At 46.7% G+C, this 288,358-nt stretch overlaps 4 protein-coding genes and 1 pseudogene across 12 annotated transcripts; 1 reads left to right on the top strand and 4 right to left on the bottom strand.

Annotated features, from left to right (window-relative positions):
- Nucleotides 1-8,414: 8,414 nt before the first annotated feature.
- On the bottom strand, nt 8,415-65,713 carry LOC149355618 (uncharacterized). 4 transcript variants are annotated; one of them, XR_016291549.1, is made up of 4 exons: nt 65,498-65,713; nt 54,162-63,217; nt 31,081-31,286; nt 8,415-19,453 (listed from the first exon to the last, which is right to left on the bottom strand). XR_016291549.1 is itself a non-coding variant. In XM_089583956.1 (4 exons), the coding sequence occupies exons 3-4, from the start codon at nt 54,331-54,333 to the stop codon at nt 42,926-42,928; spliced, it is 336 nt and encodes a 111-aa protein (XP_089440082.1). In that variant the 5' UTR covers nt 54,334-54,385; nt 55,814-63,217; nt 65,498-65,713; the 3' UTR covers nt 38,206-42,925. The 4 variants fall into 4 exon arrangements, 3 of the variants coding, with proteins under 3 accessions (XP_089440083.1, XP_089440082.1, XP_089440081.1); XM_089583956.1 differs by lacking the exons at nt 8,415-19,453; nt 31,081-31,286 and adding an exon at nt 38,206-43,089 and having other exon boundaries at nt 54,162-54,385; nt 55,814-63,217; XM_089583957.1 differs by having other exon boundaries at nt 8,415-31,286.
- Nucleotides 65,714-81,436: 15,723 nt separating this feature from the next.
- Nucleotides 81,437-120,796, bottom strand: LOC149355617 (uncharacterized). 2 transcript variants are annotated; one of them, XM_089583953.1, is made up of 7 exons: nt 120,649-120,796; nt 117,426-117,635; nt 106,772-106,937; nt 105,429-105,568; nt 93,719-94,021; nt 91,711-91,886; nt 81,437-83,941 (listed from the first exon to the last, which is right to left on the bottom strand). In XM_089583953.1, exons 2-6 carry the CDS (start codon nt 117,597-117,599, stop codon nt 91,743-91,745), a joined length of 927 nt encoding a protein of 308 aa, XP_089440079.1. In that variant the 5' UTR covers nt 117,600-117,635; nt 120,649-120,796; the 3' UTR covers nt 81,437-83,941; nt 91,711-91,742. The 2 variants fall into 2 exon arrangements, with proteins under 2 accessions (XP_089440079.1, XP_089440080.1); XM_089583954.1 differs by lacking the exon at nt 120,649-120,796 and adding an exon at nt 119,698-120,282.
- A 212-nt stretch (nt 120,797-121,008) lies between these two features.
- Hgsnat (Heparan-alpha-glucosaminide N-acetyltransferase) lies at nt 121,009-207,430 on the top strand. Of its 5 annotated transcripts, none has more exons than XM_089583949.1 (17): nt 121,009-121,227; nt 132,269-132,334; nt 132,552-132,685; nt 137,062-137,165; nt 142,350-142,419; nt 148,096-148,144; nt 151,467-151,564; nt 152,594-152,701; nt 155,608-155,759; nt 159,204-159,313; nt 165,930-166,045; nt 170,514-170,640; nt 177,993-178,079; nt 183,462-183,536; nt 187,023-187,093; nt 189,903-190,015; nt 196,117-207,430. In XM_089583949.1, exons 1-17 carry the CDS (start codon nt 121,129-121,131, stop codon nt 196,290-196,292), a joined length of 1,755 nt encoding a protein of 584 aa, XP_089440075.1. In that variant the 5' UTR covers nt 121,009-121,128; the 3' UTR covers nt 196,293-207,430. The 5 variants fall into 5 exon arrangements, with proteins under 5 accessions (XP_089440075.1, XP_089440074.1, XP_089440078.1 ...); XM_089583948.1 differs by having other exon boundaries at nt 165,918-166,045; XM_089583952.1 differs by lacking the exon at nt 196,117-207,430 and adding an exon at nt 187,517-187,571 and having other exon boundaries at nt 165,918-166,045; nt 189,903-190,014.
- A 3,224-nt stretch (nt 207,431-210,654) lies between these two features.
- LOC149355615 (peptidyl-prolyl cis-trans isomerase NIMA-interacting 1-like) lies at nt 210,655-225,456 on the bottom strand. The gene is made up of 4 exons (XM_089583947.1): nt 225,269-225,456; nt 223,472-223,681; nt 218,446-218,706; nt 210,655-210,827 (listed from the first exon to the last, which is right to left on the bottom strand). Exons 1-3 carry the CDS (start codon nt 225,318-225,320, stop codon nt 218,486-218,488), a joined length of 483 nt encoding a protein of 160 aa, XP_089440073.1. The 5' UTR covers nt 225,321-225,456; the 3' UTR covers nt 210,655-210,827; nt 218,446-218,485.
- A 35,821-nt stretch (nt 225,457-261,277) lies between these two features.
- LOC149355614 (endothelin-converting enzyme-like 1) lies at nt 261,278-287,140 on the bottom strand (annotated as a pseudogene).
- Between the last annotated feature and the right edge of the window lie 1,218 nt (nt 287,141-288,358).

The following is a 288,358-nucleotide window of genomic DNA, read 5'->3' as shown; positions in this document are numbered from 1 at the left end:
TGCCTAGGTTGGAGCCCACCTAGAAGGCAAATGACTGACAAGCTGCAACGGGTTGCTTGGAACGAGTTAAAAGCAAGGACCCGTGTTCCGAGAATGACCTTCCACGCTTTCTGCATGGGACCGTGAGTACCAACGCTTCGTCCAAGCGCTACTTAAGCCACTGCGGAAGAAATACACCTGCTTCATTTGGCATTGCGGCACGAATATAATTTTTTCGGGCGAAGAATTGAAACGGCGACACCAGCATTGATGGGGCGGGTAGCCAACTCGTGTGCACTTCCTTGGCCTAACACCGGATCAATACCGAAAACCGTGGGCCCATTCATCACCAACCTCGCCGTGTCGCGCCAGCCGAACGGAGAGTCATCCAGCAGTACATATGAGACATGCTTGACCAGGGAATCATTGCCCCTTCTTGTAGCCCTTGGTCCTCCCCTGTCGTCCTCGTGCGCAAGAAGGATGGAACACTCCGCTTCTGCGTTGATTATCGCAAGCTAAATGCAATTACTCGTCTTGACGTGTACCTGCTGCCCCACATCGATGATGCACTTGACCGCCTGAAGGGGGCCCGTTATTTTTCCACCCTGGATCTGCTCTCGGGCTACTGGCAGGTGCCTGTTCACCCTGATGATGCGGAAAGGACGGCTTTTGTGACTCCCGACGGCCGTATGCCCTTCGGTCTCTCAGAAACCTGCGTCAAGACAGGATTTTTCGAACGCTGCTGCTGGGTGAGTTGTGCTGTTGAGAGTTGAAAGCTTCGGTCGAAGTTTCTAAACGCTCCAGCCACCTTTCACCTTAAGCCTCATTGCAAGTATCTGCTTTTTGCCAAAAGCATTCTTTCATGCATTTATCTTCATAGTTCTACTTTTTTAATAGCATATATATATACATTGTTATGGCATACGACCTACTCTGACCAAGAGCGCGCTGCACTATACGAATAAAGAACAGGCGCGGTGCGAGCGCGAGGGGAGAGCGCGCGGCACTAGCCTGAGATAGAGAGAACGAAAGAGAATCGCCACGGCCGGTTGTGTCCGGGTCTCCTGCGTTCCTGTGTGCCTTTCTCTGCGCGGGCCCGCTGTCCCGTAACATATACCATATATATATATATAAATATATATATATATATACAACAAAAGAAAAGGCTAGAAAAGCTTTCAAAAAGAAAAAACCCGCTACTATGGCGAGATATGCAGCGCAAGCCATTTGTGGCCTTGAAACGCTAGCCAAGGCACCAATGCAGATGGGCAGCGCTGAAAAGCCATCGAAGCAGCTGACTCTAGAGCAGCTGGATTCTGTATATGGTAAGCTTTTTTCCAAAGCTCTTACTCTAGTAATAACGAACTATTGACCACTTACATTATTTGTGACACAATGCAGTTTCCTTACAGGCTGCCTGGACCACTGGGGCAAAGAAAACGGTGTCGACACTGCTTCTGCATCACAAAGTGTCATGCAGACACTCAGCAAAAAAATTCAAAGCATCAAGCGGAGGTTGGTAAAGCAGAAGAGAAAACAAATGCACACACCCACTCACCAGGAAGACAAGGTAACAAGAAGAAACTGGTAAAGCTGCTGTAATCGAAGATATACATTTTGAACCTTCACAGTGAAAGAGTCACTGTCCCATCTTCATGAAATATGCCAGTGAAAACTAGTCTTGGCCAGCTTCAACAAGACCTAAAAACAACAAAGTTCCAGCTAGATATTATAGCCTTCTAGCTGGTGTAGGTGGTTTTTTCTGGCTTAAAACTACCAACGTCCTGCTAAAAATTGAAATCTTTTCCAGCTGAAAATCATGAAATTCTAGCTAAGAAAGCTGTCTCCTGAGTGACTTTTCCAGCCGGAATATTCGCATTTGCAGCTGGAATATTAAACTAGAAATGCTTCTCTTTGAGATGAAATTTTTTTCAATTTCACCTGGAATATGGAAAAAATTCTTCCAGCTGGAAGAATTTCTGGTTCCATACCGCAGCTAGAAATGGACATCATTTTCATTTTCATGCCTCATCTCAAAGCTTCGTCAGTGTTAAACTGAGAGTGGCGGCGATTCTGTTACTCGATGACCACCAAACACATTTGTTGCTTCACTGCCACCGAGTGCCCAATTCTTTGTGGGTGAAAGCTAGACCAATGAAGAGTTTGCTTCCGCACCACATAAGTCAGTTTATCTGTTGTCTACACCACTGTCACTACCACGTGAAAATTATACGTCAAAACTTCAGCACAGCAGCTCTCCCTATAACAGCTCATCATAATGTTTTGTTTCACCTTTTCACTGTGGAGAATCAGACGAGGTATGCACGCTTCTGCGGTTGACCCTCTGTCTCTCTCAAAGCCAGAAGCAACCACTGGCCAAAGTAACTAGGACTTAAGCTGCATCAAACCTTAAAAACCGGCACACCTGCCCAGGGCTTCTGCCATGGGTAAAAGGCAGGATTTTCCGACTAGCACAGCTGGTATCCACCGCGTCAAGGCTCTGAGCACTTTGGGAGCGCACCCGTGGCTGGGTCAACCGTCCAAAAGCCTCACGCTTGGATGCAAGCAAAAAAGCTCACCGCTAAACACATCTCGCTCGTCCGACATGGAGACTTCTGGCTCGTTCACGCTTGGGCATTCAGCGGCAACAGCAAGTGAAATCCACCACCGTGGAAATCTCCTGTCATTAATACTTGCAGGCCTCCAAGCTCTCATTAAGACCTGATAATACCAAAATTTCACAACGTTAATGCTGGAGCCCAAACAAGCTCACATTCTTGCACGCATTTTCTCCACTGCAGCCATATGCTTGGTGTGGATCCTCGTAGCTGGTTTGCATGTTCAAGATGCCAGCTGTGTGGAATGAGCAATGCAGAAGAGGAAATCCTACCGATTCTTCATACAAACTCACTTATGGCAGCCGCAGCTCAATGGAGGCGAAGCGCAAAAGGCGCAGGTGTCCTGTGCGATGTCCATGCCCATTAAGGATCCCCAGGTGGTCGAAATTATTCCGAAACCCTCTCCTACGGCACCTTTCTTTTTTTTCTTCTCTCAATCCCTCCTTTACCCCTTAGGTTACGGTGCGGTTCAGGTATCCACCGATATGTGAGACAGATACTGTGCCATTTCCTTTCCACAAAAACCAAAAACCAAAAAAAACTCCCTTCTGGCCATGCACCAATGACAGCAACAGGACGCACCAAAGAAAATGGCACCAGTGATGTTGATGGGTGCAACCTGCCCTTCAACAACGTGAGCAGCTCAACCACGGCACCAGGCTTTTGTACCGTCTGCGTTCCCGCGACCACAGAGAGAAAATTTAGACAGCACTTTGTGGTTTTTGTCAAAATCCTGTTTGTTCACTGTGGAGTGTAAAAAGTGGCTAGTGGACAGAATGCTGAACCTGTAAATAATTCTTGTTTTGCACTCCGTAGTTATGCTAAGGATGCCCACTGGCCCAAGATATTGGCCCCAGTTGTTGGCCCCAGATATGCTGCTTGCCCAAGAAACCCATACAGTGTTTATGGATAATCACACCAAATACACATACGCTTCCTCTGTGACAAAGATACGAATTAGTGATGCCGTGGACACATTTCCGTACCTCAGCATGATCACTAAACAATTGCTTCATTCTTTTAATTTCTCAGATAGCGAGTAACTGGGACGGACGATGAAATTTGTCACATTTCTTGTAGCAAGATTGATAGAAGTGTTGCTGTTGAATGCCACACAAATTCAGGAAGAATTGAGCAAAATTACGCCAACAAAGCGCCATAGTATTATCACTGGTCACCTACTTCATTGTTTTCATCCCTCAAATATTATTCAGGTGTTCCATGAAAAACACACTGACACCCAGTTCAATGTTCTTTGTCTCCTTCTTACTTTTAAATTAGCAGAATGTTCCCCATTTGTTGTTTCATACTGTAACGAAGAAGACGAAGCTGGCAGTGGCGCGGGACGAAGCGCCTGCGCTAGACGAGTGGCCATTAAATCATCTCTTGTCCATCGTTCATCACGCCTCATTCTTCGGCTGGCCGCCCCGTAACATTTGGTGTGAGGTGCGGGGTGTCTCTTCATCGCCATCCTGGTCCCAGAGCTTCGGCGTCCTGCGCCTGCCGTGGACGTCGGCCATGAGTACCTGTCCGCCCCGCCCGGCCGTGCCCTAGCCTGCCCGACCTGAACCGCCCTCGCCGCTCACCCCAGCCCCGTCCCCCGCCCAGGCCACAAGACATGATGAACTGCCGACGTTACTGCGACCAGAATGACCCGACCAACCCAAGACCCTGCCCACACTTGAGGACACCACCCCCTTGCCCCTGCCATTCGGTGCGTCCAAGGACCTCGGCCGTCAGCTCCTGGCACCCTACGGCCCAGATGCTTCGTGGACTGGGACTCATTCGCCTATCGTCTCATCCAGCGTGGCGGCCAGCACTTCACTTCCTTGCCATTTCTCTTCTGTCCTTGAAACCCATCACCGCATCGCGCTTCAGTTCATCGATGTCTTCTATTTACGATCAGGACGATCGCTCGGTGGCCCCGGGTAATGCGACGAAAAAGACAGCTGCTGTGGCGTCTGAAGAAGCACTTGCGCTAGGCCAGCGGCCATTAAATCATCTCTTGTCTACCGTTCATCACGCCTCATTATTCGGCTGGCCGCCACGTAACAATACCTCAGATCTGAGTATGTTCAAGACGGCATGAATTGGATGGTGGGGGTTCGGCCAAAGCACACTTCAAGAATCTGTAGAAGACGGTGAGAGGATTCCCCGGGATGCACCTCTTGGAACAGTTGGGAATATTCCCTACTTTTTTTACGAGGATGAGGCCTTCCCTTTAAACACATAAATGAAGTGCCTGTACTCAAAGAAAAGTAGGTTTTATCCCTTTGAGTACACTGTAGCAGTAGCAGAGCACACAACTTGCAGCAATGCTTGAGTTTTTCTTTGACATATAAAAGTTGGCATTTCCCGATTGAATTGTAAAGCCAGATTCAATGCGATACCAGCATGGACGGGGCAGGTAGCCGCTACCTTTGGCGTCGGAGACTCCAACACTTGCTACGCGGGCTTCGCAGTGAACCCTCCTGCGCCGCTTTGTTTATGTTGTTTATGTTATTTCTGTTGACTTCTGCCCCTCCGTTCCGTGGTGCGAAACGTCCACGCGGACGCGGGTGGTTTCGTATTTACTGACAGCCAGCGTTCTTGTCCAGCGTACCGGTGCTGGTACTTTATATATGAACTTCCTGTTATAAGCTCATAAGCAAAGAAAACAAGACTCGTGGTTTTCGGCCTGCAACAACCAGCTGCAGAGCAGCAGCGGAATCGTCGATCACTGCTGCGCACCTTATCACCTGTCCCACCGACCAACCGACTGCTTTGGCATCGCTGAAGAAACTACCAGAAGCAATACCGACACTTCCAAGCTTCACCGCCAGGCCAAGCCAAGCCAAGGAAAGCTCGAAAACCGTGGATCAACACAGACTGCCTAGGTGGGAGCCCACCTAGAAGCCAACTGACTGACAAGCTGCAACGGGTTGCTTGCAACGGGTTGGTCGAAAGCAAGGACCCGTGTTCCGAGAATGACCTTCGACACTTTCTGCATGGGACCGTGAGTACCAACGCTTCGTCCAAGCGCTACTTAGGCCACTGCGGAAGAAATACGTCTGCTTCATTTGGCATTCCGGCACGAATATAATTTTTTCGGGCGAAGAATTCAAACGGCGATACCAGCATGGACGGGGCAGGTAGCCGCTACCTTTGGCGTCGGAGACTCCAACACTTGCTACGCGGGCTTCGCAGCGAACGCTCCTGCGCCGCTTTGTTTATGTTGTTTATGTTATTTCTGTTAACTTCTGCTCCTCCGTTCCGTGGCGCGAACGCGAAACGTCCGCACGGACGCGTGTGGTTTCGTATTTACTGACAGCCAGCGTTCTTGCCCAGCGTAACGGTGCTGGTTCTTTATATATGTATTTCCTGTTATAAGCTCAAAAGCGTAGAAAACATGACTCGTGGTTTTCGGCCTGCAACAACCAGCTGCAGAGCAGCAGCGGAATCGTCGATCACTGCTGTGCACCTTATCACCTGTCCCACCGACCGACCGACTCCTATGGCATCGCTGAAGAAACTGCCATGCGAAATACCGACGCTTCCAAGATTCACCGCCAGGCCAGGCCAAGCCAAGCCACGGAAAGCTGGTAAACCGTGGATAAACAGAGACTGCCTAGGTGGGAGCCCACCTAGAAGCCAAATGACTGACAAGCTGCAACGGGCTGCTTGGAACGAGTTAAAAGCAAGGACCCGTGTTCCGAGAATGACCTTCCACGCTTTCTGCATGGGACCGTGAGTACCAACGCTTCGTCCAAGCGCTACTTAAGCCACTGCGGAAGAAACACACCTGCTTCATTTGGCATTCCGGCACGAATATAATTTTTTCGGGCGAAGAATTGAAACGGCGATACCAGCACTGATGGGGCGGGTAGCCAACTCGTGTGCACTTCCTTGGCCTAACACCGGATCAATACCGAAAACCGTGGGCCCATTCATCACCAACCTCGCCGTGTCGCGCCAGCCGAACAGAGAGTCATCTAGCAGTACATATGAGACATGCTTGACCAGGGAATCATTGCCCCTTCTTGTAGCCCTTGGTCCTCTCCTGTCGTCCTCGTGCGCAAGAAGGATGGAACACTCCGCTTCTGCGTTGATTATCGCAAGCTAAATGCAATTACTCGTCTTGACGTGTACCTGCTGCCCCACATCGATGATGCACTTGACCGCCTGAAGGGGGCCCGTTATTTTTCCACCCTGGATCTGCTCTCGGGCTACTGGCAGGTGCCTGTTCACCCTGATGATGCGGAAAGGACGGCTTTTGTGACTCCCGACGGCCGTATGCCCTTCGGTCTCTCAGAAACCTGCGTCAAGACAGGATTTTTCGAACGCTGCTGCTGGGTGAGTTGTGCTGTTGAGAGTTGAAAGCTTCGGTCGAAGTTTCTAAACGCTCCAGTCACCTTTCACCTTAAGCCTCATTGCAAGTATCTGCTTTTTGCCAAAAGCATTCTTTCATGCATTTATCTTCATAGTTCTACTTTTTTAATAGCATATATATATACATTGTTATGGCATACGACCTACTCTGACCAAGAGCGCGCTGCACTATACGAATAAAGAACAGGCGCGGTTCGAGCGCGAGGGGAGAGCGCGCGGCACTGGCCTGAGATAGAGAGAACGAAAGAGAATCGCCACGGCCGGTTGTGTCCGGGTATCCTGCGTTCCTGTGTGCCTTTCTCTGCGCGGGCCCGCTGTCCCGTAACATATACCATATATATATATATATATATATATATATATATATATATATATATATATATATATATATATACATATATATATATATATATATACAACAAAAGAAAAGGCTAGAAAAGCTTTCAAAAAGAAAAAACCCGCTACTATGGCGAGATATGCAGCGCAAGCCATTTGTGGCCTTGAAACGCTAGCCAAGGCACCAATGCAGATGGGCAGCGCTGAAAAGCCATCGAAGCAGCTGACTCTAGAGCAGCTGGATTCTGTATATGGTAAGCTTTTTTCCAAAGCTCTTACTCTAGTAATAACGAATTATTGACCACTTACATTATTTGTGACACAATGCAGTTTCCTTACAGGCTGCCTGGACCACTGGGGCAAAGAAAACGGTGTCGACACTGCTTCTGCATCACAAAATGTCATGCAGACACTCAGCAAAAAAATTCAAAGCATCAAGCGGAGGTTGGCAAAGCAGAAGAGAAAACAAATGCACACACCCACTCACCAGGAAGACAAGGTAACAAGAAGAAACTGGCAAAGCTGCTGTAATCGAAGATATACATTTTGAACCTTCACAGTGAAAGAGTCACTGTCCCATCTTCATGAAATATGCCAGTGAAAACTAGTCTTGGCCAGCTTCAACAAGACCTAAAAACAACAAAGTTCCAGCTAGAAATTATAGCCTTCTAGCTGGTGTAGGTGTTTTTTTCTGGCTTAAAACTACCAACGTCCTGCTAAAAATTGAAATCTTTTCCAGCTGAAAATCATGAAATTCTAGCGAAGAAAGCTGTCTTCTGAGTGACTTTTCCAGCCGGAATATTCGCATTTGCAGCTGGAATATTAAACTAGAAATGCTTCTCTTTGAGATGAAATTTTTTTCAATTTCATCTGGATTATGGAAAAAATTCTTCTAGCTGGAAGAATTTCTGGTTCCATAATGCAGCTAGAAATGGACATCATTTTCATTTTCATGCCTCATCTCAAAGCTTCGTCAGTGTTAACTGAGAGTAGCGGCGATTCTGTTACTCAATGACCACCAAACACATTTGTTGCTATCACTGCCACCGAGTGCCCAATTCTTTGTGGGTGAAAGCTAGACTAATGAAGAGTTTGCTTCCGCACCACATAAGTCAGTTTATCTGTTGTCTACACCACTGTCACTACCACGTGAAAATTATACGTCAAAACTTCAGCACAGCATCTCTCCCTATAACAGCTCATCATAATGTTTGGTTTCACCTTTTCACTGTGGAGAATCAGACGAGGTATGCACGCATTTGCAGCTGGAATATTAAACTAGAAATGCTTCTCTTTGAGATGAAATTTTTTTCAATTTCACCTGGATTATGGAAAAAATTCTTCTAGCTGGAAGAATTTCTGGTTCCATAACGCAGCTAGAAATGGACATCATTTTCATGCCTCATCTCAAAGCTTCGTCAGTGTTAAACTGAGAGTGGCGGCGATTCTGTTACTCGATGACCACCGAACACATTTGTTGCTTCACTGCCACCGAGTGCCCAATTCTTTGTGGGTGAAAGCTAGACCAATGAAGAGTTTGCTTCCGCACCACATAAGTCAGTTTATCTGTTGTCTACACCACTGTCACTACCACGTGAAAATTATACGTCAAAACTTCAGCACAGCAGCTCTCCCTATAACAGCTCATCATAATGTTTTGTTTCACCTTTTCACTGTGGAGAATCAGACGAGGTATGCACGCTTCTGCGGTTGACCCTCTGTCTCTCTCAAAGCCAGAAGCAACGACTGGCCAAAGTAACTAGGACTTAAGCTGCATCAAACCTTAAAAACCGGCACACCTGCCCAGGGCTTCTGCCATGGGTAAAAGGCAGGATTTTCCGACTAGCACAGCTGGTATCCACCGCGTCAAGGCTCTGAGCACTTTGGGAGCGCACCCGTGGTTGGGTCAACCGTCCAAAAGCCTTGATGCAAGCAAAAAAGCTCACCGCTAAACACATCTCGCTCGTCCGACATGGAGACTTCTGGCTCGTTCACGCTTGGGCATTCAGCGGCAACAGCAAGTGAAATCCACCACCGTGGAAATCTCCTGTCATTAATACTTGCAGGCCTCCAAGCTCTCATTAAGCCCTGATAATACCAAAATTTCACAACGTTAATGCTGGAGCCCAAACAAGCTCACATTCTTGCACGCATTTTCTCCACTGCAGCCATATGCTTGGTGTGGATCCTCGTAGCTTGGTTGCATGTTCAAGATGCCAGCTGTGTGGAATGAGCAATGCAGAAGAGGAAATCCTACCGATTCTTCATACAAACTCACTTATGGCAGCCGCAGCTCAATGGAGGCGAAGCGCAAAAGGCGCAGGTGTCCTGTGCGATGTCCATGCCCATTAAGGATCCCCAGGTGGTCGAAATTATTCCGAAACCCTCTCCTACGGCACCTTTCTTTTTTTTCTTCTCTCAATCCCTCCTTTACCACTTAGGTTACGGTGCGGTTCAGGTATCCACCGATATGTGAGACAGATACTGTGCCATTTCCTTTCCACAAAAACCAAAAACCAAAAAAAACTCCCTTCTGGCCATGCACCAATGACAGCAACAGGACGCACCAAAGAAAATGGCACCAGTGATGTTGATGGGTGCAAACTGCCCTTCAACAACGTGAGGAGCTCAACCACGGCACCAGGCTTTTGTACCGTCTGCGTTCCCGCGACGTATATACCACAGAGAGAAAATTTAGACAGCACTTTGTGGTTTTTGTCAAAATCCTGTTTGTTCACTGTGGAGTGTAAAAGTGGCTGGTGGACAGAATGCTGAACCTGTAAATAATTCTTGTTTCACACTCCGTAGTTAGCTAAGGATGCCCACTGGCCCAAGATATTGGCCCCAGTTGTTGGCCCCAGATATGCTGCTTGCCCAAGAAACCCATAGAGTGGTTATAGATAATCACACCAAATACACATACGCTTCCTCTGTGACAAAGATACGAATTAGCCTGCACTTGCCTGATGAATGGAGGCTTGCTAATGTTGTACCTATACATAAATCGGGACCTAGGAATGTTGTTTCAAATTATCGACCAGTGTCCTTGACCAGTGTATTATGCAAAGTTTTAGAGCATGTGTTTTATACTAGTATTATGAATCATCTTAGTATACATTCATTATTAAATACTAATCAACATGGCTTTCGCAGTGGTTACTCGTGTGTCACCCAGCTTACCGAATTTGTACATGACCTGTCAAGTGCTTTAGATAAGGGATATTCTGTTGACTGTATTTTTCTAGATTTTAAGAAGGCCTTTGACGTTGTATCACATTCCTTATTAATACAAAAATTATACTGGTACAACATAAATGAGAACGTTATTAGGTGGATAAAAGAATATTTGAGCGTTAGGCGTCAATGTGTTGTTGTCAACGGGAAACAATCGCATGAGGTGGCTGTAACATCAGGGGTGCCTCAGGGATCCGTCTTGGGCCCATTACTGTTCATAATTTACATGAATGACATCTTTTCAGGTATTTCTTCATACATGCGTCTTTTTGCGGACGATTGTGTATTGTATAGAATTATTAACGATCAAAGTGACTGCGATGCATTACAACAGGATTTGTGTAAAGTGGCCCAGTGGTGTGAGAACTGGAGAATGCATATTAACTTACAAAAATCTGTACATATGTGTTTCACTAAAAAGAAGGTTCCCCATATTTTCACTTATAACATAAATAATAGCAGACTGCTTTCAGTGTTGGAATTTAAATATCTTGGTGTATATTTAACAAGTTCAATGTCTTGGCATCGTCACGTGCATTTCGTTACTGCCAAAGCCTGTCGTGTTTTAGGTTTCCTGCGACGTAACGCTAAACTTTTCCCTTTAAAGACTAAAGAACTGCTGTATAATACAAACGTTAGAAGCATACTTGAGTATGCTTGCACTGTCTGGGATCCGAAAACCTTGCTTGACGTTCAAAAGCTAGAAAGAGTTCAGAATTTGGCCGTTCGTTTTGTTTTCAATAACTATGGGCGATATTTTAGTGTAACGAGCGCGAAAAAATCTTTGGGTTGGGACTCACTTCAAAAACGTAGGAAAGTACTGCGTTTAAAATTATTTCATAATATATTTCATTCTAGAACTGGAATAGACAGAACCAAATATATAGCCAACCCTGATTACGTGTCTTTACGTAGAGATAATTCACTTAAAGTTAAAGAATACAGGTGCCGGACTGACCTTTTTAAAATGTCTTTTTTCCCCAAAACGGTTTCGGAATGGAACAAGCTGCCTGAGGAAGTAGTGTCCATATTATCAAATGATTCATTTTCTTCCATGCTGTGACATTTTTTTTTGTGTATAATAATTCCGTGTTCTTTCTATCTCATTGTTATCTTTTTTTTTTGTAACCACCTGCACGCGGTGGCATTTGTGTACTTTTTCTTCTACCCCCCCACTGTAATGCCAGCCAATGGCGCTGTGGGTATGATGATAAATAAATAAATAAATAAATAAATAGTGATGCCGTGGACATATTTCTCTACCTCAGCATGATCACTAAACAATTGCTTCATTCTTTTAATTTCTCAGATAGCGAGTAACTGGGACGGACAATGAAATTTGCCACATTTCTTGTAGCAAGATTGATAGGAGAAGTGTTGCTGTTGAATGCCACACAAATTCAGGAAGAATTGAGCAAAATTACGCCAACAAAGCGCCATAGTATTATCACTGGTCACTTACTTCATTGTTTTCATTCCTCAAATATTATTCAGGTATTCCATGAAAAACACACTGACACCCAGTTCAATGTTCTTTGTCTCCTTCTTACTTTTAAATTAGCAGAACGTTCCCCATTTGTTGTTTCATACTGTAACGAAGAAGACGAAGCTGGCAGTGGCGCGGGACGAAGCGCTTGCGCTAGACCAGTGGCCATTAAATCATCTCTTGTCCATCGTTCATCACGCCTCATTCTTCGGCTGGCCGCCCCGTAACATTTGGTGTGAGGTGCGGGGTGTCTCTTCATTGCCATCCTGGTCCCAGAGCTTCGGCGTCCTGCGCCTGCCGTGGACGTCGGCCATGGAGTACCTGGTCCGCCCCGCCCGGCCGTGCCCTAGCCTGCCCAACATGAACCGCCCTCGCCGCTCACCCCAGCCCCGTCCCCCGCCCAGGCCACAAGACATGATGAACTGCCGACGTTACTGCGACCAGAATGACCCGACCAACCCAAGACCCTGCCCACACTTGAGGACACTGCCCCCCTGCCCCTGCCGTTCGGTGCGTCCAAGGACCTCGGCCGTCAGTTCCTGGCACCCTACAGCCCAGATGCTTCGTGGACGTTACTGCAACCAGAATGACCCGACCAACCCAAGACCCTGCCCACACTTGAGGACACTGCCCCCCTGCCCCTGCCGTTCGGTGTGTCCAAGGACCTCGGCCGTCAGTTCCTGGCACCATACGGCCCGGATGCTTCGTGGACTGGGACTCATTCGCCTATCGTCTCATCCACCGTGGCGGCCACCACTTCACCTCCTTTCCATTTCTCTTCTGTCCTTGAAACCCATCACCGCATCGCGCTTCAGTTCATCGATGTCTTCTATTTACGATCAGGACGATCGCTCGGTGGCCCCAGGTAATGCGACGAAGAAGACAGAGCTGCAGTGGCATCTGAAGAAGCACTTGCGCTAGGCCAGCAGCCATTAAATCATCTCTTGTCTATCGTTCATCACGCCTCATTCTTCGGCTGGCCGCCACGTAACAATACCTCAGGTCTGAGTATGTTCAAGACGGCATGAATTGGATGGTGGGGGTTTGGCCAAAGCACACTTCAAGAATCTGTAGAAGACGGTGAGAGGATTCCCCGGGATGCACCTCTTGGAACAGTTGGGAATATTCCCTACTTTTTTGACGAGGATGAGGCCTTCCCTTTAAACACATAAATGAAGTGTCTGTACTCAAAGAAAAGTAGGTTTTATCACTTTGAGTACACTGTAGCAGTAGCAGAGCACACAACTTGCAGCAATGCTTGAGTTTTTCTTTGAAATATAAAAGTTGGCATTTCCCGATTGAATTGTAAAGCCAGATTCAATCCTTGCTTTTTTGCCTCTTGATTTGTAATCCCAAGCAAATGCCCTGAATTTTTTGTTAATGAGGAAACTGTTTACAAAGCCATTATGCTGGGATATGCTCAGGGCCACAATCTGATGCTCCTTCCCTATGGTAATATCATATATTGCCTTACACATAATCTAGATATATAATAAGGGAGTAATTACACACTGACATCCACCCGACAGCAGCCACGAAGATCATCAAGAAACTTTGACCACTTTAAAAAAAACTCTTTCTCCTTTTGAGCAAGTCACACCGCTACTCTTACAGCTGTTGGTATTTTCGAGCCTCTTATTTACCACCTATACTCATGCTCATAGGTAATTAAGGAACAAGGGAGGTTTGACATGGTCGCATGAGACCATGACCAGACGTGTCTGAGAATTCATATGTTGTAAATCCAGCAGCTGAGCAGTAGGATGTTTCTTTCCTACTGTGTGCGAAGGAGCCCGCGGTTGCAATGAAGGATGATGAGAAGTCTGTGGTTCTCATGATAGCTGAGATCCATCTACAAGCATTTTTTGATTATAAGGGCGGTGCAATTGTTGGCACTGCCAGCAACGCTTCAAATGCAGCAAGGACAGCTCATGTCTTTATGATTCAAAGCTTCCTTTCTTTTTGAGGAAGCACAAGAATAGATCGGGCCTGGACTCAGGTTGTAGACAAGGCACCTTATGAGTGCCACTTTTAAAATCAACGTAGTAGACTACAGTTCTCGGCTCCTGACGAGGATTCACTGTGAAGAGCTTCAAGTCACAGAGCTGATCGACTTGCAAACCCACCCTAGCTGGTGGTGACACCTTTCAAATCAATATACCTGGCTGCACTCCTTGGCTACTGCCCTGTAGTCACTGTGAAGAGCTTCAAGATAGAGAGGACATCAACTTTGCTATACAAACTGGAAGGGTCCATTATGGGAGATGGACTTGGGAAACTAAAAGGGGTACATGCCGGTAACTCACATTCTTACACTGTGGCAAATGTCACAACGATGCACTCCCATCATCCCAGCTAATACTTCACTTGAGCTTATGTGAACTCTCCACCTCTAGCCACTCCCTCACCAGGTCGACGTAGTTGGCCTTTGGGTGTGGCGTACCGAAGATTTCGTTCACGGCAGTCTCAAGATTTTCTGAAAACTACGACCACCAAGAACCAGTGCTTGCTCAAGAGTATAGGCATGAATACTCTGGGGTAAGTGAACAGGTTGATTATGCACGTTCAGCACTTGAGACCCGAATGGGTTCGCCACACAACTTGGGGAAAAACAACGCACTGGACTTGTAGGCACAAAAGGACGCTCTATGAGAGTAGTCCACGAACATGCTCATATAAAAGTCTTTGAATGCGTCATTCATCCAATGGTTATCACTCAGTGCTATCACGTCTGTTACAAGGCCGAACCCTGTTGCCAGCACCTTTAATTGACAGCTCATCCACTTGCACCACACAGCCAAAACTGCTGAATTCAAAGCCACAACGTGCACTAGCCCGGTTAATTCAAAGACCAGAGGTGCTATGCGAGGATGTCTGATCCAGATTTCACCGCAAATCAATGAAGCGGCGCCTCCTCAAAGTCGCGAGGAGGTGCTGCAGAGCGATGCAGATTCGGAGGTACTGTACAAGTTCCTAGAGTTACGCGAAGGTCCGCCATACTGTCCTCCCAAGCATCCAAGTTACGAGAGAAAGCTGCAACTCTGTATGCATGGGGCAGACTCGATGCAGCGGACGGAGTGAACGCAAGCTCAATCCACTTGTATTTGGCTGCCAAACTAGCTTTATTCTCGCCAACACGCTATTTCATAGAAGGGTAAGGGTTCAGGCTAGTGGGTGTTGTTGTGTTGTGTAGTGTTGTGTCCCTTCAATTTTGTGCGCTATGGATCCTCATGCTATTTCAGTCCAAACTCCTAAATGCAACCCAGCCAACTCTCCTGGCACCAATCCACCTGCTTACTGCTTCAATTTCTAGACTCGGACTTGATCCTGCAGCTTCTGATGCCGAAGCTCTTCTTCCTGCGGCCAGTCTACAACCTGCAGAGCCCTCAAGATCTGCCTCTTATGTCAGACCTACACAAGGAAGATGAACGGATAAAGAATATGAATCTCTGGCATGCCTGGAGATGGTCTCGGGTCCCATGCACTCTGTTGTGGATTGACTTCAAGACATCCATTCCAGTGATCAAGTCAGGTCATTGAGAAAGCATGATGCCAACAATGGTATCAAAGGCCGTGTTCCGAGTCAACAAAGCAAGTGGCCCAGCAGGCTGACAGGCCCAAGGTCTTATCCTAGCTAATGAAGATGTCCATCCAGTCAGCAACCTTGAAGATCGCCTTCCTGTTTAATCCCACTGCCGCTGGAGTGAATCTGACGTGATCCCGCTAGCCCAAGTTGAAGCCAAGCTTGGTTATGTGAAGAACATCTTTGAAGAGCTACACAAGAAATTCACCTCGTGCTCAGCTACTGCTAATTCCCTGGAAACGCACAAGAAACCATATCAGGATGCCCTCACTCTAGCAGTAGCTGCCAGAGTTACAGAGGTTCCCAGCTTCCCACCTTCTTCCACTCTGCCACCTCGTCCCGAAAATCTTGTTATTGACTTCAAAGAAGCTATCATTTGTTTCCAAGCCACTGGTACCAATAACATAGCTCTTTCCTCATCAATGATTTCAAGCCCCATAAGTGTCGTTGATCTGAAGGAAATATAAAAGCTATTCGGCACACGTGTGTAACTTCCTAAGCAGCAAAGCCAGCCCCCGTCTCCTGAAGAAAAAGAAAACCACAGCCAGCACTCACCAAGAGCACGGTGTGAAGAACACCAACGGCTCTATGCCTTAGGTGCAAAAGCCCTTGGTGACCACCTTTTGCTAGGAGGCAAACCTGGTGGCTATGCAATCGCTGATCTCCACGCTACATACAATCCCATCTAAGGTGAAGAATCAGCACCCATCAAAGCTCCTTTGAATTCTAATGTCCAGCTGGGCGTCAATGAATCCCTGTTCTCCGAAACCGAAGTTCTGCATGCCTTCAAGTGTAACTGCAAAGAGTGGCCTCTCAAGTTGCTTCTTCGAGCGCGGGCTGCGCTCAAGAGGAACGAAGCTCCTTTGGTGTTCTAGTTTTGAGTCATGGGAGCTTTTTGTTTCACATTTTAATGTGTCACGTAGTTAAGAAACCACTATGCAGTGCCGAGAATAGCAGTAATTGTCACCCAAAGGGCGCACCTATTCTCTGAACATTTGCCGTCTCCACCAATCTCTCGCACTGGTAGTAAGTTCGAGCCCTTGAGAGTGATATGAAAATGTGTTGTTCGATCAAGAAGTGCCAAGGAATCTTCTGAAATTTTTTTTTTCTTCAGTAATAAGGTGGCCGTAGGGATGTGCCCGGGAGGGGGGATGTTAGTTATGATTCCTCCTCTAGATAACATACGGGATCAGTGCCCTTACCTGATTCTTCAACCACTAAGGCAGCTGCAAAAAAGAGCTTTGCGAATATTTACAAACTTTACCAAGGTGTGCTCAGCAAAAGTGAAGACAAAATCCAAACATCCGCGAATGTTTCTTTTGGGATGGATGGATGGACAAAGCAGAGTGCAGTAACAAGAAGAAAGATTGTGCATGAAGCATACTTCTTAACGCTATATAATCCTTCAACTCTACGCAGAGCATGCTTAAATCCACAGAACTCAGGAAAACACTCTATTAATCTATTAACCTAATGCAAGATTCATCAGCTGTGCTTTGCCAGCACCATAATTGGACTAACTTCTCTGCACTTAACACTTTAAGCTGCTTTGTAGAATCTGTTCTTAACCCATTAAGCGGCTTTGTAAACAATTCTGTACAATGAGAACTCGCAAATATTTACCGAGAGTGTGCTGAATGGAGGAGAATTTCTTTGTCTCAGGTGAATTACCCTTTGTGCATCAGCGGGACACATACTTCCCGCTTTTCCTTCAGCAGAAAAAAATTTCTCCGCAAACACCCGTCGTAATCAGCTCAACGGTCAAGTGCTGCCATCTATCCGAAGTCTTTGTAAGCTCAAGGAAAATTGTTTCGCTGCGCTTTTGCTAGGCGGCAGTACACATCTTGAATATTGGCTGCCTGTTATAAAGTTTATACATAAAGCTATATTGTATGATAATAGCTTCATATAAGTGACAGACATGCGGGTGTATTTATGAACTCTCAGGTTTTCCTGAAGTTCACGGAAAATAATATAGGGGTTTAGTTGGTTCCTTAGTTTTTCCATGGAATACAAAGTTTGTGTGCTGTCGGGAGCAAAAGTGGTACACACCACACAGCTGCCAGCAAAGTGAGGCAAAACTGTATTATTGAGCCATCGCACGTCTGGTGTTGCCACAGCAAGTTTGGGACCCTTTTTATTGACACTCAAGTTAGCTGCGTTCAAGGAAGCATGCACCTTTCAGCTTAAATGCCCCGACACTATAACAGCCCTGCAGGTGGTGCCTTTTCATGTTCCTGTTTTGATTGCATGAGTGAGATACAGTAGGCAATCGGCATTCACCATACTGCAATATCGCTAGCATAATTGTTTTTTGCACACAAGACCGTCAAAAAGAAAATAGATAAAAGCTTCTTGGAGTTATAGTGCTTTGCCAGGAACAGCTGGCTAGCATTTGCTGGCTGTCTTATTTTGACTGCGTAATGCAGGGAAATAAAAATAAAGGTGCACCACCGGTTCGGTTCTCATGCAGCACTGTTCGGCATTTCGCCGCACAGAAGCCCGACTGATCAAAGTGGGTCATCTGACATGCCTGCAGATAAAAGGGTCCCCCATCAGCTGTCTTGGCTCCAGATGTGGCCAGGCAATGTTGTTGCAATGCAGTTTTCCCGAGCGCAGCTGGCTCCTGTGTGTTGTACTGTCTGCAGCAGAAGTAGTACTATACGTCCCATACTTTTGTACTTTGCTGGCCGCCACGAAAACGGCTCTTTCCTGTGCTTCACATGCCAAAGTCTCAGAATGGTTTCCTAAGCCCTGTTCCTAATGTGATGGCCATCTTGCATTTTTCCATGCCACTCCAGTTCAAGTCAGTTCAGCCTGTAGCTGTCTTGGGAGCCTTCTATACGTTTTGCTTGCTTAAATTTCCTAGCTATGTGTAACTAGCAGACAAGAAGAGGGGTTGGGCTCATTAGGATTGTTCATGTTGTACCCAAGGTCCAGGAGGTGTTTTAATTAATTTTTAAGAGCAAGATCTGGAAATAAGTAAAAATGCTCTCAGTGGTTGGCAAGTATGCAGAAAAAGGCGATTCAGGAAAAATGTGAGTCACAAGATAGAAGTGCTATGGTAAAGCTTGAAGTATTCAAGTAAAGAAATTGCTGATATGATATGATTGAAACAGCGCAAGGCCGGAGGCCAAAGAAGAGAGCGGAAGAAAGGAGGAAATGGACAACACAGCGATTCCGCTCTCTTCTTTGGCCTTCGGCCTTGCGCTGTTTCAATCATATCATGTACAACCAACTCGCCCATCAGTTTGTGCTTTGCTAATATTGTTTCGCAGTTTTATAGCTTCAGGTTTTGAAGCGCTTTAAAGCTGCATTCAGCTCCTTATTAAAGCATAGCACATTCCTGTATTAGGTTTGGTTTGGTTTATGGGGTTTAACGTCCCAAAGCGACTAAGGCTATGAGAGACGCCGTGGAGGGCTCCGGAAATTTCGACCACCTGGGGTTCTTTAACGTGCACTGACATCGCACAGTACACGGGCCTCTAGAATTTCTCCTCCAAAGAAATTCTAGCCGCCGCGGCCGGGATCGAACCCGCGTCTTTCGGGTCAGCAGCCGAGCACCATAACCGCTGAGCCACCGCGGCGGCATTCCTGTATTAGGAAATTAAGTTGAAACCAGGGCCACTGACTTGTTTTCCAAATACTATATACAGACAACCCCTTCACCTCAGTTTCTTGTCTGCTCACGGCACAGTTAGAGCCTTCTTATATGTCTTGATGCCATGGATAGGGCAAGACTGTTTTCACAGAGCTGGGGCTCTCCATCTTCATCCATATTTCATATGTGCAATTTGGTACAACAGTACACAGGATAGCATTGCTGGCCAGACTCTTTGGCTTCTCTACCTGTGAAAGTGAACGGAAAGAATTTCATTGTTTGTAGCTTAGCTCATGGAGCATCATACACGACATGCAGAGGTCGCGAGCTTGCACTAATGATTACCCTAAATTTTACTTTAATCAGTACTTGCCCTTCCCCCACTAAAATGAAACAATGTTCCCCTTTTCTTGGTTTTCGCACCTGTTGGTTTCATTTGTGTACTCTGCAGAACTGGGCTACATGCTACATACCTACCTTAATGTTTCCATGTAATGCATTCAGTGCAAGAGATGAATGACATGAAGGAAACCAAATTTCAGACGTATTTTCATTAAAACATTGCACTGTTATTGAAGTTGGATTGCTTTAAATTTGTCATTCATTCAGTGGGTAAGATTGCTAATTCTCTTTGCAGGAAGCAACCCATCAACCCGTAAGTTCCACCTCGGCCTGCTGCCAAACCTCGTCCTTTCTAGTCAAGCAGGAAGCAACCCATGTCAAAGTTAGACATTTTAGATTTGTAATTTTTATATATGTGAATAAACACAATCTTGACTTTGAAAACCCTTTCTCTACTGGCTTCTTCGTGCAGATGCAGCTGTGTGCCATGAAGCATGCGACTGGCAGTTTTACAGTTCTGCAGAACTGGGCTTAGTCACTGCCATTTATTAGCATTATGATTTATTTCATCACTCGATGAAAGTGTATACACACGCTTTCAACACTTCCTGCGAGTGTATGAAATTCTACTGCTTGTGCCTGCATTTTAATCAAAGAGAACACTCCTGCATGAGCAAGCCCTGCCGCACAGAGGGCAGCAAGCCCTCGACGTTCTGGAGCAGTCTCATGCGTGTGTGCATAAGACATTTTAAGATCAAGATAGCTTCCAGTAGCCGTAGAACTGACGGCTTTAGGAAGCTTCAAAGCAGTTTTCAGATGTCTGGTGGTAGTAGCCTTTTAGACATCTGTGAGATACCTTACAAGATATTTCAAGACAATGTACAGATTAAACTAGCATTTTACTAGGCAAGAAATAGATGACTTGAAGAGGTTTGAAGAGCTTTTCTGGGCGTCTAGAAGTTACCATTAAAGTAGCTACGAATCGTCCTCTAAAAACATCTTTTAGCTCAAATAGGTGGAGCGTTAGCTGAGCTAGAGGACATTTACGAAATGTCTGAAAGGTATCTAGAAATATCTTGTAAGAACTGTCTCAAGGTTCATTTAGAATAACTTCAAGATTGGTTGGACATCTTTCCGAGATTACTTGGAGACGACTGAAACATGGCAATGTGTTCAGTGGGATAACCCTGAAATATCGCAAGTGATGACGTTGAGGCGACTTCAGACAATCATGAACAGCCTGCACATGAATGACAGGAGCAATAAAAAAAAAACGAGGGGAAGAGGGCTATGACAGACTTGTCAAGGTACATCCGCTCATTGATGCCTTCAACAAATCTTTTCAAGCTGAATATACCCCCTCATCCCATCAAGCTACTGATGGAAGCGTGATTCCCTGCAAAGGAAGATCCACCATGAAGCAATACTTGCCACTCAAGCCCATAAAAAGGGGCTACAAAATGTGGTGCAGGGCAGATTCTCAGACCGGGTAACTGGTAGAATTTCAAGTCTACGAAGGAAAGAACACAAATCGACCATCGGACCTGGTTCTCGGAGAACATGTAGTCCTCTCGCTTTCCAACAGCGTACAGCCTGGAAGTCAACATTATTTTGATAATTATTTCACTTCTACGAGACTGATGGAGGGCCTTGCAAACAAGAGCACCCTTGCAGTGGGGACTGTGCGGATCAACAGGAAAAATCTCCCCAAGGAAATGAAAAAAGACAATAAGCTGAAGAAGGGTGAGTACATATGGAGGTCGAAAGGCCCAGTTACAGCTTATCAGTGGCGTGATACAAAGAACGTTCATGTGCTGTCAAATTTTCATGATCCTCAAGACACTGAGGTGGTGTCACACAAATTGTCCAATGGATCATCCATCGGTGTCACATGCCCAAAGACAATTGTGGATTACAACTGGTGGATAAATGCTGTCAACAAATTTGATCAGAAGCGTAATTCCTACCACACCCACAGGCGCTCAAAGACATTACGGTACAGAATTTTCTATTTTCTTTTTGATGCAGCAATCGTAAATGCAATTATTCAGCTCACAGCAAGCAGTGATATATTTCCTACATGTATTTTCGCCTCGTTCTCGGCCGTCTCCTGATAAATGGGTAAATATTCAGGAAGAGCAACAGTACTCAACCTTATCAACAGCAGAAGGACAAAAAAAATGGCCAAAAAATGGTTGGTGTATGCGATGAGGTGAGGTTTGTGGGAACAGACCACAACCCTATGGCGGTTCCCAAGAAACGCAGGTGCAGGTGGTGTTCTACTGCTGGCAACGACGTGTGCACAAAGTTCCTCTGCCCAACTTGTGAAGTGCCCCTCTGCACCACATGTTATAGACCGTTTCATGCCAAAAACACGCAGAAGTAATCACAAGATGGTGCCTGCAACAGTCAGTGGGACAATATTTTCCCACTTTTGAAAAGACACTCATGGGTCAGCGGGACATGTGTGTCCCACTTTTTTTCAATAAAGTACCAGTTTGATTTTGATGGAATTTGTTTTATACTATTTTTTTGTGGTTTATATGTATACACCACAGCCGTTTTTTATATTATTTTGTGAAAAAATAGCAGACTTTCAAAGAGTTAACCATCGTTCATCTTGCTAACAGCGTGCTTTTTGTTCCAGGAAGCAAACGCAGCGGATAATAGTCTGCAGTTCTCGGCTGTTCACCTGGCTTTGCCGTAAGGCGCTGCTTCCAGTCACAGAGCTCGTCCACTTGCGCCACCGCCCTTATTTCTGCGTTCTTCTCCAGTGAAATAAGGAAGCCGCTTTCGTTTGCTGTGACACCACGGTCACAAGTCTCGCCGCCTGTGACACCTTTAGAATAAACGTACCAGTCTGCATCTGTCCGTTTCTCTCTGGGATCTGCTGCGAAGAGCTTCAAGTTAGAGAGGTTGTCCATTCGGCTGTGTGAACTACAATGGTGCATTACAGGAGATTGGCTCGGCAAACTGCCAGGGGAACGTGCCAGTCGCTCACATTCTTACGCTGCGGCATATCTCGCCACGATAACCATCCAATCATCCCAGTTATTGCCATACTTGTGCTTATGTGACCTTTCTACATCAAAGTAATCCCTCATCAGGTAAATGCAGTTGGCCTTCACGTATCACGTATCAAAGGTGTCATGTAGGGCAGTCTGAGGCCTCCTGAAAATTACGACCGCTAAGAACCAATGCTTGCTGATGAGTATAGGCACAAATACTCTCTGTTAACTGAACGAGTCGATTTTAAGCATTCGCCACTTCAGACCCGTGTGATGTGCCCGACACAATTTGGAGAAAAACAGCATTTAACGTGTACGCTCCAAGGAACCCTTTAGGCAGACTCATATAAAGGTGCTTGACTGCGTCATTAACTAATGGTTCTCGTTCAGTGCTATCATGTCTGCACGCTAACTATAAGGCTGAATCCTGTTGCCATCACGCCTTACGGGTGCGGCTTCAATGCTGGCTACACTTCAGCTTGTATCACTGCGGAGACCTCGGGAGCTGTGAACTTCTTAGGAATGCCCGTTGGTGACTCCTGCTTTCAGTCACAACTCTCCGCCGGCAGTGGCACCTTTTAAATCAATATATCACTCTTCACCTCCCGGCTGCTCTTCAAGCTTCATTGTAAAGAGCCTCAAGTAACAGCTGAACCACTTCCGCCAGAACCCTTACTTATTTTTTCTATGGCAGTGATATAAGGAGGCTGCTTACATTTGGTGCGACACCACCGGCTCAAGTCTCGCCAGTGGTGGCACTTTTCAAATCAACGTACTAGTCTGCAGTTCTTGGCTCCTCCCCAGAATTTGCTGTGAAGAGCTTTAAGTCACAGAGCTGATCGACTTGCAACCCCATCCTAGCTGGCGGTGACGCCTTTCAAATCAACAATGCCTGGCTGCACTCCTCGGCTGCTGCCCTGTCATTGCTGTGAAGAGCTTCAAGATAGAGAGGTCGTCAACTGTGCTGTATGAACTGGAGGGTCAATTACAGGAGATGGACTCGGGAAACTAGAAGGGGAACATGCCAGTCACCCGCATTCTTACGCTGTGGCAAAGGCTGTAACAATGCACTCCCGTCATCCCAGCTAATACCTAACTTGAGCTTATGTGAACTCTCCACCTCAAGCCACTCCCTCACCAGGTCGACGTAGTTGGCCTTTGGGTGTGGCGTACCGAAGATTTCGTTCACGGCAGTCTCAAGATTTTCTGAAAACTACGACCACTAAGAACCAGTGCTTGCTCAAGAGTATAGGCATGAATACTCTGGGGTAAGTGAACAGGTTGATTATGCACGTTCAGCACTTGAGACCCGAATGGGTTCGCCACACAACTTGGGGAAAAACAACGCACTGGACTTGTAGGCACAAAAGGACGCTCTATGAGAGTAGTCCACGAACATGCTCATATAAAAGTCTTTGAATGCGTCATTCATCCAATGGTTATCGTTCAGCGCTATCACGTCTGTTACAAGGCCGAACCCTGTTGCCAGCACCTTTAGTTGACACAGCTCATCTACTTGCGCTACTCAGCCAAAACTGCTGGATTCGAAACGGCAACGTGCACTAGCCCGGTTAATTCAAAGACCAGAGGTGCTATGCGAGGATGTCCGATCCAGATTTCGCCGCAAATCAAAGAAGCGGCGCCTCCTCAAAGTCGCGAGGAGGTGCTGCAGAGCGATGCAGATTCGGAGATACTGTACAAGTTCCTAGAGTTGCGCGAAGGTCCACCATACTGTCCTCCCAAGCATCCAAGTTACGAGGGAAAGCTGCAACTCTGCATGCATGGGGCAGACTCGATGCAGCGGACGGAGTGAACGCAGGCTCAATCCGCTTGTATTTGGCTGCCAAACTACCTTTATTCTCGCCGACACGCTATTTCATAGAAGGGTAAGGGTTCGGGCTAGTGGGTAGTGTTGTGTTGTGTAGTGTCATGTCCCTTCAATTTTGTGCGCTATGGATCCTCATGCTATTTCAGTCCAAACTCTTAAATGCAACCCAGCCAACTCTCCTAGCACCAATCCACCTGCTTACTGCTTCAATTTCTAGACTCGGACTTGATCCTGCAACTTCTGATGCCGAAGCTCTTCTTCCTGCGGCCAGTCTACAACCTGCAGAGCCCTCAAGATCTGCCTCTTATGTCAGACCTACACAAGGAAGATGAACGGATAAAGAATATGAATCTCTGGCACGCCTGGAGATGGTCTCGGGCCCCATGCACTCTGTTGTGGACCGACTTCAAGACATCCATTCCAGTGATCAAGTCAGGCCATTGAGAAAGCATGATGCCAACAATGGTATCAAAGGCTGTGTTCTAAGTCAACAAAGCAAGTGGCCCAGCAGGCTGACAGGCCCAAGGTCTTATCTTAGCTCATGATCATGTCCATCCAGTCAGCAACCTTGAAGATCGCCTTCCTGTTTAATCCCACTGCCGCTGGAGTGAATCTGACGTGATCACGCTAGCCCAAGTTGAAGCCAAGTTTGGTTATGTGAAGAACATCTTTGAAGAGCTACACAAGAAATTCACCTCGTGCTCAGCTACTGCTATTGCCTTGGAAAGGCACAAGAAACCATATCAGGATGCCCTCACTCTAGTAGTAGCTGCCAGAGTTACAGAGGTTCCCAGCCTCCCACCTTCTTCCACTCTGCCACCTCATCCCGACTATCTTGTTATTGACTCCAAAGAAGCTATCAGTTGTCTCCAACCCGCTGGCATCAAGGACATAGCTCTTGGCTCAACAATGATTTCAAGACCCATAAGTGTCGATCTGAAGAAAATATACACGCTATTTGGTACAGTCTTTGTCAAAACTAACCAGGCTGCATGCTTTGCTTCTAGCCTGTATAGTCCAGCCCTTGTGGCTTTCCTAAATATCGAAAGGTGTTGGAAGGTAAGAAGACCCCCAGTCCTTACCTATAACGACCAGTTCAGCTTCAGGGAAGCTATAAGGGCTCTACTGTACGAGCTAGTAGCAAACGATGCAGCCTGGTTACTTTTGACAAAGACTGTACATGTATGAAACTTCCTAAGTGATACAGTTTGCCGAGGAAAACAGGAACTGTACGAAAGCAGAAGTCTGAGCTGACAAATGCACACCTGAGAAGGCAAGCGTTTCGGGGACCCAAGCAAGGAAGATATGCCACCGTTTAAGTGGGACTCTTACAGTATGTTCGGGAGCATCTGTCTTCCGGTATTGTCGTGTCATGCGAGATGCTTCAATTCAAGGCAAGAATTGCACACTGAATAGAGGTCCCTGCTGCAACATTCAAGGCAAGCAGAGGGTGGGTTATGCGTTTCATGAGACGCCATAGCCTGCCAATGAGGTGAAGGATGGCCCTCTGCCAGTGTTTTCCCGAGAGGGTGGGTTATGCGTTTTATGAGACGCCATAGCCTGTCACTGGGACGAAGGATGACCCTCTGCCAGTGTTTTCCCGTGGACTATGGACAAAAGGTGATGGCATTTCACCATTTCGTGATTGCACTGGGCAGGACAGAAAACTTCATTATGTCACAGATTGGGAATGCAGATGAAATGCCGCTGACATTTGACATACTACCCAAGGGGCCACACCTGTCACAGTAAAAACAACCGGCTTTGAAAGACAAAGATGCACAGTGATGCTGGCATGACCACTGATGGGCGAAAGCTACCTCCCTTCGTCGTTTTCAAGAGCAAGACGTTGCCAAAAGTGAAGGTGCAAGGACGCATTCACAGCCATGTATGGATAGATAAAGTAAGGATGGTAAATGTAATGTAAGGTTGGATAAATGAAGCATTAATGCTGACTGGCTGGACACTGTGTGGCGAAAACAACCAGGGGCTCAGCTGCAATTGCCATCAATGGGCCTCTTCGATTTACTGTGCTCAGGCAGCCCACTGGCTGCCAGAAAGTTCGCTTCTGACAGGAAATCGCATCATGGTCACATGGGTTGGCGGCCACCGGAACCAGCCACCGGCAATCACGGCGGCAAACAAGACGCGGATCACGGAGGGCAGATGCTCTCCGTAGCCCCATAGCTTTGCGTTCGGCTGTCTCTCATTGCTACACACGCGTACGGCAGAAATAGGCTGCTTGGGATCAAAAACAACGACCTGAAGGTATTGAGGGCTGCCACAGACTGCAGAACGAACAGCTGATTGTGCTCGCACCCGTATACATCAGCGACGACAATGCAAGCATGTGCCTTCGGTGCACAGTGTGCTGTGTAAGCTTTGAGAAATCCTCAAAAGCATGCAACGAGCAATCTAATGTGTTTCAGTCGACACCTCATTGGAGGGAAAAACTGCCCGTGCGTTGCTTATCAAACGACACGCCATACTCTCGGATTATCGCGTGTTTGTTTACTACGCAGTAAGTATGACTGGTATGACCACAGACGATCGACCCTGCATGACTCTGCTACGGTCGTGAACTGCTTCCTGTAAGCTGTAATCAGAAAGGAATCGGGATATGTTCCGTTCAGATGCAGTCTATCGGCCGCCGGCTTTTGCTGCAGGCAAGGAATGCACGCATACCGTATTTACTCGCATAATGCTCACACTCGCATAATGCTCGCACCCCCCACATTGCCTATCGAAAATTGGAATTTTTTTTTTCCTCGCATAATCATCGCATCCCCAACATCACTCGACAGAACTAAGGAAAAGTGCATGCACTATCAAAATATAGCATTACCAAACTAATGATAAAAGGACTAACAGATACAAAGGAGCGGATGACCCAGCTACAGCCTAAGACAACTACAGCTCAGATAGGAAAGAAAATGATTACTTCAAAGCAAAGCGGAATCTTTGGGCTACATAAAAACATTCAAGAGAGCGAGAAGGCGAGAAGGTGTTTCGTCAGTTTTGTTCCGCTGGTACCGCCGCACGTTCTCCAGAGTTCCGCGCATAGTCCTGCCATTTTGCGAAGACTTTCGTAGGCCTCGCTCAGTGCGTGCTACTTTTGTCACCGTGCTCTCGGTGCCGCTTTGCCATGGGGCGATATGCAAGCTACACCGCTGCCTTTAAGCTAAAAGCTGTCGAGTACGCTTTGGAGCACGGCAACCGCGCTGCCAGCAGACACTTCGGAGTCAACGAGTTTTGTGTCCGCTACTGGAGACGGCAGCACGACAAGCTCAAGGCAACCAGCAAGACTCGGCGTGCCTTCCGTGGTCCGAAGACGGGAAAGTTTCCTGGGGTTGAAACTGCACTCCTGGACTACATTAAGGCTCTACGGGCGGATGGGTGCGCCGTGTCAATAGAGCTGATGCGGAACCAGGCGCGCGTAATTGCAAGGAAAGAAGGCATCTCGGCGCAAGATTTCCAGGCAAGTAACGGGTGGGGCCACGCGGTTCATGCGGCGCAATGGACTTTCGCTCAGGAGGCGGACGGCGCTTTGCCAGCAGCTACCTGCAGCCTATGAAGACAAGATTGTGGACTTCCATCGCTTCGTGATACGAATTCGGCTGGAAAAAAACTTCTTGCTCTCCCATATCGGAAACGCGGACCAAACGCCCCTCAATTTTGATATGCCGAGCAGCACTACAGTGGAGCAGACAGGTGCGCGGTCTGTGCACATAAGGACGACTGGTGCCGAAAAACAACGATGCACGGTCATGCTAGGCGTGACTGCGGACGGGCGGAAGCTACCACCATATGTGATTTTTAAGCGGAAAACCCTGCCAAAAGGAAAGCTGCCCTCCGGAATACACGTGCGGGTGCAAGAGAAAGGTTGGATGACGGCAGAATTGATGATCGACTGGTTGAAGACGGTGTGGGCACGGCGACCGGGAGCACTTCTTTGTCCGTCGCTTCTCGTTCTTGATAGCTTCCGCGGTCACCTCATGGACTCTGTTCGCGCGAAGTTGACGGAATTGCGTACGGACATCGCAGTAATACCAGGTGGCCTCACATCGATGCTGCAGCCTCTGGACGTGTCTTTGAACAAGCCGTTCAAAGATAACGTTCGGAGGCTGTATGCAGAATGGATGGCCGAAGGCCAACACGCTCTTACGCCGGGTGGCAAGATAAAGAGGCCATCTGTGGAGCTGCTGTGCAGCTGGGTAGCAGATGCATGGAGCATGATTGGCGCTGACGTGGTCGTGAAGAGTTTCAAGAAAACTGGCATTTCCAACGCCCTGGACGCGACAGAAGACCACTTGGTGTGGGACGAAGATGAAGAGGGTGAAGCTAAGGAAGCCGACGAAGCAGCGACCAGCGATAGCGATGGCAATGTCGACGTGGACTCCGCGGACTCTGAGTGATGGTGATGTTGCGGGCGGCCAGCCTTCGCAAATAAAGTGTTTCTGCAGCTAGTGTTTGTCGTCTCTGTGGTTTTATTACAAACGTAAGTCCTGCTTGCAATTGAAGTTTTGGTTAAATTTACAATAGCTGGCTTGAGAACCCCGGTTCACAGCCTATTTACATTTGCTTTCAGCACTCCAAAGCATTGTTCAAAAATTTTCCCCGCGTAATTATCGCACCCCCTAACTTCGCACCGATTTTCTGTGAAAAAAAGTGCGAGGATTATGCGAGTAAATACGGTAATCTCGACAAAAGCGCATATCAGCTTGTTGAACGTTAATCTAAAACAAGCGGGTGTACTGTACAAATTTGGCTGCGTATCGTATCTGTAATAATACAACTTTACTGCAGAGAACTGGCACTGGAATGAAAGGCACTACAATCAAGCCCTGCGTGTCGGTGCCTCACGTACAGCGTGTGCTTGCATCATCAGCGCTGGGAGATTTTTTATCTCTTTAATGAGCCAAACGCGAGGAGATACATGCCTACGGTACCTCTCAGATAATTTAAGCATATGTGGCAGAAGGCCCGAGGATCAAGCTGTACAACAGCTGGCGACGACAGAATCGGCACTCGCCTCGATCGACTGCCGTAAGTAACTATGTGGCCACATATATGCCCACAGAGATGCCTCGAGCAATGTGCTCGTGAGTGCTTTTAATAAAGGATGTGTTTCAGTCAAGCGTTTCTCAAAGTACATCCACCTCTGCGCTGCACTGAACGCAATGAAGACCATACCGCGCTCAACATGTCTGCCAGCACCGCCGTAACGTGGTTCTCAACTACTTAGCCAAGAAAATGCAGAAGGACTGGCATGTTCATGTTGATTCAGTTTTCCACACCACCCCAGGATGTCGATTCCCAACTTGGTCCTCACAAGGAAGGGCTAGTCTGTCATCATCAATGTCCAGGTGGTGAGGTTGAATGTCACCCTCAATGACGCCCATCGCGCCAAAAGAGCAAAGTAACTTGGAGAAGACCTTCAAGCACAGATCTCCACTAGACCAATCATTGTCACTATGGCCACGCTCTCCTTTACAGGCTGCTGGGCAAAACCCAGCGTTGATGCTCTCAGAAGCTTGGGCCTTACCAACAATGACTTCATCATCATGACTCTTTGTTGTCTCCAGAAGGGGCTACGCACCTTTCGTAAGCATCAGAAAATGACCTCACTTAAAATTGGGTGAAGTGCGTCGTGGGGCCCCATGATCTAACTCGCACCCCGCGAAAACAGAAAACTACGGTAATACTGCCCAGTATTCATGCATCCAACTCCTGTTGTCAGGGAAGTTGGAGCCGAAAAAAAAAACTAACTTTAAAAGTTAAAGTTAGATATTTATTTTTAATTTTATTAACTTCATTGCTGAACAGCCTGGAAAGTTCTGGAACTCATCATCATCATCATCAGCCTGACTACGCCGACTGCAGGGCAAAGCCTCTCCCATGTCTCTCCAATTAACCCTGCCTAGGCCTGCACCACCTTCAGCTTATACCTCTTATTAAGCCTAATTACGATAGCTGCCACCCTCTCATTAATACTATAAAACTCCTCTATGTTGCCAGCTATATCCTGATTGATGAGGAACCCTACACCTAGTTCACGTCTTTCTGCTAATCCACAATAGCAGAGTACGTGCCCGCCCTTTAGTACTGTATACACCTCATCAGTCCTCCTAACCTCACTAAGCCCTATGACATCCCAATTAATACCCGCTAATTTCTCAAACAGCACTGCTAAGCTAGCCTCACTGGATAAGGTTCTTGCGTTAAACGTTGCTAGGTTCAGTTTCCAATGGCGGCCTGTCCGGAGCCAATGATTCTTAGCACCCTCCGCTGCGTCACAGGTCTGACCACCACCCCAATCAGCTGCTCCGCAGCCACTGAGGACTGAAGGCCGAGGGTTAATTGTGTTGTTCATGGAAGGTTGCGGCCAAGTACTACACCAGGGTGGCCAAATCCTGCTCTGGTGAGGAAGCGCGTTGTCGGTTCTATTCACCGACATCAGGCCGCACCCCAAGCCTGTTCGTACAGTTCCACTGACACATGGAGTGTCCTCTTTTTTAAAAAAAAAACCAATGGAGAATTGCGAATACCGGGGAGCCTTGCCTTGCTAGGGCTAAGCCTCAGCGCGAGACCCAGAGACCGAGCGTCACGAAAAATGCGGCCACAAAAGGCCAGCGCCCCAGAAAAGGGAGCCGGCGAGGACCACGACCGCGCGCGGGAGGACGATGAAACGGCCCACCTGAGTCTCCTTGCGCCGCAAGCAGGACAAACCGAGTGTTCTCCCGGTGAGGGCAGACGCCGCGGCCAACTACAGCAGGGCAATGGGTGGAAGATCCAAGCTGTAAAAACGGTCCAAAAACCGCCGACCGGCCGCAGGAACCGGCAGCGCTGGTCACAGGAACTGGCAGCGGTGGCTGCAGGAACAGCCGGGACCGCCGGCCGGAGCTGAAAATAGCCAAGACTTTGTCAAATTACGGAGCTGAAAAAACAACAGATCAAGCAGCGTCTTCTTCGTCTTCAGCAGAAAAAAAAACCGTATCACAATTTCGCATTGATATTACTAACTACCGGGATATTGAGAGTCATTTCAATGATTATTTCCATAGAGTATTTTCTAAGCCTAGCATCAGTTCATCCAAGAACAACACGTTACACCCTTCTGAAGCAAATTATATTTCATTCCCTGGCATAGTTTCAATGCTATTAAAATTAAAAACTAAATCTTCATGCGGTCCTGATAACCTTGCAAACATATTTTTTTGAAAAGATATGCTGGACCTATTGCTAAGTTCCTTGCTAGCCAGAGTTGTGCCCATATTCAAGAAGGGCGACCGTTCATTGTTAGAAAATTACCGTCCAATATATCTGACATCCTAAACTAATTGAACACACTATTGCCAATCACATCCACACATTTTTTGATAAACACTCAATACTGTCTAATTTTCAACATGGATTTAGAAAAGGCTTACCACCAGTTACCCAACTGATCACAGTGATACATTCACTCGCCTCATGCCTAGACAAAAATGGTCGAATTGAAGCTGCATTTCTTGATTCTAGCGAAGCTTTCGATAAAGTTCCACATGACAAGCTAATACTAAAACTTAGACTTCTTGAGCTTCAAGAAATCTTGATCGCATGGATGACGCCGTGCCCAACGTTAACGGAACTGAACTCGGTCAGACTACATCGCTCGTGACACGCACGAAAGTACGTCATACCCACGTGACTAATTTAAACAAAAGGGCGCTTAAAATCGACATAAACTTTTTATAATATTCAGTTACAGCTTAAATACTCATCTATAATAGTACAAGTGTTAGGTTTTGTTTTAAAATTTGGTTGAAATGTTTTTAAAGCGCATGAGTTGAGGCGAGGTGGCGGCCATGGCTTGCGGCGGAGTTCGCACCCATGAACAGTAGAAAATGAATTGAATTTCGTCCAGACCGTCGGTTCGACGGCATTTAGTTCGCCCATACGGAGATACTCGATGCCAAGCAAGCGTATGACAGCGTACCCCATGCCGTCCTTTTACCCATGTTTTTACCTCCCTGTCAGACTTGGACCTGGGGCCTCCGGAGCATCTGCTGGCCGACATTCTAAGTCTCTGTGAGGAAAACACGGTCGTCGCGCACTTCGGGTCCTCGATCGGCCCCATCGCAGTGAAGAAAGGTCTGCGCCAAGGGTGTCTGTCGTCGCCACTCGTATATTCTATACGGCGAGCATCTAGCGAGAGCTGCCTAGGTCGCAGAATGGTTCACTGGCATGGATGACGACCGCCGCGGACAATCTAGTACTGCCTGTGGAATACCCCCCAAGGATTTGCGATTTCTGCTAAACAACTGCGAGAATGTGGTAACTCGTCTGAACCCGCGGCTCAGTTCCAAGAAGACTGTGGTTTTCTGTTTGGCTGGAACCAACACAACGGATTAAGAATAGACGATATGCGAAATTGCTTGGCGGTCTGGCAACACCACGCCCACAACTTCCGGTTTCCATCTTGGCGCGGTCGAGCTCGTCGAGCTGGTGCATCGTTTGCTATGCGTACTTTCTTCTTGCGAGTGGAATTTCAACAGGCAAGCTTCAGCTGCTGCGTTGTTTTCACAGCTGATCTTCGACTAAATGTAGGTGCTTTCAATAAGCGCCAGCTTACTCCTACCGCATCCTCAGCTTCGCTTGAAGTCTGGCGCTGATGATCGCAATAATCGGCACTCGAAAGTGGGTTGGAAAGTCGAACCGTGACCGTGTGCTGTTGTCGTTTTAATGCTCGCATTAAAGCACCAGTTCAAGCATCACGCATTATCATGGCTATTTTATTCCCACGTGGACGCGAATTCATCTGGTAGGGTAGCGAGCGGTTATTTTGCGGTGAGTGCGCACGTGTGTTGACAAACTTCTGTGACAGTGCGAACTTTCGTTCGCGCCGACGCCAGGAGCTTCGTGTATTGCAGTATAATCACACAAGACCCTCGACCAGCTGCGTAATTTGATTCCTTTACTGTAATGTGCAATGCGCATCCGCGGTTTTCAACGTCACCGTTTCAGAGCCCGGCGTCGGTTGATTTTCGCCACAATTCGTTGAAACCGCGTCCTGCAGTGCTTAAGACGCAGTCAGTCGACATTAACAACAGGAAAGTAGGCATGCACATATAATTCAAAATATTGTAAGCAAAGACGCAGCTTTTTTTTTTTTCAGATAAGCACTGAGCCACCGCGGCGGCTTGATTAGAGAAAGATGTTACAGCTGTAGGTGCATGCACGGACTCGATACGCTGGTCAAGCTGTGTGTGCAGGGGCGAAATTAGCATGTTCGGTTGCTTCCGAAACTTAATCAGCTTACTCCCAAACTTGGACAAATGGCTTTGTTGCGAAGCAAGCTGTTGGAGCTTGCCACAACGATAATAAAATCTGATGGCCTGAAGCGTTTTCAGAACACTGTTGCACGTACTTTCTAGCTTAGACATGCGTCCCTCCTTCATAATAAAGTAGCTATATCATTCGCTTCTTTTTTTTTTAGATTTTCGTCGCCGCAGATATCGAAGGTATAGGAATCCTCAAGAAATAAACCATTCGCACCTCAGTTTTTATACGTAGGGTGTATTGCTTCACAGACTCCTTAACGCGCATAACATATGCGTATATGGTCCAGAGAGTTTGCTCGCCCTTCTAAAACTAACTGAACACGGGAAAAACTAAGCAGTAATCGGCATATGGTTCTTCGAGTGAACTTATTTCGCCACGGCACAAGCGATTGGCCCGCTCAAAAAAATTACCTTCTCTATTACGTTGTTCAAATATGCGTCTATATATATTCACGTCCGACCGGAGAGTTGATAAATGCACGAAATCGGCTTCTAATTTTGATCAGAGACAACAAAGGCTGTGGTCCTTATCTGAATTTAAACGCAAATCACCTCGAGAGAGTTGTCAAAAATCAGCACAGAAAGCGAAAGCTGTGCACTGATCCGCGTGCTGACACATGATACCTCGCATGGCGTTTTGTGTTACTAAAACGTTGGGACGGAGTAAAAAAATAGAAAAGTGAAAAGCTTGAACGCACCTAGTTCTGGCACGCATCGTAGTGTCTTTTCACAGTGGAGACGGTAGCGCAACACTGCATCGGCATTTTACTTTTCAAACGAAGCGCAGCCGTTTTAACCCAACGCTGGGCAGCGGTTTCGTTTTCTGTACCGTGCCAACATGGAGGACTTAGTTCTCGGAGCGCCGAGAGATGGCGCTGCGCATTTCGCATATCGTCTATTAACCCTGGAAAATAAGACCGCTGAAAATCTGTTACGGCCTTCACAAGGTTACCGACAGGCTGCCCTTACCTTCCATGACGCCGATTTGATCAGACGCTATTCTGAATGTGTGGGCAAGCAGACAAAACTCACTTGGCTCTCTCCTGCCAAGTCCTTTCTAGTCCACCACGGATGACAAATTCTACAGGCGCTTCGGTCTCCATTTCCCACCCAGCTAGAGGAACTGGATCGCGATCACAGCAGCAAACGTAATGTCCGAGCCCCAGTGGAGACCATCGAGAAGCATCTTGCTGGATGGTGGGTGCTGTGTACCAACGATGAAAGGAGCACCTCTATAAACACTGGTTGAGGGTGTCATGTGGCAGCAGTCACTGAAATGGCTACCAAGCTTACGATCTGCTGCTGTCATTCCTGTTCCAGTTTTCTATATGTGTGTGTGTGTTCATGCGTGTGCATGCATTCTGTGTAGGGAGTGACTAGTGGTGTGTGCTATGTGCATGTGTTTGTGTACTCTGGCTGGGCACCACAGCAGCTGTCCCCATCTGATTCAAAGGACAAGGCCACAGTCATCATCAGGCTGTCTCGACTAACTCAGCTCTCCACTGTTCCACAGGCGTGAAAGAATTATCATGCAGGATCTCAGATTTGGCATGCATAGCAATTTCATGGAGTGAAATTTCTAACTACATACAGGGCTTCGATGGTGCACTGCGCTCGATGCCAGTGTGATGCTTCAAGCTATTGAAAGCAAAGAAAGTTCCCTGTGCCCGCCCCTCAAAATTGTTTTTTTTGGGGGGCAGTTATGAAGAGTCCGTGACGCCATCAAATATGAAAGACCTGAAGTGCTGTGTAGCCAGACTGTTTGTCTGGCTTCCATTGGTTACTGTCACATAAAGCAAAGTGCATGTCTGCGCATGTTTCTGTAAATAAGCTCTCCAGCAGTGAGACCTGGAATAAAAGTCTCCATCTCCAACTTTTGTTTTTTAAACGAACAAATCAGCTTTGATGGTTAGTGCTCTAGAGCACTATTCTATCAGCACAGCCGATCACGCCTCGTGTTAAACTACAACACACTCCTGCACTATGCACTGCATATCGTCATCTTCATCAGCTTCCAGGCGCGAATAGATCGGATCACCTTAGCCTTGATCAGAGCTTAACCTAGTCTAATATCTGCCAGACTTGCCGACGACCCAGCAAAACAAAACCATGAGCCAATCAGGCTTAACACATGCTTTCGCACGTCTGTTCAGGTGAACTATGTGAAAACCCTATCCTTCTTCGTCTAGAATTAGATCATTATTTCTTGTCTGACAGAGTGAGAACTGCAGTTGGAAATGGTGCATTGCATATCTTGGTTGCACATATGAGGATATATGCACTGATGTAAAATGTGTAAACTAGGTGCAGATAGCTTTGGGTTCTGTTTTTCGAAATGCTCGAGCAGATTCTTGTAGGATATTAACAAGGAAAAGCTATGTACCACATTTTTCTAGCTTTGTGTTTGCAAGTTTTTTTCTTTCTCGAGTCCTTTTCGCAAAATCGTTTTTCCTGCTGCTGTTCTATCTACTCCTAAAATTTGAACCACTGGGTCAGCGACCTTACCGCGGCATGTGGCTAGGTCAGTAGGACTTCAGTCAAGGAGAAATTCAGAAATCCTCAATTGCTGTGCATTGCACGTGGACCCTAAAGAACCCCAGCTGGTCAAAGTTAATCTGGTGTCCACTGCTACGGTGTTCCTAATAGCTCACACGTTACTGAGGGATGTTAAGTCCTATAGTTTACAATTTAATTTTTTTTGCAATCTCTAGAGAGCTCAAGTTAGTGTTGTGTCTGTTAACGTATATTTCCCTCTATAGGAGAGTATGGAGACATTTACACCCATTCGCGTTTAATTGTTATATACGGTGGGTGAGTGGTGCCATAGGTAGAGCACAAAACTGCATGGGAACACTTAATTTCCTCATCCTCATTATCCTTTGAAAGCATAGAGCAGACCACAGAAAACGCCTGAAACATCTGTGTTCTAAGGCACTTTAGCTGAGTTCCAGAGCCAAAAGTAGTGTGCTGATATGAATATTTTGCAGTTCTCATAGTCACTTCAGTATGCCTGCAGTGCCAAATTTAAGAGAAGAACCTTGCTCGGTTGGCGGGAAGACTCCGGGGAAAGCTGAAAAAAAAGGCTACGCCTTCCCCTCAGGGGCACCGGGAAGAGACACAAAAGAAGGTCGTGTCCATCTGGGTATCTGCACAGTGTCTCACATCATCTAAAAAAGATCGCAGCGTGACACAATGTGCAGGTGGTGTTCTCCGCCAATCATAAAGTTTGGAAAGTGTTTGCTGCAGTGAATAAGAAGCTGGTACCGGCCTCTTACAGAAAGGAGGTCCAAAGGTGCACTGTGTCGCATGCAGACAAGTTCATTAGTTGCAAAGAAGGGGTGGTGTGTAGGGTTCCTTTGTAATGCGGAAAGCTATAGTCAAACGGCTAGGTGCTGAAACGTCAGATTGAAAGAGTGCGAAAATTCCCTTCACAAGGAAAATATCCCCTTCTTCTAACCTCGTGCTACGAATGCAAAGAACATGAAGATCATCCTTGCGTGCCGGACTTGCATAACACATCGATAGCATGCAAGAGTAGTAACCAGATAGGCAGGGAAATTTTCCAAGCATATTGCATCGCTAAGAACTCGGGCACATGTGTAGCAAAACCATCTGTTGCTTTGCAGAGAAACGAGACAGCATTCCTTAAAAAGTGCCTTTCCTGTGCAGTGTAATTCTTGGTGTTTTTCTGTTTTTGTTTGTTTTAAGTTTCAAGCGTGTTCACCTATTTTTCCATTAAGCCTTCAACTGTTACACAGTGCCCGTGTCATCTTCTCTTTTGTCGGTCCTTTGTCTGTTTTGGGCTGGTCTTCAAGATGAACTACATCCAACTTGCCCAATACAGCGTGGTGGCAAATTTAAAGCATGAACAATTTGGCTGCAGAAGCAACGTTTTTGTCGGGCTGAGCCCGAATTTATGGAAACTCGGTGCCTTCAGGAAAACATCAACAACCCATCAGTCTATGAACATGGAGCAAATTTTTATGTTGAAGTGTTGATGTGTATAAAAAAAAAATGTCTGAGTTCGCAATACCATTTTGTAATTGCTGTGTAAAAAATAATCATGTGATGTGACAAAAATAAAATGCTGTTTTTTAAATTTAGTTTCACGCCCCTTCCTAAAACAAAAACCACATCTGGCATGAAGAAAGCTCTGCACCCCATTGGTATTAGTTATGAATATGGGTATAGGCCAAGCAGGGGCTGACTTATGGGTCACTCTTGGAGGAGGTGGTTTGAGGGAGAATCCCATTTGGACCATGTATTTACGGGGGCTTTTTTGTCTAAAAAATAGGGTTCAGTTTTGTTTGCCTATGTAAAATTTCTTGCTTGGGAAAGAGTTTTCTCCCCATCCCGGCATAAACTTCTTCCGAGCCATGATACCGTATAAACGTGTGTAAGGGCCGCACTTTTTTTTCCAGATTCGAGGGCCACTTTTCGGGGTGCGGCCCATACACACGATTTGCGAAAAAAAAAATTTTAAAGTAAAAACACACCAGTCAGGGAATGAGCGGCATTTATTGTTTCCAATCGTCACTCGCCGAGTATTTAGACTCTGAGCTGGTGCTGTGCTCTGGTACACGCTCATCCCAAGAGAAGCCGCGCAGCATGTCCGCAGTCAGCGTGTAGCCGTTGTTCCGCACCTCCATCACATAAGAGAGCAGCTCTTCTTCCATTTCGGGAAACTCGCACAGCTTGCCTCGGAAAGTGGGCTTATGCAGCTTGCGTTTCTCAATGCATCCTTCTGGTTGCACTCCTCAGCTACGTCGAATTTCCTGCCACGCTTGCCGTGTTCGAGAGCTAACTCCCAGCCGTGTAGCTATTAAGGCGCTTGCCCATCGTGCTAAAACTGCAAAGCTCGGCGGCAGCACGCGAAAGCCACAGCCACAACTTCAGCGAGCACGCTACCACGCCACAAAAACAAGAAAAGGCTGGAGCTGGCGATGCTGATGTCGATGTGGATAGCGGGAGGTCGCGGCGGAGAAAAAAGTTTACGATGATGATGATGGCCGCAGCCTCGGGCGCCATTCATGGACGGCACTTGGAAGCTCCTGTGTGCGTGCGTGGCCTTTGCGATCAAGCGCTCTGCAATTAAGCGCACTTTTGCTCACAGCCGGAGCTGATCGCGGAGGCCACGATGCGTGCATTTAGAAGGCTATTCCCACCTGGGTCGTGGAAAGTTCGGGTGTGGCCCTTACACGGATCTATTTTTTTTAAACATTTCCTTCGGGAAAACAGGGTGCGGCCCATACACGTGTGCGGCCCTTACACGCGTTTATACAGTATGCGTTGACACTAAGGCCACCGTCATTAGCTACTTTAGTGGCAAGTCGTTAATGGCTGGGTACTGTGGTCATGAGTTATCCGAAATGTCCGCTGCTATGGCGTTGCTTTGCTGATGGCTAAGAAAGTGGTTTGGGCTTGGTTAAGTACAGTCAACCCTCGTTAATTTGGCCCCAGTTAATTCAGAAATTGGGATAATTCAGCCTCCCTGCTCCCTTCCGTCAAAAATGTACACAAGTCAATGGCACCACACACTCGTCATTTTGGAGTGAAATCGTACACGCACCGATTAATTCTGGAAGACATGCCAGGAATGGCGCTGAAGTCAGTTTTCAAAATACGCATCACTACTGTCATCATCCAGAAAACAGTGCCGGGCTGGAAACTACCCTCCATTCCGAAACCCAAAACATATGAGAGGCAGCACTGCCACAGTCCCCGTTAATTCAGAAATTTGGACTACCGCCGGACTCCCACCAAATGCCCATGCAAGTCTATGGCAATGGAAGCTCCTTTATTTGGACGCCGCGAGCTCACATCGTTCAATTCAGATGGGCCCCCAAAGGGGCATCGTGTCGAGATATGACGAGCTCAACAGGCTTTCGTCCAAATATTCGTCCACAGGCCTCAATTGCATGCTATATTTTCTCCTGCGCCCCACTGATCTGCATACAAAGATAAGCCTGTTGACGGCTAACAGGTTCCCGTCGATAGGCAAGTTTCATTCTCAGAGCTTCGTTGCCAGCCCCCAGCGATGGCGGCTCTGAGCTGTAAGCCAGCCAAGTCGCACACCATTTGGTAAGATGACTGCCTCGTTGCTGATCTTCTTTTGTTTGTTTTTCGAAGGCATGTTGCCGCTCTGGCGCCAATTAGTGCTTCCGTCACTTCCATCGGCATGGTATTTCCGTTCTTCCAGCGTGCCGAAACTTCACGTTCGTCACGTGCTGTTTGCGGTTTCTGTGGTGAAGCCTCTCACATGCAACGCCACACAAGAAAGAGCTCCAGCGTTACCTTTTTGTACACTGAAAGAAACCACACAGACCCTTACCATTGTTAAGCAGTTCTGTTTCTGCCACTCGCATTAAAACATTCGACTGAACTGCGAGAAATCGGTGTTGTCACACAGTTTTTGTCTTAAAAGGAGACAACTGTGCAGGTTAACAAAAAATAAATTTCGCTTTCAAGCGAACGGTTTTTGGCAGTTTGGGGCAGGGGGTCATTCAATAATTCGACATTCGGATAATTTGGACAATTTTTCCACTCCCTTAAAGTTTGAATTAAATGAGCTTTTCCTGTATAATGGAAGCCCTTCGAATACCCTAAGAACAACATCAGGCTTCCACTTGAGCAACTCACTTAAGCTTGAACAGTGACATAACGTCCCCATTCACTACGAATGTCCATGGTATCAAAATGTTTCTCGCATGTTTGGCCAATCAAAATAGAAGCCAACAACTTCTTTTCAGGGGATGGCACATCTCCACTTTTCCCCCCCAGTTCAGCATCAGACAGGAAACGACAGTGCATACAGTGCTCACTTGTTCACAAAAACATACGCTTTCACCTATCTTGACACTGAGCCTGATAAAATTCCAGCACAAGAAAACACACCACAAAACCTTACTTTCTACACAGCCAGGTAGGCAGCCTCCCGCTGCGCTGCGCATCAAAACATGCTCGACTGATGCCAGCGGTGCCATATGGCTGCTCTAGGCAGCGCACCAAGCTCTCCCATAGATTCACAAAAAAGTTTCATGACAATAAAGCACTACTGAAAGACCTTGACATCACTAAATACAAAACATGAAAAGATAGGACACAAGAATGGTTTTCAATGAGATGGCATCCATTTTAACTAAATAATGAGAAAAACACTAGGATGGCAACTTGCGAGTAGAGCTGTAGCTTTTCTTTGGGAAACTCAAAGCATTCAGAAAGAGTTAGTGATGGAAGACGGGCATTTTGCGCAATCTACACAGTAAAGACCTCTGTGCTGAGCACAAAACCTGTCTGGAGGGTCCAAACATGAGCACCGAGATGAAGCCGAGGAAAGAATAAGAGTGAAATCGTACAATAGAGCACAGGAAGAAGATTAAGGTCATCAGTGTAGCTTACATAAATATGTCAGGAGGCAGAGTGAGAGTGAAGTGGCTCAAAATAAAGCAACCTACAGAACAGAACAAGAAACAGATGGTACAGCAATGAAGTCTAACCTGGATATATCGAACTCGAAGGGGATTGCAAAATAGTTTTGATAAATAAAATATAAAAAAATAACAGAAGATAAACTTATCTGCGTCCTGGAAGCAAGACTACATTGCACCCATGCTAGACACACACTTCTTGCAGCAATGTGCAGCCTGCTGGCGGCACACTGTTCACTACAACGTTACTAGATTACCTCTTTCAGTTTGCAAACTCCGCCGGGATGCGGCGGCGAAACGTGGCCCCCTTCGGTTCCCACTCACGAGGTGGCGCTTCCGACGCTATTGGCCCGGTAGCGTCGTCACGGAGCCAGCGCGCGGCGTTAACCAACGGCGTTAACAGCAATGCGATTCCACTTAAGGGGGGCTATTTCCGAGATAGCGAGCAAACACTATTTCTATTGTGCAAATAGAATATCGTTTGAGCCACTAGAGCGATGCCACATGGACGAGATTTCGCTGATATGCCCGCTTGCGTCGTCACGGAGCCAGCGCGCGGCGTTAACGGCATTAACAGCAATCAATTCCGTTTAAGGGGAGCTATTTCCGAGATAGCGAGCAAACACTATTTCGATTGTGCAAATAGAATATCGTTTGAGCCACTAGAGCAATGCCACATGGACGAGATTTCGCTGAGATGCCCACATAGTGCTACGCGGGACAACTAAACATTCACCTGTGAAGATTAATAGCGTTGCGTTTCTTTTGAATTCAGTTCTATATAAAATTACGTCTTTGCGGTTTCGTTTGTTCCAGAGCACTCAACGCTAAGATGCACATTATTTAAAAGCAAGGTACCGAACTACTTCAGTGAAAGCTCGCCGTTTTTAAGGCTATAAAATGAGGAAAACGACGATGACAAAAGTCAAACTAAAAACGATTTATTGAATCGATACACCAAACATGAACTAGGAATCTCTTTTCAAAAGACAAAGTTACAGTCAAACTGAAAACAATTTATTGAATCAATGCACCAAACATGAACTGGGACCAGTTTTCAAGAGCCAGAATTACAAGAGACGCGCTTTTTTGTTTGCTACAGCCACCTTTTCCTTGCATTCTAAGTTATGGTTAAAATCTCGCGAGAAAAAGTGCATTCTTGTCACAATGTCAAAGCCAGCGTTTTCGCGCTGGCTTTGACAAGTACTTGGGGCAATTAGGAAAAATTTGCGGCACAGCATCTTCCTTAAGAGCCCACTTGTCACGCGGTATGAAAACTATGTCACCATGAACTTTATGCACAAAGTCTTTCACGATATCTTCCCCGTGAAAGTGCAGGTCGCAAACTGCGCAAGAGCTGGTCAGCTCCTTATCCAACCTGGGTGTAGTCCGTCGCCACCGTTGAAGCCGCACATCGTCAGTGGGCGGCTTAAGCAAATGTCTTTTTTCAGCCGAGGATTTCGTAGAATCGTAGCCACTTCGGTAACCAGTCACAAAGCAACGAGGCATGTTTTCTCACATTTAGGAACCGTCACAGGCTGATACGACATACACACACTTACGATGATCAACGATGATGAAATGCAGCCGGACAATATTTGGAAAGCCTGTTCCTGCCTTGAATTTGGAGCGGACAAGTCAAGCTGCGTCGCACGATCCGCAAAGCACGCAGGTCGATCGAGCGCATGGACGCTATACGTTGGACGCTACTGTGATAAGATGCAGCGGAAGCACACATCGGGGCACAAGCTGCGTCGACAGATCTCGCTGAGACTCACAGGGAAAGCGATCACTACGCAACACAATTGAAGGCAACAAAGAAACACCCAGCAGCCTGCGTTGACTTCACACTGACCGGCACCGCCGTCCCGCCGTCAGACCGGTCAAATGGCGACGAGCGCGCCCCCGCTCGGCGGTACAGCGAAGGGTGACACCCGCGGCGTCGGAGTTTGCAAACTGAAAGAGGTAATTTAGTAACGTTGGCTCACTAGGTGTTACTAGGCCTAACCTACTTCACAGCAAATGGTGCTTTGGAACTAGCCAGTGCCTATCGTAAAATGTGTAAACCTGTTAACAGTACACTATAAATAGAATAATCTCACTAAAATTAATGAACAGTTGGTTTCCACAATATCTTCGGCAGTGAAGCGAGCAAAGAATGCCAGGCGAAAGCCACTGCAGCTTTCATTAGGTTGGCTTCACTGCATGACAACAATGTGGCAAGAAAAATGACTACAGCTCTCTAATTTTTGGTCAATATCATGACAATGTCAATCAGACAGTTGCTCCATGTCCGATGCAGGACCACAGTTGAGAAATGAACCAGAGTATGTGCATGTGCGCAGAGCACTAGCCAGCAATGTCTGCTCCCGCTGGTCGGCTGCTAACAGCACAGACAAAAGCACGCATTTTCAGGCAAATGTAGCATGCACTTGGAATTTTTTTTATGAATTTGGTGAAGAAAATTTAATAGTGCTGCAGTTTTCGGCCAGCGTGCCGCTTTATTTCACAATTTCTGTTTTTGCCAAGTGTTATGCAAACTGCGTAAATGACTCCTCATTGAACAACAAAAGGCTATGCACAGCTAGAATGTCTCAGAGGAATATAGCCAGAGCAGTGGTAACTACACAAGCCACTGTAAATAGGATCATGCAAGCTTTCAGGGAAATGAAGAGCAGATCGATGACGCACCTTGCAACTACCGCCATAAGACAACCAAAGAAGATAGGCTTTTGGTTGCTGCTGCTTGTGGCAATTCCTTCGTGACAGCAGTCAAGATGAAGGATGTGGTTCCACTCAACAACAGCAACGAACTGGTACGCCACAGGCTATAAGAAGCAAGCTTAAAAAGCAGGAGCAGAAGCGCGTGCCGAAGAGTCCTAACGAAGCAGCGCCGGCACGAGAGATAAGAGAACGCTGTCAGACTATGGACTCAGCCGGACGCTGCCACCGCAGTTCCTCCAGGCTCGTCCACCTGAGCTCACGCACTCCATCCGATGGCTCTTCCCGGCCCCTGACATGAACTTATCGGACCCTCCTTTCCTTCATTTTTCTTTCTTTTAACGGCTGACCGTCTAGAGGGGGGACCCTGAATTGACGCGCATGGTTCGTACCAGACACGTGCCGAAGAGACGGAGGCAGCACCGGCATGAGAGATAGAGAATGCTGTCGGACTCAACTCGGCCGGACGCTGCCACCGCAGTCCCTCCAGCTCGCTTCAATAAATGCGAACCCGGTCGTCTCCACTCGGCGACCTCAACAACTTTCCCTGGAGGCAAAGGCGAAAAGGCTTCCTCTGCTCAAGCACATGCTCAATGGAGTGACAATGACTGGTAAAATGAGCGCACCATCTCCATGAAGTGGTATCAGAAGCAGAGAGTGCACAGGCCAGATTTCATGAGGTTAGTATTGCTATTCATAGTGCATTTTTGTATTAACCTTTATTCCCGATAGAGCTAGGGCGTTCATGTGCTCGCACGTATGCGCGAGTTGACAATGACCTTATGGCCTTTCTCCCACAACTACAGTCAAACCCAATTATACTGAACTCGGTTAAATCAAATTATCCTTTACGTCAAATAATTTATTAGCATCATAAAGCAACAACGTGAATGTATACGAGAATGTACAGCTATATAACATACAAAAATTAGCCGTCACATCCGACAGATCGAACTTCAGGCAACACAGGGCGACTCAAGAAGCTGGCTTTCGCTCACACATCTCCGGCAGCTAGCTACCCAGCAGGTCCTATCGAACTTCGGACAACTCCGGTCGACTCAAGAAACTGGCTTTCCTTTGGCACACCTCCGGAGGTTAGCTTTCCTGCATGAACCTGCGGGTGCTATTGGTGCTATGAAGCATGCACACCAATGATGATGCGAATTTTCCACAACGTAGGTACTGAGCACGTACCCAGCCAATCAGATTATGCGTTTTTAGCACGTTGCACCAGTTGCACTCTTGCTGTCACACAGTTGGCACGTATGGTGCATCGTGGTGCCATTAGAAATTTTACATGGTTTACGCTGCTTGTATGTGCACAATGGCAGCCACGAAACAGCAGAACCTCCCCTTTTCCATAAAACTGGAGATTATCATCAAGCAAGCTGAACAAGGTGAGAAGAAATCCAACGTCGCCGCAGCTTACAGGATTCTGAGCAAGCACGCACCATTTTGAAGAACAAGGCTGCTGAGAAGGGACCTGGCAGAAAAAGCAAGTCTCTGCAATGCTTGCAGGAGGTGCTTTCAGTACCGGTGACCTACAGGTCTAATCGAGAAGCGTAGAAATCTTGGAACGAAGAAGACCTCGTGGGCCAAAATCACAGTCTGCCTCATCGTGGACAACGGCTGTGCCCACTGCTGCAGTGTTAGTTTCAGTATCATTACACTTCCCTTGGAGTGAAGGCTGGTTGTAGGAAATGTCGGACTGAACGGCTCCTGCAGAACCTGACGACTGGAAAGAGACCCAAAAATCGACCTCCTAGGTGCTCCCTCTATGCTGAGTGAGTCGTGGAATGATGTCAAAAACGAAACTATACAGGACTGCTTCAGAGATTTTGGTCTCTGCTTTAACAGAGAAGCTTGGTCGGGTGAGCTCGACGAAGCCATCGTGGGTCTTGATCATTTGTGGAACCAGTTGTCCGAATTGCCTTGCGCTATTTATGATGGAGCAACCATAGGCAAATTTGTCTCCACGGACAACAACGTTGAGACCATGGGAGAGCTTGCTGACGAATACGCATCACTGCCAATGCCGCGAAAAACCAAGACAGCAATGATGCGAATTGTGACAAGCGCTTGAGAGAACCTGAGCTCATGTGCTTCAATGTGCTTCGTCGCTATTGTGCATAGAAGGCTGCAGTCTCAGCTGTACGAAGTCCATCGATAACATTGAAAACTGTGTTCTCTACGTGGCAATGAAGATAAACAAAAACAAGGGGAAGCTTTGGGCCAGTTGGTCAGACATGTTGGAGAGGAGGGATAACCGCAAACTTGACAGGACTGAAGATCGAGAAGAGGACAGGACGAGCGGTAACTAGCAACTGAAGTTTATTGAAAAAAAGACATGTTGCAGCAAAGGTTGCATCTGCGCATAGCGTACGGGAACTGAGATAGTGACACGTGGAACACACAAGATAATTAATGATATACATCGAAACGAACAAGAAACGAACAAAAAACAAAGAAATGCCCGTCACAGGTCTAACAGAAACCGGGTCCCTTTATCTAAAAGCGCCACGGAAGGCTCACTCACACACATATCAAGCCCAAGTTTGCGCATGTGTGCCGCTTCTAAAATCTCCCTTTGGAGCCTCGACTGGCCCCTTCCGATGATGGTGGCTTTGTTGAACTGTGGGTAGCAGCCATCGCATTCCCTGCAGTGTCTCGGCAGATTTGCGCCATTATCAGGTTTCAAGGAGCGGAAGTGCTGTCGCAGCTTATCGTTTAGACCAGGGGTTCTCAAACTGGGTTCCGCGGAACACAGGGGTTCCGCGGGCTGTTTTCTTGTGTTCCGCGAGAACCCTCACCGGCCCTGACCCGGCAGCTGATACGAGACTGGCTCTGAGTGCTACTGAGCCACGCTTTGACTTGCTCTTAAAAGGGAAGCAGTACCATGCATCACATTAGTATTTGTATTAATCTGTGCAATAACATTTAACTTTTGCAACTCTCTCTTTGCAAAAATGCACTCGACAACATTGCTGGTAAGTGAAAGCAGGGGGGGGGGGTCCCTGGAACTTATTGAAGGCTTTTGGGGTTCCTCCAAGCAAAAAAGTTTGAGAACCCCTGGTTTAGACATTGACCCGTCTGGCCAACGTATACTCTGCCGCATCGCAACGGGAACTGGTATACCACATCAGTGGCACAGTTGACATATCTGTGCTCATGCTTCGTCGTGCACGCGACCCTGCGCTTACCTTCCGCCACGCGCCCGCAGAGCTGCGATAGCTTGCAAGGGGCTGAAAAAACAATCTGAATGCCTTGCAATCTGAATGCCTTGCCTACCTGCCACCCTCTTGAGGTTATGGGCCATCTTGTGAACATAGGGCACAACTTCAAGCGGCCTTTTGTCCAGAGGGATCGCCTCCTCTTGGCCCCGCACCTTGTTCTGCAGTTTCCGCAACAGAGATTCCGCCACTGCTTGGAGAACGGGTAGTGTAAAGCCTGACTGCAGCAACTTATCCACTTGGCTCTGAAAACTACCTGCAGCTTTGTGCTGGCATGACTTCAAGAGAGCTGACCTCATACAGGTCATGGCTATGCCTCTCCTAATTAGTTTGGAGTGGCAGGAAGAGAAGGGTAACACGGCCTTTTTTGAACGCGGCCTGTAGGCCCAGCACACGTGGTCATTGGCACTAAAAGAAAGCTGCAAGTCTAAAAACTGGATGCACTGATCTTGCTGTTTTTCAAGGGTGAAGTTTAAGGAATGGGAACTATTCTTGAAAACCGCGAGTACGTCCCCCGCGACTGTGTCATGACAGGCTTCGTGGTCAACATTTAAAAGGACTAAGAAATCATCCACATATCTGAAAACTTTTTTAACACCAAGGTTGGCAGCGTCAAGCTGAAGCTGAAGCTTGCGGTCAAACTTAGCAAGGAAAATTTCACACAGGAACGGCGCAACGCAGGATCCTCTTCTGTCCTCTTCTCGATCTTCAGTCCTGTCAAGTTTGCGGTTATCCCTCCTCCCCAATAAACAAAAAAATTCCCGACTATTTCGCTCTGTAATCTGCATGCAGTAAGTGGCTATCATAGAAACTGGTACATTTTTTTACTATCTCAGTGAGTTCGTTGTTAAATCTACTGCTCCTTTTATATCGAATTACAGGTTATATTCAACATGTAGGCGTTGTTTTGTGAATCTGATATATGCAGGTTCAACTGTATTTGTGTTCAAGGTATGACCCAAACTATGTATAAAATGTCAAGTCAAGCGGGCGAAAATCTGTGACCGTCCGGGGCTTGACAAGCAAAAATGGTCTTGGACCTATTCATCGAATTCATGGCCACTTCTGTGCCGAGTACAAAATAATAATTGACGAGAAACTCCTTCCGCACCTGCTGCATGGCACAGTCTGCTTCAGAAGAGGCAGGAGGCGAGGAATGTGAAGATGATGAAAATGGCGAAGTGCCTGCATATCCGTCAGCTTCTGAGGTAATGCAAGCACTGAATGTGACTTGTGACTGGACTCTTCCTCAGCTTTGAACAGGGCAAAGAGGACTCCCTGCATCACGTTCGCACGCTCAAAACAAAGAGTCACAACTGCAGCATTCAGAGAGAAAAAACAGGTCATTACAGATTCTGGATGCATTGTTTGCTATAGATACCACTGGCTGCATAAGCATTTCTCACTTGGATGCATTTTTTTTTTTGCTATAGTGCTAGTCTATTTTCCCTATAAGTATTGCCTCAGAACGCTACATTTTCTTCAGAACTGCATGCTTTTTAATGCATGAGATGCTTTTAGCACCCACTGTCGGCGTGCTGCAGGTGACCTTGGCACCAGAACAGAGGAGAACACAGAGCCGAACCTAAACGAACATTAGTGAAACTTTCAGTTGAGCCACTACTGGTGTCTACATGCTCCGCAGCCACCAGTGCAGCGCATGCGTAACGCAGTATTAAAGATCACATGACGGTAAAAGCCAGCATGTGGTAAAAGCCAGTAAAAGCCAGTTTGGATCGGTTGGTTTGTTTATCGGGTTTAACGTCCCAAAGCGACTGAGGCTATGAGAGACGCCGTAGTGGAGGGCTCCGGAAATTTCAACCACCTGGGGTTCTTTAATGTGCAATGACATCGCACAGCACATGGGCCTCTAGAATTTCTCCTCCAAAGAAATTCTAGCCGCCGCGGCCGGGATCGAACCCGCGTCTTTCGGGTCAGCAGCCGAGCACCATAACCACTGAGCCACCGCGGTGGCTACCAGTTTGGATCTTCTTCATGGAGTGCCTTATGTCTCGAATGTGATGACTGAAAAAGGCTTTGGAAAAAATTCTTGAGGCGCTTTTAGTAAATGATAAACAGACTGCAGCAAAGAAAGGAGAGCCAGGATTTGACCAACTCCACAGGCTGTAGCCCCTCACAGACGGCCTAAATAAATCTGCAGCAAAGCCTATGACCCATCGAAGCTTATTACCATGGATGAATCAATGATACCTTTTAAAGGTTGCTCATCTCAAAAAACAATGCATATCCAAGAAGCCAGTAAAGAGGGGCTACAAGGTTTGGTGCATGGTCGACTCAGAAACTGGATTATGAGAGACTTCTAGTATAGCGCCTGAGCACTTACACATGTTATATGCAAGCATTTAGCGGGATGTTACAGTGGATATCGCATGAGCGTTTTAGTTTATCGTATGCCAACCTGAATGCAACGATAGCAGGCTCCAGTGGCGCCATCTAGTGTTAAAATGTGAAAATATTTTGTGCCACATTTTTCACATTAATCCAAGTCGTACTACGTAGATAGCCAGTTCTGTTGCCAGTTCTCTAGAGCCAGGGCTTAATTTTTTTTTAGAGCACAGCTCTTTGGCGTCCGTTCCTGGGTTTCGCGTCGTCGTCGGCCTCGTAACCAGCTCCGCCCCCCTTTCATCCCCCCAGCGCTAGCAGCGACCGACTGATAACGCTGTATGCCGCTGACGCCGCTAGAGAGTCAAGATAACGTGACTGCATAGAACACCGTCGCCGCCATGCAGAAAGAGGAGGAAAGGGTCCCCCCCCCCTGTTCTTGTGTGGCGGATAGGGTGCTCTTCAGTTGCCGACGCGCCGGTTATTTCACGTAGGCCCCGGCACGTCGACGAATACGTGACCACCTTCCCACGGCTAGACCTGTGATAGCGCATACATTCTGTGATAGCGCATACATGTGTTGCTCGATTTCTTTGCCTCAATCTATCGAAAAGGTGAAACAGCTTATTTGCTGCGCTCAAATTTCGCATTAGGAAGTAACGTATTTTTAAGTAACTGAACTGAGCAAAGTTTTTAATAATGTCATGGTGGATATTTTCAGCCGCACGAGCACATTCAAGGAAGGAAGAGGCAGACAGGAAAGAGTGCTAAACTAACAAGTTTACTGGAGAAGGCTGCGGCCAGTACACATCTTATAAATACGTATAAGGGCCGCACTTCATTTTCCTGAAGGAAACATTAAAAAAAAAAAAGATCCCTGTAAGGGCCGCACCCACACTTTTCACGACCCACGACATAAACGTGCTATGGCCTCCACGACCAGCGGAGCGTGTTGTCCTTGGCATTGCACATTCCTTTGCGCATAGCAGTTCCGTTGTTGCTTTTTACAACATCTTTCTTTAGAACAGTGCAATGGATGCAGATCCTATTTCAAGAAGGAATTCACTCCACAGGAAATGTCTGCCCATCAAGAAAAAATCTGCCAACAACGCTGAAGCGAAAAGAAAACATGAAAAGTTGAAGCTCCAAGTATGAGACAAATGGATATGTGGCTGCAGTGAAAACGATGGACAGCATGCCAGTCGCCTTGCTTACTACAGAAGATAATCCTGAGCACACTGTTACTGTTCAAGGGAAGACTAGAAATGGAAGCAAATGTGATGTAGCTTGTCCAGCCCATATCGAATGGTACAATGCAATAATGGGAGGAGCTGATCATCTCAACCAGCTCAGGCAGTGGTATGCTGTCGGGCAAATAAGCAGCGCATGCCAGATAGTGTATGCCTCTCCAATACAGTCGCGCACACACCGCAGCAAAGAGGCACATACTGAAGATGCCGGCACTGCAGCCTGAAGGCGGCAAAAAAGCAACTGCGGTACATCTGCCGAGGCTGTGCTGTGCCACTTTGTGTGGACCCCTGCTTCAGCCAGTTTGATGGGAAAATAAGGACTGTTCGTAGGATTTTATTTTATTTTTTTCTGTGTGAAGAAAGGAATATCAAATTTTATCAAGCTCTTCTTATTACTTCAATAAAAATAGATACTTTGGCAAAATTTGTGTCCAAGTTGGATGGTGGGAAGGACACTTCCCACAGTCTTATTTCCAGGAATATTGGCACGAAAAATGAAATTTTCACTGTGAACATTCGTGACCATGTCTTGTGGAAAAATCACATAGTACCATATAAGCGCGTGTAAGGGCCGCACCCGGCAGTGTTTTCCTGAAGGAAATATTTGAAGAAAAAAAGATCCGTGTAAGGGCTGCACCCGAACTTTTGACGACCCATGCAGGAATAGCCGTCTAAATGCATACGCCATGGCCTCCGCGATCAGCTCCGGCTGCGAGCAACAGCGCACTTGATCGCGGAGGCCGTGCACGTGCACAGGAGCTTCCAGGCGCCGCCCACGGATGGCGCCAGAGGCCGCGGCTCATCATCATCATCGTCAACTTTTTCTTCTGTCGCGAGCTTCCGCTATGCATATCGGCATCAGTATCACCAGCTCCAGCTATTTGTGAGTGTCAAAGGCACGGGAGGTGTCGTAGCATGTTAGTTCACCACAGTTGTGGCTGGCATGTGCTGCCACATAGCCACATAGCTGGGAGTTTGCTCTCAGCCACAGCAAGCATGCAGTGGGTACGAAATTCGATGTGGCTGAAAAGTGTGTCCGACGATGGTGCAACCAAAAGGATGCGATGTGGTGACTTGGCAAACCGCCCCTTCTTCACCAGCGGCATTCCAGGATGGCGGATTGGCAGGACCTAGGTTTCGACCCGCCGCTTCCAGCATTCCGGCCCCAGGGTGTTGGCAGGTGGTTTGCTCAGTTCGAGGCTGCGCTGTACATGAACAGCGTCACTATCCAGCCATTCAAACACGCAGTCCTCTGCAATATCCTCCCGCCCGCCCTTCTGCATCGACTCACCTACTTTGCCTTGGGCTGCCGGCCATACGATGAGCTGCGAGTGGCCATCTTGGCGGCCCTCGGTGCCCGCTATGTCCTGCTGCCGCTCCACGATGCAGAAGACCCACTTTCGCTGCAGCCTGCCTCTGGCCCTGCACTAGCCTCGCTTGCGCCCACACAGCCTTCATCAGCACCCTGCCCACCTTGGCAGCTCCTGGCCACCTCCTGCCCAGCGTCTCCGGCCCGGCCGTCCCTCTCCACAACACACCAGGTGGAATCAGCATGAGTGTTGCCTCACTGCCTGCTCCCATTACTGTCCTACCTGCGTATTTGGCCCTGCCTCCTTGCGCATCACGGATCTTGTCGCCGGAGCCTCCTGCAGCCACAGACGACTCTGCGGCAGCTGCCGTGTCGCGGCTTCCAGCATCACTATCGACCTCGTCACTACCGCCAACAGCTCAACAGGTCCCTGTAGCTACGTCGACGCCAAGGCCCACTGATTCCCAAGACCTCTCGGCAAAGACCATGCCTGCTAGCCACCACCCCAGCCCCTCCAAACGTCCGCACCACACTGAACATCACACGACACAGGATAAGAAGGCCACACCGGTGACAGCAATACCAAGCATGGCAATTGTCACCCGCCCTCCACTGGCTGCAGAAAAGGACCCCACACAGGTGTCAGCACCTGTCGGCAAGCCAAACCAGGCCACTGCTGTGGGCCCTTCTTACTCCCCACCAGTGCTAGCATCTTCCAAGAAGCCTGACACCACTGGCTGAGCCGCCACCCAACGCAAGTGCGCCGAGAGACCACCGCCCACACCCTCTCGCCCCCAGCAAATTCAGGTTCCACCCACGCAGCAGCTTCATCAGCCACCATCTTGGAGGATTCCTGGGCTGACCAGGCCAGCTGATGTGCCCCTGGTTGCTGCCACGGTGCTGAGGCCTCCTCCGTTTGCCGCTACTTACCTGCGTTCCCCTCCATGAACGGATCAGCGACAGAGGCAACGGGTGCCCCACGTGCGGCCGCTTGTCCCGTTCACGCCAATCAGTAAACGGCTGGCTGTGAGTACGTCCCAGCAGCCACTTGCAGTCCACCACAGCCATTGCTCCGCCTTGCACCTCACTGCGCCTCCCGTGGCCACCTGCCTTGGTACCAGGCAGCTCCGCCCGGCACCACTTACCCGAACCTCACGACCAGCAGCACACCTAGCTCCCTCTGCTTCGCCGTCCATCATGCGCCAGCCATTAGCACCAGAACCACCGGCGTTGGGTCCACATAACAGGCCTACCCATTTCCCTCCACTACCACTACGCGTCCCTCGACACCCTCCGAAAGTTCAGCCACTACACCTCAGCCAGTCACCTGCCTGAGCCGCGCTTTCGTACTCCGGACGCCCTGCACGACTCTTGACATATACCAACTAACCGTCTACGGAGAGAGCCCTGTAGCAACCCGCACGGCCGGCATCACCAAAATGCTGAAGAGGACGAAGGGTTGCTGGCACGCGAGAGGACGCTCGGGACCTTGGCCTCGGCCGGACGCTGCCGCCGCTGCTCTGCCGCTATCGCCTCACTGGCCAGGCCATTCCTCTAATAAACATGGCCACGGTCACCTCCGGGGTGACTTCCACAGTGTTTTTACTTTAAAAGAAAAATTTTTTTTGCGCGCATCACATGTATGGGCTGCACTCCAAAAACTGGCCTTCGAATCTGGAAAAAAAAGTGGTGCGCCCCTTACACGCGTTCATACGGTAATTCCCCAGACCACCAAGAAAAATTCATTCATGATAGGGTTAAACAACATGCTTTTCACAACACTGCCACTGACAGCATAATGGTACGTTCATACTTGAGCATTCAGCACCAAGAGCAAGCAAAATTTGCAGCTTTCAAAATCACACGATGCTAACACTTCACCCCTGCTCTGCCGGCGTCACTGTAGACCTGCACGAGATGATGACAGGCAAGAGGGCAAGTGCAACCACCTCTTTGCATTCCTACTGGGTAGCAGCAAATGGGTAGCAGTAAATAATGTGTGGAAGCTGCAGACAAGGTTTCCAGCTGCCACTCCAACTGTTCGCCGTTGGACAGACTGTGCACGATACATCAGTGTACATTGACCTCCATGTGAAACATGCATGATGCCACAGTCAACCTCTCAAGAAATAAAAACCAGTGGAGCTTTATAGCTGACTAGATGAACACACTTACCAGTGGTGCAGGAGTGGATCAATACTGAGATGCTCTCTGTCCTCGGAAACACATTTTCAGCGGGTACAGTGGTCATGCCAGGAACACTGTCATGCATGCGGGTACCAGTCAGGGTACTTGCTTGGGGCCAGATTTGCAGTTGCTCCAAAGTGTTGGCCACCTCCTTGGCCATGCCTGCTTTGACTGTCCTGGCCCAGGAACGACTCAATGCCACTGCTCACAATCTGCACAGCAGAGACAAAATTACAGCATGAACAAAAAGTGTGCATGCAGTATGGCAGCAGTACAGTTTCAGTGGAAATGAACATTAGTGAAGCTGGTAAACTTGGCAACATAGGAGCAACTTGCATGCACATTCATTCCCTGTGCTTGTATGTTCATTAAAACCACCCGTGAAGGCCCTCAGTGACAGAATATATTACAAGGGGGAAAAGAAGGGACACAAAACACCAGAGAGCTAAAGTTAAAGAAAAAGAACCTCCAGACACTGCTTATAAGAAAATAATGCATCACAATGAAATGAAAGCAAAACACAATATGTAACGAAGACCAGTTGTGACCAAACTGAAAGAAGAAAACTGTGCAGGTATACCATTTTATTTATTTTCTCTTCAGAGAATGCTTGTAGACTACAGCAGACCACAGTGCAGATCAAGCAGCGTCAGGAGATAGTTTTACATGAAGGTTACAAATGCGAGACTTCCATACATTTAATGCAATGAGGTAGCCAATCTAATTTCTTTAGGAGGTAAAATTGTTTCAGTACAACATAGGAGAACAGGGATACAATTGTTGAAATTTCAGCGAGCGCTCGCTCCCCTTCAGAGCACACTCCCTGGTCTATATCACTACATGGGAATGAGAAAAACACTGCTGAACTAAATGGAACTGAGCATGCAAAAGTCTGTCCCATGTAACATCACAAATGTAAGGTAATGATAAAACGGTGAAGGAGGGGCATTAAAACCACAAACAGGTTCACAGAAATACAAGAAAGCAATGTTAAACGAAATTATATAAATGAGCAAGCATTTCTGCCATGCAAAGTCCCTCAGTGAAGTCACTTTAAACTCATGTAAGTAAAACAATCCTAAACAAAAACAACTTACACCCCCCCCCCCCACCCCCTGGACGTGACAGCTGAAGAAATGCATTCCCACAGACTCCCCATAGCAGTCTCTGCATTCCATTCAGGTAAGCCTCTGGTTTGTTTACTACCACGTCTTTTCCTTCACCTAACTCCTCTTCACAGCTCAGGTGATAAATATGGACAACCTACCCTCCCACCTACATGCCCGAGCGTGCAACATGCTATACCTGGCTATGTGTTCAGCGTGCACTTTTAAACATGCTGGTGGTCTTTGTTGTCATCAATGTATACACGGAATTGTATTGTTATCCAGGATAGTAGTGGAGTGCAGATGCAAAAGTGGGTAAAATCTAAAGTGAATCAGCACATGGATCCTGTGCCATCTTTCGGGCAGTGCCAGATTGGAGGTCCGGCTTTCAACATACGCACAACACCTGTCAGCACTAAGCATCCAACAGAAGCAGATACAAAACTGAGAACTGTAGTGCCACTCACTGTTTCTCCTACAGTATCTATCAAATTAACTCGACGATTCTTCCCAAAATGCAAGAAAAGAGGTTACCTTGCTTTTTAAAACTTTTCTACCAGCCGCGTCGCTTCGTTGACGACTCACTGTGTTACGCCTAGAGTGAAGACTCCATCCGAGATCCGCGTGCTTTTTTCCCCTGACTCAAAAACTGCCAGGTGGAGGCCAAGAACGCTTACCTGTATAAAAACAGACCAGGTTAGCATCAGGCTAAAAGGCTGTTAATAGAGAAGCATTTTCATGCTTATTAAGCCTACTCCTGCAATGAAGCCTTTTATAATAAAATAGCCTGCAAGAAAATGAACATAACAAATCAATAACCCACTATCATTAATTTGCCAAAGTAATGTTCTCTGCTATGAAGCACACTGCAGTAGATGGCTTCAAGGTGCATTCAACCACCAGAAATTTCACATTACTGATACCTTGTCTCGACATAGTAAACTTGACATCACACTATAAAATGATTTTCTTCTAAATGAAAAAATTTAACGGACAGCTATAATCACATGCTCACATTAAAAATGGCATAAAGGTCTCTTTGGTCCTCAAAGCACAAGTTCACATTTTACATAGCGCCCATCTTTCCAACCTCTCTCTCTCTCTCATGTGCATGGGTGTGTGTTCAATACAAGTGACAGCCATTTTAACCTCCCTGAAAGTGCAGTTCCTCTGTTGCTACATGCTAGGCTACACTAAACTGTGTAGACCACTTGTAAGTGCAGCCCCTCTACTAAATGGTACTTGCTGCAAAGGTCATCTTTGGATATATGGATATTTCACAACACAAAAATTTGCAAAAATTTAAAGCTACGAAAAAATTTGGTCCCACGTTCATCTGCATTATATGCCAGAATGGAAGCTTGGGCGAGTTGGTGACAGTTCACTTGCCACAGCGCTAAACAGACACGGACACAGGGAGACAAACAGGACTGCTGATCCGGATCATGAAAGGGAAATAACTGGAAGATTAAGAATGGGGTGAAGCGTATATGGCAGGTTCTCTTAGATCATGAATGGCAGTTTGCCAATATCCCTCAAGAGGGAAGTCTACAACAGTTGTACCTTACCGGTACTCACCTATGGGGCAGAAACGTGGAGGCTAACAAAGAGGGTTCAGCTTAAGGACAACGCAACGAGCCATGGAAAGAAAAATGATAGGTGTAACATTAAGAGATCGGAAGTGGGCGGAGTGGGCCAGGGAACACACGCGGGTTAATGACATCCTAGTCGAAATCAAGAGAAAGAAATGGGCTTGGGCAGGGCATGTAATGCAAAGGCAAGATAACCGGTGGTCCTTAACGGTAACGGAGTGGATTCCAAGAGAAAGCAAACTTAGCAGGGGGCGGCAGAAAGTTAGGTGGCCGGATAAGATTAAGAAGTTTGCGGGGATATGGTGGCCGCAACTGGCAAAAGGCAGGGTTAATTGGAGACATGGGAGAGGCCTTTGCCTTGCAGTGGGTGTAGTCAGGCTGATGATGATGATGAATGTTATGAACTGGAAACTACAGAAAAATATTCACCCAAAATGTCTGCCTGTTCTTCGATATTTTTCTGCATACTGGGAGCTGTTGGAAGAGGAACTGTGAATGGAGAGTAGCTGCCATTTAGCTTTCTAACCTTCTCCCACATTTTTTTCGAAGTGGTTGAGCTGTTTATCGACAACACCTAACTTTGTCAGTTTTTTTCGGCACTACAACATGTATATCGGGCTTTTGCTCTTGCTTCCTAAAATTTACGAAATTCTTGTGCTGGGTACCTATGAAAAATGCCCTAGACTGTTTTTTTTTTACTTATTTACATTCTTGTGTATACCAATATTTGTGATTTTGTTTTACTACTCCAGAGGACTGAGGAATAGTTTGGTGCGTAGCAGTAATAATAGTGTGAAATGTTCATTTAGTTCGACTACACTGAGGGTGTCGGTAACTATTTTATCTAGGCTGGTCTTTTCTCAAAACAGTGCTGCCGACTAAATACAGCTTCCAACGCCGTGGTTTTGTTGAGATGACTTCCGGCGAAGATGTTAAGCTGATTACTACTAGTGATGATCCCTTGAATATGGGTTGTCTCGGACATCCCATTTAAAATTTAAAAATAGAGGGTGTACTAAAAGATAACTATCAGCTCATTTTTCCTGAGCTAGTAGAACAATAGGTTGGTTCTCCAGTGTTTAATAAACACAGGTTGTTGCAGTGTCAGTTCTGACACTACCTCAAAAGCTGGAGTGTGCATTAAACTACCAAGGATGACTCTGGCAGCTCTTCTACAAGTTTTTATAATTCATGAATGGTTACTCTATGATGCAGCTCCAAGTATACGCAGCACACTGCAACAGCCTTATGAGCAAGCAGAGTGGCTGCTACAGCTTCAATTTTTGTTCTTAGAACAAGCTCACAAGCTGCGATTTCATTTTTTTACGATGGCAATGCCACCAAGAGCCAGCTTGCCTGCTCTCAGTCGCGGTGAAAGACTATATTTCTCGAGTATATCTGTGTGCTGGAGACCTAGGTACGTTTCTTGCAAGCAGAAGGCAACAGGAGATTGTGTAGTAAGGATGTCTTTTATGTCACTTAAATTATTTGGGAGTCACCCTGCAACTCCAGTGTATTATCTATGCCATCTTATAAGTATACAGAAAAAAGTAGGATGATTCTGGACCCATTATTCAGGGCTTGTCATTTTTTTGACTATCCAAGGAGTTCCGCCACACCCCCGATGTCAACAGCACAGAAATACGTACCTTGACTTCTTGTGTCCAAAACATCGCCTCTGCAGAGGCACTGGAAGATTGTGCAGAATGCACATGCACTTGTGAGTTAGACTTCGCTGCTTAAGTTTGTGGGTGGTGGAGCAGTGCCAGCTGTTTCCACCAAGGGGCACAGATGGCCCTACCCAAGGCTCACAGAATGTGGCCTGGGTAGGTGCCGAAGACCGCTGTGATGCCAAGTCCTGCTGCACCACAATGGCATAACTAGGATTTTGAACTAAAGAAAGTTGCCTTCGCGCTTCTCTGAATGTAATGTTCTTTTACTTTTGAGTAATTATTTCCTTCTCTTTTTTAGAGCTTGGGCATGACTGTGAGTAGGCCGGATGATTACCCTCAAAGTTGACACAAAGGCGTGGTTCAATTTTACAGTTTTCAACAGGACAGTCATGCGAACTACATTTGGCACGTTTGTTGGCCCCGGCAGCACTGTGAGCCGTGGCCATATCTCTGGAATTTGTAGCATCGACGAGGGTTCGGTACGTATTCCCGGAGTTTGATTTTCGTGTAGCCTACCTACACAAGGTCAGGGAAGTATGCTAGACGCGAAAGTGAGGACAAAGTGATTCATTGCTATCTCCTTGTTGTCTGGTATTATTTTTATTCTATAGACATCAGCAACAATTTGGTCTTTCAGTTCTTCCAGTAGTTCATTCTTACTTAGATATTTTAGGGCGTCATCAAATATCACTCCATGAACAGTGTTGAGTGATCTTTACGGCTGATTGCTAAAGGAGTTCCTCCAAATGTTGGATAACTCAGAAAGCCTATTTTCAAAAATTGTGTAGACTTGCGTGAAACACCCAGTATAACCACTGCAAAAAGCTGCTGCTGTCCACTGCAGGTTTAGAGTGCTGATGTTCTCAATGTCAGCTTCTTTACATTGAGACAGCAGCAATGGCCTAGGGGCCCGAGCATCCTCCTCGTATGTGGCAGGTGCGGGGCTCGATCCCCACCGGTCTCCATTGGATACAAGCTTTCCCTCTGCCCTGGTGCTCGGCTTCACTAGGGCAAAATGCTTGGAAAAATAGGCCTTTATAACCCCCTCTTGAAGTGCTGACGAAAACGCATGCCAAAGCACTCTTTGTCCAAGCTGCCCTTGCGCCACTAAATTCATGCAACATGTTTATGCATGCCAGATATTCAAGGTACACTTAGAGATTGAACCTGCCACTAGTCAGTACACCTACAGAGTATTTCACCAATAATTGATCTCACAAGTCGTTTGCAGCACTGTGAAAGGTAGAGCGAGTCTCTCGTCAATCAGGGTAAAAGAAGACAACAAATAGTTCTTCAAATATTTGAGCAGTGTTGCGACTGTTTTTTAAACAATTATTGTAGCAACTCAAAAGGTAGTTCAGGATGATGTTTTGAAAGCACAACGAGCGCTTCATTCACTGGTTAAATCAACAGAGAAAGTCCGCACGAACACAGCACTGCGGAGGCCTGCTGCGAAGTGGTGCACAGCCATTTATAAACTGGTGTCCACCGAGTCCGCAGGGTTTCCTGCACTCAGAAGCTGAACACTGGTGCTCTTTCCTTCCCAGTGATGGAGCCACCAGTCACTTTGTGAGGGGTGCAGAGGAACGAGCTTCACAGAACATGCCGTTCTGATTGGCTCAGATCACTGCAGCCTTCACAGTGCTGCAAACGACTTGCAGGATAAAATATAAGACTGTTGTAGCTTCTAAAAATGGGCTTTTTGAGGTGAACGAGCGCTTGTTTCAGTACAGTATTTTCAGCAGTGGTGTGCATGAAATTACTGTTAGACAGCTCACTTCCAAGGTTTGTAGCTAAGTGCAAGTAATATCCATCCCAGTTTTTAGATTTCAGAAAATGCGATTCTGATCGCTGCTGCAACGCAAGGAATTTTGGGCCTGTTTATGGGTGAAGCCAAAACCAGATACCTGCAAGAACATGCAGCCACGTCTATGAATGCGCGTCGCACGGCAAAGCGCGTGTCACGTTCTCTCTCCCTTACCACCACTCCCACTCAGGCACTGTGAAAGCAGCATGTAACGCATGCATGTTTGTAGAGTGGCCACATACGCTCGTGGGCCACACACTTTCGGTTTCACCTGTGATTGGGCCCAAAATTCCTTGCGCTGCAGTGGCAACAAGAATACAACTTTCAAAAATCTTAAAACTGATATGGATATTACTTACCCTGAGCTACAAACCTCTCAATAAGTGAGCAGCCTAACAATACAGTTACCTATTAGATATTAGTTAACCAGCCTGTTAACGCATTTTTGCTGCAACCTCATGCACACCTCCACAAAAATATTGTGCACAAACAAAAAGAGGAAGAGCGAAAAGTGTAACAGTATCACCGTATTTCAAAACTCACATCTCTGATCCAGGGGATTAGAAAGCCTGGCTCTGGCACTCCTTTATGAATTGCCAGTGGTGAAACCTCTGCAGTTGGATGCAACTCAAAAATGCAGTGGCGAATTCCCCTCAAAGCGGACCCTCCAGCTGATGCTGCCTGCCGATTGTCATGACATCATAGTTAATCCCTCTGCCCCTGCTAGCGTGGCACTGCAAGAAGCTGGCAGGAGCAAGGGAACTAACTATGGATTAACCGGATCACCTGCGACAACAATCAGTCAACGCCACTGGTTGGAAGGCCTCAAGGGGCATTCATCACTGCATTATTGTGTTGTATCCAACTATAAAATCTGCAGCAAGGTGGTTATAAGCAGCGCAGTTTACAAAATGCTTACAACCCCTCCAAACAGCCTTGTAATGACAATGAGCACAGCAATACGCTCTGTCTCATCAACGTTCCATAGTGTTTTGACATTCACAGCCCCACTCCCTATTTTCTTGGTCAGTTTGCAAGGAAGCACTGCGGCACACTATTTTTGCTGCATTTGCTTCATTTGCAAGCATACAACAGCTGGCCAAAAACTGGTCATGAAAAAAATAGATGATGGCTGACTGAGCATCAATACAGCCGCCTAATGCGCTTCAATAACTTTCCAAGCAAAAAATCTTGAAAAACTTACAGCATACTCTCACTGAAATGTTCTGAACGGCAGAACTTGAGGCATGTTACAGCTTAAACCAGATATTACTTACAGCAACCCTGAGAGTTGCAATCATACAAGTATGGTGACTAACAAAAAGTTCTGTCATCACAACTTAGAGACAAACAACAGGAGACCCAAGCTGCATACTTGTACAGCAAGGCATTGATGACCCTCCCAGAAAAACACGCTCAGGAATCCAGAAGTTTATACCAAGCTCCAATTTCAATGCACCATCTATGCTGAATGCTACATTTCCATCTGTGTTGAAATTTCACTACAGGGTAACAACAGCACTGGCATCTCTCACTATGGAGGCCTGTGCAGCCTTGGTTTATGCCCGCCTAGCAGCTGTTAAACTTCTGCTCTTCTGGCCTGGCACCACTGCAAAACCCACACACACATGAATTTCCCCCTCAGAAAATAACCAAGTGCCCCAATGCAAATGCAGCACAAGACAATGAATGCTGCATACAGCTCAACACTGCAAGACCACAGATGGGTGCAGTATTGCTTTCTCCACACATAACTTAAAGACCAGCTGGTACCTTACCTATACATTTTACCTTTGGGAAGCCTAAGCAGCTGCACCCATTAAAAAACCGGTGCATTCTCCACAGCCACAACATTTAGACCCTGCAACTCCTCTACACACAATGCACATACTCTCCCACTAAGCCCCACGTTGGCAAACTTCTCATTTCTGAGGCCTGCAAGTAGAAACTCTAACACTCCTTCCTCTTCCTGTCATACAAGACGCACTTGCAAAGCCTTGGGAACACAAGGCACTTGGGATGACTAAAATTCAACGAATCTTGATTTTATGATCTAAGCAACCACTGGACAATGTTGCAGTGTCCAGTCTTGTGTGGATTCCAAAGAGAGGTGCCTGTATGCACAGAGTGGAAACAAGTATGTCAGGCTGTGCATAGCCCTACTGAACACAAGGACATAAGGAGCTGCTTGTGTTCCCAAGAAACTGATGTTCTTGTGTTTCTATGGGAGCACAGGGAGCAAAGATAAGAACACAGACACAAGAAAAAGGTGGCTGACACTGAAAATGACTTGACTTGTACTGAATTAAACATTGCCTGTAAAGACCTATGCAAACATTTAACGCATGACTTCCCCCTCAGACACATACACGGGTATCAGCTTTTTTTTTCTTTTACAGCGCTACATGTTAAGGTGAAGGTTTCCGACAAATGCGTAGTAGTGTTTGTCGCTTCTGTCACCATCCCATGCACATAGCCAGTGCCTCGTGTTAACTTCATCATTATCAGATAGGGCACGTGGTCAAAACAAGATGGTGCCAAACACCTTCAAGCGCTGTTAAAGATAACATTCTGAATTAGCTGGAAGGTGCAGAGTCCTGTGGACCTGCACAGAAGAAGCTGCAACAGTTATGATGTCACCATCAGCCGCAATGTACAAAGTCGCCTTGCAGTCCCAAGTGTCTTCCTTGTGTCCTCGCCTTTCTTTGCACTGTACATTTCCATCATGAATCTATCATGGCTGCGCCAAAAACCGCGCAGCTCCAGCGGGTCAGGAAGCTCCGCTCCATGAGGTGGGGCTAGCGGAGGAGTGCCGACCGTCCAGCATGCAAAAGGTGACGAGAGAAGAAGGACAGGCGCGAAGATGCTGAAATTCAAATTTCAAATACAGATCAAAGCACATCAAAAAAATTCTTGCTGGACAATATTCATGAAGAGGCGTGGTTTAACATCCCAGGCATACCTCAACTTTATTACAGTTCCTTTTACAGCCCCTTTAACACGGAGTGCTGAAATTATCCACTCATACCTTGTCCTTCCCAAGTATAGCCACGCAGCTCAACCTCAGCTTACATCTACAAGCGAGGTAATGAACCCCCACAGGCCCTGCCTGGTTCGCCGCAAGGAATGCATCATGTTCTCTCACTCACATGTTTACACACCTGCTTGTCTAGCTTATATGCTCTTTCCCAAAGGTCGGCGGAATCTGGTGCACAATGTCAGAGTCAATAAAGCCATTCACAAGCTCAACTTTTCAAGTCACTTCATTTCCAATTCAAACATGCAGTCTAGAAGTGTGTGATGAGAGGCTAGTTGGTAAGACATACTGAAGACACAAAACTACGCAGGAAACAGGACACAGAAAAGAAGCAGACAGGACGAACGTAGACTACGCTCGTCCTGTCTGCTTCTTTTCTGTGTCCTGTTTCCTGCGTAGTTTTGTGTCTTCAGTATGTCAAACATGCAGGACAGACAGTTTGCAAAGTACGGAGACCAAGCATTTATGCCATTTTTCTGTCATCACCTTAATGTGGTGCAACACTTTATGTAGGCGTGGCAATAATTCAAAGTTTTTCGTTTTCAGGTTGCTAAATTTTGGACTCCATTCTCTGACACACAGATCCTGCAACATCCGGCACGACCAACCAGGGGAACACCCCCCCCACCCAAGCAACCTCTTAACTTGAGGATGCTGCCTGTGCTCTATCATAGTTGTGTCAAACTAATTCAAGCAGGCAAGGTGCTTCAGGCTATGCACCATGCAATGGAAGCAGGTCTTTTTGAGAGCATGCAGACTCTACACCTCTTTTGGCCAGCTTGGATTAATAAGAATCGAGCGGCATCAGCACTTTCTTTGGCCAGGGTAAAAACATCCAGCAAACATAGTTGCTGTCATGAAGAGTCAATTGCAAGTAAAGAAACCTACTGGCATTCTCTTAAACACTTGAACGGTCAGAACACACCTTAAGAACAGATTAAACGTCCTTTCCTGTATTTCTGTGTGACAGAAAGTGCAGCAACTGACACAGCTCCCACAACATTTTGTTTCAATAAAGCACAGTTGAAATCCAGCACTTGTCTGTCAACCACCTAGCGTCTGTGTCCTAATGTTTGCGGGCACCTTCCATAGGAGCCGAGTAGCACCAATAGTAGGAGCTGAGAGTTAGTGGCACAGCAAAACTAACGCCATAATGTACTAAACACTTCACTTTCCAGCTGCGGTTACACGGTTAAAGCGGCCCCGACCAAAAAAGCCGGTAGCGTCGGTTCAAGCACCGAGGATGCCACAACAATAGAAGCCTGCGAACCGGCAAGCCATTTTTTTTTTTACCCTGCCAGGCGTTTCTTCCTCCAAAGAAATGGAATATGCAAACAGCACTTTGAGAAAGCGCATTTCTCACGCCCGGACAGATTTAGTGAAGCGGGCGAAGTGCCACATTATGTAATGCACTGGCAGCACGGACGTTTAGGGCGCAATACGCGGTTACAACGCGATGAACTGGTCGACGAGACAGCGCGTTATTTCGCGAGAACTAAGGAATGTGCTCTTTCGATTCGCCACACACTTCATTACTGTGCAATGATACCTAGAGAACAGTCTGCCGGTCCACGACAGCAAATTCTGTTGTTACTCCTACACTGAACTTCAAAATGTCTCATAGGTGCTACCCGTCTAGACAGGGCCTATTTGGAAAGGAAAAGGTGCGCTTTTCACCCGTTCAGTAAGAAATCACAGTGCGAAAAATTCCATATTGGAGCTACCTTTCATATTCACATTCATTTGCGAGCAACCATACACTACATTTCATATTCGGTTTGGTTTGGTTTATTGGTGTTTAACGTCCCAAAGCGACTGAGGCTATGAGAGACGCCGTAGTGAAGGGCTCCGGAAATTTCGACCACCTGGGGTTCTTTAACGTGCACTGACATCGCACAGCACACGGGCCTCTAGAATTTCGTCTTCATCGAAATTCAGCCGCCGCCGCCGGGATCGAACCAGCGTCTTTCGGTTAAGCAGCCGAGCGCCGTAACCACTGAGCCACCGCGGCGGGTGGTGGCTCAGTGGTTCATATTCGGATAACCTATTCGAGCGCAGTGTTTACACAGCAACCCCACTCATATCCTCCTCTAAGGCCCCACTACTTGCCTCAGTTCGCCGCCAGCACATGCGTTTCAGCTGTCCGGTTACAGGTCATGAGCCGAACCGCTCTGTGGAGTGGTCAGTGACCGCACAGGCGAGAACAACGGTAGCTGCTGGCTTGCTGGGTCGCGACAGACACCGGTAGCAGTTTAAAACTGATTACGCGCAAAGTGTGAAGCCAAGGAGAACTGTGTGAAGCACTCTGAACTTCGCGGTGGTGGGCAGTCCTCATGCACGCTTAGGCCTTCAGTTTTTCATCTTTTCATGTTCACAATACATCATGTTTTAGAGGGCGCCAGTGTACAGATTTTTAATGTCAGGTCACAGTGGCCAGGATTGAACTCTGTTACAGTGCTCTAGAATACTGTGTACAGTGCTCTAGAATCGTTTGTGTCGATTGGAAGACGCCATAGAGCATAGAGTTTCTTACTATTACCTAGAGGGAAAGCTGGCGGCGCTGCACTTCAGCCGCCATGGACGCTCAAAGCATCATGGGGCGGTGAGCATGCATGGCGGTGAGCTACTTGTTGCGGAACAGTCGTAGTTTTTCGGGAACACGGAGTGTTATTACTAAGATGTTTCATTCCAAAAACGCTGTCCGTGTGTGCGCAGACGACTTTCGCGCGAACGCAGTGTGCAAAAGCCATAGTAGTGAAAACGCGACGACACACGACGCCAATAAAAGGTTTTACTCTCCCGAAATGTCATCAAAAAACCTATTAAAGTATCTAAGCAACAACATTTTTTTTTTAAACATATTTACTTTTAAAAGTGCGTTTGTTAATTACGCAATATTACTTTTTTTAGTGTTCATCACTTGGCCAATAGGAAAGCTAGTCATCTCTTATTTTGGACAAACTTTGCACTTAAATGCTTTTCTGCTCGTTTGTTGCAATCATTAGACAAGATATTGAATATTAGGACGTTTGTAGTTATCAAACAGCTTAATTTTTCTATTATTTTTTGGCCAAAGGTTGCAGTTCTACAACAAGTAGCTCACCGCCCCATTCTTTCCTTCCTCCATGCCGCCCCATGATGCTTTGAGCGCCCATGGTGGCTGAAGTGGTCTCGAGCATAGAGTTTCTTACTATTACCTAGAGGGAAAGCTGGCGGCGCTGCACTTCAGCCACCATGGACGCTCAAAGCATCATGGGGCGGTGAGCTACTTGTTGCGGAACAGTCGTAATTTTTCGGGAACCCGGAGCGGCACTACTAAGACGTTTCATTTCGAAAACGCTGTTCGTGTGTGCGCAGACGACTTTCGCGCGAACGCAGTGGGCAAAACCCATAGTAGTGAAAACGCGACGACACACGACGCCAATAAAAGGTTTCACTTTTCCGAAATGCCATTAAAAACCTCTTATAGTAGTTAAGCAACAACAACTTTTTTGAAAACATATTTACTTTTAAAAACGCGCCTGTTAATTACGAAATATTAGTTTTTATAGTGTTCACCACTTGGCCAATAGGAGAGCGAGTCGTCTCTTATTTTGGGCAAACTTTGCACTTAAATGCTTTTCTGCTCGTTTGTTGCAATCATTAGACAAGATATTGAATGTTAGGACGTTTGTAGTTATCAAACAGCCTTATTTTTTTATTATTTTTTGGCCAAAAGTTTCAGTTCCGCAACAAGTAGCTCACCGCCCCATGATGCTTTGAGCGCCCATGGTGGCTGAAGTGGTCTCGAGGGGTCGCCATGCAAACTCCCATAGACGGGCTGCCAGCTTTCCCTCTAGGTAATAGTAAGAAACTCTATGGTCTCGAGGGGTCGCCATGCAAACTCCCATAGACGGGCTGCCAGCTTTCCCTCTAGGTAATAGTAAGAAACTCTATGGCCATAGAGTTTCTTACTATTACCTAGAGCGAAATCTGGCGGCGCTGCACTTCAGCCACCATGGACGCTCAAGTGCCTAGAATATACTCAAAGCATCATGGGGCGGTGAGCTATTTGTTGCGAGACAGTCGTAGTTTTTGGGGGGCACGGAGTGGCACTACTAAGACCTTTCATCCCGAAAACGCTGTTCGTGTGTGCGCAGACGACTTTCGCGCGAACGCAGTGTGCAAAACCCATAGTAGTGAAAACGCGACGACACACGGCGCCAATAAAAGGTTTTACTGTTATGAAATGCCATTAAAAACCTCTTATAGTGTTTAAGCAACAACATTTTTTTTAAAACATATTTTCTTTTAAATGTGCGCCTGTTAATTACAAAATATTAGTTTTTGTAGTGTTGTGTTCATCACTGGGCCAATGGGTGAGGCGCGTTTCCGCAGTCAACGCAAAAAGTCATGGGAAAATCGTCTGCTAGCTACTTCCGGTTCAAAATTGTTCAACAGATTGCATGTTTCGCCCTATTCACCGCGTAAGTTGACATCGTTTATGCGATAAATAACTCTTGGTACTAGTCACTGATTGCACTGAAGCATCGAAAGAGAAATTCACCTTCGCCTCATGCGCAGCCTGCAAGTTGATTCGCCTTGTAGCCTGCCGCAGTTGCGATTTTAGGGTGACGAAAGGAGCCTGGTACATAACGCACTTTTCGCTCTAATATGGTATGTTGCGCAGCGCAGGGCTAATCACACATGCGATTGAAGTAAGTAACGTGGTGACCTTGACTTCATGCAGCGTATTTCCAACGGATCACTGAAAGCAGTAAGTACTCGATAAAATATTTCTGCTCCAGAACACGCGGGCAAGCCATTTCATTTTATTCACGCAGCTCCGTACAACACAGCATGGCGTATGTAATCTATCGCCTCTACTCTCCTTTGCGGCGTGTTCCTGCGTGTTCTCACATGAAATGCCACCTGCACTGCATCTGGAATAACAAAAAGGCGACAAGGCGACTTATCACTGCACCATGCGATGTGCTGAGACGCGCGCAGTGGCATATATGGGTCGTCTGCTAGCACACTGGCGGCTATATGTACACGCTGTCAGGAAAATACCAGCAGCGTCTAATGAGCTGCACAGATTGCAGTTTATCAAAGTGCGGCAAAAAACGGCTGTATAATGACTTGTACGCTAAACATGTCGAAACGCACACGAAATCATCTTCAGCGCATATGCACAACAGACATGGACTATACGGAGGCCGGCATATATCAACCATGAAAAAATACGCTTACCTCTCTAGATTGTCCATTTCATCGCTCAGGTCATGCAGATACGTAGTACGGGCTTCTCTTTCGATGCTTCAATGCAATCAATGACTATTACCAAGAGTTATTTATCGCATAAACGATCTCAACTTACGCGGTGAATAGGGCGAAACATGCAATCAGTTGAGCAATTTGGAACCGGAAGTAGCTAGCAGACGATTTTCCCATGACTCTTTGCGTTGACTGCGGAAACGCACCTCACCCATAGGAGAGCTAGCCATGCCTTATTTTGGCGAACTTTGCACTTAAATGCTTTTCTGCTCGTTTGTTGCAATCTACAGACAGAATATTGAATGTTAGGACATTATTGATTATCGAATAGCGCTTATTCTTGCATTATTTTTTGGCCAAAAGTTGAAGTTCCGCACCAAGTAGCTCACCGCCCCATGATGCTTTGAGCGCCCATGGTGGCTGAAGTGGTCTCGAGGGGTCTCCATGCAAACTCCCATAGAGGGGTCGCAGCTTTCCCTCTAGGTAATAGTAGGGTCATTTCTTTAACCTACACCAGCTACACCAGTGTAGCAAAGCTTCATTGGAGGTATTGGACGCTTGCTACACTGGTGTAGCTGGTGTAGGTTAAAGAAATGGCCCTAGTAAGAAACTCTATGGAAGACGCAATGCCTAAACATCATGGAGAGACTCGTTCAAAAGAAAAAGAAAGTATAAGGTGGTATGCACTGGCGCCCAGCCGCGCCGCGGCGCTGCGGTGAGCCGCCGCCGGCTGCCATGAATGAGGTGCACGCAGCAGACGAACTCCTGCTCCGCGAGCACGTTTTCTTCGCGTGTCGCGTTCAGACTGCCGTTTGGAACCCGCGTGCATCGCAGATTCGGCCGGTAGTCTCTGGGCGCGATAGTCGCACGTAACTACGTCGTAAACGAAAGCTACTTCGACTGAGCAGCTGTGCTTGTTATCGCGCTGCTCGAGCCTGTCGCCGATTAAGTCCTGTGTGGGAATCCTCTGCCGAAGCAAAGGGAGTCCTCTGGAGTCCTAATCCTTGTTACCGCTCAGGAGCAGTCTTTCGTCTGCATAAAAGTAGTCATATTGTCACAACGGCCGCTCATGCACAAAGCCGCAAACTGGACTAGGTAGTTCACTTTTGCACTGTGCTCGCCGTGTTGACGAAATTCCCGAGAGTACCTGCTAGCTTACACTTGAAAGTCTGCGTTTCGTCAGTGTCGTGTCTCTTTCTCGTCAGCATCTGACAGCACAGCGCACGGTGCTAAAATATGTGAGCCGTTCTGGTAGGGATCAAGGTTGCCGCGCCGGCTCGCGAGCTTGCAGTATCACCCCGACGCAAGCGCAGATTTCACATCGTCCACGATAAAAAAGACGCCGCCTGGGTGGCCACGGCTCCACCCAAAAACGAAGCGCATGTCCCAAGAATCTATTTCAAGATAAGAGAACACACGAGGTCACATCATTTCATTCAACATTTGGCAAACTTTTGTGGCCGTCTTGCGCTTTGTTAGGGTGTGCTGCAAGAATATCGCAGGTCAACCTAAAATTAAAATCCGAAGCATTATATCAAGGTCATATATGTAGTGCATTTCGGAAATCAACGGCTCTACGTAGGTATACGCAGTTATGCAAAGAGAACCGCAGACGCGCCGCAGCTGTCCAGTGGTGCTGGGTCCCCGATCTTTCCACCGCGAATGTGCCTGAACTACATATGCGGCTCTCCGGTTTCCCAGAAGCGCTGCCGTCATTGACTGCTATCCGAGCTTATATATCAGAATCGTGGGGAAGCAAACCAGCGACCAACTTTCGTCCCTGCGCCCGTTTCTTCGACAGGCTCGAGCAGCGCGATAACAAGCACAGCTGCTCAGTCGAAGTGGACGTTTACGACGTTACGTGCGACTATCGCGCCCAGCGACTACCGGCCAAATCTGCGATGCACGCGGGTTCCAAACGGCAGTCTGAACGCGACACGCGAAGAAAACGTGCTCGCGGAGCAGGAGTTCGTCTGCTACGTGCACCTCAATCATGGCAGCCGGCGGCGGCGCGGCTGCGTGCAAGTGCATACCACCTAACGCAAACGAGCGCTCGTGCAACAGCACCTAGAACAGAGTAATGAAAACATTTCTGGGGTTTAGCTTTGGTTAAACCTGGTAGGTTGCGTAAGCATCCATAGCGTTACATTCGGGATCATCACCGGTTGTAGACGATTCGGTTTCGATAGAGGCGCGGTGCGCCCATCTAGCAGCGTCTTGAGCGCGCCGCTTAGCAAGGCGCTGTTCGCGTTCTTCATCTGTCTCCAAAGCCCATTGTCGTTTCCTGGCTTCGTCAAGCCGACGTAGCCTCCCTTTCTGTTTATCAGGCGGCATAACGAAGGAGCCGTTGTTGTTGTTGTACAACAACAACAACGGCTCCTTTTCCTTTTCATCCTTCTCCCAGTCACGTGGCTGGGAGAAGGATGAAAAGGAAATTGCACGGGCCTGCCTACTGGCTCGAGCCGAGCAACCACCGCTGCCGCGTGCATATAGAGGAGAGGCCGGTTGTTGTTGTTGTTGTTGCGACTGAGAGAAGAATGAAAAGGAAAGTGCACGGGCCTGCCAACTGGCTTCAGCCGAGCCACCACCGCTGCCACACGCAGATAGAGGAGAGTTAAAAGAATCAGAGGAAAGAAAAGACGCGCGTCGCAGCAACAACTGCGTCCGCCGGAGCGGACGCTGCTGAAAAAGTAGATAAGCGGCCGAAGCCGCGCTCGCCGGAGCGAGGACAGATCCCCGAGTTGTTGTGACTGAGAGAAGGATGAAAAGGAAATTGCACGGGCCTGCCTACTGGCTCGAGCCATGCCACCACCGCTGCCACGTGCAGATTAGAGTTAAAAGATCAGAGGAAAGAGAAAAAGGTTTGGTTCGGTTCATGGGGTTTAACGTCCCAAAGCGACTAAGGCTATGAGAGACGCCGTAGTGAAGGGCTCCGGAAATTCGACCACCTGGGGTTCTTTAACGTGCACTGACATCGCACAGTACACGGGCCTCTAGAATTTCTCCTCCAAAGAAATTCCAGCCGCCGTGGCCGGGATCGAACCCGCGTCTTTCGGGTCAGCAGCAAAGCACCATAACCACAGAGCCACCGCGGCGGCGGAAACAGAAAAAGGAAAGAAAAGACGCGCGTCGCAGCAACAACTGCGTCCGCCAGAGCGGACGCTGCTGAAAAAACAGATAAGCGGCCGAAGCCGCGCGCTCGCCGAAGCGAGGACAGAGCGAGGACAGAAGCGAGGACAGGCTTTGCTTTCGCTTTATTTTGTTTTTTTTTATGTTTCCGTGAATAAATAGTTTCATTCGCAGATAATATAGCCGCTAAAGAAGCCCGAAGATTACTACGTATTCAGCCGCCACGGAACTGGGTGAAAGGCACCCCACGCGTTGGTCGACTACGCCCACCGTACGAGGAGAATTAAAACAAAGGCGGGAGTCGGACGTTAATTCGGTTTAATTAGGGAAATCGGCCACACACGCCAATGAATCGAAGTTTCTAAGAATGCTCGGAACGTGTAGACTGAGTTCCCGCGGCAAAGAGACGAGTTCAGATTCCTCTTGGAAAGTGGAAAATTTGAAATTCATGCATGTACGCGAACGACGTAAATTTCTGGATCAACCAGGGCAGCGACACGAGCATAGAGGAACGCTTGCAGGCAACAGCGGACAGTGTCGTGTCCTATGCGGCCGAGAGCGGCCTCTCATGCTCTCCACAAAGCTGAACTCTTTATATACAATCCAATAGCGCTCAGGTGCAAGTGCGAAAGAAATCTCAGCATCACAGTGGACGGACAAACAGTGCCAAGGGTCAAATAGATTAGAATCCTAGGGCTTTTACAAGCCGACGGATATAATGATACAACAATTAAAGGGACACTGAGGAGAAATTGAAGTTGGCTTGTATCGCCAGAATACCAGCTCCTGATTACAAAAACGCCACTCATACTGACAACAAAGCTCTTGTAACGTAGAAAAGAGCAAGAACCAAAATACAGGTATCACCGCCACAGGCCAAACACACAAGTACAATCGTGATGACGTCATAGGACAAAACAGTGTTGCTAGAACCAATGGCAACACTACGACACGAGAAGCCACGAATCACTGAGGCGCAGCCAATGCATGCGCAAATCTCCTTGACGTCTCCAGATGGCGCCACGTACCCGGCAGCTACGCGCGCGCCTGCAGCATCGGGACCAATAAGCGCCTGCTCACCGGCAGTAGGCGGGCTCCCGGTATTCCGCTAACAGTGAGGTTCACGGTATGCTAAAGGTGTCTATTTGCGATAACTTCGTTGACGACTTCGAGAACGGGATCCATCGTAACGCTGGCAAAACGCCGGTGTAAACGTAAACGAAGCGACAGTAGCGACGGCCGCAATAGGCGATAGATGCCTTCAACGTGCGGCCAGCGGTAGCTTTCTTTTCGGCTGCTGCTAGGCCGCTCTGCTGGCCGCCAGAAATCACGGAGTCTGCGTTACGTCATGTGCACGTCATGTTTCACGTCACTTAGTCCTGTGTCGTCATAAGAGAATCCCAAGTTTGAATCAGAGCGGCGGAAAAAACTTTTCCAACTTCGAATCCAAATTTTTTAGAAATAAATGCATCTTTCGCTGCCAGCCAAGTGGCAACAAAGCCATGAAATGCCGAACTATCGGATTTTGCTTTTAAAAATATATTAATAGAGTTCTCCTCACTGTCCCTTTAAGAAGCTAGACAGTTACACCGCACAGGTAACTGTGACATTCAGAAGAGTCGCGCACGGGTCGGGGCATAAAAGAACATACTGAAACTGATGCAGGCCTACATTATCAGCCGCGTATGCTATGCCGCTCCATATCTGAACATTAGGACAGATGAAAAACACAGAATAGACGAACTTATCAGGCGATGCGTAAAGGGGGCGCTGGGGCTTCCCATTACGACCTCAACGGACCGCCTCCTCGAAATGGGGGTGCATTATAATTGGACTGAATTGGTGGAAGCAGTGCATATGGCGCTGCTAGAAAGACTGAGCCGAATTCTAACACAGGCACAACCATCCTGGGTTGGGTGGGGCTGCAATCAGACAGGGGTGCGAGCGACAAAACAGATATTCCCTTAAAATGTCGCGAAAGCTACCCCCTCTTCCCAAAAACATGCACCCGACGCTTACGAAGCGCATGGAAAATAAGAAACATGAGGAAGTCGCCTATGTAGACTAGGGGGCGGCAGTCTCCACCAATGTTACTAGATTACTAGAGACGTTGGTCTCCACGGTGGTCAACAGCCGTGACGTACCAGTCGCCGCCGCATCCATTAGAAGCCGCAACATAGATACAGCTGAGGAAGTTGCAATAGCGCCCGCTTGCGTTGGAACGAAAACAAAGATCATAATTAGCGATAGCAAAATGGCTTTCTGGAATTTTGGCAAACGAAGGGTCTCGAAATAGGCAAACAAAATTTTAGCAAGTTCTGAGTTGAACCATCAAATTACGATAATCTGGACCCCCGCACACGAATCAGTCCCAAGCAATGAGGCGGCACATGAGTTAGCCCGAGCTCTCTACTTCCAGGTAACCGTAGAGCCACCCGGCTGTCGGGGACTGGATGAGCGCACGCAAACCTACACTGAAATCATCGAGGTTGGAAGGTCTCTGCCACCACCGGACCGAACAGCAACAGAGGCTGTCGCTTGGCGATGCCTGTAAGCTGGGAATTTCCCAAATCCAGTCTGGTTGTTCCTCACGCGAATAGACGATAGACCGGATGATAAGTGTAAAATCTGCGGACCCCGACTCCCCAGGCGTCAGGAAGAATATCAAAAGTAGAGATGCCTGGGAGGCATTGCTGCGAAGAAAGTCCCTCGCCGAACAGCAACTTAAGTCATCCGCCTGGTGACAGAAGCCGCGAAGAAACACTAACTTCGTACGTCTTTAGTCGCGGAGGCCGCGGCACCCGCCCCTTGAGCCTGTGTGCCAGGAGCGGGGAGTAGGGATCCTCCTATATTGGTGGAAAATAAAGCTCTTCTTCTTTTTGAGCTCCGTGGGTTTGAGCAGACAACGTTTGTGTGAACTACATAAATACGCTGTAGGGAAAGGATCCAAATGTTTAAGCAAGAACAGCACAGACAAAGAACACAAAGAGCCTTCTGCGTAAAAAAAGGGCTTCTCACCTGCTCTCGCTAAAGGAATAAACCATAAGAATAACCGACACTCGCACGTCATGTACAATACACTGCTGCAGTTCTACTGTTAGAGTGCCTCAATACAGCGTTCATTGTGGCACCCTAGCAACTGTTACCCAATTTTCTCTGGACAACCAACCTGTTTGTGCCGCCCGAATGGAAGGTGACGACGATACCGAAACCCAGCACGAGTGTATAGCGCGCGAGGTGTTTTGCTGCGGTGATGGCCTCGTTGCCTGTGCCGCTGCTTCTACAGATGTACAGTTTTTGTCAAAAGTTTAGAGCCCAGGGGGTTTGCTTCTAAGCCTTGTAGTGGGACTCCTGAAGCATTCGTGGCAGCCCTACCCATTGGAAAAGGCAGGACCAGAAATCTTTTTACCTTCAGGAAATTTGGAGCGCTGGAGATGCATTACGAACCATACAGTGTGGCTCAGAAGCAAACCTGCTGGGCTCCAAACTTTTGACAAAGGCTGTACCTCCCGTTCTTCATTGGTTTCATCAACTCGATGAGCCCACTTTCGAGACTTTTCTCTAGCCAACGTGGCTTCGTGACACTCTCTCTTGTAGGGATCGCTTGAACCAGGGCGCCCCCAATGCTCAGTAGAACTCGTCCCGGTGACCGCGGTTCTGGATCTATGTCTCTGCGGTGTCTAGGCAGCGAGCGCTGGCCTTTATTTATAGCAAAAGCGAATCACGTGGTTCGGCGAGAGTGAGCGGCGGCAACAGCTGCGACAAGTCACGTGGTATGACGTCACGACCACACCTCCGGAGAGCCCCCAGTTAGTCAAATCCAAGCTCATTTCACCATTAGGTTTGCATGCGAGCTTTTTGTTCCAAAACAGCGCTAGCGACAGGACATACACGAAGGAGACATACAGCGCCCTGATGGCAGTGAAAAACTTTATTATCGGCGGAGACGTTATAGCGGTTATAGTTCACAGGTGGGCTGGCTCCTGGTCGTGGGGTGGTGGCCGGCAGCCCGTGTCTGACGGCGACCTTCTCCGCCCACTGCACCAGCCTCAGTTGCGAGGCCGGGTCGGAGCTAGAGGCCACGGCCTCCTCTTTCGTGTGTCCTGTCACTCTAGCGCCATTTTTTCGAAAATGTAATACCACCTAGCCCGTCACGTCGCTCCTATGGTGAATATACCATTGTCTTGTGCCTTGCACTGTGTATACTCACCATTCAGGATACTGCACCTTTATGCCATCATTGAAGTCTTTTCAGGACAGGGTTTATTGGAGGTTTGATATGGGAGCGGCCTTTGTCCTGCAGTGGCCGTCGTCAGACTGATAATGGACGCGTCGAAGCATGCAGCGGTGACATGCATTTGTTCGGAGGCGGGCCAGCCGCCGATTCACACGACGGTCCGTTCGCCCGCGGCCCATGCATTACGTGCTCATACGCCACTAAAAACTGGCCTGGGCCGATTCACACGACGGTCCGTTTGCCTGCGGCCCGCGCATTACGTGTTCATACACCCCTAAAAAAATGGCTGAGGCTTAACTTGGTTAAGCCTGGAGAATGCGAAGCATCATCGTGTCGCGTAATTTGGAGGCGCACAACCACAGCGACGGCGCGAGGTGGGCCCCCGTTTCTCCACTGCCGTGACGTCATCGTGTCACGTGGTGTGACGTCATGTATCACGTGATTTGGAGGCGCACAACCACAGCGACGGCGCGAGGTGGGCCCCCGTTTCTCCACTGTCGTGACGTCATCGTGTCACGTGGTGTGACGTCATGTATCACGTGATTTGGAGGCGCATAACCACGGTGAAGGGCTGAAGTGGTAGCTAAAGTAGTATGCTTCGCATAAAACTGGTCTGCGATTCCATGACGTCAAGCGGACGCGACGGACCAAAAGAGCAGACGACTTGCGGGCAGCATCACAGTTGCCAGATTATTTTAAAGTGTTTGGAAAGGCTGGTCGAACTGGTATTTCCTCCCGACCCGTGACTGCGATTGAATGGAAAAAACTGCAGACGATTACATTACTTCCTAATGCGAAATTTGAGCGCAGCTCATCAGCTGTTTCAGCTTTTCGATAGATTGAGGCAAATAATTCGAGCAAGACATGTATGTACAATTACAGACAACTTATTTTTCACACATATTCCTTCTTCAAGAAACACTCCACTAACAGTTCTTGATTGTCATGAAGGAAGCTGTGGGAGCCGTTACGAGCGAGAGGAACGGGTTGTTCTCCCGCATAGGTGGTAAGGAATTTCCGCTTTTCTTTATATCTACATTAAAGTCCCCACCCACCCTACCACACCGGCACGTGGCAGCGTTTCTGGCACAAGGTTGTCAATGTTAAAGCATCCAGCGCACATCTGTCATACTGCCACGTAGCTGAAAGCACGATTGAGGTGTCCACTATTCCAAGAGGGCAGTTATGCGCCTTCCCTCTGGTTCAGCTTCCCACCGAGATGTGTGAGACAGATACTGCGCATTTCCTTTCCTCAAAAACCAATTTACAAATTTTACCCTCTGCTTTCCGAGCCCCCGCACTATTGGTTTCGCAGCTGTGGGAGACAGATACTGCGCATTTCCTTTCCTAAAAAAAATAGCGAAGACATTTTGGAAATTCTAAAGTGTGCTTGGCGAAAGCCTTGTGGTCAAACCACTGCCGCTTTCCCTAACCGCTTGACGCGGAATCACTGGGCCGCTTCAGAGCCATGCGTCTGACTCACTCGATTGCAACGAGACGTCTAGTGAAGAAGCGGTGGTGTAGCTGTCACCGCCGACGTGCTCGTTCTACCGCTACTGTGTGACGTCACGGTTGCTATGCGCAGCTGCGCCCCCCACTGGCGCACCAGTTGCTAAGGAGGGGATGAGGTTGCGCTTTTACTTTCTCCTTTCCAAGCTCCCGCTATTTAGAAGAGCAGAAAGCTGGGCGAGTTGGTTGATATGCATACTGAAAAAATTTGCGCAGAAAAAACGAGGACAAAGGTCCTTGTCTCGTCTTGCTTTGTCCTCGTTTTTTCTGCGCAAATTTTTTCAGTATCCCGCTCCATTGCTTTCGCAGCTTAAAGGGTGTCCAGTGCTGGTTACAACGGACGACGGCGACGCCGCGAAACGGGCGCTGCGCTCTAAAACTTTACTGAACTGCAGAAGTTCTGCGAAGCGGATGCGGCCCTTTGTCCAATTCCTCAATGACCTGGGCTGCATGCCCAGTTTGAGCTTCCTTGCTTGACCAGACCGTGGTAGCCCCTCGGGCTTTAGTCCGCAGGCCGACAGCGCGTTTCTGAATATGGTGACGCATGAACATGTGATGCACGGGCCGCAGGCGAACTGACCGTCGTGTGTATCGGCCTTTACGCGCGTACACATGCAGACACGTGCGCATACACACACACACGTACGCGCACTGTCATTTCAGCTGTTTACTGACAGCATGCTGCAGATGCCGCGTCTAGCCCGCCTATGCAGCCGTCTCAACCATGGTCTCAACGCCGCTTACTAAAACAAGCATGGCCACGGAGCCGTCTGCTACAGAGTGCGCAAAGTATCTTGCACGAGATGAAAGGCCCGTTTGATTTGCCTGCACTACGTGAACTGGTTCTCGCGGTGCTGCACTTCGCCACTCGTTTCAGCGGTGCAAGATGGCGCCGTCTGCACGACACTATTCGTTTCAAAAAAGTGCAGATGTTGTGCAGGTCTAATTCAGGAAAACTGTGCACCTCCTCAGTGGTCGAGTGCAGCTGCAGCCGCCATGGAAGCAGACGACGGCTTGCGCTTCGCGATAAACGGCGGGTATACTCAAATTACTCCATTCGTCGATGAGGACAGTGCCCCACACCGGCCCGACTCTGATAGAAAGTGACTGGCCACTCGAGAAGGCGGCGACAGTGGTGGGGACGGCGACTCTCACTGGCACGTACTATCGGGGACAAAAGTGGTATACTCCACATGGCGGGAGCCGTAGCGACGGTAAACTGCGGCATTTTGGCGAGCTAAAAAAGCACGAAACATTGAAACGAGCCAAGCGACATGCCTGCTGATAATAAAGGTCACGCATTGGCTGTCTCGGTCCCAGATGCTGCCTGTAGATGGTGCTGCAACGCAGTTTTCCGTTGCTCCGGCTCCCGCCACGTTGAGTAAACCACTTTTGTCCCACTAGTATACTTGCATCTCTCGACCACCGTGCTCTACCCATAAAGTTATAACAGTACTTCAAGCTGGTTATTTTAACTAAAAAGTAAACACGTGCATGCAGCATGCTTAACATGCATGTCGGCACGCGCACACCTCAGTCGTGTTCAGTAAAAGAACACACGTGCGTTTCGCTTAGCTGCCGCGAGGTTGCACCGAGGTTGATGCATGGCAACACTTCGCTGCTATGTGCTGTTTGAAAATTCTTCACACGGGTCGGGATGTTGGCAGCTGTTGCAATTTGATGGCGACGCCAAGGCTAGCAGATGACCGCGGGCCTGTACTCGACCATTCGTTTCGGAAGCAGCCATGCAGTGCCAAGCTGCACTTGAACTGCAGAAACTAGCGCTGCACGCTCGCGGCACCGCCACGGAACTTTGCAGAACTATAGTAGGATACAACCAAGGATTTTTAGTATAACCTCCTTGGATACAACTTAAAAACAGCAGTTGTTAACACTGGGCCACAATCCGCGGCGCATTGTATTACTCCGCTAGCCAGTCACAAAAGTAAGCGAAATCAGCTTTTTATACCCCTGTCAAGCGAGTGCGCTTTAGCATCCCGAGTGACACTTTGGGCTACGCGGTGCTAAACGGGAAAGCAAAGTGCACTCGTAATAAAAGAAAAATGGCGACAGAAAATGAGCGGAATTTCTCAAGAGGTCGATGGAAACGGGCTCATAATAACTGATTGCTTAACATGATAGCGCCAATAAAACGGGGTTCAGCAATTTTAACGGTGAAAAAAAAAATATAAAAGCCAAGACCAGCCAAGACTATCCAGAATCTCAACAACAAACAAGATGGCGGCGAGCAGTGTGTTGCATCTGATTATAGTGAACTAGAATACTAGTATTCCAGTTCACTATACATCTGATTAATCTGATCTCGTTCCTTTGTTTTGTTGCTATAACTAATAATTTTTTTTCTAGAAAGTGTTATATCATGTAAAATAAAGTTGCAAGTACTTTTTATGCACTCTACATATTATTGTCTTTGAAGTCACTGGTGGCGAGGCTTCGCACTCAGCCCTCAAAGTGTGTTCTGCAAACGCACTCAGTCTGAAGTGCGCACTTTGGAGAGTGCACTTATGTTACGCCATTTAGCTGTGCTGGAGTGCACTTTTAGCAAGTGACACTCTTCGTAAGTGCACTTTTTCTGCGCGCTTGACAGCGGTATTAATGTTTGACTTTATTAAACAAGTCAGGTTTCAAAATTTGAGAGCTCATGACTTTTTCTTGTGATTAGTTTCTTGCTTAGGTGACAAGAGGAGTTTTAGAAAACAGACTTTTTTGTCCTGGAGGAATTCTGTGCGCTGGTCCTGAATGTGGGCGGAACTTCACTGCAGACTTAAGCTGTATCTGACTGTAGTGCTGGCAAATCGAACGAACCTGAGTGCAAAAGTGCAGAACTCGTGCAGCACTACGTCCAATCGAGTGCTGAAGTGCAGGTGGCGCTAGCTGCACTGGCAAATCGAGTGCCAGAGTGCTGCACCTCCGAGCTGGTGCAGGAAGTGCAGACAAATCAAGACTAGTTTCACTCGCCTAGGGCACTCAGTCTTTTTTTAAAACTTGTTACATTTTAGCTGAAACACCCAGTAGAGGGACCTTACTCTAGCCTGACCATGGCACAGGCTAGCAGTGCTGCAGAATGCAAAAAAAACGAAAACAGCATGCATCGAGCATGCAGCCACTTTGTTTTGAAAGCAGGGACATTTTTTTTATAATTCACTTCCAAGGTGTCTTCCAAATATGTTTCATGTATTTCATAATTTTTTCTTGAAGCAGATTCCTTTGGGGCCTGAAGTGGATATATCACTCTCGTGAATACAATGCAGCACCAGAGGATTATTGGCAAAATAAACAAAAGGTAGCTTATTTTTGATTCTTGCAATTAGTTCTTACGCCTTGTACTATTCAGCACTGCTTTACCTTTTGAAATGTCCTAAAGAAATGCAGGAGGCACAACTGATGCTGCCATTATGCCAATATAGTGGCGCTATGATCAGTATCCCCAATGGTAGCAGTGGTAACTATCTTATATTGCAGTATTTCATCCATATCACATTGCCCTTAAAGTTGTATGGTTTTTAGAGGTACATCCATTTTTACACCATATCTTCATTATAAGTTATGTACAGTGTTACTGCCCTGCTTCTCATCGCCGTGACAGTAACTGCATTGTACTACTAGTGCCAGAATTCGCAGGTGCTACCTATATAATATAATGTTCTCATACCAAAACTTCATCATAGAGGAACATGCATTCATACAGATCCTTCAATTACCACAAAAACACATGGCCGATAAAATTCAGCAGACTGACTATAATGTAGGCCATATATTATGTCCTAACATGCTATTTTGGATCTGCAACATTAGTGTCAAACAATCTAACTCACATTCCTTAAAAGAGAAATAGGTAGGCATCTGTCGAAATGCAACTTGTTTGTGTCTCACTACTGCGACAACCAACCACAACATTAAAAAAAAAAATTCTTTTAATGTTTCACTCTGTTAACCAAGCCAGAGGCATCAAAATTTTTGCTTGTAAGTACATACTGTGGTTACCTTTTTCTTTAGGCAACCTTTAAGAACAGGTCACTTCCTTGTCACAGAGGAACAGTGTGCGACAGTCAGTAATGCTGGTGGAGCTTCACCGCAGATAAGATGTATAAGACTACAATCCACATCTCATTAAAAAAGAAACTTCGTTATTTAAACACCCTTACTTTTAACTAAAGACCTTCAGTTTAGGAGCAAACTAGGTCAGTAATACATTTTAGGCCTTGCACCAGTTTCGCTTGACTGAAGTGTGCCTGAATAAAAGGAAACAAAGCATTCCTGCTTGACAAAAAAAGGCAGGCATACACGCACAGTTAACGTCAAACTTGAGTCGAGTGCTCAAGCGGTGCCCTGCCCTGCAAACAAAGTGGAACTTTTCTGCAGTTGCTAGGTTCTAAAGCTAAAAACTACGTAAAAGTAGAGAGAGAGGAACCTACAAGCCAGGTGGGTAAAAGAACATTACCTGAATGCTGTTAGCTCTGTTCACTGCTTGAGCACTCGGAACAAGCATGATGTATGTCCTGACAAAAGGTTTACAATATCTGATGGCGTAACAATACAGCTCGGTGAGCAAAGTCCTGACAAAAGGCTTTCGATGTTTCATGGTGTAACGAAACAGCTCAGTGAGCAAAGTCCTGACAAAAGTTTACATTGTCTCATGGTGTAACGAGACAGCTCGATGAGCAAAGTCCTGACAAAAGGTTTACAATATCTGATGGCGTAACGATACAGCTCGGTGAGCAAAGTCCTGACAAAAGGTTTTCAATGTTTCATGGTGTAACGAAACAGCTCAGTAAGCAAAGTCCTGACAAAAGATTTTCAATGTTTCATGGTGTAACAAACAGCTCAGTGAGCAAAGTCCTGACAAAAGGCTTTCAATGTTTCTAGTGTAATGGTACAGCTCAGTGAGCAAAGTCCTGACAAAAGGTTTACAATGCTTCAAGGTGTAACAATACAGCTCAGTGAGCAAAGTCCTGACAAAAGGTTTACAATGCCTCATGGTGTAACGATACAGCTCAGTGAGCAAAGTCCTGACAAAAGGCTTTCAATGTTTCTAGTGTAATGGTACAGCTCAGTGAGCAAAGTCCTGACAAAAGGTTTACAATGCTTCAAGGTGTAACAATACAGCTCAGTGAGCAAAGTCCTGACAAAAGGTTTACAATGCCTCATGGTGTAACGATACAGCTCAGTGAGCAAAGTCCTGACAAAAGGTTTACAATGCCTCATGGTGTAACGATACAGCTCAGTGAGCAAAGTCCTGACAAAAGGTTTACAATATCTGATGGCGTAACGATACAGCTCGGTGAGCAAAGTCCTGACAAAAGGTTTTGAATGTTTTATGGTGTAACGATACAGCTCAGTGAGCAAAGTCCTGACAAAAGGCTTTCAATGTTTCAAGGTGTAACAATACAGCTCAGTGAGCCAAGTCCTGACAAAAGGTTTACAATGTCTCATGGTGTAACGATACAGCTCAGTGAGCCAAGTCCTGACAAAAGGTTTACAATGCGTCATGGTGTAACGATACAGCTCAGTGAGCCAAGTCCTGACAAAAGGTTTACAATGCCTCATGGTGTAACGATACAGCTCAGTGAGCCAAGTCCTGACAAAAAGTTTTGAATGTTTTATGGTGTAACGATACAGCTCAGTGAGCAAAGTCCTGACAAAAGGCTTTCAATGTTTCTAGTGTAACAGTACAGCTCAGTGAGCAAAGTCCTGACATAAGGTTTACAATGCTTCAAGGTGTAACAATACAGCTCAGTGAGCCAAGTCCTGACAAAAGGTTTACAATGTCTCATGGTGTAACGATACAGCTCAGTGAGCCAAGTCCTGACAAAAGGTTTACAATGCGTCATGGTGTAACGATACAGCTCAGTGAGCCAAGTCCTGACAAAAGGTTTACAATGCCTCATGGTGTAACGATACAGCTCAGTGAGCCAAGTCCTGACAAAAGGTTTTCAATGCCTATGTTGTAACAGTACAGCTCAGTGAGCAACAGTTTGCCCTGCAACATTCTGCTACTGGCAGCACAAAGAGTAACCTTTCTAACAGAGTAAGAGTAATGTTTCCTTACAAGAGCACACTCATGAGGCAAAGCCGAGCAGCTGACACTGTCAAGAACCAAGCGGCCTCTGCCGCCATACAAAGCCCTTGCTAGAAGTTACAACAGCAAAACCGTAGCTACTGCAATTTGGAACAGCAAAACTGCATGGCAACAAAGCTAAATGAATATCTAATGTGTCTAACAAGCTTGGTGCCCCAAAATAAACACTTGACTAATGCATGGGCTTGGCGCCCTTGGTGTGGTCCCTGCTTGGTAGGCGACTGAAGGCGCCAGCGCACACTTTTATGTGATGAGCCTTCATGCTGGGGCATTGGCCGGCTCTCCACGTGTCACCGTAGTAACTCCTCCGCAGGTGCTGGCTCTGCATAAGATGCATACAACCATATGGCATGCACACAATGGCAATAGTTAAAGGTGCACAGAAGAGGAATCTGAACTCGTTTTTTTGCCACGGGAACTCGATCTCCACGTTCTGAGCATTCTTAGAAACTTCGATTTATTGCCCTGTGTGGCTGATTTTCCTAATTAAATCAAATTAACGTCCGGCTCCCGCCTTTTTTTAATTCTCCCTCGTACGGTGGGCGGAGTCGACCAACACGTGGAGTGCCTTGCAGCCAGCTCCGTGGAGGCTTTGCTTTCGCTTTATTTTGTTTTTTAGGTTTCCGTGAATAAATAGTTTCATTCGCAGATAATATAACCGCAAAATAAGCCCGCAGAAATAAAAATATGCGCGGACTATTTGCTTCTACGGACTACTACGTATTACTCCGCCGATGGCAGAGCGGCAAGCCGCCGCGGGACTGGTTGAAAGGCACTCCACGCGTTGGTCGACTCCGCCCACCGTACGAGGGAGCCGTACGTTAATTCGATTTAATTAGGAAAATCAGCCACAAAGGGCAATAAATTGAAGTTTCTAAGAATGCTTGGAACGTGCAGATTGAGTTCCCGCGGCAAAAAGACGAGTTCAGATTCCTCTTCAGTGCACCTTTAAGTCTCAGTGAGACAGAAGCAGCAGGAGGAGACTAAACTCAAGGTAAAACACAAGAGAATGATAAGGGTATGACCTCAAAAAACTATGCCACACTTCCATAACTCAGATGGAGAAATATCTGCAAGAAGTGAAGGGAACGGGGTCAATCTTCTCTTCAGCAACTTGCTGTTTTTCAAATATTATTTGGAATTCAAGTAGCTTATGCTTTCTACAGCACAGCCAGGATTGCAGTTACAAGCTGTCACTCAGACAGTTGGAAAAAAAAAAATAGAGCTCTGTTTCATTCTCAGGAACAAATATTGACAACACTTGGTGGCAAAAAAAAAGGAAAGTTAAAGCCAACAGTCACCAAAATGAGGAAAAGCTTAGAGGAATGTGTAATTTTAAAAAAATTTCTGGTGTAGGGAACTTAGTAGTGTAACCATTTTTTAGCTGTAAGATAACTGATGAGAGAGTAAAAAAAAAAACCAGCTACATACCACCAGTGGGACCCAAACCTACGACCGAAGTATGTTGCGTATTCTGCTCTACAAACTGAGCTGTGGTGGCAGCTGTCCAACCTTCTACTTTCAAGTAAACGTGTGTTACATGTAACCTCACCTTGCGAGTGGAAATTAAGGAAGCTAAAAGACATTGAAACCAATGCTAGCATAAAGGAAGGTTTCTATTTTTTTTTTTTTGACATTGTGGCGTTGATCAATGGGAAATGAATAGCGCAACAGGAAGGGAGCAGAGTGGGTCGGAAGAACAATGCAAGTTAATGATACCAACTGAAATCAAAAAGAAGACCATGGGCAGGACATGTAATGTGAAGAGAAGATAATCGATGGTCCCTCAGGGTAACAGAATGGGTTCCAAGAGAAAGTAAATGTAGGCAGGTCGTGGCACAGCATGGCAGAGACCCAGGTGGGCTGATGAGGTTAGGAAGTTTGCAGGGATAAGACAGTTGCCACTGGTGCAGAACAGGCTTAGCTGAAGGTTAGAGGGAGAGGCCTTTGCTTTGCAATGGTTGCAGTTTAGGCCAACGATGACAGTCTCGAACAGATTTTTCACTTTTTAAGGCCAACTCACAAGAAGCGATTTTCCCGTGAAAAACTGACGAAGGCGGCTGGCAGCTGTTCGCCATCGATCAAGCTGTGCTAGATATGCTCATCAGGCGGTCAGCCACCTGCAGGAAGTGGCCAGTGCAGGCTGCTAGTGCGGACCAATAGATACGACCGTGTCCGACTTCCACCCTTCACATTTGACTTGGCTAGCCAGCTAGGGTAGCTAGGGTGAACATGGCGACAAGAGGTGCGCTCATCACGTAAATAGATTGACGACAGCCATCTCAATGTAACCAATACTTTTCTAGAACACAAAAATGCTGCCACACCTCGCATAGAAATATGTCGCGACTAGACCCGACCACGATTGCAGCTGCACAGTGTGGGCAGCCTGCGCGATTTCTCCATGTCCTCCAGTCTATGTTCTGGAGAAAAGGGACAAAAATTTTCAAATTAACACTTGACCTAAATAATAATGCGACGTCTTTTTCGGCATTTTACTGAGACTAAAATCACACCATTTTTGGCGACACTGAAATCATGCAGCGGCCACCTGTTTTTCACCGCATATGGTGCAGCACACTGACGGCACCAGCGTTGCTCAGAAGAGACATGCACATCTTCACAACCAATATTTCATACTACATTGAGCCTGAAAGCTCAATTTTTTTTTGACTAAATTAAATGCAGGTGAGCCCTGCACCATCAGCTGAAACTTTGAATACAAATTAAATCAATGTGCAGATGGATCAGCTTGGATAGGGCATGATGATAGTTTTTAAGCCTAACTGTTGCTACTCAAGGTAAAAGAAAGGCAAGGGCAAGCCCTACTTTTCTTCAACACAATGGGCTTCTTTTCCCTACAAAGAGAGTATGCTATCGTGCTGATAACATGACAGCAATAGCATCGCCACAACTCTGGACTATGCAGTTATCCGAGGGGGGAAGTGGGAGGGGGGGGGGGGGGTGGGGGTTCTAGGAGGCCTATGCCTGCCAGTCGTTGGTCCCCTGCAAAACGGGTTCCTTACTTTGTCCGGCACGCATCAACCAGTCTTGTGCAAAATACAGAGCAGCACAATGGGTGTGCACTGCAGTTAAAGCACAGGACTGCTTTGTGGCACGACTCAAGGAATGACCTGGAGGTGCGCAAACTTCTGTGGCAGTTGCCTTTTTTTTTTAAATTTCCATAGCCCAATTTTTAAGATACCTGAATTTCATCACAAAAATGTCAAAAAGTAGGCCATGGCAAATACATGGTACCTACTGGAGTTCACTGTGAGATTCGAAGAACTTTCCGACTCAGTTGTAGAGAGAAGGCAGGAAGATGAGACCCAGCACAAAACACCAAGGGCCGAGGAGGAGCCTCAGACCACCAGCAAACAAACGTACTGTCACTTTTAATCAGTTGACATTTTGTGTTGCGCAGGTATAATCTGAGAGTTTCTTATCATACATTTCGAAGCTGTATATCTCAGTAGAGTTTGCGAGCGATGTGGTGTGGACATGTGCTGTGTGGACATAACAAAAGTATGACTGGCTCAAATGGAAGGCAATATATTATCACTTGTGAGCGCAACATAACACAGGGCAAAATTCACGATTTCTTCTCATGCCAACTTTACTGAAAAGAGTTTTTTTTTTTTTGAAGTTCACAAATTTTGAGACTGATTATTCGGACCATTTTCTAGATTGCGTTGAGTCCACAAAATCAGCCCGAGTTGCGCTTTCCCCGCACTTCTATGTCCCAGGGGTGGAAGCAGGCTCCAGCTTTTAGGAGCAGGCACGGGAGCAGCAAGTCTTATTTTGGAGCAGCTTTGGAGCAGCAAAAGTCCAATTTTGGAGCAGGTTTGGAGCAATTTGCAAGCTATTTCAGAGCACTTTTGGAGCAGACTGGCGACATTTAAAAGCGACTGAAAGCAATTTTTTTGCAACTAGTCCAAAAACTGCAGAAGTATTGACCTTGGATCCCACAGGCCAGAATTAATTAAAAGGACTGCAATTGTTCTGAAGATATTTGCTAGGGTTCATGAAAAAAAAAAAAAGACATGCGGCAGCTACTACAAAACGTAGTTGCAGTACATTAGCTGTTATTAATTTCAGTGCAGAAAAAAAAGAAGACAACAACATAATGGTGACAGTTTTATTTATATTAAACAAACCCAGAGCACTTCATTGCAAAAACACCACATATATGACTATAACACTGGTGGTAAAGCATTAGCTGAGACAATTAAGGTAAACTGTTTCAGACTGGTTTACTACTGGATGTATAAGAGAAAACAAGCGAGAAATGGATCACAGGTGGTAAGTGGCTTGCAGTAAGTATAATGACTAGAAGCAAAGTGGACTCGAACTAGCTACTGGCATATAAAATACAAAGACCTTGCCGTTAAACATTAAAAACATTAACAACAACACCAACAACAGGTGTCAGTTCACTCACCACAGAAACAAGTACACAAATAGGTTTGATACTAAAATTTGTCCCATTCAATCCACTTAATTGCATCATTCCAGTGAGAACTATAAAGAAAAAGGACCTGTTCGCCTGATTCTGTCACATAACACTGCGCTGAGAATTCGAGCGACAAGACTTGCTTAGTAAAGTTTAAAGCCTTTCGTTTCTGCATAACTCTTTACAATAGCTACAACCAAATCGTCATTAGAGTGCAGCAGAATCTCGAATATACTATATCAGGACTGAAAAAAAAAAAAAAGAATCAATGCCCGCCAACCGGTGAATTTCAAAAATTTGAAAAACTGCTGCAGCGTAACTAACAAGGAGGGGGCTAACTTACCCTATTTACTCGCATAACTTCCACCCTCGCGTAAATGCGCACCCAGAATTTGTTACCCAAACATATATGAAAAAAAAAAAAACAAATGCACCAGCGTGCATGCGGGTGCACGCAAGGTAGGTCGTGGAAGATCGGTTTTAGGGTGGTGGAGTTGGGGGAGAGGGGCTCTATGCTGTCTAGCTACCTAAGTGCATTACAAGCCAAGCAATCAAAGGTAAACTTCAATTACAGTGCAGTGCTAGCCAGCAATGAGGTTTTCATGTGTAAATCCATCATTTTGGGATCCGTTTTCCATGTCCACAATTTCAACTTTAATCATGACAGCAGCAACTGGGTCTGTGCGATGCCTCCAACATTTGCAATCTCCCTCGCCTCCACCAGCATTATCTCCGTCATCAGGGGCATTGCACTTTCCCTTTGCTTCTTGATAAAGTCAGTGACATCCTTGTCCACCTCGTGGTGTCGCCTGCTCTTGGGTCCAGCGAAGGCCATTCACTTGGCAGCGCAGTCGGAAAGCTCATTCCGCTGCTTCTGCTACCGGCGCACATTGAATTTAAGCCAACCCCTCGACTTTCGTAAATGATTTTTTAAAAAAAGTACCAGCCTAGATTCGAGTAAGTACGGTACAATATGAGGCAGTTATGGGCCTTTCCTTACTCAACAGCAGCAGAAGGTTTGGACTCGGTTGATTTTGAGGAAAGGAAAGGCGCAGCTGGTTTCCTGGGTCAGTGGACACCTCAATCACGCTTTGAGGTACATGGCCATGGTGTCCACCGGCAAAAAACCATGCTTTTGCACAATATTTCATGCTTAACAATGCTAACCCGCCAGCCCTACAGGCTATGGCTGCTTTGTTCAGAACAGCAAAAGTAAGCCCCAATACATCAAGAAAAAAAAAATGTTGTGGAATCTTTCAGGCAGTGCGGCTTGTGAACTTTCCGAAATATGCCTTCTTCCATCCCTAGACACTATGATGCTTCTTCGTTGCTCTCCTCTCATTTTACATTCCACTATTCAGTCACATACACCCAACTATTTCAAGTCTGGTAAAAGTATACAGGCTGCAAATCAAAGCTATTAGTGCAATACTAATTGCAGTGATGTGACTGGCCGAAGTCACTTTGAAACAGCTTTTGCAGTAGCCAAAAGTGCATTCTGGTGCAAAGTGAGCGTTCAGCGCAGATATATACCATACTTTCCAGTGTATAAGTTGGGTTTTTTTTTTTAGATTTTTCTTCGGTGCAACCAGCGAAAAATTGCGCGCTACCATACGGCTGTTCCTAGTAACTATATTTGAAAAAAAAAAAAAAAAAAAATTGGTGAGTAACAGGTAAAAAGAATAGAGTTATGACAATTTTACTGCAGCGCGATCTGCTACAGTGATTTGCTTCCGCAGGGCCCAGACTACTCCTGCGCAGTGGCAGGTGTGCACTCCTCAGGGCTACCTGCCCGATGCACAGATAGCTCAACGCGGGTCGCGCTACGCTAAAACTATTTTTTAAATGTTATTCTAGGGCTAGAATCACATAGCCTTGCAACAACCAGACTGAATGCAGCGGCGGCATGAAATGCGTGCCACCACCGCATCCAGTCCAGTCATAAGTCTCTAAAGTTTCGATTTCAGCGTCATTCGTATGGCTGTGACCACTAAAATCGATGGCCACTGAGAACTTCGTGGCAGAGTGCCGTTTCCCCACTTCGGCTGAGCAAAGACAAAGTAAAGGCTGGCACCGTTTGTAAAAGTCAGTGCCATGCACATTTTCGGAGCTCCCTCCACGCCACGGGATGACCAGAGTAAATCCCGGCGTGCAGCATGCCTATTTCGCTCCTGTTTTTCATTACGCAGGATAACAATGCGCCCGGCCAGCATGATGCCCACCTTCACATACCGTATTTACTCAAATAATAGGCGCACTTTTTTTTTTTTTTCAGAAAACCTGGCTCAAAGTTCGGGGTGAACCTATTACGCGGGGCAAAATTTCCAGAAATTTTTCAACTTGCAGAATTAAACATACCACATAAACGCATCCGCATATGGGCCGCACAGTGTTTTCCAAAGGAATAATTAAAAAAAAAAGATCCGTGCAAGGGCCGCACCCAAACTTTCCGCGACCCACACAGGAATAGCCTTCGAAATGCACGCACGTGACCTCAGTGATCAGCTCCCGCTGTGAGCAACGTGCGCTTGATAGCGGAGGCCACACACGCGCACAGGAGCTTCCAGGTGCCGCCCACGGATGGTGCACGAGGCCAAGCTCATCATCATTATCAACTTTTTCCTCCGCTGCGAGCTTTCACTATCCATATCGGCATCAGCATCACCAGCTCCAGTTTTTTGTGGCTGTGAAAGGCCTGGGATCTGTCGTAGTGCGTTAGTTCATAGTAGCTGTGGCTTTTGTGTGCTGCTACCGAGTGTTGCTAATTTAGCACGACGGGCAAGCACCTTAATAGCTACACGGCTGGGAGTTTTCTCTCGAACACGAGAAGCGTCCAGCAGTTGCGACTGCGGCGTGCCTAAATTTTCGTATGCCTCGGCCTAGCGCCGAGGTTCTCGGGGGTCTAAGTCTGGAAGGTTTCTGGCTGGAGATGAAGCTTTCCAAACAGAAGTGAGCATCCCTGAAAACTGTGTACGGCTGTTCCACGCGATGCTGTTGTACGTGCTTTGGGTCCGCAGCAGCTGCGACGGCAGCAACACTAGTGAGGACTAGTAGTCAGTTCAGCAAAAACTTTGTTAAAATAAAGGTTGGGGGGGGGTCTGATTGCAATCATGTAAATACAGTATTGATCACAGTGCCAAATTCGGGGTGCGCCTATTATGCGCGGAAATAAAGAAATGTGATTTTTCGCGACCAAACTGTGCCTATTATGCGAGTAAATACAGTATAACCAAACACTGAGACTAAAGGATTCTCGGAAAAATTGCATTTTCTGCAACTGCTGCCTAATGCAGAAGTATACATCATAAGGGGCGCCAAATAATTTTGTTGATAAGAAAATTTGTTCATAACAATTTTGTTCATATGGAGTTTTGACACAGGCTTGGCGCAGATTACTCATAATTTGTCGTAATGTCGCAGCATGTAGCAGGTTTTGACTTCTGGCACAGTTTGGTGCAGCAATCACATCACTGTAACTGCCCTACACAACACCCACAGGCTTCCACTTCTGAGCACATTACGAACTGCGCCAGCTTCCCAGTGTGACAACGAGCTGCACTTTCACACCAGCGCCCAGCAGAAGAGCCTCTACAGGGATCAATAAAGCTGCAGTTGAAGCTAAGCCTCGAGAAACTCACCCTGAACAGTGGAATCAGCCATCCAGTGCGATTCAGCAGCACTTCGACCGTTGACAAGGTGTTGTGAGCCGAACGGGTCTCAACCAACGCTGGTGCATCACTTTCTTCCAGCTTTTGCTGCTGCAGTGGCTCACCCTCCGCTGCTGGGAGTGGGACACAGTTGGCTGCTGCTGGTTCTACATTGGATCAAGACAAAAGCGTGCATTCACAAAGACAAGTTGCAAAGGCCATTTTTGTTGCAAAGCAAGTCACAAACAGTTGCCTCGGTTGAAAAGCAATTGTCAAGGGCAGTCGCTGCTTTGCGAATGGAGTTGCAAAGCTGCTGAAAAAAAACCAGCGGAACCTCTAAATCAACACAGTGCGCGTTTATATCCAATTTCAAAGTGCCAGTAAGTGTGCATTTGACGAGTGCTCTTCGATCATGCAGCACTCAACATGGTAAGCAAACCTACAGCCTAGCATGAGAAACAGTTTTACTAGTGTTTTTACATTCATCAATAGCAGAAATTCTGTAGTACCAGGAGAACACTACATTATTTTCAAAGGAATATTGAATAAAAATCTGAACTGAATACTGAATAAAAACTAAATAAAAGCGGACAGTGCGATGCAGCTGCAGTTCATGCCGCGAATGAATACATGCGCTTTGCGAAGCTAGAACTGTGTTCCCATGGGCAACGACAGTCACAAAGACAGAGAGAGAGAGAGAACCTCCGTGGCGGACGCTGTCCCATTTTCGACACGGTCACATGCTCTCAGTACGCCACCTTGATGGCAAAGCTCAGTGTGCCATTAACTGCAATGGCAACAGTGAAGAACAAATAGCCAAGCCTATCCAAGCCAGCCCATCCCATCCACTGTTTGAATCCAAGATGGCGCCTTTCACGGCAGAGAAGAATGAGTTGGTTGTGACAGCGATGCCCGCTTACATCTACATTAGGCTGATAAAACGAACTTTTGGTAAAGAACGATCTCCATAGTATTGCCGGCATCTATTCTAGTCCAAAAAAAATCAAACTTTCACACTCCACAGAGTCATAAATATCGGTCGTGAATATGCACACGTTTCTATGAGGTGCGCGATGGTTCCTCAACGAAGTCCGAAATATCATGCAGGTCTGTATTACTGAAGTTCGAAAAATCTGTCGGCTACTGTAGTGTGCTCACACATCATTATTTTACAAACACCTTCAAAGTACCTGTCAAGAAAAGCGTTGCCTTAAGGAAGACAAAACAATAAATAAAGCCAAGCTGCTTTACAAATTAGAGAAAAAGATAAGGAGATATTACGTGCCAACAATATTTACTGAAACTGAAGAGTTCGGCAATTTCAAAACAAAACAAAAATGACAAAAATCTATATGTAAATAGCAATTACTTTTGCAAATACACCAGTGTTAATCTCTTACATGTTGAATGTTGCTTTGTTTTCATGCAGACGTTCTGTAAGAGGTTTTGATATGGCTCATTTCAAGCCAATATGATGCCTTTTTTTTCCCTCCTTTAGCTCAAGTTGTATGTCTGACTGCTGAATATGTGTACATAATTTGGCTAATACGCATCATAAGTTTATACTAGTGAATTTTACTACATTGTTTAGTGGCTAATTTTTGTATACAATCAATGATTCTCCGTGCTGCCAAGACAACCAACAAGCACTCTGTGCTTAGGCTGAACAGGAAACGATAACTCATGTATCAAATCAAGATTAATAAATTTTGATTTGATTTCACTTGATGAAAAGAGCAGTCATTTACATACAAAGAGGATATCAACCATTCCATCAGTAACAGGATATTGAACCAGTTTAAAAAAAAAAAGGCATTACAGCGCTTTCATGTGAATGTAAGTTAAACGGCTAAATGAATCTTACACACAGCTTCATTCCCCATGGAACTAAAAAACGGTACAAAATTTCCGATGGCAAAGGGGCCAAACCCTGCACAAAACAAAATAGCAGTAAATTCAGTTCTTTCTTTTTTTTTTTTTCCACCGCTCATAATATTACCTGTTGACAAGAGGTAGACTGTGGCACATTTTCCAGGCTGCCTTGAAATCCAGGAGATGCTCTGTCTTCATGCATCTTGCTGGGAGAAGCCAACTTGGGAGTAAAGACGGCAGAGTCTTGAATTTCAGGAGACACGACAGGTTCATCCAGCTCAACTTTGATATAATACACTCTCTCGGGAGCAAAAGAAGTGGAGTTTTGAACTTCAGGGGAGACTTTGACTTCATGTTCCCCGAAGGAGCCCAACTTGGGAGCATAGAGAGGAGGAGGGCCTTGTTCATACGACCTCCTGGTAGAATCCGCCTGGGAATTTGAAAAGAGAGGAGAATAAAAGACCATTTTCATTTTCACTCCGAGCACACTTGTTTTTCCATACAGGCACAGCTTTGGTGGAGGTATTTGCACTGTAAAGACCCTGCAGAATTCTATAAACTCCACAAGTACTGCATTTATGACAATGCAATGAAACTTTTTCTACTGAAAATGGAAGTGAAAAGTCGCCCTTTGTGCTATTAATTCAATATTATGCACAGACAAAGGCACACCATGCCAGGCCTACTCTCATATTGGTTGATGTGCCGGGTGGTCCCCAATCTTCACGAAACAAATAAACAAAAATAAAAGTGGAATGTCGTATAGACCTACCAAAGGAAGCTCCAAACCACAAACATGCAACTAAGACGAACGCAATGCATCACATACTGGGGCAGCGGCAGTCAGTGAGAAACTAGTCGCAAGAGACTGCCTACATGAAACAATCTTTTTTTTTTTTCCGAGAAGCAAGCCATTAGGCATAAATTGAGAAAGGGGGAATGGCATGCAGGAGATCAAGAGTTAAAAGCAGTGAAGACCAGTTTCGGTGAGGTAGTCATATTGTTCATAGTCCACTTCACATAATCACCTTCGCAGTTCCACCGCAGGCCCACCTGAGCCGTTTTCTAACAAGAGCCATCGTAGGGCACATCCACAACAAGTGCCGCGCATCACAAATGTCTGGTGTAGCACCAGGGTGAAGGCACCTGTCAGTTGCTGGCAGATCTTTATCATGCCACCGATGACAGACAGGTGGGGTCAGAGCTGCCCCTGACCAAATCTGGCGCACGGATACCTCCTCCTGCCAAGTAAGACTACGGGGGAGATGGTGCAAACACGGAGGAATTAAAGCGTGTGTTCGACGGTGCAGAACTTGTGAATCGGAAACATGGGACAGGAACAGATCTGGAAGAAGAGGGGAAGGTGGCAGGCCGTCTGATATGTCAAGGTGTGTTATAGCATCTGCATAAATGTTATGTGGATCGTGAGCATGGCTGCAAATCCAGTGCACGCACACAGGACATGGGTACTTTGCGCAGAGCAGATGAATTGATTCAGCAATCTGGAATGTGCGTAGAACAGCCTTAAGTTGTTTAAGGGCGGCAAGGAGTCGCTGCAAAGATGAACTGTATTGAATGTGGGAACGACAGAAGGCTTGGTTTGGTTTATTGGGGTTTAACGTCCCGAAGCAACTCAGGCTATGAGGGACGCCGTAGTGAAGGGCTCTGGAAATTTCTACCACCTGGGGTTCTTTAACGTGCACTGACATCACACAGCACACGGGCCCCTAGAATTCTGCCTCCATCGAAATTCGGCCGCCGCAGCCGGGATCGAACCCGCGCCTTTTGGGACTCACTCAAGTGAGGCAATATGAGCGCACTCATGAGTGAGCGCGTCAACATATGGAGATTCGACGACGCAGCAGGGTCCAGGCAGGCTCAGCAAACCCGGCCTTTAAGCCTGACCTCGAAGGCCATGCCTCATGATAGCTCTCGCTCGTCTCATGCACTGAGATATGGCGCTAGTTTATTAGCTTCCGTTATCAAGAGCAAAAGGTGCTTTTGCTATGTGCACAACATGACAATGATAAAGTTAATACCGTATTTACTCGCATAATAGGCGCACTTTTTTTCCAGAAAATCCGGCTCAAAGTTCGGGGTGCGCCTATTACGCGGGGTAAAATTTCCGGAAATTTTTCGACTCGCAAAATTGAACACACCGCGTAAACGCACTCGTGTATGGGCCGCACCCCGTTTTCGCGAAGAAAATGTTAAAAAAAAAAGGTCCGTGTAAGGGCCGCACCGAAACTTTCGGAATGCACGCGCCGAGGCCTCCGCGATCGGCTCCGGCTGCGCGCAACGGGCGCTTGATCGCGGAGGCCACACACGCGCACAGGAGCTTCCAGACGCCGCCCAAGGCCAAGCTCATCATCATCATCATCGTTTTCCTCCGCCGCGAGCTTTCGCTATCTATATCGCCATCAGCATCTCCAGCTCGTTTTTTTTTGTTGTTGTTGTTGCTGTCAAGTGCCGGGATTTGCGGTAGCGTGATAGTTATCGTGGTTTATGGCTTTGCCGCGGAGCGTTGATTTTTTAGCTCGACGGGCAAGCACCTTAAAGGGTCAGTCTACTGAATTTTATCGACCATATTTTCTTTGCGGCAACCGATAGCTCTTTACTCAAATTACCGTTTAGCCAGCTGTGGTGCCAAGGAGTGCGGTAGAACATTTTAAAACAGAATTTATTAATGTGGGAACACATCTGTATGAGACGGTAGTCTCATCTGGCAACCATCTGAATTTCCGCAACGTGGCGACAAACATGGCGGCGCCCGTCGAAGCCGGACCTCTCGCTTCGGACTGAATTCTCGTTGTTGCTGCCTTTTTCAGTGCGTTCACTGGCCATAAATGGGGCGCCTGTCTTTCGCTTCGTCTCATCTCGCCTATAAGAAAACATATAAGAGATAATTTTGCTTTATTTTAATGATTAGAGTGATGACTCTGCCGCTCCTAGGCTTAAGTGGAGAGTCTGTTTGTTTACAGCAATGGTTGCCGTCCTGACGACCAGATGGCACCACTATAGGCTGAGTTTATTTTTGCGTCTCTGCTAGCATACGCTGAACTAAAAGTGGGAATGTGCCTGCGTTTTGCGTACGTGTAACTATAAATATTCATGTGATTTACAGAAAAAGCGAGCGGTACGCCTTCTACAGTTTACTAGAACAAAACGTGCGTTTCTCTGACATTGAGGCATACAAATGGTACGTAGTATATTCACTTATGCTTCTACAAAAAAAGACTACCACTTTCTTGAACAAAATGAACGTTTGGGGTCGCCACCATGCTTTTTTACGCGACTTTTAACGCCGAAATAAAATATAAATTCCTGCCTAAACCGGGCGCAGACCCCTCGTTATTGATGTTATAGGGTGCCAACTACCAGAATATGCCATTATTTATACATTCATCTCAGTAAGTAGACTGACCCTTTAACAGCTACACGGCTGGGAGTTTGCTCTCGAACGCGGCAAGCGTGCGGCAGGTCGGAAAATACGACGTGGCCGAGAAGTGCGGCAGTTGCGACTGCGGCGTCCCTAAATTTTCGTACGCGACTCCAAGTGCCGAGGTTTTCGCGGGCCTAAGTCGGGAACGTTTCCGGCTGGAGATGAAGCTTTCCAAACAGACATTTAAAGTGAGCATCCCTGAAAACTGTGTGCGGCTGTTCTATGCGATGTCGTTGTACGTGCTGTGGGTCCGCAGCAGCAGCGACGGCAGCAGCACTAGTAGGGACTAGTAGTCAGTTCAGCAAAAACTTTGTTAAAATAAAGATTGGGAAGCGGGGGGTGGCGAGGCGTCGGCTTGCAATCGTGTAAATACAGTATTGATCACAGTGCCAAGTTCGGGGTGCGCCTATTATGCACGGAAATAAAAAAATCTGATTTTTCGCGCCCTAACTAGGGGTGCGCCTATTATGCGAGTGCGCCTATTACGCGAGTAAATACGGTACATTGACTTCGTGTTGCGACCTCCCCCCCCCAAACGGAGATCAGTGTTACACCTTTTAACAGTTATAGCTATATCTGTGAAAGCAGTGCTTCGCTATTTCTCACAAGCAGCGAATATTCATAAAAATATATGGTTCATTTTCGATTCAGCTTGGAGAAAGTACTATTTGCACAACCCTACTCCCTAGGCAATTGGGCGCAGTAAACTACTGCTAGAGAGAGTACAATAGCCAGTATACGCTATCAGAGTACCAGTTCTTAGTGTACTGTCACTTTTAAAACTTCACATAATTTTTTAGGATGTCATGTCTTTAGAGAAAAACTAAGAATGCCATCGTGTATGGGAACTCTGTTCCCATCAATTCATTTTGTAAAGAGGAAGATGAGCAGCGGCGGGAGCCGCACCACCAGCGCGAGAGCGCTGGGTTGATGACCGAAGGTTGGACCGGCATTTTGGCTAGCTATCCTTAAGCTATTTCCCCGGAAATCCTGCTACAATTTGGTGGAGGTGCTGGGTACAGCCTTTGGCCAACGTCCTGGAGCTTCACAGCAGAACCATCGCTTCAGCTATGTCCACCGAGGCAAGCCAGTCAACTTCCCCTTCGCCTATGCCCGTCGTTTGCCCTGGCGCTCTCCGACAACGGGACCCAGCCATTTATAGGGGGTCCGATGATCACGACGTGGAGGATTGGCTTGCCTCCTACGAGCAGGTAAGCGGCCACAACCGGTGGGACGACGCCATGAAACTTAACAACGTGGTGTTTTACCTCTCGGATGTACAATGTAATCCTGCTACAAAGTAATTAAAAAGCAGCAAAATGCAATGTGAAAATTCATTAAACTTTCATAAAAAATTATCCAATTATGCTCTAGACTTTGTAAGGTAACGTGTGATCTAAGACCAGCAACTCAAATATGAGCGCATATTTAAAACCTACAGAGAAACATACATTATTGTGCAAAGTTTCATCAGATTCTAGCCATAAATAAAAATTTAGTTTTAAGACGCTCATCTCCCCATAAAGATGTCTGTACTATATAAAAAAAATGCACAGCCGCCAATGGATGGTGAAATGGGACTGCAAGTTTCACTTCACTATATCCAAGTTTACTTAGCGGGATTCTACTATGAACTTCAAATACAACGAATGAAATCCGCGTGACCGCCAGGTTCGTTGTAAGTGGCCTTGACTGTACTTCAGTTTTGCTGAGATATTAGTCACAGAAATTTGAAATTATAGCTTGAACAGTAACCCTACTTCATGAATAATCCGGCTCACTCCACCATCCCAATATATCTGCACATGCCAGGAAACTCAAGATAAGCACATCAGAGCTGTGCTGGCAACATTACCAGTGGACCCTGGTGTTACATCAAAACCATTTATTTTCTCTCTCCTTCCCTATTATACTTCCTCATGTTACCCACCTTACCCGTGTTAATTATTTCGACAGTTCTACTACTGTTGTCTGGTATGTGAGGTTTGCGACTTTGGTGCTCTGTCATTTCTGTTGAATCATTGAACCAGTGGAACCTCGATTATACGTCCCCCGGTCATGCGACGACCCGCATTTTACGACAAATTTGTGCGGTCCCGGCAAAACCCCCATAGAGGCAATGCATTAAAAACCTCGGTTATACGACGCAAATTTTAGAAGGACCCCGCTTCGTACGACGTCTGGCTCGTACTGTCCGTCAAAAAAGGTCGTCAGCAAACGCAGGCCGGGATGTACCGTATTTTCGCGATTCTAAGAACCCCCCGAATCTAAGCACCCCCCCTATTTTCTGAAAAAAAATTTCTGAAAAAAACTTTGCATGCGAATCTAAGCACCCCCTTTTTTGAACGGAAGAGAGCGTTGCCGAGGCCGCCAAGTGCACTTGCTCTCTTTTTCGTCGAGCCTGTGTAGTCGGAGTCCCGAGGAGGCGCGGCCTGCGCGGTGTTGTTGTGACTGAGAGAAGGATGAAAAGGAAATTGCATGGGCCTGCCTACTGGCTCGAGCCAAGCCACCACCGCTGCCAAGTGCAGATAGAGGAGAGTTAAAAGATCAGAGGAAAGATAAGACGCCCGTCGCACAGATAAGCGGGCGAGGCCGCGCTCGCCGAAGCGAGGACAGCGGCGTCCACGGCGCTTTTTGTGTTGCTGCGTTCCGACACTACAAGACAGATGGCGGCACAGAACTGTCTGCAGCTATTTTCCTTTTGAATGTTTCCTAAATAAAATGTTTTTTCTCGCGCCCGTTTCATCGAGATTTCGTCGCGAAAAGGGGCCCGGGGGTGGGGGGTCAGTTTAGATTTTTCGAATCTAAGCACCCCCTCTCACTTTGGGCATCCCGATCGTGAAAAAAAGGGGGTGCTTAGAATCGAGTAAATACGGTAGGCACACTTTCGCCAGTCGATAACCGGTGCGCCTTAATCTTTCCACCTATCAAGAAAACCACGCGAGCCGCTGCCCCGCTGTTCACGGCAGCCTCAACGGCCATTTTATCTTGTTTGTTGAAGACTAGCCCTCTGCCGGCAAAAATGTGCTGCATTTGTGTTCCAAAAAAAAAAGGAAAAAAAAGATGACGATGAAGTTCAGACATTAAAAAATATCACGCTTGATTTTCGATTATACGACACCCGGATTATACGACGGTTTCGCGCGGTCCCCTGAACGTCGTATAATCGAGGTTCCACTGTAATTGAATCATTGAAAGTGTCATCATCATCTGGCATTGACGGCTTGAACTCTAAAGTGCTAAAAAATACTAAAAACGTGGTTAGTGTCCTTTTGTGCCATCTTTTTCAACAGTCATTATCATCAGGCGTGCTTCTGCAAGACTGGAAAATCGGTAAGATCGTTCCAGTCCCCAAGAAAGGTTCATCGTTTTCATGTAAAAACTAAAGCCCTATTTCTCTTACGAGCATCTGTTCAAAACTCATGGAACATGTTATTTATTCTCACATCGTTAAATTTTTTGTTTCGGTCAAGTTTTTTCATCCTAACCAACACGGCTTCCTAAAAGGACTTTCCTGTGACACCCAACTAGCCGTTTTTATTAATGATCTTAGCTCTCATCTTGACTTAAACATTCCCGTTGACACGCTCTTCCTTGACTTTGAAAAAGCTTTTGATAAGGTACCCCACAAAAGATTACTACTAAAACTTTCACGTCTTAACCTTAGCCACTTGGTGTTAAAATGGCTACAAAATTTTTTGACCAACAGAGAGCAATTTGTCTACGCTAACAAATCATCGTCACCTCTTTCCCCCGTTACTTCAGGTGTACCACAAGGCACAGTGCTTGGACCCTTGCTTTTTCTAATCTACATTAACGATCTTGTCTCTAACGTCAACTCGAACATCCGATTATTTGCCGACGATTGTGTAATCTACCGCCCTATTACCAGCAGAACTGACTCTGACACCCTCCAAACTGATCTAACCCAAATCGAAACTTGGTGCAAGCATTGGCTAATGTCCCTTATTATTACTAAAACATGTATGATTTCTTTTCATCGCAGGCAATCCCATATTCCCTCAAAATATGTTCTTTTCGGTTCTGAAGTATCATCTGTTCTGTCCTGTAAGTATCTTGGCATCACCTTAACTCATACCCTAACATGGTCTTCGCATATCACGAACATCGCTAACGACGCTAACCGCACCCTTGGCTTCCTACGTCAAAATCTTCGTTTTGGTACCCCTTCTATCAAATTATTAGCTTATAAAACATTCGTCCGACCTAAACTAGAATTCGCATCAGCAGTATGGGATCCTCATCAATCTAACCTTTCTATAATCCTTGAAAAAGTCCAAACCGCGCTATCCGTTTTATTTATTGTGACTACTCTTACTATACTACCGTGTCCTCTTTAAAATCCAGAGCATCCTTGCCTAACCTTGAAACTAGAAGAAAAATATCTCGACTATGCCTATTCCACAAGTTCTATCATTCACCTTTAGGATCATCTATCATATCAACAGCTCATCGTACTTCTAGCCGCAACAACCACATCAAGACCGTATACCCACCCGCTGCAAGAACTACATCTCATTTCCGTTCTTTTTTTGTCATATCATCTCGGGACTGGAACGGTCTGCCGCCGGAAGCCGTACTCATCGTCAACTGCATCGACTTCAAGAAAAAGATTGAGGCCATCCTTATGTAATCAGTAATCTTTATGTATCCTGATCTTTATGTACTCTGTAATCTTTATATAATCTGCATGTAATCCGCCCATCCCTCATGTAATGCCCCACAACCGGGGCCTTTGAGGTAATAAATAAATAAATAAATAAATAAATAAATTTCTTACCAAGGTCCTTTGTTTCCTGTGAAGCTTGCCAGCACAGTAGTGCCTAGCTACCCTACCCCTGCTTCTATTGAACAATCCGTAATTATATTAACAAGGCAGTTACCCCGTTTCCATGCTCGACTCTTCTTCCTCAGCTGAAGCAGAATATCCATCCTCGACCTAAACTCTGGCCTCCTGTAGTCTCCCTCTCATAAATCATTTATCTGCTTCGTGTTCGACAATCTTCTGCCATTCACTTTCCAAGTCAAGGCTAACCTGAAGACCTCCTAGTGCTATGGTAGCAGTATAGTACTATGCTTCGGCAGTAGGGACAAGGTCAAAGAACGCACCCACTGCAGATGAAGCGTTTGGGTGCAGGCCATTTACAGCCCTACCAGTGCCACACCTCGCCCTGCCTAGCAACTCCACATTCTGCACGATGCCAGGATGGGCATCCATCATGAAGCCCAATTCATTTGCAGTCTCCCCATTATGGCTCTTTCGCATCTGCTTCCCGTTTGACATTCATAAAAAAAAGTAGCGATTCTTAGACACTTGCTTTGCACAAATTCTACCAGCAGCTTTTCCCTGTTATTCTTGGCACTTGAGCCCCAGTTTCCTGCAGCCTTCCTGCTTCCTCCCTACCTTTCCACCATCGCATCGCACTGACTAGATGTCAGCGCACAAGCCTGCCCTACAGTAAAACCTCGTTAATACGTACTCGCTTAACAAGTAGTTGCGGTTAAGATGTAGTTATGAGAATTCCCTGGCTTAGCCACCACTGAAACCCATGTACTGGCTGATCGCTTAAGACATAGTGGCTCATGAAATGCCTACCGCTCAATGCATACTTTCCTTCGCAGTTTGGCAGGTGCCGTGCTGTGTTGCAAAACATTTTCCGCCTTTCCAAAAAGAATTATCAATGTGCGGACCACTGGCGATACAACATTGCAGCCATTTCAGTGAGGAGCCCAGGAAGCATCGGCTGCTTCTGTGTTCTTGCGCGCGAACGCATTATTGAGTAATATCGTCGCTAGCCATATCGCAGTAACCATCACTGGTTTGGTTTATGGGGTTTAACGTCCCAAAGCGACTGAGGCTATGAGATACGCCATAGTGGAGGGCTCCGGAAATTTCGACCACCTGGGGTTCTTTAACGTGCACTGACATCGCACAGTACACGGGCCTCTAGAATTTCTCCTCCAAAGAAATTCTAGCTGCCGCGGCCGGGATCGAACCCGCGTCTTTTTGTCCAACCAGACCATGTAACCTCGCGCCAACCTCACACTACGCGCATTATGCTGCATGGGATCAACACGAGTTTGTGGTGGCATTCTTCGTTCCGAGCTGGTCCTATGCGAAGCATAAAGCAGCTGCTGCATCAGTGTGTGTGTGAACGGTCGGCACTTTGCCGAAACCTACTCAACCGAAGTATCGCGTACTGACAGTGAAGGAGAAGTTGGACGTTATTCATTTCATTGAAAATGGAACAACGAAGAGTGCACTAGCGCGTGCGTGGGACTTGCTCTTAACAGTCCGTGGCATCTGGAATGCTCGGGAGAAGCTGAAAAGCACAGCTGCATCGAATATGAAGAGGTGCTGCTTGAGGGGATCTGCTTTTCCAGACAGGGAAAAAGCTTTTGGTGCTGTAGCTTAAAAAAGCTAGATAAGAAAGCCTGCCAGACACTGGGCCCCTTCTCTCCGAAAAAGCGGAAGCGTTTGTGGCCCAGCTGAACTGCAAAGACTTCCCTTGCAGTAACGGTTGGTTGTCTAGGTTCAAAGCACACTATAATACAAGTTCGAGAGTGGTGTGCGGAGAGGCAGCACACGCGGACAAAGAGAGTGCCAAAGAATGGCAAAATGGGTTACTGTAACTACAGTTAGCCAACTACGCCGAGGAAGATGTCTTCACTTCGATGAGTCAGTGCTTTTCTACCGACCTCTGCCCAACAGAACGCTGACATTCAAGGGGGAAAACTGCATCGGTGGCAAGCTTGCAAAAGAAAGAATATCGGTTGCTTTTGCGGTCAACATGACAGGAAGCCATAAGTTGCCACTCATGATTGGAAGGTACAGGCACGGCCATAAGGAAACGAAGCACGCTATTGCATTCGAAGTGCAATCACGCCTTCCCCACTGGTAATGAAGAAGCATTGTTTGTCTACAAGAAAGCCCACCAACCTCCACTACCAGCATGCACGTACCACTGCTGGAAATTTGGTTTGGTTTATGGGGTTTAACGTCCCAAAGCGACTCAGGCTATGAGAGACGCCGTAGTGGAGGGCTCCGGAAATTTCGACCACCAGTGGTTCTTTAACGTGCACTGACATCGCACAGTACATGGGCCTCTAGAATTTCTCCTCCACATCAATTAGGTGACGCATAAAAAATATTCGAAGACAGTTGCATGCTCTGTTTACTTTTGACCGTGCCTGTACGCCAAACCAAGGTGTTTCAAAGGCGGTCGATCACCCTCAGGCGTTATTTACAGGAGTAACCAAAAAGCGTAAATGACTTCCTGACGACTCCCAAGCTTTTTGAAGAATTCATCCGGCTGTTGGATAGGTGTTTCACGGCAGAAAGAAGAAAAATCCTGCTAGTGCTTGAGAACATATCCTCCCATTTTGGGTTGGAAAACTTGGGCGCAATCAAGCTCCTCTTCTTGCCACCCAACACAACGGCCTTTGTGCAGCCTCTCAACCAAGGCATTTGTTTGGCCAAGCATCACTACAAGAAGAACCTCCTATGCAGAATGTGATGGAAAGCGGGAAGATGTATTTTATCGATCTGCTAGGTGCGGTGCACCTCCTAGCGCTCTTGTGGCAGCAGATTGACCCCGTTACGGAACAGAATTGCTTCGCGTAGGCCAAATTGGTAGCGCGTGCAAGCGATCCCGAAGTCAGCAATCCCGCCGATGACTGTGACGCCCTACTTGGAGGTGTTGGAGCAACAAGGCGGTGCGAAGACTGTTGACTTCAAAATGTTCTGCGAGGTCGACAGCGAGGTTGCAACGTCTCCGGGCTAGTTGGACAGTGAGATTGTTGCCACTGTTACGCCACCCCAAGGTGATGAGGACACTGAGAACGAGGACAGCGGCGACGACTTGGCAACACAAGATTTCAGCCCTACTGCGGCAGAAGCTGCTCAAGCATTGGTGGTTATGAGGGCATTCGCCAAGTTGGCCCTCATGCAAAAGCTTACCCCCAGTCTCACTGCTTTTGAGACTGCTGTTGTCGCCGCACGGCCGCTGTGGCGGCAACTGAAAATGACAGACTTCTACACGGCAGCAAACAAATAAAGCACACGTACGTACGTGTATTCATGGGAGATTTACTGTGCCTGAATTTTCCTTCCGTCGAGTGTGAATAATGGCAAATTTTTACTAGTCGGTTAACGTGCACTACCAGATAGTGCACACTTTTACCACGCCCCCTCCAACTATGTATTAACGGGGTTTTACTGTAGCTTCAATATGTACCTTTAACTGAGCTTGATTATGATGAATGCCACCATCTTGCTAATGCTAAAGAATTTCTCCAAGTAGCTGCCGAGCTTTCACTGATCAAGAGCGCTACACCATGTTCGCTCCTGCCTGGTAGGCCTTACAAAACTCACTGTGCTTGAGAACAAGCCTTCTTCCGGCTCCATCGTTGAAAGAATCATGTCCTCAGAACCATGTACTTCACCAGACGGTGCGGGCTCAGTTCGGTACCAAGGAACATCTTGATCCAAGTCAGCATGCCTAAGCAAGTATTCTGGAGAAAACATAAAAATGTTTGCATTAAACGAAAAAAAAAAACGCATGCAAGCATAAATATTGCTGATCCTATGTGTAGCCTACTAAGCTGTTACGGCTGTTCGTGTCTAGTGCGTAAAAAACAGTTCACATACTCATCAGCATTGACTTTCTGTCACCTACTTCAAATCATGGCTTGTGTCAAGGTGGAAAGCTGGTCTTAGAAAAACTTATTAATGAAGTCACGATTCTGAAATCCTCAGGGGACAGTATTTTTGTGCACTAATCCTAAATTTTTCATTCAATTGCATGCAAAACAAATCCTTGTGCATTTATGTAATATGCTTTGCAAGCTTTTTGCTGAGAGCTTTTAAGAAATTCTACGCCAGGTAACTTGCTGAAATGCAATGCTATTGATTTGCCTTGACATCAAAGAGTGCAATAAGAGTAAAAATGTCATCCAGCCAATCATAAGAGTGGAGTAGAGTAGAGTTAAGAGGTTCTGAAATTGCCACTTCAGAAAGGAGAAGTAAAATTTGCACTCCCATTTCTGAAATGGAAACTTAAAAACCCTACAACTCAAGTTCTATGACAGGCAGAATGGTAATTTCAACCTTATTGCATTCCTTGATGTTATAAAGAAGCAAAGGCAAGCATTATTAAGTGGTTACTCTAGATTCCCAACAATCAATACCACAGATAAAAAAAAATTTCCCTTTGCTTTCCTTCATTTCAATGACTGTTGGCTTTGTTGGTATGTATAAAACTGCATGCAAGAGACGGTCACTCAATTTTGCAGGCAACTGCAAGATCAGAGTAAAACTGCTCCCAGATTGCTAGTGACGGCTTCATGGTCACTCAAGGCAGCATGCACATTTTGGAAAATAACCAGGTGGGCACGATGACCTAGGTGCTTGTTACAGCTGCTGTTAGATAAAAATCAAGGGCACATCACAGCACCGATAACTTAATGGCATGGTCACACATGCATACGCACAAAGGAAGCAAAAAAAAAATGAAAATCCCCTTTCTTCCCACAGAACTTAACCCAACACTACAATGCACTGAACCAACTGCAGTGAAGACACAATGGCAGACCTACATCATGCAAATTTTTCGTCACTACTTCCTTCTTACAATAATTTTTTTTTTTTTTTTTTTTTGGGGGGGGGGGGGGGGGGGGAATGGCTGACTGGACTTGTACGTAAGCAAAAGCCCCTACCTAGGTCGTCTTTGGGAAACCGCCGGAACTGGAAGTTCTTGTCGGGCGTAATACCCCGCCAGCTCTTCACCAATTCCAGCCGCATTTTGTTCGTTGCTGCCCGAAACCTCTGCTTTGCTTCTGTGCCGTCACAGGGCTTCCGCCGCTTCTTCTCCTGATGCCAGGCCTGCAGGACGGTTACGTGCTTCAACATACATGGCAGCGCAAACTGGATGGAGAGAGGAATTGCATGCACTGCTCCATTGGCCCCCTCAACAGCAGACCGCCCCATTGCAACTACGGTCGCCAGGATGCACGCAGGGAAGCATTTATGCGCAACACCTGCCAGGGCTTGCCTGCTTTCCACACAAGAGAGCGTCCCACATTTATACCTTCAAGCTGTCACCACAAGCCACCAGCAAGCAGTTGCCACAGACATGCCCTTTTGTTCCCAATGGGCTCCCGCCTTGGCTTGTCATACAAACCTGGCAACTATGTGGCATGGGCCTTTGAACATTAGCGGCAGCAGAGCACATTTTTTCTGCACCACCTCAAGGCAACAATGAAGAAAATTTAGGCCACAGTAAACAATATAAACATCACCCTTCTGAGAGGCTGGAAAATGGCGTCCCTCGAAACTTTTCATCAAGGTGCTTAGAGGTACACCGAGGGTAAATTGAAGGTGGCCTGTACAGACAGGCTACCGCATTCTGTTAAAGGGACACTGAGGAGAGCACTATTAATATATTTTTTACAGCAAAATCCGATAGTTCGGCATGTCATGGCTTTGTTGCCACTTGGCCGGCAGCGAAAAATGCATTTATTTCTAAGAAATTTGGATTCGAAGTTGAAAAGGTTTTTCCCGCCGCTGTGATTCAAACTTGGGATTCGGCTATGACGACAGAGGACTAAGTGACGTGAAACATGACGTGACATGACGTGATGCAGACTCCGTGATTTCTGGCGGCCAGCAGTGCAGCCTAGCAGCAGCCGAAAAGAAAGCTACCGCCGGCCGCACGTTGAAGACATCTATCGGCTATTGCGGCCGTCGCTACAGTCGCTTCGCTTACGTTTGCACCGGCGTTTTGCGAGCGTTACGATGGATCTCGTTCTCGAAGTCGTCAACGAAGTTCTCGCAAATAGACACCTTTAGCATACCGTGTACCTTGATACCGCTAGCGGAATACCGGGAGCCCGCCTAACGCCGGCGAGCAGGCGCTGATTGGTCCCGATGCTTCAGGCGAGCGCGTAGCTGCCCGGCACGTGGCGCCATCTGGCGACGTCAAGGAGATTTGCGCATGCATTGGCTGCGCCTCAGTGATTTGTGCTTCTCGTGTCCTAGCGTTGCTAGAACCATTGGTTCTAGCAACACTGTTTTGTTATATGACGTCATGACGCTTGTACTTGCGAGTTTGGCCTGTGGCGGCGATACTGTATTTTGGTTCTTGCTCTTTTCTACGTTACAAGAGCTTTGTTGTCAGTATGAGTGGCGTTTTTGTAATCAGGAGCTGGTATTCTGTCGATACAAGCCAATTTCAATTTCTCCTCAGTGTCCCTTTAACAGGGGTGGAAGCAGGCTCCAGCTTTTTGGAGCAGGCACGGGAGCAGCAAAAGTCTTATTTTGGAGCAGCTGTGGAGCAGCAAAATTCCCATTTTGGAGCAGGTTTGGAGCAATTTGTAGGCTATTTCGGAGCACTTTTGGAGCAGACTGGCGACATTTAAATGCGACTGACAGCAATTTTGTTTGCAACTAGTCCAAAAACTGCATAGATGTTGATCACGGATCCCACAGGCCAGAATTAATTAAAAGGACTGCAATTGTTCTGAAGATATTTGCAAGGGTTAAAAAAAAAGACATGAGGCAGCTATTACATTACGAACAGCAGTTACAGTACATTAGCTATTATTAATTTCAGTTTAGAAAAACAAAAAGAAAACAACATAATGGGGATAGTTTTATTTGTATTAAACAAACCCAGAGCACTTCAATCCAAAAACACCATATACAGTCGATGACCGAAAATTCAGACGCCTGATTTTTCGGACATGTTTGATTACTCGGACTTTTTCACGGCACCGCGACATGGCCCATAGAGCCAATATGTAAGAGTGCTTGAAATTTCGGATGCACCGCAACTGACCACTCGATTTTTCGGACCTCATTCGCACTCGCCGCCAGTACCTAAGCCGCCATATAATGTGTACAGTAGAACCTCATTAACTCTTTCCTTACCACGGCACTAGCGTCGATCGCCGGCGAGCGAAGTTTTTGAGCGCGAATTTTAAAAATACCACTGCGCCCTGGACTTGTGGCGCCATCTCGGTGATTGTATACAAAGTAGAGTTTCCGTTTCTGCACGGTTCACATTTTTACCGCGTGGCGGCGATTTTTAAAGGGCGCGCGGGTGCGAAGGTTGACGCGCACTTGAGCGGAGTGATGGCGTCGACATCCAAAACCGCGCGCGCTCGAAAGATCGCAGTTTTGCTCGATCCCGACGACCCGCAAGTGATCTTTTAGACTCATCGAGCACAGATGACTCGGACATCGATGTCGCGTCGTCGGAGTTACTCATTTAGGAAGTTTGCAGTGAATTTCATTAATTATTTGTGATTGCTAATTTTTATTACCCATTTTGTTATTACTGTATTTCTTTCGTAATGTGCTTTTGTACTGTGCATTTAACACGCGCGTTTTGGTATATAGTATTGTGCTATAAGTTAATCTTTTCCTTGAAAAAAAAATTTAAGTAGGACCAATCAAGAACTTGAATATTTCACTATGCGTCTTGTAATTTTCCCTAACTCAAAGAGTACTGAGTGTATGGGTATCATTTTATAAAGAAATGTTGCCTATTGATATACCCACATTTTGTATATTTTGGAATTTCGGTAAAAAATTTTTTGCCAGAGATATTACTCCTTACTCAGAAACTTTTTTCATTTTTTGTTTTTTTTTGTTCATGAATATTTTTTTATGTAAATCATTTTTTTTGTATTTCTTAAAAATAAATACTGCTTGAAAGCACGTTCATTTACCTTCACTTTTATGTACCGCATGGCACTGTACATTTAGTAGCTGTTGCACAAAGAATTCGTAACTAAACCATACAAAAAACAGCCAATTTCCCCGTGGTAAGGAAAGAGTTAAATAAAACTGCAGGAGAGACCGAAAACTTGATCAAACAAAACGAAATTCAAGCTTAAAGGGAGCCTCTTAACTTGCGACGCTGAAATTCTGCGCGAGTCGGCACATTGCGCTCGCGTGTTTTCGAATTCATACTGTTCTTGAATGTCTTCCGCCGCACGAACTTGAACCGCAGTCTGAGTTCACGGAACTCATCTGTGCCAAGTCTTTCGTACCGAATACGGAACGCGAATAAAATCGCGGAGCGCTTGATCGTGGAGGCTACACATGTGCTGTGGCCTCCGCGATCAAAGCGTGCTTTTGGCGCGCCGCCAGAGATCGCGGCGGCCACGGCGCGCGCCGTGGACGCCGAGATCTGCTCCAGCGCTGCGTCGTTCGTGGAGGCCGCGCGCGCGCACAGGAGCTTCTAAGTGCCGTCCTTGGATGGCGCCCGAGGCCGTCATCATCATCATCAACTTTTTTTCCTGCCGCGATTTTTCGCTATTCACATCGGCATCAGTATCGCTAGCTCCAGCCGTAATAGTTGCGATTGTGGCTTTCGCGTGCTGCCGCCGAGCTTCGCAGGTTTAGCACGATAGGCAAGCACCTTAAGCTACACGGCTGGGAGTTAGCTCTCGAACACGGTAAGCGTGCGGCGGGCGGAAAATTCGACGTGGCCAAGAAAGTGCGTCCAATGATGGTGCAACCAAAAGAGAACACAAGCTGCAAAAAGCGCGCTTTCCGAGGCAAGCCGTGCGAGTTTCCCGAACTGGAAGAAGAGCTGCTATGTGATGGAAGCGCGGAACAACGGCTACGCGTTCGCAGCAGACATGCTGCGCGGCTTCTTTTGGGATGAGCGTGCGCGAGTGACGATTGAGCGTAGTATAAATGTCGCTCATTCCCTGGTTGGTGTGTTTTTACTTACAAAATTTTTTTTTTCGCACGTCGCGTGTATGGGCCGCACCCTGAAAATTGGCCCTCGAATCTGGAAAAAAAATTGCGGCCCTTATACACGTTCATACGGTATGTCGCGCAGTGAAATATACTCATGAGAAGCTTTAGAATATGTGCAATACAACTGCCGCTTCCTCCGGCATATTGGTGATAAGTTAGTGATTTTTTCGGTGAAATTTGATTTTCCGGACTGCCCGATTTTTCGGTCGTTTTCGCGGTCCCTAGAGAGTCCGAAAAATCGGTCGTCGACTGTATATGACTATGACACTAGTGGTAAACCATTAGCCGAGACAATTAAGGTAAACTGTTTCAGACTGGTTTACTACTGAACGTATCAGAGAAAACAAGTGAAAAATGGATCACAGATGGTAATTGGCTTGAAGTAAATATAATGACTAGAAGCAAAGTGGACTAGAACTACCTACTGCCATATAGAATACAAAGACATTGCCGATAAACATTAAAAACAAAACCAGCAACAAGTGTCAGCTCGCTCCCCACAGAAACAAATGTACAAATAGGTTTGATACCAAAATTTCTCCCACTCAATCCACTTAATTGTATCATTCCAGTGAGAGCTATAAGGAAAAAGGACCTGCACTGTTCGCCTAATTCTGTCACATAATAATGCGCCGAGAATTCAAGCGATAGGACTTGCTTGGTAAACTTTAAAGCCTTTCAGTTCTGCATAACTTTTTAATAGCCACAACCAAACCATCAAAACAGTGCAGCAGAATCTCGAATATACTATGTCAGAACCAAAAACAAAATAAATCAATACCCGCCAACCGATGGATTTTAAAAATTCGGAAAATTGCGCAGCCAAACCAACGAGGGGGCTAACTTACTCTATTTACTCGCATAACTTGCGCCCTCGCTTAAATGCACACCCAGAATTTATTATTCAAACATATATGAAAAAAAAAATGCACCAGCGTACACACGGGTGCACGCAAGGCAGGCTGTGGAAGAACGGCGCGAACTTGTTGCCGTGTATGGCTGTGAAAGATGCGAGAAGTGAGGGGATGCCGGCCGCACCACTGTGAAGGCGTAACCACGTAACTGGCCAGGCCAAGTCAAAGCAATTTCATAACTGCTGTGTGCGAGGTGCAAGCACGACGGGCAGAAAGCCTGGTACCCATTTCCTGGCAGCTCCACTCGTAAGGAGTTCGTAATTCGTTTGTTAAATTCTGGTAAAGAAAATTATATTCGCATGCCGTTTACCCAGCCCACTCGCGCCGGTGGTTGCTTTCCAGGACAAGGTGTCCGAAATTCTAAACAACCGAACTGCTGGCGGTTCGGTTTCCCACTAGTCAGCCGGGCCTATCGCAAAGACGCCGTTTTAGCGCCGTTTATCTCCACTGGTTCTGCAATTGTACCGCTGCGCGTTTATTGCTTAGAGCTGCGCATGCGGCGTCATACCATCCCGCGATGATGGAGGTTGCGTCGACCTATACGGAATTTTTTATTTTTTTTTTACCAGCGAGAGGTGCGAGTGGGGGTCGACGTATGCGCAACAATGTAGGACATATATGCGCATTATGATGTTCATAGAGTTTTTTATAGGACGTGTTCGCGAAATCTCCGCGTCTCTTTTTGGAGCCCTTAATTACTGAAAATAGTGCACAAAATATGCAAGTGAACCTGGTATCCCGTTTTCTGCACAATAAATACAGCTTGCTATGTGAGGTAAGTTCACAATACCGGCCGCAATGAAGTTATATTACCAGATAATAGTTAAAGGTACTTATTTTTACTCATGCTTGTACAAGCCATTCGTGGCAGCTGCGCCGACAAGCACAAGAGCACAAGCTAACGAAGCTGTCGATGCGAATACGGTTGCGTCCGTTTCGTAGCGAGCGCCCAGTGTTGCCCAGCCGACAATAACACTCGGCTAAACTTGCTCTGTACACTTGCATTGGGCGTAAATTGCCGTTTAGGCGCAGCTTGGCGCAGAAGATCAATTTGGCGCAATTGGCGCAGCACTTCCACCCCTGTGTTTACAAGGAGGCTAATTTGACTGCTGAAAGAGGAGCTTTGGTAAGCTAGGAAAGGTAAAAATCAAAAGTAGATTCCCTTTAAGATGAACTTGAAGGGACCATGAAAATTTGCCCATCTTAAAAGAAGTGTCCCCAAAAAAGGGCATATGAGCAGGCCAGACGCGCCAAAATATCTGCTGCATGACAAGAACGAAGAGAATTGCCTGTCAGTGATAAGATGAAGGTAAAGAGAGCATTATACGCAGTAAAACCTCGTTGATACGTTCCAAGTTCATACAATTTCCCACTTTGTAAGCTCAAAATCACAGATATTAAAAATGTCAGTTATATTTCCAAGTATATTTCTCCCAGTTATTACGTTCCCAGATAACACGATTTCCCGGCTACTACGTTTCAAATTTCAACAAATTCTGGTCATATAATATGCTTATTGACCAACCACACATGCGCAAACATACAAGTGAGCCAAAGGTGAGGGCATGCAACATGAAAAGCTGAAATGCAGCAGCAATCACCTGCTAAGGTGGCTTCTCTGTCATGCGTAGATGTAAACAGGCGAAGCACCACCACCACCACTAACAACAACAAATATAAAAATGGCATGCTAGCATTCGAGACAGCCATTTTTGCGGGGACGCGACATGAAAAGGAGAAAAGCTGAGGTTTCTCTGCAGTGCATAATGGCAAAGCATCTACGAACTACAGCGATGCACTTACATAAGAGTGGGCCGGGTCCGTTAAGGGGGGACACTGGTCTTAGACCTATTTTCCTTACTTTCAGTCCAATCCTAATGAAACTGAACCACCTTGCTCAGTTTCTTATTCTGATTTCAACAATGAAATTACCTTTCTCACAAATTAGTTGGTTCCCAAGATAATTAATTTTAATTAGTCATTCATTAGTACCTCTGTGCAAAAAAAAAAAAACTGCTCAATAAAAATCATTTTTAATCCATGGCTACATAGTATGGTGAGTACAGAGTGCAATAATCAACCATTTTTCCATTTTACCCTCATTAGTAATTTTACACCATTTGGAACATCAATGTTCAAGGTGTGAATGCAATGCATGGATAAACTTTGTGAAATTATAAATTTTTGAAGTGCGATTGAACAAATCTGCTTCGACTATTGCACACACTGTGCCTTCAGCTTCCCTTAGCAAACAATATGACATCTCTATCTGTCCTAGATGTTGAGATGTCGACATACTAAGACAGCCAGAGGTCCAAAATTTTCACGGCATTAAATTGTCTGCTCCTGCATAAATTCAGCCAACACAATGATCTGAATTGAATATTGCAGTCAAAATGTTGATTTCTTGAAGGAAAAAATTGGTACAGTTGGAAAATAATAGCTGCAGATTCCACAAATGTCATTTTTTTGAAGATCGATTTTTTGGTCTCAAAGACCAGTGTCCCCCCTTAAAAAGCAGAACAGCGCGACAATAAGCCGCCGCGGTGGCTTCATTGCAGTACTTAAGTGCTAATGGGCAAAGCAACCAAAAACAACAAGGAAGAGGTTTTGGTCACTTTCACCATTGCTGCCGATGAAGCGGGTGTGTTACAAAGTCCCTTCTGCACTTAAAACAGTGTGAACGCAAACTGAATTCTGCGAGCACTAGAAAAGGATCTGTTCGGATCTTGTGCCAAGAAATGCTAACAGATATTTTTATGAAGTGAAGTCAATAAATGTCTTCGTACCCATTCAACCATTATGTTTCTCAAAATTAGGTGGCTTGGATCATATATTTTCCCAGATAATACACTTTTTCCTCAATTTTTAAAAACAGTATCAACGAGTTTTTACTGTATATCAAGTGAGCTGAGACAGCGGATGAAAAATCTCACATCAACCTCTTGAAAACGGCACTGGTTTAGTTTCTCTTCTTCAGTTCTCCTTTTCTCTACCTTCTCCAGTGACCACTACTTGTGTTTTGTTTTTCCATGTTTTTTTTTTGTGCTTCCCCAGCGGCTTAAAGCCCACTGAAAGTGCCCAGCTCATTAGTCGTATGATAAGGGCCCTGAAAGCACGCCACCGTTTTTCTCTCTATCTTATCCCACTCTTTCTGCAGCATGGCTTTTGTCAAGTACAGAGCAGATGAGCCACACATCTGCCCGCCCGCCGCAGGAGACACAAACTCAGAGCCGATACGTGGCCGTTTCAGATTGCTGTGCAGTGAAAATCCATGCTGCAAATACCACATCAGTTTAAAACTCAGCTTCCATGCCCAGTAGGTATGCTAAGCGCCTTTTCATCTACCGGAGACAACACACTGCACACGATGTGTGCGTGACGCCAAGGCATGTCAGATCACTGTGTCACGCACAGACTGGTGCCATGTCTTCCCTACCCACACCCGCAAGAACAATCTCCCGCAACTTCGCATAAAAGCATGGGGAAGCTACCCTGCAAAAGTGAGTGAAAGACGCATAGAAGCTCTCCTGCGGGGGCATGTTTTTCTGCAACAGAAGCATTGTAATAAGGGAGTAATTACTCATTGACGTCCACCCGAGCGCAGCCATACGACTACAAAGGAAAGCTATACAGCTTTCTCAGAAACTTCGTAGTTAAAGAAAAATTCGTCCTGGTCCGGGGTTAGAACCCGGGACCACCGCTTCACCGGAGCAGTCACTCTACCAACTGAGCTAACCGGGACGGCAAGCTTATGGTAAGGCGAGGACGAATTTTTCTTTAACTACAAGTTTCTGAGAAAGCTGTATAGCTTTCCTTTGTAGCCGTATGGCTGCGCTCGGGTGGATGCCAATGAGTAATTACTCCCTTATTACAAATCTACTCCACCTTGGGGGATTCCCCTAAACATTTGGTCACAACAGAAGCATTCTGTCAATTTTTTTCCTCTAGCCTACCTTGAGATTGCCTTGCGGATGCTCAACGAGTACTGTTGCGTGGAGTTGCCGTGGGTGAAATAGTTCGTCGTCCTAAGCGGATTTTATTTTTTATTTTTTTTTTGCACTGAGTAGTCAATAGGAAACCAACCATATGCTCTCGTCTTGTTCACCTTATCGAAGAATTCACCTTAAATGGGTTTGTGTTAACTGCTACCATCGACCATTCCCACAAGCAAACTACGGTGTGTGTGCACAGATTCCTGAAGCTAGGCTGCACCGCCACTCACTTCCAAGCGGTGAAATCCTATTTCGGTCCTGGTGTCACGAGTTTCGCTTGAGTAGTGACAAAAGTTTTGAATCCAATTCTCTCAGCAATAAGTACATTCTTAGCTGCCAAACAAACATCAACATAGCCAGAAAGAGCCACAGAATAGATTTTTACTGAGAATAAAGCTTGGATGGTGTTACCCTCAGTGTGGCTTCAACTGTAACACCCTCTACCTGCTTACAGGTGCAGGCTTGGCCTGAGTTGCACTACCTTGAATCAGTTGTGTTGCACTCTAACTTCAATCCCTTGAGGGACCGACCAACAGACCTCGAGCGCTCACTGACTGGCTGAGAGAGAGAGAGAGAGAAATGGACGGAAAGGTGGGGAGGTTAACCAGGCGATGCCCAGTTGGCTACCCTACACATGGGGAGGGGAACAAAGCGGAAAAAAGGAAAAAGAGCAGCAATGAAAAGCGGATGTGGTTGTGGCGCTCAGCTGCAATGAAAAGTGTGGTAGCGCAGCCAGACCATTTGCACGGTGGGCACAAAAAGGACCTCAACCTTGTCGCAGTTCTGCAAAACAACACTTCAAACTGAAACTGCGCTAGACTCAAAAACAAAATTATGCCTGGAAATACATTTTTGCTTACTGGAATGAGAGCCAAACTTTTCGTCTCTGCTTTTGAGCACAGCTGCTAGGTAACTGCAAAGTCAAAGCAGCTGTGACTCCATGAGCAAACGTCCAGAAATGTCATGCCTCTGAGAAAGCAAATTCCATAGCTCAGTCTACACTGCTGGAGACCATGCAGGAAGAAATGATGGCATTGAATTCCGTGCATTTTGGTAGCACCACACACCTCCCTAGCTTCACATTGTTGCTAAAGCACCACTTCAACTGCTTGAGCCACTGGTGGCAACTTTGAGGGCTTAATCCCTCAAGGGGTTCCCTATTATGCACCGGGGGTTCTTTAATGTGTGCTGACACGGGTGCTTTTACATTTCGCTTCCATCGAACCGCACCAGCCCGTATTCTGAGCTTTGCAGCTCGCAGTTCAGCCAAAGCTGCAGTGCATCTGACAGCCTTCAAGATGTCCATGTGGGAGGTCAAGCCACATGGACAACAGGAGAAGCCGTTCAGAACCGAGGTTCCCAGCATCGAGTGCAGGGAAAATTGTGCCTGTGGCGCGCGTCAATTAACACAATGACAGTGCAGAAGTGAATGAAATAAAAACTTGGCATCGCCAGGAAAATGTGGCACTGAGCAAAGAACGACCACAAATGCAAGCAGCCATACAGTCCCCTAAGGCACCATTCAAACCAAACTCCACACTGTCGACTGTAAAGTAACACACTAGTGAATCGCTGCTACTCATCAAAGAGGCACAAAGCAAAATCTTGCAGAATGCACTGAAACCACGACTCCTCAAAAGAGGAGCAGTAGTTTCAATGTGCTTCTACTACACTGACTGGAAAAGTACCATAAAAAGGGCAACATCCTCTTCGGGTGTTCGGGAGGTGCCGTTTCCGTGCTTCCACAGTAGCTGGAAAATTCCCTGCTCTCGATCAAGCCAACGGAGCCGCTCCCCAAACGTCCCCAGCTCCAGGTGCGTGAAGAGGAAATGAAAAAGCTTGCCCGTGAAACGCCTCGGCATCTGCAGGCCGACAGGAGCCAGTGCTTCTGCCAAAATCTGAAAGGAAACCACATCACCATCAGCTACTGCTCGAATGGACTCAGCTACCCAATCAATGAAGCTGCAATGTAGCTCCAATAATTCCAACCACTTCCTCAAACCACTAAGGGAAGAGCATGCGCACCATCGCAAATTCATCTGACCATTAATAAAATGTGTGCAGTACACAAGAAAATATGATGAGAAGACTGCCGTAGGTGCTGAATGAACCTGGGAACATTATGGTCACTTCTTTGTAACAAGCACATAGACATCAACTGCTTATTGTGACAAAAAAAAAAACACTTATGAAAGTTAATGGCTTCGCAGCAACCTCCCAGCATTAACTACATCACACTGCCATACTGCTTCTCAAAAATTTGATTGTTCAAAGACTAACTTTATGCCCTTTCATTCCAGAAACGTTAATATATATATATATATATATATATATATATATATATATATATATATATAAGCAGTCACTATGAGTCACTCCGTTTATACTAGTGAAGGGAGGCACAACTGGACCTAATACACCAAGCACATTAACAATTTAAAACAAAAATGGCCTGCAACACAAGCACATTCTTGATAATGCAGCCATACCGCCCACACTGAGAACCACGATGGGCTCAGCCAGTCAGTGAACACCATCAAGATATAAACACAGCACCCCAAACTGGATGACAAAAGAGGTTAGAAATAAACATGCACTAAACAATGAGCAGAGCTTGTAGCTGGGTTAGATGATCCACACCTTCAATGAAAAACAAATTGGAAAAGCATGAAAGACGAGCGCAGGTGAAGAGGCAGACAGGATATGGGTCCCATCTGCTGCTTCTTCTCAGTTCGTCTTTTGTTTTCAACCAAAGATTCCACACATGACCATGCTTACTCTTTACATTCATTTACAGGCAGATGCGCTGGTTGGTCCCGAGTGCCTACCGCATCGTCTGCGTATCCTCTTTCCTCTCTTCCCAGCGCCGTATGTGATGTTTGTTTTTCGAGAGTGTGCGGTGCGTCGAATCATCAGCGTGGATGGCGGGAAGCGCAGAGCAGAGTGTGTGGTGCGCTAGCGTGACGAGCAAGCAGACATGCGTGGAACAGTGCGAGCCCTATTGAAGTGCGTGAGCGAGAATTGAGTTGTAACAGCAATATATCCATTGCTTATTCTCACTAATTTTGTGTGTGCGTCGAGCGTCCTTACTCGTTCCCCCTCCTTTCTTTTTGTCATCTCTAACACATGGTTTCTATTTCAAAGCACTGCTCTCATTATTTACACTCAACTCAATTTGCCTCAAATATAAATTTTTATCACCTAAAATATGGGCTAATTACAAAGGAAAATTCATTCCTTACTATACAGCATCAACATTTTAGAATAATACCTCAATATATATTAGGCAATCTTTATTGTTAAGTACTTTCAAAAGTGACCTCTTTCTTCTTCTTTGATCCTTATGAATAAAATGGCAACAGAAAAGTAGTTTTGATGTTGCATTTGTTTCTTTTTGCATTGATTGCAATGAGGACAGCCTTCCACTCTAGGAACCCCTTCCACATGCCGACCTTGGTGTAGAATGCTAGATGATGCATAAAATATACAGTACTATAAGAGAGGGATAGTGGCATGGGCCAGGACATTTTATTTCTACTTTTTGGGTTCCCCCACAGATTTTGTAACAGAGGGGCACTGAAAAGACACTTCTGTGACAACACATTTGTACAAGGAAGTCAAGTTGCCTTCCACAAGCTTATCTGAGCAACCAGACCAGTGACTGTGGCTCAGGTAAATTTGTGGCTACAGGACGTCTACACACATACTGTACACCATATTTGAGTTGGCTCTCCACGTTTACAATACAAATGCTGCTCACTTGACAAACTACTCATTCTGTCTTAAAAATCACTCTTCTGCCTGGTCACACCAGTAGTAATTCTTCGACCCATAATCATGACTTGCAAAGCTGTTTCGAAAGCCTGGCGGTCTTGAAGCCAAGGGGCCCTGCACCTTCCACTCACAGTTGTTTGTGTTGACTCAAATATTAACACCAATGGAACTCCAATATATACTTGCCTTCTTGCAGGAGCCACACGTGCCAAATGGTTTGAATAAACTAACTTCTCCTAGCGCTGACACAAAATTCCACTGTTATATTACATGTAGCAAGAGCGCGCGCCCACCTTCCACAAATAGGATACATTTCAATGACATGTGAGCCAAGCCACCCCACCTGTTTTTTTTTTTTTTATATATATACTACTAGGAGATAAGCGCTCGAAACTTTTTTGTTCCATGCCAAAATATTCCGCAAATGTCAGCTCAGAACTGAGAGCGGTCACGCGGTAAATGAATGGCGCCAATTTGTCGAAAGCGCGCCCTCACAGCAAGGCGCAAGAGGGCACTGGTTCAACGGGCAACCGATTTGAAACGCGCTGTTTTCGCCAGAAAACGTGTACCAAATGGCCCGGCTACTACCCACTGAACATCAAACGACGAGTCCACGGGCATTTCTCACGACGGCCGTGCACCCCTCGCAGAATCCGTGCTCACTGGGCATGCAAGAGCGTAATCGCGCCGAACGCGGCCACAGCGCGACACAACCCCCCGCGTTTTTGCTGCCGTAAAAGCGACGCATGCCCACACAGCTCAGCGTTCGGCGAACGCGCAACAAAGCCTACGCTGGCACACGTTTCTCAGATGAAGAGAGCAGTCAGGGTTCTTACGAACGCTATCAGCTCGCTGATGCTCTTATCGCTTTTACGCAGAGCGACAGCGCGCTCATGTTGGACAGTTGCCGATATGACATGACATGTGGACCACCACCAGGTTTGGCTAATATTGTTGTTTTGAATGCGAAACAAAACGTATACATGGTAGACGTAATTCGAACGCAGAAACCCAAGCTACGTTACAGAGCGAATCCTCCGCGACTCCTCGAGAATGGAGCCACGGACGGAAATTTAAACGCTTCTCGGCAGACATAATACGAATTAACCCCCACAAACTTGAACAGCAGCAACTTACGGACTTGCCAGGAAAGTGATACCGTTCCCTGCTGGATTCTATTCTCCTAGACTGTAAACTGACGCCAGAAAGGTGCACGTGAACGCTTTTCGCGGCAAGCTCGTTCGACTGATACGTCAGAACAATGCCAATGTCATGAAGCCGTACTGGCTTCATGACGTCATAACAAAAAAGAAAAAAAGATATCCCGAAAACGCACGAGAACATTTTTTTTCACGCTTACTTTAGTCATCAGATCAACATTTTATCTAATTCAAGCGCGAAATTTAAGCGTTGAAAGTGTTCCTGCTAGGCGCGGCCGTCGCGCGCGAAGTTGTCGCACGGTCTCGTTTTCGAGCGCGCCCGACGGTAACGGTCGTCACGTGCGTTTGGTCACGTGCTCCAGCTGTTCTGTTCGGTGACCTGCCGTGCGCGAGAGCCGCGGGCCCGACTCCCTGCTCTGCATTCTCCGACGACTGTCAGCCGCGCGCAGCTTGAAACATGTGCGACCAGCTCCAAGTCAATCAAGCGTGCCTCACCGTTCACTCCGCTTATACCCCACGCCTTGATGTCTACGCGCAGACGTCGGAATGCTACGGGGTGAGTTTCACTCGCACTTTCTGCGGCCGCGAAAACGATGTGGGGCCGCTGTAAAAACACGAAACCATTGGGAGCTCCGAAAACGCTGTTGAAAACTGATGGTAACTGCTGTGTCGTGTTGTGTCTTGAAAGCTTCTGTTTCTTCGTTTCCTTCCGCTGGGCAAGCCCCGATGCAGTGTTTCGCAACCTTTTGTCAACTTATGTAAGATAGTTTTGAAGACTGCCAAGAACCACCGTGACTCATGACAGCGGACAGGCAGGGTCGAATACTCCCGAAAACGTCCGAGTGCCCTTTTCTGCTCGCGTTGCAAACGTTGATGGGGTAGCGCAAGGATCGCATTCCTTCTGCACCTGCGAGAGCAGTGGTGTGTCCGGGGTTCTAGGCAGCAAACCCACGGCTCCCTTCCAGGGCCCAAACGTCAGAACGCGGCTGGCTCGATCTGGGACCTGACGACCCAGAAACGCTGGTCGTACTACACGGCGAAAGTTGTTCGTGGTACTACCTCCCATGGGGTCCCAAGCCGTGTCGCGCAAAACTGCGGAGGTTACGTGTGTGGTTACTGTCCGACTTTTGCTAGTAAATGTTTTTTTGTGGTCATGTTGTGTGAAAAAAGGAAAATTCCCGACGTTTCCGAAAACTGCAGCGTGTGTGACAGCGCAGAATTGTCACAGAAATGAAGCATGACAGCAGTTTTTTAAACGATGCACAACAGCCGTCGTCGTCAATTTCAGCGCGCCTCACGGTTTTTTCTCGGTTATGATATGGTGAGAGCGTTGAGCATGCCGTATATAGCAGTATATGGCGGGATAGGCATAAAGAATGCATATCCCCGCACCTTTTCAGCGTTTTGTTTTTTGCCGCATTGTTTGCAAAATTGGGTGGCTATTGTTAAGGGTCCGTGCTACCTGACTGTCGCAGCATGCGCGGGAGTAGTCAGAAACCTCGAACATCAGTAGCGAAAAGCCACATGTGACGCACTTTGTGACCGCTTTTGACAGTTACCGACTATGAGCCGTTTGTTACTCTGCTCCAGAGTTGTATGCAGTACCTTTGTCATCATGTATGTACGTACTCATTTGCTAGGTCTTCAGTAGACTGCAATATGTGCCCAAATAAATAGACTAAACTTTTACCAATGACACGTAAGCACATATCCTAAAAATAAAATCGGTTTTATAGTTTAGGCTTTAACTGCTACACGGTGCATTCTGCATAAACATAGTCTTGAGTATGTTGCAAATAAAATTGATGTGACATATGCGGTTTATTCTATTTATTTTTTTATTTCATACTGCAGATCATGTTACAGATCCAAGCAAAACAAATACAGAAGTACATATTACAGATCCAAGGGCAACAAGTAAAATGAACAACTAAAAAGAAAGCATGCAGAATCACTATGCACTGTCAGTCATTGTGTCTGTTAATTCCACTCGCTTATGGTACGCGGGAAAAAGGAAAATTTAAATGTGTCAGTTCGAGCAAAGTACGGGGTGAGTGAACTGGGATGATGGTGACGTGTGATGAGTGTAGCTGAAATTGATAAGTAAGATGCGGGATCAAGTGCCAATTTGTTATTTATGAGCAAGGAAAGAAATTCTTGTCATATTTTTTTCTTCTTGCCTCAAGGGGTTGGGTTCTGTAGATTTCATTAGCTCAGACGGAGAATCAACGGTGAAAATTTAGAATAAGTAAATAAATTTTATGGCTTTACTTTGTATTCTTTCAAGGAGCACTGATTTAGGCATTCATTTATGTGATTAGCAATAACGTGTTCAATTAATTTACAGCAAGATGAAATGAAGGAGATGGGGCGATAGTCTGATAGCAGGAAATGCTCTCTTTTCTTAGGTAGAGGGACAATTCGGGCGGTCTTCTAGTCATCTGGCAATTTCCCAGTTCACAAGGATGCTTGACGCATCACATACAGAAACTTTTCCAACTGATTCAGCATATCTTCGTAGAAAGATGTTTGGAATGTTATTGGGGCCACACGTTTTTTTGCTTTTAAAAATCAGTTACATAGACAATACCCCTTTGTAAGAAACAGAATTCACCTCTATGTCATGAAACTGTGACTGTAGGGGTACATGAACTGGAATTTGAAAAGACTCTTTGAAAATGGGTATTAAAATGCTATGCTATGTTTCTCTGGTCTCTGATTATGGAACTGTTGACTTATATCCGAGGCAGAGTGGTCTTTTTTCTGTTTATGTAATTCCAGAGCTTTTCTGGTGCGTTTTTTATAAAGTTTGGTAAAGACGTACTGAAATAGTGATTTTTGGAATCACGGACTGAATATTCAGGATTCTTCTCTAATTTATTGATTATGCCTGGTTGTACTCGCTGCTTTTATAATCGTTTAATTTTGCATTTCTGGTGTGTGATATCACATCTCATCCATGGCATCTGTTTGTTGACTTTCTTTTGCTCGTTTGGCACAAAGTTATCAATGCAGTAATAGCACATGAGCTTAAAGTGGTCGCACAGGACACAGGCGTCGGTGTCAATGAATCCAGTCAGACAGCTTTCCATACATTCTACTGTGCAGGTGTCATTGGCACATGAGTAATCTTTATAAAATTTAATCGAAGAATTCTGACATTTCTTAGACGATAAAAGAGGAAAGGAAACACCTGCTAGGTAATGATCAGAGAGCCCCTGTTCAACTTGCTCAGAATATTCAGTGATATCACATTTTATGATTACCAAATATAGAACAGAACTTATTGACGATGAAAAAGGAACGCCGACCAAAGAAAAAAACAAAAACAGACGTTTCGGCTGTTTTTGTTTTTTGTTTTTTCTTTGGTTGGCGTTCCTTCTTCATCGTCAATATGTTTGACCCCGACCAGACGAGTTTTCGTCGAACTCTCGACTTCATAGAACAGAACTGCTCGAACCATGTACATGAGCTGGCTTATCTACCAATTGAATCAAATCATGCGCTAGCATTATATCAAACATGACATTGATGTTTTGGTTATGACCCGAGCGTGAATAGAGGCTGGCCCTTGAGTTTATTGAAATCTTTGTGCTGTATGTAATTATTACTTTTACAGTCCATTGGTCTGTTTTGCATTTAAAGTGCTTTGTTTTTGAGTTTTACATTTTCCAAAATTTGGGTGTTAAGAAGTGGATGCTAATATTTTAGTTCAGCATCAGGTAGGGATCAGGTTTTTTTGATATTGTTCCACAATTCTAACCATGTTCTAACCATGACCTGTTGTCTTGAGGGGGGACAGAAAATGTTTGCTACTTAAACAAGGTATAATGCTAGGTTGCTTCTGAAATGTGCACGTTTCCCATTTTCATTCACGATAAATTTTCTCAGCTTTCGTTGTGTATGATCTGCATGCGTAGCATTTATTTGCCCATTCTATATGTGGGGCCATAACATGCACATACTCTGTGGAGACGTCCTTCTAACATCACTGTAGCCATTCAGAATGACGATGGCATAAGAGCAGTGTTGGCAAAGTAGGCAAAGACCTGTGCTCTCAAAGGTGGATTTAGGTGAGAAATGTTATGTAGGAAAACATGCTGAACCATGTTTTTTTTTTTTTTCGACAAAAATAGGAAGAAATACATGGTTTAGACGGGACCGCCACATGTTCTGGGATTTTCTTTTAATGGGCAGTGTGCCACCTTGCACTCAAGTAAAGCCATGCTTTGCATAACAAAGTCTAAAAGTTGGATGGGTGATGATGGTGAAGTCTTCAAAATTCACTGCAGAGTCCTTTCTCATAAGTGTTCAGGATTGTTGTTGACTACTAAACAGCTCATTTTGGTGGTTCGTGGAAGAAAAATGCATTCTGAGAGAGCATTTTTCAGGTAGAGACCAGATTTAAAGCAGTTCTTGTGAAGCTTTATTCGAGGTGCCACAAATCGGAAAAAAGTGGTGTTTTACCCAAATCACAAGGGGCCTTATTTATTTATTCAAAATACCCCCAAAGGCCCTCGTTTGAGGGTATTACATGGGGGGGGCAGTAAGTACTAAGCATTGGTTCAAAGTTAAAATAATGCTCTAAAATAAGATAAAAATCACAAATATTAATGAAAAATAGGCATACACAAAAAGTTGCAGCGATGCACATAGCAGCAGAATTTGAGGAATAAATAACAGCACCGCAAGAAAAAGACGACACCTAAAAAAGTGCGCTTTAGTACAAATAAAAAGTATAAAATAAAAAGAAGACAAATCGGAAGAAAGAACGCTGAAAAAAAAAAAAAACTTTTCAGTTGTTGAAACATGAGTGAATAAAGTGTTGGAACTTATTTAGGTCAGATTCTGTGGCAATGTCTGATGGTAAAGCGTTCCATTTGGTTATTGTGAGGGGTAAAAAAGAATAAGCATAATGGGACGACTGGCAGTTAATGCGTTTTACTTTGTAAGAATGATCGCGACGGGGAAAGATAACCGGTGGTGGCTGAAAGAATTCACCATGAAGGGAAGGATGGTGATAAAGCTTATGGAAAAGTGATGGACGGGAAATTTTACTGCGCAGTGCTAAGTTTTCTAACTCGGCTTTAGTATTCAATGAGGGGACGGACGCTGGTGTAACATGAATATGTATGTTGTAGCCCCTAAAAGACAACAGCCGCCACAGCTGCAACTTTATTTTTGCATGAAACACTGGCCCATTCAGGTCTCTTCTCTGTTTTTAAAACTTTGCAGCTGGTTGAGAATAAAACAACTAAACTGGGGGGGGCTTCAGAATAACTGTACTTTTGTCTTGTTTTTAACATACCTGTATAGTTGAGGTGAGCAAGCTGCTCATTTTGTTCTTGGCACACTAACTGTGCAAGGTGAGCTCTGGCTGAACACTAAATCATGTGAACAGAACTTGTTTTTAGGTGAGTTGGTTCATAATTGCATAACAGTACAGGGGTGCATAGGCAGTCACGAATGGAAAACACTAGTCCATGTCTTTCCATCTATGATTGTCTGTGTACCCCTCTTGTGTTTGTCTTCCGGCCGCTAGACTGGTGTACTCTAGTTCCACTTATGGGCTTGTTTACTGCTGGGCTGGACTGTTTCCTTTAAATGCCTACCTTTGGCTGTGACTTTCTGTTTTGTATTGTTTGGTAATGTGTGCAATGTGGGCTTCTTGCTGAAATAAATATTGCTGACTTGTCTAGAGTGTACGGCAGCATTTATTTCATGCTTTTGTTCAAGTCAGCTTTGAATTGTTGGGTGTGCAGCGTTTGCAGCATCATTTTTCGGGCAATTACAGGGTGGTGTGTGTAAAAATTTATTCACCCATAAATGTAAAAATTATACTTTATTGCAGCAGGTCATAGTGTAACTAATAGACCTCGCTGTTTAATGACACAGAGAAAGAAACAGGACATATATTGGTTATGAAGAAAAAAAATTGGCAGAATTGGAGAGGCTCGCACAAAAGTTCACTAATATATTAAATACATTTAGTCGGAAAATGGGAGAATCAAAAACCCAGGATATGCATTTCATGCACTGTTGTGTCAGAAAACTAGCATTCAGAAGTACAGAACTCTTCATGCTAAACTTTCCAGTCAGTTAAAAAAAAAAATAGCACGTGTGAAGCGCTTTTGGCTTCTCCACAGTGCAGTGTCATGGCCGACCCTGGACCATCTTGGTGAAAACTCTATCCCCTACACTGCTGCCGGCATGGGATCGTTCAGAATACGGCCGGGGCCTTTGGGGAGACTCGGAAAGCAGTGAATCTCCTTAGCAATGGTGAAAGTGAAAGTTAGACATCACCTGTCTATCGATAGTGCAGGCTGGGCGGAGCAGTTGCGAGAACACCGCCATTGCTGAGCACGGTTAGTGTGAGATGAAAAGGCTACCTTGGATGCCATGATTGCTCTGTGTTGACAAGCTTCCCGAGACGAGAAGTTTAAAAATATTTCCCCGTACTGCTGATGAAGAAAACGAATCCGATACCAAAGTACAGTTTTTTTGCTACATACTATAGGGCTTTACTTGTCTACATGGGGCCCGGATCACGCAGAATGGGCCATTCATGTGATCATTCATATTGAACAGTTTGCATAAGCATGGTAAGGAAATAGTTAAGGAAAGAGTTAATGAGTGAGAGAGGGTTGCCAGCATGAAATATTTTGTGTCCATGATCCATCCATGATCCAACTCTTGGCCAACCTTACTGTATTTCGTCCCCGTCGCAGAGGCTCGATGGTTATGGTGCTCAGCTGCTGACCCGAAAGACGCAGGCTCGATCCAGGCCATGGCAGTCGTATTTCGATGGAGGTGAAACGCTTAAGGCTTTAACGAACTGGGCACTTTAAAGAACCTCAGCTGGTCAAAATTATCCGGACCTCCACTACGGCGTCCCTCATAACTTGAGTCACTTTGGGTTGTTAAATCCCATTAAACGAAACCAATTCTTACTGCATTTCTCTTCCATTACCTGCCCTGCCCAAGTTCGTGGCTAGGCTGATTGGGTAGGAGAAACAGATTTCAGCACAGTTCATTTGTACATGAGCAAATATTTGGATACAGGTCAGGCAGTTTAAGTTCTGTGGAACTGGTTGCTTATGCTGGCAGAGTTGCCACTTCATTTAATTGCACTTTTGCAGACTTGAGTGCAATAACATTTCCGCCTCTGGCATCGCAAGTTCGGCACCATATCTCAGCTGAAGGGAGCAGTGTGCTTTTGAGGCATTCATTCCATTGTTTCATTATCTGTGTGATAAGGCCAATCACTTTCTCCATTCATCTGCTCGCACCAGTGACTTGTGAAACCCAGGTGCCTTTTTCAGATATTGCTGCACAAGCTATGCACTCACAACCGCATGACATGGATAAGGCGTCGAGAATTCACCAGCAAGAAATGAGTCAGAACTGAAGGGCCACAATTCATGAGATGTGGAAATTGAGTGGTTTGTGGTGTTTTGTGGTATTGTAGAAGAAATTGTTTTTGGGCAGTCAAGGGTTTTGGTCATTACGAAAGACCATTTTGTGACTCGGACAGTTATCAGCAGTGGTAGCGGCCTTTGTTCTCCTTTAGATAAATCTGAGCTACCGTTGTCGCAGGAAGGATAGCAATGCTGAGCTGCAGGAAAGAGGGTCAGCAATTCATCATGTAAGTGTAACGGTATTGTTTGATATGTCGAAGGTTAATGGCCATGTTTATCTCACTAGGCTGATCTGAAGACATGTCAAGGTTGATTTTGTACAGTGGAGGGCTTTTCTGAGATCACCTTTTGTTTTTTAAAAAAAAAGGAATATAATTCATTTTTAAAGTTGGTCACCTTGTTGATGAAATTCCCAGGTGTTACTTTCGCAAGTTGTTTAATGGGGAATCTTCTGTTGAGGAGCTGTAGTACATCTAAAGAAGTATCTACAGACATGCTTTCTTGAAGTGGTTTATCACTTTTATGTATGCTAGGAAAAAGCCTGGGAAAGTTGGGTCTGTGAAAATGCTGACATTCGAGCATCCTGTCAGCGGCTTTAGCTTTGCACGCTTTTTTTGCACTGACGGTGGGCGATTTCAGTAGCCTGAACAGCGCAGGGTTGGTAAGGTACCAGGTTGCGCATTATTTGTGGCATGCAACTAAAAGAATTTTGTCCACAATACAACAATAGGCCTTGTTGAAGATCATGCCATTGTTCTTTGGTGCTTTGACTTCCCCAGTGAAAATTTTTGTCATAACTGAGCACTAGCAATTACAACAACAAGCCTTGTTCATTGGTTGTAGCACTTTTGGATATGTCACGATGGAAGTAGCGACAGGCCTAACCTTTCTTTTGTGCGGCTTTTTTGTATGTTTGTTTTCTGCAATGCCGTCTACAGGGGAAAACAAAGACACAGTGCTTTTGTCGCATTGACGTCAGTAGGCATGTTACAAGAGCAAAAGTTGGAATTAAACACAACAAAAAGTGTAAAATATTCCTGCAACACTTAACACTTGCTGTAGGTTACGCAGTGGTGCACTTTCAGGTTAACTTGGGTGGCCCAAAAGAGGATATGTGATGCACCTTTTTACATTTGACCTGAATTCTGGACTCTGCTGGTGCATAAGAGGAAGTGCTCTTCCGTAGCGTGAAGGCCACTGGTTGTGAGGCATCTGCAGTCGGATTGAATATGGTGATGTGGCAGGGGTAGTGGGCTGTGCATTGACTGGGCCTTAGTAATTGGGTGACTCCCAAAGGCAAGGGGCATGGACCTGAGGCATGTGTGTCATGTTTTGTCATCCTGCATTATGCATTTAGGGTGAGAGCCAGAAATGCAGTACCATTATATTAAGGCTACTCGCAGAACACGTTTGTGGACAGACTCTAGTGTATTTAGGTATTGCATCTGCATTTGTCCACGGTCAGTGCTCATCATCGTGGTGAAGTATTATTGGGCAGTTTTAAGGTTTAAAAAAAACTTTGGTGATTTGAAGATGGCGAATTTCGTCCCACTTCTGAGTGTTGGATGGCCCGGAGACCTCTTCATACTTAAATTCTAAGCCGGTATAATCATTTGTGGTCTGCCTTCTTCACTGATGCACTTTATGGCAGTTTTTGGCTGGGTACATTGACAAAAAGCTTGACTTCTGAGGCCATACATTGTGGTAGTCAGTGTGGAGTCAACAAACAAGAATGTCATTTATCTGATATTGCACTAAGTAGACCATTAGTAACAGCCACCTCCTGCACCATGTTTCAGAATGCATGGAGCACTCAGTGCAGATGGTGCCTAATTTTGCAGAAGGTGAAAATTTGTATTGAGAAAAGGAAAGACACATTAACTGTCTTGCTGCCTGGTGGACACCGCAACAGCGCTGTCGAGAAGGGAGCAAAAGAATTGGCTGTGGCTTAGCTCGGCTATGCCAGGATATACGTAACGAAAGCGAGCACAGCGACGAGGCAAGCGGCGTGACGTCATACCAAATGGCGGCGGTGGCGAGGCGCGCGGTGTGATGTCATGCCAGATGGTGCGGCGAGCGCGCGGCGCCCGGCGTGCGGCGCGGCGGTTGCTAGGCAACGGCTCAAGGTCGGTCTCTGTGCCTCCTCGGAGCACCGCCACAGCGAAATCGCAAGTTCGTGGCCACTGTAGCTTTCGCTGCAAAAATGGTAGAGAGAAAGAGGCACTGTAGTGGAGGGGGGCTCCGGATTAATTTTGAATGCCTCAGGGTCTTTAGCGTGCACTGACACCACTCAGCACACGTGCACCTTTTGCCTTTTCTCTCCACTGAAATGCGGCCACTGTGGCCGGTATTGTACCTGGGTCCTCCAGTTCAGTAGCTCTGCACCCTGACCACTAAACCACAGCGGTTGGTTATTCTTGCGGAGGGTATAAGCGATTCAGCACTGCCTAGTGAAGTGATTTTGTGTTTGTGTTGTGTTGAGCGTACCCTATTTAAAGGTACACTGACAACAACTTCGTCCTGTTCTTGTTGTTCTCGGTAAAAATTGATTCTCTGACTATGTTGGTGTTTGTCTGGAAGCAAAAGAGGTCTTTATCAGCGAGAAAATTGAATTTAAAAATCTTCCCGCCGGTTCATTCAAACCCGTGATGTTCCTACTGAAAAGGACGGGTTGCTGCTGTTTGGCAGTGTAGCGTCGCCTCTGGGATCTGCACCCTTAAGTATGTGTCAACAAGCATGTTACTCACAACACCCGCATTTAGTTTTTCAGTCCTTGCTAGCTTTTTCTCCTTTGATTGGTGCATATGAAGACAAGTTTTTAACAGAGGCGCTCATTCAGAAATCATGCTTCAGAAGGCCAGCCTAGATTGCTAAAACAATGCTGTCAAGGAGAAAGCTGTCAGTCAGCATTTGCCACCAGCATCATGGTGGTGACCTGTGGGTGTATGAGCACATTGAGATGGATTTTCAAGATGGCATGACATTTATTCGGTGTTTTGGGGGACAGGGAAGCAAACTGTGTCACCGTGTCTGAGGGAGTGTTCAAGTGAAGTGCATCAGAAATGTGGTTTATACTTTTTTATTGTGGTACACACAGGTGTACTACTAGTGGTTCTGGCAGTAATTTATATTTTAAATCGACGTAGAAAGAGGGGCCAAACCCGGCAGTAGCAACATTCGATATTCAAACTTTTTCACTCTCCTGGTGGCATATCCGCTCGCCGTGAGTGGCTACACTGTGGTTTGTGATTAAAGATGTTTTTTGTTCGCTGAGTGGAATATGGAGAGTTACTTTTGTTGGAAAAAACTTAAGGCGCCTAATTTGTTTTTCTATTGCTACTAGTGACTAAGCCCTGCTTTTTCATCGTCTTTTAAAATGTTTTCAGAAGGCTGACCGCTATTATGCTAACAGCAGTGCTGCCACCAGCAGAACGCATTGCTGGATGTCTGTGATATTACCAGTCTTGTTTTATTGATATTGAACTGCCACATTAGCCCAATGGGTGCAATGTTCAGCTACTGAGCCTGATGACGTGGGATCGAATCCTGGCTGCATTTCTGTGGAGGTGAAATGCAAAAACGCCCATGTGGTGTGCAATCTCGGTGCACATTAAAGAGCCCCAGGTGGTCTAAACTAATCTGGACCGCTCCACTCCAGTGTCTCTCATTAGCCCATGTGCAGCTTCGGGATGTTAAACCCCACATATTATACCATACCTTATTTTATTAATAGTTTTTTTTTAAACCACCTTTGGGCTTCAAATTCTAGCTTTAAGTAAACCTTTGCACCTCGGTTAATGTCACGCTCCTCATTGCTCGGGAGGTAAGCTGTCATTGTCACATTTGTAATGTCAGGGTTTGCAGATGCTGCCTACCCAACAGAAAGCAACATTCCCATGTTGAAAAATTGTGTTATAAATTATAGCACCAAGTTTCCCAGCCCCGCAGATGGATTTATGTTGACTATTTGGGCATGCAGCTTTCAGTTGCTACAAAGAAATTATGGTGGATAAAATTCTGTAAACTGTCCCTCTAATGTGGTTGAAATGCGTGTTATGAGCCGCAGCAAATTTTTCTTTGAGTGTATGAATTGGGGGCAGCATTAATGGCGAGTTGTTATTTGCTTAATGAAAAATGCACTTTGCCCTCCTCCTCCTCCTCTGTATGTGGCTGTTACAGGACCACACAACCGCAGACGGCACATTCTTGATAGTGGCTGCGGATGATATTCTCATGGGCTGGCCAGTGAGTGTCAAGTTTTTGGTGGCAGCATACTCTGCCGCTTACCCCAAATATCACCTCTCAAACAGCTGCCACTGTAAAAGAACAGTGTTAGCAAATAAACTAGAATGAAGTACAGTGGTCCTGCGAGTGTTTCAGGACAGTGCATGCAATTGAGATGGAAATTTGAGTGAAGAATGCAGCTTGTTTGAGCGAAGATTTGCGTGCTTGTTGTGTGCAGTGCTCACTCCAGCCAGTTCCCCCCCGTGGTCACCATCGGAGCCGCCATAACTTCAGTGTTGTTCTGGGCAGCATCTACCCGACAGAGCTGCAGCTGCGGTTGCGTGATAACGGGGCGCCCCTGGCCAACTGCACGTGCGTATCGTGATATCAGTGAAACAGTTCTCCATTTTTTTCTTCAAAATTTCATTGAGTGCAGTATTTTACTGTGCTAGCTGTTCTTAGTTCATTTCCAAAAAACGTGGCATTAGTGGCGTCTGCATAGCCTTCTGGGCACCCTCCAAGACTGAAGGATTCCCAGAGGCTCTGCGGGGCACCCACTGGTGATCTCCTACCTATGACCCCAGCACCTCGCCCATCTCCTGGCACCTACCAAATACAAGATCCCTCTCCATTGTATCAGTTATGTCTCCATTGCTTCATCATCACAAGTAACATTGGGCCATCTTCTTTACAAACTCATAACCATGCTGTGATTTTTTTCGAAGCCTGATGAAGGTCATCGAGAGCAAAATTGAAAATGCTTCAGTAAGGCCCTTCTTATTTATATTGGCTGCACTTTTCACACTTATGCTTTTTGTTGGTATTGAAAAGACAACGAAGCTGGCACAGTGTTGTGCCAGTTGTGCAAACCTGCACCACTGCATTAAACCTGCTTCATGCTACTACAAATAGACCTCTCCCTGGTGTGAACAGTGTGACGTAAAAAAGGTGTGGCCTGATGGGCAAAATTGTCCACTTTCGGTTCTCAACCGGTTTTCCTGGTGTCAAGCGCTCCCCTGCAGCCTGTGTTCCCCGATTTGAGACATTTTACAACCTTTCTTCTCCCGGTTAGAGCCTCCTCGGTACGGGTTATGTTTTACCCATCGAACCAGAAACACGTGCACTGATGATGTAGGCCGGGAGAGGTCTGTTAGTTTTTTGGTCAAACTGCACCAAGGCTGCGCCAGAATACTACGCCAGCAATTAAGAGCTGTGGTGAATGCGAAGTGGCTGAGGCTACCCCCTGATATGCACAGGCATGCCTCTGGTTCCTTCTGGTGTGTGAGACTGACAGAATCCAACCCCCTCCTGTATTGCTTTACCACCTACTATATTTGTACACTGTGTGTGCATTTTGCACATCTGAAAAAAAAAAAGAAACTGAAAACCTGAAAGAAAAAAAGCTGCAATATAAACACTAATGTGTCATTTGTTGTCATTCCAGTTCTTGAAGCAGGCTGGCTTAAGTGCTGTAGTGAATTAAAACTACATATCAGCAGTTATATTGCACTTTTTTTTGTTCCTCACATGACTTAAACACTCCTTTCATGTCACAGCCATCGTTTAGTTGATGAAACCAAACAAGCATGGCAGAAGAAATTCAGTTATAAATTATTTAGCTGTCGTTGTGAATACCAAGTGGGGACCTATGTGCTCTAATGCCTTATGCATCATTACAGAGAAAAAAAAACATGCAACTAAAATCAGCCGTCTATAGTCCTTTAAGCAGTAAGTCAGTTTCGCCGTATATAAAAAAACTGACCTGACCATGACATACGACTGCCCGCAACCCTGCACCATTCAAATCTTTGTGCAGCGCATTGTCATTTTTAATTTGTGGTACAGGTTAGTTTAATACCCTCTGTACTCGCGTTTTTACCTTTCTTGCTAGTTGTGCCCCTGCTACAAAACACAGAAAAGCTGCTTCACATTCAGTTTTCGCCTGCTACAAAGCCTGCTCCGATAAGCTCTTGGCCGTTCCCATCACTGAACATACCACAAACTAAGGGCTTTGTGGGGTGTACATGATCTGACATTTTTCGTTCCATAACCACTTGCTTGAGAGTGTTGAGAGTTTTGACCCCCTTTTTTTTTTCAACTTTACTGGAGGCAAAAATCCCACTAGTTATCTTTGCCCCGACAATAATAATAAATGTAGTGCACCATTCTCTACAGGTCCTCACTGGAGGGTTTAGGAGCTCGAGGATTAGCATGTCATGCAAGTGAAGCTAGAAAGGTGTTTTATTTAAAGTGCCGGAATTGAACTCTGCATCCTTCTCTCAGTGGAGAAACGTCTCAGTGTAGATTTGCTGAAGTAGAAGTTCAAAAACATGCAGAATTATTGGACGTGAAGATAGGAAAGGAAGCAGGAGTAGAGAAAGGCAAATATTTAGAAGTACAAGCTGTAAAAGAAGGGAGAGTTGAAAACTGGGCTTGCTCTCATTCACTATTGGTTTACTGGACGCAGTGCAAGAGGTGGCACTGCCTGCCAACGTAGAAAGAGCAGAAGGCCAGCATGTTGCCCAGTGCATCATGGGAAAACGGCAAGCTTTTCTGGTTGCTGATTGGTTGAAACTGTTGGATACAACTGGATTTGGCACTGTCCCTTTGCAGCTAAGAAGTGACAACGTCACAAGCGTGAAGGTTGGTCTGGAAAATTGAGAGTCAATTGCAAAAAAAACGAAATACAGATCCGCGCTTGTGGTACAAAAAGAAAACTGCTTCAAGGCTTTTCATGCACTCTAATTGCTGCCTTGAGCTTCAGGTGCGCTCAAGTTAGTCAAGGCATCATCTGTGTCGTATGAAAATATTTGCACCACTGGAGATCGACAAAGAGGGTTCAGCTTAAGTTAAGGACAACGCAGCGAGCTATGGAAAGAAAAATGATAGGTGTAACGTTAAGAGATCGGAAGCGGGCGGAGTGGGTGAGGGAACTAACGCGGATTAATGACATTCTGGTTGAAATCAAGAGGAAGAAGAAATGGGCTTGGGCAGGGCATGTAATGCGAAGGCAAGATAACCGCTGGTCCTTTAGGTGAACGGAGTGGATTCCATGAGACGGCAAGCGTAGCAGGGGACGGCAGAAAGTTAGGTGGGCGGATGAGATTAAGAAGTGTGCGGGGATACAGTGGCCGCAACTGGCACAGGACAGGGTTAATTGGAGAGACATGGGAGAGGCCTTTGCCCTGCAGTGGGCGTAGTCAGGCTGATGGTGATGATTGAGATCTACAAAAGAGCCTTTGTCATGTTCGTGAACATTGCAACTGCGAGGCCCTGGCGTCCTCATATGAGGACATACTGCCATTGTTCAGTAGCCACACATGCACCCTATATCTTTAATTTTTGATTTTTTTTTCATCCCTTGGCTGGCAAAGAAGCTGATTAAACTGATAAAGAAAATTCTTGATGAGCGCAAAAAAACTCAAGGCTTGAAACGGTTTAAGGAGTACAGACACCAAATTTTAGTTGTTTTCTTTCTTTAGAATGATGCACACAACATTAAAAAACAGACATCCATGTGGATGGTGCCAACGAGTGGTAAATAGTTTATAATTGCGTTTTTTCTCTCTCATGCTGTTTCGTTTAGCTGTTTACAGCTAAACTATGGCTGTGACATAGAAGACACTTTCAGATCATCCGAGGCACATAAAAACTGCTGTATGGTCACTGCTTTCTTCTTTAAATTCACATCAACCCTTATGCAAGCGTGCTAAAGAGTTGAAATGACAAAAAATGGACAAGCAGTGATGATATTGTAGTTTTTGCACGCCTCGCATGACCTAAACCTGTCTTCTACTTCATGGCTATCATGGAGCCTAAACAACACGAAATAAAAAAAGTCAGTTATAAATTATGCAGCTGCTGTAGGTGATATATACGTCGTGACTCATGTATACCTTTGTCCAGTGCATCACTCCAAAGAAAAAGATACGCGTCCAGAAGTTTGGTGTCTCTGATACTGTAATGCTACTTCTCGCTGTCTTCCGAAGGCTTTGTTTTTTTTCTACTCCGTTGGATCATTTTGTACACCACAATTTTGGCAGCCTAAGGATGGTTCCAGATAAAATCAGCCAAAGGGTGGCTGGTCGGCCTGTTAAATTTACTTGATATTTTTGTATGTCATTGCCTGATGGCTAGAATAAAGATTTCTGCGATTGGATTTTGTCCCCAAAATTTTTTTTCAAAGCGCAGAAAATTTTTATCATGAAAAGGTGGATGCCATGATTTGCTGTTTTGGCCAACTTTGGTTGTGAATAGATTAAAATATAATAACAATAGATTTTTGAAAATTTTTAGAGTGAAACTATGGATGCCTTAGTCTCTGCCTTGTTGTGCTCAGTTTCTTTACTAAAATTTGTCAAACTTGACACAAGTAGCATTTTTTTTGTCTACTTCGAAGGTCTCTATCTCAAGAAAGCAGTGTGCCAGAGCTGCCATATTTGTGCATCGCGTTCTACACAAGCATGTCTGTTGACATGAAGAAGGTTATGTTTATATGGTTCACAAGTTTTGAAAGAACACAGAACAAAGCATTTCTTGGGATGAATGAGTCTGGAGATGTTTCGCAGTTGCATATTGCACTGCCTTCTCTTTTGCGGTCGTGCTATGACCGCAGCGTTTTTATGTAAAGAGTAAATGAGTCATTGTTCGTATAGGTAGTCACTGGATGCAGATGTAATTTTGTAATAGTTTCTCAAGTGCCTTTCTTGACCGACAGAGGGATTGACACGTGCTCTGTGAACTTGCAGTTATCACAGACACCTTGGCGAGCATGGTTTCTATCTGCTGAATGTCTCAAGCGAGGGCCATTGCAGCTGGCAGGTGATGGAGGAGCCAGTCAACATTTACTACCGTAAGTGACCATTAGCAAATACCAGACTGGTTCTGAACATAAGTGGGGCAGGGTTTGAGGCACTGAACATGGCCTTCCATATGTTTGTGTTATTTGGGGCAGATTTTAGGCACTGAGGCAAGGTCGTGATGGAGGTGGCCCTGGGCGGCTTGAGATTAACTTAAGCTGCGTGTGAGAGGAAAGCATGTGTTGAAATCTAGGCACATGGCATTCATGTCCCTTATTGAAACATAGCTGCCACTGAAGGGATTGGTGTTGGTGAACTTATGCCAAGCAGCCAAGCAACTTGGTTACTGTGCCATTGTACCCCGTTTGTTCTCGCTTTGTGATCTTGCTCTCTTTCATGAGCAGAGACATGGTAGCTACTTGCTCTGTGGCTTGTTTATACCTGTTGCCTGATCTATGAGCATATCTGTTTGATACACTTTATTGCTAAAGAGTGATAATTCGGCTACAACTCTTGTAATTCTAGTAATTTACTGTTTGCACTGTTTACTGATTGTCAGCTTATTTCATTACACACTCAGGAAAGCTTTCACTTATCGCTGCTGTTGCTGCTGCAAATAACACAGTTGCAAATTCTTATTCTGTTCTTTCTGCAGTTGTATTCTTGCTGCTGACAGCAAAGTTCTCACTTGGGGCTCTGAGTTTCATTTCATTTCATACCTTACATTGCATAAGCATTACGAAGAGGAGAAGGAAAATAAAAAATACATCGTAAAAAGAATGAATAACACAAAGTACAAACAGAAATATGATGGCAGTCTAAAAAAACTATTAAGGTTATTACAAAAATGGTGTCTTAGTGATTCGCGTAAAAGAACAGGGTCATTAGTTAACATGTCTTGTAGAAGGCGGTTCCAGTAAGCTGATGTAGATGAACAAATAAAAGAAATAGTTGCTGTTGCTAGTGGCAATATGAACTTTATGCAACGAGAAACAAGAGGCAAAGGATGAATTAAGGATCTAGTTTGGGATGATGGTAGATTTTATGAAGTAAACAGTCTAGGTACAGCCTTTGTCAAAAGTTTAGAGCCCAGGGGGTTTGCTTCTGAAGCACTATTGTTGCGCTCCCGTAGCACTAATGGAAGTTCTACGCATCGGGGGGAGCAGGACCAAAAATCTTCTTACCTTCAGGAGATTTGGGACGCTGAGGATGCATTACGAGCAAAGCAGTGTGGCCCAGAAGCAAACCCCCTGGGCTCTAAACTGCTGACAAAGGCTGTACCTTTCTGTGGTGTTCAAGAAATAACTGCAAAGGTTTTTTTCTTTGTGGATGTGAAGTCACTTGTGCAGTCATAGGTGGATAAGATGAAGCATGCAGAGTTATTCAAAATTATTTCAAGAGAAGATGTGTCAGAAGTTCAGGCTCCCATATAGATGAGCATATGAACTACTGTTTTGTACATTGTTAGTTTGACTGCAGTAGATGACTCGGAAAAGTTCCGATGCAGATAGCGTAATGTGTGGCTTGTGTTGTTGTAATGTAGTTGATATGACAGTTCCATGTAAGGTCAGATATCCACACCTTAATTCTACTGGCAGGCTGCAACAGATACCAAAGTAGTGTTATTGAGAACATATTTAGCAAGAAGAGAATTAGCATGTGATACGTGGATAGCTGTGCATTTTTCAGTATTGAAGTGCATTAACTGTGTTTCACACCAACGGGGGGACGGCTGTTTGTATTATTTTGTAGGTGTGAAACGCCAGTGTTAGTTATCACAGCCATCAGTGAATAAGTGAATAGAAGTGACAGTACAGTCACTGAGTAACCCTTGTGGTACAGCAAATCCCACTGCCACTGGTTGGGAGTTGGCATTATATACAGAGACAAACTGACTGTAGTGAAGAAAATACTCTGTCCGTGTCTGTAACTTTTAGTGTATGTTTAGACTTTGAAGTATGGTTGTGTGAGTATTGAAATTTTCAAATTTGAATATGAAGAAAATATGTCTTCGAATATCAAACATCTGTTGAGCATGAAAAAAAAAAATGAAAAAAAATTTTAGAAAGAGATAAACTGGCAAATGTTGTCCTTATTTTTTCCAACATAGTGTGTGGTCCTTGCAACCGAAAGAAACATAACTAGACTGACTCAGCACCATGCTTAAAGACTTGACGTGCACAGAAATGTACACTGCTAGATTAGACAGCATAGCAATAAGCAGCCTGTAAAGTGGTCGTGCAAAATGAATGAGGCCCCTAACTTTCTGTGTCGGAAGATTTTAGATTTCGCAAATTGAGAACAAGGAATCCATGAAAGTCGATCAGAGATGTCAACTGATTCCTCAGAATGCACCAGAATATTCGGAACCAACATATTGCTGCAGTGTGAATGCGTTTTCTTTTTTTCAAGATTTCCAGACATTTAACGTAGCTAAAGTGACCTTCACCAGCAGAATTTAGAGTCACTAGGTGAAGCCAGCTTTTTAATGACCGTGGGGGCTAATCGCGTGGCAAACAAATGCCAGGGAGAAGTGGGCTGTGAATATAGAAAGAAGGCAATGCGGGTCTTTGAGAAAGAGAAAGCACTGCAAGAGTTGACTGGAGTATGGAAAGCAATGAAAGGCAAACGGGCTCAGGGCCGGGCAGCTTTAAACACCCAGTAAGGACGGCGGCTGCTGCTGTGCAGGAGGTTGCGTGCGTTAAAGTATCATAGGCTTGGCTTTGCTCAATTGCGGCACACACGTCTGAAGTGTCACCTCTTAAATAATGTCAGCATATCTGCTGCTTCCGTACTTTAGCGTGCCGTCCGTGTTTTTTTTTTTTGGGGGGGGGGGGTTGATTGACTTTAATTGGCGTGAACAGTTTGAGATTGCATTATAATAGTTCTCTTAAAATTCTTCGAAGTTTCCAAACTCCCCCTCGTGCTGTATTTCTTCAAATAAGATAAAACGGTCATCTTTCCATGATACCGTCATTTCTACTGATGCCCATAACAACAGTAGAACATAACAACAAAAAGGAAATGTGGCTCCTAGCGTGCAGTTTCACGAAAAATGCTTAAATCTGCGATTTTTCAAGAAGTCACGGGGAACTGGGAGTCTTAAAGATGAGTAATAATGAAATCCATGAATTCAAAAGTCATCATGAAGTGAACAGCACGAACTGAGACGTACACTAAGAGTAGAACAGGCCAGAAAAGCAAATACACGCAGTAGGACAAAGAACCAAACGAACTCAGCGGTGGCCAGTGACTGAAGTTTTATTTTTGTGACATCTTGTATAAAGACACAGATGACATCAGAGAGATCCCTGAACACACGTGCCGAGAACAAATTAAAAACAAAACAAAAAAATGCTCACGTGCTGTTTACTTCATGATGCATCACAACCAATTAGCCTGCCAAAACGTCTTTACGCAACTAAAAATAGCAGGTAGTAAAATCTGATTAATTCAGACTTCAGAGGATTGGAAGAAACATCCGAATTATCCGAAGGTCGAGTTATAAAATGCTCCCTACCCCCCCAACAAAAAGAAACTGCTGAAAATGCGGTGAAGCTTTGTAAGGTGGTGTCATTGCACAAGCAGCAAAAAGTCCATGACAGACACACAGTTTTGGAAGGACAACATGGACGTAAGCGAGGGCAACACACATTGGCACCGGTGGCGCAGCATAGCCTTAGCTGCTTTTGCACCATTAAACTCACTATAACTAACAGTGGCATCGGCAGGGTGAGGCTGCTCCTAAAAATAAAAATGACTGGCGACGCCCAGTTGGTGTCCTAAAATGGCTTGCAGCTGGATTCAGGTGTCTGGCGAACGCATGGCCGTTAACCGCCGTCACTGTGGGCTGGGGGCGAAGCTCATGAACGAAAATTGTGCGGCCAGGCTGTTTTTTTTGGGCCTAGCAACGGGGACCCCCCCCCCACCCCCCTGTCGTTGTCACGCCCGCACTTACGTGCACATCAGAGGTGTGTGGGTTAGAATGTAACCATTCAATAGGCAGGATTTTTACACAGTCACTCACCCTGTCAGTGACACCTCGACTTGGCACCCCCTCAGGAGCCCATGGGAAATTCCGCAAGTTGGCTTTCCCGCATATTATAAGGTCTTTTCGATTTAGCTGCACTAGTTTCATGAAATTTCGCAGCAGGGTTGTGGACGTGCAGTGTCATTTCAGGCAGTTCATGTACAGCTTAGCTCTGGCTTCTTCCAAAACGAAGGGTTGAGTGTGGGCCTGGTCATCTGCTAGCCTTGGGTGTTGCCACTAAATTACAGCATACTACCGATATTAATGACCACTAAAATCCCGAACTACACAAAGAATTTTCTAACTTCATAAATGTTAAAGCTTGATAAATGTTAATTACTTTGTATCTTTTGTGCTAGTGGGTACGTAAATGCTAATCTGAAATTGTACAAAGCAGTGGTTCCTAAGACCATGTAAGAGTGTCGTGGAGCTAATAAGGTCTGGATTGCTATTAAGAACCAAGTTTAGAGTGTTAGAAGAACCAGCGGCAGTCTTGTTGGGGCCATTATCCATTTTAATGAGGTAAACAAAGAATTGTCGAGAAATTCCTAGCATGGTACATGAAATGACACACTACAAGGTGGAGTCAATCTTCATATTATGAGGGGTATACCGTAGTAGTGTTAAGGAAGACTTTGGATAACATTTGATTGTCCTGTTAATAGTATTGTTCAAATCACTAATAAAGATAGAAGAGGAATCAGAGGGACAATAGCAAGATATCTTGGGCTACACTGAGCAACCAGAACCTGAAGTTGGCATTCTTTGCATTTTTTTTGTGTGTGTGAACCAAAAGGTGAAGACAGTGTGGATTGTGTTCTGTGGGCCATGTTTGCTGTCAAGAGCAACGATACTGAGATTGCTGGGAAGAAACAGCTGGGGTCGTGTGATGCTTGTACTTTTACATCTGTCTTTAACAAAGCATTGCAACTTGCAGATGATTCATCATTAAGACTCACAAGAAGACAGTGACTTATTTTATTTGGGAACTTCAGGAGATCATCGGTGTTCTTTCATTGCCTCTGTGAAAGCTTAAAAAAAATGGGCATTGAAGTTTTGCGAAAGGGGCAATGTCTGAATTTGCGTCATGAATTGGTGAAGGTTCACAAATTGAGTGGATTAATTCGTGACAGAGCAGTGCACTTGCTTAGTTATAGTGTGATGCCTCCTAACCTATCACCCTGCTTCATTCATTCTTTTGTGGCAGCCCTAATTGCTGCAGCAGCGGTGCTCCTGTTTCTGGCTTTACTTTGGAAGGTGGTGTCCTGCGCCAAAAGGTAGGCAGTCTGTCATCTCATTTCAGTGTGCATTTATCACATATCACAGTCAGCCTATGACATCACAGTCAGCTGCCAAGCCAAGCATTGGCGGCACAAACTCGAAGGAACGCAGAGCAATGAGCACTGAACGCATCCCCTTAGGAAGAGGTTACTGGTTGATAGATTTAACTTGCTAGCCTGATGCCTACCAACCATGATGGCTATGGCATTCTGCTGCTGGGCCTTGCTCTGATCCCACCTACAGCAGTTTCACTTTGATGGGGGCAAAATGTAAACACATTTGTATGCTGCGTGATGTCAGCATGCATTAAAGAAAGAACCCTGTGTGGTTGAATTAGTTTGGAGCCTTCCAATTCAGCGTTCCTTATATCTCACGGGCAGCTTTGCGACATTAAGCCCCACATGTAGTCCAAAGTCTCTACACCAAAAACTTTTACTATGAAATGACCTGTGTGCTAAGGATGTCATAATTTGTGGCCAGATCCCTGTCTTTCACTCATATTTTGAGTGCCACTATGGCAAAGACAACTGCAGTGAAATCACCTGTTTAATGAAGCAATTCTTGCACTCCAGGTCACTAACTTGTTCATCTGTGGAAAAAAAACACAGTAGCCAGCTGGAACTGAGTGGTGACACTGACGTGTGGCCGTGGGCCACCACCACCACTGCAGCGTTCCTTCTCTCATTAGGAGAGAGAGAACGGAAAGGAAGGAAGGCCAGGAGGGAAGGGGCAATAAAAGGCAGGTTGCACTGGCCATTTCTTCCTAGATTCCAGTACGCTCAATGTCTTGAGGCAGTGCATAAACAGGGTGGCAAGTTTTTCCAGTCCACTCTCTCCTCACTTTACTGCCAGGCCAGAATGAAGCGCGAAGACAGGAACACGTGGCTAGCAGCGTCCGCGATAAGCTGCTGACGTGTGCACTGGGTTTGTGGCTTCTTCACTATGCAGCCTTTGCTCGGCTTGCCATGGTTTGGCAATCCCTGTCTAGCATGGGCATGGCGCCAGCTACATCCCTTTGATTCTGAAGCCATGACTCCAGTCCCTGCATGCGGGATGACGTTGTGGATTTTGCTTCTTCTAACGACCGCGTTACTTCTCGATGCGATGATAAAACTTCGACTGCCTAATGAGCTCGGCTATGACGGTGCAAAACGATGTCTGCTTCGTCGATGTCGATGTCTGCTTCGGCAGGATGTCGAAGGCTCAGGTTGATGTTTCTTCTATATATGCGTGAAAAAAAAAAAAGCAAATTGTTGAGTTGAACGTTCCGAAGTGATGCAGAGGCTATGATGGATGCCGTAGTGGAGGGCTCTCTTTATTTTATTCCACTTGGGGTTCTTTAACATGTGCTCACATTGCATAGCACACGGGCGTTTTTATTTCACCTCCATTGAAGTATGGCCGCCGCTGCGATCGAACCCACAACGCTGGGATTGGCAGACAGTTGCCAAAGCCACTGAGCCACCGCAAAGGGTATATGCGTTAAGCAATTTCAGCATAAGAAAGAGAAGTTGACATGCTTTTTGCAGTTCTGCTATGGCTAGAACAGAGGGAATCAACTTGGAATACAAGCCCCCCCCCCCCCCCCCCCCCTATTTTTAAATGCCTTGTTCGAGTTTTTTAAGGGAGGGTGGCTTTGAAGTGAAGGCATTAAGTGCTTGCAATATTGGTTAATATTTTCATGATATTTTAAGTTTTTATTATTTGGAAATTTGACTGAGCTACTTATTCGCAGTGCCTTTGCTAGTACAAGCGACTTTTCCCGAGTATCGGGTTCAAGGCGGACGGTAACGCTCGGAGCTTGGTTGCAGTTGCTCCGCCATAACTGAACACTGATAATTCCGATTCTTATATACCCAAATACTCGTGCCACTTTGGCTCTACTAAAAGCGCCACACGTGTTGAAATTGACGACGTTAGGTAACTTGCTGGCACTGTGCACGCACGACCATTTCCATTCATAATGAATTTGCAGTCTGCTACACACAATATCCTACTCCCAACACATATGAGTATTGATTTTGCTCTAATCATGCATCCATTGCTCACACTGAGCTGTAAAATGTGTCTTCTCTGAGAGCTGCTTATTGTTTCGAAAAGACATTGTTATCGCTCACTTTTTGCCTGCTGTTAAAGATTGGTATTATCTACTTTATGTATGAAGTCACTTACCTTTACCTCTAAATTACGGTTTGGGTGTTTAAGTATGACCAGTTCCAATTTCAGGTGTTTTTTTTTTTTTTTTTGCTGCAATATAACCAATTGGCACCTAGTCTTTAGACTGCTGGCACAGTGCAGATGTAGGAATTGCCAGTAAATCTTTTTTCTTAACAATTTGTTCATCTGTCATGGCAGTTGTCGTGCTTTCCTATCCCCACTCTTTCTTTCCCAGCACAGCTGTCACAGCAGGTTGCTGGTTTATCTTGACAGCCTCGGGAAAACACCAGCTGTGCGGCACAGATGTCATGCTGACATGCATCAGAGGCCCATTGGAGGGCAGTTACTTTCCCTTAATGCTGAGCTGCTGCATGGACATGGAGATGCTTAGCGTGCACTGGCACGTCTCTGATGCAGTTAAAAACACAGCACCTGGCATCAGCCCCTCATTGTGATCAGGCCATGATGAAGCAACTGATGCCACATTGCGACGTTTTGAGCCATTTTGCAGTTGACTGTGGCCTCCACAATTGGTACACGTAGGAATGAACATGGAACGCGTGCTGCTTATGGAGGCCACGAAGTGGCATCCGCAAGGATTTCATTCGCCCTTAGCATTGTTTTGTTGGTAGAATTTCGCAACTCAGATTTTGTCCCTAATACGCTTTGAAAGCACCACTCCTTGGGGGAGCCTTGGTGGCTTTCGGAAGGTGCCGGGCAATCCCGTGTGTCGTGGCTTCCGTCTCGTTGCGCTTGATAAGCGTGCAGAAAGCAGCATGCAGACACGTGGCCCCTCAGGAACTGCCTCAGTCAGTAATATTTTTCTATGTAAGTTTACTTTTTGTTTACTTTATATTTATTTATTTACTTTTTATTGATTTACAGTATACTGCACACCCTAAAATGGGCTCTAGTAAGAGGGGCAGAAATATAGGAAAGGAACAGAGCAAGTATCGTATAAAACAAACATACAAGTACAAACACATAGCAGCAACAAGAAACATAACATAGCAACTCTCAGTAAGCAGCCTTGCCAATGGTGTTTAGTGCGTCAGGGGAGAGTTCATTCCATTCAGTTATTGTACGCAGAAAAAAAATTGTATTTAAAAACATTGTTTCTCATAATAAACTCTAAAATATCTCCAACCCTCTAAAATATCTCCAACCAAAAACTGTAATTTGAAACGCAACGTTTCGGATAAAGATGCTAGCTACTGCCCCTAGTCACCCCTGAAGAAGGAGCCGAGCTGACTCTGAAAGTGGTTGGAGATGTGGTAGAGTTTATTATAAGTCTTCAGACCCGACCAGACAGGCAAATCTGTCAACAGGTTTAGTGTTCAACATCGATTCTAGCACTGTATGCTGTTAGTGGTTCGCCATGATGATATCTGGTTAGTCGTGTTGTGATGGGCTTAATAAATGGATGGCAGCTCATGGAGAGTTTACTTTTGAGTTAGAAAAGAAACCTCAATCTTTTCATTTTTCTTTGCGTTTGCAGTGTCTGTATGTTGTGTTGTGCTGTCAGGTTGGTTGGAGGGTCAGTAGAACGATATTTGTTGCAGGTAGATCCAACAGATTTTCACTGGATAATTTTCACTGCCTCAATATTATGTTTTGTGTGAGGATTCCAGACGGTGCATGTGTACTCGAGTTTAGGTCTGATGATGGACCCTTAGGCTAAGAGTTTTGGACTAGCAGGGGTAGCTTTTAATTTATGCCTAGCGAAGCAAAGTTTCCAAAAGGAAGCATAAGTATCATCCTCATGCGGGCAATATAGAAAGCTAAATGGAAATTATAAGCTATTTCTTTTATTGTTCACTTTCTTGAAGACTCTTTTGTCACTGTTTGGGTTTTTTTTAGTACGGTTTTTGTTTCAGGGGGAGCTGAAGAGGTTTTAGAATTCGACAAGCTTAAAGGGGTCGAATTATGGGAAGCCTGCGGGGGAAGCACACAAAATCTTTTTGTTCTGCCATTTGAAATGGTGACATAATCACCATATAAAGCCGCAGGATCATTAAGAGTTCTCTGCACTGCACAGCGCCAGGTAGTGGCGCATGATGTCATATTGAGAGGACATTGAATTTTCAAGGTAGGAACGCGTGCTCAAAAAAAGAAACCAAATGCCATTGAAGGTCAAGCCCATAGAGCATTACTTGGCAGCATTCGACGAGGCATGGAGAAGGGTAGGCAAGGACACCGGATGTCTGAAATCTTACTCACTGTGACATCATCCCTGAGCTTCTCCTCACAGCACAGAGCTATGATCTCTATGTCACCTGCACATCATCACAGTTTTAATCTGTGATTATGTCGCCAGTCTAAATGCTGGCGCAAAAAGACTTGCAGGGCTCTACCTACAAGCTGCATACATTCGAATCCCTGAATTTTCAAAAAAGCACTTCAGTATATGTCTTCAGGCAACTGCAGTATGATTAGTCCCAAAATAAAGGGGTTAAAAGAAGCTTGGTGGTTGAGGCATGCATGGATTCAGCTGCTGGGAGGAACCCAGAAAGCACTCTCAGGAAGCCAAGAGCCGCGCAGAACCCAGTTTGCGAACCCTGTGGTTTGCTACTTATAATTTTTTTTTTTCATAAAACAATGCATAAGCATAAGTTCAAGATTCCAAATTGGCTGATCATTACAAAAGACATACTGATAGTTATGTTGTTGTAATTAGACTGCACTCTACCTACATACGTGTATAGTGGCATGCTGCCTGTCTTTGATATGGTACAGCCGCATGATATTGTTGTTCACAGATCAGTACGGGTAAAGAACCCTAAGGCTGGCAGGTGTTTCTGTGAGGCTGTAATGAAACACATTACAAAGTCACGCAACCTGAAAAGCAATATATTCTATCACATTGCCAGAGCACCTTTTGCTACCAACTAAATTTTGTTATTGTTGCATCAAGCTTCACAGGGAACTGAAAGCGGCATTTTAATCACATGCATTTTGGTTCCTGCTAGTTGTTCAGTATTGTTTTATTTGCACATTGGTTTAGGCAGTTGCATAGCTTTGTTATTACTCGTTTTTTATTTCTGTGCACAAGCTTTATAAATTACATAAGTTATATTACATAAGCTTTTCAAAACTTACTCAAAATGCATGCAATTGAAACTTTATGTATGTGTTGATAGTTATGTTGAGATGGTACTATCAGCAGCAAAAGTTTACAGGATGCGAGTGTACGGGAATATACTTACTGCTATATATGCACATAGGCCAGTGATCTCAAATCTCTGAAAGTATGATGGGACTTGCAGGCTCCGTGCGCTGGTAACAGCACCAATCGACTAGGACGTGAGATAGCCCTACAGTGAATTAATTTTCTGAGAATATGCATCCCGAAAACTTTTGCTGCTGATGGTACTTACTCTTTCCTACTCAGTGTTTTGTCTTAGTACTGCTGATGTGCTGTACAGTTTGCTGTGAACAGCTGTTTTGTATTTGTCACTGCAATGCAGTCGTGAAACTTAGCCTTAGACCTGTCTGACAGTTTTCATTGTTTTCAGGCTGGGCTCAGCTTTCAGTCAACCTAGCCACTCTCTGTCGGATTCTCAGGTATGAAGCTTCGGAAAATAGCTGAAGCAGGTGTTTTAGAGCGATGAGAGAGACTAATGATGCTGTGCAAGATTGCAGAAATTGTATTGTTGCTCGGATATTTTTTATATCTTAGTGTAGAAGTTGTCTACCTTCACGCAGTATTCAGCACAGTCATATTTTGATTAAGTAGTTAAGTAGCTAATGAAGTAGGTAATTTTTGTTAAGTTGCTGCCTGCTGTTTCTTAGCGCATATAGTAGACTTCCAATACAAGTCTGTCAACCCCCCCAACTCCATCCCTTGCTAATTAAAGAAAGTTGATTCTAAATACAAGTCGACCCGTAACCCCCCCCCCTCCCCCCCCTCCTTCCCCTCTAACTCTCTGCGTGATGGCTTCGTGGCACACGCAGCTGAAAGCAAAAAATGACGGACGATTTAGCGTGGTTAGGTCAAGTGTGAATTAAGTGCGCTAGCGGTTCGATTTTCACTTTGGTTTCGGTTCGAGGCTCTGTTTTCAAGGTCAAGAAGGGTTCAGACATAGATTGGCGAAAAAATTGGACTTAAACTCCCGCATTAAGCGTATGGATTAAGTTAATGCCCATATATGCAGAATTGGTCACTCTCTACTTTACATGCTTAGATCCCTGGTAGTCCTCATAACACTCTTGGTGCAGTGGTGCAGCGGTTAAGAGACGCAGGTTGTGATAGTGCTGCCACCTAGGTGGCCCACCTGGAAAGAGTCTTTGTACCAACAAACATCGGCGAAATCTGAGATTTGTGGTTATAGTGCTAGCGTACTAAAAACATGTAACAATGCAGTCTTAAGGACAGCAGTCGGAGGTGAATGGAAATCAAAGCCTGTAACTGCCCTCCATCGGCCGGCTGACTAGCAGCAAACCAAACCACTGAACTTACCGAACTGCCAGTGGCCCTGTAGTTTCAGATTCCAGCACTACGCACACTCTGGAGGTTACTGGAAGTTTTTTGTCGCACTGTCTACCTGGTCTGTCGCTCATCAGGGAAAGCAACCACTGGTGTGAGCAAGCTGAGTAAACAGCGTACAGTTTAAATTTTCATAGCAGAACCAATTTGCACACAAATTTTAACGATGTTTAAAAAAATTTGACATGAAGCTATATCCTGGCAGGAACCAACATGAGGCGCGGACTGCCTGTGGCTCGGCGGAAACTATCATAGGCCTCACAGATAGGTTGACTCTGCGCATAAGTCTACTCCTGATTTCACATTAAATGCTTTTGCAGGAAAAAAGAAGGTCAACTTACCCGCAGCGGTATACTGTACTTAGAATGATTTTTCTGTAGTAACTGACGTCTTCCATGGCTGGCAGTTCGTTCCTGAAAAGATTTTCTGCCTTTTTCGAACTCCCTATTTCTAGGAATTCTTTGAAGTGTTCACTGAAACACTCGGTATATGTCAGTGCAGTAAATTTTGTTTTTATCAGAATAGTATTTAAATTTTCACCTTTTAACCCTGCATTCTCCTTAAGCATGCCGAGTAATTGTTTAGCTTGGGAATGAGGTGCTCTTTTTACATACACACACATGTATGTCTGCAGTTCAGTTGTAGAGCACTTTTGTGAGCCTTTGTCAAGATTAGCACATGGATAACTCAGCTTACAAACTGTATATAGTATATTGTTTTGCCTAAGGGCTAGAACCTTGCGATATCTTCTTCCGAGATTGACGTAGTTATGGTCGGTACAATCACAGCAAGAACCCTAAGGAAGTTTTTATTTTGCATTGCAGTGATTCCTCATTTTGAATATGCTTAAGCAGTATTATTTTCTCTCCAATTTTTTAGCACTTTTCCAAAACTTTTTTTTTTTTCATTTAAAAGAGATTTGTCAAGTCACCTTGAGCTCTGCATGTTTTTGGTTTCAATTTTTCAAGTAATTTTCATTATTTTTGTCTTGGTGCTTTCTCTCGTATTGAGTGGCTGACATATTTCTTGTAGGTTATGTGCAAGTTGTTTTAGCACCTTGTTAGCCTCGGAATGAAGTCTGGCTTTGGCGCAGGTGTTTTTCAGCGTGCTTCAGCATGTGCTGCAAGAACCAACAGTAGTCACTAAGTATATTACAATAAAAAAATTAATTTTGGTTTCCTTTGGTTCAGCATAAATAATCACTGTGTGCTTAGATAGTATTCTCTGTCAAATTCAGTTCATGATGAACGTTCAAAAGAGGAAATGTGTAAGATGGAGTATATTTTCCTGGGGACTTATTTTTTGTTTTTTGTTTTCATCTCGGACAGAAATTTTTAACACGTGATTTTCTGTTGTCTCACAATTTGCTAAGCATTTCTGAAGTAGATGGATGTTGCAGCTCGATGTTTATTTATTTTTTTCTGGCTATGGTCATTCCAGTTAATTTTTGAGAACACCATTCCAGTACTATTTTTTTTTGTTGGATTTTAGGTCATTGTATTTCAGCCATCAGAGTTTGTGCAGGACTACAGGCTAATATACTTTCTCAAATACTGGTTTGAGAGCATGTTGACTGACAGGCCGACATAAGTACAGTCGCAAGCCAGCTTGTTTGGCTGTTTTATTGTTAACTGTACAGAATATTGAGGAAGATGTAGGTGATATTCCAGCTTTAATTTTGCGTTGCTGAAAGGTCAGTAGTATGACTTATGGTCAAAGGTTAGCGTGCAAAAAAAAATGTCAAGAAGGAATCCACGTTAATGTGCTTTGTCATCCCACTCATTCTAATTCCAGGAAATAGTAACGACACTTTCTCGGCTTTTGTGGCATGATGTATAAGGAGCAAATACATGCATTACAGCAAGCAGAGACTGTAGTGATGGAGGCGTGACAAAGAAGTGTGAAGGTGAAACCGGCCACGCCCTGGCCGCGTTGTAAGCGCCTTCAGCAGAACTGAGCGGCACATAAAATGTACAGTTGGGTGTAGTGGCACATTCAAGACGTAGAAATATAAGCACTATACCTACATAAACTGGTCTACAGGAACAAGGCAACTAAGTCCACTGAATACTGCTTCATCAGCTACCTCTCTGCCTGGCTTTAGGTGCTCATTTGGGGACCTTTCTTCTTTCTGAGGCATCACAAAATCTGGAGCCCTCTGCCCGATGCCACAGTGCATAGCACTGATTAGGTGAAGCCACGTATCCCACAGACTTGGGGGATTCCCCTCAACACACAGGACAGCTCACTTGAGCGCACACCACGCGCCACGCTACAACTCCTACAGTGCAGTACGCTGCAGTACTACAGCTCCCAGAATGCATTGTGGCAGGGGTGGCACTTGTGATGTAGGTCCGTTGGTTGAAAGCTTAATCGGTTGCAACGCTCTCTGCTTTGCAGCAAGGCATACTGGGCACTGCAGTCGCAGTTGAAGATGGCCAGGCAGCACCTGCAGCAGCCCCCAAGAAACGGCTGCGCTCTCTGGATGCCTTCAGAGGGTAGGTCACGGGGCAGACGAGGCCTCAGGGTGGCAAGGGCCACCTTGGACACCACTTTGGATCTCACTAGTCTTACTACTCTGGGTAGACGTAACATGCCATTACTAGTCATGCCTTGAAGTGTGTTTCTTTTTTTTTAAATTGATGTGCAATAAATCTTATTAGTGCCAATGACCTGCTTCAAATGTTTTTAAGGGGGGACGAGGGTCTTAAAACAAACTTTTTTATTTATGGATAAAATTTCATGAAGTTCTGCACACCGATCCGTTTTTCTCTTCTGATTCCAAATATGTAATCATAATTGATCTGGTTGTCTTAAATCTTACAAAGTATAGAATATAATTAGGTAATTTCTTACGCAGCTTTAATAAACTTTCTCATTGCATTTTGTTACTTTTATTTATATGAATTGATAGGCAGAGAGTTCCCATACCCAGTGACATTCTTTGTTTTTCTCCAAAGGCATGTCATCCGATATGCTATGTCGAGAGTACTAGGTCGCAGTGTTTGACACTGGAACTCGTTAAGCTAATTGTAAATTCCTATTTATACGTGGCCTAAACAAAAGAAGTAAGAATGTCATTGGGTATGGGAATCCTCTGGTTAGCAATTCATGTAATTAAAAGCAACAAAATGCAATGAAAATATTCATTAAAGCTGCATTAAGAAATTACCTAATTACTCACTAGACTTTGTAAGATAACTTTTGATCTAAGACCACCAGCTCAATTGTAACTACATTTTTGGAATCAGAAGACAAAAACGCATCTGTGTGCAAAATTTCATGAGATTCTAGCCACAAATAAGAAGGTTAGTTTTAAGACCCTCGTCCCCCCTTAAATGTTCAGGTGGTAAACCGACCTGCATTAGTGCCTGCTCCAAATGCGGCTGTAGCTGCTCCATGCTATTATCATTTTGCCTGTTCCAAGCCCTCTTCCGAAAGGTGAAATGCTTTGTGTGTGCCTGCCTGCCTTTGTGGTGCTGTCACAATGGTGACTCCTCTTTTGTGATGCTCTGTTCTGTGCGCAGGCTTTCACTGGTGCTGATGGTGTTTGTCAACTATGGTGGTGGCAAGTACTGGTTTTTCCACCACACCCCATGGAATGGGCTCACCCTGGCTGATCTAGTCTTCCCATGGTCAGTGTCGATGCTTTCATATTTAAATTTTCAAGTGCATAAGTTGTATTATCTCAGGTAGTGAGCAGGCTTCATACTTGTGCACCATCCAAGTCATTTCTCTGCCACGCTAAGCATTGTCACTTTAAACGCTTGTCACCTTCATACTTAAATATTTTTACTGCATGGTTTGCTTCTTCGCTTATTTGTTAAAGGCGCACAATCTTTTGAACCCAGGCAAGTATTGTCTCAGTACAAGTAACTTGTTGCAGCTGGTGTGTACAATCACTTTTTTAAATGTTTTTTGGGCATAGCCTGAGTCCGTTTCAGCTGCTGCCAGATAGGTTATCATGGCCTGCTGGAGTTATCTGTGTGCTATGCATTTTATTTAGTTAGTACATACTGAATTGTAGAATCAAGTGGCATAGCCTGAAAGTTCCTGGGTTCGCCAGACTGCTCTGAGCTAAGGTTTGGTGGCTAACTATGAACAACGAAAACTAAAGAACTACAACTGCAGCTGAAAGAAATTTTGCACGCTTAAAGGAATGTGCAGATCCCACAATTGTGCCATTTTTGTTGTGTTTGCTCTTTTTGGAACACAGATTCTAAATAAGTATGCACTGGAGCCAAAAACTGCTCTGAGTGCTAAGAGATTAGCACTTATTTAAATGCTTCACAAGCAGCCTTCTTTTTGGTGCAGCCTTCTTTTTATGGACTAAGCTTTTTGCTCACTTCACTCGTGCGACAATTATTGCTATTAACAACGCATGCCATTGAAACTTAACTTCGTTTTTCTAATGAGCTTAAAACTTGCTTTTCTATCACAAGTGGGAGGCCCATTGTGAAAAATGGCCAGTGGCCGCAAAAGCGTGGGACCGCCGCCCTAAACAAATGATTATACAGTAAAATCTTGTCAGTTCAAAGTCAGTCGCTGTGGTGTGCAGCCAGGGCAATGAGGACTGCCTAGCATTTCATTTCCTGCATCAACCTGTACGCTTCCATCGAGGAACAAACTACGCAGCATGAATGATAAGATGTCAGTATACAAGAAGCTGCACACCTGGATAGATGTGGTGAGACTTCTGGTGCCTGTGGCAATAGATAATAGCATTGTCAAATACCTCGTGCACTCAGTACGTAGCATCATAAACGAAGCAAGAAGATGTTTTTGTGTATATCTTTTCTAAGCCAACAGACTACTTAATTGCCAAGTGCTCAAGTTATCACATTGTACCCTGAAAGCCATGGGGTCACCAATGTTATGCAAGTAAAGGCACTCGTATAATAAAAAATTTTTATGGTCTGAGCACCTCTATTTTCATCGTCACCAGCCTAACTATGTCCACTGCAGGACTGACACCACTCTCATATCCCTCCATTTAACCCTGTCCTGTGTCGGCTGTAGCCACCCTATCCTCGCAGACTTTGTACAGTCTCATCCAACTGCCTGACAATCTGCTGCCCCCTGCTATGCTTGCCTTCCCTTGGAATGCACTCCATTATCCCGTGCGATCATCGGTTATCTGTTCTCTGAAATTACATGCCCCGTGCTTGACTTTTTCCTCTTCTCGATTTCATCTAGGGTATTATCTACTCGTGTTAGTTCCCTAACCCATTATGCATACTTTTTGTCTCCTAACATTGCCCCTATCATGTTCTTTTTCAAAGCTTTACTTTGTAAAATTCTGTTGTACGTGCTAAGTGTTACTTTACTGATCTAGATGCTCTGCTTGCTTGAGCGGATAATTTTTTTGGCAGTATTACCTGATAATGTTGGGTATTTTGGAGATTTTTAACAAAGGCTGCTTGCATAAGCAGCTGCTTTCTTGCTTGCTACTTATACAGGGCATCCACCTGAGTTGAGTCAGGGCTTAAAAACATGCCAGTGCACTATACAAAGATGCACCCTAAGGGGGATGACAAGTGAATAAGGACCCAGATTTTATTTTGTTTATGTATTTATGAATACCGCAGACGTATTGTATGTCCAAGCAGGAGAAGGAAAATATATTAAACAGTACCAGTGATCATGGCACAAGAGAACACAAAGAAATCTGCAAGTACATAAATACAATCTATACAGTAATGCGGAATAATACTGTAAAGTCATACAACAATAATAATACAATTCAAAGATACAATGCCACTGCAGCAAACAGCTTACGAGCTAACAGCACATCAATCAAGGGGGGGTGAAAAAACTGGGAATTGTTAGGTATAGCCGTGGAATACTGCGTGCTGCTATGAAACAACACAGATGACGAGCCAAAGAAACAAACACATACGTACAAGGCACAAACTCATAACTCTTTGATACACACGAAGCACCTGCCTTTTGTAAAATTTTTAGCTCATGAAGTTTGCACCTTGTATCATGTATGTGTTTGTTTCTTTGGCTCATCATTTGTGCTGTTTCATAGTAGTGCACAGTATTCCATGATGCGAACCAACTAGCCCCTGTTTTAGCTTCGTTAGATAGAGTGTTTCTTTGAAAAATCGTCCTTGGAAAAAATGAAAACTTATATGTATTGATGCGTGCAAAAATAGGTTTGACTAAATTTATGCTTATGGCGCGAGCATAGCTTAGTGCCTTTGGCAATGTAGCTTTTGGGTGAGATACCAAGTCGGGCAAAGTATGACTGGAAAAACTTGAGGTGGGCTTTCTTTCTTCTTACTACAATCGAAAACTTAGTGTTCAAGGTGCCAGATTCTGCAATGGTTTTGTTAGATACTGCAATCTATTCGGTAGAAGATTTTTACTGGGAATTTTTCGATCAGTAGATGCCCCCATTTTTATATGTCCCAATGCTGGAAACCATTATCAGCGAGTGTGATATTTATTAACAAGCAGCGTGCTCCTATCGCTGTTCAGGGATTTAAACATGCTTGTGACTAAAATATTGCATTCTCTGTGTTAAACTGTGCAGGTTTGTGTGGATCATGGGTGTTTCGATGGCCATGACCGTACGGTCACAGCTGCGGAAATCCGTCACCAGGGGCCGCATACTCCTGCGTATTGTCAAGCGAACCCTGATCCTCTTTGGGCTTGGCATCATGACAAATACATTATTTGGCGCCAGTGAGTTACGATTGCTTGTCTCTTGCTTGGGTTTCTTGTGTAGTGACTTGTTTTTTAGATGCCACCCAAGACTGCCAGGAGCCGCCGCGGTGGCTCAGTGGTTATGGCGCTCGGCTGCTGGCCTGAAAGACGCGGGTTCGATCCCCGCCACTGCGGCTGAATTTCGATGGAGGCGAAATTCCAGAGGCCTGTGTACTGTGCAGTGTCAGTGCACGTTAAAGAACCCCAGGTGGCCGAACGGGAGCCCTTCACCACGGCGTCCCTCACAGCCTGAGTCACCTTGGGACGTTAAACCACCATAAACAAAACAGACAAGATTGCCAGGCATGGTCTTTTTCTTGCATGGGAGCAATGGAGTGAGATGTCGGTTAATCTAGTGGTCATCATCAAAATCACAAACTGAGCAAGTATCACTACTGGTTTGGAATTTGGGAATTCTGATGTCAAATTTGGATCTCCGTAATAACTAATGTTTGATCAGGGCCCATACCATGACTTTGATGCACACGCTGATCGGCCGAAGCAGCAAAAGTGTACAAACTGAGCGTGGCGTCTTCAGCGGAAGTGGTTGTAGCAATCATGTGTTACATAAAGTGCTCTTGGATAGTTCTTAAGAGAGCAATAGCTTGCATTGCTGCCAAAATATTCTCTGTTTTTGTGACCCTGCTCTAAACAGAGCTCTTTGATCTTACCAGGTGTGAAACTTCCCATCAGCTCCACCTATTAAGGAACGGTAGTCTGATTGGACCAACATTTGGGAGCAAGGCCTCTAGTTTCCCTGCAATTCTATGAAAAATCGCAGATTTAAGCATTCTTCGTGGAATTGTGTGCTAGGAGCCACGTTCTGTTTTTTGATGCTTTGTTGTGGTGGACATCAGTAGAAATGACAGTATGATGGAAAAATTACTATTTTTGGCTTATTTTCACAAATATATTGGAGGGGGGAGTTCGAGAACTCGGGAGAATTTTAAAAGAGCTACTATTACGGTTATAATGCAAAGTTTTCAGGCCAATCATAGCCGATATTGCCACCACCCCCAGCCCTCCCTCTTGCCCCCTTCAAAAAGAAAGGCTCAGATAGCATGTTAAAATACGGAAGCAGTAGAGACGTCGACGTTATCTCAGAGGCAACACCTAAGATGCATGTGCCGCAATCGAGCAAAGCCACCATCTCCATGTGGTCACTATTCGGGGTTTCTCCTTTTAAACACCACATTTTGAAGCAGTGATTCAAAGGTGAAAATTCCTATTAAAAGTTCATGTATTATTTCTGAAACAGCAATGAAAAAAATTTAGCCAGATTTACATTGACTAAGCATGTTTTATTCCATGTCTCTTATTTGGAACATGGGCGTTTTTCATACACAAAATGTTAATGTCATATGAAACAGATTTCATGGTATTCGCAGTGCAAATTTCTTCTTGCTATCTGCAGACAACCTTATGGCTGCCTACAGTGTTTTCGCAAGTTATAGAGAGCAAATTATAGAGAAAACCATTATGCTTGAATAATGTTTTCTTTCACCATGCTAGCTGTATTTCATTCAGCACTTCAAAAGCCATGGTAGGCAGGAGAGCATATCTTGAGTAATGGATTGACAGCATAGCTATGATATGCGTGTCCCATTACAACCCATGCGTAGTTCCATTCGGTGTTCACCTGAAAACCCTCTGCACGTGTATCGCGCTGCCTCAGTCTTCTTCAGGTGGGGTAAGGTGGGGGGGGGGGGTGAGGGTGGAGGTGGGGGGCATGGTGCATGACCACACCGTGCATGCACCCTGTCTCTTGCTTCGTGCAATCTTTGCCATCATCGGGTGGGACACATGGTCGTGAGATGCCCCATTCGCTTTGGAACAACTCTGACTCCGCATGTAGCCGTGAGGCAATAGCCCGAAGACATGCGGCAGGTCCAACATACATAGCATGCGCTTCGGATGCTGCCCACAAATGCACTGCCCAATAACATCGGCAAATCTATGCCCACAGATTTGATGGATAGAATGGGACAGCGTTTACACCAGCCGGCGAATGCATGGGACTCTAAGCTAGGAATAAGAGGAGTATGGCGTGTCTTTGCATTTTGCCACTGCCAAACGCCGATGTTCCAGAAAAGGAAAATTTGCATTGAACTCACTGCCGGTGAAAGAGACAAATTTTTCATCCACGTAATCGCGAACTATTTGTTAGTACTTTTGTTCTGTTTTGTTCATTTCAACGTTTTTTTGTTCTGGTGAAAGGGCTCCACAAACACTTGGCGGTGACAAGGCCCTAGATATGTCCGTTTACCAGTAATAATGCAAGGTGTTTAAGCAAGTTGAGAATAAATATTATAGTTATGCTGTTTTGCACAATCATCATACAGTATGTGGAAAGAAACATTTTGGAGAAAGGGGAATTTTGAAGGGAAATAAAAAATTGAGTTTCTTATGTTCCACTTTTGTAACATTAGCAAGTAGAAGGTTAAAGCTGCCCAGTCCTGTGCACATTTGCCTTTCTTTGCTTTTCATACTTCAGTCAACTCTTTCAGTGGCTTCTCTTTCTTAGTGACTCTCACCACCTTCTATATCCATGGCCACCTTCTCCTTTGCACTTGCTTACCGCATGATTTGCCCCCGAGGTCATTGAAAAGCTGGCTTTGCCTAGTGGCTCTTAAGTTTGGTGGTGAAGGTCACTTTAGCTACCTTAAAAATCTTGGAGGAAAAAAATCGCACTATATATTCATGCCTTGGTTCTAAATATTATGGTGTATTAAGTATTATTTGATGCCTCCCGTGAAATTTTTTTTATTCTTTGTGCTCAATTCGCTGAAATTAAAAATTTTTTTCCTCAGAAAGTGAGGTGCCTTTTTTAGTTTTCACATTGTCGCAGTGCCTGTGGTCAGCAACGTAAACTGTGTTCGAGTTACATACTTCAAGGTTATTGATAAACACACAACTTTCTAGTGAAATAGATGCAGTAACAAAAATGCATACATTTAATAGCCCTAGGGACAAATGAAGAGGTAAAACAAGCAAAACAAAATCTTCTTCAGAAGATAATGGCAGCAAATGGCGACAGCTTCTGTTAGCCTCTGCCAGATGTGTCCATCATCCGTAAACCCTCTCACAAAGTGGCCACTGGGAGTAGTCACTTTTTGAAGTGTAGTTTCCCAACTAACATAACCTAAGAACTCTGGTTCTAAGTATCAAGGTCTACAACATTGCAGGCAGGGCTACCATGACTTGCTCTCTTAGAGACCGGTGATTTCTGATATAACCACTCAAACACTTAGACATGTCATATCAGTGGGCAAGGTATCACATTTGTGTGGTAGCTGCAGCCAGATGCAACAAATCAGCGGCAAAAATTTGTTTTTTCTAATGAACAAAACTAAGTTGGTATGCATGTCATTGTGCCTTGCGTCATTGCCCATGCTGCAGCATCGCGCATTCCACTGCATGCAGATAACCTGAGCACACTACGCATTCCTGGCGTGCTCCAGCGTCTTGCCTTCTCCTACCTGGTCGCCTCCACGATTCATCTTCTGTTTGCCAAGCCCCATGAAGGGCAGCTGGTGAGCGAGATTTTTTGGCAGGAATAACAGAGCCTCTGAGGAGTTGCACAGGGTACCATAAGTTGCAGTTGCAGCTTAACATCAGCAAGTACCTGCTGTGGCGGCGCAGTGGCTAGGGCATTTGGCTACGGAGTCCAAGGTTGCGAGATCGAATGCTGGCCATGGCTCCACGTTTCGATGCTGGGGAAATGCAAAAATTTCCCTGTGCTGTGCGATGTGCAGATGCCCTGTTAAAACTGTCACGGTAAATTTTGAACTACAGAAAGCATATTCGAGTTACTTTGAGACGAGCAGCTGCACTGAATCTACGCAGCGTTCACCTACATGTGGAGTCTTGGGGGCCACAACTAAAGTCAGCGAAATATCTGGTTAGGAACGCTTTACCTGCTTGAATTGTCTGCTGAGATTAGCATTTCAAATTCTATGGTGTCAAAAAATTTTCGAGTGAACTGGGATTTTGAATAGACTGGGACTTTGGATCAGCCAATTTCAAAATTTTGAGATTTTTAATGTTCGTGGCTGCATCCGGGCTTTTGAACAAGTACCATCCCTTTGACGAGTAGCATTCCCTGCATTACCGGTCAATTGCCAGCCAACTGTAACGTTGACAGTCACAGAAGAACCCCCTTCACGTTTTTCACGGTACCGTGAAAAAGATGGAAAGTCAAATGTACGAGCTGGGAAACATAGTATCCATGCACATTGAAAAGCGAAGCGGCTGGAGGGAACTGAGCTGAACTTTATTTCAGTCTAAGCGTATGGAAAAAGATGTAAGACGTTGTCTGCCACTTTCTGTTTTCTTCATTTCCTGCAAGCAGAATGTACTTTAGAGTTCGCAAGCCTTTATGACTCTTGAAACCTTCATTCTCGATAATCACTCATGATCGTTCTGCATGCACAGAAGGTCCTGCAAAGGCTCTACATCCACCGGAGCAGCTGTAAAAGAACGGAGGGAGTGCACGGGGAGCAGGCGAAGCTGCGGTGCACATGCTCTCCTGCGCCATTCTTGCTGTGACCGCTTTAATCATAGCGAATTCTCTCCTATTAGAATCTAGAAAATCTTTTAAGCCATAAGGTCGAGGAGGAAAAAGTGGACGACAGAAACAAAAGCCCCAGAGAGAGCCTGCACAACTGCACTTCATACAGTGGTGCTCGCGCGCTTTGGTTCGACGGCTTAATTTAGTTTTTTAATGAGATAGCGTTAGAGGCCCTGTTTACCAGAAAATCCAGTGTTGGCAGTGCCGGCGTCAGCGTTGGCATTGTTGACGTTGTGGGCGAAAAATCATGGGTATGGCTCTGGCAGGTGGTCCCCAGACAGCAACCTAGGAGGCAGGTGGGCCACCTGGGTCACGTGACCCACCGGGTAGTGAGCAAACTGCCCTTTGTGGCAGGTGGCAGTTAAATTAATGGTTGGTAGCTCGGGAGGAGCAACCTTGGCCGCTCAAGGCCCATCGCTGGGAGCACGTGCCATCGCAGGGTTCTGACGGATAGCTTAACCTCTACACCACTGCACCAAGAGGGGTACGAGGATTCCCAGGGATCTATGAATGTAAAGTAGAGAGGGACCTGCGTATGTGGCAATTGACCCATTACACTATCGTGTCACACCCTTAAGGGGGGACACTACCCTAAAAAGTAAACTTTGAACCGCTTGCTCGATTTCATTGGAACTTGCGAATATCACTGCTGGGGCCTCCTCTGCCAAATTTTATTATTCTGCTGCGGTCTTGTCTTGAACACTGGAGTACTTAAAATAAAATGGGATGATTTTCAATCATGTGAGTCTATTTTTCTCATCTCCTGTTTCTTCAGCCAACTGTCAGCTTAGAAAAACTATCATTCCAATATTACTTGATAATATTGGTATTGTAGCAGGTTTTCTGGAGCGGAATTTTATGAAGAACACAACTGTGCACTCAGTTTGTCTATTTTTACCTTTTTTCACTCTAAAAAATTGCTTTAAAAAAATTGATGCAAAATGAAAATCCAATGTCATTCTTTATATGGTATCATTGTTTCAAAATATAGGAGAACTAAGCAAAATAATTCCACAGTTGTGTGCTCTGGACATTCCCAATGCCATATAACATAAAAAATTGGAAAAATTACGCTTATATTTCAAATAGTAGTTTTCCTAAGCAAGCATAGTCATCCTTGGCATAAAGGTTGCATAACGTGTTTCATACTTATTCTAGAATAATTAAATTTGGCAGAGGTGGTCCCAGCAGTAATATAAACTAGCCCCACAAGTTTCAATGAAATCGAACCAGTGGTTCAAAAGTTCACTGTTTAGGGTGTTAAGGCAGAGCTTAAGTGTCCCTTCAGCTGTCGCGATAGCTCAGTGGTGCTCGGCTGCTGACCCGAAAGACGCGGGTTCGATCCCGGCCGCGGCGGTTGAATTTCTTTGGAGGAGAAATTCTAGAGGCCCGTGTACTGTGCGATGTCAGTGCACGTTCAAGAACCTCATGTGGTCGAAATTATCGGGAGCCCTCCACCACGGTGTCCTTCATAGCCTGAGTTGCTTTGGGACATTAAACCCCAGAAAAAATATTTTTTAAAAAGTGTTTCTTCAAGTTTTTGTGCTTTCGGTTGCGTCTGCTTGCCTTCTTGTGGCAGTAGAACTTCATCAACAGCCGCAATAAAATTCATGCCACCTGTAAGAACTTGATTCATCAGCATACTATGTGTGCATTGGAAGCCGTCGAACAGAGTGGGGTGCAGTCAAGCTTCGATGGGCATTCCAGGGTCTCGCTATGGCCGGCATGCTGAATCCATGCCCCACACAGACGGTAAACATGCCTTGAGGCACGGGAAGCCTCTGTAGTGCTCACTGCAGTTGATACTTGTGTAGACAAGCCAGACGAAGCCATGTCAGAATTTAAAATGGCTTCTGGCACTCTGTGTATGGACAGGCATGGGGTGGCATTTGTGACATGTCATGCAGGAAGACTCCCACAGTTGCAATGTAACAGCCAAGTTTATATTTCATGGAAGTCTGTGGAAGCTACAGTGGGACTGGCCTGCAAAAACACACCTCCTTGGAGCATAACAGCTGTGCTGTATTGTATCGGCCTTCTATCCTAATGCATAACAAAGAGGCTTAAAAATGCTTCCCACTCTCTGTGCTGGTGCATGTTTTGCTATCCCCAATCGATGCATGGGAATGCTGGCTGAGAATGTTGTTTTAATGAGAGCACACACACTGTAGTAGAAAAAAATGTATGAGCCTCGGAATTGTAGCTGTAGGCAGAATTCGCGAAGTAAAAATGCAAGTAAAGTGTTTTGATTATGACATTTCCAAAGTACTCCAGGCAAGGGATTCCTTTGAGGTGGTTAGGTATAAGCCAGAATTCAGTTTCTTCACATTTTACTTACTTGTTTCAAAATTGGCAGCTTGATGTGGACAAGCCACGTCTGGAAATGGAGCACAGCTGCTCCAAATGCTGATTCTGCTGCTCCAAAATGCTCCAAGAGAGCTCCAAACTGCTACAAAATGCATTTTTGGGTGCTTCAAAAATGGCAATAAGTCATATTTTGGTTGCAGCACCACTACACTGAAGATTGCAAGTACCTCTGAAAACTTTGGCATTGGATGTGCTCTGTATTTCAGGCATCAATCGAGCATTGGTTGTTAAGGGTATCGGCCATAGGACGTGGTAATTGCTTTTCCGACAGGTTGGCAGTGCTTCGGTTGTACTTATTCAATCTTTGCTTCCCAAACATGGTTGCACAATTTTCTTTCCACAGTTTTTCTTGTCAAGCTTGAGTGAACTTGAAGAAATGCTTTGTCCTGAGGTGTGATGCCGCATTGTCCAGGTGACAGTTGCAAACAACACTAACATGCACCCAGTAGACTGTAACTTGCTCTTAGAGCAAGTTAGAGCATTGAGCTCTAAGTATGTTTCTGAGCCTTTTGGACAGGTTTCCTACTGCACTATTCTTCCAGTGTTGCTGAAAGAACCAGAGTCTTAAGAGTGTTGAAAAGGACATATGTAAGAGCATTGCTGTGGGATATTTTGTAATGATCTTTATGAAGTGATGCACTTCATATAGGAGTGGTAGGAATGTGAAATCGCAGCAAGAGAAAGGACTTAGGCTAGTTGGTATTTGAACTTCATGTTTAATGAACTCTGTGCTTGTAAAATATGCAACATAGATGGCATGGACAACAGTGAATGAGTCTGAGTACAGGTACTGTTCAGGCCTTTCATGCATGCTGTTGTGTCAAGGGGTTAGAACTAGGCTTGATCAAAACAAAGTAGCAAAAATGTGGCTTGTCTGTGGACGTGGAATAAGATTAGCCCAGATTTCCTCATTTCAGCATGTATAAGAAGCCTGAATGGAACCTAACAAACAGTTGTTAGTTCATATTTCATCTTGTGCATTTTGTGTTGATCGTGTCGCCTGTGCTGTGTGTTTTACAAGCATGTAGCCCATCAAACATGAACCATTGAGAGACATTTACTGTCTAAATTGGTCATGCCAAAGTGTGGTTAAAGCATGGCAAGCACCCACACTAACAGCACAGTCACCCTTGTCATAAAAGAAGGCTCTTCTTTAACAAGCACTTGGTGTTTTAACCACTGGCTCCCTCGTGTAATGTCTCAACATGAGACCCTTGAGGAATCAAATAAGCAAATAAACAAAAGCATGCCAACAGAGTGCTGGTTGTATATCCCCTTCAGGTGCTCTGTCCACACATGTGGGTGCAACGTGAACTCTATCAAATCTTGCCTACACAAGGTGCAATTTCTACGAGTGTGGATGCAACAAAATGCACTGAATCCTGAAAGATGGAGTCAGGCATTGCAAAAAAATGCAGCAATCCGGTTTTTTTTTTTCGATGGATGGCTTCATGTTCTAGAGTAGGTCTGGTATGGCTGCATTGAGTGTCAATTTTTGTTTGCTTTATTGGCAAGCATAGCTGCTTTGAAGTGCGTAAAGTGTGCTGATTTGTTTACATAACGACTTATTGTGATGGGAATGAGTCAAAGGAAGTATAATTGGTACCTTGAAGAAATAATGCTGAGTCACGATGTGGATGTCTAAGGAGCCAGCAGAAATCGCATAAGTAAACATCGGGGAAGGTTGGGACTTTTGCGCAGTCCTCACGTGCTACTTACAAAAATCTGAAGTTGTGAAAATTTTCCTACCACTTGATCGTAATTCGTGCCTGTAGAGGATATATTCCTGAAATGACTGCAGCGTTTTTGATAATTGAGGCTTTAGTACCGAAAGGGAGAGCTGGCATTGAAAAGGTTATTTTGTCTTCATTGACTTTTGGTTTGGGTTTATGGGGTTTAACGTCCCAAAGCGACTGAGGCTATGAGGGACGCCGTAGTGGAGGGCTCCGGAAATTTTGACCACCTGGGGCTCTGTAATGTGCACTGACATCGCACGGTGCACAGGCCTTTAGCATTTTGATGACCGTCGCGGCCAGGATCGGACCGCATCTTTCAGGTCAGCAGCTGAACACCACAACCACTGAGCCACTGTGGCGGCATGACAGCTGATATGAAAAGTTTATCATGAATTATTCAGTGATTGATGCTGAGAGAAAAATATACTTTGAAATTAAAGGGCGACTGAGGACAACTCATTTTTTGCCCTTAGTAAAAATCAATGGACTGACTTTTTGTGACTATGTTGGTGTTTGCTTGGCAATCAAAGACGCGTTCAAACTTTATTCAAACCTGTGACATCAGTGACGAAAAAGGACTCTGTGATCATCCTCTGGAAGTGGATGAAGTGTATGACAGCATAGGCTAGCCTCTGAGACCTGCAAGCAACAAAAAAGAAATCATTGATGTTGGTGTAGTTAGTGTGCAAAAACGGCGCGTCGTGCGAGCATTCTTTTTCATTTTTTGTTCTACCCGCCACGGTGGCTCAGTGGTTACGGCGCTCGGCTGCTGACCCGAAAGACGCGGAATCGATCCCAGCTGCGGTGGCTGAATTTCGATGAAGGCGAAATTCTAGAGGCCCGTGTGCTGTGCGATGTCAGTGCATGTTAAAGAAGCCCAGGTGGTCGAAATTTCCGGAGTCCTTCACTACGGCGTCCCTCATAGCCTGAGCTGCTTTGGGACGTTAAACTCCAATAAACCAAACCAAACCAAACCATTTTTTGTTCTCTTCTGGCTTACCAAACTTCTGTTTTCAGTATAAGTAGCCTTTTTGTCATTAGAACATCACTTGATATAGGCCGACCTCAGTTTGCCCTCAGAATCTAACTGCTTTTCCTCTTTGCGGTGCTTAGTTTTCTCTCTCTCAAGTCTATTTTCCAGATTTATGCACTCCAGATTATGAATCATTTCTTGCAATGAAGCTGAAAGCCTAAATTAGGAATTTTGCCGCCATTGGCTCGGGCAGTAAAAGTAATGAGTTTCATTTAGGGTATCGTTTAAGGCGCTTGGTGACAAGCCGTTACAGATTCTTTTTTTAAAAGGACAACTTGAGTTGAGATTGAGGTATTTGAAGCACTGTAAGCTGAGTAACAATATGTGTTGCTTTGTGTTGTGCTCATCCCTTTGCCTTGCGACTATTACAGCAGCGCAGGTTGAAGGGGTTAAGTGGGTGTCTGTGCAAAGGTTTTCTGACTGACCAATAGTGTGGTGTGCAGGTGTGGGCTCCCTTGCGGGATGTGCTGGCCTACTGGCCCGAGTGGCTGCTGGCCATTCCCATGCTGGGAGTTCACCTGGCACTCACCTTTTTCCTGCCCGTGCCTCATTGCCCCCGGTAAGCGAGTCATTCATCGCGCCATGTCTGGTCAGGTCTCTCTGTACTGTGTTCACCGCTAGCGGGCAAATATACTATGTAAATAGAGTGACAGCGTACTCCTGGGACGTAAACAGTGTGGACACATGTGCTGATTACGTTAACCTCACACTTGTCCCATAGGCTTTCTTTTTATCGGACAGCCAAGATCAACTGTGCTTTGAACAAGTGTCACTCAGCAACAGTAGCATTCGCAGCCGTCTACTTGAGAACACTTGCTGCAGAGTGCACTTGCTTCAGAGGGAGTTCAATGATCTTACGGCACCTGGCTAGAATGTACAGCCTTTGTCAAAAGTTTGGAGCCCGGGGGGTTTGCTTCTGAAGCACACTGTCTTGTTTGTAATGCATTTCCATGGAGCGCTCCGAATTTGCCGAAGGTAAGAAGATTTCTGGTCCTGCCTCCTCCAATGGGTAAGACTACCACGAATGCCGCAGGAGTCCCACTGCGAGGCTTCGAAGCAAACCCCCTGGGCTCTAAACTTTTGACAAAAACTGTATGTCCACTTGCATAGCACCGGTAACGGTGCGTCCGGGGCTTAAATAAACACATTTGAAATTTGTCTCTTCCAAAATATATGGTTTTGGTGCTGAAAGTGTTTTTAAGGTTAACAGTAGGTACACTGAACGTAAATATATTCTGCCATTTTCACTGTCCATGTGGTGTGTGTAAAATATATGCCTTCTCCTTTTAATATTTTGTTTAGTTGATAAAGTCCTAGTAAATGCTTTTATTTATAAGAAGGCCACTTAAAATTGTTTGAGCTGTCAAAAGATAAGTGGCTCATAAATTTTTAACTGTGTGCAGTTTCATTCACATGTAATGGTCCCTCTTATTACAGACATTTTAGTATGAATGAGAGCAACCTGACCATAGCAATGCGCACTAGGGATATGTCAGTGAGTCTCTGATGGCAGACCGAATGGGATGATGAAATTGGCAGCAGTCTCCACATGGTAAAGCCAACTCTAGGCAAATGGAAGTCATGTGGACACCAAGAAGGTTTTATGGAAGCAATTTTTTGCCACCTGTGCACTGGACACACACACCTTATGAACAACTTCATACTCGTGAAACAAAACACACCTTTGTGTGAAGCGTGCGTAAACATAGTCACAAGAAACCATACTTTTGTCTTCACGCACCAGACTGGATGAGCTAAGAAAAATGTGTCTATTTTGCACTGAACACATTGCTTTTCATCCTAGGTTGCTCTTAGGGGAATATGCACTCATAGATTTGTTATGCATATTTAGGCTCATAAAAGAAGGAAATGTTTTCAGTAAACTGTAGGGTAGAAAAATTTTAGTTCCTTTAATGCAGCAAACAAGCATTTTAACCCTGTGTTTGACGCATGATAGCCTTGGCTGCTTATGTTCCGTAAAGCCCAACACAGCACACAAGCCACCTGGAATTTGTGTGGTCATTTCACAGTGAAGCTGGGAATTGCAACATCTCACTTTGAGCATGCACACTACAGAGTCAAGCAACACGGAGGAAAAAAAGTCGGCAGAGACACTTAAGACTGCTTACGTGTGAGAAGGCATAAGCCCACCCGCTCACTCTGTGAATGCAGTCGCCGCACGCTGTGGTGTGATGTAACCCGATGCCGTGCAGGTGGTAATTCTACCTCTGCATGGCTCTGCGTAGCTGCCGCTGTGACGCCACCGCACCCCTTCTGGTGTGCACGCTAACTTCGTGAAGGCAGTCGCTGCCGTACTGTGGCGCGCGCTCCGCCTTAAGGGTTATAACACGATAGCTAATGGGTTAATGCCCATATATGCAGGATTGGTCTTTCTCTACATAACATTCATAGATCCCTGGGAATCCTCATACCACTCCTGGTGCAGTGGTTAAGCGGTGCACCATTGCCCTGTGATGGCAGGTGCTGCCACTGGTGGGACTTGTGCAATCCAGGTTTATCCCGAGTAACCTCGTGCAACCAATCATTAATTTAATGGTCACCTGCCAGGTTGCATGAGGGCACCATCTTTTGTAGGTACCATCAAGTGTCACCATGCACACTGTGGGGTTTAAAAATGGGGAGATAAACAAGTTCTCCCCGTTTAAGCGCGGCTGACCCAGTTCAAAACCTCGCGGACCCCATTCCGTGGTCGCGTACGCTACCGAGCGCACGGCGACCACGGCGGGCCTTGCTCTGCGGGAACAAAGGAACGACACACTGGCTGACACAAACAAGGCATTTATTGCTATAACAACAATAACGCCAGCTAGCAACAAAATACAGAGGAACCGAGGATGTCTGACTCACCAGCACGGTTACGAGCGATCGTTTGCCCACGGTAGGGCAGGGGGAAAAACTCCGAGGCCAGACGGGACGAGCTGAGGGGAACATGTTTCCACACGAGGTCGCTGCCGGCGAAGAGCGGAGCGGCTCGCCGAGAAGAGACTGAAGAGAGAAGAGACTCCGTCGCTCCCCGCGCGCGCGCAGCAAAATGCCGTCTATGGCGCTGGTGTCGCTGCGACGCGAGCGCCCTCCCCTGTTAGTTAAACACAACTAAGGGGAGTGCGTTGCGGGAAAGCTAACCATAGGGAACTAGTGCGTTGCGGGAAAGCGAACGCAGGGGACGAAGGCGTCCCCACAACACACAGACAGGTTTTCGCTCATTTGGGCAAGTAAGGCTTTTGCCTTAAAATATGCTGGGACAAGGTGGCCGCACTTGGTTCACGTGGCTAAATGGATGTCAATGCAAGAGGCTTTTGTCGTGCAGTTTACATAACCGGGGGATGATGGTGGTGATGACAATCATTTTGATAGATGTGATTTGAGGGGTTTAACGTCCTGGAATTGCACATGGGCTACAATAGGCACTGTAGGGGAGGGGGCTCTGGATTAATTTCGACCCCACGAGGCTCCGTAGCATGTGCTGACATTGCAGAACACATAGGTGCTTTTGCATTTATTCTCCATCAAAATCCAGTCACTTTGGCTGGGATTTGATCCCCTGACCTTGGGCTCAGCAGCCAAACACCGTAGCCACCAGGGTGGGTGAAGGTCACAGTGTAAGTGAAGGTCACAGGGGGGCCCACGTCTGTGGAAGATTAAGTCCCCTAGTTCCTCTAAGTGCCACGAGATCTCTCTTCGCTGAGCGGCCCATCCTCGCTCAATATTTGCATCTTTTACATGGGTAAAAACTGGCGCCTTGATGACAGAGCAGTAACTCTCGCCCGCCATTCTCTCGTTCTTTGGTTTGTTTTCTCTTTGGTTGACTCGTTTGTTTGTGCCGCCCCTTGTATCCATCACTGTGTGCCCGGTTTAGTGCTTGTGTTCAACAACAATAATAAAATATGCTTACCACATGTATATGATGTGGCTCTGCTGAACGGTGGCTGGCTGGCCAAACGCAAAGAATCAAGCACCGAGTGATAGCATCTGGTTTTGATCGTAAAGAGATAGTTCATGTATGTTTTTGTTTCTGCTAGGGAAGTTTCACCACATGGCCAACAGAAGACACTGCAATCGCAGGCCCGGTGCAGAGGTGCATGCGTGGGGCTTTATCTCGTCACTAGCGTCCAGTGTGTTTTGCATGTTGTGTTCTCACCTATATATTTTGTACTCGATGGTGGTGGTGAAGTAAAGAAGCTTCACTGAAGGGGCATCAAAAATTAACTTCACAGTAAAAGGGAATTTCATATGATGTGTAGTAAAGAACACTAGTGCAGGTTTTGCATCAGCATGTGCTGCCTTCTCACTTTGCTATACAGTTAAACCTGGATTTAACGAAGTTAAAAAAAGTTCGGGATTTTTCATTACATCCAGGTTTTCGTTACCTGCAGTTTTCGCAAGAAGACCCGAATAGACAATGCAGAATGGCAGAATGGTTGACCTTGATGTGACAAACTCGCAAGGCCGACTGTCTGTTAGTGTGTGCTGAGTTATGAAATTTGGCTGAAAAGTAAAGCACGAATTGACATGAGAGGAGAGACAATGATCGCAACGAGTGACTGCAATTGAGACAACGCATCCATCAACGCATCTCCGTTGCTTTCGCTTTTGCTGCCCCGCAGTTGCTCACGCAAGCCGCGGCAGTCGCGCTATCGGACATCGAATAATCGGGTTTCCTGTAAACATTTTCAAGGTGATTTCACCTACATTCATTTCTTATTTTGGCTTCCGTTTTGCATTGCCCTTTCGGGTTTTCTCGCGAAAACTGCATGTACCGAAAACCTGGATATAACGAAAAATCCCAGACTTTTTTCAACTTGGGTTTAACTGTATTTGCAAACTGCACAATGCTGAGAATAACATGAACGAGCAGGTCTTGGAATATTGTTAGGCTGTGAGGGATATCTTTCAGTGTGACCATTGAGAATTTGCTGTTTACCTGTTGTTGCTTTCAGACCACTTATTCTTTAAGAACAGGTGCTGTTGAATGGAGCTCATCAGCAGTGTTTGCTCCATTCATGCAGGGGCTACCTGGGTCCCGGTGGCTTGCACCTGAACAGCAGCTTCACCAACTGCACAGGGGGCGCAGCCGGCTACATCGACCGAACCATCTTTGGTGATGAGCACGTCTACCAGACACCAGATATGCGGGTAAATGAGCTCTGCGCAGACTTGTGCAGGCATCTGAGCTTGCGATGTATTGTGCAACACCTCAGCTGGACATGACGAGAACTTGAAATACAGCACCTGCTGTAGCACCGTCCGCTCAGACTGCTGGTTACTCAAATATTTTCAAGTTAGAGAAGGCAGAAACTGCCTCTTACTTGGCATGCAGTGTTTGTTAAAGATCAGCGTGTGTTTAATCCAGACTGTTCTGTCTTAGGTTTTTGGTCTCCAATCATTAGCTGTTTACCCCACCTTGACCATGTCAAACATTAGTTGATTCTCTGCCTTTATTTTGCTGTGAAAAAAAAAAAAGAGGTTTAACACTGCCAAAGTGGCATCCTGTGCACTTTTAAAAATTTGAAACTCTCCTCTAAGCTTTGGTTTCCTTGAAATCTAAACTGCTGTAAGTTATGAACAAAATGCCATTTTCTAGTGACAGCTTACAGTACCATATTTTCATTTTAAAGTGTTGTCTCTTGTGTTGGAAACTACAGCCGCCGGACTGTCATAACTGTCAGAATGCTTGGCAGCGCTGTCAGCTTCAACATTTCAGTGAATGAGCCGCAAGAATTGGTCAGGTTACCTTTTTAGGCAGAGAATAGGTAGTGTACCTAATTGTTTGATTTCTAAAAATAATCTCCTATTATAAGCTTCTGTTTTTAGCTTTAAAAGTGTGCCGTGCAGGTTGCTGGTGTGCCCCAATACAGCTTCAACATATTTTCATACAGAAAGAATTTCTTTTTGCTATTCAGTTCAGTTTCTTCTTTTACGGTGAGTGCTCGTCAATTTGGGCTTCAAGGGACCGGAAAAAATGTTCAAATTATCCAAAAATTGGCAGTATCTAATGACCTCCGAAAAGCTGCTCACATCCCAGTAATTTTATGTGGCGTACAACTGGGAAATTGCTGCCTCCCTTTGAGGCCAGAACTGCGAGGTTCAGCAACTTTTTGTCACAGTTTTATCAATGCTGTATTGTGTACACACTGTCGTGAGTGCCAAAGCAGGACTGCTTCAAAATGATAAGACGTTCTACGACATCCTTTCGGGGGCGGCTACAAGTGGCAGTGTCACATGCGAGGAGGCGTCACCACGCACAGTTTCAGTGCACTGGAAAGGCAGAAGAGCCGCAGCCGATAGCCACCTTCGCCACGGGCTGATACGAAACTCAAAAAAGCAAAACTAAAACTATGCGGCCACACGTATTTTGTAAAGGCTCTGATCAGTCTTACACCTGCTGTTGTGCACGTGTCAGAGGTGCACGTTCAACACTGCACCATGCAATTCAGGTTCGAGTAGACTCTGCCTTCCTTTGGGAGTTCATCTTAATTCACCGGTGTGAGATCTGCAGCATCTGAATTAGCATGACCTACATGTGCGATGGCCGGGACCATCCCAGCAGTCCAAATTATCCAAATTTTCAAACGAATGGGCGCTGAATTAACAAGGTTTTACTGTAATGGCTGCTGTGCTTGGCCATACCAAATAAGTTGTGTTGGTGCTGCACACAGTGTCATCATATTTCACGTTCCTAGGCACTTCTACTTTCCTGCTGATGTTCATCACATTTGCAAGAGACAGTGTTGCTGGGAGTCTCTGGAAAATTGGTGTCTTTAACAGCAGGCAGCATCTATACAATGACATGAGTGTCTGAAGTGCCATTGAAACATTGTTGCATCCATTAGCATGATTTTTTAGCCTCATTCAGTCACTGTTGTTTTAGGTAGCTAGCTAGGGATGTCCACTCTAAATGTCTAACCAACCACACGGGCAGAGACACAGCCTTTAGTGTTTAATGGCTGTGACGTGTTGGCGGTTGGCATTGTGTTGGCCTTGTAAAGAAGACTCTGAGAGTCAAATTGAAGTTGGTGCATTGCAAATTCAGCGCAGCACTGCATCCTGCACTTTAGGATGCACCAACATTTGCACCTTTTTCTCACAATGAAACTGTTTGCTTTGCATAGTTTTGAAGATGTTGGCAGTCACTGTGGCAGTGGTGCCATTCTTCATGGCATGGTTCTTGATGATCTCTATGTCATTGTCTCAAGCTCTACTACTCTTATTGCCTGGCTTACCTGTTCTCTGTGTGGAATGGTGTGAGATCAAAGGGAAACAGCTGCTGCTAAAAATTGCAGCTGAAGATGATTAGCACAGTGCATTATTAATTTTTTTGCATTGGTTTTACTGGATGTGAGTCCAGAAAACACGCTGGGAACCACATCCAGTAAAAGCCTGGCAATATGAACCGCACAGGGATGCCAGTGCTGTTCATACTAACAAAAGTAAACAGAAAATGTGGTGCACTGCAATTGGGAAGCAGCCGGGTTATGAGATTATAATACTTTATTGTTTTAAAAAAGTCTGTTATCACCTGCGTTCTTTCCCAGAGTACAATGGCCATCACATTCTGTTCTCAAGCCCAAGCACGGCAAAAGGCCTCCTCTTTGCTTTCCAAACTGATGAGGCAGGAGGTATTCATTGAATCCATTACGGCCGCCGCGGTGGCTCAGTGGTTATGGTGCTCGGCTGCTGACCCGAAAGACGCGGGTTCGATCCCGGCCGCGGAGGTTGAATTTCGATGGAGGAGAAATTAACCAATTTGCCAATACAGTAAAAGCTCATTAATTTGACCCCATTAATTCAGAATTCCAGATAATTCAAACTGCCGGCACAGTCCCGGCCAACGCCCATGCAGGTCTAGGGCATCGGACGTTTGCTAATACGGACACACGCGTCTTGCACCAGTTTATTCGAATGAGCTCCTGAAAGGAGACTGTTTCTAAGTGTAACCTGCATGGCAAGCGATTATCAAAACAGTGCTACTCAAACCTTGATTGCGTGCTGCAGAGTCGCCTGTACCACTGACGTGCACACAACAGCAGGCATGACAACGAACAGACAGTCTCATCTTTGAGAGCAGTCGGACTGCTTAGTTTCAGTTTCACTTCTTTGAGCTTCGTGCCAGCCCACGGCGATGATGGCTATCCGTCGCACATCAGCTAGTCAACCGAGCCCTTCTGTGCGCCATTTAGGATGCTGATTGCATTTAGGATGCTGATTGGCGCTGCTGTGTATTTCTGTCACTTCTGTATGTGTGGTTCGCATGGTTCTTCGTCATCTGTTGTTCGCTCTGTGCAGTGAAGCCTCCCTGCACGCAATGCAGCCACCTGTGAGTTGGCTCTGCTGCTACCATATCGCACCGTGAAGAATGTTGGGGAGGCCCTTTTTATTTTGAAGCTGCTCTGCTATCAATGCTCCTTACGGTGTGCACACAATAGAGCATTGGTAGAAATGGGAAAATTGGTCATTTCTCACTGTTGTCATCTCTAAAGCAGGCGACCATTGGCCAGTCTTTCAGTAACCAAATTTACCATGATGCAAGCGGTTCTTGTCAGTTTTGTCAAGGTCATTGGATAATTCAAACATTTTTTTCCAGTCCCTTGAAGTTCAAATTATAACAAACTTTTACAGTAAAAAAAAAAGGGAAGCTTCAAGCTGGAATTTGAGGCACGCACTCTGGTTGGTTTATATGTATGGGTATTCTGGAATGTTGGTGTTATCAGGGTGTCTCCATGAGGTGGTTTCTCAGGTGTTGTTTTGTTTGTGTTAATATCTTCATGAATGTCGTGTACACAGTGGGCAGTAGGCTAATGTGTCCGCATTTTTTCAGGTCGCTAACATCATCTTTCTCCTAGATTAGAATTATAACACTGTTCTGTGTCTCTGGTGCCATTTTGAAGCCATAAGGTGCTGTGTATACAAAAGTGCAAAGTGTTAATGGGAAGCCAAAATAGTTCTTTGATAATTTGCAGTTGTTCAAGGATTCGAATGTTTGAAGCATCTAGGTGAAGCATGCTAAGTAGCTCTGCACTAGCGTTTAAAATGGGGACACAATCACAGATTAAAACAGTGAGATTGTTCAGGCTTCTCCTCAATGCGTTGGAGAAGTGCAGAAAAACTCGTGATGACATCTTTGTTGCCGAAATTTCAGACTTCTGCTGCCTTTGCCCGCATGCTTCCATGCGTCTTCTGACACTGCCAAAAAACTCCTCTTGAGCATTACCATCAGTAGCGTTGGTTCTCTTCCTTCAAGCAACTGTTTCTTTGCTGTAAACGTAGCGCCATCTACACAGTATCATTCAGCGATTACGTCACTGTTTCAAATGCTAGCGCAAAAGGCTTCGCATTCCTTACCTGCAAGTTTCTTGCATTCGACCTATTTAAGCTTGTTGAATTCCAAAACTTCTTCACTTTCCCTTTAATATGAAAAGTTCACTGCTTGGGTTGGCTTTTATACGGTCAGGCTGGAATGAAACGTGAACAGTGGCTGTGAAGAAAACAATATATTTTATGTGTGCACTTTCAGCTACGGTATACAACTAGCCTGATTCATATTTCTAGGTAGTCGACCAAAATACACACTGTGCATAAACCATTTGTAAAGGAATACAGTCGAGCCCATTCATAACAAACCTTATGGTTGCACAGATTATGTTGGTCATATCTGATGTTCATAGTAAGTGGACTTCTCATATTGCAGCCAGAAGTATGAAGTCCAACCAAACTAGAGTTTATTTCTTGAGAAAGTGCGTTATGTGCATCGGCTTCTTCAAGGGTGGCCACATCATGCTGCCTTCCAAGCTTTCCACAGCCGTCATACGTATGTTTCTCACCTAGGCCCTGAGGGCCAACAAGCTGCTTTAAGAACACGATTTAACTAATTGTGGTTAAGTGTTCATGGCAGCTGGTGGCAGGTCAGCTTCCTCATTATTGTCATAAGATTCTTGGCAGTCAGAGTGCTCCTACTTCGTACATAGCTTCGTCAGTGTATGGCTTTGAAATGCCAGCATCATGGTTAGCACTAACGAAGTCATTCCAGGTGAAATCATGTCCAGCCATCTGTGCATCATCACCAACGTGATTGTTACAAATTCACGTGTTTAACCACGCGTCTTCAGTCGTTTCTTGGCCCATAAACCATGCTTTATGGAAGCGATTCCCGACAAACTCCTTGGTCAGTCCCATTCACAGTGCCTTAATTTCTATTTGCGTAGCGATCAACAAAGATATCCAAACCACAACATCACCACCTGATGTGTCCTTGCTGTCAGCATGCGCTGGATGAAATGCCAATGGTGGATATCTTGAGCGCATGAATGACACCGATATCCGGCGGTTGGATCTTGTGCTTAGCATTCACTGGCAAGATGAGCATTGTCACTGCAGTCAGACAAGGCAACATGTGGTGCATCACAAAGTTGTAGTTGTCAAGCACAAGCAGGAGCCTGTCATGGTTGAACTAAGCCAAGCCACTTGGCAAGCAAATCATGCATGATACACATCGCCCCTATAAAGCTCTTCCTTGAGTGCACGCTCATTGAACAAGAAATAGTCGCACTTTATCCAGGCCTTTGTGCTCAGCCTGCAGCATATGAAAGCGTAGCTCCCAAAGTATCTCAGCTTGCGAGACTTGCCAGTGAAAAAAGACAGCCGCCGGTCGCAGCCATTTATCCTCTGCACAGAAACGCGTTAACGCAAAAGCTGGCAATGCTTTCCACTAGTGCAGGTGTCACCTTTCAAGGCATGCGTTTTTGACAGCAAGATTTGGTGAAACTGCTGTTTGTCAGGCATGTCCGCTCTTACTGGTTGTACGAGTTTTTCGACTGCGAGGCCAAGTTGACGCTACCACCTCATTTGTTCTGATAGATTTACTCCACTACGGTTGTTCTTTGTATCTGAGACACAGTCCCATTGCCCTAATGCATATTTTTGTGGTAGCAACGCCCTCGTTTGTAATAAGCTAGCATTCGTTATAACTGCAGCCATTATAGTGGGCTTGGCTGTATCTTGCTACAAAGTAGAAAAGTCTGGCATATGGCTGCTTGCATTTCATGCCGGCCTGACTGTACAATTGAATATAGAACTGCTCTGCTAGCCTAATTATCTTATCGATGTTGCTAATGACGTTTTTCTTGGAAAGGTGTATCATCTCACGCTGTAGTTGAGCTTTTGAATTCATTTAGACATCAGTGACTACTGGCTGAATCTTGCCAGTAGGGGTTAAGATGGCTGTTGAGCTATCCTGAATTATGCAATTTCTGCAGGTGTATTTCTTCTTTTCTTTCTTCACATGTTGAAGATTACAGTTAATTTTTTGCTGTAATATTTAGGGACTGTGTGATTGAGATTGTACACGTATTTATGCTTTGTTTGTCTATTTTTGTGGCAGGCTTCAAAACCCATAGGAGCTCCAAAATTGTGGTGTTTTTGTTACTTTCATCTGTTTCAGGCTGATGGCGTTGGCACTTTAGCGGTGACCTTTGGTAGTGGATATGAGATGCCAAACTTCTTTGGCTACTTCCTTTTAGATTATTTATATGTGCATTTTGTGCTTCAAGCCATTGTTCAAATGAGTTCAAAGAACACTTGATTAGCAGTGTGATTTTTTTTCACTGAGAAAATGAACCACAGAAACGCCAGTATCAGCTGTGAAAGGCTACAGATGATGCTGTAGATAGACAGTCTTAAAGATAAGGGGTGGTGTGTGAATTGCAGATAGTGAGAGCTCAGTAAGAGAAGCTAATCTGATAGCATGGACAGAAAAAAAAAAAAGAGGAAAAGGGGGATGGTAAAACAGCTTTCTAGGCCTACTTGCACGCACAGGATAATGAGCAGGGACCAGGGTACTCTGTGTTGTTCGCACCCAACCTCCCTGCAGTGCCTCTTTCCTTGAGTGTTGAAATGACAGTGTTTTCAAAAAGTGCAGTCTACGTCACTCTGTGCCGAGCGCTTGAGCGGCGCCCTCCCCGGCATAAAAGTTGACACTCCGTCATAGCGCCCAACTTTTAAAAGCTACGCTTGCACGAAAGTAGAGCCACATGAACCTGCAAGCAAGGTGGGCACAAGCAATTTGCCTGCAAACTAAGGATGCCTCTCTGATTTCACTTTTGACTGCATAGTGCAGACTGCTCGAACGCTCTACACAAGGGTGTGACGCAGACTGTACAGCTGCACTGTGGGCTGTAGGCTGTTTACTGGCAAGGTAAAAATGGCATGCACATTTCCACAACTTGTATGGATTGGTCCGTACTGGTGGTGCAGCCATCAGTGTCATCACAGGGCGAGTTTTTACTCTATTTGGGCTTGTGTTTTTAATTTGTGAATGGATTGACTTTCATCAGTGTGTCCGAGTGGGATTTTTTTTTCTTTTCTGCTATTTGCAATGCCCGAGGAGCTCTTTGGAGTGCAGTAAGGAATTTCGCAGCTGCCTATTAGGCCAACAGGAAGTGCCTTGTTTTCTCTGTGCTTTTAACCACAATGATACTTCACACTTCTCGCAGCACGTGTACCACACGCACCAACCGTACGACCCTGAGGGTGCACTGGGGTGCCTCACATCCATCTTCCTTGTTTTCTTGGGTTTGCAGGTAAATTCATTCTGCATTTCAGAGAGTTTTCCCATTTTGTAGGGGGAGATGTGAGGCTTATTGCCCAAATCCATGCTATATTCGGGCCACAACACCGCACAGCAAGAGTAATGTTAGTGTGTCTCCCAAGGTAAGCGTATTTCTTAAGGCTGGCGCCTTGCAGCTCACTGATGTGATTTACAGGTTCAGATCAGGTTTTACTGTACGAAATGAATTGCCCTTGTCAAGTGAACTTTCATTAGACGCGTGTGAATACAGTCAGCTCAGCGTTTGGTAATTCAAATTCAAAGTGGACTAATTGTACTCGGTTTGATTTGGTTTGGTTTATGGGGTTTAACGTCCCAAAGCGACTAAGGCTATGAGAGACGCCGTAGTGGAGGGCTCCGGAAATTTCGACCACCTGGGGTTCTTTAATGTGCACTGACATCGCACAGTACACGGGCCTCTAGAATTTCTCCTCCAAAGAAATTCAACCGCCTCAGCCGGATTCGAACCCGCGTCTTTCGGGTCAGCAGCCGAGCACCATAACCACTGAGCCACCGCGGCGGCTAATTGTACTCGAAATTAATGGGACCCAAGCATCCATTCAAATAAACTGGTTGATAAAAGTAAGTGGGTTTGAATCAACAGTAATCCACTGTATCAAATTTTTGTTTGTGAACTTGAGCTGTAAATATTTGCGACTCAAATCAAATACTTTCAGATACAAAGGATGTTAGGTCAAATTAAAAAAGAAATTCTTTTTCTGAGGAAAAAAAAAGCCATCAAAAAAAGATTTATTGCGCAGCAAATGTTTCGAATACAAAGCATTTATGGGCAGTCCTTAAGATTTTTGATGTTCTGTCAAGTGGACAGAGAAGGTGAAGAATCAATCAGGATGATTACTCAGTACTCCGGAGCAGTACATCTTATGTGGCAGAAGACAACATGGGTAGTGGCGCAGAACGGAATGGTTTCCCTGGGCTCACTGGCCACCAGAGTCGTGTCACCACCATTCAACATGTGATGTGAAAGGTCTTTGTGTGTGTGCACCCAGAAAGGAACGTGCTGTAGAGAGAGAAGAATGGGCACACCAGGACAATGGATACTGCGGTGCAGAAAGTGCTGCAGGCAGCGTGGGCTCTGCAAGGAATATATGTCCTCGCCCATCCTCAGGTTACTTCTCTTGTGTGTGCCAATGCCCATCTTACAGCTTCACTTGCTTGTGGGTGCAGCTCGCAGAGGCCTACACAAACGACGATCGTTTAGACGGCCTTTGGGGCTTACCACCAAAAAGACTTACACAGTCAGTGAAAAAAAAATGAATGTCTGATGGTAGTGCTTTTCATGACATATAAATTTGCTGAATGTTGTCATGAAGGGCTGTGAGCTGCTTAACATGCTGTGCTAGCAGATGTGCTCTTTTGCTTACCACACTGTCATCTCAGATACTTGGCAAGACCCCTAGCTGTGCCAATGTGCTTGGTTGTTGGGCATTGCATGAGGCAGTGCACGAAGGGACGGTCCCGCTCACATTGTCTTACGTCATTCCTTCAGTAATGAGTAGCACTGTCAGCTGTTGTCTTGTCTATCAATGTCTGAAAGAAACGATTGTATACTGGCTTTATTTATAGGCCCATATTTGTGGTCTCTGAGTGAGCTGGGGAAAGGGACGTGGGTGGAGGCATTTAGCCCGATGTGCTAATGTGATGAACAGTACATGTTGAGCAGCTTACTTTCTTTCATGATAGCATTCAGTAAGTTTGTGTGTCACATAATCACTGTGTCAAATTGTGGTGCATTAGACTTTTTCACCAGGTGCAGTCATGTAAAACTACCAGCGTAAGTGTAGAATAATTGTTATGCGATAAATCAGCTTTCCATGGCTTCAGTGTAAGAAAAAGCTTTTCATACTTAGTTTAAACTAACACTTTGTATTCAAAATATTTAATTCAATTCACAGGCAACTTTAACACTGTTGCAATGAAGTTCACAAGGCACATGAGAAATTTCGCCGAAGTGGAAAATTTGTTAAGAACTTCTTGTTGGGCGAGTTGGTGCATACTATTGTAGGTACAAATTGCGCACAAAAGACACACACAGGAAGAAACACGAGGGAGACTCATTCAGTCTTTCATTCGCTCATTCGCTCTTTCAGTCTCCCTTGTGTTTCTTCCTGTGTGTGTCTTTTGTGCGCAATTCGTACCTACAACGGAAAATTTGTTATCATGAAATCATCCCAGACAAGCGACAGATTGGACTAAGTCAGGGGTGGTCCAAGTGCGGCTCGTGACTCTGTGGCATCTTTACATCCCCCCTTCCCATTTCTGCTCCTAAGACAGCTTCCCTAATGTTATAGAAGAGAGGTGCACACAGGCAGTTGTTGCTAGTTGGTGCTGTCCTGGGCAGAATATGCGAAATGGGGCGTGTTGCAAGAAATTGAAAATAATTTCCACCCCCCCCCTTTTATATTGCGGCTCTTCACTAAAAAGATTATTTTTTTATGGCTCTTTGCATATGCCACCCCTGGACAGGAACAACATTTATTTTCACTTATTAGTGAGCTTTGGTAAGTTTCACTGTTTCAGCACCAGCACTGTGGCACGATTTCATTCCACTGCATTGCAACCTCGTCACCTTTGCTCTTATGAGATTTAAGGTATCACAGACAACACTGACTTATCTCTCAGGCCTGATGAAAATTGTTCAAGCATCAAAAAAAATAGCCAAAGAAATGCTCATTTCTATTTCATAATTTTCAGGCAGATAGCAGAAGTGGGTGATAGTTTTCTTCACGTTCTACATAATCTTGGGATATTGGCCAATGCTCGGCTGTCACTACAGCATGGCAGCTGCAGTCAAGTATTCGCCACTGCACTATTGTCTACGAGTGTGTGTGAAAGCCTAGGTGGGAAGGTGAACATTCCTCTGTGGAAAGTGCACAGCACCCATCGTACTCGTAGTTCTTTTTTGTCCCCCGGCTTCATAATTCCATGTAGCAGTTACATTCAAGTTTCGGTGCTGAGCTGTGCCTGGAGACTTATTAGTGCGCTAGCAGTAGAGCTTCCACTCAACCACTTAGTCATAGTCTGTATGGTCCCTCTGTGGAGGCACGTTGGGATGACTTCATATAGTCGTGTGACCTTTGTGGCCCACCTGCCATTTAGGTTGCTTCTCTGGGGATCGTAGTGCACTAGCACTAGATCCCCCACTCAGTGATTTCACTGGTGTTTGTCTGGCCACTCTATGACCTTGAAGAGCTAGGTGGCTGAGTGCCACCTGCCTGTGTGGCTTGTGGGTCATCTAGGTCACATGACCTCGTGACATCATCACAACCTGCCCCCCAGATTGTGAGCAAAGTGCTGTTACGACTGGGCCTCCCACCCTGCCACCACTGTTGGGATTGGAACATCTCAGCCTGCTGCCACTGCTGCACAGAGCTGTGCAAAGAAACAGTTGAGGCAACGTTGAGTCAACGAAACATTTATGTACAGTATGCACAAGGGCTTCACACAATCGCCCCAAGGGCCGAGAGAACAACGGGCTAGCACAAAGGATGCCCCGGGAGAGCATCTCTCTGGCGTGATGTCTCATCTGCTACCCGTCTACTGCTTCCATTCAGCGCGGCTCCGTTTTTATAGCCTCTGGCAACGGTTGCAGCAGCCAGCCGCTCAAACTCTCCAATCAGGTCACACCACTGGCCACTGTTCGAATTGGATGAATGGTTGAGGAGCTTGGCCATAGAAGGTTTGCAGCCTGGAAAGGGCTGCCAGGAAAGCGTTGGTTGAGTCTCGAGCCGACGCAGGTGAGGAGAGGGAAAAGGGACTGCGCCGGGCAAGCCAGGATCAGTCATGCCGCAAGCTGCGACATGTCCGAGAGTTTGTGCTTGCTTTGCGCATTGGCGGGCACACAGCACTGGTTTCCACGGAGGCCAGTGGAATGCGTGCTCAGGCATAACAGTGCCCACCATGGCAGGTGGCCGTTAAATTAATGATTGGGTGCTCGGGAAAAGCAGCCTGGGCCACACAGGCCCCACCGGTGGCAGCACCTGCCATCCAAGGGCCATTGCTGCACCACTGCACCAGGAGGGGTATGAGGACTCCCAGGGATCTGTGAATGTAAGGTAGAGAATGACCAATGAGAGAATGAAAACCAAAATGCTAGCATACCTAATTCGCACCTGGCCTAACCACTCTAGATAATGTCTTTTTTTGTTTATATTTTGGGATGTTGGTAAGTTGAGGGGAAAGAAAGCATTGATTAGCTATTGCTGGCATTGGCAGTGGTGGTCAGGATCACAAAGCATTTAGTTTCATGTTCACATTTCTCACTTCGAAGAGCCACACCATTCTTTAGCCCCCCCCACTCATTTCGCTGCTTCCCTCTTGCTCATTAGGGATAAAAGGACATTGTCCAGAATGCTACTCCAGCTGCAGAGCAGGGGACCTGCAGCAATGATCTAAGCGCATGCCTTGCGTACATGATGTGGTCAGTATGTGCCAGTATGCGAGGAATGTTAATGGTGGCATTTGAACCACATGCTGACTTTTTCGGCTATTTCTGGGGAAACAGTATGATGATATTAAACTCTGTGTGTGCCAAAGGTTGTTGGGATCGAATCCCGCCTGCCGCTGTTATACTTCAAAGGGGGCAAACTGCAAAAATGCCGGGGTGCTGTGTGATGTCAATGCAATAAAAAGAACCCCAGGTGGTCTAAATTAATCCATAGCCCTCCGCTACGACATCCCTCATAGCTCGTGTGTCACTTTGGGGCGTTAAACCCCATGTACTACTAACCACCGCATTGGCAACCTTGTGTTTTGTGCATTACAAATAAATTCCAGGTTCACTTTTACTGTGCAAAAGTGTTGAAGTGGAACCCCAGTCTGAAAAATGCTTTGGGTGCATTTTGTTTCATGATTTTTTTTGTTCACTTTGTTCTGCGTTTAACGCTTTTCCGGTTGCATGTTTTAGATTTTAGTCTTATTTGCTGATGTTCATTTTGCAGGAAATGAGTGTGAGTGCACTTGCTCCTGTGTGCATGTGTGTCTCTCTTGTTCATGTCTGTTGCACTCCCACAAGTATTCGGTAGTTACTTGCAAGGTCACTTGCATCTCGACAAAGTTTAAAAGAGTAATGTGCATAATCTAGAAAGTTGCATGAGGAAATGCATTTATATAATGCCTTTTTATTTTCGCTGTCGAGTCACTGTTACATCCTGGTGCATGCTGGCTGGCATAGCTTTTTGAATCGAAGAACACAGTTCTCTAAGCACTCACATAGGTTGTACAGCAGCTCTTTTGCCTCGCGTGTTTTGAGACATTTTGAAACTCCTTGCTCATTTGAAGTTTTTCCTTGCTTTAAGACTGTCTCGTGTGTGGCCCCTCCTGTTTTCTGCTGCAGGCTGGCAAAATTCTGCTGACATTCTCCGAGTGGAAGTCTCGGGTTATCCGTTGGTGCTGCTGGGGTCTTGCTTGTGTGAGCAACTGATTTTGTTTCCTTATTGTAGCATTTTCATTTGCAATAGAATAAAGTGCACCTGATTGCTTGTATTGGTAAGTAATAGCTCATTACAGTAGACGTCCTTTGAGGTGAACTTCAAGGGACCATGGAAATTGATTTGTTCTACTAAAAATGGCTCCAGAAAGAATGTGTGAGCATGCTGATATAGCCAGTAGTAGGTACTTGCGAAACCAAGCTTTTAGCTTTCTTTCTATTTGTTCAATATTGTTCTTTACCTTTCTTTTGTTCCCTTCACCCACCGCAGTGGCTCAGTGGTTATGGCACTCGGCTGCTGACCCAAAAGACGCGGGTTCGATCCCGGCCGCGATGGTCGAATTTCGATGGAGGCCAGATTCTATAGGTCCGTGTGCTGTGCGATGTCAGTGCACATTAGAGAACCCCAGGTGGTCGAAATTTCCAGAGCCCCTCAATACGAGTCTCTCATAGTCTGAGTCGCTTTGGGACGTTAAACCCCCATAAGCCAACCAACCATAAACCAACTTTGTTCCCTTCACGATTTTCAGAGCACACTGGAGATGCACTGTTCAGGCACTAGAGTAGCTTTATTTTCCCTCCCTGTCACAGTTTCTTCATAACCCTAGCCTATCAGCGTGCATTTTCATTTCTTTCCTCCCTGCCTTGCTTGTTTGATCATGAAGTCATAGCCAGCTGAGAGCTCAAGTATGCTGTGTAGTGTCTGGTAGTGCTTTTGTCTCTTTTTAGGACAGATTGTGTAAAAGGAGTTCCATCTGTTTCGTATGCTTTGTGGTACTGCCCTGTGCAGTGTGCAGCACAGTATTGTGTAGCCCAGAGGTTGATTGGACGCACCCAGCTTACTGGAAATGTTTACAGTGGCGGGAATGCTCCGTCAATTGCTCGAACCTGAGCCATTTCATTAATCCTGCTACATGCATCTACAAATTGGTGGTTTTTGATGAAAAATTGCACCTAAGCTGCACCGGAATGCTATTCCAGCAATTAAGAGCTGCGGCAAATGTGAAGCTGCCAATATGTGACGAGAAAAATGACCGACAGAATCTGACCCTGTCCCGTTGTGCTTTTTAGCCCTTTACCACCTATATGAGTACACTGTGTATGCGTGTGTTTTGCACATCTACCTTGATGGCACTGCCAACACTATTCCAAACAAACAAGGCGAATGCATATGCAAGGAAAAAAATTGCTTTTAAGAGGCTCAAGTAGTGTAAAATTTGGGTCCTGCTGGATTTATCGTGCTTTGGCAAAACACTGTCACATGTTCCGTAGGGTCAGTGTAAGACCGTGAGAAAGCTTCGGACGTGCTCTAGGTGATAGCTTGATTCCACAGACGTCATTCCCACTCACTGTAACAGCGCCGTCGACATCTGAGCTTCCAGTTTGTTTGTGCAGTAGAACCACAATAATTTCAGCTTTCAGTGTTAAAAGTTGGTTGGTATTAATAGTAGTTGTAACTCAATTGACCCACTTCCAATGATGCGGTGGCATTCTCTGTGTTTCCATACTGTGGTTGCACATTGTACTCTTGTACTTCAAGGTTGTGCTGTTGCCGGTCATCGTCCTCCACATGAGCTTCAACTACAGTTTCAGTGCAATGGAGTCCGACTGAGTGTCTTTGGCGCAGACACTTGAAAGAAAGCCACAGAGTGTTTGGGAAGCACACAGTAGCCGTGAACCGATTAACGATGGAAAATAGGTGCTCCTTGAGACGTGGACCACAGACACAGGATAAAGCTCTTTGTTGGGAGAGGCACGGCTATGTTTGAAACCTGTGCTGTGCCGTGAAACGGCTACGGTGGGGTCATACTCCTGTTGCATCATCATAACTATAATGAAGCACAGTGGGTGCACTCATCTCAGAACAGTCGCTGTGAGAAGTGGCCTGTTTGTTCATCTCAGCTTTCCCTATCCGAGCTCATTCAGTCAGAGCATGTTTGAGAGTGCTAACATCACAGAGCGCAGCGAGTGACAATTTTTAAATCTCAAGGGCTTTAAGTTATTTCAAACGCCCTCTGTATTTGCGTGTTTACCTTTCTGACTATTGGGCTCCTGCTACAAAACATGAGGAAGCGGCTGCAAATTCAGTTTTCAGCTTTGACAAGGCCTGCTGCAAAATGCTCTTGGCCATTCATAGCAGTGTGCTTACCTCACTCAGAAGAAAGCTTGAAACCATTTAGTTCCAGCTACTCTAAGTTTTCTGTTTGTTGAAAGGCGTAGCTTTTTTTTTTATTGGTCTTAATTACTAGTGTCAACTTTCGCTTCTTCAAGTCAGTTTAGTGATTTAATACCTGTTAATCTAAAGTTGTGTGGTTTTAGGGGGATCAAATACAGTTAAACCTGAATATAACGAAATCGAAAAAAGGTCTGCAATTTTGCATTACTTCCAGGTTTTCATTGCATGCAGTTTTCGCATGAAGACTCGAAAAGACAATGCTGAACAAAAATCAGAGTAGCAAATAAATGTAGGTGTAATCACTTCGACGATGTTTACAGTAAACCCCCATTACTCGAAGTTATAATCGCGGAAAAACGTTTCGCGATCGTGCTGATATCGTTACTGTGGCAACAGCCATCGCCACCTCCGCCACGGCTCGCACAGCGCTGCTGAAAATGGGGTAGGGAGAATGGGGGAGGCGGAGGAGTTCGCAGCACCATGGCTGGGCTAGGAGAGAGCGTGAGACTGGCTGTGGGAGCATCTGCTTCTTCCTAGATGTTCCCCCTCTCAGTCTGCCTGCCACCATTTCCCTAGGAAGCGGACTCTTCACCCCTGTCACCGGTGCTCTTTGCCATCCCTGCTCCCAAGTCCTAGTACAGGAATCACGTGAGCAACCATGCAGCGGCGATGGGCACGCACTTCTCGTACAGTGTCTTTTTTTTTTTTCTTGCTGTGTCCTATTATATTTGCTGCTTTTTAAAGCATGAACTGCTGTAATGCCACGTGATGCGACGTTGAAAAAGCGAAAGCGGCAGAGACTTCTGCGCTTGCCACGTAAATGTGCCAGCGGCACTGGAGCACAGCGCGTTGTGTAAACTGTGGTCCCTCATTGTGACCGTAGACATTCCTCTCATGTCAGTTCATGTTCTGTCGTTTCGAAACTTGCGTGGTTGTGCCAGATTTCAGGTAACTCAGCACTAGCTAACAGATAGTCGCCGTAATGAGTTCGTTGTATCAAGGTCAGCCGCTGCAGCACTTTGGCTCCTGGAGCTCTCAGATACTCACTTCAGTGGGGGCAGGGTTGGGGAATTGGAAAAGTTTGTAGTATTGAGGAATTTGCTACACTGAGGTTCGTTACATTCAGGTTTAATTGTACTTTTAATAACAAAAGTAGGGTGTGAATTTGAATCGGTTTGCAAATACTATTTGCGGTCTGTTTAAAGCTTCGAATACTCGCTGGCCCCTGGTCATTGAAGCCTGCATTGTGTAGAGGCACTAAGGTTCAGTGGTTTGCAATCTCTCTCTCTCAGGGTGTTGTGGCTGGCGTGCTGTGCAAGTTCTCAAAGGAGGAAGGTTGGATTCCTGTCAACAAGAACTTGTGGTAAGCAGAACTTGGTGCCTCCGTGTTTTGCCTCTGTAGGAGTAAGAGTTCAAATGTCTAGCATTGGAATTCATGAATAATTCCAACTCCAGATAGTTAGCTATGTGGTCATGGCCACCGAATTTGTTTGCTGAGTTCCAAGTCTTGGAAGCCATGATGCTGTGCTAACAGTAAGCTACGCTGAATCATGCCATTTTTTTTTCTGCTTTTCTGTTATGGAAACTTGCCTTCTGTAACCAGAGGTGGTATGTTGTCCACTTGTGCAGTTTGCCTGACACATCATGCAGCTTGCATGTTGGCACCACAATTGGTGTGCTGGTTTTTGTGGTGGTCCACCTTTAACAGCTGAGCAAAGAAGGCGCTATAGAAAAAAAAAAGTACCGAAGGAATTAAAATGGCCTGATTTGTTTCTTAAAATTGCAGGAATAGCTCCCATTTGTCCTGTACCTGAAAGTGACTGAGAAGATATGTACCAGTGGTAAGCCTAAAAAACAGGAGAGCCTTGCTGTGGAGTGCATTGCACCATTAAAAAAAAAAAAATGTACGCATAAGGCATCTTCCTTTTCCTTCTTTTTCTGCTACCCTATAATATGTGCAGCATTTCAAAAGTGCTGCAATGAAGGTAAAAAAAAAATTGCCAAGATGTTGCCATGCAACTGACATGTCGAGGCATGCTAAGGATGTAGTCCTGTTTATTCTACATTTTCAAACAAGTGCCCAAATTGCCAATACGCCATAACAAAACAACAAAGTGTGAGAGGTACTGCATGAATCACAATAGAGTTATCATCAACTGCACTTGTTGTTGCTTGCTTTTATAAGGAAGTAATTACTCATTAACATTCACCCAATCGCTGCCAACAGCCGGAAGGGAAAGCTATACAGCTTTCACAGAAACATTTTAGTTGAAAAATATGTCCTGGTCCGGGGATCTAACCTCTGGGGATCAGACCCTCTACTTGTTTCTAATCAATCTCATTGTCTTCTAGCACCCCAGCATTTTTGTACATCGAACCCTCCTTGTGTTACAAAGTAGAAGCACAATCTTTTTTGTTTACAAGTAAATAACTTTATTACACCATTTTACTGCGTCATGTAAAAGGGAATGAATTTCAATGTGTGCTGCTGTTTAATGTTTTAACAGTGTTAGTCACCATAGTTGCTTTTTGTCCTTTAGAGTAACGACTTCTTTTTCCAGCTTTTCAAACAAGAACGTTGTGTACACAGAGCTAACTAGATGAATTATAATATAAATATAATAATATAAATATTATTATATTATATTATAAATATTATATTATAATATAATATAAATAATTATAAATACTAACAGATTGGTTGTAAAGAACTGAGTTAAAAGTCAAGATTCATGGGCTTCCCATCATTCCTTTGAGGGATGAAGTGCTATATTGGTGGCTACCGACAACCACTGCGCCTGATTTTCCTCTTGTATTCTGAGTATGGAACTTTTTTTTAATGCTGGCTGGTTATACACGTGAACCTGCGCCCACAATGAACAGAAAGTAACCGAGCAACAGTCGAGATCCTTAGCATTTTGCAAGTCCACAAAAAATTGTACAATTGCACATTTTTTGCGCAACTGTGCAGTAGCAGCCGCAATTAACTTTTTTTAATCTTTTTTCAACCCCCCCCCCCCCCCCCCCCCCCCCCGACATTGACAGGAACGAGAGAACTGTGAGACTGTGTGTGGTTACTTCATTAACCTGAACTGTCATGTAATCGAGAATGTTGTTTATAAACAAGTTTTGCTGACACATTGGTATTCTTGCTCCTTCTATCCACTCGCAACCACGCAGCTGTGCAGTGATCGTGGTGGTAGCGTATTCGCACTCTTTTGTGGGAGCGCCCTTGATACGTGTGCCCTTTATAACAAATGTATGGTGTTTGTCAAAAATATACAGCCCAAGGGGTTTGCTTCCAATTCATGTAGCGGGACTCTTAAGCACATTTGACAGTCCTAAGCTGGGGAGGGTTGAGGACTTACGTTTATCCCGCCTTCGTGAGATTAGGTGCCCTGAGTATGCGAGAGGAGCCGTGCTGCAGGGCTCAGAAGCAGACCCCTTGGGCTGTACACTTTTGACAAAGACTGTACATAGTAATAGAAAGAAATGCCTTTAACTAACAGCTAGTATTCATGCTGTGGGATTATTGCTGTGGTATTGACAGCGTAGCTACCCTTCAGGTATTCTATTAAAATTTGTTTCTTTTGTTTCTTCTGCTATTCAGATCAAGCAAAAATATCCCAATTTGCAAGCTCCCTACATTTTTATGTTGAATGCTTCTGTTCATACCGGTTTAAAAGGAAAAGCTGGACAACTTCAGCTCACCCAGCATTTTGAATTATAGTACTTATACAGTGGTAGACATGCCATTGTGACAAAGTAAATGTTCAAGCAATGTATTATAGTGCAACATACCATTTGCAAGGGCTACTTTTCTAATAGCTGCAACACATCTCTGATGTGTTGCAGCTTGTCATGTCGATTGTGAAATTTTTTAGTGGTACTATAGTGGTTTTTGGCGCTGGATGTCTGGAGGAGCAGTAAGTGTTGACAGCAAGACCAGATGTGTTGAAAGAACACCATCAGAAATGTCATTTTGAAATTGAATTTTAATGTCACACAATTACGAGATTACTCTTGACAGGTAGTTGCTTGTGTCCACTGGTGCATGCCGTGCCATGCTTGATGTGTCCTTTTTGAGGTATTTGCAGTGCAGTCACTCCGCATTGATGGGCAATGACCTGAGGCCTCGTGCAATTACAACCTCTGCTTTTTGCGCTGTCCAGGTCGGTATCCTTCATCCTGTCCACAGCCAGCACGGCCTTCTTCCTTCTGGTTATCCTCTACTACCTGATCGATGTTTGTGGATGGTGGTCAGGGGCACCACTTACTTACCCAGGTGGGTCCATAGTGATCCTTTGGAGAAGAACTTTCGGTTTTCTTAATGCTGTGTAAGGTAGCGGCTTTTTTTCTAGCATAGCTAGTGGAAAATGATGTGAGCTAGTGTTTGAAACAGGTGAAGCGGGTTACTGCTACACTGTGCCACAGGATCAAAAAAAATTGGCGGGCTGCAAGGGTCAGCGCACTGTTAACACCGCTGAACAAACAAGAATCTTGTGTTTGAGCTATGAATTCTGGTGAAGTGTTTCTTTTTCTTTCTCGTGTAGTCTGGAAGTGCGCAAAAGTGGCACTAGTAACAGTATTATGGCTAATAGTGCTGTGCGTTCATCTCAGGTGCATTGCATATTGTGTGGTGTTCCCACACCGTGATACATTTACACCAACTAGTCTCTTCACTTACTTTCCTGTTGTGCGAGAAATGCATCTGTGCAGCCATTGAACAGATATATCGTATGCGCACCTTCTCAAGTAGTCCATGATTTTATAACGATATTTTTTTAGCCTTGTAACGTTTCAAGGAACTGATTCTCTGCCACCTCCGTAACGGTCACGCACAGGTTACACACAACTTTCTACTGAGGAAACACGACAAACCAGTTAGTGAAAAATGTGGAGATGAACTTACAGTAAATCACATTTTATTTTCGCCCCGCCGCGGTGGCTCAGTGGTTACGGCGCTCGGCTGCTGACCCGAAAGATGCTGGTTCGATCCCGGCTGCGGCGGCTGAATTTCTTGAAGGCGAAATTCTAGAGGCCCGTGTGCTGTGCGATGTCAGGGCACGTTAAAGAACCCCAGGTGGTCGAAATTTCCGTAGCCCTTCACTACGGCGTCTCTCATAGCCTCAGTCACTTTGGGATGTTAAACCCCAATAAACCAAACCAAACATTTTATTTTCATGCCCGAAACTCGAAAAGCTGAGGAAAAAGTACTTTTATTCGTTTTATAATCAATGCATCCCTTTTCATCGGACATGATAATGCAATCGTGGACATGTCTTGAGTTTTTATATTTTTAACAGAAGCAAGTTTTCTTCAAAAAATCTAAATCCTGACTCAGTGCTTCGCCGGATACACCTTAGCCACTTTCTCATTCCTGAAAAGAAAGCTGAGGTCTTTATTTGATTGGTTGGGAGCCTCGAGGTCTTTGCCCAGCCCAGGATGGTCACTGAGGCTACCCTACCCTCTTTGAAGCTTTTACTAGTAGCCATCTCTAGAATTTCGTTCCTTTGTAATCACTAGGTAGTACTATATAATGCTTTAGGCCCTCCACACCACTGATGATTTTTCACATTTATATAAAATTCTGCAGAAACCTTTTCCTATACCTTGAGCTTGGAACAGGATGCCTTAGCTGCCTATGTGTCGTAACACTCAGCACAACACCTTTCAACTCTCTTGATAATTTCCATTTTCATGTAAAAAAGAAGAGGTTCTGCCGTTTGCAGCTGCCATCATGGGCACACGGAGACAACAAAAATCCTGCGAAATTGCCGACGGCAGCACAACACACCGCACCAACGTTACTAGACTAGCTTCAGTTGTCAAACTCCGCGGCGCTGCGCAGAACCACCACCGGCCCGCGCCTTCGTGGCGCTGCAGTCGCACCCAGCTTCACTTCTCAACTAACCGATTAGGAGAACGGGCTGGACGAAGTACGCGGTGCAGCGTTGGCGTGCTTTGCGGGTGCTCGTTCACGGCGGATTTCAGCAAGCATGCCATCTACGGAGATTTAGTCTTCGCCGCATGTGTTAACATCAGCAAACGATGCCGACGCGCTGCGTTCCGGGCTGCAAAAGCGGCTACCGGAACGATGTTAACAGTTCGGAGCGCCATTTTTTTTGTGCCCCAAGCAATGAGACACTTCGCTCGGCGTGGAACAGAGCGATTCCTCGTGCCGACCGGGAACTCTCTGCAAAATCCTTAACGGAGAGACATTTGAGGTGCCACGAGGCAAGTGGACGCTTGCCGAGGGTGCGGTGCCGAAATTGTTCCCGAACCGTGCTTCGTACCTTTCGAAGCCACCGGAAAAAAAAAAAAACGAAAACGAAGGGAGCAAAACACTGCACAAGCAGGTCTCACGAGGTCACCTTCAAGTGGCGGTCAATGTGAAGACGCAGAAAAAATGCAAATCGTTTGTAGCTCAGGTTCCGGTCTGGAAGCTTTGAAGGAAGTCACTTTAAGTGATATGGAAGGCGTTCGGTTACCGTCGTTGTGGCGGATGCTGAGTCTTGAGGACGCCAATGGCAAATATGTCGTGTTTTTCACTCTGAAAACACAACAAAGGCTCCCGAAAATTGAAAAATGCGTTGCAGTGGGGACTGACAACATTGCCACGGCAAGTGCTCTCGGCCGTGTGGTCGTGGCATTCAAGAGCGTTAACATCCGCACATTGGATGACCTAGCGGCTCTAATAGAGAGAGTTGACGAGCTCAATGTCTGTCCGGGGCTAAGAGCACTGAAAGTTACAAGCTTTCCACGCAGGTGCAAGGTAATTTCTTCTGAAGCGATGTGCAAGCCATGCCAAAAGAAAATGAAAGAGCTGAAAATGCAGATGCTTCAGAAGCAAAAAAGGCGTCGCACAGACAGAAAAGGATAAAAAATCTTCAAAAAAAAGCACTAAGAGCCGCATCTGCAAGAGTTTCTTTCATGGCCGAGGTGGATAAACTAAATTTATTTATTTATTGTACCCTCAGGGCCAAAGGCATTACAGAGGGGAGTGGGTTAATTAGGATAAAGAACAATGAATATAATACAGTGAAAACAGGTAGTACAAAATAAATTTTCTCCAGATAAACAACATTCAAAAAGCGTAAATAACATAAAATCAATGTACATAACACAGTGGAAACAGATATAACACATGATCAACTTCTTTCAGAATAAACAATGTTAGTTAATGCGTCGTGAAAGGTTTTGTTATCTGCAATGGCTGCAATATCGGGGGGAAGGCGGTTCCATTCCACAGATGTGCGAGGAAGATATGACTGAAAAGATGATTTGGTGTGGCATGTTGGCATGCCAACCTTGTGGCGGTGATCGATGCGACGTGAAATGTATTCTGGGGGTGATATGAAATAATCATGAAGCGTAACATGATGATATAGCTTGTGAAATAGTGTTAGGCGACCAATTTTACGGTGAGATTGTAACGGTGGGAGTGACACGTTAGATTTCATGGCTGTGATGCTTGCCGTACGGTTGTAATTTGAAAGAATGAAGCGGCTAGCAGACCAAGAAGCAGCTAGCAGGCCAAGAATCTGCGGCGATTGAGGAGGCACTGACCTCACTACCACCAGTCCAGCAACTTGCATTTCGGACGTCACTGCAGCAGGTGAAAGCAAAGGGCCCTCGAGGTGTCCGATACACAAGGATGTGGGTAATGAACTGCCTCCTTCTTCGTATCACAAGCCCAAAAGCTTACAACCTTCTGCGAAGCACGAAGCTGCTGCCCCTTCCAACGACCAGCCGCCTAAACCAAATTCTTTCTGGTGTACCTTGTGAGTATGGGTACAACGAGGTTGCGCTTGAGTCCATCAAGGCCTTTTTCAAAGATGTACATCCTGTGGAGCGGTGCGGCACTCTTGTATTGGACGAGATCAAATTACGGGAGTCGGTCGATTTCAACAAATCAACGTTGAAGTTTGATGGATGGAAGTCTGAACTCAACAGAAAAGGAGAGTGTTAAGAATAACACAAAGCTGTTTGCCTCTCAAATGACGACCGAATCTCTTCGAGTGACGCTAATGTCAGTCCTCGACATCGTAACTTGGCTACATGACAAGGGCGTCAGATATGTGTTGACTGCGAAGCTCAATCAGGACCCGTTAGAGGTAACCCTTATCGTGTTTCTTTGTTTTGAAATTACCATGTTTTGGCGACTGTGTCCAAAGACTGACCTCTTCTTTTTTGTAGCGCTTCTTTGGTGTGGTGAGAAGCTTCGGTGGTGATGAAGACCACCCTACAATCACACACTTTGGGCAAATTTTCAGGCTCCTGAGCCTTTACACACCATTAAAAATGGCACTGAAAGTCAACTGCTCCGGAGATGCTGATCCAGTTCTTGTGACTGTGGAGGAGACCCTTAGCAAAAAGAAGTTGGAGGCTTTGTCCCGAAAAGAAGATCGTCAGCGGAAGCTCGCTGCAATTATTAGCCAGATTGACCTGCAGGAGGAGGCAGACGCTGATTCCCTCCAACAGAGCGACAGCCGCCCTTTTGCATCTACACCTGTTCTCCACTATCTTGGCGGCTACGTTGCTAAGAAGTCTGCGAAGATGACGGACTGCAGTGACTGCCATGCTACTTTGGTAGCTGCATCAGATGTTCCACCGGCAGCCATTCTCACCAACTTAGGTCATTTGTGCCTGGCGCTCTGAAGAACCCCTCTGGAGCCCTAACTTGTATGTTGTCAGGAATTGAATGTATTATAGAGCGGCAAACAAAGTGTAACAAGGTGTTTGGTGACTTGTTCTGGACCATCCTAGGAGAGCTGTCAGAGAATACGCTCAGTCGTGTTGGGTGCCCAATGCACTTTCAGGAACTCAGTGCACGCATCATTCAGTTTTATTTAGCCACGCGCATGCATTTTTATGCTAGGTTCCTGGAGCAGCGGCGGGGATCCAGCCTTGAAGTAAAGGCAGCGAGGAAACGTGCCAAGCTGCTTTAGGTGTAAATGGCCCACGTGGGCTCAAATCATTTGGCCTAGATTATTTCCCTTATGATAAGGTTTATCTTAGTTATATACGTGGGCCATACGGTTGTTTTTTACTTCATTTTCTTTAATAAAATGTTCGCTGATTCACAACAAAGTTGTGCTCTTATTTTTGTGGGTCGCACATTTTTTTTACAATGTGGTCTATAACTGCTCCAGATCAAAGTGATTAGGCCACAGCACAAGACCCAGAAATCGCGCCGCAACTTCTGAGCTCTGCAATTGGCCCTGAATTGGTATCGGCATAAACAAGCGAACGTGTGCTGGGAACACATTTGCTTCTGCCACACTGGGACGCGAGACCAGCCTGTAAAGCATGAAGGATGGACCGACAAAGAGAGCTTCAGCGCTGTCAGAGAATACGCTCAGTCGTGTCAGGTTATGCCTGCACTTTCAGGACCCCGGTGCACGCGTCATTCAATTTGATTTAGCGACACGCGTGCATTTTTTGCTAGGTACCTGGAACAGCGCCAGGGATCTAGTCTTCCAGTAAAAGCAACGAGGAAACGTGACAAGCACCTGTATGTGGATACTGATTTTGCCTACTATCACAAATACCACAAGGAACAACGTGAGCGAACGTGAAACGCACACAAGCTGCTTGTCTGCATGAACGCTAGGCTACGGCGGGGCGTCTGCTGTGGAGCTGGATGGAGCGGCGCCGCCATCTGGCGGCGGGCAAGGGAGTGGAGACAACGGCAGTAAGGGCGCAGGCGGAGAGTTTGACAACTGAAGCTAGTCTAGTAACGTTGACACCGCACATGCAAACTGCATGCATGACAACACGGGCACAACTGGTGCAATTCATAAAAAACCTGTAATCCAATTGGATGGCGCCTACGTCATAGAAAATTTGTGTCATCATTAGCCTGCGCATGCTATGGAGCACCATAGCACCTGCAGGCCCATGTGGGGAAGCTCACCCCCGCAGATGCGTCGAGAAAAGCCAGCTTCTTTAATCGCCCGGTGTTGCCCGAAGTTCAATCTGTCAGTTGTGATGGCTAAGTTTTATACGATGTATCTGGACACTTTCCTACACATTCATGTTGTAGCCTCATGGTGCTCAGAATTTTTTCGATATAAAGGATAAATCGATTTAACCGAGTTCAGGATAATAGGGTTCAACTGTAATGCACATAGGACAATTGATAACATTTTGAAATCCCTTGGCCTGAAGCAATATTAGCTGTCACTGTGCTTGGCTGATAGGGCTCATGTAAATATTGCAATCTTCTGCTATACAAGAAAGCAAGTTTTTGGGATTTAAAAAGAACATCTCTCGCTCAGAGTCGAGGAATCTGGCCAAGTTTCCATGAGGATGCATTAGCTACTTGTATCTTGCTGAGTTAGTTTAGGCTGACGACTGAGCATGTGGCGCTTTGGCGTGCAGGCATGAACTCCCTGGTGGTGTATGTGGGCCACGAGGTGATGCATGGCACATTCCCCTGGGCGTGGCAGTGCCCGGAGTCTCACTGGTGCTACCTCTTCATGAACCTGTGGGGCACTGCACTGTGGGTGCTCTTCGCCTGGCTCATGTTCCGCAGGGGGCTCTTCATCTCAGCCTGAAGAGGACTCTTCTCCTCGATGCTCGCACTGCAGAGGAGTGGAGTGCGTATATTCAAGTGTAGCCCTTTCAGGTGGGCAGCCAGGACAGTCATCGTGATTTGTAACTGGTGGACTTTGGTGCACTTTATTATGTGAATATTAGAGTGGTTATATAATTGAGACTGCAGTTCAGGTGTGAGGTGGACTTGAAACTGCCTGTGGGACTTTTATCTTTTAAGTGCAATAAACGGAAAATGTTTACACTGAACAGGCACTGGACATTACACACATGCCATGTGTTAAATGATGGCATGTGCAGTGCTTTGCCATGGGTGTGCGCCCTCGGTGGGATTGGCCCTGCCTCTTGGATATTTATGGCTCTCATGGCCTGGCTCAGTCTCTGCTTCAGGTGTAGACATGGACTTCAGTGGATGTGTGCAATGCAGCAAGTTGTGCTTCATCAAGCAAGCACAACTTCGAGGCTTGGAAATGGTTGCAGCCTTTGTCAAAAGTAAAGAGCCCAGGGAGTTTTCTTCTGGGCCATGCTTTGTGGCTAGTTGTGCATTGAAAATCTTTTGAAGGTGGGAGGAACTCTCGTCCCGACCCCTCCGGAAGTTGAAACTTCCACGAATGCTACAAAAGCCCAACTGCACAGCTTAGAAGCAAACCCCTGGGGCACTTTACTTCTGACAAAGGCTGTACTTCTTGTTAACATTGGCCGCACTGAATTCATATTGCAGAAGCTATGATAAATGCAAGACTTCTGCAGTATTGCTAATGCTGTTCCCCCTGAAAGCGACCATCGTTCCTTTGTTTAGGTGTCTGCCACCAGGACAGTCTCCACCTTGATTCCTCCTAGCTTAGAGGCCAGAAGCAGTTTGTGATGGCTGTTGGCACTGAAATCTCGTGAACTGCAGAGTCGCAGTGAGGACTGCAAGTTGCGTTGCGCACATTTTTTCACAAAAGATGACTGCTCGTTGTTGCAGTAATTTTTTGTGACTGCATTACATGCCATTTTTACTTGAAGTAAGCTAGTAAGAAATTTGTGGGAATACGGTGGCCACAACTGGGGAAGGACAGGGTTAATTGGAGAGACATGGGAGAGGCCTTTGCCCTGCAGTGGGCATAGTCAGGCTGATGATGATGATGGTGAAGCTTATCACTACTGAAATTGCTCCATACACATGGTGTTTTGCGTAAAATAAAATGGTACATTGCAGATGAGTGAAGCCAACGGCACATTGTTTGCTGTCATGTTCCACAACTCTAGAGTATTTTAAAAATTTTTCCTAATTGGTTCATTAGGTAAGATGAAGTATGCAAAGTTTTTGGTATTCATTTCAGGCCCAAGTGCTTTTAGTAAATTTTTTGAGTTCAGAAAAAACTGGTTAAATTTATTGTAGCCACATACCCTATGCATGGTCCTTTTTTGTGGCATTTGGAGAAAGCCCATGAATTATGAAAAAAAAAGTCTTGTCTGTACTTTTGCATTGCCATAATGTAGCACTCCCAACCATGTCGAAGTGAAGAGATGCTGCTTTCAACATTATCCGGAAAGTGCATCAGCACCTTTGTCTGAAACATGGAAAGCACCCGTCACTGTCTCCATTGGGTGATAGGCAGGCCACCGAAAGCCAATTCAGACTGTGCTTTTATTCAGTAATGGCACTGGCAGAACAAAAGGGGAAGAAGGGAAAGTGGTGAAGTGGCTGTGCTGATGGCAGCCTGCACATTTTTAACGCAATAGTGTTGAGGGCTCCGTGTCGCAGAAAAGCCGGTATCGTCGGCGGCGGCAGCATTGGCCGTGAGTGAAAAATCCCAGAAGCATTAATGAATAAAACCGAGTAGGAAATTGGTTGAGTTGGGGAATCGAACCAGGGCCTCCTGAGTGCGAGACGAGCATGCTAACCACTCCGCCATGCCAGGTTTGGAATGAACAAAGGCGCGTCTAGTGAATACGGTGTTGTCTTAGAGGGGTGCTTTGGAGACATGTACTGTGGTGTATATTAGTAATTATGAGCATGGAAATTACAGAAGTCGCAGTTAAGTGAGTAGCAAAGTACATTTCCACTACTTTTCCTCTTCGCCTGGCGCGCACGTAGCACCATTAGGCGGCGCCCACTAAAACCTCCCCCTAGCAATGTGCCCCAACAGATAGCGTGCAACGGCGGCGCCTCCCGCTCGTCTCGTTCGGGCGCAGTGGGGCCGTGCGGGGACGCAGGAATCACGCGGTGAGCGGCGAACAACGCAGCGTACATCCAAGGCGCGTTCACCACGAAGCTTGCGGCTCTCTGCCCATTCGTTCGGCACAGAAGCTATGCTGGCGTTCGTGGCATCGGGTTTGTTGAGAGCCCTTTTTGAGACTCCGAGCGACTTGTCCAACGGGCAAGGCGTCTCTCCGAACTGGCGATGGCGTTCCACGGACTCCCTGGCAGGCTGCGACACGCTGTCACATTCCACACTTTAAGGCGAAGCTTAAGCGTCCTCCAACTTTTTTCTTTCTTGTATTGGGCAGCCCATTGGAGCAAGCAGAGGCTGCTCACTTCAGTGCACTTTCCGGCAAGTGTTCAGAGCAGAATCTGTTCATTTGTAAACATGGTCAGCACACATGATTCATCCATTCAAAACACGGTTGAGAGCCCAGTCATGTTTTCTTTTTCTTCTTTCACAGGCATTTGTAAAATGCCAGAAAAAAACACCATTAACATTTTCCCAGCATTCTTCAGTTCTTTCTGTCAAAATTGGCACTTTTAGACAGGTAAGTTTTGTCTTAATTGCGTGTTTAAATCTTCCAGAATTCAGAAATTCAAAAAAATTTTTAACTTTGATTTGGACTTCATAAAAACTTCATTGCCAATTTTCTTTAAAATTTCCGAGAAAGGTTTTCAGTAGCTCTTAATTCTACTACAGCAGTGAAGTGGTGCATTATTTTCTTTTAGACTATAAAATTAAATACATAATGCAGACCATATTTTGTTCAGTTACGATTACGATAAAACACCTTTATAATAAAGTCACTCAGACCAGGAAAAATCTACTATATCAGTCTTTACCAAGCAGGTTGGTTTTCTTTAACCTTCTAACCTTCACAGATTTTTATTTCAAAAACTGTGAGAAGTTCGTTGCTGCGGTCTGTGGAGCTGGATTGTACAACAAGGTGGACTGTAAACACGTAGTGTTGGTTTATATAATAAGCACTCAGGAATACCTTACGTTATGCTCTTATCATTCCTTATGTGATAATTACTTACTTTTCGTTATCACATTTTCGATTTCGTCAAGTCTCGTACAAGTTCTGCACTTGCCCGAATTCAACGCGAGTTTGATCCCTTATGAAAACCAAAGTGTTGTGTGAGCTCGGCTTCGTCTTGTGCGGAGGCAATAATTGAGAAATGCGGGCGACACAATTTACCACAGAAAAAACGCTCACGCAGTGCCACCACACCTTCGCTTCTTGCCGCAGCTGGCTCGTGCTTCTCGTCGCCCTGTGCTGCGAACGTCCGCCCTTTTCGTCGCTTTCCTACTCCTTACTTCACTTTTACCACTTTACCGACTTTCCTTTCTCAGCAGCCCGTGCTGCCTTCTCTCCATGTTCATAGCCAGCTTTCTTTTTTTCTTTCTTTCTTTTCCGTGCGCACCGCCCACTTTGCCTCACGGCCCCAAGGCCTTCGAAAAGTAGGCTTCCCCTCGCAGTTCACTAGCCTGCTGGTTAAGCCATCTCAAAAAGCGTCGTTTAATCGTCTTTGGTATCCACCTTCCTCCGATTACACTGTTACGTGTCTGGGGCTCTGAGATGTCCTAGACTGCGCGTGTGCCGCAATGTCATCATTCCACGGAAAGTACTATGTCACCATTGTCAGACACTCTCTACTATAACAGATTCTTTATCAAAGATGTTTTCACTCTAAATGAAAAAAAAAAAATGTACTGTCTTCTATGGAGGGAAAAATGGGACTGCAGTTTCCTTTTACTACATCCAAGTTTACTATAGCGGGTTCTACTGTACTGGGTATTGCCCATTAGAAAGAATAACAGTCAGGAGTGAGACTGTGCTGTCCCTACATGTGGTTGCACTCAGCAAGCACAGTGGCAGAATCTCAGAAAATGATTTGGAAGCTTGCTTTAGCTCGCACTGATGCTATGTTGAAACTCATGTTTTCGCAGAGCAAAGATCTTGCATGGTCAGATATCAGCATCTTCGTGTGTAGCTGATGAAAAGGCGTGTGGTGCATCAGCTCTTAGATCTGATAACAGCCACACAGCAGATGGAGCGAGAGAAGACATTCGTTTGATTTTGGAGCCTGTACAGTCTAGCGTGATTCATATTCGTTCGGGCTGAAGCGGACCAAGAAATTTTTCCTAGCACGACTGTCACTTTGTCAGCAACAGAGATGACGGCGCAGGATAGAGGAATCTTTCGGCTAGCTAAGCTCGTGTATTCACTGCACCATTCTTGCGAAAATAAACTGTGTCAGAGCAGTTTAATCTGAATAGGTTAAGCCTGAAGTGATCACCTTCAAATCCCGTTGGACCATATCACGGTTAGCCAGCTGCAGACACCTTTGAAGTGCTCGCATTCGGAGCTAAAAAAAAAAAAGTGCACAGGTGGCAGCCACTGTGGACTGGAGGGAGAAAAGGAGGTAGCAAAAAGAATCTGCAGACCAGTGCCGTTTTCAAGTGGAATGATAGCTTGTTTCATGCCCCCACTCTCCAGCTCGCTGCAGGCATAGTGCAGTAAATGTTTCCTATGCAAAGCAAGGCCATTTTATTCATTGTTTTTGTGGACCATATTTGGTGGGCACACCTAGCATGCTCACACATCATTTTTGGAGGCATTTCTGATAAGGTTAACATAAGATGAACAAATTTTCATGGTCCCTTCAAGTTTGTCTTAGTCTTAGAGGGAGTCTACTGAATATGTTTGTCTGTGTATGTATACAGGGTGTTTCACCTAAGACTGTTAGTAATTTTTAAAAATAGGTTTTCGAATTAAAGGCGTACAGACACCACATTTTTTTGCTTGTTTTTTTCTTTGTAATGATGCATTAGACATTATCGTATATGGACCGCTCCGTGGCATTCCCCTATGATCGCTGTATAACTTATAATTGAATTTCTTCTGTCGCACTGTTCTGGTCTCAGTTTCAACAACCGAACAATGGATTCTACGTCAGAAGTGGGTTTAGGTCACGTAGGCGTGGAAAAAGCTACAATATAATCGCTGATATGTCGAATTAATTCACTACCTTCTTCAAGCTCCGGAATGACAGCAAACGATGAATCTGCAGTTATATATATATCTCTTTTTTTATGCCTCACATAACCTAAACCCACCTTTGAAATCAAAGCCATCGTTTGGTTGCTGAAAACGAAACTGAAACAGTATGAGAGGAGAAATACAGTTATAAATTATTTAGCAGTCATAGGCCAGCACCACGTGGTGTTCCTTGTAGACTAATGTCTTGCACACCATTACAGAGGCCGCCGCGGTGGCTCAGCGGCTATGGTGCTCGGCTGCTGACCCAAAAGACGTGGGTTTGATCCCGGCCGCGGCGGCTAGAATTTCTTTGGAGGAGAAATTCTAGAGGCCCATGTACTGTGCGATGTCAGTGCACGTTAAAGAACCCCTGGTGGTCGAAATTTCCGGAGCCCTCCACTACGGCGTCTCTCATAGCCTTAGTCGCTTTGGGACGTTAAACCCCATAAACCAAACCAAACACCATTACAGAGAAGAAAATATGCAACTAAAATTGATGTCTGTAGTCCTTTTAAGGAATGTTTTCTTTGCTGTGGTACTGTCACCGATGGTGACCACCATGAAACAGCTCATACATGTTAATCGCCAAGTTAATTAACTAAAATGTAATAGTTCACTTTTATAACTACTATTACTTTTAGGTTGCTCATTTATCTTGAGATTTGTAGTTTGCCATTAGTGCTGTCCATACCAGTTTCCAAAATTTTGAAAGCGCCATTTTTTGTCGGAGCTACAGAGCAAAGAATGTGTGTCATTTTCGGGCAGCAAACCAAAACCCAGGAGCAGAGCAGCGCATGCAGCCGTGCCTGCCAGTGCGTCACCCAGTGGCGAGAGTGGTGCGTGCTGTTTTTTCCGTAGCATGCGTCACCCAGTCTGCCCAGAGAGTATTTGATGCACTCATCTCGTACCCAGTCCCGTGCTTCAAGCAGGTATGAATGCCGAGTGCACAGGCTTGTGCTGCCCTCTCCCCTCCCTCCTAGTACAAACCTGAGCTTCCATAGCACCTCCAAGTGAACTTGGGTCTCTGTAGTGCAGTATGTGTTAGACAACCAATGTGCAGAATTTTACATGAACCTTATTGCCACCATTTTTTTGGTGCCTGACACTACCACAAGTGAATGTGCCAGTCCACTGTTGTTTAGCTGTAATGGACGCCAATTTCAGTGCCAGATTACCATCATGACAAAGCTCCATTATGATTGACCGGGGCAACCATCTTGTTTGAAGATCCTCCTGTGGTTTTAGTAATGCCGTATTTTTTCCATGTTTTTCTGTATGTAATGTGCCAATTTTTTGTTTGTATTGTTGGTAGTAAAACGAAGTAAGCAGTGTCACACCATTAACTGAACTTTGGTGGTGTAGATCAGAGGCTGTAGACTATCTAGTAAGCAGTGTTTGAGCATAATAGCCAGTTTACTGGCTAGTTCATGAGGATATGTTGCTTTGACCAAGCACAACTTAAGGCAAGGATGAATATATTGAGTGGGAGTAACGAAACGCTGTAAAACAAACAGAATCTTGGTGACGCTATCACGGCTGATACAAATTTCGGCATGATACGAAATTGTAAAATTCTCAGGCCTAAGTGCACTGTGTGCAATGCAGCCACAACCTAACCACTGAGCACTAAGCGCTGCCGTCACATTGCAAACATCATAATCTGTAGTCATGCATTATGCACCACAAGTACTGAGCCAACCGTAAACAGCGTCAACCTTAATCAGATCTGCATGGATGCATTTCCAGTGCTTCTGCATACAGAGTTTTTTCATTTTGTATGACATGAATTCTTGATGATACGAATATTTTCCACGACCCTGTGAGATACGTCTCGTGATTCTGCTGTATAAGCTGAAATCTGTTTTAAAAATTTACATATGACATTTGGTATTTTTGGTTTAAGCAAAAATTCATGGTTTTTGTATGAAAGCCTTACTCTCTGATCTACTTCTGCTTCTGTCATCTTGTGTGATGCTTTTAAATGTTCATGAGTAATGAGATGAAGTGTGAAAATACGGACGCAGTTGAGAGACGAGTACACTGCATGAAGCGCTACTTTCAATTATTTTTACTTCACGGAGAGACAGTACAGTGTGTGTACAGTCGCAGCCAGAATAATATGGAGCACACTTCAAAGTTTTGACCTTCTCACTGATTACATGGAGGAGATCAGAAGCTTTGTTTTGCTTAAGCCAAGTGCTTTAGGATAATTTGCCACTATACGCACAAAGTGCCACCCAATTTTCATAAGCTAAGATGAGAAAAGTGCGATCAACAAAACTGCTCTGTAGTATTACAGCCATGACTGTACAGGTACTAAAGTCAACAGTAATATCAGGACAGCAGAAAAACGATAAAAAAACCTGCAAATCATGAGCACATGCTATGCGTACTAGCCAAGAAATCTCTTACCTTTGCAGGACATTGTGTAGTTGTTGCTATTTGGCCTTGGTTGCTCTTGCGCCATACATATAAAATGTCATCTTCTATACAACATAGCGAGAGAGAGGTTGCCCAACATGCCCAACACGTGCTTCACCTAATTTTGCATTGTGTTCTGCTTCGATTATTTTGCATGTATGGTGTTCCCAATGTCTGCCAACAAGAGTGCATTTTTCTGAAAGCAGTGTGAACAGTCTTATTGTGCTGCAGATGGTGAGGAATCTGCCGCATCAGGTCTAGAAACACTGTTGCGAGTCTCTCGTAGAGATAGATACATTCCAACATACATTCGGTCACAGCTTAATGGGATGTTGTGCACCTCTGCTTCTGCGCTGTCAGCAAACCTGATTCTGTGGTTTTCAGCATGCTGAACCTGTTTCGGAATCAATGATCTGTTGGATTTGAAGTGCTGCTCAGGTCTACCAAAAGGAGGAAAGACTATTTTCACATTTGATTTCTGTGCGGTTTCAAGTTGTGTGACAAATTGTTACAGTATGGCACAGGGGTTATCCTTTTCTCATGTCCGGGCGCCGCGGTGGCTTGGTGGTTACGGTGCTCGGCTGCTGACCCAAAAGACGAGGGTTTGATTCCGGCCACAGCGGTTGCATTTCGATGGAGCCGAAATTCTAGACGCCCGCGTACTGTGCGATGTCAGTGCACGTTAAAGAACCCCAAGTGGTCAGAATTATCCATAGCCCTCCACTATGGCATCCCTCATAGCCTGAGTCGCTTTGGGACGTTAAACCCCATAAAACCAAACCTCTTCTCATGAGTGTTCAGCATGCCATTGTTCAGTTCAGTGAAGACAGATTTCAGAATGACTCGGGCGTTTTTGTCAACGACTTTGCAAAACTTTTAAGCTTGCCTGAAGTCAACCTTCATTTTATGGGTCAACTCACGGCACCTTCAGAAGAGGGGTGTGCATCATTTCATGATTGCTCAGCAGCTGATTGACCTGATCCTGACTGAATGTGACAGGGTGCTGGCTTGACAACTTCATGAAACCAGCATCAAGAATGTCTTTAGGTATGCTGATGACTATCTGTTCATTAGTCATTTGGACTTAGAACTGTTTAAGCTCATGGTCAGAAGCATATTAGTCGTTGTTCGAGGGTGTTTACCACTCAGCAAAGCGGAAAGTTCCCTGTGTTCCCTGTGCGCTATTTTTTACATCATGGGTGTTTACCACTGCTTGCGGTGACACACGAGCTACCAGCTGATGGAAAAATTAGGTTCTTGGACATCAGCCTCTGACCATTTAACTTAGTTTGCTCAAAGCTAATAAGAGAGGCATTACAATCCAGTGCATCAAAAATGCCTTCAGTAACTGATGTGCCCACCTTGTAAGTGTCTTCTTTAACAGCATATCGGCCATCTCATTAATGCTGCATATTCATCGCATTTACTGGTTTCATTCTGAGTGAAACATGCCCAGCCGAGCCAACATGCATGTTAGACAGTCATAACAAGAAGAAGCAAAGGATTATGGTAGTGCCAGACTTTCTTAAAGGGACAGTGAGGAGAAATTGAAGTTGGCTTGTATCGACAGAATACCAGCTCCTGATTACAAAAACGCCACTCATACTGACAACAAAGCTCTTGTAACGTAGAAAAGAGCAAGAACCAAAATACAGGTATCGCCGCCACAGGCCAAACTCGCAAGTACAAGCGTGATGACGTCATAGGACAAAGCAGTGTTGCTAGAACCAATGGTTCTAGCAACTCTAGGACCCGAGAAGCCACAAATCCCTGAGGCGCAGCCAATGCATGCGCAAATGTCCTTGACGCCGCCAGATGGCGCCACGTGCCGGCAGCTACGCGCGCTCCTGAAGCATCGGGACCAATCAGCGCCTGTTTTCCGGCGGTAGGCGGGCTACCGGTATTCCGCTAGCGGTAACAAGGTACACGGTATGCTAAACGTGTCTATTTGCGAGAACTTCGTTGACGACTTCGAGAACGAGATCCATCGTAATGCTGGCAAAACGCCAGTGCAAACGTAATCAAAGCGACTGTAGCGACGGCCGCAATAGCCGATAGATGCCTTCAACGTGCGGCCGGCGGTAGCTTTCTTTTCGGCTGCTGCTAGGCCGCACTGCTTGCCCCAAGAAATCACGGAGTCTGCGGTACGTCATGCGCACGTCATGTTTCACGTCACTTAGTCCTGTGTCGTCATAGGAGAATCCCAAGTTTGAATCAAAGCGGCGGGAAAAACTTTTTCAACTTCGAATCCAAATTTCTTAGAAATAAATGCACCTTTCGCTGCCAGCCAAGTGGCAACAAAGCCATGACATGCCGAACTATGAGATTTTACTATGAAAAAAATATTAATAGTGCTCTCCTCAGTGTCCCTTTAAACTGCGACACTATTTGAAAAAGATTGAGTTCGTTCAGCTTTGCAAATCAAGCAGACTGCTCCAGAGAAGATAACTGCATTCAAAAAGCACAGAACTAGGTTTGCTAACTGCACAGAAAGAGTGGCACAGAGCATCCCATTATTTCTGTGGCAGAATGTATGTCGGGTAGGTGGGGTGCTGTCTCAGTTACAGACTGCAAACGGAGCACTATTGGTAAGACTGGATATGATGGCTTCTTCACCATCCACAGGTCAATGTGTGAGTGCATGCTACTTTTCGATCAGTGCACTCTTGTCAGCAGACACTGGGAACACCTTACATGTTGTGTGTGCTAGGGCGTCCTCTGTATCACTGTCCTGCAAAGAATTAGCCTTGTTGGCTAGTACGCATAGCTTGTTCTCGTGATGTTACTGGTTTCCATTGTACTTTTTTCTACCCGAGTACTTTGCCCCGAGATTACCATGTATACTGTATACTGGTGCCTTCCTTCAGTAAAAGGTTGTTGGAAATATCATTTTGTGTTGCATACTTTTGGAACATGCTGTGCCTTGTGCTTAGCACAAGGCATCCTGTCTGCTGCATAGCACTACAATATCTGCATCTCAGTCTGTGACAATACTGAAAGAAGCCTGCTTGGCTATAGGAAAGTGTGTCTAGGTGATTGGACAGGGAAACTAATGAATCAGAGCACTTGTTTTGTGTGCACGAGAGATGAAACTTTTCTTTTCTGCATAGTTGGGTTTACGGGTTTCATTAAAATGCGTTATTCTTCAAAATATGGTGTGCTTTGCCTCTCCAGTGCAGTGCTGATTTTTTGTCAACCTATAGCATGGACTGTGGCTTCTCTGTCGCAGTATTCGCATGGCTTAATTCATGTGGACATTGATACTATCTAGTGCCTGTGAAGTGTGGTCGTGTCTTAAATGTGAGAATGCTGTAATGTACATTGTACTAGAGCGTCATGTGGGCCTTGTATTATACAGGTTAAATTTGACATTACACTCATACCAGGTCACTATGTACACTATGTGCTGATATCACTCAAGCTTTTTCTTCATTGGTTTTGTATATTTTTATCTCTAATAAACACCATTTTATAATGTGTATTTAGCATCCATCATTTATTCTGAATCAAGATTTGGGTTCTCAATTTAACTTGTGGCATAAATAACTGCATGCGACCAGTCCTGGCCTTACGCCATGGGTGCTGGTGTCACTGACATCTTGCTTCAGCTGCCGTACAATCCACAGCTAAAAGCTGCATCTCTAAACACACGCTTGTTTAGCCTTCAGAAGGCTAACCCAACTCACCAGCCACACTCACAAGGGCAGGACAAAACCATCTTTTAAAGTGAAAAATTTTGTACTCCATTCTTAGCGTGCACCGCAGTGAAAGCTATGCAATTAGTGTGCATGCTCTGATGTCACTCCGCTGCCTATTGCACCACCTAAAGGACTCGATGAAGGGTGTGATGCTAATCACTGCATGTGCTCGTGTTGCACTGCGTGAGCACACCTCCTCTACTCTGCCCTGATGGCCAACTCTTTTGTTGCAAACCTGCCTAGCACAAATAGGCATAGTATGCGTGCAATCTTTCTGCGGAGCACTTCCAGATCAACTTTTTCTGCTCTTTTCGGAACAAGGCTATTCTAAAAGCAGATTGGGATTGCGAGCTATGTGTTGTCATGCCATACTGGGAGCAGTTATTGAACTAGGGTCACTCCACAGACCAGTTCGCACTGTTTCATGGGGATGCAAGGGGTTAAACTTGAAATCTGCATGACATACTTCCTTGAGTGGCGCTGTTCTGCTGCCTCACCTTTTAGTGATCCAAATGCAGATTTGGGGCGACTGCTTTCCACCAGATTCAGGCATTCTGTCGTGGAGCGGGATGGTCGCTACAGATGTGTGATTGGAATTCTAAGGACAGCTCATGTGTATTTTTGCCACTAAAGCTCAAGAATGAACACCATTTTGGGCCCTAGAGCTGCCGCAGTGGCTTGGTGGTTACAGTGCTCGGCTGCTAACCCAAAAGACGTGGATTCGATCCTAGCCACAGCAGTCTCATTTCAATGGAGGTGAAACGCTAGAGGCCCATGTACTGTGCGATGTCAGCGCACATTAACCCTTTCACCGCCACTCCCGAGATAACTCGGGCTACCACATATGCACACCCCCTGCCTCTCCCGAGTTGACTCATTTTGGCTTTTTAATAACTCACCCCCTACCGCTCCCGATAATACTCGTGTAAAAAAAAAACGATGCAAACATGTAGTGCCATCTATGTAGAGACGCTATAAACTCATAGATCTTGTAGGGTAAATTTTACACAACAGATAGTGCGCATGTTTCCACATCTGAGTCGCTTCGTTTTGGTTTCCGCACAGGAGCCATGCGAGGCAATGTGCCACACTCATCCGCGCTTTGACGGACGAAGAAATTCAAAACTGCTTGTGAATTCGGAGTCCAGTGATAATGAGAACAAGGAAGGAGCCCACCTAAGTGCCTTGTCGAGTGATGTCAGCGATGAAGTCTCCCTTCCACCGAAAAATCCGCGTAAGAAGAGGAAATCCGACAGGCACGATTGGTGCTGGAAGATTTGGTTCAGTGCAACTAATATCGATAAGATTATCCTGAATAAACATGTCTACATGCCCTGCAGAGCATTTTAGTGCGTTACTAGCAAAAAATTTCCAGGAAACTAACATGCAAAAAAAACCCGGCAGGGTGTGTGCAGCTGTGAGTAAACAAACCTGGCAGTGAAAGGGTTAAAGAACCCCAGGTGGTCAAGATTATCTGAAGCCCTCCACTGCGGTGTCCCTCGTAGCCCGAGGGGCTTTGGGATGTTAAACCCCCGTAAAACCATAAGCCATTTAGACCATACTTGACAAATGAGCATGTGACATGTATGTATATGGACTATCTGCAAGTTAATGACAGAGCCATTAGCCGCAAAACATTTTAACAAAGTCACTGTGCTCCTACAAATAAGTTGGATTTTGGCTGTATCTTGTATGGAAGAAGTGCCACATTGAATTAAATAAAAATTCAAACAGTCAATGCGATTGCTGTGGAAGGGCATGCATTAACTTTGCAACTACGACTGTGTAAACCATCTGTGTTGATGAACTGAATTCACTCACGCCAATGACAACTGGAGTTTCGATTTGACATTTCAGTTCAGTACCTGTCAATTTTCCTTTTTGGTAGAGGTTCCAAGCTTTTTGCCCATATAATGACAATGAAAATGGCTTCGTGCTGTTTGCGATTGCTCGAGGAAAAAATGGCACCAGCCGCGGAAAAAAAGTGGATCCAGAACATCGCCCGCAAGTACTTTTATGCGAAGCATACTACTTTAGCTACCACTTCAGCCCTTCACCGTGGTTATGCGCCTCCAAATCACGTGATACATGATGCCACACCACGTGACACGATGACGTCACGACAGTGGAGAAACGGGGGCCCACCTTGCGCCGTCGCTGTGGTTGTGCGCCTCCAAATTACGCGACACGATGATGCTTCGCATTCTCCAGGCTTAACCAAGTTAAGCCTCAGCCATTTTTTTCCCACAAAGCGCACCGTCATCAACGAAGCACTGTGCATTTCTTGGTACCTAAACTAGTCGGTATGCTTGAAACTTTTTGCGAGATCATCAGAAAGAGGCTTTTGACCTCAACTGAACATCAACATCATGACAGAAGTCACAAGCACCTCTCATGTTGCTGTAGCTCTTTCACCTGGTTTTGTTTGCCGACTGTTGTTGCACTGTACATGTATTTGGGCTTTTGTGAGCTCGGAATAGCTGTTAAGTTAGGGTCCAACCACTTATACATTTTTAGGTTTCTGCTCGTCTTATTCTGGTAATACATTTCACACTATTCAACATATGAAACAATTAATTGAAATCACATTGGTTGGCCCCCGCCGCGGTGGCTCCGTGGTTACGGCGCTTGGCTGCTCACCCGAAGGATGCGGGCTCGATCCTGGCCGCGGCAGCCGAATTTTGATGGAGGCGAAATTCTAGAGGCCCGTGTACTGTGCGATGTCAGTGCATGTTAAAGAACCCCAGGTGGTCGAAATTTCCAGAGCCCTTCACTACGGCGTCCCTCATAGCTTGAGTCGCTTTGGGACGTTAAACCCCAATAAACCAAACCAAACCAAAACTTTGATTGGTATCCTTCGTTTATATTTATTATGAAGTAGGTGCACTGTTTCATTAGCCATACTACTGTTTTTAACTTTATGGAAAAAAAAAAGGGGTCGTAAAAACAAGAAATGCGCATGACAAGGTGAAATGAAAGGGGGACGGCCAGAGGTTTGTGACACATGTCAGGTCCACACCTTGTTTTAATTTGTATGTTACATAACCCACCAACCAGCTTAGAACACGTTAAGCACCGTGGCATGCACGGCTGACAACAGCAGCACTGCCTCTGGTCCAGCAAGCACCAGGCTCCACGCTCGATCAGCTATGCGATGATCTCGTCCAGGTTTTAAGGACCCTGTGGTGAAACGAGACCAGTCAGTGAGCGATTGCAACATCAGAGTTCGTACAGGGTACACAGAAAAAAATTCAAGGATATTCAAGGCCTTTCAAGGACCTACTACACAGTATATTTAAGAAAATATAACTATCACGTTTATTGCACTCAATGGCCAATGCGTGTCAAGGAAAGTTCAAGAGACCTTTTCTGAAGCTTTGCCTTAATCTCTTTGTTCAGATTTAGCAGTTCTTCAGCCTTAGACTTTGCCGCTTTTCTCATGGAGTTTGATTTGATCATGAAAGCGAGGTCATTAGCTGTTTCCGCCTTTTCAGCATAGTCATCTGCTGATGCAGTCAGGTCACTAACAGCTGCTTCGAGGGTCTCCCTTTTTTGTTGAGACTGTCAAGCCGTTTTTCAGCGCAGCGCCTTTCTGACTGCTTAACACGTTTTTGTTCCTGCTTCTACTGGGCTCCAAGGTAAGCACTATAATGATGCCTTTAAGCTTTTTTTGGCGAGTCCCAAAATCTTGTGTATATTCATTTGCTTCTCTTGCAGGCACTCGTTCGCAGACTCCTCGAAAAGTATGACAAAGCTTTCACCCCAGTCTACATCTCGCTGCAGCAATCAGGGAAAAAAAAAAGGTCACAGGCCGAGACAAGTCACTTCAGCACATTTCTTTTCACTGCATGAAAAGCCTTCAGCAATCTGTCAGGAAACATGCGCTTCAACAGCGATCTGCAGGAGCAGTGGGATGAGACTGACTCCACAAAATTTCCACATCTGTCACCAGCTAGTTAACCTTGCATGCGATGCGACATATCGACGGCTCACATGTTCACGCAAGCAGTAAAATAATAGCGCACCGAACCCGCTGCTACTCTCTTTACACTTGCACTGTGCTTCCCACTCTACATATGACTTTCCAAAGCAGACTTTCCCATGCCAACCAGGTCGAAGGATTTCCCGCATGGTTTGCATTTCGCTTGGTGCGAATTCGTTGCATCTGGTGCCACCCAGTTCTTGTAATTGCTGTGGTTCAGCCACGCGCTTTGAAATTTACACTTTCTGAGCATTCTTTTGCATTGCATATTCACATGCAGATCTGAAAGCTTGTCTGTGCGAATTCTTCACGCCTAGTCAAACGCCAACACACGCGGAACGCAAAACAAGTTGAACGGTCGGTGATGGCGATGCTGACACGGCCGCACCTTTTTGAACAGGCGATTACACCACCTCAATGTGGCCAGCCATAATATGCATGCACCAAACTTGTGAAATTTCCCAGAATTTTTTTTTTAAATGTCAAGTAGAAATACACATGCCGAGAAAATAAACACTTATCAATTTTGCACAAGTTTTGCAAGCCTTTTTAGCGTAAATCGCGATTTCCATCTTTGGAACAAGAGTTTTCAAGGACTTTCAAGGGTTTAAAAAAAAAATCAAGTATTTCCAAGGGCCTTGAAAATCGGGTTTTCAAGGACCTGTGCGCACCCTGTACCCACTTATATAGCACTTGAGCCCTCAAGCTACAAATGTGAGCCGGTCCCAATGACCAAAATAGACTCATGGCAGATCGCTCCACTCGACCAAATTCATTGGCTTCTATCGGTCGTACTACAATAACATTACAGTTTGGGCATGTTGGTATGACATAACATGAAAGTTTCTGTGCACGACCAGACGAGAATGATGTTCCGGACTTTCTTCATCGTCCTTGTCTCGTTGTAAGCTGAAACTTTCACGTCATACTGCAAGCCACTGCGCTATTTCAGTGCGATTACATAGATCGATACCGCTAAAGTGTAAACACAGAAAACAACGCTCTAGCTTTGGGCTGCACTTTTCCTTCTTGTGTGCCTGAGCAGCAGCATTGTGCACAAGGTTTCACTCGGTCGGTGTTGTGGTTACTACGATGGGTACAGGCCATCAACCACCGTGGGGATTCGAGCTTCGCGCAAGCTTGAGGCCCCAACTAGTCGTCACATGCATACAGTAGGGCATAACTGTGGCTAACACAACCTCTGCAGGGAGAAGAGCGGCTCAGGCTTCCAAATTCACACAGGAGATGTTTATTCACCCCGTCCCGAATGCTCCGAGCATACCGGCATGTTCCTATAACACGGTCACTGAATGCTAAACGTATTGCGATGGACATGCAGTTAGGTCGATCGTTTCAAACACAGTACTAACTCGCACTTTCGTACTTGCCTCGTATTTTGTTCTATGCACTGCAACAATCCATATTTGACACACGTCGGCATTTTTAACGGCTCAATGGAAACAATGCAGGCTGAACGCACCGCATCGACAGGGCTCTCAACGTACATTGTGCACATCACTCCACAACCCAGCTGCTTCTTTTCCCCTGGCTGTTAATGCATGCGTAGACAGCGCAGCGGCGCCCAGATGACTTCTTGTACTTCCAGGAAGATGACACGGACATGTTTAAGCACAATGAGAAGTTGCAAAGCTCGCTTGTTGTGCATAGCGCAAAGGCACTTCGTGGCGTTTTGGCAGCCCAGAAGAAGATAGCACCTGATGCCTAGGTTTGAAGGTACGTGCGAACTGGTCCCAGTGCAAGAGTATCGTATTCTGGTCTATAGAAGCCACACGAAAAACCACTTATTCATGTTTTGACTTGTTAACAAGGCTAACAAGCAAAAACATGCTTCCAAAGCACTCTCTGAGGCTCTGCCATTGTGCTAGCTAAAATGCAACCACATGCACTCAGTTCGAAGTTGAATTCATAACCAGTACTCTTTTTAACAGAAAATATCCAGTAATTGTAACTGAAAGAAATATGACTGGCGGTAAGCATTTATTGTATAATTAAAAAAAATATAGTGAAACACTATTGTTGCTTTAGAAGTACCAGCTACTATAGAAATGTTTCAAGCATATTTCAAAGCAAATGGGGATAATGTTTTTTTTTTTTAAATCCGAATCAATGTTGGCCATGTTTCACAATTTTCGAATTCCAGAAAATTTCAACACGCAACTAAGAAAAAAAACCTTGCCCATTTAGAAGTACAAATTTTCCCTGATGGTATAGTAGGCAGGACTGATAATACTGGGGAAAAATTTAAGTTTGAAGTTCTTGCTTGTTCTGGTCCCATTATTGTCCTGAAAAGTGCCCTTCTTGAAACTAATCACTTTTTTTTAACAATGTCTGCGATATTTCTGCTGAGAAGTAGACCCTTTTCAGTGCTTTGGAAGTTGGCTTCTCTGCGCAGCAAACACCCCTTCACTATGGTGGCCAAATCAGTTTTGGGGGGCAGAAATTGGGTGCAGCATTGGAGCCATCTATTGTGAAAATGATGCGTGCACCTTTCTGGCGTGCTTCTGCCGCGTGTTGCAGCCGCGATAAAGTGCACTATTCTTTTTTATTCTTTCCTGCCCAAGACCAGCTCAGACTGGAACCACCTGCCCGCCAGCATCGTCTCCATCTCTGAACCAGAAGTTTTTAGATCTGCTCTTCTTCATCACCTATGTTAACTACCCTCCTTATTGTATTTTATTTGTATAAGTATACTTACCACTCCTATCTGTAACGCCCCAACGGCCCTGATAGTAACGAAATAAATAAATAAATAAATAATGCTTCGTAGGTGCAATTCACCACTGTGGTAAAGGGCTTTTCGCTACAAAGAAACGCTGACTTATCAAGTTTTGCAATGGGTCTATTCTTAAAGCCAAAAAAGTTTTGCGCTACTTGCAACAGAAAATTTTTTGCATATATTACTCAAAAAAATATTCATACACCACAAAATTTATTTCCGTTCTGCAGGGATCCGATTGCAATTTTGCAAATTATCAAAACTGAAGGTTTTCACCTCTTATGACATACACTTTCTATGGAAGTGAAATACGGCATTTCTTGCAAAACTAAGGTCGACACATCTGCCCACCACAGAAAAATTTCACTCCAAACAAAAAATGGTCATGGAGCCTTGGTTACCACCCTTATCTGAACACACCCAAATGAGAATTAAGCATCCATCCTGTGCTTTTCCTTCTGTCTTTTGTGCTGTTTTGTGAGCGATGGTTGTGTCAGCATTACGAAAGGCAAGGAAAGAGCCCATTTGAGAAGAAGGCTTACGGATGATGAAACGCAGCAAGCATCATGTGGCATGTGCTTAGTTCCATGTCACTGACATTCACGGTGAAGGCCCAGTGCCTGAGGCATTCTGCTATCAAGGATAAGTTCATATGTAGGGTTCAAGACCAAAACGGCTCAATTCCGAAAGAGGCACAATGCATAACAATATGGTAGCAAGTGCTACAAAATATCAGCACAAGTGAGCAATCACCAAAGCGGGGGCAATGGAAATGTGCATCTCTATGGTTTACAAACGCACTAATAACGGGAGTGCCTGGCTGTTGCCACACTTCAGTCTTGGGGGTGGTTCAGCATTCAGTCATCGAATACAAAGAATTCTTTTTTTTTTTTTTGTGAGTGCAGTCATAGGTCATTCGTGCTAATCTTTTTTACTCACCACTCAGCTACCATTTCAATGCACATTTACACATTAAAGGACCCTAGCTGATCAAAATTAAGACAAAGTCAACCCCATGCTATGTTCATCATACCTCAAAACTAGCCTTTAAAAAAAATTCTCAAGCAGTGTGTGAACCTATGAGATTGCCATCATCCCACCACTTAAAGTCAGTTTGTCTCCTTATGCATCCTTTATTTAGGCATTTAGAACTCCAAACCTAATTCACAACTGTGCTCTTCGTCACTTTCTGCTTGGTCCTTGTGTTACATTGCACTAAGAAAACCAGTTTACATATGGCGGCTAGTCCAGACTTATCAGTCAAACCTGCAAGTAACGGGGGTTTACTTGAACACTTTCAAGGGGACTTCACCTACATTTATTTCTCATTTTAGTTTCCATTCTGCACTGACTTTTCGAGCCCTCACACAGAAGCTGTACATAACAAAAAAGAAAATGGCATGCTTTTCTCAATTTTGTTATATCCAGATTCAACTGTATGACATTTAGACCAGATTCCCAGATGAGCTTGTAAAGCCCAAAAGTGTTGCTAAAGGCACCAGCGTCTGAAGACAGAGATGGAGAGGAACTCCTGGCATAAAGCAGGGTTCCAGGCTTAGGCAGTTTAGACAACTGTCAGTTGAAAGGAGCTAAACGAGGGCATAAAGGAGATGCATCAAAATGAGGATGGAAGGAAGGAGGGGGCAGGCGACGCTGCCAAGCATGCAGCTCAAAACTTTCTGTGGTGGTAGAATCACCTGTGACCATACGTGGCTTGGCTGCTTTCTTTCGGGGCAGATCAAATGCCAGCTCGGATGGCTTCCTCGCACTACAACGGCATTGCATAAAAAATCGGATGCCAGGACGAAAGCTCTCGCCCTTTTTCACCACCTCCGCTCCGTGACAGCCAACGTGAGCAGAGAAAGGCTGCTGGAAATCCACAACAACCCACTGCGTCGCTGGTTCTGGGGCACTATCGACGGGTGCGAGAGGCCCAAACGAGTGCCGCCCGCCTGGCTACCAGCTGTTCCCGCAGCTATATCTTCTGCAGTGCTGTTGGCAAATGCGAGATAAAGCGGGAGCCGTGGCGTGAATACTTGCCGCTCCACCACCAGTCACCCGTGCAGCGAGGCAAAGCCTGTCGCCTGCCAACCAAGCAGGCACAGCTTGGCGCTCAGCAGTTCGATATATCCATTTTATGGCAAACCGCGTTCGATATATGAAGTATGAAATGCATGTGTTTGTTAAAAATATTTAGAACAGTTTGATATAGCCAATAATTCATAATATCCATGTTCGTTGTAATGAGGTTTGACTTTATAAGAGACTGAAGGCCACCCTCAAGCACACCATATCAGCACACGGTTTCACAGTGCTAGCGCTGTTGGCAGGTGCCCATGGCCGTGCAGCCAACCCACCTCCACGCACGATAAGTGATCGAAGAGTGCTGCAAGGAGAAGTGCCAGTATCATAGGTGGGTCACGCCGTTCCATACAGGGTCTTTCAGAGAAGGCTTTAAGCAATTCTCAAAAATAGGTTTCTTGAGGCAAAAATATGGCTTTTTCAGCATTGCATTACCAGTGTTGGCAGACACCAGAAAACTAGTGATTCATCTTAAGTAGTAAGCTGGTAAACTAATTTTTAATAATTAAGTTTTTAACTAGTAGAGTTGGGGACATACTTGCAATCAGAGATTTGTAGCCAGTCGTTAGTAATAGCCATATCAGTTTTTTGAAATTTAGAAAGCGTGATTACCCTTGGCACTGCAGCTCGACAAAATTTGGCTTTTTTTGACTAGTTATGTGCACTGGAAATGCTGCTTTGCCTGCATGCTTTCCGAAAGCGCATGTATTTTGGCACGATGTAGCAAAATTTTGTCGAGCCACAATGCCAAATAATCGCGTCTTTGAAATTCTTAAATCCGATATGGCTATTACTAACGGGCTACAAATCTCTAATTTCAACCATTTGCCTAGCTGCGACAGTTAAAAAGTTAATTATCAGAAATTAGTCAACAAGCTCACTACTAACTACCCACTTTTCGGTGTCTGCCAGCACTGGTAATACCATGCTGCAAACGCCACATTTTTACCCCAAAAAGGCTATTTTAGAAAATTACTTTTAAAGTCTTCCCTGAAACGCCCTGTATATCGAACGACCTGCACAAATGAAGTTCAATACACTGTACGACTTTCCTAAGTTTTTACACAGCATTTTCAAGGGGATAATCTATGTGTTTGATCCAGCCACTAATTCAAAATGTCTGGCCTTGACTGTATCTGTGAGGTTCCCTTGTCCTGTGGTCGCACTCACACTGGCCATGACTCCGAGAGGACAAACTGTGTTCGCAGCAGCAATTCTTGCGTCCACCTTTGCAATCACCAAGCTGTGCAGCTGCACACTCCAGTTCAACACAACACAATCCAGCATATGGCACGAACGGGACTTGATGAGAGAAATCTCTCAGGCTGTGCACATATCCAGAGCAGAGACACAGTGCATAAGCACAGCTCCTATCCTACTGTCAGGCAAGAAAACAGCTTTCCTGTGAGTCTTTGTAAATTCTTACCGCAGCCTATAGCAGACCGCATACTATTTTGATTGTTACTATACTGCCCTTAACAGGCACCTCTGGTTTTTATTTGTTACTGTTTTATCACAATGTAGACTCTTACTATTGCTATGCCTTTCTTTAGCTTTACCTGCTTTTACTATCATGCTGATTTTTTTTATTTTTGACTGCCCTCACTGAGCTTGTCACTGAATTTGTTCCTGGCAACAAATGGTACATGCTGTAATGGCTCTTCTCCTTCTCTGGCTTTACTTTCCATGCACACACGCTGCTTTGCGAATGCAGCTGTCTCTTTTTTTTCTCTCTGGCTCCCTGAGCACAGCCTGTCCATAGCCTGTGAATGAACCTGCCCCACTTTCTCGTGCACTTCTCTCTTTCTCTTGGATTGTTTTTATATATATATATATATATCTTGACCAGCTACAGAGTAGATACTCTGTGCACCAGTCAAAGAATACACCTGCAGGTCATTCAGCACTAGTGACTGCCTTAGCCTGTGCCCTGCGTAACCAGTCTTAGCAGTCTGCACTGCTTTTGTTACTCGAAGCAGACTTGAGTGAGACTATACCTGAGGATGAGCCCAGTCAAAGGTGAGGCTGATGGAAGACCTAGGCAGCCCGCAAGATGAGATGGACGCCCGACTCCGTGAAGACGGGCTCCGACAGCTCGCCAACATTCAGCGCAAACGCCGCCTCCTCAAAGGGCTTCTGCATGGCACCACGGCCAAAGGTGCCGAGGTCGCCTTTCCTCTGCGCTGAGCTGCAGTCGCTGAACTGGCGGGCAAGCTCCTCAAAGGTGGCCTTGCCCGACACAATCTGCTCACGGTAGCCTGCAACACCACCGAGAATAGCTCACTCGGGCAAAGTAGGCCTCCCGCAGATGCAGCGTCAGTACTTAACCTTCCAAGGCGCAGTGGCTAGCCTTCAGGAGGAAAAATAACCTGCCCACTGCTTAACTACCACGAACTAGGGCGCCCAGAAACTTAGCTACAGAATTTCCAGTTTTCTAAACGATCACCATCCTGCTGTAAACATTATTCAAGAAAGCAAGTCATTGAAAGCTTTCAAAAATCGCATCAACATGTACCTGTTGTCACTCCAGGCATAACCACTCTTTTCATATTTATTCTGTTGTTTCTCATAGTATTTGTCCAATTGTGCATAAATGTTCAATATGAAATTACTGCAATCCAATGTTAACCAATCCACTCTGTATTTCCATCTCGTTTTGTGTTTATTTTATGAGCTGAATGTCTTGAGCTCTCAAATGGGAGCAAGAAGGGTGCAGACTCTTTTGTCAGGCAGCCATTCTACTACGCCCTATAGGCAACTGTACCATTGAGTTGTCTGAATAAACACTTTGACTTTGACTAACTTCCATCAGCAGCAACTTTCTAGTTTGTGACTAAGCTGCTCAAAAGTTTCTGCCTCCACCACTAAGTAAAGGAAAGCCAGTCATCACTACCAGCCTGAAGCAAGCAAGTTGTGTGTATGTAGAAATTAATGGTGAACTGCGGGATATAAGGAGGGACACTTGTTTACTGCTATTTCCCTTACTTTAAGGCCAATCCTAATGAAACTAAACCACCTTGCCCAGTTTCTTATATTGATTTCAGAAATGCCATTGCTTTTTTCTATAAATCATTAGCACCTCGGTGCAAAAAAAATGGCTCAATAAAAAATGATCTTTAATGCATGGCTACATAGTTTAATGAGTAAAGAGTGCAATGTTCAAAGCTGTTTTTCGATTTTAGCCCTAGTAGTAATATTACACCACTTCGAATATTAACATTTAAGGTGTACCTATTAAACACTGACGGACTTTCCAAAATCACATTTCGCAAACACTGCACCCTCACAGTGGTGGGAATGGCCAAGAGTATTTCGAAGCAGGCTGTGTAGCAGGTGAAAATTCAATTTGGAGCAGTTTTCTCGTGCTTTTTTGCAGCAGGGGCACAATTAGTGAGAAGGGTAAAAATGCGAAGAATGACGGTGTTCCAACTCACTCGCCACACGCGTTAGAAAATGACATCACGCTGCATAAAGATTCGAATGGTGCAGGGTTGTAGGCAGTTGTCCTGGCCAGGTCTCTATTTTTTTAACCAATACATGCCCAGACTTCAGAGATTTGAACAAATTCACATATATATTATGTGAAATGTTTATTTCACTTCAGAATTAAAAATCGTCCTTTTATTGGCGGAAATAATTTTCTCGACACCGACTATTAAGCCATCCTACTATGTAGGATACTAGGCAAATTCACCTCCTGTTAAATGTGGTACAGCTTCAAACATTTCCCATCTGCTTTATAATCACATTTGACATTAAAATCACATTTGACATTACACGCTGTAGGTTTCTGATGAAAATGTGCAAAAAAATATTTGTCTATCCTGCAGAATCACAATGTAGTCGATGAGGCCAAATCTGAAAATGGCATCCAGAGAAGACAGGCAGATCTTTCTGAATGCACACAATACAACCCTTGGACAGAAAAAGTTCAGAGCCTCTTGAACCTACGCTAGCGGGCACAACCTTTTACCCAATAAACGTTTAGAAGTACTGCACAAAAATGCGGTGTCCTACATGTACAACGCTAGGTGAGTTAGGTGCGCCCAAATTGATCTATTATTTAACGAAGAAAAATTATAAAAATTTTTGTACTGTTAACATTCGGGCAAATTTTTCTGCACAAAAAGTTGCAGAGCATGTTGAGATACGCCCATTTTAGTTGTTTTTTTCAATATCACCTTCCCCTGGTTTCTTTCTTTGAAACTTGCAGCCCGTAAGATTTAAAAATTGCCACGTGAATGCGCTCCTGTGTCGCGATGTTAGCACTCTCAAACGTACTCCGACTGAGTGAACTTGGTTAGGAAAAGCCACGATGAACAAACAGGCCACCGATCACAGAGATGAGCGCAGCCACTTCGCTCCATTAGAGCTATAATGCTGCAGCGTCCACACCGTCGCTGTTTCACGGTTGCAGTTCAAAATGGCCACACCTCTTGCGATGAAGCATTTGGTCGTGCATGTGCAGTCTCCGCTCCAAGGAGCACCAATGCTTTCTTTCCCTGACAGGTGTTTGCGACAAAAAGGCTCGGTTCGGACTTCGCACCATAACTATAATTCGAGCTCGTGTGGTGGATGAGTTCCGGCAACAAAACAAGCTAGCTCGAGATCATGCATGCACAATGTGGTAACAGTACAGTGTTGTACATATTTCTTGTTTTATCGCCATAAAGTTTCTCCTAAGTTTCTCCCAAATCCCACCCCATCATCAGAAGTGGTTCAGTTTAACCACAAATCCTATTCATAAAAACTAGGGGTGTGCGAATATCAAATTTTTCGAATACGAATACTTGGTTCCGAATATCGAATCGAATATCGAATAATCAAGGACAGATGAATTCAACCACTACAAAACATTATTTGAGCACCCAAGAACATCACAGTTCAACTATCAGTGATGAACACAAAAGATGTGTGTTGCTGCACAAAAAGTATCAAAGTCTCGAACATTATTCATAGAAGAGTGGAAATATCCGAGAAGATGGCTCCTACACAGCATTAAGGCTAGCTTGCCATAAGTACAAAAGCGCGTTGCTGGGATGAACATAAAAGGTTGTCGTCAAGGAAAACCAGCTGCTCCACACGGTCAGGCAGAAGTAGTTAGTTCCCTTCTAGCTGAAGCGACTTCTCCAGTCACAAAAATGCCCTCTCACTTGGCACTGAACTGGCACGTATTGCGAGGTATTTCGTGCAGAGCTCTGACTATACCAGCTTCGCAGGCATAGCCACAAAGAAGCTCACCAGCGTAGTCAGCTACTGCATGGCCCAACATTACGCATTGCTCTAGGCGCCGCTATATTGTTATGCCTCTTTTGATAGGACTTGCGGACCGAAATGAACGGCGGTGCTCGCAATAGAATATTCGGCTGGGTACGAATATTCGCGTCGGATCGAATATTCGAAACAACACGAATACTTAGATTTCGAATCGAATACGAATACTAAAAATATACTATTCGAATTATATTCGAAAATTTCGAATATTCGCACACCCCTAATAAAAACCAACTTTTTATGCTGAAAGTTCGAATAAACATAGTTCCTGTGTACAAACAAACCGGAAGCTCGGATATTGACTGCGCTGTTATAAGGAGCGCAAACAAGGTCCGCGGAATCGAACTATCAGCTGCAGCACACCTGAAACCTTTCTTGATGTCTTACACTGACCTTATGGGTCCAACGACGGTGCGGCGCAAAAGCCCGGTAAAGCTAGCAGGACCTAAATTTTGCATAGAGCCTTATACAAGCAATTTTTTCTTTGCACGTGCATTCGCCGTCTATGTTTGGGAGGGACAGTGTTGGCAGCACTGCTGAAACAGACGTGCAATGTGTGTACACACAGTCTACTAACTGTGGGTGGTAAAGAGCCACAAAGAGAAACAGGACAGGGCTGAATTCCATCGGTCATCTTTATCGTCCAGAGTCATGTCTGCACATTGGACAGTAGCCTCAGCCTCTTCACATTCGCCACAGCTCTAGATTGCTGGAATAGTACTTTGGCACAGCCTTGGCGCAATTGCATAAAAAAAATCAATTTGTAGCAACACGCAGCAGATGTAATGTACTGGCGCATGTTGGCACAGCATTCCCACCACTGCCTTCAGCTTCCCTTAGCTAAAAAAATGCACCTCTGCCTGATAGATGCAGACGTATCAACAAACTACAACAGCCAAATGAGCAAAATTTGCATGCCATTTTATCGTCTGCTCCTCAAATCCAGCCCACACAATTATCTGAATTAGGTATTATGGTCAAAATACTGATTCTACAAAGGAAACACTTCGTAAAATTTGTACACTTTCGAGATCAATAGCCGTAAATTTAATAAATGCCATTCTCAGAAATTCGATTTTTGAGCCATTTTATGGTCCCAAAGACCAGTGTCCCCCCTTAACGTCCCGAAGCAACACAGTGGCTATGAGTAACAGCTTAGTGGAGGGCTCTGGATCAATTTCAACCACCTGGGGATCTTTAACGAGCACTGACAATGTGCAAAACATGGGCACCTTTTGCACTTTGCCTCCACCAAAACACGGCCGCTGTGGCCGGGGTTGAACCCAGGTCCTATGGCTCAGTAGCCGAGCGCCTTAACAGTGAGCCACCATTTACAATGCATGTTAGCAATACCTGGAACAAACTCGTCTAAAATTACGCATGACATGGCACAGGCAGCATGGGAGAGAACCACAGATGAAGCACACAAAAGACACCAATGTTCCTTCCTTACAAAGTGGTAAAGGCTAAGGTGCAGCACAAGAGCCATGAAAAAGCCGGCGATACTGTCATGTAAAAAATCCTTCCTTCTGTATAGAGCACAAGCACACTGTTCCCAACCCCAAGAAACTTTCATCTGCCTTTTTCATAGCTTTCAAATGTGTTTGATGGCTTACAAAAGGAAAGAGCAGGGGAGGAGCCCAAATCAAAGGGACAAGTGCAAGCTCCAATAAACACCACTCAGGAACCAATAGAAGTGGGCCACCCCACCACTGAGAACCACCACACAGAGTGACTGCACAGGCTCACCCTTTATGAGAGCGAGCGCCTCCTCTTTTGTTCGGGTGATCTTTTCCTCGCGCCAGGAGGAGGGCCGCCGTGACTCGCGATGCTTGACGAGCAGGTGTGAGCACCATATGTGGCCCTTGGGGGCACTGGTTGTGGACCGAGCCTTGGCTGCCTCCTTGGGCAGCTCCCATTGGCTCTCCTTGGTGAGCACGTTCAGGTAGTACGGCTCACCTGCAGCAGTACCCCATGCAGCACGGGCTTGATGGTGCCACCCTCCACAACCAGAGTGGCAGACCACCGCAGGAGGGAGTGGGTTTGTTCCCCACCGGGGGCATTACATCTTTTGTATCAAAGAAAAGATTAACGGAAATCAAACACAACTCTCAAATACGGCTGGCTTCTTAGATATCTTCCCAAAGTGAGCCCTTTCATCTTGCCATAGCTTTTGCATGAACGTAGAGTAAAGCGTACGCAGCTACACAGAAAACACTGAATTGTGCTGGAGGATCCCTTCTGGGGTACAGCACGCGAGCTACCGTTTTGCAGTTCACCCAGGTCTCAACGAGGTCATGGGGATCAGGACATGCTGCCCCCATCGGGTAAATTACTGCTGGGTTGTTTCATGTCTTTGGAGCGCAGTGGCTGCAAGTATATTCTCCATGTACTGCCAGCATGCTGTATGCTTCAGTTAATTCCACTGGCGTTTAAATTGCACTTTCCGTTATGATATGCATGCTGTAAAAGAATAAAAATAAAATAAAGGTGATACTTGTCGCACACCATTAGAGATGATTTTCCAAACCTCAAACTACACTTTTTGCATCGCCTTGTGTATACACTGCATGCGACCAGGCCGCAGAACATGGCAGCTTGTGTGAAGAACTCGTTATCATGCCTCTGAGCAATTATAACAGTACTAAAATAAAGTTATTGCAGTGCACAAGGCAAATTGCAAACTGCATGAATATAGGCACATTCTCCATCAAGAGGTGAAATGCAAAATCTGCCCACAAAATTAGTGTCAGCGTCATACAGATATCACAGCAGCATTTCTGTGCACTCACACACACAGCTTTTGTTTTTCAGTGCGCACACGCACAACTTAACTGGCGCCTTTCTGTCCACCTTCTGTGTTCAGAATGTGTCCATGAATACAAGAAGCCACGCTCCCTCTCTCAACGACCGGTTCTGCTGCGGCGACGAGATCGCCTTGCTTACGCCGTTACTGCCTGTTCAAATGTAACTGCGTCGAATGCAATGCGTTCGACACGGATGGCAGCTGTACTACGCGGAATAAGATCGCTTTGCGGGATGCCGGATCCCCCTAAGCGCCAACAGCCGAGTAGCGTCAGCAGTTCCTGCAAGCGCAGACAGGGCCATTCAATTCCAGGCAGCTTTGTTGTGGTGCGCGGCAATTCCAATGACTTTTCGTGCGCCTGGCATCTTGCAAACTTTGGCGTCGTTAACGTCGGCCGGGGGACACTCGACCAGATAAGAGGCCTGAAAGCGCGCATGCAATTAGTAATATGGCACGACACGGCTCAGTACCCAAGCTTACAAAGCGCGAACGTTTCGTACTACGACTCCATGATTTCGTGATGTCAAATGCCACACCTCCACCACGGCGAGCCACAAGTCGAGCTTGTCTGAGCTATCAAATGCAAGCAAAACAACCGCCATCTGATCGAGGCCTAGCTTTTTCAAATCTAGCTTTCTAGGAGCCTACTCGCCACCTCGCGTCGCCACATTTGATTTGCTAAACGGCAGGGCGCTTCAGCGTAGAAAAAAAGGACGAAGTGAGATGCAAACCACGCGCACCTGTCGAACGGCTCACTCGTTTTTCCCAGCCGGGCGGTAAATCAGCCGCCATCGTGGTAATCCGACTGGCGACTGGATAACTCTGGTTCCTGTTGGCTCGATGTCTGGCGGTGCAAGACAGAGGCACAGAGCAGCGCGCAGAATTTCACTTTCGGCGAACGTCACTGTAGGTCTATGATCGCGCCGTGAATGGACTTTTATTTGGTGAATTTTCTTCTGTGTGACTACAACAGACGCCCGGGCAAACAAGTTGCGCACAGCAGGTTCAGCTGTGGCAAAAACGGCGCTGTCGTTGCCGCGGCGCGGCGCTGACGTCTCCTGGGGCATTACTGGGGCATAGGGTGCCTCGATGCGGCGGCGCTGACTGGCATCGAGGCACCCTACTGGGGCAGAAAGCGCGCCGTCGGTACGCGCGGCTTCGAGGGGCCGACCGGACAATCGCGCTGTTTGTTGTGGCGGTATCACCTAGTTATCCCATTTTTTGCCAGTGAAGATGCACAAAACGAATGGATAATTATATTTAACCTTTCAAAAGGAAATCAGCATCTAAGCATCTTAATCTTAGCATTGCATTATGCGAAAAGAATATATCGCTGTCTCAATGCCGCATTTCGTTCTTTTTGTTTTGTATCGAAGACGAACAATGCCCAAAAATTAAATTCCCGGCCTATCAACGTACGCCACCTCCATCGGATATCCTGGGCAGCCCTTGGTATGGTAAAACAATAACCTAAAATTTTTGGCTACAAGATTGTTCTATTTCAAAAAAGGTTACTGCCAGTCTTCGTTTTTCCGGGTGTTTTCTTTATTTCTCTTTTTCAAGACGGTCAGGTGGAACATCTTCGAGGCGAAATAGGATAGCGCTTGAACTATGAGTCCGCAAGTGCCGTCTGTTGTTTAACAGGATTTCGGATTCTTGATCTTTTTTTCTGTGCAATATTAATGCACCACCGTTCAGGTACTAATTCTTGATAATTTTATAATCTTATTAAAATATGCGCTCGAAGTGTTCTTAACGCTACTCTGAGATTTTACAGCTACCGTTCCATAGTTGGACATCTTTGCATCAGTTGCATGGGAGTACAACGCCCACTATTCTCCAAATGAAGGCCATTCATACATTCATGCAAATCGACTTATATAGTGCGCCATTTTGTGCCTGCAGTGCCAGTGCTTATTCTTTGCTCATGATCACTTAAATTCATTATGCCATTAATTATAATAGCCAACCCATACTGTTACTGGTTCTTCTAATATTCGCTTCTAACAGCTGTGGTGTTTACTACTCATTAATTCTGACTTTATATGAGCTCCATGTCGCTCCTGCCTGGTCTTAGCAATGACTGTTTTTCAAACTCAGTTTAATGTTAACGTACCCACTAGCCAAATAAACACAGTTTTATAAATATACTAATTTTGATGCAGCTAACAGCGCAACGAACTTCCGCTTTTCATATATCCTTCATTTCGCGCTTCGACGTACTTTCTCATGATGGGACATATTCACTATAAAATAACAGCTCTTATGTTCTCATGATACATATATGCAGAAAACTGCCTCCGTTTCAACTTTGTGCTGGTGCTCAGGCGATGGAATGAGCGATTTAAATGGACCGTGGCGGACGCCTTACGGTGTCACAGCTGGGACTGCGGCTGCCTTCCATTCTTGGAGAACCGCACAGTGATTACGAATATTATAGTGTCCGCCTTACCAAAGAAATAGCTGAAACCGTTCAAATTACCTCTGCCGCATCAGCGTTCCCTCTCTTATTCTCACAGAAAAGGGAATATCGTTTCTGTCCGCGTCGGCGGACGTATAAGTCTTTAATCTGTTCGTCCCTTCCCATAATTTTATTTACTGTCTCCTGCTTAATGACCACTTGCTTTATTGAATTTTTTTTCGCGCTTCCCTGTTCTTCCTCCGCCGTGGGGGCTGATCAGTGGTTGTAGTGCACGTTCGGCGCTGCTGACCCGAAAGACGGGGGTTCGATCCCGGCCGCAGCGGTCGCATTTAGGTGAAGGAGAAATGCTCTATAGAGGCCTGTGTACTGTGCGATGTCAATGTATGTTAAAAAACGTACCCCTGGTGTTCGAAATTACCTGAGTCCATGGCCACGGCGTCCCTCGAGTAACCTGAGTCATTTGTGTCAGAGCGACTCAGGTTACGAGGTTAAACGCCAGGTCAAACCCCATAAAGCCGAACAAAACCTTTCACTTTATCTCCAAGGTCACCGTGTCTGGAGATTTCACCTTCATTTGACCTTCAGATAAAGCAAAGGAAAGGACCCCTGGGATGGACACCTTAGTCGAGCTTTAAGCTACGAAACCGATGAAGAGCGGGAGCTTCGAAAGCAAAGGAAAGGCGCATAACTGGCCCCCTGGGACAGTGCACACATCAGAACTACCTGGCGGTAGTGACAGATGCGCGCTGCATGCGTTGGCATTGACAGAGTTGTGGCAGAAACGCGGCATTGAAGCCATAGGCCGTCGGCGTTCATTGCGTTCATTGGCATTTGCGTTGACAACGTTTCATACCCGGATTATTTTAAGGAAAACAAGTTCGCTTAACTGGTTACCTGGGTCAGTATTCGCTTGAATCGCGCTCTGAAGTGCGTGGGGTGGTGAGAGAAAGATGCATGCTGCATGCGTTAGCGCTAACAACGTTGTGGCAAACACGCTGCACTGCAGCAATGGTCCGCATTGTTCACTGAGTGAGCAAACTCTCGCGATCAACCGTTAAATGCCACCTGCCAGGGTGGCAGGGAGGGCGCGCTGCCTATCCAGTGTCCGGAACGTACTCAACGTTAGAGACGCCAAGCCGCGTGTAGCTGCCCAATACTCCATAGCTTTCGATATCTAACCAGGTTCAGCACTATAGTCAAACCGCAGCTAATATTTTGGAGCACGCTTTGTAGCAGGTGGAAAGTTAATTTGGAGCGCTTCCTCGCGGTTAGTAGCAGGAGCTTGATTGAAATATAAACCATGATAACAGGTAGATACGTCCGTGATTTAACGTGTGTTCTTGCCTGTAACCTTTGTAACCGTGTAATGACTGTGCGTGTAACCATAGGTTTTGTCTATATATTTTTTGTGCTTTTAATAAATTTTGTCAGTTGTTAGTGAGCACTTGTGTTGTTGTCACTCTGTCCCTGTCCCTGTGGTGCCACACCGGTATGAATTCGTACCAACTCGCCCAATTTTCAACCTTTTTGAAATATAAAGTAAAAACGAATTGTCAATTGGTAAAAATGCGAGCCCATGGTTGTAGACAGTGCCAGGCCCGCATATTTTTTAAACTCACCTAATCAGCTAACTTTTTATATCGTTAACTTTAGCGCAAAAATTTCAATGGTGGTTTTTCAGAGCATTGAGAAATGCCCATTTCAGTTGTTGAGGATGAGGATGTCCTGAGGCCATATTGAGGCCGGACAACAGGGCATAGTGAGGACTCGCTGAGAATCAGTAAAGGACCTCCTCAGGACAACACAATGTCCTCAAGAATTTTGATGCTCCAAAAGCCATACACTGATGCAACGGCCTCCCTGCATGGTCAATGTAAGTACGGCCACAGGACAGAGGAATCTGGTAGACTACAGCAACCTTACACGAGACGAACTTGTTTTCATGGTTAATTTTGCAGCCTGTTTTCTTGCCAATTCCATCTTTCTTCCATTCAACAGCAGCCTCCACCTTGCCAACCTTATTAGTTCGTCTCGTGTAAGGTTGCTGTAGCCTACCAGATTCCTCTGTCCTGTGGCCGTACTTACATTGGCCAGAAGGGCCGTTGCATCAATGTACGGCTTTTAGAGCACCAAAATTCTTTGGGAAAGTGTTCAACAAATTTGGCGAAGCATTGTCTCGAGTGTAAGTGTACCCCGTTTCTTGTTGACAGCGAAATCTTGTTCATCCATAATGATCGTAGCACAAGGGAAGTAGCAGCGGCATTTCACATCCTGAGAAAAAAAAAACAGATGTGTCAGCCAACCTTCAGTACCATTGTCCTCTAAGTAAATGAAGTCGCTAAACAGCAGTTAGCACCGATAATGACACGTGCGATTGCGAGGTATTTTATTACTTGAAAAAAAAAAGTGTTTCTTTTTTTACAAAGCGCATGCGCGCGCTTTCTTGACGCCCTGATTTAAAAAGCAGCTTGTTTTTTCCAATAAGCGCGGTTGCAAGTTCAGCGCCGTGTATGTATTCTCTCCGTTCTTGCCCTGTGCCCATGTGCTGTTTTATTACAAGATTCAGTTCCAAGATGGCGAAAAAATATGAGTTCGGTTCAGCTACGGTTTCGGGTGAAAATTCGGGTTCTGTTCCTGTTTCGGGTTCAGGTTAGGATCCGGTTTTCCACCCTGCTTTAGACAGTCAAAGTGCCCCATGAATTTTTTGCTGCCCTTTTCGTCAAATGTAGCTTCATATTCGCTACTGACAGCATAGCTAGCAATCGACTCGAAGAATTTTTTCTACTGCTAATTGCAACGAAAAGGCTAGCGACAACAAGGGCGGCACACAAGAGAGCGCGAAGACCGTAAGAACATCTCATTTATGGCAAAATCACCGATGTCCTTATCTATGGGAATGAATGAACACTGTCCTACCGTACTTACATCCCTTGGGGACACAGCTGGAACACCTTGGTTACTCTACTGTTGACTCCGTAAATGCATCCCTCAGTCAGACCGCTATCTCATATGAAGATCTGTCTCGAAGATAACGCCACAATTTCGGTTTCAGTGCCCATGGGGATTCTAGAGCACATCAGAATTGAGTGCTCACCGTCAAAAACGTGACCGCTTTTCACAAACCAGCGCGAATTTCATCGCAAGCCAGGAACAGCAATACATTTTCAAAGCTGCCAGTTATATGCACGTACACATCCACAGACCACTACGGACCTTCATAAATACGTCATCTTGCCCAGTGTAGCAATATATTTATGATGATGATGATCGTGTCCAAGTTCACACCCCTTTTCAACGGGCTGTCCCGTTGTTGTGAGCCGCCAAACATCACAGCGCCCCCTGACGCTGAGTTTGCTCGCGAATAGAGGGCAGCGCGAGATGAGCGAGGAGGTCAGCAGTTCCTAGAATTTTCCTGCCCTCGGTGAGCCGTTGCGCTCGGCACATCACTCACGTGACCTTTTTTTCCGCGCTCCGGTCCGTCGTGTGGACAGTGACGTTCTAGAAGACCGTGGTTACCGCTCCAAACAGTACACTTCACGGAGATACGGTCACGTGGTGGGTACACCAATAATGGCATGGTTTCACCGCTCTTAGGCGTTTTTCAATGCCAAATTAAAATTATATATTTTTGTTTCCTCCGATATCGCACTGCTCCATTCCTACAATATGGTACTTTCTTTTCGGATATAATCTCATGACACGTGTTTCAGTCAGTTTCATAAAAGCTTCGCTTACCTCCCGGTATCCAGCGACCTAGTAACAAGCACCCATTGCCAGTAACCCTGCGTTCATTCGAACACTTCTTCGTTTATCAGATATGGCACCTGGTGACTAAGTTCCAGTCGCTCTGGGACGGGGTATACTAGCCAATATCGACGAGCAGTGCCAGAAAGAAGACAAATTTATTTTGGCGAAAACGGTGAAGCAAGTGCTGACATACTGCAAGAGGCACAGTCACTCAAGGCGAAACGTTGACAAAGTGTAAATGATAAGAATTTTATAGCCCTCCAATATCCATGGGTTAGACATGAAGGAATGCTAATGTCCTGCTCCATCCAAGTCTCCGTGGGTCACACATGAAGTATTGCTGTTGTCCTGCTCCAAGGTTGGTGGTCATGTCTTGATGCAGGTGATGTTAAACTAGTTGGGAAACCTATGCCGGGTTTTCTATCAGTGACCTCACCACGTTGCATACCTTGTGAGCCATGTCTAAGCTCATGCCCATGACATTTATCAGGTAGTCCTCAGTAAGTAAACCTTCCCTGTGAGTTAGCTGTGCAGTGAATTCTTCGACACATCCTGTGCAGCTTGGAATTTCCGCGATATAGGCAATAGCCTCCGGAACCGTCCAGCCACGAGGTCTCTCAGCAGCCAGCAATGCCAGATGCTCCAGCAGGTTTTCCACTTTCTCCCTGTCAACCATGTTCCACTGAGGATCATTGTCAGCAGTCGTGTTGTCCGGGATCCAGGCAGCAGGCGGGGTAGGGGTCCTGAAGCCAGAGTACTCCTGCGTAGAGCAAATACGCCGACTCTACATCGAGAGCTCCATTCTTGGAACAGCTGTCGCAGCCTTTATGGCAACACATCTTAGTAGCCAAATTGTAGTGGCAGTATATTCTAGGCACACTGGCGAAATATTACTACGCAGACAAAATACAGGGCGTACTCAATAGCGGTCTCCAAATTATAGTACCAGTAAGCACTATGAACAAATTTTACTGCACACAAAATGCTGAGCGTACTCAGCAGCGTCCTGCGTCGCCGCGGTGGCTCAGTAGTTATGGCACTCGGCTGCTCGCCCGAGAGATGCGGGTTCGATCCCGGCCGCGGCGGCTGCATTTCGATGGAGGCGAAATTCTAGAGGCCCGTGTACTGTTCGATGTCAGTGCACGTTAAAGAACCCCAGGTGGTCCAAATTTCCGGAGCCCTTCACTACGCGTCCCTCGTAGCCTGAGTCGCTTTGGGATGTTAAACCCCAATAAAACAAACCATGAATCAATCAGCAGCGTCCTGTTCCGTTGACATGATCACGTTATCTAACTATTTCCGTGATAGCAGGACTGCGGCGCTTGTAAGTCATGAAATGGGCAAAAATACTCTCCGTAATAATACTTAACTTGGAATGGGGGCCACAAATGTTTTACTGGAGAAGCGCGGAGAATTAATGGAGCCTGCGTGACTATTTTTGCCGCTGCCCGTCGCGTACCCTTGAAGCTGTTAGTGAATTTCAATGCTTGTTGAGCCTCGTTTTGAGCAAGAATCGCAGGAGTCAACTAACACAACTTCCCCTCGGCGCTTTGCCACCCTTCTTCCTGAAGCGCACTGGGAGCGACCGTAACCCCCCTCTCCCCCCCCCCCCCCCCCGCCCCCAAGTACCGACTCCAGTTTTGAACTCACCGGCCCGGTCGGCGCCCATGGAGCAGTGGCTTCAAAAGTGGGAGGATGGGAAATGGAGTCTGGGTCTTGAACCGCATGAGTAGTGTCCGAAAATTCCACGGTATCCAGGCTCTCCACTTCGAGGCCAGGATCCCCTAGGAAGCTTGAGGAGGGCGCTTCTGAGCCTTCTGGGGTTGTGTGCACGTCGAGAACAGACACCGCAACTCGATGCTGGTCCAGCTGCTCAGGTAGGTCAACAAACAATGCGTACAAATCAGACATCTCTTGTGGCTGCTGATCATCCTGCGCAGTGTCCGAAAATTCCACTTTATTCAGGCTCTCCACTTCGAGGCGAGGATCCCCTAGGAAGCTTGAGGAGTGCGCTTCTGAGCCTTCTGGGGATGTGCGCCCGTCGAGAACAGACACCGCAACTCGATGCTGGTCCAACTGCTCGGGTAGGTCAACAAACAATGCGTACAAATCAGACATCTCTTGTTGCTGCTGATCATCCTGCGCAGTGTCCGAAAATTCCACGGTATCCAGGCTCTCCCCTTCGAGGCGAGGATCCCCTAGGAAGCTTGAGGCATGCTCTTCTGACCCTTCTGGGGTTGTGTGCCCGTCGAGAACAGACACCGCAACTCGATGCTGGTCCAGCTGCTCGGGTAGGTCAACAAACAATGCGCACAAATCAGGCATCTCTTGTGGCTGCTGATCATCCTGCACAGTGTCCGAAAATTCCACGGTATCCAGGCTCTCCACTTCGAGGCGAGGATCCCCTAGGAAGCTTGAGGCATGCTCTTCTGACCCTTCTGGGGTTGTGTGCCCGTCGAGAACAGACACTGCAACTCGATGCTGGTCCAGCTGCTCGGCTAGGTCAACAAACAATGCGTACAAATCAGACATCTCTTGTTGCTGCTGATCATCCTGCGCAGTGTCCGAAAATTCCACGGTATCCAGGCTCTCCACTTCGAGGCGAGGATCCCCTAGGAAGCTTGAGGCATGCTCTTCTGACCCTTCTGGGGTTGTGTGCCCGTCGAGAACAGACACCGCAACTCGATGCTGGTCCAGCTGCTCGGGTAGGTCAACAAACAATGTGTACAAATCAGACATCTCATGTTGCTGCTGATCATCCTGCGCAGTGTCCTCGACAGTTCGATCGGCGTCCATGGCAGGGTTATGTACCGTTCTGTCGCTACTCGCTAGAGCTGCTCTTGATAGCGACCTCTTGGATCACTCGTAGGATAGCATGATATGATAGGATACTTTTTGTTTCTACAATCAGTGGTGACACTGTTGAAAAAATGCGTCTGCTTACGAAACGGTAACCAAAACGCCGCGGCGGTATTGCCGGCGATGCGACCGAATACTCTAGAGAGAGGGTCGCTACTGGCTATGCAGCTAGGGGCACATCATGTAGGGTATCTTCTTCATAGAGTCTATGCTCCTAGGGTTACGCTATGGTCGCTTTAGAATAATTAGAGTGGATCGGAAGAGACTGAGCAGCGCGCAGGAGGGGCTCTGTCCTTACCAATGGCGAACGAAGCGCCGGCGCTACTGTCGTCTGCTCTTCAACGCGTTTGATATGTGGCGCTGCTCTTGGCGTCTGCAAACGGAATTGGTAACTTGCGATGCACCGAGTGCCTGGTGCCAAAATATTTGTTTTGGTTTACAGATCGAGTCGGCCGACAACGATTTCGGCGAAAAAATTCGACTGCTCGAAAACGCTCGAACGCCGTGGAGATCCACCCGTTTCTGACGGCGCTGCGATCGTCGGCGCGCTTAAGCAGACGATACGCAGCAGTGTGATCACATGACATGACACAAAAATAGCTGCTTCATGTGTGGCCACGGCGGCCGTGGTGTTTTCACGGCGTTGTAAACAAGTGGTTCCAGGACCAAGGGTCTATACAAGCCGCCTCGTTGGATCCTGGTACTTGCCTATGAATGCTTAAACAGCGTCGGATCTAAGTTCCTATACAAGCCTCACGTTTGGATGCTCGACATGGGTGGTCCAACGGCCTTCAGATCGACGGAGAAGTGAAAGACGCGGGTTCGATCGCGGCCGCGGCGGTCAAATTTCGATGCAGGCGAAATTCTAGAGGCCCGTGTACTGTGCGGTGTCAGTGCACGTTTATAGAACCCTTCACTTTGACTTCCCTCATAGCCTGAGTCGCTTTGGGACGTTAAATCTCACAAACCAACCAACCTGAAAAACTTTGTTTTGGCGATGTCACGAAGCGTTTATTTGGAGCTGTATGCGGTCGTAGGAAGCGTTCCTAAATCCTGCAACGATCACAATGGACCGCTGCTTATGGTGAATTTGTTGTGCGCGCGTAAGTTGCACAGCACGTGACAAGTGTGCGCATAGTCAAAGTGAATGTGATTGGAGCGAGTGCTCTTCCGAAAAAGGTAGAGAAATGTGCCCCTGCGAAAGCTGACTACGTACACCGTGTTTTACGAATGCTGAAATGAGCTTTGCGTTATGCAGGTAGTCGCATTCGTGGCGTTGGTTGAAGTGACTGCGACCGATGCGCGAGGCACACGAGGTTGTTGCTGTTACGTATCCATCACTGATTTTTATACTGCGCTTGAAAACTCACTGCAGGTTACACTGCCTCCACTGAAAGTTAGGCTGCCGTAAAACGGGCAATAACGGTTTCAGAATTACTACGCGATTCTTGTCGCGAATTCTGCATCGGGCCAAACCGGAACAAGTAAGGCTGCAGTACAAGCTACTAACAACCATCACAATTACAAAATCACATTGCTAAGATTACATACTTTAAATTATTAGTTATTAAAAATAACACACTGCATTGCTGAGAGAGGGAAAAATCGTACTTGCAGGGTTTCCCAAGCAATGCTCAGTAGTTGTCACTGTAATATGCAAAAGTCCTCCTCCCTGCCTCCCTACTGAAAGTACTGCAAAATACATATGCGTATCTATTCAGCGTAAAATGCGTGTGCCTATCTGAAGTATGCATGCATTAAAAATTCATCTTAGCACACTGCTGTCAATCACGAATGCAAATGGACACGAGAGAATTATGACGTTTCTAACCATTTGGAGCCTGTATAATCAGCGGTAACTAAAGCAGTTCTGCATTTCACAAAGCAATGACAATACAACAACACTGATTTATTTTTGTTGTGTTTTTCTGGCCATTATAAAACCCGAAAAAGAAATAGAACTCTATGACTGGAAACGAGCCGAGACGTGCATCATTTGGCTAAAGTGCATAGCTTTATTCTCTACATTGATAGCGGGACATCAGTTCTCTTCTAGCGGTCTTTCCTGAGCTCACATTGCAGTTGCAGAAGACAGAATGCAGCATTGAAAACAAGTGTGGGACGTTCTGTCGAAGGCAAGTCATTGTTGACGTGTAGAGAAAAACTTCCGCAACTCCAAAGCATCCTCAAATGTCCCTGTACATGCAGAACAAAGTGGGCGCCCAGTATGTATTGGATAAAATTCTACACATGCCATCCTCATTAATGTCAACATAATGAGATTTGGAAGGCAGTGAACTGGATCACAGGTAGAGGAAATACAAGGAATAATAATGAGGGTTTACCTAGTGATGGCTCCTGGTTTAGGCTGGGAAAGGATACTTCGGATCGTCAGTGAAACAGGATACGATGACCATAATTTCTTGTTATCTCAAGCAAAACCTATCATTTCAAGCAGAATTGGTAAAATTTTCATTATGAGAGCTAAGATGTCACAGAATAAAATGAAAGTAAAAATTAGACATTTAAGTATGCAGTAGGCTCAGAAGTCAATGTCTAGGAACAAATTTAAAGCAACATTTAAGAGTTGTTTTCACTGATCATTAAAATGTAGTACAGTATGAATGATTGTAGCGGTGACCAGGGGGTATATCCACGAAACGGTTCGCTTTGGAATCAGCTCGTTTCGCCACATTTCACCTTGCGCATGCATTTCGGCATTTCCTTTTTGTAATCTGTATTTAACTTTTTCTCATGAGTATATCTCACCGCGGCCAAGAGCCCTCCTTGCTTTTTTCTGTCGCGGGCAAAAACGAATATTCAGATTCTAAAAAAAATAACCTGCATCAATTTATTCATCGTTTATATGGTAATAATAGTAGTAATACCGTGTCGAGTAGGGACGGGGGTTATACAGGGTGTTTCACCTAAGACTTTCTGCAATTTTTAAAAATAAGCTATTTGAATTAGGTGCGCGCTTTTTCTGGCATAGCATTATCAGTGGTGTAGTACATCATAATTCAACTAAGACTTGCTAACTAGCAGGCCTGTTAACCAATATTTAATAGTTAACTTTTAAACTATAACCGTTGGGCTCCTTAATTATTGAGAGGCATGCAGCCCACCGTAAGTAATGTCCATATCCGTTTTTAGAATTTCATAACCGATTCGTCGTTGCCGCTACTCTGTGACTCACGCTCACGGCAAACTAAAGGCGCACGAGGCTTTCGCTTTGGCTGAAGTTGCCTGAGCCACAAAATTTCAACGATAAAACGCGCCTATTTTTCAGATTGCTTCCGTGTTTACAGAGCAGTTAGGCTTAGCGAGTACGCGTCGACTGACGTCAGAAAGCGCGCAAGGTTTGAACTACTGATCTCCACTAATAGGTTTGCAATTCTGGTCTCAAATAGGAGTCACGAAGAATTGGCATCGCGGTAACAAACTTTTCTTATTTACGCAGTATATTTTATTCGTGCGGACGTAAATAAAACTGGGCAACTGTCCATATGTTCTTGTATTTTGTCAGCATGGCGTCTGTTAAGCTGGAAGCCTACTGCGCCAGTAGCTAATTTCCCCCTACCGTGTCCGTCTGAAGTCGGGAGGGGTTAACAATGGTGACAGCGCGTCGCGCGCTTCGGACGCTGTCCAGGGCCGCGAGGGGCCGACGACCATTTGCCATTGAAAAGAGATAAGCTCTCAAGTGGGTGAGGGTCAGTAAGGTCGGCGACTTCTGAAAATTCCGACTGTCTAGCTAAGCAGTGGACTTCACTGGCGCCCCTAGAGTCGGGCTCTGGCGAGCACTAGGCTCCGCCCACTTGTATGTACAGTGTCATTGCAGCAGTATTGGTTGAAATTGGGCGAGAGCAGATTTAATAAAGCTGCGCCCAATTATCGAAGGTAAAAAAACCCGCTGCACACAAAGAGCAGAGGGAGCGCGCCCAGTCTCAGTCTCAGCCACTTTTCTGCAGCCCTTCTTTTAAAAAGCCTTTCTTTAAACCGCCCTTTTCTCTAAGTTCTTTTATTTTGGTCTCGTCTTCAATAAACAAGTTTTGCCTCTCAAGAAGTTTGGAGTTGCTGCCCCAACCGGCAACGTGTCGCCGGACGAGCGGACGAAGACGCGAACCGCTTCGTGCCATTGTCATTCGTCGCATCGACGAGCATCCAACCCGATCAAACCGGCCATTCCGACGACGATCCGGAGGAGGAACGTAACTGGAGGAACATAACTGAATCATCATCATGGTAGTGGAGGACTCCAGATGAACTACAGCGACCATCATATAACCCCCGTCCCTACTCGACACGGTATTACTACTATTATTACCATATAAACGATGAATAAATTGATGCAGGTTGTTTTTTTTAGAATCTGAATATTCGTTTTTGCCCGCTACAGAAAAAAGCAAGGAGGGCTCTTGGCCGCGGTGGAGATATACTCATGAGAAGAAGTTAAATACCGATTACAAAAAGGAAATGCCAAAATGCATGCGCAAGGTGAAATGTGGAGAAACGAGCTGGTTCCAAAGCGAACCGTTTCGTGGATATACCCCCTGGTCACCGCTACAATCATTCATACTGTACTACATTTTAATGATCAGTGAAAACACTCTTAAATGTTGCTTTAAATTTGTTCCTAGACATTGACTTCTGAGCCTATTGCATACTTAAATGCCTAATTTTTACTTTCATTTTATTCTGCGACATCTTAGCTCTCATAATGAAAATTTTACCAATTCTGCTTGAAATGATAGGTTTTGCTTGAGATAACAAGAAATTATGGTCATCGTATCCTGTTTCACTGACGATCCGAAGTATCCTTTCCCAGCCTAAACCAGGAGCCATCACTAGGTAAACCCTCATTATTATTCCTTGTATTTCCTCTACCTGTGATCCAGTTCACTGCCTTCCCAATCTCATTATGTTGACATTAATGAGGATGGCATGTGTAGAATTTTATCCAATACATACTGGGCGCCGACTTTGTTCTGCATGTACAGGGACATTTGAGGATGCTTTGGAGTTGCAAAAGTTTTTCTCTACACGTCAACAATGACTTGCCTTCAACAAAACGTCCCACACTTGTTTTCAATGCTGCATTCTGTCTTCTGCAACTGCAATGTGAGCTCAGGAAAGACCGCTAGAAGAGAACTGATGTCCCGCTATCAATGTAGAGAATAAAGCTATGCACTTTAGCCAAAGGATGCATGTCTCGGCTCCTTTCCAGTCATAGAGTTCTATTTCTTTTTCGGGTTTTATAATGGCCAGAAAAACACAACAAAAATAAATCAGTGTTGTTGTATTGTCATTGCTTTGTGAAATGCAGAACTGCTTTAGTTACCGCTGATTATACAGGCTCCAAATGGCTAGAAACGTCATAATTCTCTCGTGTTCATTTCCATTTGTGATTGACAGCAGTGTGCTAAGATGAATTTTTAATGCATGCATACTTCAGATAGGCACACACATTTTACACTGAATAGATACGCATATGTATTTTGCAGTACTGTCAGTAGGGAGGCAGGGAGGAGGCCTGTTTGCTTATTACAATGACAACTACTGAGCATTGCTTGGGAAACCCTGCAAGTACGATTTTTTCCCTCTCTCAGCAATGCAGTGTGTTAGTTTAAATTACTAATAATTTAAAGTAAGTAATCTTAGCAATCTGAAAAATGTGATTTTGTAATTGTGATGGTTGTTAGTAGCTTGTACTGCAGCCTTACTTGTTCCGGTTTGGCCCGATGCAGAATTCGCGATAAGAATCGCGTAGTCATTCTGAAACCGTTATTGCCCGTTTTACGGCAGCCTAACTTTCAGTGGAGACAGTGGAACCTGCAGTGAGTTTTCAAGCGCAGTATAAAAATCAGTGATGGATACGTAACAGCAACATTTTCGTGTGCCTGGCGCATCGGTCGCAATCACTCCAACCAAAGCCACGAATGCGACTATACCTGCATAACGCCAAGCTCATTTCAGCATTCGTGAAACACGGTGTACGCAGTCAGCTTTCACAGGGGCCCATTTCCCCACCTTTTTCGGAAAAGCACTTGCTCCAATTACATTCACTTTGACTATGCGCACACTTGTCACGTGCTGTGCAACTTATGCGTGCTGTTAAAGATGAGGTGGTAGCAGCATCGCACCGCTGCCACCAGTTACGAGTCGTGGTAGCATGGTCGTGCCGGAGAGGGGATGAGGAAGGTCGGAGACGAGGTTAAGCGGAGGACAAGAAGAAGAACTTTATACAAGTGAATTTACATTATATACAAAACAGCGACTGAGCGAACGTCTCAGTAAGAGTTTCGAAAACAAGGAGCTTGATTACGAGAAGCTACATGACGATGAGCTCGGATGGTCAGGCGCTACTCGGCCGTCCAAGGCGCTGAGTTTTATAGCGTTTCTTTTCCCTGGGCTCCCTAGATGGGGGCCGGGCTTGTCGAGGAAGGAGTGTCCTGAAAGTCCACTGAGGCACCCATCACACACTCTCTCAGTAGGGAAGACGTCCCCGTCACGTGCTGGGAGAGAGAGAAGGATGCCATCTGCGTCGCGCAGATTCTGGAATGTTCTCGAACAGCGTTCCCGCGCTTTTCATGTGGTCGCACGTGCAGGGTCGCACGTGTGGTTGCACGCGCAAGTCCGCGCGGTGTAGGGGAAACGGTCGCTGACCACTTCTTCCTAGAAGACTGATGCTGCTGTCAAACTTGATGACTGGACCCGGCTGACACCCGGGCCCCTTGGAATGTCTAGTACTGCCGAACGTGGCAGCTAACTTCTTTCTGTATACTGCAGAGCTGGCTGGCTAGAGGCGGGGTGGATGACTGACGCCGCTTCCGTGGCTAATTCAGGCGTTGACCCCGCGTGCCTTTCGTGACTCATCGGCATTCCGCTGCAACCGCACCATTTTTTCTCACGACGAAGGCGAAACGTAACAGACTGCTCCGCCGGGAGAAGGATATCCCGATGGACAGGGGACTGCATCCGCTGTCCGGAGGGATGTCGTTCGAGGCTGCTTTTAACCGGAATCGGTCATCTCTCGTTGCTTCTTGAGCCCAGCGCCCCTCGAAGGCTTCCTTCGCACGTTCAGGTTCACAAAGGGCACTGCAACGTGACTTCAAAATGACCGGTTCCCCGCTAGCGTTAGAACTACGCTGAAAACCCAACCGGTCAGTCAGCAAGCACGACCCAATCCACACTAAGCAATGCCAGGCTCTTTCCCTCTTATTCAGTAATTTAATCCCTGGGAGTAGTCCAGCAGCACCCAGTGTCTACAAATCTGCACATTACACTGCAAAACCCGTCTCACTTTGAAACAAAAAAGCAAAAACAATATGTTCAGAATCCTACGTCAGGAAAAAAAAAACATTAGTAAGCAGCAACTTTGATGCTTATTCTTGCGTTAGGGACCTCGGCTTAAGCTATCGGCATTACCTTTGAGACTCCCCTTTTTGCAACGGAGTTCGATTCGTAATGATGACAACATTTACGAACGCGCTTGCTTCCCCTTCATTCTGCATGGCATCATACTGGTTTGGTTTGGTTTATGGGGTTTAACGTCCCAAAGCGACTAAGGCTATGAGAGACGCCGTAGTGAAGGGCTCCGGAAATTTCGACCACCTGGGGTTCTTTAACGTGCACTGACATCGCACAGTACACGGGCCTCTAGAATTTCTCCTCCAAAGAAAATCCAGCCGCCGCGGCCGGGATCGAACCCGCGTCTTTCGGGTCAGCAGCCGAGTACCATAGCCACTGAGCCACCGCGGCGGCCGCATCATACTGCCGTCACCTTGCATATCCCTGCAAAGATTCACTCAACATCGCAGCCAAAGTCACATTAATTCCCCTAATGCCAAAAAAACAAAGCGACTCCAGGCGCTTATGCTAGTGACCCACAATGGCCCATCTTGCTAGCACTTCCGCGTGTCAGCGGGCGCTACCACAAGTGCATGGTGCAAAACCCATTGCGTCAAAGAAATGCTATATCGCTGCTGCGAAAACTAACAAAGAGCATTTAAAAGCTATACATGCTCGAAACTTTTTTCCTTCTGCAGCAAAAAAAGAAAAAAAAAACAAACAACATCGACTCATTCTTAGACTATGCTGCTAACGACCCACTTCGCGACTCGAAGGGGTTGCCCAATCCTCAGCCGCGCCATGCGCGGTCGCAGACCGACAGTGGCTTTAGCTGCCGACAACCGACAAAAATCGAGGGGTCTAACTGCGCGTTGACACCTGAGAGCTCCACACGCCATGCAACAACGATTAGTTCCGCACCCCGGCCGCGCGTCTCCAACACCCGTGCAGCGTCTGAACAGTTGAATACGAGGGGGTGACGGTCGTGCATGAAAGAAATGGCTGCGTGTACTCTCGCGATTCCGGAAACTCCCTCGTTTCTTTTTTTGACTGGAGCGCATTCTGCTGCGTTCCCTCGTGAGGTAGCAGTGCGTGCTTCTCCCTGGCCCGCTGCAAGTTTTACTCATTCTGCAACAACTTCCACAGTGTTGCCACAATGAGGCAGGTGCCTTTCGCTTCGTCTGGACACGCCTAGTCAGGTTGGGCTTCGTACAGTGCCTATCGCATCTAGAGTGTCGCGGTGGCAGTCTCCGACGATTACGTTGTTGACCGGCCTTAACCCCTATAATGGTTTGGGCCCGTCCTTCGTCCTTTTTCTGCGGTCTACTCCTTGGATTGGCTCTCCTTGAGCGCGGCCGCTTTCCAGAAACTGCCCTGACTGTTTTCTCCTGCGCGCCTCCCTTTCCTTCGGTGACCTCACCCTTCGTCTCTGCTCTTCGACGCAGCACCGAGCCGCATTTCTCTCTTGAATTCCAACTATCGGCTCGTGCTTTCGGTGAGGCACTGCGCATCGCAGTATCTAACTGTTCTGACGGCACTTTACTTTCGTCTGAGCATAACTTGCTCTCCTGAGGCTTACAGCTTGACCCTACGACACTAACTTCCTGGCCCGCAACTTGATCTGAACCACCCTCGATGGCTAACGTTGAGATCTGCCCTTGGGTTTCAGCGGTGCACTCAGGTGATTCGCAGTCGCTCTCCTTACAGCAAAGCGCTGTGTCCAATACTGGGCTACTACTGTTCGCCGGCCGCATAGAAGAAATGTCTCCCTTGATTCCCTCACTGCGCCGGCCTGTGAGCTCACTACTCTCTTCCTGAGCGAAAGCATCAGCCCCACTTGTCAAAGCAGCTTTTGCCTCAGGGCTAGAGACGGTCGCTTCTCCCTTATTAGCGTTGTCTGTGCTCGCTAACGAAGCAGATTGCTCGGCTTTGTCGTTGACGGGATTGCTGCGACTCACAGCTTGCTCTTGAATCCCATTAAACACGGTCTTCACTAAATTCCCGTGATGACCTTCCTCACGTGACCCAAGGACTACATTTCCCTGGTCACTGAGACCTTCGGCGTTTTTCTCCAGGGTACTAACCCCTTGACCGCAGAAATGCGCCTCCTTCCCAGAAAGTGCATGCGCTTCTGGGCTCACAGCCACCGCATTGCACCTTTCCTTGTTCCTAGCACTGGTGCCCAAACTATCCCTTGAGCCCTTGTGGCTTGCGGATTTGCACCTTTCGCTAGTTTTTCGACCGAGATCATCGGTCCTCGCTGCTGAAGTGGCCTGCCTTTCCTGGACCAAACCTGTCCTATGCCGCCACTTCTGAGCAGCAGCCGTGTCATCCGGCGACTGAGCTGTGCTCCCAATTCGGTCCCTGACACTCTCGCGAGGTAGCTGACCATTGCCAATTTGGCTCGTGAATTCGACCTCTGCGGATAGTCTAAAAAGCCGGAAAAGCGCACCTTTAGCTATCGCATAGTTGTGGGCATCCGCGTCAGACAACCGCGCTAATACGTTTCTGGGTTCACATGGGAGCACTCCCATCAACACAACTGGCCAATCACCCTGATCTAGCTGCTCCTCCATACAAAGTTTCTCAAAATTTTCTAGAAAAGTCCTCATATTTTCCCCTTTTCTGACCGTACTTAACCAAGATCGCGTTCTTATACTTCTGATCGCGTTAAGTTTATGCATGATGTCCCGTTGTCGCTCCTGCTCCTCTTTCTCTCGTTTTTCTTTGCGTGCCTTTTCCCTCTTAAGTTCTTCCTCCTTTTTCTTTGCCATTTCGCTCTCAAGTTCGGCCTCCTTTTTCTTTGCCATTTCCCTCTCCTCAATGGTCTCAAGGCATTCCGCGAGCTCGTCATCTTCAGCCTCCAACGCAAGAATAGCCTTCAGCAGTTCTGGTTTTCTGAGTTTGTCTGAGACATCCAAACCCAATTCTTTCGCAAGCTCCAGTAATTTTGGCTTGCGTAACGATTTCAAATCCATGGCTGCTCCGAGTGCTGCTTTCTCTACTGCCCCTATTGTCTTGCCGCACTAACCCGGCAGCAACGACAATCCCAATTACCAGCTCTGTTTCTGACACTTAACAAAAGCCTGGCAAAACTTAGTAGAGGAAAGTCCCGCACTCACCAAACCTCGCAGCCGAGAATCCAGTGCAGTCGTTCCGTTGCAGGCAACCAGTCATCACAAAGGGCTGTTGCACTGCTCCCGGCTCGCCGATCTGCTGCTCAGCATACCGTTGACCGCACCTCTCCGCTGGCGTCCGTTGTCTCGATTCCCTTTGCAGCCAAGACTCCAGCGCAGTCGTTCCGCTGCAGGCAACCAGTCATCACACAGGGCTGTTGCACTGCCCCCGACTCGCCGTTCTGCTGCTCAGCGTCCCGTTTACCACGTCTCTCCGCTGGCGTCCGTTGTCTTGATCCCCCTTGCAGCCAAGAATCCAGCGCAGTCGTTCCGCTGCAGGTAACCAGTCATCACAAAGGGCTGTTGCACTGCTCCCGACTCGCCGAACTGCTGCTCAGCGTCCCGTTGACCGCATCTCTCCGTTGGCGTCCGTTGACTCGATTCCACCGCTGGCAACCAGTTATTAAGGATCAAGGTAGTAGCATCCTTGGGGGCTCGTACAGGATGACGAAGTTACGGGAACGACAAGAAGAAGAACTTTATACAAGTGAATTTACATTATATACAAAACAGCAACTGAGCGAACGTCTCAGTAACAGAGTCTCGAAAACAAGGAGCTTGATTACGAGAAGCTACATGACGATGAGCTCGGATGGTCAGGCGCTACTCGGCCGTCCAAGGCGCCGAGTTTTATAGCGTTTCTTTTCCCTGGGCTCCCTAGATGTGGGCCGGGCTTGTCGAGGAAGGAGTGTCCTGAAAGTCCACTGAGGCGACTGAGGCACCCATCACACACTCTCTCAATATGGAACACGTCCCCGTCACGTGCTGGGAGAGAGAGGACGCCATCTGCATCGCGCAGATTCTGGAATGTTCTCGAACAGCGTTCCCGCGCTTTTCATGTGGTCGCACGTGCAGGGTCGCACGTGTGGTTGCACGCGCAAGTCCGCGCGGTGTAGGGGAAACGGTCGCTGACCACTTCTTCCTGGAAGACAGATGCTGCTGTCAAACTTGATGGCTGGACCCGGCTGACACCCGGGCCCCTTGGAATGTCTAGTACTGCCGAACGTGGCAGCTAACTTCTTTCTGTATTGGACGGTGCACTGCAGAGCTGGCTGGCTAGATGCGGGGTGGATGACTGACGCCGCTTCCGTGGCTAATTCAGGCGTTGACCCCGCGTGCCTTTCGTGACTCATCGGCATTCCGCTGCAACCGCGCCGATTTTTTCTCACGACGAAGGCGAAACGTAACAGCGCACAACGAATTCACCGCAAGCAGCGGTTCATTACGATCGTTGCAGGAATAACGCTTCCGATGACCTTAAACAGCTCCAAATAAACGCTTCGTGACATCGCCAAAATAAAGTTTTTCCGGTTGGTTGGTTTATAGGATTAAACGTCCTAAAGCGACTCAGCTACAGTGCCTGAGTGCAGGGACGCCATAGTGAAGGGCTCCGGAAATTTCGAGCACGTGGGGTTCTATAAACGTGCACTGACATCGCACAGTACACAGGCCTCTATAATTTCGCCTGCATCGAAATTTGACCGCCGCGGCCGGGTTCGAACCCGCGTCTTGCGGTTGTCCGTCGGTTCGAAGACCGTTGGATATGTTTACGCAAAAGGCGTACTGGCGCTAAAAAACGAAGACAACACACACAACAGGACAGGACTGGCGCCAACTTCCGACTGAGTTTATTCACAGAAAAACCACTTAAAAACCACACTGCATGCAAAAAGGTACAGACAAACCAGATACAAGGGGTGATTTAACAAAGATACACGTGCCAAACGGACCAAAGTAATGATTATAACGCTGACAAAGACAAAATGATTATAACGCTGACAAAAAGGTCTTTTGTCTGCAACCTCTGCTATTTCGGGTGATTTCCCCAGCCTTCACGACATGCCTTCAAGCATCCTGTGCGATCATCGCCTCCTCTCTGTGCTCACTTGGGCGGAAATCGACGACCTCATGTTGCCGCATGCGGTGGTGGTGTAAAACATTTATTTATGCTATATACAGAGGTATTGCTTGGACCGTGCCAGAAGGGCCCGGCCCTCACAATCATTAGGAGGGATCCCTAGTCCGGGACCCCTGCGGCCTCCGCGGCGGCCCGGGCTCTTGTCACCAGGGCTCGTTGGTCCTGGAGAGTTGAGCAGCCGAGCAGGGCAGCCTCCCAGTCCTCTCGGGTGGGGTTGGGGCGGGGTGGGAAAGCAGGATTGGTAGGGCATGCCCACACCATGTGATACGTGTCCGCAAACACTTCCCCACGGTGTGGACACTCGCCCGAAAAGGCCGAATTGAAATGTTTGAGCACTGCCGGGCACAGTACCGTGTTGGTGTAGAGGCGAAGTAGCCAACGCTCCTCTGCCTTCTTGAGGCCTTTACAGGGGGGTGGGTATCGGCCGTGAGCGTTTTGATACAGGAGAGAGATCTCCCGAAAAGTAATAGCCGGATTCAAATCAGTAGCCGGATCAGGCGGCGACAGAGGCGATGCCCGGTGGTTAAGCGCGCGGGCGGTAGTGTCCGCTACCTTATTTCCCTCTATCCCCGCATGTGCTGGGGTCCAGATGATGGTGCGCCGGGTTGGGAAATCCCGGTACTCACATATATGTAAAATTTGGAAAGCACGATCTAGAATTTTGCCCTGTTCAAAATTGCGGCAAGCTTTCCTTGAGTCGGTGATAATGACTCGGGACGCTGGATCCGCAGCTGCAAGTGCGATAGCAACTTCCTCCGCGAATGTAATGTTGGGAGCACGGAAGGTGAGGCCCTGAACTGAGTTGTTTTGGTGGACAACGGCAGCCGTGTACCAACTCTCATGGTGTGGACCGGCCGCGTCCGTGTAAAATACCCCTGGTCGAGCACCATACTGCTTGGAAATGGCCTCCGCTCACGCGAGGCGGCGGCCATCATGGGCATCTTTTGTCATGTTATTGGGGAGGGGGCGAACCTTTAGTGCGAAGCGCCAGGCCTCGGGCATGGATACCCGCTTCTCCTCTTGGGTTGTGTAATTGATGCGGAGGCGGGTCAGTAGGCGGCTACCCGCACGTGTTTTGCTTAACCGCAAGTATTGATTGCTGAGATGAGCCTCGCGCAGCTCCCCAAAGGTGTTCGTCATCCCCAGGCCGAGGAGACGTTCGTTGGATGTTGCAATTGGGAGGTCGAGAGCTCTCTTATAGATTTTTCGGACAATCACTTCGAAAGCATTCTCATCGCATTTGCGCAGGTGGAGGTACGGTGCCGAATAGAGGATTCGACTGGTTACGAATGCATTGGCCAGCCGCAGGGCGCCTTTGCATCGCAACCCCCCTCGTTTGTTTGATACCCGGCGAACCATACGGCCCACCTGATCCCCCACCTTGCGGAGTTTCTTCAGCGTGGTGTCAATCTTGCGGTTCTTTTGTATGTAGAGTCCCAATACTCTGATTTCATCGTGTTCAGGTATCGGGCCACTAAGCAGGGAGAGGGCAATTTTGGTTGTGCACCTTGGATTGGGACGTATGTGCACGAATTCCGATTTGCTTGGGGAGCACTCAAGGCCGCAGCGGTGTGCATAATCGTCCACAATAGCCGCCGCTTGCTGCAGGCTGGCCTCGATTTCTCCAACCGAACCGTGTGTTGCCCAGAGGGTGATGTCGTCCGCGTACAGGGCATGCTGCACACCCGGGACCTCACCCAGCAGGGTAGGGAGCTTCATCATTGCCAGATTGAAGAGAAGAGGCGAGAGGACTGCTCCCTGTGGAGTCCCTCGCGTATGAAGTTGGTACGGGCCATGTTCACTGTCTTGGAGTCGGATATATGATTGCCGATCTGTGAGGATTTGCTTGATGTATTGGAATGTGTTGTACCCACAGTTCACTTGGGACAGGTGCGAGAGGATGATATCATGAGTAACATTGTCGAAAGCCCCCCGCAAGTCCATTGCGAGGACCACCTTGTCATCGCTAGGGTGCTCGACGGGATCAAGAATCTCTCTATGAAGTTGCAGCAGCACATCTTGTGCGGACCGGTGTGGGCGGAACCCGTACATAGTGTCTGCAAAGGCGTTGTGCGTTGCTAGGTAGGTGGATAGTCTGTCACGGACCATGGTCTCCATCAACTTCCCCACACAAGAAGTGAGAGATATGGGCCGGAGGTTGTCAGTGTTGAGAGGTTTCCCTGGTTTATGTATGAATGTGACGAGAGCCGTCTTCCAATCCACTGGGAGAGCCGTACCTCCCGTCCAGATGGCATTGAAGTATTCGAGCAGCCGCTCGTAGGCCGGTTCGGGTAGGTTAGCGAGAAGTTTCACAGTTACCTTGTCCCTGCCCGGTGCTGTCCCTCGTTTCATTTTGGCCAGGGCCGCTTTGAGGTCGTGAAGCTGGAACGTTCGATCCAGCTCTGCGTTCTCAGAACCTGCATACGAGTACGCCGGACCACGCGAATCCTGGTCTGTGTACAGATATTTGTCTCGGAGCGCGTCAGCCAGTTTGGCTGTGTCTCCGTTGAAGGTGTGAATTGCTCGTTGAAGATGTTTCGGAGCGATGGTTACTTGCGCTGGTTCACACGATCGTTGGCCGCGTACTGGCTCAGCAGCAGCTCAACACGTTCGCGCGCAGCGCGAACTGTGAACGCCTTCGCCGAACACTCGCCAAGAGTTCTTGCGATTTCGGCCCACTTGAGCGGGTTTGCGAATGGGTTGCATTCGCTAACCTCGCGCAAAAGCTCTATGTCATCCGCCACCGAAAAACGCGCGCGGCTGGCGGCCATGGTTGTCACGTGTACGAAAACGAAACTAAAAATTTTGAGAAGTGCTAAAAATGGCCGTTGCCATGACGACAGTGTACACAACCTGTCGTTAGGCTTACAGCCTTGAAAATAGACTGCTATCTCAAAAGTACCGGCAATTTATCGCACATAGCATTGCGTCCCAGTAAATCGACAGAAAGCGGAAGCGAATACCACCATTTATTGCCAGTTGCGCGCCGAATAACTCAATGACGAGGTATTTTAGAACCGAAGCGGGCAAACAGGGCGCCGCCATGTTGTCTCCGCAAGCCCGCAAAGACGCTACGCTATTTCCAGAAAATTGCGTGCGTACGCTAAACGCTAAGCTTCCTTTAGCGTCCTGCACATGCGCATTCTACATGCGCTATTTTATTGCGTACGCAAAGGTTTTGCGTACGCTATACTAAAACTGTTTCCAGAATTTAGCGTTGCGGCAGTTGCGGCTTTTGCGTCCTTAGCGTGGAAACATGGCGGCGTCCTTTCAAGCGACAGCCGCCCGCTTCAGCCGATTCAGCAGCTCTTGCGATTCCGGTCGGCATGTTTGCCGGCAACTACTGGTGTTTTTGCTTTTCGCTATGACTTACCTTGCTTCGACGATAAAGTTTAAGCTGAAATTCAGCCCAGTTTTTGAGATACGCTCTCGATTCTGGAGCGCGCAAGCCTAATGGAACCTCTAGCTGCATTGCTACCGTCTGCAACTGCCCGAAACGCAGCAGAAACCTAGCAAAACTGTTTGGAACGAGACAAAAATAGAATTCGAGGTTTTTAGCGGTGTTTTATGGACTTAAATTCTGTAAAGAGAGTTTCTATTAAATTTACAAATGTTTTTTGAACATTAAACGTCATGTGATGGCAAATACTCTTGCTCCAACGGCTTGTAGTTAACATTGCCTTTACTAGATAGCGCCACTGTTTTAAGTTTTTATTTTATTTTATTTCAATTTTGGGGTCATTGTGCGGACGAAAATGAACGCTGCACTAATAATTCGTTTAAAAAACTCGGAAATATTATACTTTGGCAAGCTAGCGGCAATGTCGACCATTTTAGAAGGACCGTTGGCATCCATATGTCAAGCAGATGGCGTTTAGCGTTTTCAAAACGCTACTTCCGGCACGCTAACGTAATTTCCCTTAGGTCCGCCTGCCATGGACGCCGATCGAACTGTCGAGGACACTGCGTCTGATTTGTACGCATTGTTTGTTGACATACCCGATCAACTGGTCCCATCTCGAGTTGCGGTGTCTGTTCTCGACGGGCGCGTAACCCAAGAAGTCTCACAAGCGCATTCCTCAAGCTTCCTAGGTGATCCTCGCCTCGAAGTGGAGAGCCTGTATACCGTGGAATTTTCGGACACTACTCATGCGGTTCAAGACCCAGACTACGTTTCCCATCCTCCCACTTTTGAAGCCACTGCTCCATGGGCGCAGATCGGGCCGGTGAGTTCAACACTGGAGTCGGTACTTTTGGGCGGCGGGGAACGGGGGGGGGGGGGGGGGGGGTGCGTTACGGTCGCTCCGAGTTTGAAGGGTGCCAAAGCGCCGAGGGGAAGTGTGTTAGTTAACTCCTGCGATGCTTGCTCAAAACGCGGCTCAACAAGCGTTGAATTTCAGTTACGGCGTGAAGGCTACGCGACGAGCAGCGGAAAACATAGTCACGCAGGCACCATGCCTACGCAAAAATTAATTCTCCGCGCCTCCCCAGTAAATTTTCTACCCCCGTTCCCAGTTAAGCATTATTAAGGAGAATATTTTTTGCCCACTTGAGTCCTGCTATCACGGAAATAGTTAGATAACGTGATCAGGTCAACGGAGGAGGACGCTGCTGATTGGTTTATGGTTTGGTTAATGGGGGTTTAACGTCCCAAAGCGACTCAGGCTATGAGGGACGCGGTAGTGCAGGGCTCCAGAAATTTCGACCACCTGGGGTTCTTTAACGTGCACTGACATCGCACAGTACACGGGCCTCTAGAATTTCGCCTCCATCGAAATTCAGCCGCCGCGGCCGGGATCGAACCCGCGTCATTCGGGCCAGTAGCCGAGCGCCATAACCACTGAGCCACCGCGGCGGGGCAGGACGCTGCTGAGTACGCTCAGCATTTTGTGTGCAGTAAAATTTGTTCATAGTGCTTAAATTATACTGGTACTATAATTTGAAGAACGCTATTGAGTACTCCCTGTATTTGGTCTGCTATAGTAATATTTGGCCATTGTGTCTAGAATACATTGCCACTATAATTTGGCTACTAATATGTGTTGTCATAAAGGCTGCCACAGCTGTTCCAAGAATGTGGAGCTCTCGATCTAGAGTCGGCATATTTACTCTACGCAGGAGTACTCTGGCTTCAGGACCCCTACCCCGCCTGCTGCCTTGATCCCGGAGAACACGACTGCTGACTATGATCATCAGTGTAACATGGTTGACAGGGAGAAAGTGGAAAACCTGCTGGAGCATCTGGCGTTGCTGGCTGCTGAGAGACCTCGTGGCTGGACGGTTCTGGAGGCTATTGCCTACATCGCCGAAATTCCAAGCTGCACAGGATGTGTCGAAGAATTCGCTGTACAGCTAACTGACAGGGAAGGTTTGGCTATGCTTACTGAGGACTACCTGATAAATGTCATGGGCATGGGCTTAGGGATGGCTCTCAAGGTATGCGACGTGGTGAGGTCACTGATTGAAAACCCGGCATAGGTTTCGCGACAAATTTAACATCATCTGCATCAAGACATGGCCACCGACCATGTGGAGCAGGACATCAGCAATACTTCATGTGTGACCCACGGAGACTGGGATGGAGCAGGACATCAGCATGCCTTCATGTCTAATCCATGGAGATTGTAGGGCTGCAAAACTCTCACTATTTGGACTGTGTCACCGTTGCGCCTTGAGTGACTGTGTCTCTTGAGTGAGTGTGTCAGGACTTGCTGTACCGTTTTCGCCAAAATAAACAGGTTTGTTTTGCATTTGCCTTCTTTCTGGCACTGCTCGTCGATTTTGGCTAGTATACCCCGTCCCAGAGCAACTGTAACTGAGTCACCAGGTGCCATATCTGATAAACGAAGCAGTGTTGGAATGAACGCAGGGTAACTGGCAATGGGTGCTTGGTACTAGGTCGCTGGATACTGGGAGGTAAGGGCAGCTTTTATGAAACATCCGGTCTCCCCGAGGGATGGAAGTACGTCAGGACGGTGTTCATTCATTCACACAGATAAGGACCTCGGTGATTTTGCCATCAAACAGCGTGAAAGCTATGGCGCCGCACTTGCCAGATGTTCTTTCGGTCTTCGCGCTCCCTTATGTGCCGCGCTTGTTGCCGCTAACTTTTTCGTTGCAATTAGCAGCAGAAAAAATTCTTCGACTCGAATGCTAGTTATGCTCTCAGTAGCGAATATGAAGCTACCTTTGGCGAAAAGGGCAGCAAAAAATTCAGGGGGCACTTTGACTGTCTAAAGCAGGGTGCCGAACCAGAACCGAACCTTAACCCGAACAAGGAATAGAACCGAATTCTCACCCGAAACCGTAGCTGAACCGTACGGTCTTTGCCGTACGGGTACGGTTTCGATCTTCCGTTTGAAATTTTGCGCCAAAAGAACAATACGTGCTCACTGGGGGGTGCTGCCACCTCTTAGGACTTACAAGAAGTGTTTGAATTTTGTGCTGCCTTCTTACGGAGATAAGCAGAACTTATGTCTAGCTTTAGCGCGGCGGCACAGACTGCGGCAACACCCCTTTTTTAGTTTTGGTTTCGCCGCGTGATCGCAACGGAGTCGCGCGAAATTTGAGTTTTCTTTTTGTCAGCACTATCTTGCAGGGGCTGTACTGACGTGTCTTGCATGGGCTCCCACCTCGAAGCCACTTTTCGGCAGAAAGAGTCAGCCTTCGGGCTCGAATATTTTGGACGAGATCCGGGCCATTGTCCAGTGCCTGCTGAAGCCGGATTTTGCCAATCTACGGACACCTAGGCATATTGCCGGCTGACTGCCGGCCTAGCCATCGAGCTCGACCTAGCTCGTCACCTCTCCGCCGGGAACTGAGCTCCCAGGGACCTGCAAAGATGGAGTACGCCGTGGAAGGCGAGAAGATATCAGCGTCGGAGCTCGAGGACGGAAAATGGGAAACCATTCTTCCGTACCGCGACCGACAACGAGGCCTGAAGAATAAAGGGCCCGCATCAACCGACGATGAGCCTGCGCAGGGGCACGGCCAAGGCAAGTCTAATTCCAATTTTCCATCGCGAAAGAACGGGAAAAAGCTACTTGCACTCAGCAAGAAAGCCCTTCTCCCGCGCTTACCGACCGATGACTACAAAATCGTCTGCCGACCACAAGGTTGGAATCTGAGGGACTTTGCGCCCGGACTACTACTCTTCTGTGCCTGCGAGGTGGCCAGACTGCCGTATGATACGGTGAAGAATGAAGACATTATCAGAGTCAATACGGCCAACAACACCTTCACGCTATGCACGCCCTATCGTCAACGGGCGACTGCATACGCCAAGATTGAAAAACTGAACCTCCAAGGTCAAACCTACAACGTGACGTCGTACGTGGCGGCGCCCGAAGACTCGGTAAAAGGGGTCATTTACAACGCCTACGCAGGAGACTCGCCCGAAGCGGTTCGCCAAGGCTTCGGAAACAGAAACGAAGGAATAGAAGTTGTGGATGCCCGAAGGATCGGACAATCCAGAACAATACAAATCACCTTTTTTGGAAAGAAGCTACCCAGCCAAGTAATCTATCAGTGCGGCGTCTTTCGGGTCCACCCCTTCAGGGAGCAACATGAAGTATGCTACAACTGCAGGAGGGTAGGACACCGGGCCGATGTCTGCTACAAACCTACGACGAACCTTTGCCGCCGCTGCGGAGAAAATCACTCGCCTCCACCTGAGGGAGAACAGCCAACCTGCCAACCCGTATGCATCGTCTGCAACGGGGGCCACAACACAGGCAGCCGGAACTGCAAATTCCGGCTGATCAACAAGAACAAACAAGGAACGCCCCATGGCAACCAGGCACCCAAGCAAGGGGACAACGACTCATCACTACACGGACACCAGTCTAGGCCCAGGAAGAAGGAACAGGGTGCTACCGAAAAAGGAGGCAGCCACAGCCGGAACAACTCCAGCTCCTTCCCGCCCCTGGGGAACCCTGCTGGGAACAAGAGAAGCTCGAGCCGCGGACGCAGCGATAGCCGCTCCAATAAAAAGGTGAGCTGGCCAGCAGAGGCCTCCCAATCTATTGACGCTCGAGAGAAGGAGTTTCAGATTCAACTGCAATCCCGAGACAGAGAAATTGCCAGCCTTAAAAAAGAGTTGGCTCACATTAAACGCCTTTTACAAGCGCATCAGGTACAGAATGCCACTGCGGCTAGAATGCCACCCACCGCGTCCCAGGCTTCGACCAATAATGCAATGGAAACAGACGCTATTTGCCACACTCCCTCCACCGCGTCCCACTCTTCGGCCCATAACGCGACGGACCCAGACGCCAGAATAGCAACTAAAAGACCGCTTCCTACAAAAGAAGGCGAGGAATCCAAAAGAAAGGCCGAGGCTTCGGAAGCCGACACCCCGCAGCCGTCGAAAGCGCCTACCAAACTCAGGGCAGACATCAATACTCTGTCAGAGAGAACTAGCGCTATATCAACAGAACAAGCAACCTTCCAAGGCCTCGTTACTACCAAATTTGCAGAGATAGATATTCGCTTTGCAACACTAGAGAGACAGGTATCCCAAATAGCCACCTGCATGCAGCAAATAATGGATAGGCTTACAACTATCGAGGCCCGCCTACCCCCCATCTTGGATCTGTCCAGGACGCCACAACCATCTATAACCCAACATGGCACCACGCCAAAAATTTGAAATTTGGCAATGGAACTGCAGAGGCTTCCGCCGCAAGCGGGCCCACTTGCAGCTCCACATCCAACAAGCACCGTCTGTTCCAACCCCAGACGTGATTGCATTGCAAGAAGCTAGCGGCAGGGCTACACTGCCAGGCTATAAAGCATATCTGCCACCTCATTATGATACTAGTAACGCAGACGGCTCCTTCACAGCCACTCTGGTGCATAGAAATATCATCGCAATTCAACATTTTATAAATGATTCGGAAGAAGGCTACACCCTACTTGAAATAGTACCAAGGCAAAAAGGAGACTCAAATCTCTTCATCCTTAATGTATACAACCCGCCCAGAAACAAAGGCAATGGACTCCCACACTTGTTGATAAACACAGTAAAGCTGGCTGCTAGGGCTCAACTAATAATTGTGGGAGACTTCAACGCTCAACACCCAGCATGGGGATATACCAAAGCAACTCCGAAAGGGAACCTGCTCTGTCAAATCATACAGTCACTAGGGCTCACAACGCTAAACAACCCGAGCGACCACACACGCATGGGTAACAGTGTATGTGTAGACACATCTCCAGACTTATCCCTCTCTAAAAACGTCAAGGACGCAAAGTGGGTCAACACCGGGCAAAACCTTGGTAGTGATCACTTCATCCTTAGCATCACCTTCCCCACGACAAAACTTAAAAACAAAGCAAAAGAAATACGAACCACGGATTGGGACAAGTTCAGGCAACTTCGCGACAAAACAGCTCCAAAGGAGATCTCTAACCTCAGCGACTGGGTTATCTCCCTGAATGAGGATGTCAGCTCCACTAGCGTTGTGGTGCCAGTTGAGAAGGAGGAGCAGATTGCAGACTCAAAACTGTTACACCTGTGGCAGGCACAAAAAGGCCTCCAAAAACGCTGGAAGAAGCAAAAACACAACAAGCGACTACGCAAAAAGATCGCTGAAATCGAGAGGCGAATCGAGGAACATACACTTACTCTCCAAACACAACAATGGAACCAAATATGTGAAAGCGTCAATGGACAGCTCGGAAATAAGAAGACATGGCATCTTCTAAGACACCTGCTCGACCCAGAACAAACACGTTCCGTGCAACAAAGTCAACTGTACAGACTCATACATAAATATGAGGGTACAACTGAAGACCTAATCAAAGAGCTAGCAGAACGTTATCTAAACACGGATGATGGTACCACACAACCAGACTACCGGGGGACTCCTAATCCAAATTTAGACGCAGACATCACAGACGCAGAGGTCTGATACGTAATTGGAAAACTGCGGACAACATCTGCGGCAGGACCAGACAAAGTAACAAATAAGACTCTCAGGAACTTAGACGCAACGTCAATCGCGGCGGTTACAGACCTTATGAACAAATACTGGCATGCAGGCAACATACCACCAGAGTGGAAACACGCGAAAATCACTTTTATTCCTAAAGCGGGTAAGAAACTCAGCACTGAGAATCTACGCCCAATTTCATTAACATCATTCCTAGGCAAACTCATGGAGCATGTCAACCTCAATAGGCTCCAAAACTATGCGGAGGACATGAACCTCCTACCTGAAACAATGTTAGGATTCAGGGCCCAACTATCTACCCAGGACATACTCTTGCAGCTTAACAAGGACATAATTGAAGCTGACGAGGGAACAGGAACGAAGGCAATATTGGGGTTAGACCTTTTTAAAGCTTTCGACAACGTCACCCACAAAGCCATTTTGACAAACTTGTCAGAAATCAACCCCGGAGAAAGGACGTATAACTACATCCGATCCTTCCTCACTAACAGAACAGCAGTGATAACGGTCGGAACAATAGAGTCTGCCCCAATCACACTAGGAAGTAAAGGAACGCCACAGGGCTCCGTCCTGTCCCCTTTTCTTTTTAACCTCTCCCTCATCAAAATTCCCCCCAAACTGGCACAAATACCAGACCTACATCACACGTTCTATGCAGATGACATCACACTTTGGGTAACCAAAGGATGCGAAGGCTACATAGAAGACACACTCCAAGCAGCAGTGGACATCATTGAGGCATGCGCATGGGAATCCGGCCTCACTTGTTCTGAGCAAAAATCAGAACTCTTCGTGATCCGTCGTAAACAAAGAGGTAGGCGTACCACGACATCCCCCCCGCAAATAAACGTCTATGTTAATGGACGATCTGTCAAAGAGGTACAGACCATAAGAATACTGGGGTTGTATTTACAAACAAATGGAAAGAATACTGACACACTCACTAAGCTAAAACGCACGGTAGAAGCGACGGCGCGATTACTCCGCCGCATAGCTAACCGCAGACAAGGGGTGAGGGAAAGAGATTTATGCCGCCTAGTGCAGGCCTTTGCGCTAAGCAGGATACTCTATGTCACCCCTTATCTCAAATTTTCGAAAGCAGAAAAGGACAAATTGGATAGCATGATACGGCAGGCCTATAAGGCTGCGTTAGGACTCCCACTAAATGCCTCAACCGAAAGGCTTATGAGGTTAGGAATACATAACACCTACAATGAACTGAAAGAAGCCCATTTAATGGCTCAAACAGCGCGATTAGCCAATTCCAGAACTGGCAGGAGTATTCTTACCAGGCTCGGAATTAACTTTCAACCTACGAATAACGATGCTAAAGTAGACTTACCCCGCGACTATAGGACGGCCCTACTAATCAAACCACTCCCCAAAAACATGCACCCCTTACACCATGAGGGTAGAAGACAAGCACGAGCCAAAGCCTTACATAACAAATACAGACAGTGCGCTGCAACACTTTATGTAGATGCGGCAGAATACAAAAATACCAATGCCTTTGCAATTGTGGTTGTGAACGAGAATGGTGACCACATCGTCTCGGCGACAATCAAAACGAAATCCTCTGAAACGGCAGAAGAGGCGGCTATAGCCCTCGCCCTAGCACATACCCAAGGGAGCATCATCCTCAGCGATTCCAAAATGGGTATCAATAATTTCGCTAAAGGGCGAATTACAAACACCTCCCTTAGAATCCTTAACGCAACCAAACTCTCACCAAATTATTTCGAATTTATATGGGTCCCAGCCCATTCGGGGAATCCGGGGAACGAGGCAGCCCACAATAAAGCCTGAGGTTTCGTCGACCGGGCAGTGGATGAGTCTGGCTCCCTGAATTTCACGAAGGACTCCATGATCCCATATCATGATCTCACCAATCATTTTAAATTAGAGAGGAGAATTTTCCCCCCTCCAGACAAAAGACTTACTAAAGAACAAGAGGTTACGTGGCGTCGTCTACAGACGAGATCGATACGCACCCCATCACTCCTCGCGCACATTTATCCAGATCTTTACAACCCAAACTGCAAACACTGTGGCCAACGTGCTACCTACGATCACATCCTGTGGGACTGCAAAATAGAGCCACCTCCGGGTGATCTAGTTACAGCTCCTTCTCTCGAGCGGTGGGAGACCGTGCTGGCTAGCTCTGACCCTAGAACGCAAGTTTTGGCGGTGGAGTGGGCTGACAAAGTCGTCGAGGGCTATGTACTCTCGACCACTTAACGCGACCTCTTGCCAAGCTCTTCACGGCGAATAAAATGTTTTACAATCAATCTTGCAGGGGCTGCCGAAGTTGATTTCTATCTTTATTGGCGCTGCTCTTAGCTTGCTTATCACCGCTGCTCGCGAGATATTCTCGCCCTCTGTGGCAACGCGCCTACGCGGTTTCGATTCCGCCGCGGGATCGCAACGGAGTCGCGCGAAACGTGTTTTCTCTATGTGGGCACTGTTTTGCAGAGGCGGCGAAAGTTGATTTCTATCTTTATTGGTGCTGCTCTTAGCTTGCTTATCACCGTTGCTATTCTATTCTATTGAACATGTTCCAGTTGTGAGTGATGCTGTCACCAAAGTACTGTTCCTAATTTTTTTTACTATTTATTCTCGATTATATACATTTTGAAGATTCAAGATCCGCAATAAAGTAATTTGACCACCTGGGAAAGTTTTCTTCAAAATAATTCGACCCTCAAAGGGTTAACGCGCCACTATGGCAACAAAAATGGTGTCTACTACGTAGATATAGCCGGGCCGAACCACGGGGGGCGGTAGACGGCCGCGGTCATACATCAAGAAATACAGGTGGATGGGCTCTCCTTTCGAGCCCCAGGCACAACACAAGCTGAAGAGGTTGCTATCGCCCTAACTGCTTCTGATACAAAATCAAAACACATTATAACAGACTCGTGTTCGGCGTGTCGCAATTACGAGGCTGGCTGGCTAACTCCACTAGCTGAACGGTGTGGGGACGCCTTCGTCCCCTGCGTTCACTTTGCCGCATTTCAACCCCTACTGTAGTTAGCTCCTCCGAAACGCGCTCTTCTCAGTTTATTTATTTATTTCAAAATACTGCAGGCCAGCGTTGGCCCAAGCAGGAGGGGCATAAGATAACACAAATTACAACACCACGTGAAAACATTTCATGTGACACACAGCAAAAATGGAACTTAAAAGATGAACATAGCAACGATAAAGAGAAATACATGCTTAAAATTGAATACAGGAGAGTCACTTCCTTTTTACTGAAGCAAAAATGTTTTTAGCGCCTGTTCTACGTCAGGAGAGTTAAAAATCGATTCAGGGAGTGCGTTCCAATCAGCTATTGTTTGAGGGAAGAAACTGTGCTAGTTTTGGTTACTTTAACTAACAGGGGAGGGCGCTCGCGTCGTAGCGACACCAGCGCCACGGATGGCGTTTTGCTGCGCGCGCGCGAGGGATACTGGCTCTCTTCTCCCTGGGATCGGGAAGCGACCGGACGTTTCGCTCGCAGCTTCGCTCTTCGTCGACGGGCGCCTCTTGGTCGGAACTTGCTCCCGCCGAGCCCGTCCCGCTCGGCCTCGGAGTTTATCCCTTTGCCCTACCGTGGGCGAACGTTCGCTCGTAGCCGTGCTGGTGAGTCGGACATCCTCGATTCCTCAGTGTATTTTGTTGCTAGCTGGCGTTATTGTTGCTATAGCAATAAATGCCTTGTTTGTGTCAGCCAGTGTGTCGTTCCTTTGTTCCCGTAGAGCAAGGCCCGCCGTGGTCGGCGTGCGCTCGGTAGCGCTCGCGACCACGGGGTGGGGTCCGCGCGGCTTTGAACTATGTCAGCCGCGGTAAAAAGGGGATAACGTATATATCTCCCCCAGTTTAAACCCCACAACGGGTACTAAGGAACTACAGCCAAAATATCGATCCTACTCCCCGCTGCATAGTTTCGACTCCGGGCCAACAAGGCCTAGAAGGAAATGAAGCTGCAGACGCAGCTGCCGAGCATTCATTCACCGGGCGTTCCCATTGGCTCCTGAGCACCTGGAACCTGAAGGTGGCTCCGTACTCTCGTTCAAAGATATAACATCTTATTATAAGGATAGGCATCGCATGTACCCAGTCCCTGCAAAGGGACCTGGGAAAGCAAACGAACGCGTTCTGCTTCGAATATTCACTAATACAATGCTGTGCCCGGCAGTATTAAAACACTTAGATCCGGCGTTCACGGGCAGGTGCAAACACTGTGGGGAGGTAGCTGACACCTACCACATGGTTTGGGCTTGCCAGAGCAGTTAAGTTTCCTCCCCCACCCCAACCCTGCCAGAGAGGAATGTGAGGCGGCCCTGCTTGGCTGCTCGGACCTTCAGGCCCAAAAGGCTTTGGTCAAGAGGGCTAAGCTGGCGGCTTCGACCAATGAGGTCCCGGAATAGGGACTCCACCCATTGCGGGGCTCTTTAAAAGAGCTTCACCTAATTTATTAAATAAAGGCTTTCCATTCATCCATCCATCCTTAGATCACAGAGCTAGGTGCAAATGCAAGAACAGCGATGCCGATAGAAACAGGGATCATTGAGGAACTATCGTAGCAGAACTAAGGGAATTTTCGCCCTTTATTGAGGCACCAGCGGTACATGTGTTGTGGTGTGAAATGACGCGACAAGGGCCGAAGGGGTTATGTCGTATTGCATTGCCACACATGTAGCACGGCAGAAGGTGCAAGAATATCTTAATCTGGAGAGACCGGCATTGGAAACTGGGGCTGCTACGTTTAACGCAAGGACTTTGTTCGGTTACGCTAGCCTAGCTGATCTCTTTGTGAAACTCTGACATTATTTAATGTGCTAAAGTAAGTAGTCAGGATTGTTGGTGTGTTTATTCATGGCCATTTAGCGCCAAAGGCTACTTACTACGGGAGCATGCAAGAACGCTCTGGTAACCGACACGTTCTCCCTTGTCCAGTCACTGAAATGTCTTGCGTTCCCCTTTCTGAAGAGACAGCTGTATTTTTCAAGCATCGTGACTTGTTGGCACGAGAAACACTAAACGTGGGAAACCGCTGCACGCTTCACATAGAAAACGCGTTGGGAGAGCGAGAAGCCCCCGTGGGCGGAATACCCCCGACGACCGCTGTCCACTTCACCTGCAGCATTCACACACACAGATGTGTCGACGGGCAGTGCACATATCCACAAGGCAATTTTTGCGCGTTCACGAAACTCCAGAAGTTTCCCAGCCCTGAAACTCTACATGTACAAATCATACAGTAAAAAAAAATCGACGTGTGCATTAGTCCAAGGCACCGAAAAGCTGCCCGCCGCGAAAAAAAGAGACAGCGTCAGGGGCTAACCCTTATCACCGTAACACTCGAAGGCTCTCCTGAATTCCACAAGAGCCCTGGCGGCGATGTTGCAACGCTGCTCCGCATCTCCATAAAACATGCCCATGTGGTTTCCGCTGGAACAGAGGGAATAGCAGGAGGCCACGAAAAAAAGCCTGTCCTCCACAAGGCTCGATTTCGCGGAATGCGCGTCAGGGGAGTGTCGGATTAAGCCAAGCCTGTATGCCTTTAAGGCGGCTAGAAGGGCTTTTGTGTCTACGTAATGAGGGGACCACTCCTGCAGGGCATCCTCAGTCTCGTTGGGTTCAGTGAGGAAGTAGCCACGAAGCACTTGCTGCTGGTCTTTAGGGGGCGCGTAGAAGAGCTCCCTAAGAACTTCATCAGCAAGCAGCCTCCCTGCACCGCCGTAGTTGACTGCCGGCGGCAGGTCCGGATGGTAGAGAGGGAACACGAAGTACTCTTCGGAGGCTGTTAGGGCGCCATGCAGGGTCCATCTGTGGCTCAGCACGGACCTCGGCTTCACGATGTTGCTCAGGCTATGCTGTTGCAGCCTCCACTGAACTTTCATCAGTTTCACCCAGCTGTTGAAGAAGCTAGTGCCGGGGGTGGGCTGTGGCAGTACGCTGAAAATATATTTTTGGACGTCCGACTGAAAGGTTTCCTTCCTGGCGGTCATGCGGAGCATAGCACCGCTGCGGCGCATCACCACACCAAGCAGAACTTCTCGGATATCTTGAATCAGTGTGTCAGTTCCTAGATCTTTGGGAAAAAGACTGAACCAGGCCACGCCTGTCCTGCTTTCAACCTCCATTAGGCAGCGGCGGTTGTGCGATGACCAAGGAATACCAAGGAGTTGAAGTGTGGCCTCAGCGATTTCCCGGTGCGCCATCCAGCCTAGCTCAGTGACTACGCGAAGCCCCAGGCTGAGGGTCAGTGCTTCCCGCGTCTCGGACTTGAGCCGCAGAAGGTAACCAACAGCCCTGAGCAGGCTGGGCTTCTCCGCATGTACCTCGATGTTGGCGGAATAGCGGCGAGCCCAAGGGAAGTGCGCGTCGACGAGGAGGGCCCAGCGGTTGGTGGGGAAGCCGGGAGTCACGGCATCACTGAAGTTCTGAATAGACAGCCGCAGAATTTTCTGTTCTTGGTCTGCAAAGGCAGGTGCCAACGCTTCTAGAGTAAGCATATCCATTTCCTGGATTGTAGAGACCAATTCGGAGGTTCGCAACTCGGAAACGCCGAAAAGAGCCAGCATGTTCTGGAGGTACTTTTGGTAGCGCAGGGACGGCTGGGTTCCCATTCGCTGACCGGCGAATGTCCGCATTAACGCTACCCAGGCTCCAAACATGGCGCTGCTTCCGATCTTCAGCAAGGGGTTTCCCGTGCCGGCTTGATAAGGGGTGAGATCGAGGGTCACCTGGAACCATAGGTGGATGTTCCAATTTCTGGAGAGGTGAAACAAGATATCCAGCAGGTCTTTGTGGGATGTCATCGGCCATGGTAGGTGGTGTTCGGCCATGAATGTTTTCAGTTCGTCTAAACCGCTTTCAGAATGCCTCATGCATGACATGACTAAAGCGGCTACCTTTTCTTCGGCGTTCGGTGCTCACCTCGTTGGGGTGCCGTGACTTGTGGTGAACCGGGGAGCCCAGTTAACAGAATTCAATGCATGGGTGTACATTTTGTCTTCGGCGACATCGAGAATGGAGACCATATGATTGTTCTGCCTCCATCCGTCACACACAAATTGGTAGAAGTTGTCACATGGGTCTCTAGACCAGTTGAGGGAAGATTGTATGCCAGCCATGTACCTCTGGCACGCCGTACTGCCGCAGCCAGGGAAAAGGGGCAGATCCGCAGGGTCGGTGTGCAGCCGTGGGGTAGTGGAGGGGAAAAAGTCGCCGTGATGGAGGTGAATCTGTTGAGGATTTTCGGGGTCGCAGCGGAGCACCAGAGAGAGACGACCAGCGTCGCAGGCTTCTCGTTCCGAACTGCACGTGCCGGGCGTGCGCCCCGAGCACGCGCTGTCCATCTTTATTTTCTTCTAGCGCGCGCTGTAACGCCGATCTCAGCGCCGGCGCTTTATAGCGTCGCCGGGCGCTATAGGGCCCCCCACCTAGACGGAACGGCGAAATTTGCGCGCCGACGGGGCAGAGATGGAGTAGCCAGAGGTGGAGAGTCCGGTAAGTTCAGGTCAGGTGCCGGGAAGAGCCGTCGGGTGGAGTGCGCCGGCTCAGGTGGACGAGCCTGGCTGCTGCGCAACGGGCGAATGATGCTGGGTGCCGAGCTGACAATGGACACGGGGGCAGGGGAAGCCATGTTTAGGCCGTCACCGACTGTAGTGCTGCCTGCTGAAGCAAGTGCCATCAGTGTTGGGACGTTGGAGCTGGTGGCGGTGGGAATCTGACGCGCCGAGTACGCGGGCACAAGCACAAGAGCGGCCGAAACGGCTCCGTGGACTGACAGCAGCTGTGGTGTGACTGTCGACACAACGGCGACAGCTGTGACGATGCCGGAGCAAGTTGCTGGGCTCAATGCCAGGTGCTTGGTTGAAGCGAGAGTGGCAGTCCGGAGCAACTGGCCAGTGCTGATTCGCGTGTGGGCATGGTCAGCTGTAGGTGGCTGCAAAAAGGTTGTTGCAGTGACAGGCCGTGCAGCTGAGACTGCTACATCAGAAGGCTTGCTGGGAACAAAAGACAAAGCTTTTGGATGGACAAATGCCGCACTACTCGGTGTGGGTAGCTGGACCATTCGCTGCTGAAGGTGGCTCAAGTCAGGCACCAAAACAGACGCTTGCTGCGACACTGTCGAGCTACCAGGGTCAGACTCCGAGATGCGGTTGACAGTACTGAGGGCTTGAGGTGGGGCCTCTTGGGCAGGCGGTGTGGCCGCCGGGGTAGTGGGGCTGGTATGTGGCATATGCTGCGATGGCGGCAAACTCACTTCGCCTTTAGCACGATCGCTCAGGTCAGTGACTGACGACTTTAGCGGAATGAGCGATGAGGCGGCAGGTGAGCGTTCGGCTGGCAGCGATGCTATGCAGTAGGGTACAGACATTAGGCGGAGTGGGGCACTCGTCGAGGAAGAGCTCGACTGACGGCGGCACTATTGCAGATAAGAGAAGTTGCTCACCGGGCTGTGCCGTAGATGCTGTATCGTCCGCATGGGAGGCGGTATGGCCGGAGGCGCTGAACAGGGCGGCGCGAGGCGCATCTGTCGCCGAGTTCGCTGACGTGGCAAACCGCGGTGGGCCAGGCACCTCACCGAGCTGCTGAGGGAATGAGTGCGGACTTGGGGCCGTGGAGTCGTCGCACAGTGCTGTTAGCGTAACCGGGGTAGCAGGATGTGCTGCCGGAAGCGATGCGGTTGCGTCTGGTGTGGTCGGTGATAAAGAAGCCGGGCCGGAGACGCTGGACTGGAGTGCGGCGAGGCGGCGAGGGGCTGCTGAGGCGGGCCGGGTTGTGATGAAGGCTGCGTGGGCGCGGGCGAGGCCGGTGCAGGGCCAGAGGCTGGCGGCGGCGAAAACGGGTCCGCTGCGTCGTAGAGCGGCGGCGGAACGTAGTAGGCGCCGAAGTCCGCCAAGACGGCCGCACGCAGCTCATCGTATGGCCGGCAGCCGAAGGCAGAGTAGGTGAGCCGACGCAGGAGGTCGGGCGGGAGGATGTCGCAAAGGACTGCGTGTTTAAACGGCTGGATGGTGATGCCGTTAAGGTACATCGCAGCCTCCAGTTGGGCGAACCACCCGCCGACGCCTGCAGGCCGGAACGCCGGGAGCGGCGGGTCGAAACTTGGGTGGTGCCAGTACGCCATGCTAGGACGCCGCTGGGATAGAAGGCACGGTTCGCCGGGTCACCACTGTTGAGGATTTGCGGGGTCGCAGCGGAGCACCAGAGAGAGACGACCAGCGTGGCAGGCTTCTAGTTCCGAACTGCACGTGCCGGGCGTGCGCCCCGAGCACGCGCTATCCATCTTTATTTTCTTCTGACAGATACACAGAAGTACCAGACGACCTCAGAAGGACTTTCAATGTAGGGCCATTGCCTAAAAACATGGATCCCAACTTACACGAGGAGAGGCGGAGGGCTAGGGCCGAGCAGATGGACAAAAGGCTGATCCGAAAACACACTATATACGGACGCTTCTATGTACGCAAGCGTAGAGAAGCGCACAGCCGCTGTAGTGGTAGTCAATGGTACAGGGGAAATGACCTCCTGCGCTTCAGTGGGAGTGTCGGGGATAGCGGAGGCCGAAGAGATTGCCGTCGCGCTGGCGGTAGCCGAAGGCTATAGAAGAGGCCGCTCCCTGAACATTCTAACGGACTCGAAAGAAACATGCAAGAGTTATACGAAGGGCAACATTAGCGGCATCGCCCTTAGGATCATCGGCGAGGCGGCAGCTTCCGCTGGAAAAACGCCTATACAGCATATCATCTGGGTGCCAGCTCACGCAGGCGTAGCAGGAAACGAAAGGGCGGACAGCCTGGCTCGAGGGCTCACTTACCGAGCAGGCTTATCGGACGCCCCGGAGTTACGGCTACTCACGTGCGAGGGAGGCTACGCAGAGACCCTACAACTTTATAGGGGAACTAGATTGAGGTATCCACCACCACACAGAGCACTGACTAGGGAAGAGGCTGTAGGATGGCGTAGGCTACAGACGAACACTTTTCCTAACCTGTACATATACAGCAAAATGTCACCAACGCAATTCAGATCAGACTGTCCCTGGTGCGGCGGTACACCTACACTCTATCACATTACCTGGGAGTGCGAAAGAAACATAGCATTCCACAATTATCAACCACCGAGTGAGGAGCAATGGGAGAGCTGTCTCTCCAGCAGCGAGCTCGAGGTCCAGAGGGCCTTGGTACAGCACGCTGTTGAAGCGGCACGACTCAGTGGAGCCCTGGACTGAGGGCCCACCCTTGCTCGAAGACTCAAGTCGCCAGCGCCCAAGCAGGACGACCAAGAAGTCTTCATCTCCGCGAATCTCTTGAAAGAGCAATAAAAGTTTTCTCTCTCTCTCTCTCTCTCTCTTCTAGCGCGCGCTGTAACGCCGATCTCAGCGCCGGCGCTTTATAGCGTCGCCGGGCGCTATAAATCCACTGCGTAACCATCAGATAGATGAGTGGAGTGACGATGAAGAGAAGAGTTGTTAGTAGTACGGCCACCTTAATCCACAGGCTCAGACTGCAGTTTGCTTGGCGGGCGAGTACTTCATGAGCGCCGTGACCCTGCGCGCGAGAAAAACAAAAAGCGTAAATTTTTACTGCCTCATCAGAGCACCCGCGATAGAGATAATGGTGCGGGCGAGGCACTTTATCTGATTCATTAAAACGCCTCAGATTATGCTCTGCCCTGTCCCACCAGAGCTTGGAACTAATCGAATATCCTCTTAATTAATTCGTCGAATGAATCAAATAGCGCAAGTTCAAGATTAATTAAAAGAGCCGAATGAAATCGGATTTTTTCGAATACTGGTTTATTGAGGTTTAACGTCCAAAATCGACTCAGGCTGAAGGTAAAATAAACATTAAGGCAAAATAAGGCAAGCCGTAGTTTTTTTCGCATAGTGTTTTAAAAGGGAAGGGCCCACTCCTACTCCTCACAGCGCTCTGCCGCCATCTTTCTGCGCAGGCGGCAGAGTTATCGCGACATGGTCCATTTGATTTGCGGTTTCATAATGCTCATATATGGCCACCAATATTGGGTGATGCAGCAGGGCGAGGCAGGTTTAGCAAGCACGGCTTAGACGCCCGATCTCGGAGGTCATGGCTCGAACGTTGTTCTTGTTCCTCTCTTCTACTGAGTTGTGGCGCTGTCATCAGTAGCAAAAGGTAATTTTCCGATATGTATAACATAACGATCAGTTATTATACTGACTTTGGGCAGTGTATACCCCTCAGTGAAGATCAGTTTTGCTTCTTGGGTAGCCATGGCTACTCCACAAGTTATAGAGCCGTACCGCAACTGCCCTTAGCACTTTGATGTTTGCATGATTATTTCGTTTTCTACGATTATTCGCACTAGTAACGAATATTTGTAATAATGATCGAATCGTATTCGATCAGCTTCTATCACAATTCGATTCATGTTCTGTTCAGTTTTTAGGAATACTATTCTTATTTCATTTGGTTTTTAAAAGTACCATTTGAACCCCTCCTTATAGTAGGATATAACTTAAAAAAAAACAGCAGCTGTTGACAGTGGGCCCTGTTGCGACCCAGGTAGCATGGCCGGAGACCGGTGATGGGACGAGGAGGATGGGAGACTGGGTTTAGAGAGAGGTAACGAAAAAACTTTATACACTTATTTACATTATTTACATAGAGCGACTGAGAAAGACTCTCAGTGGAAGGGGAACGTCTTCGTCAACCGTAGTCGACTGGAGCTAGCAGGCTCTCTCGGCCACAATCACAGCCGAGTTAAATATGGTTCGGATTCCCCAGATCCCTGGCTGGGGAATAATGTTCGAAGAGCACTGTACAATCGGATGGACCGAAGTAGAGGCTGGTGTTACCACCCACGGCCGGGCAGGTGCGGGCTTTTCCACTCTCTCGCAGCTGGGTCGATGGGAAGGGGGAGATGCTGACTCATCCAGCCCGGCTGGAAAGGAATCTCCCGCAGTCTTCCAGCAGGTGAATGAACTTGCTTCCCCGTCGGTTGTCCAGAACACGAGTCGGGAACACAGCAGTCTTCAATTAACAGCCAGCGTGACTGGCGCCGCCACGTCGCCTCCGTTTTCGCTGTGGTTGCTCTGACAATACCTCCTGCGCGTCTCCTGCCTTCGCCGCTGCTGCCGTGGTCACCTCCGCTCAAGGAATTCCGCTGCACTAATCCACTTAGGCTCGGAGGGGGGCATTCCAAGCACCCCACTGCATCACCGCCGTCGCGAGGTCGTCAGCCTTGTCGACTGTTCACGGTAGCTGCTTGATCGGGCCCACGTGGCCAAAAGTACGGTCACGACAGCTCCGGTACGAGGCGTCCTGTATTTCAACAGGAAATGAAATCAGGTTTTTAATGTTGGACTTTATTAAAGAAGCCAGGCATCAGAATTCTTGAGCTAGGTATTTTTTGTGATTACCTTCTTATCTCGATAACATAAAAAACTTTGACAATGGACCACATTTTTTGTCTTGAAGGAATTATGTGCGGCGGTCCTGAATGTGGGCGGAGCTTCACTGCAGACTTAAGTTGTATCCGACCATAGCTACCTTATTTAGTCAGTTTGTGCAAAATTTGAAATATAAAGAAAGGGGGCAAACGGGAAGGGTATGATCCTATTTCCACAAAACATTTCTTAAACATTGTTCCCCGGAAAATGCGACGTAGTGCCATATTATCATTTAGAGAATTCCCCGCTTTCAAGAGGGGAAGGGAAGCCGTCACCCCTCCCAGCCCCCTCCGCTTAATTACACCCCTAACGTTTTGCTAAAGGTGGGCTCAATGGGAGTCAAAAGGCTATGCGTTTTTCGTATCCTCTCTTCCGGGTTCTAAATAAAGCTGTTGAAATTTGAAAAGTAGTCCAGGAACAAGCATTGCCCGTCCTGGGCAGTAAAGCGCCCATTCAACAAAACCTGAAATCTTATGTGGACAGCGCAAGATTTCCGCACTCCGAGGCATTCCGATGGCGTCCCTATAGTCGGCAACTTCATTTCGTACATAAACCCTACACGACTGCACTGTGCCGATGATATGGTTACTTCGCCTGCCGCGTTTTCGTCGATATGGTTCCCTACCAAACAAAGGCTTAAAACGGCATTCGTTGCCAGGCGTCGCCGGGCATGCTTTCCTCGTTCGGAAATATCCCAACTCGGACCGTCTTCTAATCCCTACATGGGCGAAGTGACCCGTCACTTATTCGCGGTCAAGCGTTCAAAGCACGCCGGAGCTAGAAATAAAAACTCTTAGGCCTGGTTCTCACAGCCGGTCGCCTCTAGAGCACTGCACGGGCCTCAATCTGGGGCCCGAGCCCGGCCCGGGCCCGAGACCTGAAGCCCGAGCCCGGCCCAGGCCCGCGGCTTCAAGCCCGGGCCCGGCCCAGGCCCGCTAAATTATCGCTCCAGAGAGCCCGGCCCGGCCCGTGAATCCCGCAATGAAGCCCAGCCCGGGCCCGGCCCGGCCAGTTTCACAGTAACGCTTGAGGTACAGTGCTCACTCTGAGCAAGTAGACTGCTTCTATACCGATAAGGAACTGGCCGACAAAGGTTCTGAAACCACAGTTTGGTTTGCAGGAAGTTGATTCTTTTTAACCCAGAAGGAAGTGATTAAGAGTCGTGCTCGCCAGGCCCTCTTTTGGACAGTGATCTCGTGTAGGTGCGCAAAGATATACTCGGAAGTTCCGAAAGCGAAATAAAAAGGGCTGCATACGCGCGTAATAGACTACTTTGCATTCCCCCATGATTTTAATCGGTTATATTTTGCCGCCCCGTAGAATAAACAATAAAGCTGCTTAGCAAGCAGTGGGATGCCATTTTTTTAGTGAACGCGATCTCACAGGTTGAAATCGTAGCCGAACTGGTCGCCTTTCAGCAGAAACGAAAAGCTAAAAGACTTGAGTATTTCATGGTGTGTGTTTTGAAGACTATAAGCGTCCTAAACTTTGGGATGACGAATGATCAATGGCCAATTAAGACCGGTTGAATTTTACTCTTACTGGTGGAGCAGAAGATAACATGCGAACGACGTGATAACAGGGCAAAACCCTTGTCATGACAACCAGGCTGAAGAAGGGAGGAGAGATAGATGTGCTTAATCGATGAGATTTACAAACTCTTGCGAGCTTTTGTGGCTATTTGCGAGTTTTGTGGCATACGTTCCGGACAGCTCATCAAAAAGAAAACCAAACGCGCTTTAGTCTGTGAATTTTCTCACATGAGAAAAATATAGCTGTAAAATTAAAGCTGTTTTTGGGGCTTAAGGGCCCAAGGGGAGTCAGGCTGTGCGAGATACCGAAGGAAAGGGCTCCGGATGATTTCGACCGCCTGGGTTTCCTCAACGAGCAATGATACTACAAAGTACATGGCTGTCATGCTTGCCGCCTAAATAGAAATGCAGCCGCTGAGGATAGGAGCAAACCCTGGTTCCCCGGCTCAGTAATCAAGCGCCTTGACCACTAAGCCACCACGGCGTGGAAATAAGGAAATAAATAAGTAAATGAATAAAGTTTAGTTTTTTCTCAGCGCGTACTATAACCCATAGCTCATCCGTGTCGCGGCTCCAATGTCGCAGTTGTGTACTTCACTCTGCAATAGTGAATGAATAGTCGGACACCAGCCGTTTCTGCACGGACCCAAGCCCCACTCGCGTCCGCAGCTTTAAGCCCGGGCCCGGCCCGGGCCCGCAACTTCAGGCCCGGGCCCGGCCCAGGCCCGGCAAAACAGATCATGTCTCGGCCCGGCCCGGCCCGCGGGCCGGGCCGGGCTTTCGGGCCGGCCCGAGCCCGTGCAGTGCACTAGTCGCCTCTACGGCGCGGCTGCGGAAACCGCGGACGCAACGGAACACCGGCAAACCAGTTTGGGTGGGCGCTCGCTGCTCCTCGCTGCTTTCTTCGTCCCACGCACCCGCGCATCGCCGCCGCCACCAAAGCCGCGATAGAGTCGCGACGCTCGCCAGCGCCATCTCTTAGTCGCAGCAAGCAAGCGGTGGATCACGTGAAGCGAGCTCGCGCTGTGACTGGCGTGTTCTCCGTGGGGCGGGGCTCCGTCGCCGCCGCTCGACGGAAACGCAGAGCAGGACCCGGAGGCAAGGGGTGGGGCACCTTCGTTGCGCCCGCAGCTGACGGAGGGACCGGTTTTTAGACCGTGCCCCCCCCCCCCCCCCCCCCGATCGGGCGGCTCGTGCCGCCGGGTCAGGCGATCCTGGGTGGATCGTTTTAATGCGCTAGCAGCCGAACGTTCGTTATATTCGAGGTTTACACACTAAAGTTCGTTATATCTGAGGTCAGCACATTAAGGTTCTTTATATCCGACGTTAACACCCGAAAGGTCGTTATAGCCGAGGTGGCAGACTGTTGCCACCTTGTCCACCTGGTTGTGGGCACCCTGCTTTCCCCAGGCTACTGAGAGACGGCGGTCGCCATTTTCGCTCGCACAGACTCGTCTAATGCTCACGCATTAACAGTCTTGAGTGCCGTGACACGTGAGAAGAAATGCTGCACCGCCGAAAACACCCACTGGCAACACCACGTGTTCGTAATTCACGGCACCTCCCGGTGAATATTGTTACGTGACGGCAAGCGATGAAGAAAGGACTGCATGACCGATGGCGATGATATGATTTAATGTCTGCGAGCCTAGCACGAGCGCTCCTGCCCATGCCACTGCCCGCTTCGTCGTCTTCTAGTCTGTCACAATATTAAATAAGGGAGTAATTACTCATTGACGTCCACCCGAGCGCAGCCATACGGCCACAAAGGAAAGCTATACAGCTTTCACAGAAACTTCGTAGTTAAAGAAAAATTCGTCCTGGTCCGGGGTTCGAACCCGGGACCACCGCCACACCGGAGCAGTCGCTCTACCAATTGAGCTAACCGGGACGGCAAGCTTACGGTAGGGCGAGAGCGAATTGATCTATAACTCGAAGTGGGAACAGTGTTGACCAAATATTTTTAGGGGAATCCCCCAAGGTGGAGTAGATTTGTAATAAGGGAGTAATTACTCATTGACGTCAATGAGTAATTACTCCCTTATTACAAATCTACTCCACCTTGGGGGATTCCCCTAAAAATATTTGGTCAACACTGTTCCCACTTCGAGTTATAGATCAATTCGCTCTCGCCCTACCGTAAGCTTGCCGTCCCGGTTAGCTCAATTGGTAGAGCGACTGCTCCGGTGTGGCGGTGGTCCCGGGTTCGAACCCCGGACCAGGACGAATTTTTCTTTAACTACGAAGTTTCTGTGAAAGCTGTATAGCTTTCCTTTGTGGCCGTATGGCTGCGCTCGGGTGGACGTCAATGAGTAATTACTCCCTTATTACAAATCTACTCCACCTTGGGGGATTCCCCTAAAAATAGCTGTCACAATATTATGGCGAAAACCTATAATGCCTCATCGTTGTCGACACAAGGCTGTCAGCAGAACTTTGTCAGCAGAGGTGACACGCTTTTGACGGGTGTCCACCGAGATATGTGAGACAGTTACAGCGTAATTTCCTTTCCTCAAATTAAATTTTAAATTTTCTTTATTACGGCCCCTCTTTCTCTTTCTTTCACTCCAACTTCCTCCCTTGCTCTACAAACGGAAGACGGGTGTCCATCGAGATATGTGAGACAGTGCGTAATTTCCTTTTCTCAAATACAATTTTGATTTCCTTCATTACGACCCCTCTTTATCTTTCTTCTTTCACTCCCACTTCCTTCCTTCCTGTACGGCGCGGTTCAGCTGTCCACCGAGATGAACGCAAATTAATGCGCCATTCCATTCCCTCATAAAGCGTTGCGTTCAAACGGCAAGGCATCGCGCCGAACGGGTGGTGGGGTTCCGTGGACTCCCTGGCAGCGCTACAACACGCTGTCGCGTTCCACTCCTAAAGGCGAAGCTTAAGCGTGACTAATTAGCAGTTAATTAGCATTAGTCATTAATCAGTAATTAGCCATTAAAAAGTAATTTGTCATTACTCAATAATTAGTCGTTAATTATGTGTGACGTCATCCAGTGGTGACGTCACCAGTGCCTCAGAGGAAGTCAAAGTGGTGCGGAAAACGCTTTCGCCTCTACGCACTTTAGATGTCAAAGTGCCCCTTGAATTTTTTTAAAGGTCGTTATATCCGAGGTGGCATACTGTGACGTTCCGTGCGTGAGCTACCAGGGCCCATACCTTCGGCGGAATTTTCTCTGTGCTCAACCGTGAACAATCAACAATGCCGACAACCTCGCGACGACCATGGGAAGTGGGATGCTTGGAATGCCCCTCCGAGCCTCAGCGGATTAGTGTAGCAGGAATGTCTGGGGCCATTGTCAGCAGTAGCCCCAGCGAAATTCCTTGAGCGGAGGTGACCACAGCAAAGGCGCCGGCGGGAGGGAAAGCCAGCCCAATTAGGCATGCCTGGCCGTACAAGGACAAGAGAAGAAAGCTGCCGGCGGGAGACAAGCGACATTCCAACCAGGGATGTCGGGGATGCCGCAGGGCGCCGCCGTGGAAAGGAGGAAGAAAAAAAAAACATTCCAGTCGGGAAGACAGGAGATCGGGCGTGGCCGGCGGAACAGATATAGCTGGCAAGTGCGGACGAAAGGCACGCAGAGGACGAGATCGTTCACGAAAAAGGGTCCTTCAGCGCCGAAGCCGGACGGCGCGCAGCTTCTGCCAGCCACCGACGGATCGCAACTCCGGAGACCATCCATCGCCCCCATGACGGCGTCGCCACGTAAGCTCGGACACCCCAGCCTCTGATGTACCATGTATAATTATTGATTACATCATTTTTGTTTAAACTGAGCCATACGGTGTATTTTTGCCTCTCCGTCCCGTGTGGACCTGCGCATTATGTGGGGTCGTCACACTGGTGTCAGCAGTGGGGTCTCAAAAGCAAATGTCCTCTGAATGCTGCGACATTCATGACTTCAAAATTGTAATCAAAGGGGAATCACGGGACTGATTGTGGGACTTCGACCCCCATTTGAGAGGCTTGAGGCACCGGAGGGCTGGAGCGGAAAAAAATGTCTGTAACTGACGGAGCTCCCACTCCACAGCCGTCGCTCGGAGCAAGCATGCTGGCATTAGGAAGCGTCATTCCGACGTTTACGGGGGATAAGACTGGGCTTCCAATCTGCGATTTCTTTTCCATGCTAGAAGAGATTGGGAAAATGGGAGGATGGTCCGATGCTCAAATGCTGGGAATGGCGAGGTGTAAGATGGCAGGAGCTGCTCATGATTTTGCTTGGCGAGACGAAAAGGTAAAATCCACAAAATCATTTGCGGAATTTAAGAAGCTCGCGTTCGAGCATTTCGACACTGAACCACGTCATGTGCGGGTACAGAGGTTCCGTGACGCCGGACAGATGGTAGGGGAGGACGTGCGAACATTTGCGTCGCGGCTTCAGCGCCTAGCGCGCGATACGCTGAGTAGGGAGGATGAAGGAGACCAGCTAAAGAAGAAATACGCGGAGGAACTACTTAAAGAGGAAATGACCGCTTTGTTTGTGGCTGGTCTGCAATACCCCGTGCGCCGGTTCGTGCTCTCGCGCAAGCCGAGCAATTTCGACCAAGCCGTGGCGGCCGCATTGGATGAGGAACGAAATGAGGCGCTAACGGCGGCCGCAGCGAGAGTTCGCGTCATAGAGAGAGCGGTGCCCAACCCTGAGGTTGCTCTCTTGACAGAGCGGTTAGATCGCTTAGAGCAGCTGCTATCTCAGCAGGTGGAACGCCAGGTTGAAGCGGGCGCTCAACGGCGCCCATTCGCTGGAAACCGGAGACCGCCACAAAGCTACAGGCGCGGTATGCGAGATTTCGAAGAAATCGCGTGCTTCGCGTGCCAGGGTCGCAGACACATCGCAAGGTTCTGCCCAAACGTGCGCCGTGGGGAGCCACAAAGAGAAGCAGGCGAGACACGCCCTAAGCAAGCCTACAGCGAGGCTCCAGATACAGGGACAAAAAACTAGGTTGTCCTCCCCATACTGATGAGTGTGGGGAGGGAGCAGTGGGTAATGAGGTGGTGGTGGTTTGTGTGGCCGACGAGGCATGCCCTGTTGTGCGTTGCAAGTTAAACGGTTGTTGCATGGAATTGTTGATAGACACAGGGTCAAAGGTGACCTTGCTTAAGGAAAGCAGCTTTAACACGCTTCGAAGGAAAGGGGATCGCGAGGTGTTGGAAGCGTCTGGTGGTATGGCAACCAAATTTGTAGGCATAACGGGGGATCCTCTTGGCATAAGTGGGCTCTACCGGTTACACTTCACTCTCGGCGGAATTGCATTGGAGCACCCCTGCTACGTATGCCCGGACACGGTGTCTCTGCCAAACGGAGTGTCAGGTATATTAGGGCAGGATTTTTTGAGAAAAGGGAAGGTAGTAGTCTCATTCTCTGAGGAAGAAGTTAATGCGGGGGCTCAGAAGTTCCGTTTTTGAACAGGAGCAGGGCTGAGATTCGCAGTACCGATATTGACACCCGTCAAACATTGGGATCATTAGAGAAGGTATATTCGCGGGTTGCCGTAAAGCTGGTCGATGAGGCGGTCGTCCTTCCGTGGTCGGAGCACATTTTGTACGCTTATGTGCCTGCAGATGTACAGAGCGGCGCCGTGGGAGTGCTTGAACCGGTCGACTCTCTTAGTAATGGCCTGAAGGCGGCCGCGTGCCTCGTGACTGTTAATGACGCCCACAGAGTGCCCCTACGGGTGGTTAACTGTAGCCAGCAGCCACTGAGCCTTCCCAGGAACAAAACATTGGCTTTCTTCACCTCTGCGATAGAGAACCATGAGCCCACCGATACGGTACTCGCAACTGTAGAGCATGCTAGTCCTTCGACTCCTCCAAATGCGTTGTTCGATCTTTCCCACGTAAAATCCAGGGAGAAGGAGGCTCTGGTAGGTTTGCTGAACGACTACTCAGAGGTATTCGCCGCGTCCAACCTGGATTTGGGCTGCTGTGGCGTTATAAAGCACAGGATAGAAACCGGCACTTCATCGCCCGTTTACCAACGTGCGTACAGGATTCCTTACTCCCAACGTGAGGAGATGGAGCGGCAGGTGCAGGACCTTATTGATCGCGGCATTGTCGAACACTCAAAGTCACCATGGGGAGCACCGGCACTATTGGTGGAAAAGCCAGATGGCTCGTATCGATTGGTGGTGGACTACCGCAAACTAAATGCCGTAACTCGCATCGATCCATACCCCATTCCCAATATACAGGAGACGCTTTCTCAGCTGGGCTCTGCCAGGTACTTCACGGTAGTGGACATGGCGGCGGGATTCTGGCAGATAGCAATGGATCCGGCAGATGCTGAGAAAACGGCATTCAACACGCCCTCAGGGCACTATGAATGGAAAAGAATGCCGATGGGTCTGGTCAACAGCCCTGCTGTCTGGCAGAGAACCGCTGATGTTATCCTGGCGGGTCTTCTGGGGAAGCTGTGCTTCGTGTATATGGATGACATAATCATATACAGTGACGGTTTTGAGAACCACTTGCGCGATATTGAGCAGGTTTTGGTGCGACTAAGAGGAGCTGGTCTCAAGCTGAAGCCTTCTAAGTGCCAATTCCTCAAAAACGAGGTGAAATACCTCGGGCACGTTGTTTCAGCTGACGGCGTGCGACCGGACCCTGAGAAACTAAGGTGTGTCTCGGATTTTCCATCCCCGACTAGTGTACGCCAGGTCCGGCAGTTTCTCGGCCTGATCGGTTACTACCGAAGGCACATAGAGGAGTTCGCCAAGCTCGCTAAGCCACTCACTGCCTTAACAGCCAAAAATGTCGCCTTTCGCTGGTGCAAAAACGAGGAGGATGCTTTTGGGGACCCTGAAGAGGAAGCTAATGAGTGCACCGCTGTTGCGCCACCCGGATTTTAATTTGCCCTTCGTTTTGGCCACAGATGCGTCAAAGTTCGCAGTTGGTGCTGTGTTATCTCAGGTTATCGAGGGCAAAGAACATCCCGTGGCTTTTGCTAGCCGACAGCTGAGCCCCACAGAGCAGAAGTACGGAGCTACAGAAAGGGAGTGCCTCGCCGTTGTCTGGGCAGTAAAGCACTTCAGATGCTACCTTTACGGCCGCCAATTCAAGCTAGTCACAGACTGCCATCCTCTGAAATGGGTGATGAGTGTCAGGGACCCTAGCTCGCGACTCGCTAGATGGAATCTACAGCTGCAGGAATACTGCTTTGAGGTGGAGCACAAGTCAGGAAAGACACATCTGAATGCTGATGCGCTCAGCCGTACAGCTGCCGTGTCAGCTATAGATGAGTTTGTCCCCGTAGTCGACCCCGCCGAATTACGCACAGAGCAGTGCAAAGATCCTGACCTGAAGCGAATAATCGAAAGCTTAGAGGGCGCACCATCTCACCCCGAACAGCTAGGTTATTTCATTGGCAAAGACGGCACCCTGTGTCGGCGCACGAGGCCAACCAGGAAAGGGAGACCAGAGAAAACCGCTTGGGAGAGAGTCGTCATACCTCGGTCGTGGACAGAAAGGGTTCTTCGCGCGTTCCACGATGCGCCGTGCGCCGGTCATTTTGGCGTAGCGAAGACACGCAGGCGCGTCGAGCGTTTGTACTTTTGGAGTGGCATGCGACAGGATGTTAGAGACTACTGTGCGAAGTGTCATTCCTGTCTGGAAAGAAAAACACCCAAGGGACGCAGGCCAGCACCAATTCAGCCGTTCCCTGAGGTTTCGGCTCCTTTCGAGCGGACAGGTATGGATATAATGGGCCCATTGCCCACGACCACTTCTGGAAACAGGTACATTTTAGTATTTGTCGATCACCTTTCAAAATACGCGGAAGCGGTAGCACTCCCAGATCAGAAAGCAGACACGGTTGCAAGAGCATTTGTCGAACAGATCGTGCTCCGACATGGATCTCCGAGGCAACTCTTGACAGATCGGGGAACAAACTTCGTGTCGCAGCTAATGAGGAGAGTTTGCGAGCTGCTTAAGATCACTAAGAAGCAGACAACACCGTACCATCCGGCTTGCAACGGCGCGGTGGAGCGACTGAACCAAACCGTGGCCGGGTTCCTGTCGCATTTTGTTTCGCGCGACCAGCGGGACTGGGACTTGTGGCTCCCGTATGCAATGTTTGCCTACAATTCCGCAGCACACGAGAGCACGGGCGAATCGCCATTCTTTCTTCTCTACGGCCGAGACCCGGACCAGCCTAGTGAAGTGCCAGAGGGCCCCCGTCGTGTCCCATACGCTTCACTGGACGACTATAAGGCTGAGCTAGAATCGCGCTTGCAAGTGGCGAGGGACATCGCAAAGGAGGCCTTAAAGAAAGCGGCGAAGCGCAGGAAGGAGGTGCACGATCGCGGTGCTAGAGACGCGCCGTTTGATGTGGGGGACAGCGTGTACATCGAAAACTGCCAAAGACAGATTGGGTTGGCTCGTAAGTTCCAGACGAAGTGGAGAGGACCGTGCGAGGTTGTCGAGAAGCTTTCTCCGGTAAACTTCAGGGTCCGAGACGTGAACCGCCGCTTGATAAGGATACACGCAAATCGCCTCAAGTCGGCACCGGTTCAGTATTCACGAAATGAGGAGGGGGAAAGCGCAGATTTTGATGGGGACCGAAGTGAAGCGGAGCGCGCAGATTGTTCGCAAGAAACGCCCTCTCCTGCATTTGTTCGGCAAGCGCCAGAGGTTACGGCAGGAATGCCACCGGATTTACTTCATGCATTGCTGGAGGAAGGAGCGCGCGAGGTTGCCGCGCAGATAACGCCAGGAGAGGCTCCTGCCACGAGCCCTCGCGAGTCTCAAAGCAGACAAGGGGTCACAGAATTACTTGGTACGACTCATGAACGCCGATATCCACTTCGAAATCGGAAAGCTAAGTCGGACTAATGGCGTAAACAGAGCGGAGTTGGGGACTGGTTAAGACTGTGTAATGCTGCAGCTCATAACATTGCTATGTGCTTATGTGTTAAAATATCGGAGTTGCTAGTTAAGCCTTTCTGTCATTAAGTAACACTTTTACACAGGATGCAGAACATGCCCGACTTCCTTTCGTTATCTATATTTTTTTTGTCTGTGCCGTGATTGTGCTGGAAGTGGGAGCTCCTTTGTAACTGTGGTAAATTTATTTCGTCCAGTTTGGACTAGCAAGGAGAGGCTTGGGTGCTGAGTTTCATGTTTGTCTGTGAAAGAAGATCAGTGCTGCCCCTGGAGACGCCAGTTATGACAGCTGCGGCATATGGTGCAGTGCAGTGGTGTTGTGTGCAGCGAAAAGTGTTTTGTCGGACGGAATGTGCGAGGCGATTCAGAAAAAGAAGGGGAGCTGCCTGGACTCAAATGTTCGGAGAACATTCTTCTGGAGGGTGAGCGAGTGTGACGTTCCGTGCGTGAGCTACCAGGGCCCATACCTTCGGCGGAATTTTCTCTGTGCTCAACCGTGAACAATCAACAAGGCCGACAACCTCGCGACGACCATGGGAAGTGGGATGCTTGGAATGCCCCTCCGAGCCTCAGCGGATTAGTGTAGCAGGAATGTCTGGGGCCATTGTCAGCAGTAGCCCCAGCGAAATTCCTTGAGCGGAGGTGACCACAGCAAAGGCGCCGGCGGGAGGGAAAGCCAGCCCAATTAGGCATGCCTGGCCGTACAAGGACAAGAGAAGAAAGCTGCCGGCGGGAGACAAACGACATTCCAACCAGGGATGTCGGGGATGCCGCAGGGCGCCGCCGTGGAAAGGAGGAAGAAAAAAAAACATTCCAGTTGGGAAGACAGGAGATCGGGCGTGGCCGGCGGAACAGATATAGCTGGCGAGTGCGGACGAAAGGCACGCAGAGGACGAGATCGTTCACGAAAAAGGGTCCTTCAGCGCCGAAGCCGGACGGCGCGCAGCTTCTGCCAGCCACCGACGGATCGCAACTCCGGAGACCATCCATCGCCCCCATGACGGCGTCGCCACGTAAGCTCGGACACCCCAGCCTCTGATGTACCATGTATAATTATTGATTACATCATTTTTGTTTAAACTGAGCCATACGGTGTATTTTTGCCTCTCCGTCCCGTGTGGACCTGCGCATTATGTGGGGTCGTCACAATACTGTTGTCACCTGCCCGCCCGGTTGTGGGCAACCTGCTCTCCCCAGGCTACCGAGAGACGACGGTCGCCATTTCCGCTCGCAGAGACTCGTCTAATGCCCACGCATTAACAGTCTTGAGTGCCCTGACACGTGAGAAGAGATGCTGCACCGCCGAAAAGACCCACTGGCAAGACCACGTGTTCGTTATTCTCGGGACCTCCCGGCTAATATTATATTTGGCCAGTGAGAGCGCGGGGGTTTCATTTAAGTCATATAATGCCGTCAACGACGCCTATTACTACGGATGAAGCCCCTCACAAAGCTGACTTTTCAGAAGTTAAAGCAGACGGCTTTGTAAACACTCTCAGCCCAGCGGAGATTTTCTCTTTGTAGAGAAGGACGGCTGACCGAACAGGCGCACAGGTCGCCGATTCGTCAACTGCGGTCTGTACAGCCATGAGGTTCCAAACAGTATATTAATTATAACGATGCAAACTCATAAGTACTTCAAGAGCTGCCGTATAATGGATAACACACACAATTAAAAGACAGTCAAATAGCATCTCAAGGGGAAATTCTGAGCATAAAACAAAACTGTATGCGTGAACTCAAAAGGAGAGACCAGCGAAAGAACGCACCTCAAAGCTTCTTTAACAGTGTAAGGGGCGTTTGAGCATTTTACCTAATATGTAATGCACAGCCCGGGCCGATTTTAACTAAAAAAAGCAGCGATAAGGTTGCTATCAGAAATCACCGTCCGAATTGTGGCCAAGAAACGTTGCTGATCCACAACAACTTGACCCCCACTACTGCACGACATCGAAGCGAACGTTGCCCTCTGTGAGTGCTGGTAACCATTAGACTGAAACGGCTGCCACCTGCGCGGTGCTGCCACCTCTTCCTACACCGGCCGCATTTTGGCAAACAGGCATACGAATAGACCACTGGTAGAACTACAGACGTGCTGCATTTCGGCATGACTGCTCACGACGCTGAGTGCGAACACTACAAGGAATAAAAACTCAATGCAGTAGGTGGAATAGATCCAGTAGCACCACGAGCGCTGTAGATGCACACCCTTTGTCAAACGAAAAGCCCAGAAGGGGTTTGCTTCTAAGCCGTCTTGTGGGGTTCTTTTAGCAACCGTGAACTTTTAGAGAAACGAGTAGACGAGTTCCCCTCACCTTCAGAAGATTTAGAACACTGGCGATGCATAACAAGGCACACAACACGGCTCAAAACGAAACTCCTTGGGTTCCCGACTTTTGAGAAAGGGCATACGTATACTGTGCGCGAAGCCATTGCTGAAATGTCGTGTCCGGTCGCTGTGTTGAATGCAGCGAAAGACGCACACGGTACTTTAAGACTTCGTTTATTTAAAGCCGATGAGGGTGCGACCAGCGTCGACCGAGGCAGGAGCCGAACTGGCCGCCCGAAGAAAGGAGGGAGCGGAGAAGCGTCCACGGGAGGGAGTGGCTTCCCAAAACAGGAGGAGGATGCGGGGGAGCACCATGGGGGGGCGGTCTGGCGACAGCGTGCGACGAAGGGCAAGTGGTCGTTAGGAGGAGGATGCGAGTGGTCGTTAGGAGGAGGATGCGAGTGGTCGTTACACACACAAAAGCAATAAGGGGACACAACCCTTCCTTCCCCCTTAGAAAGTTGCCTGGTATCGTGCAGGGGGTCGGCGCTCACGCGTGGAGGCGCGCTGGCTTTGTGCGCTCGGGGGAGAAACACTTGTAGGCTGGCTGTTGTTCGCTGTGTCTCCTAGGTCTGTCCTGGGCGAAGTCTCTTCTTCCGGGAAGAGGTGCCAGGCTATGTGGGAAGATGGTGCACGTGTTCTCTCCGCTGGCGGACAGCTCTCAGACGGCGTCGTAAATCTACGCAGCTGGTTGAGATGTCGGCGTGCTACTGTGCCATGTATGTTGACGAGCCAAGAGCGCAGGCCTATGCGTCTGACAATTGTAGCTTCCTCCCAGCGTGGCTTTTTCAGAAACTGTCGGGCGAGGACGCGCTGCCCCTCATTAAGCGTGCCGCAGCGCGGAATTGCTTTTTCTTCCCGGAACGTCTCTGCCTTTGGCTCGGGGAGGATGGCTGTGAGCTGGGTTCGCATTTCACGCTCGAACATCATTTTCGAGGGGGTCTCGCCTGTTGTGCTCTGAACCGTCGTGTGCTGCTTGAAGAGAAAGCGCGCCAGGCGGCGCTGCAGCGACCCTGTCTGATATCTTTCAAGGGCGCGTTTTAGCTCGGCTACGTAGCGCTCGGCTTGTCCGTTTGTCGCTGGGTGGTAGGGGGCCGATGTAACTGATGAGATCCCGTTGTCGCGATAAAACTTGAGGATCTCCGCAGACACAAACGGTGTTCCGTTGTCCGACACTACCTTGCGCGGCAGGCCGAACGTTGCAAATAGTGATCGGAGGTTGTCAATGACTGCTGCCGAAGTCGTCTGTCCCATTTGCCTTATCTCAAGCCACTTTGTGTAGGCATCTACGACCACAAGGAAAGTGCAGCCCTCAATTGGTCCTGCAAAATCAATGTGCAGTGTGTGCCATGGTGTGTCTGGCTTTTCCCATTCTGGGACAGGAGCTTTCGGCGGGGCGCTCCGGCTGCTCTGGCAAGGCTTGCATTCTCGCACCACTGTTTCGATGTCGTTGTCAATGCCAGGCCACCACATGTAGCTTCTGGCACACTTTTTCATTGCAACGATGCCCCGATGTCCGGCGTGGATGAGAGACATAGCTTGTGCGCGTAGTTCTCTCGGCATCACAACTCGGGACCCAAATATGATGCAGCCGCGATGGGTGCTCAACTCTGTAGCTCGCCTGCGGTAAGCGTCGAAGTTGTCCCCTTTGAGTTTATGCACGTTGCCTTGTTGAACAGCTGTGTAAACTAGCCGGAGAGCTGCGCACTTCTGCGTAGATGCTGCAACTGTGCCTGCTGTAAGCGGAGGTTCTGGCAGTGCTTCGAACATCAGAACGTCTCCTGGTGGAAATGGTTCGTCAACAGTTGCGTCTAGTGGCAGACGGCTTAGCGCATCGGCGTTTTGATGTTTACTCCCATTGCGGTAGACCAGAGCGTAGTCGTACGCTGAGAGTTTGATGCACCAACGTGTCATTCGCGGAGACAAAGTTGGCGGCATAGGCCTTTGTGGTCCCAGAATGCCCAATAGCGGTCGGTGATCGGTTATAAAGGTCACCTTCCGGCCGGCAATGTACTGGTGAAAATGTGTCGCCGCGTAGACGATGGCTAGCCCTTCTTTGTCAAGTTGCGCGTAGTTGCGTTCTGCTTGCGACAACGTACGTGAGGCGAAGGCGATGGGAGCTTCCCTTCCTTGCTCGTCAGTTTGCGATAGAACCGCGCCGACTCCGTACGGTGATGCGTCGCAAGCCAAAAGCAGAGGCTTCCTTTCGTCGTAGTGGCGGAGGACTGTACATCTTCGAATCAGGTCTTTCAGGGCATCGAATGACTGCTGATGGCGTGGCGACCATGTCCATGTCACATCTTTCCGAAGGAGTTGGTATAAGTCGTTGGCCACGGTAGCTCTTTGTTCCAAGAACCGGTCGTAGAACGTCAAGAGTCCGAGAAAAGCCTGTAGCTCCTGCTTGTTTGTTGGAGCTCGTGCTTCTGTGATCGCTCGCACTTTGTCCTCGGTAGGGTGAATGCCTTCTGCATCAATTCGGTGTCCCAGAAATTGCACCTCTGGCACCGCAAAACAGCATTTCACTTTGCTTATGCGCAAATTTGCGTTTGATAGCCTTTCGAGAACGAGCTCTAGGCGCACTGCATGCTCTTCAGTGGAAGTGCCACTGATGATGACATCATCAAGGTAGACACAAACTCCTGGGATGCCCTGAAGCACTGTCTCCATGAATTTTTGAAATATGGCCGGGGCTGCAGCTACGCCAAAAGGCAGTCGCTTGACTTTGTACAAGCCTTTCAGTGTGTTAATTGCCAATAATTCAGCAGTTGACTCGCTCACCTTCAGCTGCTGATACGCCTGGGTGAGGTCCAATGTGCTGAAGACTCTTGCGCCACGCAGTACACTGAATACTTCTTCAGGTGTCGGTAGCGGGTAAGAGGACGCTTTAGTCGCAAGATTGACGGTGCTCCGGTAGTCTCCGCAGAGGCGTATGGTTCCGTTCTTCTTGCGAACTACGACAAGTGGTGTGGCCCATTCTGAATGCTGCGTCGGCTCGATGACACCTTGCTGCTCCAGTTTGTCCAACTCTTTTTCAACTGAATCTCGGAGAGCAAACGGCACCGGCCTGGCCTTCAGAAATTTGGGTTGCGCGTTGTCCAACAACTCCAGTGTGACCGGGGGCCCTTCGTTTCCTGGAATCTCTTCCGAGAATACTCTTTCGTATTTCTCTTGCAGTTGCTCAACCATGTTCTGGCTCGGCGTCTGGTGTATGCCGCATATCATCACGCCTAGTGGAGAAAACCAGTTTCTCCCTAGAAGGCTTGATCCTGTGCCCTTCACAACAAGCAGAGGTAGCGTATGGGTCTGGCCGTTGTAGTTAACCTGCACGTTGGCAGAGCCCAATAGTGGCAGATTCTGTCCTGACCACGTTCGCAGGTGCGTGTCGTCTTGTTGCAGGGCGGGTGCGTCAGATGGCCATGAAGTTCGGAACGTGTCCTCACTGATCAGAGTACAGGCTGCGCCGGAGTCCACCTCGAACTTAATCAGCTGGTGATGTACGCTTACTTCTGTAAAAATCTTCGGTCGCGTGCCGAGATTCATGGTGTTCAGGTCGTACAACACAGATGGTGTTGCTGATGTTGTTCCATGGAGATCAGATAGCGGCGTATTCTCTGAGGCGTTGACGCTGTGATTAGGCTGGGAAGGTGACTTTATCTTGGCAAGTCTCCGTTTCGTAATGCATGCTCTTTCGATATGCCCTCGCTTGTGGCAAAAATTACACGTGGCTGACTGGAATCGACATCCCTGGGGGTTGTGTTGGTCGTCACACCGCCAGCAGCGTTGTGCCTTTTTGACCGATTTTACAACAACAGAAGGCTTGCGCACCTGGTTGCTTGTCTGGTGTACCGGCTCGGTGTTCCGGCGAATCCCTCTCTGCTGGTGACCGGCGCTCTCCGCTCGAACGGCGATGTCGTAAGCTTTGCTGAATGTGAGGTCCTTCTCAGCGAACAGGCGCTGCTGCAGTGACTCGTCACTCAGTCCGCACACAAATCTGTCGCGTAACATCACGTCCAAGGGAAGCATGGTGGTGTTAGCAGAAGAAGCTGCGTCTCCCTCCTGCCCGGTAGCTGTTGTCGACAGCGTTCCAAAATTGCAGTCGGCAGCGAGCTTCTTGAGCGCGGCTACGTAGGCGCTCACAGTTTCTCCTCCCAGTTGATCTCGTCGTTGGAAGCGAGCCCGGCTGTAGACCTCGGATGGCCTTGGGTCGTAGTGCTTTTGCAGCGCTTTTACGATGTCGTCGTAAGACACTGCCGCTGGTGTGCTTGGCTGAATAAGGGCGCAGACAGTATCGTAGGTCTGCTCCCCGCACAGCGTCAGCAGGTTGGCCCTCTTCAAGGCTGGGTCTGTGATGTTGTTAGCTTCAAAGTAGAACTGAAGGCGTCCAACCCACGATGACCACGATGAGCCGTTGAACTCTGGTATCTGATTGGGAAACCCTCGCGTAGCCATGGCTTGTCAATAGCGTTGCGTAGCGCGGGTCGAATCCACTTTCTCGTCGCCACTGTCGTGTCCGGTCGCTGTGTTGAATGCAGCGAAAGACGCACACGGTACTTTAAGACTTCGTTTATTTAAAGCCGATGAGGGTGCGACCAGCGTCGACCGAGGCAGGAGCCGAACTGGCCGCCCGAAGAAAGGAGGGAGCGGAGAAGCGTCCACGGGAGGGAGTGGCTTCCCAAAACAGGAGGAGGATGCGGGGGCGCACCATGGGGGGGCGGTCTGGCGACAGCGTGCGACGAAGGGCAAGTGGTCGTTAGGAGGAGGATGCGAGTGGTCGTTAGGAGGAGGATGCGAGTGGTCGTTACACACACAAAAGCAATAAGGGGACACAACACGAAATGATTTTTTTTTTGGCATATAGCATGAAAGCAATTGTAGATCGTGTATTCGGTCGACGATGTGAACACATGAGGCCCAAGATGCCATTACCTAATTAGGCCCGTAGGGTGGCGTATTGAAGCGAATGTTGATTCAGGATCTTTAAAAAAGGAAACGATCTTAGACCACCATGTGCTTAAGCGCGCGCGCACGCACGCACACGAGAGAGAGAGAAAAGTAGCTTTAACAATACGCCACTGTCTCATAGCCGCCGAAGGAAAAGATTGCATGCCACTGGCCTATCCCACACTGTAAGAGGAGAGTTGCAGCTTACTCTCACAAGAGAAACAAATATTTGCTTTCATGAGCGAACAAAAGGCGCATGAAGCAGATAATGGGCTTCTACCTTATGGCTTCGACCGATCGCTTATTACCACTTCTGCTCAGAAATCCTATTCGTCGAGGGAAAACTGTCTTCGCGTGCTTTCGCGACGGAATTGACAGTGCCCGGACAAATGAGAAGCATACATGTCAATAACGCGTTGGGAAATTTTGCTCTCGGAAAGTCTGTGAAACTTACTCTACGCAGCTATGGTTACGGTGTCATTAATCGCACGTGACGTTAAGTAAGAGATTTTAAGACATGCAGAATCCTGCCGCATTTTGCACACTAAGGCAGGCTGTGTAACCGGGAGTTCGTTGCGGTTAGAAATGGAGGCTTGCCTGCATTACATGCGTACAGTTTTCTCGAACCTAGTGTCGTCCATAGCGCACTTGTTACCTCCAGCGCGCCCGTAATGCATCTTGAGCTGGCCTCTAAGCAGCAGTTGCCTAGCCTAGACTTCTCGACAGCAGCGACGACCTGTTCCATACCTCATTTCCCAATCGAAGCCCTGGCTGGTCAGGCGCCGCGGATGAAGACGCTGCAGTGGCGACGGGGACGTCACCTAGCTGGACAGCGTTCCGGGCCACAGGCAGCCGAGACTTCCACCGGAGACGAATCAGCTCTCGGATGCTGCGACGAGGGGGCAGGGGATACTCCTGCGACATCGTGATGCCCCGGCCAGCACAGAGGGCCTCGAAGTCAGAGTCCGAGGAAGCGGTCGTGGTTCCACTGCGTGCAACGCTCGGACCTTCGTTGCCTGGCGCGACGTCGCAGAATCCTGTCGTTCCGACGGTGGGCATGGCCATGGCTCTCGCTGTGTTGCTCGAACTCGAGTGTGCTGTCTCGCAAGAAGTGCTTCTCAAGCCTCTACTGCTCTTGGCGTGACTCGGTCAGTTGCCCGAAACCCTGCTGCTGCTGCTGCTGCTGCTGCTTCGTGCGCCAGGTACGGGACGCAGCGCGTGGCGCCTGCGCTCTCGCGATCACCTTATTTTCTCTCGGAGTGAATGAAAAATACTCCTGGCGACAAGTTCAGCAGTCACAGTCACCTTGAAACCGCTATGTTTAAAAATGGCGCCCTTTGTACGCACAAATCCACAGAAGACAATTCACTAAAATGAAATCGAAACGAAAACTTATTATACAAAACCCTGTTTCGAAAATTTTACAAATTTAGCCCCACTGGCAAGGGCCAGACGAATCAGTGCAAATACCAGACCGAAGAGAAAGGAGTTATTATTATTATTATTATTATTATTATTATTATTATTATTATTATTATTTGGAATACTGCCAGTCTCTAGTTGAAACCATTGCACGTGGGCGTTACATGTATCAGATTTAACAAAGTGAATCTGATTACTCAAAGCAGCGTTGGAAATTGAAAACAACAAGGAACAAGGAGGAAGTCATGCAGTGGAGAAAAGAAAAACGAAGTTAACAAATTGTACAAGCACTTTCACGAAAGGCAAGTTCAAAAGAAAACATAGGCACAACAGACCGCGTACTGCAAGATATCGACAAAACTAATCCAGATCACCAGTTTTTTTTTTTTAACACAGTATGTAGTTCAGAGCAAAAAACTGAAAGTGAATCCGCGTTAGTAATGGATGCATCTAGGCTATTCCATTCTTTTGTTACTAGCGGGAAGAAGGAGTTTTTAAAGGTATCGCTATGATGTACAGCCGGCCAATACTTTAACTGGCGTGCGCGACGGCTGCCTTTTCTGCGCTCCTGCGCTTCACAACGAAGAAAACTTGTGGTAAGCTTTATAATAAGCACGGGCTCACTGAGCCCCTGCTTAGATTTCATATTTTAGCAAGTTTGCTCCGTCATAGGCTGCAGGAGCACGGAAAACGCGGCCGTCATGCACGCCAGCTAAAGAATTGGCCGGCTGTACATATTCAGTTAGTGTATTCGCGTGCTGGTTTGATGGATCAACCTTGAACATGTTATGAAGAAGCTGATAGAGGAATTTTAGACGCACGTGCTTTGCCCTTGTTGATAGTGTTTCGAGCCCGGAGATT

The sequence above is a fragment of the Amblyomma mixtum genome, chromosome 3 (assembly GCF_055824585.1).
Source record: "Amblyomma mixtum isolate Tamu chromosome 3, ASM5582458v1, whole genome shotgun sequence".
Lineage (NCBI taxonomy): Eukaryota > Metazoa > Arthropoda > Arachnida > Ixodida > Ixodidae > Amblyomma > Amblyomma mixtum.
Note: the sequence above shows the minus strand (reverse complement) of the source record. Positions and strands in the feature narration are given on the sequence as shown.

Bases quoted from the DNA above. Each gene is read 5' to 3' on its own strand.
- LOC149355615 (XM_089583947.1), bottom strand. From the start codon at position 225,320: ATGGCGGCTGATTTACCGCCCGGCTGGGAAAAACGAGTGAGCCGTTCG. The intron at 223,682-225,268 runs GTGCGCGTGGTT...GTACTGCTGCAG, and splicing joins ACGAGTGAGCCGTTCGACAG to GTGAGCCGTACTACCTGAAC. The intron at 218,707-223,471 runs GTGAGCCTGTGC...GTGGTGTTGCAG, and splicing joins GGCGCTCGCTCTCATAAAGG to GCTACCGTGAGCAGATTGTG.
- LOC149355617 (XM_089583953.1), bottom strand. From the start codon at position 117,599: ATGCCGAGGCGTTTCACGGGCAAGCTTTTTCATTTCCTCTTCACGCAC. The intron at 106,938-117,425 runs GTACTTTTCCAG...ACCGTCCTGCAG, and splicing joins AGGATGTTGCCCTTTTTATG to GCCTGGCATCAGGAGAAGAA. The intron at 105,569-106,771 runs GTAGGGGCTTTT...TGTTTTCTCCAG, and splicing joins GTTTCCCAAAGACGACCTAG to AATACTTGCTTAGGCATGCT.
- LOC149355618 (XM_089583955.1), bottom strand. From the start codon at position 54,333: ATGGCCAAGGAGGTGGCCAACACTTTGGAGCAACTGCAAATCTGGCCC. The intron at 43,090-54,161 runs GTAAGTGTGTTC...TACCTCTTTCAG, and splicing joins GATCCACTCCTGCACCACTG to TTTGCAAACTCCGACGCCGC.
- Hgsnat (XM_089583948.1), top strand. From the start codon at position 121,129: ATGTGCGACCAGCTCCAAGTCAATCAAGCGTGCCTCACCGTTCACTCC. The intron at 166,046-170,513 runs GTAAGCGAGTCA...CCATTCATGCAG, and splicing joins CCCGTGCCTCATTGCCCCCG to GGGCTACCTGGGTCCCGGTG. The intron at 178,080-183,461 runs GTAAATTCATTC...TTTCTGCTGCAG, and splicing joins TTGTTTTCTTGGGTTTGCAG to GCTGGCAAAATTCTGCTGAC.